The sequence below is a fragment of the Scyliorhinus canicula genome, chromosome 11 (genome assembly GCF_902713615.1).
Source record: "Scyliorhinus canicula chromosome 11, sScyCan1.1, whole genome shotgun sequence".
NCBI lineage: Eukaryota > Metazoa > Chordata > Chondrichthyes > Carcharhiniformes > Scyliorhinidae > Scyliorhinus > Scyliorhinus canicula.
In genome coordinates, this window is record NC_052156.1 from 109,053,884 (window position 1) to 109,286,706 (window position 232,823).

At 46.4% G+C, this 232,823-nt stretch overlaps 2 protein-coding genes and 1 pseudogene across 21 annotated transcripts; 2 read left to right on the forward strand and 1 right to left on the reverse strand.

The window, feature by feature from the left end:
* The first annotated feature begins 14,055 nt into the window (after window positions 1-14,055).
* On the forward strand, window positions 14,056-155,477 carry c2cd5 (C2 calcium dependent domain containing 5). 20 transcript variants are annotated; one of them, XM_038811056.1, is made up of 30 exons: window positions 14,056-14,374; window positions 17,690-17,791; window positions 24,732-24,818; window positions 26,895-27,066; window positions 33,315-33,410; window positions 34,028-34,183; window positions 37,105-37,306; window positions 50,296-50,502; window positions 51,077-51,228; window positions 54,674-54,877; window positions 57,812-57,897; window positions 59,947-60,055; window positions 62,843-62,908; window positions 81,529-81,643; window positions 85,428-85,616; window positions 86,356-86,547; window positions 86,647-86,833; window positions 89,256-89,420; window positions 92,886-93,026; window positions 98,402-98,465; window positions 98,714-98,775; window positions 101,662-101,763; window positions 110,455-110,544; window positions 110,646-110,733; window positions 114,277-114,378; window positions 123,394-123,444; window positions 123,598-123,699; window positions 124,310-124,500; window positions 148,899-149,045; window positions 153,890-155,477. In XM_038811056.1, the coding sequence occupies exons 2-30, from the start codon at window positions 17,702-17,704 to the stop codon at window positions 154,019-154,021; spliced, it is 3,747 nt and encodes a 1,248-aa protein (XP_038666984.1). In that variant the 5' UTR covers window positions 14,056-14,374; window positions 17,690-17,701; the 3' UTR covers window positions 154,022-155,477. The 20 variants fall into 20 exon arrangements, with proteins under 20 accessions (XP_038666984.1, XP_038666972.1, XP_038666964.1 ...); XM_038811036.1 differs by lacking the exon at window positions 50,296-50,502 and having other exon boundaries at window positions 14,057-14,374; XM_038811039.1 differs by lacking the exon at window positions 50,296-50,502 and having other exon boundaries at window positions 14,057-14,374; window positions 85,428-85,556.
* On the forward strand, window positions 145,956-146,159 carry LOC119974049 (annotated as a pseudogene).
* A 62,521-nt stretch (window positions 155,478-217,998) lies between the features above and the next one.
* Window positions 217,999-218,984, reverse strand: LOC119973273 (39S ribosomal protein L17, mitochondrial-like). The gene has a single exon (XM_038811058.1). It carries the CDS (start codon window positions 218,940-218,942, stop codon window positions 218,418-218,420), a length of 525 nt encoding a protein of 174 aa, XP_038666986.1. The 5' UTR covers window positions 218,943-218,984; the 3' UTR covers window positions 217,999-218,417.
* Window positions 218,985-232,823: the final 13,839 nt, after the last annotated feature.

The following is a 232,823-nucleotide window of genomic DNA, read 5'->3' on the forward strand; positions in this document are numbered from 1 at the left end:
TTTGCTGTGACCACCGGCCTTCCGGATCGGTCCCCGAGGGTGTCACAGACCCAAGTGGGGGAGCCCGAACACCGTCAGTCCGTTCCGTCCACATTGGTCTGTCCTGACTGCATCCCTATACTGTGTATTGGCTTTGCGTTGTTCCTGTTCAGAGTGCCTGTCTGCTGGCCTCTCTGAGATTTCTGTGGGCCGTTGCATTCCCTTGCAAAATGCCCTAACTGTCCGCAGTTGTAACATTCCTGCGACTTCTGTGGAGGCTGTTCTTTCCTTCGTTTACCCATGTGGGGTTTTGGTGTGCTCTTACTGTCTGTATATCTGCTGCAGCCTGAGCTTCTTCTGGGGTCTTAACTTTAACCTTGCCTGGGACGGATTGTTCCCAAGCGCAGGATAATCTTTTCAAAACCCATTTTTCATTATGGGCCTCTTCTGAGGGGTCATAACTGCTGTAGACATTCTGTCCTGCATCTGTGGCGTGGGAGATTATGGTGCGGGTCCATTTAACCATATTGTCGCGGGTTAAATGTGCTCGGTCTAAATTGCCAAAAACGGCAGTGAAATGAATCCACAGCCTTCCTGCGAATGCTGTGGGATGCTCTGTCCTCTTCTGCCTACACTTATTTAGGCCTTCGACTGGGTCTCCTCTGTTGTACCCTATCGCGTCTAAAATAGATGTCTGCATCTCTTCGAGGGTGCCTCCTCCAACGTTCTGTGGGTCGGGGAGAGCTGATACAACCGATGAGTCTAAACTCAACACTGTGAGCTTCACTTGCTCTCGCTCATCCAGGCCGTACATGGTAGCCTGTTGCTTCACCTTTGCGAAAAATTGGTGGGGGTCTGCAGTGGGGAGGAATGGGGTGATTTTCTCACACGCGTCCCTTAGTTGTGTTAGGGTTAAGGGGGTGGTGTAGGTGATGTTGGGTGCGCCTTCTGTGGTTGCCTTTCTTTGAGTGGTCACTGGGTTCATAGGTGCGGGTGCTACCTGATCTGTTGAGGGTTGGGGCGCTTTCCTTTTCTGTTGCACCTATGTTCCCTGAACATAGCGCTGCGCGTTTTCGCTTAATTCCTGCCAATCTGGGGCATTTTCCTCATCTAATTGGGTTCCAAATGTCTCTTGGAACCCATTCTGCACAGAAAGCAGAGATTGCAGCTGCGCAATCTGCTTCCTACACTTAGCATGATCCACTGTGCTTTGCCTTTGCTCAGTGGTGGCAGCATGGAGTGCTCTTAAAGCTGCCTTCAGGTCAGAGCATTGCCTTTGCAGTGCCTCTACCTGCTTCTCTGAATTTTCCCTTATCAGAATTGCGCGCTGCACATCCTGATCGGCTTTCTCATACTGGGATTGGGAACTGCTCAGATGGGCTAGACAAGACTGATGTGCCCTCTTGGCATCATCCACCTCTCTATCCTTCTCTGCCAGTCGTTGTCTCAAACTTAGATTCTCCTTTTCGATGTCCCTGACATCCAGTTTGCTCATCCTATTCTTTTCCTCTAATTCTTTGCGGAGCATCCGAACGACCTCCTCTGTGCCTCGCAATTGTGCCAAGCAGGACACAATTGCCATCGGCTTGCGTGCTTTACTTAAATTCTTTTTGTGAATTTGAGATAGGTTCTCCCACCAAGAATGTCCTATACTCCCGGGACCTGTCTCCTCATTCAAACAAAACTAACTCCAAAGGGGCCATCCTTTCCCTTTGAGGTACTTCCTGAGTTCCAGCTCCCATACGGGACACTGGCCTACTCTGCTACTGTTGGTCGCTGCGACCACGAACTGCTCTGGGTTCATGAGGCGTTCCATTGCCTGCATGGCCATTTTCTTCTCTCTATGCTCTCTTTAATTTGGAACGGGATAATAAGGTAATGCTTAAAATACGGGTACGGCTTTCGCTATGTTCCGATTATAAAACTCCCGATAGTTTGTCGCAACAAAATTCTCTCGGTTTAACCTTACAACCCTGTTAGTTACGCATGCAAAAACACACTTCCGAATTATGACTATTGATTTGAACTCCTTGAACACTTGTGGTTTTTTTTTTTTCTTTTCCCAATTGGATTTCTGATTCAAATTTCTGGGTTCTCTCGGTGTGGGGGGGCCACTTCTAATCGAGTCCCATCTGGATGTCGCCACTAAATGTTGCTCGTTCTGGGTGAGCGTGCTTAACACTCAACTTGACTCTGTTTCTTTATTTACCTCTGGAGTCGCCAGGTATCATTAAGATACCGCCACAAGTTTCAAGGTGAAGTTCAAAGCAATAAAACCATACACCAATTAGTAAGTTCAAACAACTGAGTTTATTATAGTACAATTATAATAACTACCCATGCACACCCTAAATAAACTAATACTTATCTCGAAGGAACTGCCGGATCAGGGAACAAGGCCTCTTGCTCTGCTCTGGTCTGCAGACTTCAGGTTGGTATAAGTTAAAAGGGGTCAGGAGTGTCTATCTCTGGTAGCGATCGTTGTGAGACACTTACTTGCTGGCGGCTGCTGTCCCAAACCTCTCTCTCCTTCAAGGTCTTCTTGGCAAAAGCTGGTCGAGGTGCTGGTCCACAGAGGAGAGCTGGTCAAGGAGAGAGGAGGGCTGGACAAGAAGAACGAACCATGTGTGGGACCTGTCTTTTATAGGTCCCAGGGATCCGCGCCCCTTTGGGCAGACTCCCTTACCTGCTCGGAATCGATTGGGTCTCTTCCCAATCGATATGTTTGAATCCCCCCCAATACTGAGGCTGTTCCTTAGCTACTGGGCGGGTTCTCAGGCTCTTTGTTTTTGAACCCCGCTGGTGCCGGGGTGTCTGCTATTCTTTACAATGTTGCAGTTACTTCCCCATTTGTGTCCATTGTCTCTGGAATCGTTCCATTAACATGCTAATTATCCCGGAGATTGCCTCATTAGTATGCGGAATGTTCGTTTCGGTGCTGTCTGCTGTCTTAGCAGACAGAATCCACATTTGCTAGGTGCAGCCTGCTGGTGCTGCAAACATTGTCCATTTTATCCTGTATGCTTTGCGTTCCTCCATTTTGTATTTAGGGAATGGCCAACTTCGGTGGCTACAGACCACAGTGTCGTGATTTATTCACAGATAGAATACACAGATGTAACATAGCGAGATATTGGGCTCGATTTAACTGAAAAAAAGGTGTGTTCTGGGCAGGATTAGCAGGGTCGCTCCCGGCGCTACCCCATTTTGTAATGGCATTTTTTTCGTGCCCTGGAGTGGGAATGCCCCACCGAGGCTGCACTCACCGTTATTTCCTCCACTGAGAAGCTCCACTGAGTGGAGCTCCTCACTGCAGAAAGAGACCGGGACGCTATTTTTAAAGATGCACGGTGTCACCACCAGTGCCAGTGTGCCACCCCGCACAGAGGGCCTTCGATCGCCTGGGAGACTCCCACCCCCCACCCCCAGGTACCATTCCTTCTGGACCCCGTTTGTGTGGATCAGGACTGAACGGCGGCCAACTGGGGTTTCCTCAGCGAGGCCAACAGATGCCGGGTGGCCGTTAGATCCGTCGTGAACATGACTAAGTGGGTTCTTCGACTCGCTTAGCCGTGCAAGACTGGGTCCCGGGTAGGCCCCAGATCGCAACATCTCGCGAGATCTGATTAGATCTCGTGAGGCTTCATAGCTGTTGGGAATCCCTGGGGAAGCCTTTCCCAGGATCTGCTGGCCACTTTGCGTCCCGGTTCCGGCAGGATACAGCCGGTAGATCGCACCCATAGAAATGCAGCGCTGGAGATCGATGCATCCATAGAAATGCAGTGCTGGAGATTGATGCACCCATAGAAATGCAGCGCTGGAGATTGATGCACCCATAGAAATGCAGTGCTGGAGATCGATGCACCCATAGAAATGCAGCGCTGGAGATCGATGCACCCATAGAAATGCAGTGCTAGAGATCGATGCACCCATAGAAATGCGCGCTGAAGATCGATGCACCCATAGAAATGCAGCGCTGGAGATCGATGCACCCATAGAAATGCAGCGCTGGAGATCGATGCACCCATAGAAATGCAGCGCTGGAAATCGATGCACCCATAGAAATGCAGCGCTGGAGATCGATGCACCCATAGAAATGCAGTGCTGGAGATTGATGCACCCATAGAAATGCAGTGCTGGAGATCGATGCACCCATAGAAATGCAGTGCTGGAGATTAGATGTGGGGCTGTTGGGAGACCGAGGGTTCTGTGATAAGATTGAGAAAGTAATCGAGGAATATGTGGGGTTCAATTGTGAGGGGGAAGTTTCGCAGGCGGTGGTTTGGGAAACTCTAATGGTGATGGTGAGGGGGGAGGTGATCTTGTTTAAGGCAGAGGTGGATAAGGGCGAGAGGGTGGAGCCTCAAAAGGTAATAGATGAGATGTTGGAGGTAGACGAGTTATGCAGAAGACGGGAATCTAGCGAAGTTGGAAAAGAGGAAGGAGTTACAGGCAAGTTTTGACCGGCTGTCCACAAGGAAGGTGGTGCGCTGATTGAGGTGGGAGCGGTTTACCAATATGGAGAGAAGGCGGGCCGTATGTTGTGAGGCCAGCTTCGGAGGGAGGCAGGGGCGAGGGAAATTGTTCAGGAGCAGGATAGGGCAGGGAAGTTGGTGGTGGCTCCAGATCAGATTAATGGAGTGTTTGAGGAGTTTTACCAGAGATTGTATATGTGGGAGCCACCTGGGGGGGGGGGGATCGGGAGATGCAGGAATTCCTGGATGGTTTGGAATACCCGAGGTTGGGGAAGGGGGATAGGGACATATTGGATGGGGCAAAGCGGAGCAGGAAATAAAAGATGTGTTTGGGAGAATGCAGTCGGGGAAGGAAGCATGGCCAGATGGGTTTCTGGTGGAGTATTACAAGAAATTTAAATATAAGTTGGCGCCGCTGATGGTGGGGATGTTTGAGGAGGCGACAGGGAAGGGGGTGTTGCCACAGACCTTGGGGCAGGCATCGATCTCCCTGTTGCTCAAGAAGAATAGGAATTCTGGAAGCACGGTGGCACAGTGGTTAGCAAAGATGTTGGCGAAGGTATTGGTTGGTAGGTTGGAGCAGGGCCTCCCGAAGATGAAAGGAGAAGATCAGACGGGGTTTGTGAAGGGGAGGCAACTCTTTCGAACATTGGGAGGGTATTGAATGTGGTTATGGCACTGGCCGAGGGGAGGGAGACAGAGTGGTTGTGGCATTGGATGCCGAGAAGGCGTTTGACCGAGTAGAGTGGGGGTATTTGATGGCAGTTCTGGAGTGGTTGGGAATGGGCCACGATTTGTAGATTGAGTAAAGCTGCTGTATAGGGAGCAGAGGGTGAGTGCCCGCACGAGTAACATGAATTAGGGATATTTTGCTCTGCACCGTGGGACCAGGCAGGGATGTCCTATGTCCCACCCTGTCGTTGGCCATCGCGTTGATTTCGGAGGTGAGGAAAGGGATAGTGTGTGGGGGGGTGGATAGAGCTTAGGGTATCTTTGTATGTGGACGACTTGATGATTGTATGTATCGGAACCGAGTGGGTCGATGGGGGGCATATTGGAGTTGCTTCGAGTACTTGGGTCTTTTTCGGGATATAAACTTAATTTAGAGAAAAGTGAATATTTTGTGGTGTCTCGGTCAGGGGGGTGGGGGACTACCATTCTGTAAGGCTCACTAGGGTGCAGGTGGCATGGGATTGTGGGATCTCTGTAAGTATAACATTACTAGTTTGGTGCGGAGGGTGAAAGCAGATCTGACAAGCTGGAATGGTCTCCCTCTGTTGCTGGCAGGTCGGGTACAGGCAATTAAAATGAACGTGTTGCTGCGATTCTTGCTTATTTTTCAGTGCCTGCCGATCTTCCTGCCAAAGGGATTTTTCAAGGAGGTTGAAAAGATAATTACCTCCTTTATATGGTTTGGGGGAGGGGGGGGGGCGGGAAACGGGGACACGGGGGGAAGGTGGCTAGATTAGGTTGTTGCAGAGAGTACGGCGGGGAGGGGGTTGGATCATCTGAATTTACTATAGTCACAGATATCTGCCGCTTTAAACCCACAGCATTTGACCAGCATCCGTTTCATGAAATAGGTTCAATGCATAGGGGGCTCTTCTCCTGATTTTTTAGCACTGTTATTCGGCAGTGATCCACACCCCTTGGCCTGGTGCTCGAGAAGCTGTTGCAACCAGAACTCAAATGCTGAGTCGTGCAGTATCGTCATGAGGTCCAGTCCAGAGGCTAAAACCAGTCGAAGATCCACGAGGAGCTGGTTTAGCACTGTGGGTTAAATAGCTGGCTTGGAATGCAGAACAATGCAAGCAGCGCAGGTTCAATTCCCATACCGGCGTCCCCGAACAGGCGGCAGAATGTGGCGACTAGGGGCTTTTCACAGTAACTTCATTGAAGCCTACTTGTAACAATAAGCGATTATCATCAATAGCAGCAGAGCTGAAATGTTGTTTCCTTCTGTGTCTTCTAATCTGCTGCCTTTTTCATTCCACCATCCACATCAAAATCCACAACATCACTTGATCTTGGTCAAAAGGCCAGATGTCACCCACCAATCAAAAATCATGGTAGACAACTACAGCAGCAGTTCTGACTGACCGAAATGACCGACAAAGGCCCCACCTGCAATAACCACAGGTTCGCACCAGCACTCACTGACGCCACTTTCGAAAGGTGGAGACAGGACGGGGAGACATTGACAGTGAGGGACCTGTACGTTGATAGGGTCATAACACTGGAAGAACTGACGCAGCGATTCCAACTAGCTAAAGGCAATAAACTCTCATATCTGCAGCTTAAAAACTTCCTACAGGAGGAGACGAGGACATACCCGCGACCACCACGACAGACACTATTAGAAGAGCTACTGGACGCAGACATCCTAGGCAGAGGGAACTGTAGTAACATCTACAAACAACTGCTAGAGAGGGCCAACACTCAACTGGACATGACAAGGAGGAAATGGGAGGAAGACTTGGGGTTCAAAATAGGGTGGGGATTCTGGAGCGAAGCACTGCACAGGGTCTCTACCTCCACATGCGTGAGACTCAACCTAACGCAGCTAAAAGTGGTACACAGAGCCCACTTTACCAGAACCCGAATGAGCAGGTTCTTCCTGGAGGTGGAGGATAGATGTGAACAGTGCCAAGGAGGCCCGGCCAACCATGCCCACATGTTCTGGGCTTGCCCCAGACTTGCTGGGTACTGGACAGGCTTCTTCGAGGCAATGTCCAAAGTGGTGGGGATGAGGGTGGAGCCATGCCCGAAAGTGGAGGTCTTGGGGTATCAGACCAGCCAAATCTCTTCATGGGGAGGAGGGTGGACGCCCTTGCCTTTGTCTCCCTGATTGCCCGCTGTAGAATCCTGCTCGGTTGGCAATCAGCAGCACCAGCTAAACTACAGACTGGTTGTCCGACCTATCGGAAGTTTTCCAAATAGAGAAAATCAAATTCACCATCCGTGGGTCGGAAGAGGTCTTCCACAAAACATGGGAGCCGTTCACCCGACTGTTCCGGGACCTGTTTGTGGCCACACATAAATAAATAAATAGCCAGTAGCCAGGGAGAAATAGCCAGGACAAAACAGAAATAGGGAAGCGAGGGAGACCGGGGGTGGGGGGGCGGGGGGGGGGGGGGGGGGGGGGGGAGCAAGGTGAGGTAGCAAAACCCAGCAAGAATGAAAGAATGGGGGGGCAGCCTTCCTCCAATCCTCTGATGGTGAATTTTATCTGTTCCAACTTGAGGAATTCCGATAAGTCGGACAGCCAGTCTGCAGCCTTGGGTGGCACTGCTGATCTCCAGCCTAGCAGGAGTCTGGCGGGAAATCAAGGAGGCAAAGACTAGGACGTCTGCCATTCTCCCCACAGAGAGCTCTAGTTGTTCCGATACCCTGACGACTGCCACTGGTGGGCATAATAATCTTTTATTCATAATAATTTTTATTATTGTCACAAGTAGGCTCACATTAACACTGCAACAAAGCCACTGTGAAAATCCCCTAGTCGCCACATTTCGACGCCTGTTCGGGCTGGTTTAGCACAGTGGCTAAAGGAGCATGGTTTGATTCCCGTACCAGCCTCCCTGGACAGGCACCGGAATGTGGCGACTAGGGGCTTTTCACAGTAACTTCATTGAAGCCTACTTGTGACAATAAGCGATTATTATTATCTCCTGAGGGAGAATTCAGAATGTGCAATTCACCTAACAGCACGTCTTTTGGGACTCGTGGGAGGAAACCGGAGCACCCGGAGGAAACCCACAGAGACACGGGGAGAACATGCAGACTCTGCACAGACAGTCACCCAAGCGGGAATCGAACCCAGGACCATGGTGCTATGAAGCAATAGTGCTTGCTACTGTGCTGCCCTAATAGACGGCTTGTGGAATGTAAGGGTCCTTCCTGTTTATTTCCTGTTGATTCCCATATTTCACCTTTTGTTTTGCGATTCCATTTTTGGTCCATGGATGATTGATGGACATCTCACTTTAAGGCAAGCAGCCTATATTTTTAATTCAAGCAGGAAGGATCTGGAAGGCTGAGCTGGTTTCAACAGAAGCTGCAGACTGGACCGCATCAGTGACGGAGAGATGGGTTGGTACTTGGTTTGATTGATAGGCTGGTGGCCAATGGATTGGTCCAAAATCTGTATCGTAACAGGTGTTGATTGGATCTGATCCCACTGGAATGCTTTGCAGAGTTGAAAGTTTGAGTTTGGTTTTAGTTATGATTCTGGCAGTACTGTGAAAGAAAGACCCAGCTAACTCGCTCCAGAAAGATCCAGCTCACTCTCTCCAGAAAGATCCAGCTCACTCTCTCCAGAAAGATCCAACTCACTCTCTCCAGAAAGATCCAGCTCACTCTCTCCAGAAAGATCCAGCTCACTCTCTCCAGAAAGATCCAGCTCCCTCTCTCCAGAAAGATCCAGCTCACTCTCTCCAGAAAGATCCAGCCAACTCGCTCCAGAAGGCCACTGCGAGGGCTGACTCTCTCTCCAGAGAAGTCTTTGGGTGCTGGTTTCCTGGAACCACAGAGCCCTGAAGACAAACCACGAACCAAAACTACAGTTTGATGAGAAATAAGGTGCCTCTACAGGGAAAGCTGTGAATAATGCATTTCCAAATTACAGAGAAGATTATTACAGGCTGCAAACCAAAGACTTTATAATCTACAAGCTTTCTGTGAAGAAAGTGTGCTATAGAACCATAATCTGAAATTGAGACTTTCTTCCTTCCACTTATGATTTTTACCCCTTTCCACCCCACCGTGTTTGTCTGCTTTGTGTTTGTGCATATAGAAGGTGGGGGAGGGAGGCAAGTTAAAGTGGGCGTTAGGTATTAGCTTATTGTTAACCAGTTGTAATTACTGCATGTTACACTATAGTTCATGTTGCAAAGAAACAGTAATTGTGTTTACATTTACAAACCCAGTGACTGTGATTATTGGGCAGCCAAGGGCCAAAGACTTTGAGTATTTTTATAAGAATGACTGGTTAATTCACTTGTGTGTGACTCCGGGACACGTGGGGCTGGAATTGACCACGCATTAGCCCAGAGTGTTGTGTCTTAATCTTTCTGGACGATTGGAAATGAAAAGTGTATTTAAAAATCAGATCAATTGCTGCTTGTACAGATACATTCTCTCCGTTCCCCCGTTTGGCAGCCTTTTTGATTCTTTCTCCTTTCTCCCTGCCCAGCAGACTCACCGCCCCCATCATGCCATATTTGCAGGCCTCAGGCCTCAGAAATCTGTTTTCTCCAACAATTGCTGCAGACGAGCTGACTAGTGATATTAGCAACAGCAAAGGTGGGAGAGAAACAGCCTTTGAAAGGAAGAGCAATTCTTTGAAGAATCTTCAAATTCTCTAACCAACAGTAAGTAGTGAATGGGCCTGGTACAAAGGCCTGGCGCGGTGGCCTATGAGCCGTGTTTTGGACAAGCCTGCTCTACCTCACAATCTGGGCAGTACTGTTTCCCCAGTCCCGCATTAACCCTTACAGTCCTGAAAACCCTAATGCGATAACACTTTGGACTGGCAGCTTGCAAGGCTGTTTCATAGGGCAGTGTCAACAAGTTGATGTAGGTCTGGAGTGACAGATAGGCCAGACAGGGCAATGGTGGCAGATTTCTAACCCCAAAGGGCATTTTGCTTTTTACAGTAATCCACTAGTTTCATGCTGACCAGTACTGGTGCGAGCTTATTTTTATAAAACAAATCAAAATTTTATGTCAATAGGAATTGTTAGTCCAAACCGCCAAGTTTATGAGCCCAGTCATATAACGACAATGCTACTCCAATTAAGGGGCAATTTAGCATGTTCAATCCACCTACCTTGCACATCTTTGGGTTGTGGGGGCGAAACCCACGCAAACACAGGGAGAATGTGCAAACTCCACACGGACAGTGACCCAGAGCCGGGATCGAACCTGGGACCTCGGCGCCGTGAGACTGCAGTGCTACCACTGCGCCACCGTGCTGCCCCTAGATAGTCTTTAATAATTGTTACCTGACGACTGGGCTTTTTATTCTCACTGGGGTTTCACTTGTCTCCTCGCACCAAAACAATACAAAACTATGCACCCCCATGAGCCGGTGTTCCATGTTGGGATACCATTGCAAATAACATTAGCATGCTTTGTGATACAGTGGTAAACAAGAGGTGTGAGTGGCCCTGCAAGTCCTTGACCTCGACATTGGACCTAATGAAGTCTCAATGGCATCGGGTGTAACATAGACAAGGAAACCTCATGCTGATGTCAACCTACCACCCTATTTTGAATCATGTTGAGCATCATTTGGACAAAGTGCTGAGCGTAGCAAGGACACAGAATGTACACTGGATGGGAGACTTCAATGCCCATCAAAAATGTGGCTAGTAAGCAGCACTTACGCAGCAATAACTTGCTCACTAACGCTCAATTGGGTTCCACCAGGACCATTCGACTTTGATCTCATTGCAGTCTTAGCCTAAACATGACCGAAGAGCTGATTTCTTTGATGTGGTGAGAATAACTGACCTTTAGATCAAGGCAACAAATAATTGACTGTGTCATCAAAGACCCAAGCAAAATCGAAGTCGATGAGAATCATAAGAAAACTCTCTATTGGTTGGAGTCATGCCAGCACAAAGGAAAGCAGTTGTGGCAATTAGAGATTAATCATCTCAACCCCAAGACTTTGTTGTAGGAATTCCTTAGGGATATGTCTGAAGCCCAACTGTGCTATATCATTGGCTTTCCCTCTTTTATGTTGTTAGATGTGGTGATATTTGCTGCTGTTTGCAATGATCATTTTCATTCTGACTTCCCAGGTAATAAAGCAGTCTGTGCCCGCATGCAGCAAGGTTCGGACAACTTTCAGGCTTGGGCTAATAAGTAACAAGTCACATTAGTGACACACAAGTGCCAGGCAATGGCCATCTCCAACGAGAGACGGTGAAACTATCTCCCCGTGGCAATCAACAAAATTACCACAACTGAATCTCTCACTATCAACATCCTGGATGCTTACCATTGACCAGGAACGTAACTGGGTCAGCCGAATAAATATTGTGGCTGCAAGAGCAGATCAGTGACTGGATATATTCTGTGGCGAGTGACTCACCATCTGACTTACTAACTAAAAACCTGCCCACTATCTACAAAGCACATGTCAGGAGTGTAATGGAATACTTTCCATTTGCCTGGATGATTGCAGCTCAACAAAACTCGAGAAGCTCTGCACCGTCCAAAACACACCACTCGGTTGACACCCCATCCAGCACTATATCACGTTCCTTCATCATTGCTGCATCAGAATGATGGAATTCAGTACCTGACAGAACTGTGGAAGCACCTGCAGCACACAGGTTACAGAAGGTTTACCAGACTAATACCAGGAACGGGCGGGTGTCTTACGAGGAAAGGTTGCAGAGGTTAGGTTTGTATTCACAAGAGTTTAGAAGAGTTACAGGCCACTTGATCGAAACCTTTAAGGTCCTGAGGGGTATTGAGAGGGTGGATGTGGAGAGTATGTTTCTTCTTGTTGGAGAACCTAGAACCAGGGTGACTGTTTCAGAAAAGGGGTCACTCATTTAAGATAAGATGATGAGAATTTATTTCTCTCAGAGCGTTATGAATCTCTGGAACTCTCTTCCTCCAAGTCAGTGGAAACAGAATCTGTGAATATTTTAAAGGCAGAGCTGGATAGATTCTTGATTAACAAGCAGGTGAAAGGTTATCAGGCTTAAGCAGAAATGTGGGGTTGAGGTTACAAATAGATCAGTCATGATCTTATTGGATGGCAGAGCAGGTTCGAGAGGTTGAGTGTCCTCCTCCTGCTCCTAATTTGCATGTTTATATGTTCAAGATGGTGGCCCACTATCACTTTCTGAAGGACATTTAGGGTTGGGCAAAAGATTCAGTTCTTGCCAGTGAAGCCAACATCCCATGACCACATTTTTAGCTATAGTGAAATATGCTGCCTGTGTTGTTACAAACAGCAACAACTATTTTAAAAACTACCTAGGCATAAATCTAAATTCTGGGCTTCTCTTTAAGCAATACTGATCCAGTCTTTTCCAGCTTTACTGACTATATCCGGCTAAATCTTCCCTTCTAAGTCACAACACTGTGTTAGTGTGTTTTCTGCACGCTGAGGTGGTCGATTTTGTCATGATGATGCAGGTTTATTTTTTAAGTCAATGAAAGATACATGTCAGAACCAGCAATGACTCATTTTGTCTGTCCATCATCCTGGCATTTGTGAAAACCCAATACTTAAGAGTTGATTAAATGTCAAGGTCAAAAAGTGAGAAATTTGCATTAGCAGTTTCTCCAAAAGCAGATAGACAGTTACATGAGCAGGGTAGGTATAGAGGGATATGGGCCAAATGCGGGCAAGTGGTACTAGTTTAGTAATCGAAACTGGGCGGCATAGACAAGTTGGCCAAAGGGCCTGTTTCCTTGCTGTATACATCTGTAAGTTCTATAATCTAACACACTAGTTTTTGCAGGCCCAATCAATTCTATTGTTCGCTTGGAGAATGATTTGTAGCCAAATGTTAAGTGTCCCAGCACATGTCAACCAGTCCAGGTGAGGTCACATCAATAACCCCAAGTATCAACATCACGGTTCCACTTGGACCTCCCTGACTCAAATAGGGGACATAACAGAATGTGCCAGCAGTGAGGGTTGACTTACAGGATGACCAAAGGTCCCATATTTTAAGGGATTTTCCTTATTTTATCTGTCCTTTGTCTCTTAAGGGACATCTTTTGTCCCTAGGGTACGTTTACTTAATTCGATCAGGACTACAAGTGAGTTCGTCGGCCGGCAGTCATAGAGTTTTACACCATTAAAAGTGGATATTTGGTCCATCATGTCTGCGTTGGCCATCACGCACCTGTCTATTACAATCCCATTTTCCATCATTTAGGGGACGATTTTGTGTCTGCATTCAACATCAGCGAGAATGGCAATGCGGGCGCAAAATCTCGCGATTTTCTTCCGTCTTCACTACTTTTTTATTTCTATCAGTTCATTTTCATTTCTTTCATTGATCTATTTTCCCCTCACCATCCCCCACCCCACAAATGCCATCTGGTTGTCCTTTGATACACTGCTCACATTTGTTCTGCCATTAACAAATTCCGATCTCATAATCTGCCACTATCAGCACCCTTCTTAGTCCATATCCTCACTATTTACATGCCCCTTGCCTTTCTGTTCTCGTCACCTTTATCAATCTCCACTTATCGTTGACCCTCTATCCAGCCCCACCACTCCATGCCACACTCCCACCCAGTATAAATCTGACTCTATCTCCAGCTCTGACAAAGAGTCATCGTGACTCGAAACGTGAGCTTCCTTCTCTCTCCACAGATGCTGGCAGACCGGTTGAGATTGTGCGGTATTTTCTGATTTTCTTTCAGATTCCAGCATCTGCAGTAATTTGCTTTTATCCAGCCATTGCTTGTTGCCTGTAACTGGACTCCTGGTTGCAGTATAACCATGGAGAATATGTAAACCCACCACTCTCTCACACACACTGTGTATCTAGCCACTAAGAGATGTTCATGACTTTGGTTTGGGGGTGGGTCACTGACTGGGCTGCCCCGGAAGTGAAGGCACAGGTGACGCTGGAAGTAATTCTGTGGGCAGTGGCTGAGGAGTTGCAGTTCCGCGATTTTGTTTTCATTTTTTTTCGGGAGTGGAGAGGGGGAAGAGAACCTTCCTCAAATAACAACAATATCCGAGGGAGAGGAGGGGATTGTGAGGAGCCTGGGTCGGCAGGGAGCCGGTGGTGTGTTTCTTTGGGAGTCCATGAGGCGCGGGGCCTGGCGCCTGTCGATGCCTCGGCCGGGGTTATGGCTGAAGAGGCGGATGGGGGGCCTTTAAGCTGTGCCGGGGGCGGCAGCGGCGGCCCGGATACCGAGGCCTGGTTCGTACTCGTTCTCCTGCTGCTGGGGTTTATGGAGAAGGCGGTTCGCGGTTGACAGGAGTGAGAAAGCACGGTTTGCCCTATTGCACCCCGCCCCCTTCACCATCTACACACACACTCCACACAAAAACAGAAAATGCTGCAACAGCTTCCGGGGGGGTGGCGGGGTCTGGCTGCATCTGTGGACAGAAAAAACAGAATTGCATGTCCCACATGACTCATTCGGAACCGGAGAGAGGCAGAAATGTGATGGGTTTCATGCTGTTGAGAAAGGAGGAGGGCCATTTCACTCACATTGCTGCTGGGCTGTGTTTTGGATGACTAACACTCTTCCCCCGAGTTGCAAAGCACTGACTTTTCCTACGCTGTTCAGATTCCTTTCCCCTTCATCTCTCCTTTTCCACCATTTAAGTTTCAGGTGCACTGATGTTTTGCATTTCTGTGACGCCATTCTACAAGTTCTCACTCAGTGTCCCAAGCCAATACTTACAATAATAATCTTTATTAGCGTCATAGGTAGGCTTACATTAACACTGCAATGAAGTGACTGAAAATCCTCTCATCACCACCGTCGCCTGTTCGAGGGAGAATTCAGAATCTCCAATTCACTTAACAAGCATGACTTTCGGGACTAGTGGGAGCAAACTGGAGCACCCTGAGGAAACCCACGCAGACACAGGTTATGGGATATCAAGCATCATCCATGGTTTAATTGAATGGTGCAGTAGGCTTGAGGACATTTAAATGGCTTCCTCCTGTTCCTCTGTTCTATTAGCGTCCTGTTTGTTTGTCACTCAGCGTTTAGAAATAATGTCCCTCACATGAATGTCTTTCACAACCTCAATTCACCCAATGAAGTACTTTTGAAGCGTGGTCACGATTGCCACATGGGAGGTGCGGCAGCAAATCTGCACGCAGCAAGCTCCCACAAAGCGCAATGTGAGTAAATAATTGGACAACTTCTCTTAATGGTTGGTGCAGCAGCACGATAGCACAGTGGTTAGCCCTGTTGCTTCACAGCGCCAGGGACCCAGGTTTGGTTCCCGGCTTGGGGTACTGTCTTGTGCGGAGTCTGCACGTTCTCCCTGTGTCTGCGTGGGTTTCCTCTGGGCGCTCCAGTTTGGTCCCACGAATCCCGAAAGACGTGCTTGTTAAGTGAATTGGATATTCTGAATTCCCCCTCTGTTTACCCGAACAAGTGCCGGAGTGTGGCAACTAGGGGATATTCACAGTAACTTCATTGCAGTAAGCTTACTTGTGACACTAATAAAGATTCTTATGATGAAGTGTTTTTGCACATCTGCTTTGCAACTTTAATCAAACAAGGTGCTGGAGTGGGAGAAGTTGATTGAAAGCGAGTATAGTGATTTACACTTGTTGCAAGAGCTCCTTTAACCCCAAACTAGAGCTTGTTATTTTCACTGAAAGAATGATGATGAGTCAGAGAATGGTTGAAACTTCAGAATTGATTTGTACTTAGCCATGCAATCACTTCTATTAAAAATCTAGTAGTATTGGACGTCTATTGTCAAATTACAGTTATATAGTGACTTTAATACCTTGACATTTCACAGATGGGTAGCAGTTAAACATTCGATAAGCCAGCAGTGGAAAGGCCACAAATTCAGGGCAGAGGTTATTCAGTACTGTAAATAATTACAGTGTGAACATTGTTGATTTTCGAACAACAATGATCAAGATATTTCACATTTTCATTCGGTATTTTGTAAACAGATAACAATTTGGACAGGTATCGAAAATAAGCCAGCTTTCCAGCTGATGTAACTCTGGTGCACCTGTAACTTGTGTGTCTGATTTGTTTGCTAAACATTTGGTATGCGTATCAGAAATCTAGTCTATTTAGAAATGCCACATTTGATCAACCTTTATCACCATTTACCATTGTAAATTGCTATGTTGACATGCCCCTTCTGATGTTGTTTCTGTGAAGTGAGTTGAATTATCTAATTATGTTGTGTTGCAATTTTTAAAAAACTTAGCAATACAAGAGGCAATTTCTTTCAACGTCTATACATTTTTCTCTCCCAGCATCTTGATTTGCCCATTCCTTACCAACAGTGTTCAAAAGTTGCAAAAATATACAGTAGATATCAAGTATTTCAAAATTATTTTATATATTGCTTGTTGATTTACGTTCAGAGCAGGAAACCAAGTACATGTGCTTCACTCCCAACGTCAAAGCCACAAACTGCACATCACCAATAAGGATGATTGCACGATAACTTGCTTATTAACATTTAGTCTGAGAACAAAAGAGACTTGTCTACTTTGCTCAATAAGAAGCCTCACAACACCAGGTTAAAGTCACCTGATGAAGGAGCTATGCTCCGAAAGCTTGTGATTTCAAATAAACCTGTTGGACTTTAACCTGGTGTTGTGGGACGTATTACTGTGCCCACCCCGGTTCAGCATTGACATCTCCACATCAAAATTGCTCAAAACCAATCTAGGAACTGGGTACTTCTGCACCACCTCTCAGATCCCCCTCTCTATTTTTTTCACCAAGTTCTTATTAATCTCTCTGTCAGTAAATTGAGGATCCTCCCACACTGCCCCTCTTGGCGAGCCATTGGATGCAATCACTTGCTTATTTGTAACTATCTGATTTATTTGAATGAAGTGCTATATTTAATGTCTCACTTAATATCCAAGCTCATTAGGAAGATGGTGTAGAACAGACTTGTTCTCTGTCTATTAATAATCAACTTGTTGGAAGCATGATTTTTTAAATGACAGGTACTATTAAAATTGTTATAAACCCGAACATTGTGCATTATCATATACTTCCATCTTTTCCTTTATGTGCTATCCCTCAGCAACAAGTGCAACTTGGAATCAGCTGCAATATGTTTTAAAGTCATCCAACTAACCCTTTTTATCATCCAAGATCCTAGCCTGTCGCTTCACAGTCTGTTTCAAGCCCTGGATAAATATCGCCTTAGCTTATTGAGAAAACAGAAAACAATTTGTTTGGCTCCCACGTGAAATTTCCACTTTGACCATTAGTTCCACCTCTGTCTTCTTAGCTGCTCACTTAAACTGAATCAGAAAATACTTGATAGCCTCATGCCCCTTCATTATCGAGAGCTACAATAATTGACCTCATTCTGTCAAATTCGTGTGTGTGAGTTGTGTGTTGGTTTAATACTGAGTGGAAGATTGAAGTTTTCTTTCTGAATTTATGCGTTCGTGCTCTGATTGCAGAGCATCTCTTGGAGGTTTTGAAGTTAAAACAAGTACTTGAAGAGAGATTTATTAGATACAGCCAAGTAACCTGCCTTTCTTCTCTTCTAGCAAACATTAACGATGCCGGGGAAGCTGAAAGTCAGGATTGTGGCTGGCCGGCACCTGCCGGTTATGGACAGGGCCAGTGACCTAACCGATGCATTTGTAGAGGTTTGTAAAAATTACATAAACTTTCTTATTTTTTTAATTTAGAGTACCCAGTTCATTTTTTCCAATTAAGGAGCAATTTAGCGTGGCACATCTTTGGGTTGTGGAGGCCAAACCCACGCAAACACGGGGAGAATGTGCAAACTCCACACGGACAGTGACCCAGAGCCGGGATCGAACCTGGGACGTTGGCACTCTGAGGCAGCAATGCTAACCTCTGCGCCACCGTGCTGCCTTTCATGAAATTTCTTATAATGATTAATATTTACCAACACACCAAACAGTACAGAAGTGATCCTCAATGTGATGAGGCTGGTTTAGCTCACTCAGCTAAATCGCTGGCTTTTAAAGCAGACCAGGCAGGCCAGCAGCACGGGTCGATTCCCGTACCAGCCTCCCCGGACAGGCGCCGGAATGTGGCGACTATTGGCTTTTCTCAGTAACTTCATTGAAGCCTACTCGTGACAATAAGCGATTTTCATTTCTTTTCATGAATTTGCTGTCTTCAACTGCAGGAGATGCAAATAGAAGAGCATCAATTGCAAGAAATATAGAGTGCAAAGCTGGCGGGGAAAGAAAGCCAATTAACTGAGAGAGTCCTCAAAAAACAAGAGAAGTGCACAGCCCTCTTGCCAGCTAGGCAAGAAGCCTTACCAGGAAACTGTGCTGTGGGTCCATTAGTCTCATTGTCTTGAGTCAGGCCCCACTCCAGAGACATAACTTAGCCTAATATTCCAGTGCAGTACGGAGGGGAGTGCTCCACTATCAGAGGTACTGTCTTTTGGGTTGAAGTGTTAAACTGAAGTCCAGTCTGCCTCCTCTGGGAAGTGTAAAAAGTCCCTTGGCACTCTAAAAGTGCCGAAGGTCTGGAGTTTATTCCCTGGACGTTGCACTGAAATGTGTTCAACATTATCAATGTCTAGTTAGCCGAAACAGCCTCTCAATTTCTCTGGAATGTTATGTAAAATTAAGTAGTATGTGCAACACGGAAAGAGGTCATTCATCCCATGTAATTTGTGCTGGTATTTATGTTCCACACAAATCTCTTCCATTCGAGCAAACTCATCTCTGTTTTAGTGTATCTTTTTATGAACTTTTCTCTCGAGCTCATCCAGATTTCTTCTGAAAGCATCACAGCTATTTGTCTTTACCATTACCTGTTCTAGTGAGTTACACATTCTAACCACTCAGTAAATAAATTTCTCCTCCTTTCCCACTGGATTTATTAGTAATTTGTCTTGCATTTAAGGCCCCAAAATTTAGATTGTCCCCCAAGTGAAAAAATTCTCTCTGCATCTACCTTTTCCAACCATAGAATCATAGAATTTGCAGTGCAGAAGGAGGCCATTCAGCCCATTCGGCCCTTGGAAAGAGCACCCTACCAATTGATAATTTTAAAGACTTCTATCTTTAAAAATTTTAAGCTTTCTGTTTTCTAAAGAAAAAGAGCCTCAACCTGTTTAATCTTCTCCCACAAGCTGTAATTTTGGGGCCAGAACTCAACTATAAATGTGGCCTGATTGGATATTATACAAGTTTAATATAACTTCACCCCATGAAATAAATCAGTGCTTTGTTCACAGATATAATTGCTTTGCTGATCAATGATGTTGCTTTTAGTGACTAGTTCACCAATATCCTTAGACTCCTTTGCTCCTCTACCCTATGTATTTTATCATTTGCTAAGATGTAAGTGATATTTTGATTTGCTTGAATCTAAAATGGATGTTAATAAGTGTAAAAAAATTCCGGCCCAAAGAAAATATGAATCCGTTCTCAGTGATGATAAATGAAGCAAACAATCAACTTACACTAAAATGCCAAAACAATTACTTTCGTTTCTACCGCATGTCCAAATTGTTCTTATGTTTTGAGACCCTCTGAATAAGTAAATTTGTCAGATACTCACATTTTGAGAGTTTGGCCAGGCCTGTTTTGTGGGAGAATCGTTTGGATGATTTGATGGATGGCAGTTCAAAGATCACAGAGATTTGGGCACATGTAGTTAGTTGCACACACAACTCACTTACATGCAAAATTCCGTTTGGAGCCGAGACAGATGTTATCTGGGTGAAAACCACTTGTGTGCCTTCAACGATCGTGAAATGTTGGATATAAGTGATTTGTACCAAGACTGCCTGCTGCGACTCCTGTCCTGTCTGACTTGCGAACTACAGTCCCAGCTCTATGTACCCTTTCCTCGCCAAAGTCCTTGAATGTACTGTCACCACCCAAATCCATGTCCACCTTTCTCAACTCTGAATTTCCAATCTAGTTTCCACCCTGCTACAGTACTAGAAGAGCCCTTAGCAATGCTATGAAGTAAATCATATGTGACTGTAACCTTGCTAAACTATTGTCCTTGTTCTTCTTGATCTGTTTGCCTCTTTAAACTTGTCATGCAAGGCTCCCTTTAAGAAAAATGTGTTTTATCCAATGGCTACAGTGATGTCACTGTGTGGGTGGAGCTGGGCTGTGATTCTGTCTTGTACTTTTGTTTTGAACTAAAAGCTGCTTTGTGGCTCTGAGTTTTTGGCTTCGTTTTCAGTTGGGAGCTGCAGTCAAACAAAGAAGGTGTATTTTTGGTTTCTCTCTCTGCATGCTAAAGAATGTCTCCAGATCACTTGATAACTTCAAAGTAATACCTGTTTATAAGGAATTCAAACCTACTGTTTTTGTAGAAAAAGGGTGTTTGGCTTATGGATGTTTTTAGGAAAGTTATTAAGGGTTAACTATAGAGTACTGTATCTTTGGGGGGGGTATTTGTGTTGGCAGTTGATAAGATGTTTGCTGTGTAATAAAATACTAACTGGATTCATAGAATAAACCTTGTTTTGTTTAAAAATACTTAAAATCTCTATTGCATAACACCTGTATGAGGGCCCTTGTGCTCCTCATATGCAAAATCTATGAAAAGTTGCAGGTCAGGTGAACTCCATGATATACTTTGGTGTTCTCTAAACCCTGGCCCATAACAACCTCTTCTTGCCGCTCCAGTCAAAACCAGAGATGACTTACACTGTCTTCTCTACCCATTCCCACACCATGAACTATGGACTCTCTCAAGGATCTTTCCCCAGCATCTTCCTCTTTCATCTTTATATTTTGGCATCATTGACTCCCTCTGAAAATGTAGCATCTGTTTCTACACTTGCCCCAATGAAAGCCAGTTTATTTCACCATCACCTGTCTCAATCCCTCTACTGTCTCTAATTGACTGCTTATCTGATATCCAGACTGGATGTGCAGCGATTTCTTCCAACTAAATAGAGGAGAAGCCATTTCTTTTGGAACCCGCAACAAATACTAGCCACTGACACCATCCTTCTCATTGAGGATGAGCAAGACCGTTTGCAATCTTGCTATCATGTTTGACCCCAAGACAAGCTTCTGACCACATATCTGCGCCATCACGAGGGCTACTTATTTTCACCAACATAGAATTGCATGGCTCAGCCCCTGCCTCAGCTCATCAGCTGCTGAAACCCTCATCCAGACTTCTTTTTAAAAAATTTAGAGTACCCAATTAATTTTTTCCAATTAAGGGGCAATTTAACATGGTCAATCCACCTAGCCTGCACGTCTTTGGGTTGTGGGGGCGAAACCCACTCAAACACGGGGAGAATGTGCTAACTCCACACAGATAGTGACCCAGAACCGGGATCGAACCTGGGACCTCGGCGCCGTGAGGCAGCAGTGCTACTCACTGCGCCACTGTGCTTCCCGCTCATCCAGACTTCTGGTAACTCGGGAATTGATGCGCCGGTGGCTGGGGAGGCAGAAATAGTAGCATCGATGGATGCGGAGAAAGCGTTTGACAGAGTGGAGTTACCTGTGGGAAGTGCTCAGGAGGTTTGGGTTTGGTGAGGGATTCATCAGCTGGGTGAGGTTGCTGTACAGCTCACCGGTGGCGAGTGTGGTGACGAACGGGAGGAGGTCGGAGGACTTCCGGCTTTCCCGGGGGACGAGCTCCCCTGCTCCTCGCGTTAGCGATTGAGCCCTTGGCCATGGCGCTGAGGGATTCGAAGAACTGGAGGAGGATTGTGCGGGGGGGGGGGGGGAGCACCAGTTGTCGTTGTACGCAGATGATTTACTGTTGTACGTCGCGGATCCGGCTGGGGGATGCCAGAGGTGTTGAAGATACTAGATACTTGGGGAGTTTGGGGACTATTCGGGCTACAAGCTCAATGTGGGGAAAAGTGAGCTGTTTGTGTTGCACCTGGGGACCAGGAGAGGGAGATAGGGGAGCTCCCGTTGAAGAGGGCGGAGAGGAGCTTTAGATATCTTGGGGTCCAGATAGCTAGGAGCTGTGGAGCCCTGCACAGGCGTAACTTTTCGAGGCTGGTGGAGCAGATGGAGGAAGAGTTCAGGAGGTGGGACGCGCTGCCGCTTTCTTTGGCGGGCAGGGTCCAGTCGGTTAAGATGATGGTGCTCCCGAGGTTTTTGTTTCTTTTCCAGTGCCTCCCCATATTGATTCCGAAGGCTTTTTTCAAAAGGGTGAACAAGAGTATTCTGGAGGTTGTGTGGGCGCGGAAGGCCCTGAGAGTAAGGAGGATATTCCTGGAGGGAAGAAGGGAGGCAGGCGGTTTGGCGTTGCCCAACCTGTGTGGGTATTACTGGGCTGCGAATGTGGCAATGATTCGCAGGTGGGTGATGGAGGGGGAGGGTGCCGCATGGAAGAGGTTGGAGGTGGTGTCCTGTAGATACGAGTTTGGAGGCTTTGGTGACGGCCCCACTTCCACTCCCCCCGGCAATATATTCCACGAGTCCGGTAGTGGTGGCGTCCCTCAAACCTTGGTGGCAGTGGAGGCGGCACAGGGGAGGAAGTGAAGGCCTCAGTGTGGGCCCCGATACGGGGCAATCACCGGTTTGCACCGGGGAGAATGGATGGTGGGTTTGGGAGTTGGCACAGGGCAAGCATCAGACGGATGGGGGACCTTTTCCTCGATGGGAAGTTTGCGACTTTAGAGGAGTTGGAAGGGAAGTGGGATCTCCCCCCTGGGAATGCTTTCAGGTATATGCAGATCAGGGCGTTTGTGGTGCGGCAGGTGGCGGAGTTCCCGCTGCTGCCGCCTAGGGAGGTGCAGGACAGGGTGCTCTCAGGGACGTGGGTCGGTGAGGGGAAGATCTCGGCAATTCATCAGTTGACGCAGGAAGAGGAGGCGGCCTCGGTGGAGGAGCTAAAAGCAAAGTGGGAGGAGGAGGTAGGGGAAGAGATTGAGGATGGGACGTGGGCGGATGCCCTGGAGAGGGTAAACTCGTCCTCTTCTTGTGCACGGCTCAGCTTAATTCAGCTGAAGGTGCTGCATAGGGCGCACATGACAGGGGCCAGGATGAGCTGGTTCTTTGGGGGGGGGAGGACAGGTGCGGGAGGTGCTCGGGAGGCCCGGCGAACCACACCCATATGTTTTGGGCATGTCCGGTGTTGGAGGGGTTTTGGAAGGGGGTGGCGGGGACTCTGTCCAAGGTGGTTGGTTCCTGGGTGGAGCTAGGCAGGGGGCTCGCGATCTTTGGGGTAGCATCGGAGCCGGGAGTGCAGGAGGCGAAAGAGGCTGGCATCCTGGCCTTTGCGTCTCTAGTAGCCCGGCGCAGGATTCTTTTACAGTGGAGGGACGCGAAGCCCCTGAGCTCGAAGGCCTGGATTAACGACATGGCCGGGTTCATCAAGCTGGAAAGGGTCAAGTTTGCTCTGAGGGGGTACAAGGGTTCTTCCGCCGATGGCAACCTTTTCTCGACTTCCTGGCGAAAGATTAGAGGGTGGTCAGTCTCTGCAGCAACCTGGGGGGGGGGGGGGGGGGGGAATGGTACGGGGTGGTGGGTTCGGGGCTTGTTAAGGGGGTTTGTTTTTGCGACGGTGTGCTTATTATGTTTTTCTTCCTTGTATTGTTCGTTATTAATTTATTACTTTGTATCGGGGGGGATTTATTTTTCTGTTTCTGTGTAAATTTACAGCTTGTTTACTTTAACCGTGGGGAGAAAATATGTTGTTGAAAATCTTGAATAAAAATTATTTTAAAAAACACTCTGGAATTGACTATTCCAACACCCACCTTGCCAGTCTTTTATCTTTCACTTTCAATAAACTTGAGCGAATCCAAAACTTTGTTGCCCTTATCCTTAGTCCCATGTATCCATCACCCATATGTGCACTGACCTGCATTGGCTTCTGGTCCAACAGCACCTCAATTTTAAAATTCTCAACCTCATTTTCAAATCCCTCGTTTGCTCCCCCCCCATCTATATCTCTAATCTTCTCCAGCCTTACCTACGAGATCTCTATACGACTCCAATTCTAGTCACGTGCACATTTTGTGTTAATTACTCCACCATTGGTGACTGTCCCTTCAGCTGCCATGTTTATGAACTCTGGAATTCCCTTTCTGAATCTCTCTATCTTTCCTCCTTTTAAGGTGTCCATGAAACCATCATTATTGACTAAGCTTTTAACCATCTGCTTTAATATCTCTATGTGGCTCTGCATCAAATTTTGTTTGATGATGCTTCTGTGATGATGTTTTAGTTTGTTGCTATATGAATGCAAATTGTCATTTTTCGCACCAGACACAAAACATAGAGGAAACGCCAAGACCAAAGTTCTTCCATTGTCCCTCAGCCAGCACAAGGAAAGTCAAATTTTGTGGTCATTTATCTCCTTGCTGTTGGTGGAACCTTGATGTGAGCAGATTGGTGCTGAACTTTCTGCTTCCCAACAGTAACTGCACTTCTAAAATATTCCATTGACTGCAAGACTCTTCAGATCATTTGAGGCCATGTAAAATTATATATAAATGTATGAATGGGTCATTAGTAAGTCATCTCTGCCTGCAGATTGATGCAAAATTAATGTTCCAAATCTTCCTCTGCTTTGATTAAAGGAGGAAATGTATGGTAGTGGGGTTTAAAAAGAAACCTTTGTTTCTTTGTTTCCCTTTGTTTCTTGCAGGTAAAATTTGGTAATACAACATTTAAGACTGATGTGTTCCCTAAGTCTCTCAACCCCCAGTGGAATTCAGAATGGTTTAAATTTGAGGTAAGATTCATAACAGCTTAATCATACCATAAGATGAGACAAGATAATGTGTATTTTGTGTGTCAAATGCCCCATACCCCTAGCTCGCTTGTCTTATCAAAAATCTGTCTAACTCTACTTTGAATGAACTCAATGGCACAGCCTCCACTTTCTGGGAAGAGAGTTCCACAGACTAAGGACCCTCTGAAAGAAAATTATTCTCCTCATCTCTGTCATAAAGTGAGATCTCTTATTTTTAAACAGTGTCCCCTGGTTCTAATCTCCCCGCATCCACCAGGTATCTACCCCATCAAGTCTCCTCATGACCTTGTATGCTTCAATAAGATCACCCCTCATTTTTTTAGACTCCAATGGATATAGGCCCAACCTGTTCAATATTTCCTCATAAGATCAGCTCCTTTCCCAGGAATGAGTTGATTGATCCTTTTCTGAACTGTTTCAATCACAGTTATATTCTTTTTCAAATAAGGAGACCAAAACTGTACACAGTATTCCAGATTTGTCTCGCCAAGGAACTATAGCAAATATTCACAATTTCTATATTCTATTCCCCTTGCAAATCAATGCCAGCATTCCATTTGCCTTCCTAATCACTTGCTTTACCTACATGCTAACCTTTAGTGATTCGCATACCAGGACACTGATTCCTCCGTACCATTGCAAACTCTCCATTTAAAGAGTGCTACATTTCTATTGTTCCTGCCAAAGTAGACAAGTTAACATTTTCCCACATTATACTTCATCTGACATATTCTTTCGCACTCACTTTACCCTATTCTTGAGCTTCAATATAAGAGCTCAATTCTTCCTTTAATCGTGTGATTTGTGAGGTTGCACAGCAGTTAAATTAATTTTGATATCTTAATCAAATGCATACTGTGATGATATGCATAATGTAAGTTTGTACATAATGTTATGCACGACCTCCGATCACTAGGTGGCATTGTAACCTCGTTACCATGTGATCTGAGAGACGGGGGCTGATCGTGCTCGAAGATAGACGTAGTTGCAGTAGTTCCACAAGAATTGTTTAGTGTTCGTTGTTTGTTAGTTTGTTTATCCGAGTTATCTTACAGTTTGTTCTATAATAAATTATTTTAAACAATATGTTCTGTAGTACCTCTTTCCCTTCGGCCAGTCTACAGAACATGACACATACCTTTATTTGCCCACGTTTTGTAGTCTGTCGGCAGAGTGGAGGAAGCTTTACGTTTTCGTAAAGCTGTGCTGTGCAATCTGGCCTGGCAGGTCTTGATGATGAAACTAGATTCCTGATGACAGTATTCACCAGCCAGTTATATGTATTTTTCATGGTGCCATCTGTTAACATTAGACAGGTTATCTAATATTTCCTCTACCAGTGGACGGGTTGCCTTTTCCGCTCATTCCTCCACCATTTGTTCCTCCCCTGCAACCACCATTTTACTCCTGTCCCTGTCGTCTCAGCCGGCCGCTGGCGGAGCCCTGTTTTCAATTCCATTTCACTGCGCTCCAGTTGCTGAATCTATCCTGAAGCCACAAAGCCAGATCATTGCATTTTCTGGGCATGCTTCACTTTTGAAAATAACATTGAATATTCTTTGGATTGTACATATAAAAGTGTCCCAATTGTGCTGTAGGAATCTGATTTGCATACAACAATGAGATGCCATGCTTCTCCAAGACTGTTCAAACTGTACCACCCATCTCTGAATAAATGGAAGCAGATATTTACATGTCGGGTTGAGGAAGATTGCAGTTTTTCAGGGTTTAGCCATCCCTCCCTGCAACTAGCTCACATCTGTTTAATTATCTTGTAGCTTTGAAGGTGCATAACTTCATCATAACAGCAAAATAATACATTGCAGGTTTAATGTTCTTGTCCTTACAAAATCTGGACTCCTGATGAGTAATGCCACAGAAGCACTCTAAAATGTGGTTATAAGAAAAACAATTCATGTAATTATTCTCATAGAAATTTAACTGATAGCTCAATTCTTCATGAATATTATAAAGAGCAGAATTTGCTGCCTGTAAAACCTGAGTTTAATTACAGGAAAGTCCAGTAGATTCTATTAACTGGAAATGTGTTTGCAGGTTGACGATGAAGACTTGCAAGATGAGCCATTGCAGATCACAGTCTTGGATCATGACACTTACAGTGCTAATGATGCTATTGGAAAAGTATACATTGATATTGATCCTTTGTTATCCAATGAAGCTGCAGCCATTCTGTCAGGCTGGTTTCCAATCTATGACACTATTCATGGTGAGTATGCTTTTTGACAAGTGATGATCATTTTTCTATTGGTAGTCTGCTTTTCTGGTGAGGACCACTGACATTATACTTTAACTCTAACATCGCAGGCTAACCTTCCCGTTTTCAGTGAGTGCTGCCATACATATGGTTTATAGTACTTAAGTACACTAGGTTCTGCATATAAATTAAGTTGAAAATCTGCTTTCTGGGCTCCATCAATGCTATTTGTTACCATGTGTGGTCACTTCTGTTTTAGATCATGTTTGCGTGCAAATTTATTCAGTATCGTAGTTCTTTCAAATTTACAACGCAAATAAAAGGGAAAATGAGCCAAGTGTTAATCTTTCCTCTGCAATGTTGAAACAGAACTTAAAGGACTATTCCAGAACAAAGTCCACATATCTTTGTAAAATAATCTAATACATTTTTTTTCTTAATTTAATTTAGGCTTAAACATAAAAGCTCACTGGTGGAGGAATTTCTATGGTGTTTCGAGTGCTGGCTAATAATAACAGCTACCTCAATGCGAGGGAGATGGTCAGAAAATGTAGTTTCAAATCCTAAAAATCAAGGAACGCATCCCCAAGCTGCTTTTTATGGGAATCAGTTTTGAGTCGTGAGAGTCTGCCTTGGAAATGCAGGGCATTATTAACATTCACATCCAGCTTGCAATTGGATCTTGATTTAAAATTTAAGAGCTGCCACCTGAGTTCCCAGGGCTCAAGAGACCCAGCAGTAAATTGAAACAGGAGCTGCCAGCTCCAACAAGTCAATGCCTTTTACAGCGCTCCCTGCAGGAATGATAGCTACCCCCTCTGCTGCTCCACAAGGAAGGCTCCAAACTTCTGCCTAACATTGCCTCGCAAGTGGATGCTGCAGTCGTCAACCCCTCTCCAACCTGCAGTTATTTAACTAAATTTAATATTAATTCTCTTTACTCTGCTTATTTCCGGCAGGCTTTGAGATTGCCAGGATTTGTCCCCAAGAATTCCCCCGGCTGCTGACTTTTTCTTTTCCACCCAGTGCCTGGTGAACCTGTCAATTGACTGGTTACTGACACCAAGCAAAAGAGAAAAATTCAGCAAGACCCTTACACCCCTGGTGTCAATGGGTTTCTCCACGTTCCCCTGCACACTCCCCACCTCCCTGCAAACCCAGAGACCATGATGTTTTAATGTATTGAGATTCTTCCCTCTCACAGTGGTAATTTACATTTATATTGTATCTGTCATAAGAAAAATTTTCAGTGTTCCATAGTTAGTGGAAATGAATGGAAGAGAAAGTGATTAGGAGGAATCACTGAAGCCCTGAATAAAAAGGCACCCATGGTTTTCATTTCACTTTAAACTTTGTCCTTAAGTTTCTATTATAATAATGCACAGCTGGAAATATGTGATGTTAAGTAAATTCATCCATTTGGCATAACATAACTGGTGTTGGAGCAGCTATTATGCTGACCTAATTGTCCTTGGATCGATAAATCAGAACAACATATGGTAGAAGAATTGAAAAATGCGACAATGATTTGTACAAAACTGCTTTGCCACTTACAAGTGCAGCATGAGGGTTTCTGTGCCAATGTAGTTCAGATTTATCTCTGAAATCTTGCACATGAAATACGCAAGACCTAAGAAATGTTTATCTATTTTTCAGTCATTTAAAAAAAAATTTTAGAGTACCCAATTCATTTTCCAATTAAGGGGCAATTTAGCATGGCCAATCCACCTACCCTGCACATCTTTTGGATTGTGGGGGCGAAACCCATGCAAACACGGGGAGAATGTGCAAACTCCACACGGACAGTGACCCAGAGCCGGGATCGAACCTGGGACCTCAGCGCCAAGAGGCCGCAGGGCTAACCCACTGCGCCACCCCTCTATTTTTCAGTCATGTTGGAAAGTCATGGGGATGGCACCTGGCACAGTGGTTAGCACTGCAGCCTACGGCGCTGAGGACCCGGGTTCAAATCCCGGCCCTGGGTCACTGACTGTGTGGAATTTGCACATACTCCACGTGTCTGCATGGGTTTCACCCCCACAACCCAAAGATGTGCAGGTTAGGTGGATTGGCTGCACTAAATTGCCCCTTAATTGTAAAAAAAAATAATTGGGGACTTTAAATTTGTAAAACAAAATGTTGAAAAGTCACCAGAATTTTTAAAAATGCAATTTAATGGTAATTGGATCACAACAATGGTCAGTGGTACCAGTGTTAATAACTTTGGGCTCAGCAAGAATTTCTCAGTGTGATTTGTATCACAGTCTATACCAGTGTTCTTCAAACTTTTTTCCCGGGGCCGCTTTTTTACCAACCGGCCGACCTTCACGACCCACGCCGGCTAACCCTCGCGACCCACCATTTTCTCTTACCGTTAATGCGAGAGGTGAGCCTGCTTGGTCCTCACGATCTCACTCCAATCAGGTTCACAGGAAGAGAGGGATATGCGCATATTGGGTGAAGGATTTAGCCGGTTCCTTTGTGGCGTCTTCATCTTTGTGAGGACGGAAAATCCAACCTTGCACATGTAGGTCGTTGTGAAGGGCAAGAACAACAAAATGCTTGTTTTACTCAACTCCTGATACTCCTCAAGAGATGCAACACTAGAATGCTGACAGCCTCATGACTTGCGCCGTGTTTTTAATATGCTGTCACAGCTGAGACACATAAGCTCAATTTCTTCTTTTGGAGTCAGCTGCAAGTTAAGAACTGATTCTGGGGTCTCACACTCAAAGGGATTTTTCATCCACCTCCTCTCTCTCAGAATCTTAAACTTCTCCTCTGGAAAGTAGCGACCAAAATTGTCGATCAGGGCAGCCAGATGCAACTCAATAAGGCTTGCCAATCCATTTACAGTTTCCTTACTAATGCTGTTTTCTTCAATGTGTCGTAGCAGTGTGGGAAACATGTAGTAATTTTGGCTTTGTACTCTCAATTGCCAAACTTTCAATAACTTTTGGAAAGCTTTGATTTCTTCAGTGTCGAAAGCAATCATCCTTCCCTTGCAATTTGAGGTTCAGTTCATTTAGAATTGAAAAGATGTCTGCAAGGTAAGACATTGCTAGCATCCAAGTTTCATCAGCAAACAAATCAGCCAGAAGGGACAATTTCTCGAGGAGGAAAGCTTGGATTTCGTGCCTCAGTTCGTAGACTCTGAGAAGCACCTGACCCTTTGACAGCCAATGTATTTCTGTGTGGAACAATAAATGTGTGTGCTCAGCCCCCATATCGGAACACTTAGAGTGTCAAAAAGTCTGGTATTGAGTGGGCTGCATTTAATGAAATTCACAACTTTCACTTTTCCTTTCAACACCGCTTCATGATTGGATGGAATTCCTTTCGATGCCAGTGCCGCACGGTGAATAAAATAATGATTCCAAACAATGACCTGACCAGCTGCCTCCTTAATCCTTACTCTAACTCTGCTGTTTTTCCCAGTCATGTTGGCTGCTCCATCACTTGTGATTCCTCTGCAATTACCCCAGTCGAGCCCGCACTTTCCAACCACAAAACTATCCAAAACTTCAAAAATTTCTGCGCCAGTCGTGTGGGTTGCTAAAGTCAGGTAACACAGCAAATCTTCAACAAATTCATTGTGCCAAACATACCTAACGTATACTAGGAAGGTTGCACAATCTGAAATGTCTGTACTTTCATCCAGTTGTATTGAGAATGCCTGCGCTGATTTTAAATGAGAAATAAGCTGGGCTTCTAATTTCTCAGCAATATCAGAAATTCGGCGAGACACTGCTATCAGTAAGTGGGATGCATTTCACTTTGTCAACGAACCTCTCATCTATGACCGTACGAAATATATCTAATGCTGCAGGGAGAATTAATCTCTGCAATAATGTGGGGCATTTTCTCTTTAGCTACACGGTAAACTTATCATGTAAGAGGCTAATCGTACTTTGTCGTTTAATGTAACATTTCTGCTGAGGACTTCAGCTGACGATTTAAGTTCTCGTTGCATCCTTTGAAAAAAATCAAGAGGTTTGTCCTCGAACTCGCCATGCTCAGTCTTCAAATGCTTTTGAAGTTTTGAGGGTTTTAAACTTTCATTTGCCAGCACTTCCCTGCATATAACGCACAAGGGCCTTGCATCCTGATTTGCATTGGCACAATTAATAAATCCATACCTTGAAAAATCGTCTTTGTACTGCTTTGTGCCTGATTTCAGTTTCTTCTTAATGGGCTGTTCACCAGAGGCCCTGGAGCTCACACCAACACTGCTTTGTCCTGCTGTGGATTCTCCTGAGCCACTCTCTTAAGCAGGTTTAGGTGTGAGATCCTGGCTTGTTTGTGTCTCTGGCCCTCTCTTCCTTATAACAAAACGATCCATTTAAAATTTTACTGTCCTGTTGCTTGTTTGCTAACAAAATGGAGGAATCGCAATCGTGCCCAAAGCACATGACATCGACGTTCGGGGGGCGTGACCTCTCTGCCTCCCTTTAGGCAGGAGGTTAAATAGATTAGGTAAAAAAAATCTTCTGTGTCTCTGCAGCAGCCGGCATTTATTAATGGCGGCGGCAAACGGCCTTCAAACTGGCCGCTATAGTTTTGCGCATACGCACCGATGATCGGGCGTGCATGCGCAGTGCGGCTGAACATATTTTTAAAAATCGACCGCATTGCGCGTGTGTGCCCGATCATTGGTGCACATGCACAAAACTATATAGTTTTTTAATATGTTCGTGGCCATTTTGAAGGCCCTGTTGCCTCACAGCTCCAGGGTCCTGGGTTCAATTATGAGGGGCATGGATAGAGTGGATGGGCAGGCACTCTTTCCCAAGATGAAGGGGTCATTCATTAGGGGGCATAAGTTTAAGTTCCCTGGGGCAAAGTCTAGAGGAGATGTGTGAGGCAAGTTTTTTACGCAGAGGGTGGCGAGTGCCTGGAACGCACTGCCAGTGGGGGTTATGGAAGCAGATACATTAACGGCGTTCAAAAGGCGTTTTGACAAATACACGGATAGAATGGATATGGAGGGATACGGCACTCGGAAGTGCTGAGGGTTTTGGCCATGGGTGGTATCATGACCGGTACAGGCTTGGAGGGCCGAAGGGCCTATTCCTGTGCTGTATTGTTCTTTGGGGATAGACTGGGAGGCAAGAGTGCTGGCTGAATGGTTGGGAAGCCTTTCTGCCATCATGGCATTTAGCCAGTTATAGGTAGCACATGACTGCCGAGAGACGAAGTGAGTTACTTAAGTGGCCTCTTCCTGTCTGCACTGGCATTTTCCCTACTCTAGAGCGTCCGTCCGCCACATGGGGAAAGCACTATAAAAACCTTTCGTACTCTTGCCCGACAAAAATCCTACCAATCTCAGTTTTGAAATATTCAATTGATGTCCTCCTGTCTCAACAGCTTCTTAGGGCTGGAGTTCCTGACTCCCACAAGCCTGTGTGTGAAGAAGTGCTTGTTGACATCACCCTTGAACAGCTTCGCTCTAACTTTAAGGTTATGTTCCATTGATCTGGACTGCCCCACCAGAGCAAATAGATTTTTCTATCTATCCCATCAAATTCTTTAATTATCTTATACACCTCAATTATCCCTTAATTGTGTTTCCAAACCTAGTCTATGCAACCTGTCCTATTATTTACCTCTTAGCCCCTGCATTATTGGGAGGAAGATCTGCCTTGTGATGTGCCATATGTGACAGAACAACAGATTTCTGATATCGCAAATATGCAGTTGAGGGACATATTGCAATGATGTATGCTGGTCATCATTTAATCAATGATATGACGCAGTTAATATTTCAGTGTCAGTATTGTCTTGCATCAGCTGCATGCAGTTTAAGCTGGTGGAAAAAAAATGGATTAAAGCTGAATAAAACAAATATAAACTCCGAAGTAGAACAAAGCAAAATAAGACTAACATCGAAACAACAATGAGAATTGAGCTTTGTTTTTGTAGTTCATTTAATTCACTGTACCATCTTCAAAATTCAAGATGTGGAGATGCTGGCGTTGGACTGGGGTGAGCACAGTAAGAAGTCTTACAACACCAGGTTAAAGTCCAACATGTTTGTTTCAAACACATGTTTCTGGAACATACCTCTTCGTTCACCTGAGGAAGGAGCAGTGCTCCAAAAGCTAGTGTTTGAAACAAACATGTTGGACTTTAACCTGCCGTTGTAAGACTTCTTACTGTTCAAAATTCAATGAAGTTGTGTTAACTGGAATGCCATGTCTGATTACATGCTTGGCTCTATAATTTTATTGTCATATTTAAATAGTATATTTTTTAAACAGGTATCAGAGGGGAAATTAATGTTATGGTGAAAGTAGATCTCTTCAATGATTTGAACCGCTTTAGACAATCTTCATGTGGAGTCAAGTTCTTCTGCAGTAAGTTTTGTCCTAAGTCGTGAGTGTTTTTTAAATTCTCAATACATATTATGCAGTTCACAAATTCAGTTTAGTATAACATGCATGGTCTTGCGGTACATTTGTAAAAACCGTTTCTGTGGAGCATTTGATCATGCAAAGGTGATGGATATCTCTGCTGGTGAATAACACATTTTTCTACTCTCTGCACCCGCTTTCAGCATTGTGCGATTTCATATTAGGTAGCAAAGCCACATGGAGGGTGGTCAAGATCCATCTATCTCTCACAACTTTGGAGTTTACTCTGTGTTCCTGGATGTTTTCAGTTTTCACACCAGCACTGTTGCTGAAAGTATTCACTGCCAAGCTGTCAAACCATCAAGCTTTTCTCAATAGACAGGTCGCCACGAAAGTTGAGTTTGAGTTGGACAAAATGTATTTTCTGTGGGACCTCACAAAACCAGCAGAGAAAGGAAACTTTTGTAGAATCACAATAGTTACAATGTCTGGATTCAATTCACAGGCAGCAAAATTAATTTTTCATATTACAATATCACTGCAGTCTGCCTGTTTAAATTGCTTTATAACCATTTTGCTTTTTTGCAGAGTAAGCTTTGAGGTATATTTTTTCTCCACAGCTACTTCCATTCCCAAGTGCTATAAAGCCGTGACAATCCATGGGTTTGTTGAAGAATTGGTCGTAAATGAGGATCCAGAGTACCAGTGGATCGATAGGATACGCACACCAAGGGCTTCAAATGAAGCCAGACAGAGGTTAATATCACTAATGTCAGGTAAAAAAAAAATCTTATATTTTGACAATGTTTGTTAATATAGATGTATTTTAAATAAGGTTCAATCGTACAACCTCGTCGTGCCCGCCTCGGTGATGTGACAAGGCCGGTAAATCTTGGCAGAGGCCTCTCGCGAGATTTTCGACGATCAGGACACCTTGCGAAATCTAATGAGATTTCGCGAGACATCGTGATCTGGATCTCGCCCTCACTGGGCATATCCGAAGGCGCAGGATCGAATGTCCTCTCCTGGGAGACCTCACCATATGCCATTTAGCACTGGTTTCTACAAACGTGGGTCAGTTGTAACGGTACATTGGGAGAGGGGTCTCAGAGGCGAACTGAGGTCTCTGGCTGGTCGGGTTCTGGGCAGAGTGGTACCCTGGCACTCTCAATGCCACATGGGCACTGATCCCCAGTACGCTGACAGTGCCACCTGGCACTGCCATGGTGCCCAGGTGGCATTGCCTCTCTGGCATAGGCCTGGGGTGTCCTGCCCTTGTGAGGCGGGGGCTCAGTGACCCCCTAATCGGTAAATCAGGGAGATGAGGGTGGCAGTCAATGCAGGAAATGAAACTAAGTGTCGCCTTGCAGAGGCATGGAGTCCCTTTTAATAGCAGGGTTGTTTGCGCCAAGGAACACCTTGGCAAAATGCATGCAAAACAAGACTTTGTTTCTTTTTCGCTAAATAGAGCCAATGAAGTGTAATTGCTCAGAAATTAGTTTGTACTGGGCTGCATACATCATATTCAGAGGTTTTAGGATATGGGGGTGTTTTATGTTGGTTATAGAAGCTATGATATATGATTAGTACAGTTAGAGATTGGAGTCACCAGAAGCTTGAAACATCAGAAATCTGAGCTGGTCTGGCAGTATGTTACAATGCAGTAATATATTGAGAGTTTGATAATTCATCAAATTCGGTGGCTGAAACTTGGGGTGTCTATCTACATCAGTAATACAAGTAGTGGAATATCCAATTTGCTAATTTCTCATTGTGAGATGTTCGTAAATTACGATACTGATTTCATAGAATCATAGAATTTACAGTGCAGAAGGAGGCCATTCGGCCCGTCGAGTCTGTACTGGTCCTTGGAAAGAGCACTCCACTTGAAATGAAATGAAAATCGCTTATTGTCACGAGTAGGCTTCAATGAAGTTACTGTGAAAAGCCCCTAGTCGCCACATTCCGGCATCTGTTCGGGGAGGCTGGTACGGGAATTGAACCGTGCTGCTGGCCTGCTTTAAAAGCTAGCGATTTAGCCCAGTGTGCTAAACCAGCCCTGGATATATAGAGAAATACAGCACAGAACAGGCCCTTCGGCCCACGATGTTGCGCCGAACTTTTGTCCTAGGTTAATCATAGAATTTTGGACAATTTTTCATGGCCAATCCACCCAACCTGTTTACTTAACCATTATTGCCCTGTAGCAAAATACCATCTGTTCACTGAGCCTCGAGTATCAGCATTTGTCACAGCTTCACTGCTAAAACTACAATTGTTGCTGTTATGTTGGTCACTGTGCCCTGTCTCTACGGATAAACCAGGCGTGTTTCACATTCCAATGACTGGTATTTCTTGTGGCAAAATATTGATTCACAATATGTATTCATGTTAAAATAAATCTTCAACTTGATTATATCACTGCTTTGCAACTCAGGTTACAGTTTTCCTCAAAACATATCTATTAACCGTGATTTGGCAATGATAAACCAGACGTGTTTCACATTCCAACCAGTACTTAAGCCCACACTTCCAACCTATCCCAGTAACCCCACCTAACCTTTTTGGGTACTAAGGGCAATTTATCATGGCCAATCCACCTAACCTGCACATCTTTGGACTGTGGGAGGAAACCGGTGCATCCGGAGGAGACCCGCGTAGACACGGGGAGAATGTGCAGACTCCACACAGACAGTGACCCAAGCTGAGAATCGAACCTGGGACCCTGGAGCTGTGAAGCAAGTGGGCTAACCACTGTGTTACCGTGCTTGATTTGAATTTTTGGTGCCCTTTAAGAAGCTTTCAAATAATTGTAAATATTGGAATTGTACCCATTGTTTCTCATCACAGTTGCTGTGTAATTCCAGCATTTTGTGTTTTATTTTAATTTGATCTGCCTAGAATTTGAAGTTTATTTTTAATTTGTAAAATTAATTCTTAATTTTTGGCTGACTTATTTAGATATGTTTATTTAACCATTATTGCCCTGTAGCAAAATACCATCTGTTCACTGAGCCTAGAGTATCAGCATTTGTCACAGCTTCACTGCTAAAACTACAATTGTTGCTGTTAGGTTGGTCACTGTGCCCTGTCTCTACGGATAAACCAGGCGTGTTTCACATTCCAATGACTGGTATTTCTTGTGGCAAAATATTGATTCACAATATGTATTCATGTTAAAATAAATCTTCAGCTTGATTATATCACTGCTTTGCAACTCAGGTTACAGTTTTCCTCAAAACATATCTATTAACCGTGATTTGGCAATGATAAATATTGCACCACAATACTATCTGAAACGTGACTAATTCAGGCACTCCCTGTAATGTGCACTATAATTCATCAAACAATCCAAAGTGCTTGAATGAAAAATGTTTTTAACACCATAGGTTTGTATTAAACGTGTGGAACAGAATGACTAATATTGTTGAGAAAGCATACTTGGGTATGGGAAAGTTGGCTCTGCACTTTTGTCAAAATTCCATGTATTTTCTATTGGGGAAATTCAGAACCAAAAATGACTATCTAATTTAGCACATCCCTGCAGCAAATTGAACCTAAATTAAACCTTTGATTTTGGTCATTTTCTCAGAGTTACTGTATTTTGGTCTATATGTTGTGGTGCTTGGCCACAAAGTAAAGTTTGTATATTTGATATAAATCTCGTTAAGTGCCAATAAATATTTGATTTTTACAGGGGAATTGCAGCGAAAAATTGGCCTAAAGGTACTTGAAATGGGAGGCAATGCTGTGGTGGGCTATCTGCAATGTTTTGACTTAGAAGGTGAATCTGGGCTGGTGGTACGTGCTATTGGGACAGCATGTACACTCGATAAATTGAGTAACCCAGCAACATCACTCCTGCCTCCATGTGGTTCCCCATCCAAAGACCTGAAAGAGTAAGTACAAGGCTGCAATTATGTGCAGTCTCTTTCTCTTCATTACTTTCTATTATGTTGCATGCAATTCATATGCCAGTTCTATGTGTGCTTCGAGGATATCTGAACATTGTTGAGTACAAAGGTTTATTGCTAATACAGTAAAGACAGGCTTTCAAATACATGACGTAGAAAACAAATTTCTGCAGGCTAAACACAGGAGGTCCATTGAAGCATAAATTGACAGCACAAAAATATTATTCTTGAAATCATTGTGATAATGCAACCATCTCACTCAGACTTTGAAACTTGTTATGTGCAGTATTTTAAATCTATAATAATAATTATGAAAACTGAGTGCATGTATTTTACTTCGCTGACTTTCCCACGAGTCCCAAATTTTGTAACTAAATAGCTGGATTTGGTACGTATGGCATCTTGGACACAATGCACTATTTTAACTGTGTAACCAGAAATCCAAGAACCTTCATTAAACCTTATATCTACATTTCTAAGCATTTAGTATGTTATTTGAATTAGGGAAGAACACAGCATAGGGTTGTCGTAGCAATCCAACAAGTGTTTCACGCTACTGTTTAGAACTCAAACCTTGATGAAAATTGGACATAATCCTGGAGACAACTGATTAGTGTACGTGACACAGCAAATCGTTGTAGCATAGCCCTAATACTCTGGCATTCGCTGGTTTTAATTTGACCGTGAATTATGTTGAAGTGTGCTGTTGGTCAAAATTTTGAGTAACTAGAATCAGTCTAGTTCTGCAGAATAATCACATCACTGCTGTATGAGTGTGAGGTACCTTTGCTTTTTTTTTATCCTCTTTCAAATTTATTTGGGTTTTTTTCTTCTAGACATTGACCTGCACTAGGGTATGATACCAAGAGCACTGTTTGTTCTTCACTTCTTGCTCATCTGTGAGCAAAGACAGAAATTATTGGCAGCCGATTCATGGTGGAGGCATTGCTGCCCATTTGCCACAGGGTCTTGCCCAATATCAGCATATGCACGCGCTCGCACTTTCTCTGCATGGATCACTTGCCAGTGACCAGGCATGGAGAACATGGCCAATTAGCACCCTCTGCCTTTTTCTAGTCCAGGAAGCTGAAGTGAGTTGTCTGAGCACAACTACACCTCATCCTGCTCTTGACTGGCAGCCATACACTTGGCAGGTAACCATCAAGATTGTCCACACTGACTTTCCCTTCCCTACCCAGGCTCTTGAGGTAAATCACTACAACAGGTGGGGATTTTTCAAGTCAGCACAGACCAAAGGTCGAACTGGGATCTTTCTGGTTTAAATAAAAAAGCTGTAAACAAGTACTGAAGTGCCCCAAAATTCCAAATTCCTGGTCACGATTTTAACCAGTTTTTCTCCTGTAATAAACAGCCACAATCATTGGAATGAATATCAACCCCACTCTTGGAATTGTAGACCAGGTCATGTGTCATTTCATTCTGCACTTTGTATGAGTTTGGTATAGTACAACACTATGGGATACTATCTTTGTTGGTATTTTAACATTCATTAAATGGATTTTTATTTTGTTCCAGTTAGCATCTTTCTCTCCAGTTCCTGCAGTATACACTGTATTCTGTCTTTTTTTAAGCATTTGTAAACTTGTGTACAATTCTTTGAAATTTTACAACTTTATTGGAGCATGGACGTTAAGATTTTCTTGTTCCAAGGTATGATATGTTTTATTTTTAAAAGACGAGTGTCTGGCAGTGCTGAATGGTTTGAAAATTTTAGAAGTAAAACAGGTTTTAAGAGATATTGGATGAAGCTTGGGTGATTTATGGAGGCAGGGGGGGGGGGGGGGGGGGAGAATAATTTTTCAATCGTTCAATATCTATTTTCAAACAGGAATTGCCTTCTCCTCAAGGTTGACACTTTTATACCTTTGAGAAATGACTCCCCTTCGGGTTCTCTGGTTTTGGACACTGCTGTGCAACACCCTGTTGGGGAACAGGCTCTCCTGTTCATTACTCCCTACAATTGTCAACAAAGTTAGTTGTGTTGTCACTGGAGCAAGTTCAAGTGCCATGTTTTTGATTTGTTTGTAAGTCTTTCATTTTCTGGTGATGGGACAGGCAAGTCTTTCTGAATTCCTGATGTCGAATCGCTGATATTTTGCGATGTACTTCACTTTCTCTATCTGATATAACTCAGGCTGTCTCAGTCTTATGCCTGTCACCCAGTGCTGGAATTTGCTTTGGAAATGTGCAAAAAGCATCACAAATACACTCTCTGGTGGCAGACCCACAACCTTTGTTGTTTGACCTTTAGCAAGTGGACATGACCAAATCAGTGTTTGGAAGGTCAACCATTAAAATATCCCATTTACTTTTGTGCTGTCCACAAATCATTCTTTGACAAACATACCAAAGGGAATTGAACTTTTGGAAGTTCAGTGAGCAAAGCTAGCCTTGTGAATAAAAGAGAGGAGAACAAGAAAAATTATGAATGAGAAAGATACACATTAGGTTTGAATAAAGGATTAGAATCATAGAATCCCGACAGTGCAGAAGAAGGCCATTCAGCCCATCGCGTCTGCACCAACCCTCCGACAGAACACCTTGCATAGACCCAATCCCCAGCCCTATCCCTGTAACTCCACCTAATCCTGGAACACGTGGGGGCAATTTAGCAAGTCCAGTCCATCTAACCTGCACATCTTTGGACTGTGGGAGGAAACCGGAGCACCTGGAGGAAACCCATGCAGGCACTCCGGTAATGTATTTCCTCATTATTTCATTTAAAATGTCATCAACCACTTGTAAGGGTTTTTTCAATTGTGGTCAGCTTTGTAAAAATGCCTATGGTCCTAGTGTTGATTCGGGTAGATCTGCAACTCCAGTGACAGGCCTAAGTCACTGCCAGGCACATTGTTCTGACCTGAAATGAAGCCTTTTGGAGTACTTGCCAAGTTGCCCATGGCATGCACTCACAATGCTGAAGTTCAAGATTCTTGATGTTATCTTAATCAGAATTTTTTTCCTGAGCTCAAGACTCTTTTTCAGGAGAAGGAAAGGCAATATTATAACTTCCAAGTATTCCTTTAATTTCTTTTTTTAAAATTTAGAGTACCCAATTCATTTTTTCAAATCAAGGGACAATTTAACATGGCCAATCCACCTACCCTGCACATCTTTGGGTTTGTGGGGGCGAAACCCACACAAACACGGGGAGAATGTGCAAACTTCACACGGACAGTGACCCAGAGCCAGGATCGAACCTGGGACCTTGGCGCCATGAGGCCACTGTGCCACCGTACTGTCCACTGTTTAACTCCTAAATTGCCTACTGCATCTTTGATCCCATTTCTGGACCCATTTTCCTAATACCTCCCTCCAACTTATCATTCTGAAAGGAATCCAGGTTTCCTGCTCTCCAGAACTGTTCTAGTGATGCCAATAGCCTGAATGAAGGAGTTACCTGAACATAGGTTGGCTATGTTTGTATTAATGTGGCATGCAACTTCTGCCCAGCTTGGTAGCTCATTTGAAACTACACAGTGGTGTGATTTCCCATTATCTGGGCAGTTCCACTTTGGTCTCTGCAGAGCACAAAGTTATAATCCCCACACTGATTGAAATTTGCCAGAATGCAGATGGCTTTTCATGCCACTTGTGTAACCACGGTGATTCTGGTGTCGAGGTGTGGTTAAGGCAACCTAGTAGGCAAACAGGTATTTTGAATCCATGTTTTAAAATTAGGAAAGTAGTTGAGGAAGAAAGATATGTTGAACAGATGAGATGAGATGCAGAAGGAGGAGAAGCACAGACATGGAGCAGTAGGCCCGAATGGCATATTTCTGTGATAATTGAATGTAATGTTTTTCCCTTTGAGCTTTACTTCTCTGCGCAAGGGAGATTACCACTGCCTTTGTTAATGTCCTTGCTCCTTGATATGGGGTGATGACTATTCCTATTTCATGTAGCGGTTGAACAGCATTCAAACAGTATGGGAAGTCATATTATCTAGTTTTTGCAAGCATTGTAGACAAATCTCATTCTAAACTCTTATCTTTAAACCTTTGAACATTGGTTAATTTGAGGCAATAATGGACCTGCATTTGAGTAGTGCTGACTATGCATGGGTGCATTAAATTGTATGCACAAATCTCATATACACAAATTGCATTTATGTATAAAGTGTGCATGAGGATATCACTTACACATTAAGTTTTATGATATTCTGCTATTGCCTATTGCTAAATTTAAAAATCGCAAATATGTCAACAACCAAATTACAGGAATCAAATTTTTCATTCATGCGGACTGTTTCATGATTTTGAAGCATTTCCTGGGTTTGAATTTGTGCATAATCGTTCCCTGCATCCAGTTTTTAAAAAAATCATGAGACTTGGTAGGTATAAATAATGTTTTTCTTTGAACTGGAAGAAGCAGCCAACTCGTATTATGCTTATTGCTACAGTGTTCTGCTCTATAATTGTTCTCAAGGGATTAATGCTTGTTGGAGATTTATGCACTGCATTTTCCTTAAGCGGCACTTTAGTTTGGTGTAGAAGAGTCTAAAGGGGACCTGAAAAGCTACTGTCATGAAATTAACTCTATTAGCAGTGGTGCTTGTATCAGGAGACACATAAACTGATCTCTGTGCCAGCATTCAAATCTAATTTCTATCATCTGGTTACATTTGCAACTCTTAAGATGAGGAATAAAACATTTGAAATTAGTTTACAGCTGGTAGAGAACAATGTTTATCTGTGCAGTTTGAATGCAAGCTCCCAGAGATGTCTTGATATACTGTGCACTAGTTGCCCACACCTGAACCTTTTAACAAGATGCATTGTTTATAAATCTTCATGAAATAGAAGTTCCATATGTAGTATCCACTATGCAACTCATTAAAAGGAAAGACAAATGTGCATTTATGCAGCACCTTTTATGATCTTAGAATGGTACGTGACATTAGACTGTCCCAATGTATGATGCTTGGTTGGCAAGTTTAAATAATACCAAACTAAAGCATCCGTTGCTAATTTGGCTTCAGACCTCTAATCTAAATATTGCCTATTATAACATTTCCATACATGACAAGTTAAGTCATTGTTGAACTAATAAGTGGAAAAGACCGTATAAATATTAATTTGGAAACAAACCCAAGGGAAGGAAGTAAAGGGAAAGCTAAAAGAAATAATTAAACCAAGCGAGAGAATTAAGAATATGTGAGTAAAATATTCGAGCAGGACGGGTTAAGTGTGTGGCCCAGATAAGCATTCTTTATATGAATACATAAGAGTATAAAAACAATTGAATTAATTGCAGGTTCCAACTTAAAATTAACGGTTTGACATAGAAGCTAATACTGAGCCACAGCTGCAAAATCATCAGGGTTAAGAATTAAATATACCAGGTTATAATGTCTATGGGAAAGATACTGCACAGAAAATGGTATTAGTGAAGGGAGTAGCCTTATCGATAAGGATGGAATAATTTCAGTGATGAGAGGAAACGATGAAGCAGACATTGGAGACTTTATGGCTAGAATTAAGAAAAATAAAATGATTTAAGAGTTGTGGGAATTGTGTCTCGTCCCTGTGGTAGTAGCTGCTAAGTGGTAGAATGCATGATTGCAGAGATCAGACAACTGTAGAAAAGGCAGTGTTGTTTTATTGGGCAATTTTAACTTTTATCTAAATTGTGATAAGCAGACTAGCACTTTCCAGAAAGGTATTGAATTTATTATGTGTTTGGGATGGGGGGGGGGGTTCCATGTTACATTGAATAATGAACTAGTTTTAATGAACAGCTGAATCAGTGTGTGCTGATTTATCTAACAACTATCATAATATGATTGCATTTAATGTAGTGTTTAAATGGGATAAAGGTGAAACAACTACTAAGATTATAGATTTGGAAGGCTGACTTCAATGTGATCTGACAGATACTGTTCATAGTAAACTGAGTGAGTCTGCAAATGGAAAACTTTGCAGAAAATCAATAAGAGGTGTTTGAAAAATAATTTGTGGTACAGAGTTTATAACCCAACAAGGACAGAGCCCTTCGGATCAAAAATTTAAAAAGCACAGCCATTGGTGACCAAAAACAAGACAACCTAAAACTAAAAGAAAGTACAATCATGTAAATAAAAACAGAGACTCTGGCAAATGGGAGAGATACAAAAAACGGGAGAGATACAAAGATCAGCAAAGAGTAACAAAGAGATACAGCTACACAAGGTAGTGTGAAAGCAATATCAAAGTGAGCACATTTTTTTACAATTTTATTGGAAATGTTAAGAGTACAGCTGATGCTAAACACCAGAACATTCCAAATCCTTGAAGGGAAATTTGAAACACCTCAACTGCATTTCTGCAATTTGGTATAATGTGAGGAAAGATTTGAAAACCAGAGGATGTCCCAGACGCCTTTGTGTTGATTTTAAACAAAAATATTTGTTGAACAATCAAGTACACAACAAACGGCTTAAATAGAAATACACTTAACAAACTCAATGGCTATGCACAGTATCCCGAAATTTACCCAGTAGGGTTTTAAAAACAATAGGCAAAATCAGTAATCGTTACCACACCAGGCACTTAATTTTTTGAGGGTTGCTTGTAACATAGGGCAGAAAAACTGGGTGTTCAAACAGCGTTTTCAACAGGAACAGCTTACTGGGAATTCACACAGTTTTTCCTGTTGCAGGCTGAGTTCTCAAAATAACAAACTTGCAAAGGCTGACTTTGCTACTGAAATGCCGTTTTCCATTTTGATCTTCGCTTATCTGGACTAACCTCCCCAGAAGTCATACTTCATTACCTTCATTTTGTGAGTCCATCTTTGAGAATGTAATTGTGAATTTCGCACCTCATCTCCTTTGAACCCCAGCAAGGACCCTCTCAAGGCAAACTTTATTCGCTCCATGCTCAGGAACCCAGCCATGTCACTAATCCAGGTCTCCACACTCGGGGATTTCGAGTCTCTCCACATTAACAAGATCCGTCTCCGGGCTACCAAGGAGGCAAAGGCCAACACCTCGGTCTCTTTCGCTTCCTGCACTCCCGGATCCTCTAACACCCCAAAGATCGCTATTGTTGGACTCTGCTTCACCCGCGTGTCCAAGATCCTGAACATAGCCCTCGCAAAGCCCTGCCAGAATTCTTTAAGCGCCGTATATGCCCAGAACATATGGACATGGTTCGTCGTACTCCCTGAACACCTCACACACCTGTCCTCCACCCCAAAGAACTTGCTCATTCTCGCCGTCGTCATGTGAGCCCAGTGTACCACCTTAAACTGAATTAAGCTGAGCCTGGCACATGATGAGGAAGAATTCACCCTGCCCAGGGCATCTAGCTCCTCCTCCCACTTGTCCTTCAGTTCCTCCACTGAGGCTTCTTCCGCCTCCTGGAGCTCTTGGTAGATGTCCAACACCTTCCTCTCTCCTACCCAGATGCCAGACACTACCCTGTCCTGTATCCGCGAGGGGGTAGCAACGGAAATGTCCCAACCTGTTTTTTGAGAAAGTCACAGACTTGGAGGTATCTGAAGGCATTTCCCGGGCGTAGGCTGAACTTGTCCTCTAGCACCTTCAAGCTAGGGAAAGTCCCATCTATAAACAGGTCTCTCATCCTTCTAATGCCTTCCCTATGCCAGCCTTGAAACCCCCCCTCTATCCAGCCCGGAGCAAATCTATGGTTGTTCCGTATCGGGGACCAAACTAAGGCCCCCTCCTCCTTCCTGTGCCGGGGAGAACCGTAATCTTCTCAGTCTGCACCCATCCCGCCAGCGAAGGCGGGAGCATGTCCCACCTTTTAAAGTCTCCCTCCATCTGCTCTATAAGCCACGATAGATTGAGCCTGTGTAGGGCATCCCAGTTCCTAGCCACCTGCATACCTAGGTAACGAAAACCTCTCTCCACCATCTTGAGCGGGAGCTCCCCCAGTCTCTCCTCCTGACCCCTAGCGCGGATTACAAATAGCTCACTTTTCCCCACGTTCAACTTGTATCCTGAAAAGCTCCCAAAGTCCCTTAGGATCTGCATGACCTCTTTCATCCGGCTGTGCCTCCGCCTTCCCAGTGGTCAGCAAATCGAACTCCGCCTGCAATTTCCGGCGCTGCTTTAGCAGCCCTTCCTCGGGAGTCTCCGCGTACTTCCTGTCTACCCTAAGCATCTCCCACCAGCCTCTCCCTCTCCGCCCTCTCCCTCTTCTCTCTGTGGGGCATAATAGAAATTAACTCCCCTCTAATAGCCTTCCATAGCCTTCCAGACCGCTGCTGCTGTTACCTCCCCTGTGTCATTCGTTATCACATGGTTCTGGATGCTCCTCCTTATCCGCCCACACACCTCCACATCCATTCTCCAGTGAGGGCGCTGCCCTCGCTCCGGCCCCAGTTGCAAGTCCACCCAGTGCGGGGCATGGTCCGAGACCGCAATGGCCGAATACTCGACCCCCTCCACCTTCGGGATTAACGCCCTGCTCAATACAAAAAAGTCAATCCGCGAGTAGACTTCGTGGACGTGGGAGAAAAAGGAGAACCCCTTTGCCCTTGGCCGCGAGTCTTCATGGGTCCACGCCCTCCATCTGAACTCCCACAGGGCACTGGCCACCGCCGGTCTCTTTCCCGACCTGGACTCAGACAGGTCCAGTGCTGGATCCAGGACAGTGTTAAAATCCCCCCCCATGATCAAGTTACTTGACTCCAAGTCCGGGATTTTACCCCACATGCGCCTCATGAATTCCACGTCACCCCAGTTCGGGGCATAGACGTTCACTAACACCACCCAGGCCCCCTGCAGCTTTCCAATCACCATTATGTACCTACCTCCCTTGTCCACCGCAATACTCACTGCCTCGAATGTCACCCGTTTACTAACCAAAATTGCCACCCCTCTGGTCTTAGTGTCTAACCCCGAATGGAACACCTGGCCCACCCATCGAAACCTCGTTTGGTCAGCGAGTTTTAAGTGCGTCTCCTGAAGCATGGCCACGTCCACCTTTAATCCCTTTAAATGCGAGAACACGCGAGCCCTTTTGACTGGCCCGTTCAGACCCCTCACATTCCACGTGATCAGCCTGGATGGGGGGTTGACCCGCACCCCCCACGTGCCCGCTAGCTCCAGCCCTCCCCCCAACCCAACTCTCCATCCGTCCCCAACAGTTGGCTCCCCGTCTGTCAGCAAAGCAGCGCCCCATCACCCCCCCCCCCCCCCCCCAAACCCTCCAGTCCCAACCCCCCGTGCCAAGCACCCGCTTAGCACTGATTTTCCCCCCATTACGCTTCCGTAAGTCAGCTGACCCCGGCCGTTCCCGCCTCTATCTCCAAGCTTACTGTTGCCTCCTCCTTCGGGCCCTCAACCACCCCCCTCCCCCACAGGGTAAGAGGGCAAGAGCCATCCAGATTCTTCCCGTACAGCGAAAAACGCAACCCGGGCGTTACCCCACGCCCTGAGGGAAACACAGAAAAAAGAGGGGGGAAACCCCAGAAAAAGAAAAGCGAACAACTTAAATTCTACGGCGAATCTTACATCAGGCCAACAATCGGTTACACATCCCTGCCAGAGTGTTCACCCACGTGCAGCTGCCCTTTAGTTCGAGTCCAGCTTTTCGTGTTTAATAAATGTCCACACCTCGTCTGGCGTATCAAAATAATGGTGCCTGTCCTGGTACGTTTCCCAAAGCCTCGCCGGATGCAGGAGCCCGAACTTCACCCCTTTGCTGTGGAGGATCGCCTTAGCCCGGTTGAATCCCGCACGCCTCTTAGCCAGTTCAGCTCCCAAGGTCTGGTATATGCGAATCTCGCTGTTCTCCCACTTACTGCTCCGCTCCTTCCTTGCCCAAAGCAAGACACGCTCCCTGTCCGTGAAGCGATGGAATCTTATCACCATCGTCCTCGGTGGTTCATTCGCCCTAGGCTTCGTCGTGAGGACTCTGTGCGCCCCGTCCAGTTACAAGGGCAGCGGGAAGGCCCCCGCACCCATCAGCGTCCCCAGCATTGTAGTCACAAACGTGCTCGCATCCGCCCCCTCCGGACCTTCAGAGAGGCCCAGAATCCGCAGGTTGTGACTCCTGGACCTATACTCGAGGTCATCCAGTCTCTCCTGCCAACTCTTGTGTAGGGTCTCATGTGCCTCCACTCTGACCGCCAGGCCCAGGATCTCATCCTCATTATCAGATACCTTTCTCTCCACCTCTTTAATCGTCTTCTCCTGGACCTTCTGACTCTCCACCATCTTTTCCATGGAGGCCTTCATAGGTGCCAGCATCTCCGTCTTCAGCTCTACGAAGCAGCTTCTCAAAAACTCTTGCTGCTCTCTCGACCAATGAGCCCACACTGCTTAGTCCACGCCGGCCGCCATTTTGTCCTCCCGGACCTGCTCCGCTCGCTTCCCCACAATCGCTCTTTTAACGGCCCCGCTCCTGGTTCCCTCCATGCAGCAGTAGGGGGAACCTCCCCAGCGTCCTTTGCCACACCGGGAATCACCGCCAAAGTGCCGTTGCCACTCCGTTTAAAGGCCCGAAACACCGATCCCGGCGGGAGCTGCCGTGTGCGCAACCTATTCGGACATGGCCGCTACCAAAAGCCGGATAGAATTTTTCGAAGAGGTGACTGAAATAGTGGACAGTTCATGTCTGCTGACATTTATATGGACTTCCAGGAGGCATTTGATAAATTTCCTCAAAGAGAATTGTTCACTAACGTTGAAGCTCATGGAATTGACCTGGTTAGGAAATGACCTGAGTGTTAGGAGACAGGGTAGGTGTAATAGGCTGGAATTCTATTTGGCACAGTGTGACTAGTCGTGTCTAGGGGCTGGTTTAGCTCACTGGGCTAAATCGCTGGCTTTTAAAGCAGACCAAGCAGGCCAGCAGCACGGTTCGATTCCCGTACCAACCTCCCCGGACAGGCGCCGGAATGTGGCGACTAGGGACTTTTCACAGTAACTTCATTGAAGCCTACTCGTGACAATAAGCGATTTTCATTTCATTTCATTCATTTCATTTCATTTCATGTGAGGATCTGTGTTCGGGCTTCAATTATTTACTATGCTAATGATTTAAATACGGGGACAGAAAACTTCATATCCAAGTTTACCGAAGATGGGGCGGTATTGTAAAGCAGTATAGTTGGAATCATGAAATGATGTTCGATCAATTTTAAATTTTAATTCTGAGATTTATGAAATGTTGTTCTCTAGAACAATCGGATATAGGGCAAATGCGGGTATATGGAGCTGAGGTTCAGAGCGACCCTGATCTCATTCAATGGCTAAACAGGTTCTGTTCAGAGGAGCTTAATGGCTTACTCCTGTTTCCATATTGGTGCACCAATGGCAGGCTGCATTATCTACAAATCATTCATCTCTAGCAATGACTATGTGGTCAGAAGGAGGCATCAATTGAAGGGGCAATATTTACTCAATACTAGATAGAAACATTCTGTACAATAGTCAGCTTTAGCCATTCTTGTGCATCTGTTCTGGAAATGCAGTGGTGCAAAAGATGCTCTTCTCCCTGTCTGCCAGAGAATACTTTGTGGATGTGTTGAAAACGCAGAATTTACCACAATTGGCAGGTTAATTTTTTTTCTGAAAAATTGCTCTTAAGAAAGTTGTAGGAGTGGCGCAGTGGTTAGCACTACTGCCTCACGGCGCTGAGGTTCCAGGTTTGATCCCGGCCCCGGGTCACTGTCCGTGTGGAGTATGCGCATTCTCCCCGTGTTTGCGTGGGTCTCACTCCCACAATCCAAAAAGATGTGCAGGCCAGGTGGATTGACTGCGCTAAATTGCCCCTTAAATGGAAAAATAAAATAATTGGATACTCCACTTATTTTTAAAAAAAATGTTGTTGGTCAAATCATAACTTTAGGGATGCTATCATCTTTCAATTCCATGGCCAGACGATCAGTTTTGTTGGGAGTGTTGTGTTACTTGCCTGCATCCATTAACTCAATTCAGTTGAATAGGGAGGGACTACCTATGTTTTGGATGAGAATGACAGCTAATTTGGTCAACACTTTTCTGAAACATGACAATCACGTTTGGGGTTACTTGCCTGATGCTTTGAGGCTGAGTTAGAGTTTGGACTTTAGTGTCAGTTAAGTAAATTAATGTAATTCAGGAAAATGTGAATTGAAATGCTCGGGTGAAAAAATGTTTTCAAAAAATTAATTGGAAAGATGCAAATATGTTTTAAAATTATGACAGATTAACTTGATATGACTTTCAATTTGAAAATTATTATTTTTTAAGAGAGAAATGGGAGACTTGTTACCATTGTCAAATTTTGCATATTTCCTTCAGATCAATGCATCTTTTTGAGTTTTGTCAACCAAGTGGAGGCATTTTTGTTGATTGATGTGAAGTAATTCGGCGAATGTGTCAACTGCAGTATGCCACAACAGCTAACCTGGCAACATTAGAAGAAAAAGAATAGCAAGTTGCCTGGTCTCATAGTTGGCACATAATGGCACCCAAGGAGAGGTATTAGCAAAATGTAATCAGATACTAAAATAAATATTTTAAATTTCCTCCCACGGAATACAAGTCTGAAGATGCGACTGTTTTAAAACTCTGAAGGCCTTTCGCTCTTAGAATTTTTTTTTTGTATAACACGAATGTTTACATGGCTGATTCTAGGAAGCGGCAACGTTGTATGGAACAAAGCTTTAAAAGATTAACTTAATTGTACGAGATCTACCAGCCTTTGAGCATAAATAATCTGAAAATCAACATCATAATCTTAAAACTCATTTAAATGTGTGTTAACCATGAATTTTGCTGTCAATCTCCCCAGCTTTTCATGTCACCTTTAAACTGCTTTAATGCGTGCATGCTGGTTATATCTGCAGAGATTTCCTGTTGGGTAATACATGGTTTCTGGTAATCCTAATTGTATATTATACCAAAAAGTGACAATACTTACTGAATACCTTGACTCCCTCACATTTGTTTTTTTTAACGTTTACAGTTCTACCGTCTGTATTTTTTTTTCCTGGCTCCTGCTTCTCTCTGTCAGGTCTCCTTTGGTGCATCAGCCAAGCCATGGATGCCGTTCGACTCACAACAGCCCAATTCACACTGCTACAGGCTCGAGACTAACTCAGAACTTCTCTGTATCTGTTCCTACACTCATCTACACTGGTATGAGACTGCACAGGCTGAAGAGCTGGGGAGAGACGGGCTGCAGGCAAAGGGGTTCAGTGAGTAAAGCCAGGCAGGCAGTGTAGGATGGTAGCATAAACTTTCAACAACTTTTTAGCTTAACCAATAGCCCAGTTCCAGAACCAAGACATTTCGATCAAATTTTAGTAGATTTAAACATAAGTTTTGGTTTCTAGTTTACCAATGGCTTGAGTAAAACATGCAGAAGCTTTACTTACCAACTCTTTTTGTTTTCATTTTTAGCTGTGATGCACTATTTTGGTGTTCCGGAATAAGGAAACATGAGTTTCAGTTCCGCATCCTCGAGCTTTCTTTTGGTTACCTAATTAAATTGCGTTGTGTATCTTAAAAGTCATATTTCATGCTGTTTTATTTACACAATCATCACGCTACGGTTTCTAGTACATGGTTTGATTTGTGCTCCAGAATTTTTAACCTGTTTCCTGTGTGTAAATCTGGGCTGCCAAATATCTCCCCAGAATCTTCAGTGTATGGACAGCAGTTCCTTGCCTTTTGGCCTCGTCCCCAGCCTGCACATAGAAGCAACTGCTGTCTCCCCTGTATTTGGATCATTCCGTCATTGCTTAGATCCTTAGCACAGGGTTACTGAATGTGTTTCCCGCTTCTTCTGGCAGGGTTCCCTTCAGTGAAGATCCCAACCCTGTTACTCATTCATCTGGACCCTCCACCCCACTGAAAAATCAAACCTATTCCTTTTCACCTTCCAAGTCCTACAGTCGACAGTCCTCCTCTTCTGACACAGACTTGAGTTTGACACCTAAAACTGGTAAGACACCTCCACCCCGCTTCTTTTTTTTGTTGTAAATTTGTGTTTTTTTGCGCTTGAAGCACCTCATTCTGTTTGTCAAAACCTAATTCCTCTCATTGAACTATGAAGAGCAGAAAACTGAATTGGACTAGAATTTTTTTTAAAGTCTTTAAATCACAATGAATGAATTCAGATGCTGTGGAAATTTATTTCTTTATTATAACTGTGCTCATTTAAAATGCAAAAGCTGAGCTATTGTCTGTCTTCAAGAAAATAAAAATTGAACTGGATACTGTTTGGGTTAAAAAATGTTTTTGCCCCCCTAATGAGTCTACAGTAACCCAGTTTACCAATGTCTGAACACTTGAATGTCGGGTCTGTTACATTGTGTGTCCACCCTGTTCAATCTGGATGTATGTGCTTTTTAAAGTTATGTTGACATGTTCAAGTAGCAGTTTAAAAACTATGCCAAGGGGGATCTGTTTTTATGAAGTACTATTTCAAATCAGTACACTTAGGAAGCCAGTTGGTAGATTTGAGATGGTGCTAAGTAAATGGAGCTAGTAATAGCATGGATTGTAGGACTAAAATGAGATCCATCATGGATACAGGCACAGATATCTTGTTTCTAATGTTCGATGTTCTGAGTCTGACATTTCTGCACTTGAATCATAGAATCCCTACAGTGCAGAAGAAGGCCATTCGGCCCATCAAGCCTGCACCAACTCTTGGAAAGACCACCCTACCTAGGCCCAATTTCCCAACCTATTCGTGCAACCCCACCCTCAGGGACAGTTTAGCATGGCCAATCCACCTAACCTGCACATCTTTGCACTGTGGGAGGAAACCGGAGCACCCAATGAAACCCACGCAGACACGGGGAGAAAGTGCAAACTCCACACAAGTCACCCAAGGTTGGAATCGAACCTTGGTCCCTGACGCTTTGAGGCAACAGTGCTAGCCGCTGTGCTGCCCACTAAAGTGCACCTTTCTGACCATGAGCAGTTTTTATTTACAAACTAAAAATGTTCTTTATACAGCAGATAGCTAATAATGATGCTGTTCTGTTTTGTGGATGCTAATTGTTCTTTATGATTCAACTGGAGAAATTCAGGCAGCAGTTTTATCCCCTTTATTGTATGAAAACTGTATTCTAGATTGTTTCCTTAGTTTCCTGTGGTCAACAGCAGAAACATAGCAAAAGAAACACTGAGAACACACAATGTGAAGAGTGATGACAAGTAAATGTTTTGGTTAGAACGCTGTAGGAACTGAAAATCAAGAAGTAAATGAGCATTTTAATTGACTTGTGGCGGGGAGGGGTGTTGCCTCAGGGGGAAGAGTCGATGGGAAGAAAGGAATTGGGGAGAAACAAGCAGTAAAATATGACAAAAAATTATTCAATCCTTTCACAGTTTTGTGAACTGCAATCTGCTCTGACGAAAAGCAGGAAATTGGTAAATGATAAAATACATTTGAAAAGAAATATGCAAATAGCTAAGACAGTCAGTGTCCTAACCAAGGAAACAGGCTAGAAATTGATGAAACAACACAGAAAGATTCAGATGCAGGCCTTAAGGTGAAAATTGAAGTGCTGGAAACATATGTTTGATATACCAAACTCCCAATTTATTCACTGTTACTGGTTATTATTTGCCCACCTTCCACATTTACTCAATCATTATTATCTTCAACAAGTTTCCCCAATGCCATGTACATTTTAACAATTCTTTGCCTCTTAGCTTGATGCCATTCTGGAGGAACTCCATCAACTCAACTTTCAGCTGTCCTTTTCCCAACACTTTGCTGTGCAGCACTTGCCTGTTTACCACCTCCTGCACCATATCCCCATACATCCTCTCATGTCAGGCAGTGACATTAGTCTAATCATAGTCAAAGAATGCGGGACTTCTCTTCCGGCTCCCATATTGATATCCCTTGTGTCCACCCAGGGATCTATCCTGGGACCCTGTTATTTTCAATATATACTGCCCCATAGCAGTATGCTGATGCCACAAAGCTCAAGCTCACCACTACCTTTCTTGTTCCTGCCATTGAATTCTCAGGCTTGCCCACATTGGGTGAGTAGAAATGTTTTCCAGCTGACTTTTGGGAAGACCAAAATCATTGTTTTTGGTCTCCATGATGATCAAAATCCTGTGATTCCCTTCCTGTCAGATTTGTGAGTGTGACCACGCCACATGGACGGCAGAGGTTCAAGGAGGCGGCTCATCACCACCTTCTCAAGGGCAATTTAGGATGGGCAATAAATGCTGGCTGAGCCACATCCTGTGGCGGAAAAAAAAAGTAAACTTTGCAGACCAGGCAGTGTGTGCACAGGTCATGCCCTGCTTCCATACCAAGCTGAATGGTCTGTCTGGTTTTATTTTTTAAGGATGGTGCAATGTTGGTGTCTACCTTGCCAGTGGAAGTACAATGGGTTGATTTTCTTTCTCCCTCTAATCTAGGATTAGCGCAGAAGATGAAGCATCAAAAGCAAACTTTTAAAAAAATTATTTCAAAAATTATGATTTTTAATTTTAATAGACATTTGACATTCCACAATTATAAAATACATTTTTAGTTCAGCAATAGTAATGAACTTAGTAAATTGTTAACCCAGTTACATCTCATTCAACGGTAATTTTGCGAGGGTTTTTACAGTTAGACAAATGGCATAAAAGTTGAAGTTTCTGTCAATTCAAGTGATATTGTAAAGATTTCCATTTGCGGAAAGTTCACACACTAGAAGAGCAAGAAATTTCTGACAGAAATTCTGGGTTTCACATTGAATTTCATGTGTGGATGCTAAGGTTGCTATAAGTTTTGCAGTTGTAATGAGGACAAACACTTGACAAGTTTCACTGTTATCACAACTACAAAATGTGGGCCTGTGAATTTCTGCTTTAGCAGGAGCCTTTCTGTCCCCCCCCCCCCCCCCCCCCCCCGCCCTTTTGGGAAGTATGTAGAGCAAAGCTGAGGGAAATGTGTTCAAGGAAGATTGTTCATTTTGTACACCCGTTGGGTGGCATATGGATAGGCGCACTGTTCAAGCATCTAATTGACAGGGGGTGGGCAGTTCACTTCAGTTTGCTTAAGATGTTTTTCAATACTGCAAGGAAGCCTTGCTGTTAATGTTTCCTTTGATAGACAGTATGTTGCTCACAAACACCCAAAGGAGTAAGCTTTTTTTTAATAAATAGGAAATGCTCAGTGCCCACTACAAGTGCCTTATTTTAAGTCAATATGCAGAAAGGAGTTTGTTTTTTAATTGATTGCATCAGCCTCTGAAAGTTTTCATTGGTTATTTGTGTATTTTGTGTATATGTGTTCATTTTGCCAAATGTATATCTAATTTGTTTTGCTTTCATATGACTTTCCATACAGTGTTTTCTTCACCTTCTGTACGTGATCTTCTAAATCTCCAACTTCTTTTTCATCTTTTTCTGCTACCTTTCTACAGCAGCACCTTCCCCTGAGGGGCCTAGGATTTTTCTCTTTCCCAGTTCCCCTCCCTTCTCCTCCGGTTCCCCTCATCATAAAAGTACACAACTCCTTCGCTCGGAGGCTCTGCACAGCCTTACCCCTCCTCACTCTGGCTATGCGAGCCCAGTCTGTCTGAGGAAAACTGTGTCTTTCAATGAAGAGTTGCTTCTAACTGCCTCTGGTAGGATTGATTAATGTAAACAAAAATACTACTTTTTAGAAAACCTGTTTGCTCAGTACCTAAAACTTTTGTGCTTACATAACATTAAAACAGTAAGACAACTGTGCCTGAATTAAGGGAAAAAAGCATGCAAAAATGAAAATTGTTCTGACTTCTTTAATTGGCAAATGAGAAGTTATTCAAGAAAAACAAATCAAACTAATGTACATTTCTGTAAATGACAAATTTAAACTTTTTTTTTGCTTTGCACTTAACAGTTGCTAGTGAACCAAAGGTTTAGAACTCACCTATAAATTTGCCCAAGTTAAATGTTTTGTATCAGAGAAATTGCCAAAGGGGATGACATGGGATGGCGGGGGGGAAAGTTATGAGTATAAAGAGTCATGGCTGATAGCTATTGGGAACCGCTTCATTCATGCATCACATTTACATAGTTCATTAAATATTTGTCTTGTGTGTTCTGATTGCTGTGTGCAGTCCAATGCTTACTTTATTCATTTGTGAATTGTTAATTTGGTTATACACTTTGTGTTGATCCAGTTAAGGCTGATGTTTCCTTTCATGATTTTTAAGTAGTATGTTTTAATTCTGTATTGCCCTTTCTTCAGTACAACTTCGCATGAGCTCATTTTTCTCTTGTAAAAAGAATGATAAAATTGTGTGCACTATTGCTTTGTACTGTTTATTCCTTTAAAGAAAATTAGCTTATGTGAATCAAAGGCCTGTACAGAAGTATCGGTAAGTCTGCACTGTTTCCTTATCAAAGGCACAGCTAAAACATTTAATACTCAAGTTTAGATTAGGCTTGTCCTTTAAATTCTGTTTATCCCTACAATTTATAAAATAATTTATTTAAGTGTTTAAGAGAAAGTGGTTATTAAAGAAAATGATTTCAGTAGAAAAAAATTATAGTTGGAAAAATCAACAGCAGACAAGAAACTAGATTTCCCATAAAAGTTTAGAATCAGGACCTAGCCTAATTTCAGGCAAAACAGGGTTGGAAGGACTATTACACACACAACCATAGTTCCCATTTTAAAGTATTGTACTGTCTGTATTTTTGTATTTCCATTTAAATTCCCATGACCCTAGTTATAGAAACTGCGTATATGAACTTGTCACACCATAATTACACCTTCCTGCCAGTGATGCCATAACACTGACATAGGGTGTTGTTGCAGTGTGCCAAGCTTCTATGAATACTTTCCATTATAAAGGTGTGTATAGGAATTCGGGTGCATGTGCATGTTAAAGGTCAATAATCACACAACCAGAATCAGAAGCAGTGTAATTAGTGGGTTGTAGCTGCAAATTTATAATAACATGAGCCATTCAATGTGATTCTGAGTAAGAATTTGTGTGGGCATGGCTCTTAACTCAATTTAAGTATTGAGTATGAATCCAAAAGTAGCAGACAAATGGCTAACATTTTAGATTTAGAGCTCTTTAATGAATGAAATGAAAATGAAAATTGCTTATTGTCACAAGTAGGCTTCAAATGAAGTTACTGTGAAAAGCCCCTAGTCGCCACATTCCGGCGCCTGTTCGGGGCGGCTCTCCTGTGTAGAATGCTTGGGACCAAGGCACTTCTGAATTTCATAATTTTCTGGATTATGGGATAAAGTTAGAATGCCTAATCCGAAGTGTGTGAATCGGATATAAATATGTACCCGAGACATGAAAGATGCCAAAACTACTGTTAAGACACAAAATGTCTCAATTTAATATTATCAGCTGGGCTTGCAATGTGACTCACTTATGCTTGCTAAAAGCTACATGTAACCGGGCATCGTACCTTTTTTGAATGAAGCAAAAGCCTGAGGTCAATTGTCTCCAAGGCGATGCTTCAATCAATCGGACTTAACTTGCTAACCAATCAGTGCACTTTTTTCATGCAGTATATATATCGTTACTCCCTTTGAAATTGGACATTCTTGCATCTGTCCTGATGATTGCCAGATGAAAAGTTAAAACAGCATGTCTGTTTTCAACCATATATGCAAACGCATTCATTTCCAAATCCATGCGTTTGAAAATATAGGCTGATCCACCAAGGCACAGGAGTCCAGAGTAAAGTTGAACATTAACAGTTAAGCAAGGCATTCATTTATAAATGTTTTTTGAAGCTTGTAAATTCCAATGCATTCATTATATGTATTTGAAGACACCTGCAGTTTTCTCAAACTTTTAGTTAATCAGTACCACTATACATTAGTGCTTCCCAAACTGTTTTCCAATGTGACCACATTTTAGCATACGCACAGTAATCAGCCTCTGTTCCCCCACAAGACACACATATACACACGTATGTAGTTCAGTCTCCAGTCTGTGATAAGGAACCTGTGCAATAGGGAGATAGGAGCAGAAATGCAACAAAGTTTGAATTCGCCACTCACCTTCCCAGCTAGGCGACTGTTTTCCCCAGTTTTTGGACCCTTGCTGGCGATTTCTTGCAGGATCATGAGTGGCAAGTCTGAGAGTGCGGGAATGGGTAATAAAATATTGGACAACTGTTGTTTCCGGATTTGGCGTTTCCAGACTGGAGAGGTTACGGTGTAATTGGTATGCAGTTGAAGGTGTACATTAATGTTTCAGATGAAAGAAAACGTAACAATTAAAAAGAGAACAAAGCAGGACACAATGAACAGGTGAAGTTAGTGAATGAAGGAGTAGTAAATGAAGAAAAAACCCTCTCAAATGATTTTTAAAATCAAGAGGTACAAGCAGGTCTGCACACATGAGAAAATATGTATTGACATTTTGTGTGTAAGCCTCCTATTGTTTTATGCAAAATAGGCATCTGGTCAATTTTTTTGATAATCACTTTAACTCTTATTTGGGATTGAAAAATATGTCTCTGTGTTGCTCAATTTTTAAAATTTTATGTTGAGTATTGTGATCCGCTCATAATGCACCTGCCTGATAATCTCTTAGGTATGGGAAGTGGGAGTGGTGGGAAAGATGGAGTTCCGCTGAAAGCACTCTATCGACAGCAAACCCAGTCTGCTTTTGAGCACAGGGTAAGCATTCAGAATGGTTTTTACTTAGGACTCTTTACACTTGGTTACTGTGCAAACTTCATTTTTGAAGAATATGACATTTCTATAGACTGCACTATCAATATTCGGTTTCCTGTATAGTTTATCTGACTTTGGAAAATAGTATGCCATTTCTCTGCATTAAACTTCATCTGCCACTTGTCCACTCACTCCACCAATCTATGTCCTTTTGAAGTCTTACACTATCACGACTCCTGGGGAACTCCACAAATATCTTCAAAAAAACGATCGTTCACCTCTACTATTTACAGTCAATTGGTATCAGAAAGCTTATTTCCTCATCGCATTAGTTAGTTTACAACAGTTACTTCATGTAGCTCAAGTTTCAAATGATTGTGTGAGTGCATAACTGAATATAACCACTTTTTAATCATCATATGCCATGCCAGTCTCATACAAACATGAAGACTAAAAGCTGGGTAGGCCATTAAGCCCTCGGCGTGCTCTGCCATTCAATAAGGTCATGGCTGATTTGCTAGTAACCTCAAACCTGCACTCTGCCTACCCCGATAACCTATCATAGATCATAGAATTTATAGTGCAGAAGGAACCCTTTCTGCTCATCAAGTTTGCACCGCCCCTTGGAAAGAGCACCATACTTAAGCCCACATCTCCACCCTATCCCTGTAACCCAGTAACCCCACCTAACATTTTACGACACTTAAGGGCAGTTTGGCATAGCCTAACCTAGCACATCTTTGGGCTGTGGGAGGAAACCGGGCCACCCGGAGGGAACTCAAGCAGACACGGGGAAAACGTGCAGACTCTGCACAGACAGTGACCCAAACCCAGCTCCCTGTACCAACAATCTATCCACCTCTGCTTTAAAAATATACACCGCCTTTTCAGCAAGAAAGTTCCGAAGACTCACGACCTTCCCAAGTGAAGAAACTTTGTCTCATCTCCGTTTTAAATGGGTGGCCCCTTACTTTTAAAAAATGACCCTAGTTCTAGATTCTCCCACAAAAGGAAACATCCTCCCCACCTCCACCCTGTCAAGACCCCCTCAGGATCTTGTATGTTTCAATCAAGTCGCCGTTTACTCTTCGAACTCTAGTGGATACAAATCAAACCTATCCTACCTTTCCCCAAAAGGCAACCTGCCCATTCCAGATATTATTCTGGTAAACCTTCTCTGAACAGCCTGCAATTCATTTACATTCTTTCTTAAATAAGGTGACCAACATTGCACAATGTATTCCAAATGTGGTCTCACAAGTGCCCTGTACAGATGAAGCATCACCGTCTTACTTTTTAGTCCAGGTCTCTAATTCGATAGCACTGCTAATTTTTGATTTGGAGATGGATATTGAATTACGCAGCATATAAACAGCCATTCTGCCTAACTAGTCCAAGCTGGTAGTTGTTCTACTAAGGAAGGGACCCCACTCTGTTTCATTCGATCTACCTCACCTCAGTCTTTCAGCATTTCTTTCTATTTGTTTTTCTCTCATCCTGCCTATTTTATTTTTAAAAGCATCAAAACTATTTGCCGCAACCACATTATGACCAGTCTCTGAGTAACGGTATTTCTCTATTGAATGTATTAATAACTGTTCTGAATTTATGACCTCAAGTTTTGGATTTTTCCACAAGTGGAAACTTTTTGTTCACATCTACCCTGTCCAACCTATATCCATGTATAATTTTAAAAGCCATTTATTTTCCAGGGGGGGGGGAGAATAAAGCAATCTGTTCAATCTTTCCTGAAAACTCTAATCTTTCACTTTTATTACCATCCTAATAATTTTTTTGCACTTTTCCCAGCATTTCCAAGTCATTTTTGTAGAATAAGAGCCCAAAACTGTGCCTAGTACTTTGAACGGTCCCATGTAAGTTTAACAAAACTTTACTTTTGAATCCTACACCCCGAGAAATAAAATCCCAGTAGTTTGTTCAAATTTTTAATTGCTTTGACTTGGTTATGTGTACCAGATTTTATATGGAACTGTGACGACCTGACTAATTTCATTTTGTAATTCACTATTTCAACTTTTTCTCGCTGCATAGGAATTCCCCTTCTTCACCCTTACAACTTTCCCACCTGGGTTTCTTGTTCATGTTGGTGGTGTGGTCAGTGCGAGATCTGTGAAGTTACTGGACCGAATCCACAACCCTGGTAAGTAGGACCTGTCAGATTGTGCAAGTTTGTTGGGGTAAAGTAAAGGGGTCACAACTTGAAGGTTTATGGAATGAAAGTTCAAAGTATTGGCTTCCTACATAATTTACGTACAGAAAGCAAGAGGACACAAATGAGGACTGCAGACAGACTGTAAGTAATGTGTCAGCAGTTTTATATTGGCAAAATTCTTGCGAAAATATTTAACAAGGTAATTTTATTTTGCCTGCTGGTTTTTCTTTTCAGACGTTTATATTGAAAATACTACTAGTCACTGATACCCAGGACAGCTTTAATGTGACAAAAGCAAAATATTGTAGATGCTGGAAACCTGAAATTAAAAAAAGTAAAATGCTGGAAATATTCAGCTGGTGTGACAGCCTCCTAAGAGGGGAAAAAGCAATTAACTTTCCAGGTCATGAACTTTCATGAAAGTTTTATCAACCTGAAACGTTAATTCTGTTTCTCCCTCCACAGATGTTGCCAGACCTGCTGATTTCACGATGAGATCCTGCTTCAGTTTACTGGGGTTAAGGATCTTTTGTGCAAGAGGATTATAAATACCAATTTGTTGCCCCAGCAACCTAAAAATATAGAATCATATTTTACCTAAGCTTCCCAAATGTTGTCTTTCTCATCAAATACTTAGTTATATTGAAAGTGGCCATCTGTGCATGCATACACTGGCAGGCTCATCATGTGTTTAAGAGGCAGTGTATCACCTCATTGACTTAGTTCTCTGAATTTTCACATTATTTGATAGTTTTTTTTCACATTTGAGTTTCTTTCAAAATTAGGAATTTTGGAACTACTGCATTTGGTCATATATTCTAATGTTCTGTAGTTGGAACCATGACTGTCACCTCACACACAGTCGCTTTCCTCGATAAGGAACAAAAATATGGAACGTGGTTTCTTCCGCTGTTGGGTTGACCATGAAGATTGTTACATTTTAAAGCTATGTATATCAGAACACTGCTATGGTTATTTGATTAAACTTTTGGGACGTGGGTGTGATTGACAAGCCTGCCATGTATTGCCCATTGCTAGTTGTTCATGAGAAGGCGGTGGGGAGACTTTTTCTGAACTGTTGAGAATCCAAGTAGTCAAGAAGCTCCTGCAATGCTAATAATAAGGGATTTCCATTTGTAGCGGTTTGATACAGCTTCAGATGGCAGTTAAGAGTGAACCACATTGGTAGTGACTGGATTCACCTGTAATTCAGACAGGGTACGGACAGCAAGGTTCCTTACCAGAGGACATCAGGCAACCAGGTGGATTTTTGTCACCATCTAGTAGCTTCCTGGTCACTTGTAGCAGCTAGCTTTTTATTTCCAGTTCACTTTTTCAAATGAATTCAAATTCATAAACTGAATTATTTGTTGAAGTCTCCGGATTACTTGTCCATTAACATAACCACTATACTACCATACATAAAATTCAACCAAATTTGTAAGTAATTTCTTATCCATCGAACGTTCGCTTCAATTGCTGCAAAAAGAGCTTGGTGCAAATTTTGTACGAGGATTTGAGTTTGTGAAAAATAAAAAATCATACTGATGTGATGGTACATTTAAATTGGTTAATAAGCACTGGAAATACCAAATGCATAGGATTAACATTTTTATCGATCAGCCTGCATGTTTTTTTCAAATTCTAACCTCATTTAGATCGATGAATCATTCCGCTTATGTATTCAAGGAGAGCACGTTACGTATTTCACTACGAATTGCTATTAGTGCAGTTATTCCCACATTAATGTTTACCTGTGGAATATTAATCTTGTTTTTTTTGGCTTGGGAAGTCTGAAAACATTTTTGAACTCACTGTTCATATCATTAAAGTTAAGAGCGTTTCTAAATTTGGGAAATACTAGCATATATTTACACCCCGCGAACTCAGCTACCTTTGGCTGGTGATACATCTACACTGATGTGTTGCACATGTATTAGGAGGCTATTGCCCCGAATATGTTAAACTTTAGCTTCTCCTTTAATTATGTAAATTGGCAGTTGAAAATTAAGCCTAGCCTTACTTACATTTGCATGCTGAGGTCTACATTTCATAGCATTTTAAATGACTTTAAATGATTTCCACAACTTTTTCTACCAGCATCTTTTTAGTGGAATGGGTTTTTTGAGCAAAGCTTATCTTTTTAGTGCAATAATGCTTTTATTGGGAGCTATTCGACGTTTTTAAACTATTAAACGTTCGATATTTTTCGTTTAAAATATTTTAAAAATGCATTTTGAGAACAAAATTGTCAACAGCCTAATTATGTAGTGATAGTAAAGTTGATGTTTATATATAGACTTAAGTCATTGCCATTTATAAATTTTGTTTATTCAAATCTGTTCTTAATCTCTAAATGATTAAAATCTATGGGATATACCATCCCAGTTTCCCCCTCTTTGATGGAAGTGATTTTACAAAATTTGTGTTTCGCTGACAAATTATTGGGATAACGTCTTTTGGGCAATAAATTTAAATTGGGAATTAATAGAGCTGTGAATTAATGTACACTCCCAATGAACAGCGAATAATATTTGCAACTAGTTTTCAGCCTGTCTTTTTCTATTTTATTAATATATAATGGCTAACGCTGGTATTAGATTACAGTAGCATGGTCCTTACTCTCTGGCCTATCTGGTGAATGAACCTCTATTAACTCTATTGTCTGTGTCTTTCCAGTTCCTGTGGAGTAGTGTTGTCCTTGTTGTGCTCTCTGTATTGCTTACTCCGATCTGCTCCTATTACTGATCTACTAACTTGCTGTTTTGAACTCAGCCTTTGTCGGAATTATGGGTAACACAAGATCATACAAACTGCTAGACTGGAATAGTTTCAATGCAGGTATTTTATAACTTCTTCAACGTTACACATACTGACCGAAATTATGGCAGCTCAGTGAAGTTATCTTCCATGGCTTTATCATCATAACTTTATGATCCGCTAAAGTAAATAATTTGCAGAGCTTGGAAGCACTGAACATTTGTGAAAGTAATGATAACCAAATCAAATGTTCTGTAGTGGATAGATCAGAATCATTCTTGGGGAATAAATCATTTTTGAATATGCAGACTTTATTTAATTACTTTAAACCACAAATGTCCAGCTGCCAGCAACTAAAAAAGTTGTATTTATACTTAACGGGCATTTCTAACCAAAGTTTTAGTTGCTTTATACAGTTTAGAAAGATGCAGTTACACAAGCAAACATTTTAAACTGCTTCACCAAGCATTATGTGACCGAATGTATATATGTTTTTATTAAGGGACAGTTTAGCGTGGCCAATCTACCTGCCCTGCACATCTTTGGGTTGTGGGGTTGATGCACATGCATACTCGGGGAGAATGTGTGAACTCCACATGGACAGTGACCCGAGGTCGGGATCGACCCGGGTCCTCGGTGCCGTGAGGCAGCAGTGCTAACCACTGCTCCACCGTGCCATCTGAAATCTAATATATTTACCCTTCACGGAAATGCCTGACTCTAATGAAAGCAATCTTTAAAATACTGAATTTAAGTGCTATCTCAGTATTAGTTCAGGTACAGTGCTGAATGGCATCAAGTTCACTAGCGGCATAGCCAAGTCCAGTGTTGATGGTTTATAAGCAATTGAACTCTTAGGTGCAATTCTATTACTTAAATTTTGATGCTTATCTTCAGGGAATTCTGTTATTGGATTGCAGTTGCATATTTGGTCCATCCAGCTTTCCTGTCTAAAATAGAGGCATTGCTCTCAGAGTCATTTTGGATAATGAAATTTATTATTAATGAAACAACAATTTGATGTAACAGTTTAAGAACTTAATTTATCTTCCTGCATATTGAAGTAAAAGGACCCATTTATTCCATTTTAAAACTTTGCATTAAACCACTGAGATGGGTCTTTTCTTCATCTTTGTCATTATAAAGGTTTAATATCAAGTATTTCTATCCTGATTACATCAGCTTTTAAACATTAAGACTAAGTGTTTATTCAGATGAAGACTTTAAGTCCTAATTTCGAATCAAGGTCTCTTGGGTTACTTATGATGCAGCTCAATTGAGAGCAAAGCTCTCTGCACTGTGCCCCAACAAGATTTTCCCCAACCTCAGAACCTATCGAACAAGTACGTTAATCCATCCTCCCAAACGAATTGCTTGGAAATTAGGAGCAGTTACGTGCCATTGGCTGAGTGTCAGACCCCTTAGAACCATAGGCAGATTTACATCCCAATAATTTGAGTAGGATTAAATCCAGGTCCCAAAGGTGAAAGACCAATGTCTTAACCCAGTGTAGCAATGTTCTCTTTTCACGTGACATCTTTCTTCAATTTTCCTTCTGACCAAATCAGATTGTTTGAAGTTAGCAACAGCTTGGAATGATCATTTAGTTAGATTTTTTAAAAATGTAATTAGCTATTATTACTGTTATAGCTTTTTTGATTCAGTAATGCAACCAATTTCTGGGGCTAACCATTTGGCATTGGGGTCAGAGTGAGCTGGAAAAAAACGCTGTGCCTTTTGGTTTTGTATTTGAATACTGTCTTTGAGCAGTAGCGCCTGTATGCATCTTTGTTCGGGCAAAGGTGCCTCATGTGGAAATTGGACAAAGGGAGTACCGAGTATGGGCATCGGATGGGAAGGCTGGTGACATGGTGTGAATGTGTTGGAGCAACACAGTAAAGAGCAGGAAGCTCAAAGACAGGTAGGTGGAGTTAAGATGCAGATCAGTCATGACCTAGTTGAATGGCGGAACAGGTTCAAAGGGCTTGAATGACCTAATTCCACAGAACTGGAGTGTGCTACTCAGTCCCTTGAGTTTGTTCAGCCATTTGGTTAGGTCATGGATAATCTGTACCTCAATTCTGTTTACCTGGATTTTCCCCATATCTCTTAGTTTGCAAAAATTTATATTTCTCAGACTTCCATTTTTCGATTGATCTCAGCATATTTTCGAGGGATGAAGTTTCAAGTTCCAGCTGGCCTTTGTTCGAAGAAGTACCTCTTGACGTTGCCTCCTATTTGCTCAATTCTATTTTTAAGTCTAAGCGCCCTGTTTTTACTCTACACCAAACTAAAAGACACATGAATAGAAATGGCAGCAAAGATTAAACGGGAGAAGGAAGAATAGGAAAAATTAGGGAGTAGAATTGAGTTTATTGTAGAAACATTGGAACCTGGGGAGGGGGAAGGAAGTAGAATATGTAAGAAGATTGCAGCGCACACATAGGCCATTCGGCCAACTGATCCCTCTGGTTTTAAGCTCCACTTGAACCTCGTCCGAGCCTTCGTTTAACCATATCAGCATAACTGTGTTTCCTTTCTCCTTGATATTATTATCCAGTTTCCCCTTAAATGCATTTGTGCTATTTTCCTCAAATGTCCCTTGTGGTTGAGAGTTATATAAGCTCACCACTCTCTGCGTAAAGAAGTTTCTTCTGAATTCTGTAATGGGTTTATTAGTGTGTATCTTGTATTTATTCCCCCTAGTTTAGTCTTCCCCACAAATGTAAAAATCTATAAAATTCCATAAAGATTTTATAGGGTAGGAGTAAAGACTTCCATTAATTTATTCCCCCAGCCTTCTCCTTCCGAAAGAAAAGAGCTCCAGCCTGTTCAGTATTTCTGGATAGGTATAATCACTCTGCTCGGGCATCATCCTTGTAAAATTTTTTTGCACCTTCTCCATTGTCTCTATTTCCCATTCATAATATGGAGATCAGAACTGTACACAGTATTTGTAAGTGTGATTTCACCAAGGTTTCTTTACAATTTCAGCATTAATATGTACCGCTAGAAATTAATCCAATGCTTTTTCTGCTTTGTTATGGCCGCCTGTATTGCGACATTTTAGCGATTTGTGTTATCTTTATCCCTAGATCCTTTTGCTCTTCAGCTCCATTTAAGCGATTAATTTTCGAAGGACTATGTAGCCTCCTTATTTTTCTATTAAAATGCACCACTTCACAGTTATCTATATTTAATGTTGAGACTGAGGTAGAACTGGGACATAAACTCACAGAAATTACAACACAAAAGGAGGCCATTCGGCCCACCGAGTCTGCACCGGCCCTTGGAAAGAGCACCTTACTTAAGCCCACTCCTCCACCCTATCCCCATAACCCTGTAACCCCACCTAACCTTTTGGACACTAAGGGGCAATTCAGCATGGTCAATCCACCTAACCTGCACATCTTTGGATTGTGGGAGGAAACCCACGCAGACACAGGGAGAAAGTGCAAACTCCACAGACATATTAAGAAATATTGCAAAAATCCAAAATGTAAGGAAGAGGGTGGGGTAGAGACCCCAAGGTATGGCAGAAGGACAAAATAGCCCAAAGTACATGATTGTGACAGTGCGTGGTGTGCACACCATCACAATGTAGAGAGCAACACCTTCACCAAGACTGAGGCAAATCTTCTGAGCAACTCTCCAATTCCAACCAAGTATTGGATAGGTGATGAGAAGACTAGTAAAAAAATAAAAGACCAAAAAAAAGTAGAATGGAAGAAAACTTTTAAAGTAGAGGAGTAGAAAGGGGCAAATAATCAGCAGGAGTTTTTTTTGGCAGGCCTACTTCGACTGTTTTTGAAATGAAATGAAAATCGCTTATTGTCACGAGTCGGCTTCAATGAAGTTACTGTGAAAAGCCCCTAGTCGCCACATTCCGGCGCCTGTTCGGGGAGGCTGGTACGGGAATTGAACTGTGCTGCTGGCCTGCCTTGGTCTGCCTTAAAAGCCAGCGATTTAGCCCAGTGGGCTAAACCTGCGGTAGCTTCCAATGCCCCTACCATCATTGATCACCTTTATGGTTTTTATTCCTTCATTACTACCTTAGAAATTATATTTTAAAACATAGGAACAAAAGCTGATTTTCTGGTTTGGGTATTTGAAGTAATGTGTTAATACTGTTTATAAAAAATAAATTATTTGATGTTGCGTACATTCGCTATGCTTTTACAAGAATGTCAAGATTATTACTTTAACCATTTCAGTGAGCTGCCATGGTTTTCTGTCTGTTTTGTCCCGTTCAGTGAAGCATGCCGCAACATGCATAGTATTTTTTGACTACAGTTCACCGAGAGAGTTTCTATTGTATTGCCATTTTTTCTTATTTTTACATTTTTGCTTCAGATAGTAATGCCAAGACTTGTGTATTGTCAAACTCTGCTTGGTGCTTAGCATCATGCACTCTTAAGTTATTACCTCTTCGGCTTCAAGCTTAATTTCTGTGGATTTGTAATTGCATGCCCACTTGAAACTTTATGGCTTGAACTGTGAAAAGGCTGCTGTTTCTGAAGATTTATTTTTAAATTTGCACTTTTTCGTGGCAGAGTGCACATTTTGTTTAATTGCATTTCAATATCTTTCTTACAATTGTGTATTTGTTGAAAACTGTAGTTTCTAACCGAGTTCCTAACGCAATTAAGCAACTACGATATTTCTCCTGTTCTCATGCGTTCGTTGCTCTTCAGTATCTCGCAAGTTTGCAAATTGCTATCTAAGAAAATAAATGTGAAGATGCCTTTGAAAGGGTTGCATAATTTAACTTGCATTTTGCGGTTGTAGGAATCTAATAGCTTAGACAGGCTGCACTTTCATGTCGGTCATAAAAGCTGACAGTTGAAATAAATTTGTATAAAACTGATCAGTTGCAGAATATTATTGGATGTTTTTTGTGGAAGGTGTGCTGTCCCAGGCAGATAGGGAAACAACATACACACTGCAGTTGAGAGGTCACAAAGACCAGCATGCAAACAAAAGTAACAAAGCTGTTTGCTTTCTTATTAGAATTAAAAGTTGCACTCAGGTCTCCAATAACAAATATGAATGCATGTTAATATTTCTATAAAGTTAGCATGCATTTTAAAAAACATTTTCATTATAAGCAGAATAATATAAAACAGACGCTTTAAGTTACAATGTAAAAAAAACAGCCATTTATCAAGAACACGCCCAGTCTTAACCCCCCAACAATAAAATAAAACCCCTTAACAATTGACAGTGACTAAATGTTTTAAAAAGGAAATGAATGGCTGCCATGTTTGGTAGAACCTTCTGCCGGCCCCCTAATGGTATACTTGACCATCTCCAAGTGTAGGAACTCAGTGAAGTCACTCAGCCAGGCTGAGGCACTGGGCAGAGTAGGAGACCTCCACCCAAGCAGAACCCGCCTCCGGGCTACTAACGAGGCAAAAGCAAGGACATCTACCGTCACCCGTCTGCAGCAACGGCGAGTCCAATACCCCAAAAATAGCCACCAGCGTACATGGCTCCAGTTCGACACAAGGTATCTCTGACATGGAATTGAAGAAAGAGACAAAGAAGAAGGAATAATACAGCACAGGAACCGCCCCTTCGGCCCTTCCTGCCTACACCGGTCATGATACCACCCGTGGCCAAAACCCTCAGCACTTCTTAGTGCCATATCCCTCTATACCCATATACATGTATTTGTCAAGATGCCTTTTGAACATCGTTAATGTATCTGCTTCCACAACCTCCCCTGGCAGCGCGTTCCAGGCACTCACCATTCTGTGTAAAAAAAACCTGCCTTGCACATCTCCTTTAAACTTTGCCCATGGACCTTATACCTCTGCCCCCAAGTGACTGACCCCTCCACCCTGGGAAAGCGTGCCTACCCATCCACTCCATCCATGCCTCTCGTAATCTTGTAGACCTCTAGCAAGTCGTCCCCCAACCTCCATCGTTCTAATGAACACAGTTCGAGTCTATTCAGCCTCTCCACATAGCTAACACCCTCCAGACCAGGCAACATCCTGGTAAACCTCCTCTGCACCCTCTCCAAAGCCTCCACATCCTTGTGGTAGTGTGGTGACTAGAATTGAGCGCAATATTCCAAGTGTGGCCATACCAAGGTTCTATACAACTGTAGCATGACTTGTCAATTTTTATACTAGATGCCCTGTCCAATGAAGGTGAGCATTCCATATGCTTTCTTGACTACATTGCCCACTTGCATTGCCACTTTCAAAGATCTGTGGACCTGTACGCCCAGATTTCTCTGGCTTTCAATATTCCTAGGTATTTTGCCATTTATTGTATATTCCCCTCTACCTTGGACCTACCAAAAAGCATTACCTCACATTTATCCGGATTAAATTCCAGTTGCCATTTCTCTGCCCAAGTCTCCAACCTATCCATGTCCTGCAGTATCCTCTGACAATCCTCAACACTATCTGCCACTCCACCAACTTTGGTGGCATCCGCAAACTTACTGATCAGACCAGCTACATTTTCCTCCAAATCGTTTATGTAAACTGCAAACAACAGAGGCCCCAGCACTGATCCCTGTGGAACACCACTAGTCACAATCTTCCATTCAGAAAAAAACCCTTCTACCACTACCCTCTGCCTCCTGTAACCGAGCCAGTTCTGTATTCAAAAGCTTACTAACTTTGGACAAGACCAGAACATTGTGTATGGTTAGCCAGCCCCAGAGAACACCGTTCACACCTGTCCATCACCCCAGAGAAAAATACCATGCATGTTTGTTTTGGCTAACTGAGCCCTGTGCACCACCTTGAACTGGATTAAATTAAGCCAAGCACAAGAGGATGTGGAGTTGACCCTGCGAAGGGTAAAGCTAGACCACCTGACTTTCTATCTCTCTGGAGGATCCCTGGGCTCTTGCCCGCCCAAATGAAAAAGAATTCTAATTTGTTCACTCTTAACAAAGAACAATTTGGGGAGAAAAGTGGAGAGACACTGAAAAAGAAATAAAAACTTTGGGAGGACGTTCATTTTAATAGTCTGAAAACCCAGCCCGCCAAGGACAAGGAGAGGTTACCCCGCTCTTGCAAGCCAGATTTGACTCTCTTAACCAGATGAGCATAATTTAATTTATGGAGCGAGGTACAATCGTGAGCCGCCCGGATTCCCAGGTAATGAAAACTTGATCTGGCAAGGTGAAACGGCAACATTCCCAGGTCGGCTCTCCTCATTGTGGGTTTCACTGGAAAGTTTTCCCTGTTGTCCAAATTCAACTTATACCCAGAGAATGAGCCAAAACTCCTAAGTAACTTCATTATCTCATCCATAGTGGATATTTGGTCCATAATATAAAGAAGCAGATCATTGGTGTACCAGGGCATCCTATGCTCCCTCCCTCCTCGATTTATCCGCTTCCATTTACTAGGAGATCTCAATGCTACGGCCAGCAGTTCAATTGATAAAGCAAATGAAAGGACAAACAATGGACATCACTGCCTTTTACCACTATTCAGTGGAAAATAACCTGAGCTCAAGGCATTTGTGCGAACATCACCAGTGGGGGCCCTATACAGTAACTGAATCCAGGATATGAACTTTTGCCCAAATCCAAACCTCCCAAGAATTTCAAAGTGATATTCCCACTTCACCCTATTTAATGCCTTTTTGGCGTCCATGGAAACAATCACCTCTGGTTTGGGCACAGTGGGGGGGGGGGGGGGGGGGGGGGGGGGGTGGAGGTGAGTGCAGTATTTAATAGCCGACCATTGACAAAGCCTGTCTTGTCTTCCGAGATCACCTTCAGGAGGCAGGACTCCAACTCAGTGCCAGCACTTTCACGAGTAATTTACCATCTGCATTCAAAAGTGAAATGGGTCGAAACAACCCACATTCCACAAGGTCCTTTTCCTTCTTCGATATCAAAGAAATAGAGGTCTGCGCAAGTGTGATGGGCAAAGAACCCCGGGACAAGGAGTCATTAAACATATCTAATATTAAAGGGATCAATTGTCCTGCAAGTTTCTTATAAAACTCAAAGGGGAATCTTTACCCATCTGCATTAACCCAATGCATTTCATAATTTCCTCGGGACCCAACAAGGATTCCAACTCTGCATGATTCTCCCTCATCACCAATGGGCAGGATAACCCATCCAAAACCTCCGCCGTGGCCAAACTCTCTCCCAGGACTCCGAACAATAGAGCAATCCCGACAAAATGTTTCAATAGTCCTGCTGACCTTGGGTGGGGCAGAAACCAAACTGCCACCCAAGCCTCTTATCTGCACAACCTCCCGGGAAGCAGCCTGCTGCCTCAGCTGATGAGCTAAAAGGCGACTGTCCTCCCCGTGTTCATAAAATACCCACTCGAAGGTCACAGCTGGCTTATCTGTTGATAGTAAATCAAATTGCATCTGTAGCCTTTTCCTACACGGAAGCGAGCAGGCGAATATTGATGGTCTACCTCAAGGATGGAGTTCACCAGTCCCTGCTGCTTCACCCTCACAGTCCTTTCCATGTGTGTTTTTATCCCCCCCCCCCCCATGACCACCTGAAAGTCTTCCCACAACATAGAAGGTGTGATAGACTCACTTTTATTAAATTTAATATTTCCTCCAAAGAGGAGGACATGTATTCGTAAAATCTTTTGTCCTCCAGCAATGCCATAGCCAGTCCCCATGGCGGACTTTGGGAAGGAACTGACTCTAGTGTCAAAGCCACAAAATGTGGGCCATAGTTTGAAATCAGCGTCACCAAATGCCCCGCCCTCTTCACCCAAGGGAGGAGTTACTTACCCACCAAAAGGTTAATACGTGAGTAAACCTGATGGACGTGGGCGAAAAAAAAATATCTTTATCCCTCAAGTGCAAGGAAACACTACAGATCTGTTCCCCCCCCCCCCCCCCCCACAAAATCTGCTCCATGAAAACCAACAACGCCTTTGCCAACCCCAATGGAGTCAAAGATTTGGATCCAGAACACATTGGAACAGGAGTAGGCCATTCAGCCCCTCAAGCCTGTCCTGCCATTTAATGAGATCATGGCTGATCTGTGGCCTAACTCCATATACCTGCCTTTGGCCCATATCCCTTGATATCTTCGCTGAACAAAAATCTATCTAGTTCGGATTTAAATTTAACAACTGACCTAGCTTCAACTGCTGTTTGTGGGAGCAAGTTCCAAACCTCTACCACCCTTTGCGTGAAGAAGTGGTTCCTAATATCTCTCCTGAACGGTTTAGCCCTAATTCTTAGACTATGTCCCCTACTTTTAGAATCTCCAACCAGTGGAAATAATTTATCTTTATCTACCATGTCTTTCCCTGTTAATACCTTAAATACTGAGATCAGATCACCCTTTAACCTACTAAATCCGAACGAAAACAAGCCTAATTTGTGTAATCTCTCCTCACAACCTAACCCCCGTAGTCCAGGTATCATTTTAGTAAACCTATGTTGCACTCGCTCCAAGGCCAAAATATCCTATGGTGTGGTTCCCAGAACTGCTTAGAATACTCCAAGTGGGGTCTAACCATGGTTTTGTCGAGCTGCAGCATAACCTCTGTGTCTTTATACTACAATCCTCTGAACATGGTTTAAACAAAGTTCAACAAGGTTTGAGCCACCCCTCACTGATGCGAATCCAAATCGGAATGGAGGCTAGCAGCTTGTTAATACAACCCGTATTGGCCCAATTTGGAGCATAAACATTAACCAGGTGCCCACCAAGGACCCACTAACAATCACATGTCTACCATTAGGGTTTCCCAAGTTCCTAGCGACTAAAAATGGAGCCCTGTTATTGATTAAAATAGTTGCACCCCGGATCCTGCCATCAAAGCCTGAATAAAACACTTAGCCCACCTGCCCCTTCTGCAACCTTATCTGGTCCCTGACCCACAAATGAGTCTCATGCAAAAACGCCACATCAGTATTCAAACTTTTATGGTGAATAAATACCCTTGACCTATTGACTGGGCCATTCAACCGCTTTACATTCCAGGTGACCAAGCAAATCATGGCCTCCCAATCCCCCCTCGATCCAGAGTCAGCTATTTCCACCGAGAGTCTGTCCAATAATTACTTGGCGAGTACAGGCACCAGACCCACTCAAAATGGCTGCCAAACCCACGAGCAAGACACAAAAAGGAAAAGTCTGTAGCCATCGTCAGCAAGCTACTCCTGCTCCCCCCCCCCCCCCCCCCCCCCCCCCCCCATCTCAGCACGGTAGCATTGTGGTCAGCACAATCTCTTCACAGCTCCAGGGTCCCAGGTTCGATTCCGGCTTGGGTCACTGTCTGTGCGGAGCCTGCACATCCTCCCCGTGTGTGCGTGGGTTTCCTCAGGGTGCTCCGGTTTCCTCCCACAGTCCAAAGATGTGCAGGTTAGGTGGATTGGCCATGATAAATTGCCCTTAGTGTCCCTTAGTGTTGGGTGGGGTTACTGGGTTATGGGGATAGGGTGGAGGTGTTAACCTTAGGTAAGGTGCTCTTTCCAGGAGCTGGTGCAGACTCGATGGGCCGAATGGCCTCCTTCTGCACTGTAAATTCTATGATCTCCCTGCCTTCAAACAATACCAAACCAATACATTCAAAAAATCAGAACTGTGAATAAAAAAAACCGCCAAAACCTACCTCTGCTAACCATAACCCCAAACAAAACAAAAACCCAAGCTCGTTATCTAAAACAAAAATAATATAATGAGCTGCAATCACCCTCACTGCTCCATTTCCATTCACTAATTCTTTGGCTGGCAGGTCGGCCATTGCCCAGAGTAAAGAAAAATGACACAATGTATTTAAAAAGTCCCTTAAAACATTGTACACCAACAGGGAGCTATATATTTCTCAAAACAGTTATAGCACGTAGAGCAAAACACCCCATAACATTAAATCCTCCCACCCTAATCCAACTTTCAAAACACTCATCCCACACAAGAACAAAGAAATGCAAACATGTGCAAGGAAATTCAACAACTCCCCACATACCCATCCCCATCATCCAAAAACCTCAATCAACTCAGACCCAGCCCATGTTTTTTTACATCCGTCCAAGGCCCATCGAAAAAATAGTCTTTTGCCTCAAAAGTCTATCTGAGCCTCGCCGGGCACACTACCCCAAATCAAACTCTGCTTTTATACGGGGTGGCTTTGATCTTGTTAAATGCCACCCGCTTCTTTGTCAGCTCCGCATCAATGTCTTGATAAAGCCTGATGGCGTAGCCGTCCCATTAATAGTCACAATGTTCTTTAGCCCATCTCAAGACCCGTTCTTTGTCCTGGAAGCCGTGAACCTTCACAGTAACAGCTCGAGGTGGTTTATTGGGGTGGTACTTCTGTCGAAGTGTCCGGTGGGCTCGATCCATCTCGGGGGGATGTTAATCCACCCTCCCCACCAACTTCCCAGACATCCTCAAAGTATTCTTTGGGATGTGGGCCTTCCATTTCCTCTGTCAACCCCCACGACTCTAGTATTTTGCCTCTTGAAACGATTCTCGCAACCATCCAGAGAGCAAGAGAGAGACGCAGAGGCAGCGAGAGACGCAGAGGTCGAGAGAGACGCAGGGGCCGAGAGAGGCGCAGGGGCAGCGAGAGAGGAGAGAGACAGAAGACAGAGAGAGAGGAGAGAGACAGAAGAGAGAGAGAGAGGAGAGAGACAAGAGAGAGAGGGAGAGAGAGACAAGAGAGACAGAAGAGAGAGGAGAGAGACAGACAGGAGAGAGACAGACAGGAGAGAGACAGACAGGAGAGAGACAGACAGGAGAGAGACAGACAGGAGAGAGACCGACAGGAGAGAGACCGACAGGAGAGAGACCGACAGGAGAGAGACCGACAGGAGAGAGACCGACAGGAGAGAGACCGACAGGAGAGAGACCGACAGGAGAGAGACCGACAGGAGCGTGACAGACAGGAGCGTGACAGACAGGAGAGAGACAGAAGAGGGAGAGAGAGGAGAGAGACCTCCATGCCCTTTATTGCTGGGCCATACGCTCTTACTGTCTCACTGGTCTTCTCCAACGCCGACCAAATGGGAGCCAGGCCATTTTCCATCGACTTACGGAGATCCCCCAACACAGGCCCTTGCTTCGTGAATGCCGCCGCAAAGCATCTCGGCCATTACTGAAGTGGCTGCAGCCCCAGAAGCTACCTCTGCCATTTCTCCACGAAGAGCCCTGAGAAGCCTCCGATTCGGTCGACGAACTTCTGCTTTCAAGTTTCTTCGCCCTCGTCCTTCTGGCATGTCCCTTATACATAGAGTCATAGATGCTTACAGCATGGAAACAGGCTGTTAGGCCCAGCTTGTCCGTGCCACCCAGTTTCTATCATGAAGCCAGTCCCAATCGCCCGCATTTGGCCCATATCCCTCTATACCCACCCTGCCCATGTAATTGTCTTATCTGCTTTTTAAAAACCAAAATCGTACCCACCTCTAGCACTGCCTCTGGCAGCCCGTTCCAGATGCTCACCATCTTCTGTGTGAAGAAATTTCACATCTGCTCTTTTTTTGTATCTCTCCCCTCTCACCTTAAACCTATGCCCTCTAGTTCTAGACTCCTCTGCCTTTGGGAAAAGATGTTGACTATCTACCTTATCTATGCTACTCATTATTTTATAGACCTCTGTATGATCACTCCTAAGTCTCCTACGCTCCAGGGAAAGAAGTCCCAGCCTATCCAGTCTCTCCTTATAACTCAGACCATCAAGTCCTGATAGCATCCTCGTCAATCTCTTCTGCACTCTTTCCAGTTTAACAATATCCTTCCTGTAATAGGGTGACCAGAACTGAACAAAGTATTCCATGTGTGATCTTATCAATGTCTTGTACAACTTCAACAAGATGTCCCAACTCTCATATTCAATATTCTGACCAATAAAACTATCAATCCAGTGGGATTTCAAACAAAGATGCCCTCAGAAACTGGGTGAATAGGACTAAAAGTACAGTACCCTAACAGGAGGCACCCCATGTACATCCTCCCTCTACATACCGACACCAGAAACCCTTGCATGTATGTTTGATGCATGTAGGAGTTTTTATTGAGTAAAAAAATTTTAAACATCCAATCTTGATGTTTTCAACATTTCTGAATGTTTGCACAGGAAAAGGCTAAACATGTATTAATATGTCAGTTAAAAACATTGTTTGAGCTGTTGATACAAAGAAGATCATCCCCAATCTTTCATTTCTGTATGTTACTTAGATCATCTTATCCTCAATCATTCTCTTTCCAACAACTTGCATTCATACAATGACTTCAGTGCAATAAATATCCTCGTGTACGTGCAGCAGTAATCACACTGGCCTCCTTATTTCCATTTCGCTGGAATAAACTTCAGTTGTAACATTGCAAAAGATTCCTTGGATTCTACCGGGTGCCATCCTTTATTGATTATCTGCAGTGCCTTCAATTTGAATGTGGGCATAAGGAGGGTCTTTCCCAAGCTGTGCACTAACATGTCATAGTTTTATTGCTTCACATCGCTGTACCTAACTTGGAGAGCAGGAAGGCCAAGGTATTCCTTTTTTTAAGCAATTTGTAAAGCACATCTGGGAGGAATTATAATGTTTTTTAAAAAAATACCCGGTGAAAATTGCTAACTAGATCTTATTTAATGTATAAATTCCTAATCATCAATAAATGGGAGCTAGTTTCTTAAATTTCAAGTTCCAGTTCATTCCAGATGGAAAATTCAAAATGCTACTTGAGAGTTGTCGAGTTAAATCAATGACGATTTTAAAAATAAATCAGGAATTATTTTGATTAAAAACTATGAAAGGACCTTTTGGAAACAAAATTGAAATGACAGGCGGCAAAATGTGTACAAATGTGAGAGTGGAATAAAAATAACGGAACAAAACTCGGTGGATAGTTCATGTTTGTGTACATTTTCAATTTATTTAAGTAAGTATGAGATGTATTTTATCTTATGACAACAGTGAACACTGTTTCCCATCCAAAGTCCCACTGTAGAGATTTGAGCCCATTATCTACGTTAATCCTGCAGTGTTATACTGAGGAGTGTTGTACAGAAGAGGTGTCTCTCGATAAAGCTGCAAATGCCTTTGGAGGCTTTGAGGTTGTGAAGGGTGCTAAATAATGACACGTTTTTTATGACCTAATATTTAATTTCAAAAGTTCTATTACTTAATGTGAAAATTGTGTATGTAACTTCCTTTTAACCTGATGATGGACAAGAAGGTAAAAATATATTTTGGTACAAAAATTAAACACTTTTTGGAAGCTTTAATTGTTGGAAAGCGTAACCTTTTTTCATGCTTCATACTCATGCTGTAACTCAGATAATGATTGTCTCGTCGCAAGTTTCAAAATCAGCTCCATGTAAGATAAAGTACCAAAGCACCTGAGATTTAAGAGAGGATTAATTTTCCGTAATTGGTTTATTTCATGTTCTTCGACTGAAACAACTTTGTAAATGTTAAGATTGTAACCAGAAAAAATAGGAAGGCTGCTATCAGAAGCATGTGTTGCTCAGAATTTCAGGCTGCACAAATATAAAATTTCATGCTGAATTTGGAAGCAATACATTTAAGTGGTGAGTGTGTTTTGTCTAAAAAAAAGATTGTTGGGTCTATTTTGTTCGAGATTTGACAGATATGCTCGAAGTGAAGACAACATGGGACAGAATTGGTCGGAACACTGGTTGAGGGTGTGAAAATAAAGGGATATGGATATAAAATTAAATGGAAGGGATGTAGGACAGAGAGATAGGGTATCTTTTTGAAGAAGGTTGTCAGGCTCCAGTGAGTGATCAAAGCAGGAAGCATGACAATGTTTTAAGAATTGGTTAGATAGGTAATGAAAGGAAAGGATGAATAAGGGAACAGAGCAGGAACAGGGATTAGTATTCGGCGGCTGGCCCTCGATTCAAGGATGACATCTACTTGGGGATAAAAACCCACGCGAACTGTTGGGACGGAATAGTTGGTGTCCATGTTGTCACTTCTATGCATCCTGTGAAGTTTACAAACTCCGCTCTGTTGGGGAAATGTTACATAATTGAAGTGAAACCAACCTGAAATGGAGTAAGTGATATCTCCCAGGGGTTAGTATTGGGCCACTTCTCTCCTGATTAATAGAAATCACCTGAACTTGGATATACAGGACATAATTTCAAAGTTTGCAGATGACTCATTCTGAAATGTAGAAAACCATGAAGAGAGCAGTAACAGACAAGATATCAGAGTCTGGTTAAATGGCAGATGCCGTTTACTACAAAGATGTGAAATGATTATGCATCTTCAAAGGAAGAATAAGGAGAAACAACGTAAATTAAACAGTAAAATTTTTAAAGTAGTTTCAGGAATAGAGACTGTGGATTCAGTGCACAATTCTTTAAATCTGGCAAGTTAAATTGAGAAGCCTTCTACAGAAATGAAATGGAATTATGGGCTTTCTACAGAGAGGGGCCTGGATTTTTCCATTGGAGGCGGGAATCTGGAAGTGGGTTTGATTCTGGATTGTAAAGCTGCCCCTATCCCAAAACAGGAAGCAGCTGTGTTTTGACCGAATATGAGTGTTAATTGTCTAATCTGGCAGGTTAGTTGTCCAATGATCCGGTACGGTCATGGGAATGGAGCCGAGTCAGCAAAAACATGGGCCACATTGTAACTCACTTCAACAGCAATTACTTTGTCTGTTGTTTGCACAATAACATTTCAGGATAAACGCTGGCAAAGTTAAAAATTGCCCACATTTTAAAGGGCTGGGGGAGGATTGAACCCAAGACAGGGTCAGCTTATGGCATGTTCCTTAAAATAAGTAAATTTTTATACAATGGGTTAGGGCCTCTTTGTCCTGTGCAATGCCTGAAGTGCCACCTCCAGCAGCATCTTGCCATATAAATAAAGTTGCCATTATCCCAGACGACCATAACCTCCGAACCAGCTATCCAGCCAACTGAACTGAAATAGCCCCCGAGTTGTTGTGACATAACAGCGGAAATGAAAGTAGCCATAGTCCCAGAGGACCACCGGCTGCTTTCTCCTTTGAAAGAGGGAGCTGACTCATGGTGAGTTAACCTGAGGGTCACCACACCTTAGGCAAGGGGCGAGGCTGAGAAGGCAGGGCCTTCATGGTGATCTCAGTCGGTACGGGAATTGAACCCACGTTGTTGGCATCGCTCTGCATCACAAACCAGCTGTCCAGCCATGTGAGCTAACCAACCTCCCGCGTGCCACATTGGCATAAAATCAACCCTGTCTCTGCTTCCATTGAGCTGGTCTGATTCCTGACCGCTGCTAAAGTCTGGCTGACTTGCTAAAATGCAGAATTTTTACTGGGGACTGGCTTAATGAGCCAACAATGATGTACTTAATTAATAAGCACAGACCTGTTGCCAAGCCCCCTCCCTTCCCAAGTCTCAGGAAAATGGCAATGGAGATGGCTGTTCCAGCCATGCTCCTTGGCAGCCATTTTGTTTCTACTATCATGCCTCCCTTCGAGCTGGTGGAGTGCAAAAGCAAGGAAGTTATGTTGAACTGTTATTGATCACTTGTTAGTCTTCAGCTGAAATTTTGTGTCTAAGTATGGGAACCATTTTTAACAATGATGTCTAAACTTTTGAGAGAGTACTGAAGACGTTTTGCAAAATAAATACCAATTATGTGGAGAGACCAAATAAGTTGGAATTGGATTCTGAAAAGATTAAGAATAGTTTTAATCAAGCACTCCAGTACTGCGAAGGAGTCTGGAACAAAGGATTAGAGTCTCAGGATACTGGGTAGGTGATTGAGGACTGAGATGAAGAGAAGTTTCTTCAGTCAGAGGGTACTGAGCCTCTGGAACCTTCTACTACAGAAGGCAGCGGAGGCTAAATCACTGAATATATTTAAGAACAAAATAGATTTCTAGACTTATTGTGTCAAGGGGAATGAGCGCTGGCGTATGGTATTGAGGTAGATGATCAGCCATGATCATTTTGAATGGCGTAGCAAGCTTGAAGGGTCAAATGGCCTCCTCCTGCTCCGATTTTCTATTTTGCTGTGGTATTGGTAGAGTAGATAGGGACCAATTGCAGGGGTGTTGGTGACAAGAGGGCACATATAATCTAACAAAGAAGCATGGGGAGATTCAGATTATTTTTAAGCAGCAAGTTATGATGATCTGGAATCAACTCTATAAAGGGTGGTGGACGCTATTTTGTTGGGAACTTTCAAAAGGAAATTGGATACATACTTGAAAAGAAGAAAGGTGCGGGACCTGGGGAAGGAGCAGGAGATTGGGAGAGTTTGGGTGCTCCTCAAAATCAAGTGCAATCACAGTAGGCCAAACGGCCTCCGTTGCTTTGATCCTATGCATGTGTTGCAATAGAATCTTGTGTATGGTTGAACACTGGTGGTCTTATATATTTATTGATAAAAAGAGCTGAAAGTGCATTGCTTAAATGTTTCATCGTATTTTGAGTTGCCTAAGTGTATTATAAATCAGCAAGTCACTAATGTAAATGTTGCCAAAGTTCAGTGCTCTTTCACTGACTATAGATAAAGTTGAACCGAATAGTGATACCTGCTTTGTAATGCTCATCTTGCCATTATGATTTTCAATTTCGCACACCATTTACCATGACTCCAAGTAGTCGCATCTTAATTTTGTTTTTATTGGTTTGATGTTGCAGTTTGTACTGTGTTTAGAGTAGTTTGAAACATCAGAGTCTCTTGACATTCTGTGGCTGTAAGAAATGCCCTGTGCTCCTTATCCGAACAAGGAGTATGTCTTGGAACCAGATGTTCTCTATGGTAGCTGAGCATAGCAGCAGGAAACACGGCTGCCAAGTTTACTCTCACCTTGGTACTACCAAAATTCTCTGCTCCATTGTGCCCATGACACAATCTTACATCAGTTAGTATTTTGGTTCCTTAGAAGTTGCCTGATATGCCTTTCTACCATACAATTCTAAATTTGTGCGAGTAATTTTCAGTAGCCTGAATGGCCTTAAATCCAATGATGGTGAGGCATTGAAGTATGCTTTTTATTAATGGTATAATTTTTAAAATAATGCATTTTTATTTATTCATTCATGGGGTGTGGATGTTACCGGAAAAGGCAGCATTTATTGCCTGTCCCTAATTGCCCTTGAGAAAGATGGTGGTGAACCATCTTCTTGAACCATAATGGTCTGTGTTGAAGGTGGTCCTGTAGTGTTATTGGGTAGCACGTTCCAGGATTTTAACTCTGCGACTATGATGTACTGTCTAAATAAAAGCTTCAAGATTTTTTAGAAAATCATTCTTAGGATGTGGGCATCACTGGCATTTATTTACCATCCCTAACTTTCCCTGCAAATGCGATGATCAACCTTCTTGAACTGTAAGCTTATTTGATCCAACTGAATTGGCTTGCTCGGCCAGAGAGCAGTTGAGAGTTAACTATATTGCTGTGGGGTGCAGTCCCATATATACCAGACTGAGTAATTACAGTGGGTTCCCTTCTGCAGTGTGCCAGTTGGAGTTGAACAACAATTCAGTACTTTAATGGCCATTTTTTAGTGGCAGCATCTTTTTTTTCTGTATTCTGTCATCATCATCAAACTATATTTTGTTGGAAAATATCTTGCTCGGTTTGGATTGCCGCCTTTTCAGGTTTAAGGATCTGAAAATCTTGTCAGAAATATTGCAGAGGATGAAGAAATTGATTTCTTAAGAGATTTGTGTGGCTATATCTTGTACCACATTAAAAACTTTGCTACTGTATTGATTTTTTTTTCCCTTCCTTTTTTGCTTCTGCTGCTTAGATGAGCCTGAAACTCGCGATGCTTGGTGGGCAGAAATCCGACAAGAAATCAAGTCTCATGGCAAAGCTCTGGGATGCCATGCAGTGGTTGGATACAGTGAATCAACCAGCATCTGGTATGTGTTTTATTTTTTCTATGAAACCTTTAGTGCATGTCCTTGGAATAGCTTGCAGAAAAATGTTGTGCTTTGCTATGCACACTTTATAAATGCTGTCTCAACAACCAATATTCTTGCAATTTAATGTTTGGCATAAGATGAAACACAGAACGTCTGTGTGTGGATTTTGTATATGTAATTATGTATGTAAAAGATATGCAATTAATGGCAGATTTATAAACGTTATAGTTTTGTGTGTAATATTAGTGGCCCATTGAAAGAGAAGACTGGTTTGGTTTGGGGGGAGGGCAGAATATTATGAATATTCTTTTGTTCAGAATACTCTTTCTCCCTCCAGTAAATGTATTTTTACTAATGTTGCTCTCTCGGAAGTTTTGAGTGTGGCACCCCTTGTTCCATTCATTTGGGGAGGCAGTGATATTGCCATTGGGTTGGTAAGCCAAGAGACTAGGGTAATGCTCTGGGGATCCAGGTTCAGATCCCACCAAGGCAGGTGCTGACATTTGAATTCAGTAAAAATTTGGAATTAAAGGTCTAATGAAACCGTTTTCAATTGTCTTAAAAACCCACCAAGTTCACATGTCTGTTAGGGAAGAGAATCTGCAACCCATAACTGGCTTGGCTTGCAGCCCTCTGAAATGGCCCAGTAAACCACTCAGTTCAAGGACAAGGGTGATTAGGGATGAGCGATGGGCAATAAATGCTGGCCCAGCCAGCGACGTCCACACCCCCTGCACGAATTTTCAAAACGTTTGTGTGGATCAGAAAATTATTCACCACTTGCTGGCCCCCGTGGAAATGGGACCAACTGTTGACCTCCACAAGGCACACAAAGTTAATTTAATGCCAATTTAACATCAATTTACATTTGCATTAGTAAATAGTACACAGGAAAATGACATAGTAAAACATTCCAAGGCAGTGGTGTTGTCAGAAATCTGATACCAAGTCACATGAGATATTTGGACAGCTGGTTAAAATACTGATTGGCTTGGTTTTACGGAGGGTCTTAAATGAGAAGAAAGCTTTGGAGAGGAGGAGAACTTTATAGAGAGAATTCCGGAGCTTAGGCTCTAGGCAACCTGATGGCACAACTGCTTCTGATAAAGCAATTACAATCAGATGCTTGTGGGGTCAGAATTGGAAGACCGCGGAGATTTCAGATGGTTGTAGGACCTGAGGAGGTTACAGGAATAGAGAGGGGAATGGAGAGGTTTGGAAAAAAGTGCACACTTGTAAAATGTGTGGCTAGAAATGTCAATGTAGGTTGAGGGGTGGTGTGGGAACATAAGGTTGATGGATGCAAGTTAACAGCAGAAGTTTGAATATGCTCGAGTTTATGGAAGGTGGAAGATGAGAAATGACCAGGAGAGCATTGGCATAGCCAGGTCTGGAGGTTACAATGCACGGGACAGTGGATTCCACAGCACATGAACACGGGCAGTGATTGAGAGTGGTGATGTTATGGAGTTGGGGGTAGGTGATTTTGGTTTGAAATGGATATGTGCTGTGAAGTTCACCTGGGGGTGAAATAGGAATCCAAGATTCAGCTTCAGACGGTAACCAGAAAAAGGGATGGAGACTAGGCTCAGGAAGGTAGTTGTGACAAGGACCAAAGGCAGGGGCTTTGATCTTCCCAATGCTGTTTTAGACCCAATCATCATCATCACTGCACTGACTTCCCCTATAATGGAAAGTCAGAAGTGGGGATGTTTGCTGATGATTGAAAAGCCATGCAGTTTAATTTTCAACTCGGATGCCCGTATGCAAGAAAACCTGGACAACATTCAGGCCTGGACTAACAATTGGCAAGTAACATTCATGCCAAACAAATCTCAGGTGCTGAGAGAATTAACCTGGTCCCTTGACATTCAATAGCATCACCATCACTGAATACCTCACCACTGTCAACATCCTGGAACTTACCATTGACTAGAAACTTAGCTGGACAAGCTACATGAATACTGTGGCATAAAGAGCAGGTCAAAGATTGGTTGTTTTGCAGTGAGTAGCTCACTTCCTGACTCCCAACTTCTTTCCCATATCTGCAAGGCACAAGCCAGGAGTGTGGAATGCTCTTCATTTTTCTAGATGAGTGTAGCTCCAACAACACTCTTCATAGTGCACAATAGAGCACTATACCGCTGAAGCAATTCATCAATGCTCCTTTAATGACACCGTCAATGAGGGATGGGCAATATGTGTTGGATTTGCCAGGAGTACCCACATCATGAATGATAAAGAAAAATAAGTTCAGGAAAATTTCAGCTAATTCTGTACTGGATGTTGAACAACTGGTCTTATAAAGGAGGAATGGAGGCATAGACTGTTTTCTAAATGAGGAGATGTTTAGGAAATTAGAAGCACAAAGGGAGTCCTTGTTCACGATTCTCTTAAGGTTAACGTGCAGGTTCAGTCAGTAGTTGGGAAGGCAAATGCAATGTTTGCATTCATGTCGAGAGGGCTAGAATACAAGACCAGGGATGCACTTCTGAAGCTATATACGGCTCTGGCCAGACCCCATTTGGAGTATTGTGAGCAGTTTTGGGCCCCGTATCTAAGGAAGGATGTGCTGGCCTTGGAGAGGATCCAGAGGAGGTTCACAAGAATGATCTCTGAATTGAAGAGCTTGTCATATGAGGACTCTGGGTCTGCACCCATTGGAGTTTAGAAGGATGAAGGGAGATCTTATTGAAACTTACAGGATACTGTGAGGCCTGGATAGAGTGGACGTAGAGAGGATATTTCCACTTGTAGGAAAAACTGGAACTAGAGGACACAATCTCAGACTAAAGGGATGATCCTTTAAAACAGAGATGAGGAGGAATTTCTTCAGCCAGAGGGTGATGAATCTGTGGAGCTCTTTGCCGCAGAAGGCTGTGTAAGCCAAATTACTGAGTGCCTTTAAGACAGAGATAGATAGGTTCTTGATTAATAAGGGGATCAGTAGTTATGAGGAGAAGGCAGGAGAATGGGGATGAGAAAAATATCAGCCATGATTAAATTGCAGAGCAAACTCAATGGGCCGAGTGGCCTAATTCTGTTCCTATGTCTTATGTTCTGATAACGCAGAGAACATGGGGAAGTTGAGAGATAGATTAGTGACAGAGAGCTGGATGTCATCCGTGTACATGTGAAACCCGCCTTTGTTTTGAGCTGATATTGTTAAGTGGCAGGACGCCAATGAGAAATAGGAGAGACCCCTCTGAAATAATGGTGCAGGAATGTAAAGAGAAGCCATTGCAAGTCATTCTTTAGCTATGACTGGCTAGATATGAATGGAACCAGTCAAGTGCAGATGATGAAGAGGAGGTGCTGGAGGATGGTGTGGTCAAGTGACTTAAAGGCTGCTGACAAACTGAGGAAAAATTAGAAGAGTTAGTTTACCACTGTCATAGTCACATAGGATGCAATGTGCGGATAAACCAGCTAGCCATGTTTAAGTCTAAGTCCTTTAGACTTGAGGAAGGCAGTGACAGAGGTCATAACAAAGGGGACAACCCTGGCAATGTTAACTGGTGTGTAGAGAGAAGCTCGATACTCGGATTACGTTGCCCATAGGATAGTAGGTGATTGCAGTATCAAGCTTAGGGATGGATAGCTTTTTTTTCCGCGGCCTTCAAAGTTATTTTTGTACACCTTTTTTCACCATAATCCTTTATATGTATCCCGAGAAAAGCATACGTAAGTGTTGCAAGTATTTTAGATCTGAAAATTAGTACTTTTTTCATTTGCTTTGATACAACATCCCAATAATTTTCTGTTAATTTATTTTCCACAGTGAGGAAGTCTGTATCTTGTCTGCTTCAGGCACAGCGGCGGTACTGAATCCAAAGATGCTTCAAGACTGCAGTACGGAAGGCTGCAGTGAACACAGGTTGTCAAGGCAGCCTAGCTTCTTTTCCACAGGGTCAGAGAAGGGAGAGTTTGATTTTTTTCTTCAGTGCCAGGATAGTGCTTCTATATTAGGGTAGGTTAAACTATTACAGTGAAGGGGGCAGGTCCAAACAATTCATTTCGTTCTACTAACAAAGTTTGAAATTTGGCATCGATTTGGCAAGAAATTGAAATGCTGTTGTTGTTACCTAACAGCTTGCATCAAGGTAACTCTAAAATACTAACCATACTTAATATTGCTCACTGATTTTCCACTTTGTAACTGGAGAAAATGTCTTGTGTTTCTTGTGATTTTGATGAAAGACTCAGGAAAGTCAAACTGAAGTGTGATTTCAATAATGCATTAGCAAAGAATCGTGATTTTTTTTATGTCAGCATGTTAAGCCCCTGTCTTTCTGTATGTCCCACAGTAACTAGTATATTCATCTGTTTAGAACACTAATTTATAAAAAGCAAAGTGGGGTTCTAATTTCTTTCAGAATATAATTCTGTCAACACAGTTATGGCAGAATTGTTTTGGATGTATACACGACTGCACAAAAATGTGGTTTATCCTTGTGGATTGTGTAGATGGAAATGCCTCTTGAATGGGTGAATAAGATTAACAGCTGATCTTTTCTTTTGAAATGCAGGAAGTTAGCAACAAAATTAGGGTTTTGTTTTTATTTAAAAGGCGCAGAAGAATAGTTGTATTGCCTAGTTTTCAACTTTTGAAGGGCCTCCTGTGCTGTTTGCAAAATACTTTCAAAAGTTAATTATGTTCATTTATTTTGTGGTTTAAGATTTCATTAGAATGTATCTCCGTTTTCCAGGTTGGATGATGCATCATCCCTGGGCTGCAGTTTCTGTCACATTCCATATGATGAGTTAAATATGCCTTTCCCTGCACACCTCACATATTGTTATGTTTGTCGGAAGCAGAAGGTTCCGGATGTTCTCTTCACCACAATTGAACCTCCCTTGGAAGCGGCAGTAACTGGAAAAGGCTGCTTAATTCAGGCTAGGTAATGCGCTCAGAGTTCAGACCATTTCAACCTGACTACATTTTACCATTGGGTGCTGAGAATAAGATGTACTGACATCTACTTATCTTGGTGATCTAGGCTATGTCGTCAAAAGAAGAAAACTCAGGGTGAGGCCAATGCCACAGCAATAAGCAATCTGTTGCCATTTATGGAGTATGAACTTCACACCCAGCTGATGAACAAGCTTAAACTGAGAGGAATGAATGCACTCTTTGGTCTAAGGATTCAGATTACAGTTGGTGAAAACATGTTGATGGGCCTTGCTGTGAGTAAATATTTCTCTGAATATAGTTGAACATAGTGTTAAACCCCTCGCATAGTCGAACATTCCAATTTTGTATATTCCATTAACATGGATTCATTCCAGGAATGCTCACAACTCATTTATTTACTGTGTTTAAGCCTAAGTTTTGGCTTTCTTGGAGGGAGGCTTTTGTGCACGGTAGCACATTAATTAGCACTGTTGCTTCACAATGCTAGGATCCCAGGTTCGATTCCCGGCGTGGGTCACTGTTTGTGCGGAGTCTGCACATTCTTCCCCTTGTCTGCGTGGGTTTCCTCTGGTTGCTCCGGTTTCCTCCCACATGTCCTGAAAGACGTACTTGTTCGGTGAATTGGATATTCTGAACTTTCCCTCAGTGTATCCAAACAAGTGCCGGAATGTGGCGACATGGGGGTTTTCACAGTAACCTCATTGCATATCAATTAATTTTACAAGCTCAAAGTCCAAAAGCAGCAGCTGCTGAAACAGTATCTTGGCACACATCTCCTCTGACATAATTTTGCGATGTCCTTTGCCTGCACCCTCTTAGAGATGGGTAATTGATTTGCTTCCTCGCCAGTCAGAGATGTAGCCTGTCTGTTAAGATCCCTGCGCCTATGTCGAAGCCTGAAAAGAAGTTCAAGGATTTTAAGAAACCAAGCTATTAGTGTGATCACCCAGTGGATGTGAAGCATAACTACAGATTTTGAATCTGCACTGGATTCTGCAGTACCTGTAAGAGAGAGATAGAGAGTTCACATTAGCTTACAGGAGGCTTGCATATGTCAGCTAAGGCATTAAACTTTATTTAAGCATTAAGCATTTGAAGTGATCACTGAGGCTTGTAAGGATGAACCTTACATCAGGGAAACTCTTAACGGCACAGCTTAAAATGCATTGCAAAATCCAAATGTGCATTAACTCTAAATCGGCTGTGAGAACAGGGATAATAACATTAGTGTCCTTGTTAGGAGTCAGTAGCACCAATATCAAGATCATGGTTGTTCAAAACCAATTCCACTGAAGGCTTACTTCAAAAATAGAACATAGACGTCAATCATGGGAGACCTTTGCTCGGAAGAGACCTACTTGGAGGAACTTCCTGATTGAAGGGACAAAAATCTTTGAGAGCACCTGATGGCAGGAGGAGGCCCAGAAAAGGAGCCTGAGAAAGGAATGCCTGCAACTGAGCATCCAAGAACCAGTGTCGCCTTTTTGAAAGTCCTGCCAAGTGAGTGATTGAAGATGTGACTCGAGGATCAGGCTCATCAACCACGCAAGGACCCACAGAACCCGTGACCAGTAACACAGTATCTTTGATGGACAATCATACTCATTATGAAATGAAAAATGAAAATCGCTTATTGTCACAAGTAGGCTTCAATGAAGTTACTGTGAAAAGCCCCTAGTCGCCACATTCCGGCGCCTGTCCGGGGAGGCTGGTACGGGAATCGAACCGTGCTGTTGGCCTGCTTGGTCTGCTTTAAAAGCCAGCGATTTAGCTCACTGAGCTAAACCAGACCCTGGTTAGCGAGTGATGACCGCATTTTATTCATTATAGTCCCGTTAATGGAATAGCATCGTCATGACATATCAAACTTTACAAAATTTGGAAGATGTATCTTTCTTTCACATCATTTGCATTTTAACATTTTTATCAACGCTAAGCATTAATAATATAAAATATTAACGTACCAAAAAAATGGCTCCCAATATTTCCTGCCTCTACTAGATGATCCGGGCCCAAGAAATAAAAGTGTTAACAAAACGGTTAAAAACTTGCCCAACATTGGGGCAAGTCGACCAAGTTAGTGCTGTTCCTTTAATTTGCATGCAACACTTCACTCAATCTGTCAAAAAAAGTGGGCATGGAGTTTAAACGTCATGAGCTTGCCTGTGCATCCACACTTTAGGGTCGTCGCGCTGTGTATGTGTGGCAGTCCAGTGATTTAAGTCATGCATCTGAACGGAAGATATGGGCCAATGTTCCACATAATGTCTTAAAAAGGCAGGCACAGAGAAGAGCTGTGCGGATTTCCATGTGTGTTTGGGGGGGGGGGGGGGGGGGCACCATTTAAGAATCTGTGAGATGGGCAGAAAAATGAATATGGAAACAGAGCATGCATGTTTATCACTGTTGATATCGAAGATTAGATAAGTTGTCTAAACTGAGCTTCCAGCTTCAATGTTGTAATGCCAAAGTGAAAGCACTCTTAATTTATATTAATATATTAAGTCTAAAATCTGTGCACACTGCTCATCATCTTTATCTGTTATAAACCCCATGTCTGTATTTATAATTGAAACTGCCGTTATATTTCCTGATACTAACTATTTTTTGTGTTCTATTTGCACCTCGCCCCCCCCGCCCCTCCAAACCATAACCACCCCTCCAAACCATAACCACCCACACCCCTTGTTCTAGTCTGCAACTGGCCTGTATCTGACTGCACTGCCCTCTCCAGGTGGTATACAGATAGCAGGGAAGACTCCAAATGACTCTTCTTATGAACAACATATATCAAATATACAGAAAAAAATTAATGATACGATCATAAAGAACAGGGAGATCTATGAAATTAATCCTCCCGTAAGTACGAGCATCTTTGTGTGTGAGTATGTATGAACCAAAGAGAAACACCCATAGACTTTGTGGATGGGGAGGGTGCGGAATGGTATTGGCAGCCTGTTCATTTTCAAGAAGATGGATTCTACTAGATAGAATTGCATAGCCATTTATTAAACAGTAAACTTTGTTGGTGAAATCTTTCATAACTACAATCTTTAACTATATAAAGAAATAATTATAAGAAAGCAGTTAAAATCAAAGGTTTAGGTCTGTACTTTCATACATCATTGTCACTTGATATTGGACGCCATTGGCATCTTCAAAATCAGAAATATGGGGGTAACTGGTTGGTAAGTGACATTAAAGGCTGAGGTTACAAGTGCATACTCTACATTCTTAGATAATCAACAGTGTGACCTCCAGTGAGCCAGAAAATAAAGTGTCTTCATCTCTTGTTAGAGCACTTACAGTTTTCCGGTCCTGGAACAACGTGGGCAGTAGTAATTAATCTACAGAATCCCTACAGTGTAGAAGGAAGCCATTTGGCCATCGAGTCTGCACCAACCTTTTGAAAGAGTACCCCACCTAGGCCCAATCCCCTACCCTATTCCCGTAACCCCACTTAATCTACTTGTTTTTGGGCACGAAGGAGCAATTTAGCATGGCCAATCCATCTATCTGCACATCTTTGGACTGTGGGGGAACCCGGAGCACCTGGAGGAAAGCCATGCAGACATGGGGAGAATATACAAGCCCCTCACAGTTACCCAAGGCCAGAATTGAACTCGGGTCCCTGGCGCTGTGAAGCAGCAGTGCTAACCCCTGTGCCATCCTTGGTGGAAGAATATATGAACCTTAATCAAATATCTCCACACACAAAGCCCCGCATCCGAATACAGGGGTTGAGAATCCTTGCAGAGTGATTGCCATCTGGGAGTTAAGAGGGCAACTGGTGGGGAGAAGTGAAATGACAGAAATTTAAAACTTCACTCAAACTGTTATATTTTAGCTCGGTTTAAACTACAAGCTAATTAAAAAAGTTGGATCAAAAAATAACTTGAAATAGGCAGAAATCGAAGATGACCGCAATATGTACTGTGGAATAGATTGTTGCAGTCTGGTTCGTAGTGACCACATGACTGGATACTATGCAGTTAGCACTGATCCAGTTGCATGTAGAAGGCCACTTCATGCAAGAAGTTGTGGATCCCGCTCAATTTGCAATCCAACCAAAAGTTGGTTGATGCTGGAAGTCAGGTAAAATGTTCTCAAACAAAATGGATAAATATTTGTTGGTTAAGGGTATTATGAGTAATAAGGCAGATGAATGGAGGGGAGGTATAGATCAGCCATGTTGTAATTGAATAGCAAAACAGGTTTTCGTTAGGACCACTGAGCAACAAGCAGGCACTCTGCACTCCCAATAGTAAGGAGAAGTGCTTGCAGGAAAGATAAACAAAAGTACACATTTTGAAGCCTTTTTAAAATGGATAGCCCCTTTTTATGTATGTGTGTGTGTGTATATATTGAAGGTGCAGAAAAAATGTTTTGCATATTATATATTATCCTAGCAAAATAAGTTGAACAGTAAGGGGTGCAATGGAAACCTGACTGACTTGGTTAAAACAAAAACTAATTTTGTGTGTGTTCATGTTCTAAGTTGTGTAGAGCGCTCACAGCCACAGATGTTCCACAAGGAAGTGCAGCTCTGTGATGTGACAAGTTTCTGATCACACTTTACACATCACTTTGTAAAAATAAAAAGATTCACATTATGTACCCTTGGCTGAAATTGATCATCAACCGCCTAATATAATTTGAAGGTTGTAGCGGTGATCTAGAATTAGGGTTTTCCTATAAGAACCTGATGTCAGTTGGAGATCCCTGTCTCATGAACATTGAATACAAGTGGCAGAAGGTTGCTGAATGTGTCTGGAAATAGTTTATCGAGTTAATATAGTTCTGGCTTTTTTTGTGTAAGCTTGTTCTAGGTGGCAATATCTCTCAAAGTTTGGTTGTGTAATTACTAGGCCAGTAATACTATATTTCCTGCCTTTATTCCGTGCAATTTTCCTGTTGCGCTACCACAGCCTGTGGGATGACTACCTTTGTGTCCTATTGATTATTGGAAACAGTGGGAGACAACCTTAAAGTAGCCTTTTTTAAACCACTTTGGTTTTACAGCAGTGACAATGGGATCCACCAGATTTGTGACTGGCCTTGTTCCCTAAATGTTATGCCTATTTATTCCGTCATGCAGGAGTCAGGGGCTCACTCTAGCTGGCAAACTTGCATCATTCTCACTTAGAGCTGCTTCCCTCTATTTAGCTGTAACATTACACATCACCCACAACTAATGTCGGCATTTTCCAATTAAAGTACATAATTGCACCTAGACCAGCAAAGACCCTCGTGGATGTAAGCCCACTGAACCCATCACTCTTGAGTTCAATACCCTAAGAGTCATTACCATCTCAGAAGTTCATGTCTGGTTTAACTAGAGGACAGGGACAGCACGGTAGCATTGTGGATAGCACAATCGCTTCACAGCTCCAGGGTCCCAGGTTCGATTCCGGCTTGGGTCACTGTCTGTGCGGAGTCTGCACATCCTCCCCGTGTGTGCGTGGGTTTCCTCCGGGTGCTCTGGTTTCCTCCCACAGTCCAAAGATGTGCAAATTAGGTGGATTAGACATGATAAATTGCCCTTAGTGTCCAAAATTGCCCTTAGTGTTGGGTGGGGTTACTGGGTTATGGGGATAGGGTGGAGGTGTTAACCTTGGGTAGGGTGCTCTTTCCAGGAGCCGGTGCAGACTCGATGGACCGAATGGCCTCCTTCTGCACTGTAAATTCTTTGATAATCTATGAAACCAGAGGTTGCCAAAACCTCGTGGGGAATGGTTTTCATTGGGAAATGATCAGTCCACAATACTTTACAAGACAAGTTTGAAGACTTCTGTATAAATTTGGAAGTAAGCAAAATGACTGTAATCCTGCAGAATCTGAAGTGGCTAGCCAAGATTCAACAAATTTAAATGTAAATTATAAGAAATATGGCACTAAACCCCATGTGGTTAACAGTGAGCAGAACAGCCATATAAACCAGGAGGGTCGGAAGTTCATGTGAGATCATCTAAGCTCTATAACTGGAGGAGTGCAGTTTGTCTCGGCACCACTGCTGAGGGACGGTGAGGTTCCCATTTCTGATCACTGTGCAGTGATCCTGGTGTAAGTCCATGGTCTTGGGAACCAGTTGAAGACAGGATCAGGTTGGGTGGTGGATGATCCCTCCATTCTTCCAGCGGCAGTTATACCATCCAATGTCTAGTCTCAGATATTTACTTACATGAAGTACTGAAGGGTGACCAGAGCCCTTGGAATTGTACCCCTGCAGTACATCTGTACTTTAATTAAGTAGGAGAGGAAATGCATAGTGAAATCTTTTTATCAGCAATATTTATTTCCTGTCCAATACACCTCTGACAATAGGAGATCCTAGAGGAGCTACTTGGATCCCCAATCCCAGAAACAAGGCAGCGTTCCAGGCTATTTAGGTCCCAATCAGAAAGTTCAGACGATGTTTCAGAACTGGATCTTTCACATGGAAAAAAGGATGCCTTTGTACTAGAGGTAAGGAAATGTTTATTAGTTAACCACCCTGTGGCTCTTGTTCAGAGTATGAAGTCAGACACCTGAAGATTTTTTTAATTGGACTATATTCCACTGAACCAGGTAAACATCTTTAAAAAACTGCATTATATTTCTCCAAGCTCACTTCAATACCTGTGCCCTATATTCCACCAGATCAAGATTTTAATAAGGCAGTTGTATACTCAACCAGGCCCAGACCTTAATACCACTGCATTACATTCCATTGAACATCAGTTCGGAACAGGAGTTAGGCACTTTGAATCTGCTTCACCATTCAATATGGTCATGAATCATATTTCATGTCAGTTCCACTTTCCCGCTTGCTCCCTATATCCCTTTATTCTCTGTGAGACGAAATATGTCTATCTCAGTCGTAACTATTCTCACCAGCAGAGTATGCACAACCCTCTGGGTTCGATGAAAATGAAATGAAAATCGCTTATTGTCACGAGTAGGCTTCAGTGAAGTTACTGTGAAAAGCCCCTAGTCGCCACATTCCGGCGCCTGTTCGGGGAGGCTGGTACGGGAATTGAACCGTGCTGCTGGCCTGCCTTGGTCTGCTTTAAAAGCCAGCGATTTAGCCCAGTGTGCTAAACCAGCCTCTGGTTAATTCCGAAGATTATCATTCCTCTGAATGACATTTCCCTTTATCTATGCCTTGGTGTTAATTTCCAAGGCAAGAGAAACAACTTCTCGGTGTCTATTTTGTCAAGACCATTCAGAATCGTGTATGTTTCAATCACCTCTCATTCCTCTCAAGCCTAGAGAGTTTCGGTCCAAGTTTACTCAGCCTTCCATCATAGGACAACCCCCTCCTCCGAGGAATCAGTACCATTGCTGTTGTGCCTGTGAGGCAAGAATATCATTCCTTAGATATGAAGAAGAGCTCATAAAATTCCAGGTGTGATCTCACCAAAGATTGTAACACAACATTCTTGTTCTTGCACTCCAATGCCCTTGCTTGCTGTAACTGCATGCTATTTAGTCTTTTTGCGATTAAACCAGTGTCTACCTGAACATCAACATTTACAGGTTTCATGCCTTTTAAGAAATATTCAGCTTTTCTATTCTTACAACTAACTTGAATAGTTTCACACTTCCCCATAAAGCGCTATATTCCATTTGCCACCTTATTACCCATTCACTTTTGTGTTCTCCTCACAGCTTATGTTCCTACCTAGCTTTGTATCATCAGCAAACTTTGATACATTACTCTTTGTCTCTTCATCTAAGTCATTGATATAGATTATAAATAGTTGAGGTCCCAGCAGTGATCTTTTAGGCACTGTAGATTGTTAATTTGAAAATGCTTGTTCATCCCTATTCTCTGCTTCCTGTCCATTAACCAATCCTGTGTCCATGTTGCTATATTACCCCAAACTCTATGAACCCATATCTTGCTTATCAACTTTTCGTGTGGCACCATCTCAAATTTGTTGCGAGCCCCATAGAGACCAATAACTTTAAAGAAGATACTTGAATTTCTGGTGAATGTCTGGTAGGATCACATGACCAGATTTCAAGTTTTAAGACTTTTACTGCAACAAGTCATTATGTAAGAATCTGAGAGCGAGCGGCAAACAAATTAACCAATTTATACTTAAGTAGGCAACTTATACTTATACTTAAAAGTGAACTTTAAAAATAGCTGAAAATCAGTTACAATTATCCAATATGCTGTCCCTCAAGTCAACGGACACTTGAATTCTCCCAGAACCCCTCCTAAGTTATTCTCCGCTGCCCATGTCATCCTTCCTATTTACATTCCCAACAGGGTAACTTCTAATCCCAGAAATGACTTTCACTGTGTAGGTTACATTGAAGATTCCTTCCTTTTAACCCAAGCTAAGTCAATCTTCCAGCCTCCTCTAACTTGTCACAAACTTGATTTTTTTCAATCTAAGCCCTATCTCCCACTTGTATTTTACGTGGTAAACCATTTTTCCCCTCTGCTGCTTTCTCTCGCGCTCAGATTCTTACAAAATGATTTGTTTCTGTTAGGTTCAGTGATATCTTAGAAAACCATATAACTCAATACCATAATGGCTTTCTATAGTCCTTTCCCTTCCCTTGCCTTTCCAAAGACCATTTCCATGGCAAAATGAATCATTAGAGCCGTGTATCCAGGTAGAAAGGTAATTAGATATCTTCTAGACGCATCCCCCAAATCATTCCATCTTTGAATTAAATAAATAATTAACCATCTCCCTACAACACTTGAGATTAACTGTTGTTCAGAGGTATTTTTGTCATTGTCCACAATTGTGAACATTTTCCAACTTTCTTTTTATAAATTTAGAGTACGCAATTATTTTTTTCCAATTAAGGGGCAATTTGGCTTGGCCAATCCACCTACCCTGCACATCTTTGGGTTGTGGGGGTGAGACCAATGCAGACACGGAGAGAATGCAAACTCCACACATCCAGTGACTGAGGGCCGGGATCGAACCTGGGTCCTCAGTGCCTTAGGCAGTAATGCTAACCACCGTGCCACCCTCCATTTTTTTACTTTTATGCAGTCTTTTGGCTTGGACCTCTCTGCTTATCTATACCCCATTCATCCCATTTGTTCATGGGATGTGGGCATTGCTGGCATTTGTTGCGGTTATGAAACAACCACATTGATGTGGGTCAGGTGTCATTATGTAGACCAGATATGGTTAGGGCAGCAGATTTCCTTCCCTAAAGGATATTAACGAATCAGATCGGATTTTATAACAACCATGATTACCGTCACAGACTAACTTTCAATTCCAGATTTTATTAATTAAATTTAAATTCCATGAACTGCACAGGGATTTAAATTGTGTTCCCAGAGCATGAGCCTAGACCTCTGGATTAGTAATCCGTGACATTGTCACTAAGCCATCACCTACCCACTCACTACACTGCTCTATTGTCTCACCCTTTCCAGATTTTTAAATCTCCCTTCATCTGATCCCCCACCCCCTCTTAGTTTAAAGCCTGTTCCATATCCCTAGCTTTATGATTCACTAGGGCACAGCCTGTTTAAGTGGAACCGATACCAACAACCACCTCCCTTTTCCCCAACACTGACACTGTGACCCATGAATTGAAACCCCTTCTTCCTACATCTCTCATTCAGCCATGCGTTTAAGTATCTAATCTACTTGACCCTATGCAAATTGGCTGGTGGCTCAGGTAACAATCTGAGGCACTATTACCGTTGAAGACTGCTTTAATTTGGACCCAAGCTCTTTATACTCTCTCATTACAACATGATTCCTGGTTTCTCCATGACCAAAATAATTGGATCCTCCCCCTTCCACTAAGTTTGCTTCCAGTCAGAAGGCAATATCTTTAACCCTGGCAGCGGGTAGGGAACACACCTTCCAGAATTCCCGGTCATGACAGCAGAGAAATAAAGAATCTATCCCCTTGAATGCACTGTCCCCTGTCACTGCCACATTCCTTTAGAGTCCCCTTACTTGAATGGCTTCCTGAACCATGGTGATTTGACCAATTTGCTTATCCACAGTCCTTGCTGTGATCCACAAGTATGGCAAGTGCCCCATAACTCCCTCCTTCCCACATGCTTCACAGTGTCTGCAGCTTATACTCGAGTTCAACACCTGAGGCAAAATTGCTCGAGCTGCAGACATGGTGGTATGGGATTGTTATTCTCTCCACAAGCTGCCAGATGGTGTGCCACCTGTCCTGCCATGTCTGACTAAACGTATTTATTTGATTAGTTAATTGGTTACTAATTTAATAAAGTAATAGCAAGTTGCAGTCCTCTGCTAAAAAGCAAGACCTGTTACTGAAGCTTTTCGTCTTGCGCTCAAAGGAATCAGCAGCATAGCTCTCTTTTCAGAAGGAATCAAGTTCTGTATCACCAAGCAACAGTCTCCTAGTTTGGAGGCCAAAGAAAAACACTCGCTAGCTAATGGAAATGAAACAAAAGAATAAAGATCAGCACAGCCTGCCCCCTCTACACCAAGTTCCCCACTTTGGCAGATTGTTTACAAAGTACTCAGGAGGAGGAAAGAATGGTAGAGGCACCAAGAGGTTTAGGGTGGGTATTCTAAAGCTTAGAACCGTGACTTCTAGACTGGTGCAGGGAAGACGCAGTGGTGAAAATATTAACATCGGGGATGTTCAAGAGGCCAGGATTAAAGTCACATATATATCTCAGCGGGTTGTGGGGTTGGAGGTTTTTTTAAATTCATCTTACAGGCTGTGGTTGTTGTTGGCTAGACCAGCACATATTGCCCATACCTAGTTGTCCTTAAGCTGTCTTGAACCACTGCAGTTCCTGAAGTCTAAGTTGTTAGTGAGGGAATTCCAGGATTTTGACCCAGCAACAATGAAGGAATGGCGATGTATTTCCAAGTCAGGACAGGACAGTGAGTGATTTGGAAGAGAACCTCCAGGTGGTGGTGTTCCCAGGTAGAGGCTGCCCTTGTGATTCTAGATGGTCGTGGTCATGGGTTTGCGTCGCCTCAGGAGCCTTGGTGAGTTCCTGCAGTGCACACTTCTTCCACTGTTCGTCGGTTTGTGGAAGAAGTAGCAGTCAAGAGGACTGATTTGTCCTGGATGGTGTCGAGCTACTTGAGTGTTGTTGGAGCTGCACTCACCAATGAAGTGGAGAGTATTCGATTGCACTCCTGATTTGCACCTTGTTGGTGGCGGACAGTCTTTTGGGAGCTTGGGGTGAGTCACTGTCCATATGATTCCCAGCCTTTGACCCAAAGGATATTGATAAGTGGGGGATTCAGCAATGGTAATGCCATTGACTGTCAAGGATGGTTAAATTCTCTCATGTTAGAAGTAAAGATCAGTGAGCACAGAGTTACAGGTGCAAATTAGTATACAGTAGCAGAGATTCAAAATGATGGAAGATATAATTTGGGGGCTGGCCGAAAGTATGTTGAATAGTTAACTTTAGAGGTAACAAAGGCGGGTTCAACACCAGAAAAGTTGAGGCAGGGATGGAGTTTCACAATGTTATTAAAGTCAAAATGGACATTCTTCGTGACGGTGTGGATATGTGGTTGAAAGCTCACCTTGGTGTGAGAAGCGTCATCGAGATTGTGAATGGTCTGTTTTTGCCTCGGACATTTGTCAGGAAGAGAGTGGGAGTCGAGGCGCAGGAGTGAAGTTTGTAGCAGGTCCACAAACAATGGTTTCAATCTTCCCAATATTTAACTGGTATTTTTTTTAGCCCATCCAGTAACCAGATGTTGGACAAGCAATCTTATAGTTTCGAGGTGGTTGGAGGGGTTGAGAGAAGTGGTGTTGTTGTTCCACTGGCACAGATGAAGTTTTTAATAACATTGTGCAATGTTCCGCTGAACCAGCTCAGGGCCATATAACATTGCTTTGTTTTTCAGATTGATGATGCTGATGCTGTTGAGGATATTCACTCATTGTTGACAGACACGCCCACACCAGCTGGTAAGGCCACAAGAAGATACTAATGTAATGGATTATTTAACATTGTTTTTTAAAAAACAAAAACCTCTCTTTATCATTTTCTGATTTCTGTACCATTTCATAATATTTTTATTTCAACATGGACAGAAATTGAAGGCCAGTTGAATGTCCCAGATGTAGCATGAAAGTTCTCTGTCTCTGCTGAGCTTTCTGTTAATTAGATTTGTACTTGGTGTTCCTGACTCATGTGATTTATTTGATGTTGACAGGCTTTTACAGTTGTAATACAGAGATTATGCCAGGCATCAACAATTGGACCTCTGATTTACAGGTAAGCCTGGGTAGCGTTTGTAAAACAAAGTCGTTGCAAAATTAAATTGTTTGCTGCTCCACTGCTGTGCGCCCGTGATACGGGTGCCAGAGGCTTCTTTCTGGCCATGTTTTTAATGATGTACATGTTTGATGGACTACCAACCACTGTCTTAATGTGACAGCTGATTATCAGCTTCGGACTGGCAATTAACATTTGGCATTGAGAGTTCCCACCCTAGTTTGCTGCACAGTTTCAGCTCAAGTCATTTATATGTAGAAGTTGAATGGTTCAGCAAAATAGCAGGATACGTTATGTTCCACAGAATGGAAGTGAGGCTCAACCTCCACATGTAAACTGCATCTGCATCTTGATTCTTAATTTGGCCAAAGCTGTTTTGCTGTGTGCAGTTTCCTTCTTGTGCCAAACTCTCCATTTAGTTGATTGCATCTTTAGTTGTACATGGAAACTGAGGTTTGTTCAGACTGCAAATTATCTAACATTCGGACACAATATGGCAATTCTGAAGATTTCTATATCTTAGGTTGGTGACATTAAATGATCAATTGTTTTAATGACATTAAATAATCGATTGTTTTAGAACTCCAGTGCAAAATAATAGGTGGGATATCTTGAACATTAAGCTTACAGGTGTACATTATGAATAAGAATCCCAAGAATGAGGCTTTGGGACATGATGGCCTTTTTGTTTTGAAATATTGGTAATTCCGTAATTGCAGATACTATAAAGGGAGTAGTCAAGTATCAATCCTTGAAGGAAAATGCCCATTGCAACTGTCCTTGAATTGGCGGAGCATGTTAGTGAGGTAAATAAAAGCCAACAGAGTGTACCGTACAGCTAAAAAATTAATTTTTGTCAACAATTATGAGTTTTTATGCATTTGAGTGGCAGGTAACCAGCTAAATCCAACTGTGGTCTGCATACACCATACAGTGGATGGATGTTTAAAAAAAGATTTTAATACTGCACTAGAATTTTTTGTTTCAACAATGCATCACTGTCGGTCTGACTGACTGACACTTGTAAGGTTAATCATGGGCTGGCTTTTGCATGCCCTTGTGGGCATGTTTTTGGTAGGGAAGCGCGTAAAATAGGGTGGGTGCAAACCCCACCACCTTTCTGCGCACCCCTTAGGTCACCCTCACAATATGGCATATTTAAATAAATAATTATGGGTCAATTGAGTTTGTTACCGATCTGATTGACCAATAGCCACAAGGGGGTAGGGGGTGCCCAGAGGTCCCACAGCAGGCTATTGCAGCGCGCTGCAGCTGGAAGGTGGGCTGGCTTGGAGGGACTGGGCTCCATGCCAACTATGTTTCCCAGATGATGAACCATCCGTCCACACCTACCATAATATGTTGCCCCGTATCTTTTTTCCCCTTCCTATTGAAGATATTTAACTCCCACCTACTGTTCGGGCTCACTTTAGAACGGTAAAATCATAGAAATCCCATAGTGCAGAAAGAGGCCAGTCAGCCCATCAATTCTACATTGACAATCTGAAAGATCATCCTACCTAGGCTGACTCTCCCGCCTATCCCCGTCATCCCACTTGACCTGCAGGTCTTTGGAAACTTAGGGCAATTTAGAATCACAGAATCCTTACCGTGCAGGAGGCCATTTAGCCCATTGAATCTGTACCGACCCTTCGAAAGACCACCCTCCCCAAGCCCAATCCCCCGCCTTATTGCTGCAACCCCACCCTAAGGGGTGATTTAAAATGACCAATTCACCTAACCTGCACTTGGGGGAGGAAACTACCTGGAGGAAACCCATGTAGACACAGGGAGAATGGGCAAATTCCACACAGACAGTCACCCAAGGCCAGAATTAAAGCCAGGTCCCTGGCGCTGTGAGGCAATCATGCTAACCACTGTGCCACCCATGCTGCCCCGTTTAGTTCCTTAGATCCTGTCTGACTACATTGCTTTTTTTAAAATTTAGAGTATCCAATTCATTTTTTCCAACAAAGGGGCAATTTAGCATGGCCAATCCACCTACCCTGCACATCTTGGGGTTGTGAGGACAAAACCCACGCAAACACGGGGAGAATGTGGAAACTGCACACGCACAGTTATCCAGGGCCGGGATCGAACCTCAGACCATGGCGCCGTGAGGCAGCAGTGCTAACCACTGTGCCACCGTGCTTCCCATCTGACTACATTCCTGAATAAGAAAAAATATATACTTTTTAAAACAATTAATATAAAATTGCTGAACGGTGCATCAAAATATTTTGAAGCTGCAGTAAATTTATGGAAGTACAAAGTAGCATGTGAACAGAAATGTTGTGAACTCAAAAATGGTTCTCTTGTATTATGCCATTTGAAGTCATTTTCTTTTAATAACTAGATTATTGTTTGTTTGAAGTAAACAATGCTGTGCATTTAGACTATGAAAGGACACAAGCAGGCCATTTATCTGCATGCAGTGCTGTTGAAATAAAGCAGAATTTTTATAACCCTCCCCGCTACCTACGCATGCAGTTCTGACATTTTATGTTTTGTAACAGTGTTTTTTTGCTTTTCAGAGTGTGGCAGAAATCAGATCAACTTGTAGTCGCAATGCTTGTTTTGCAATTCCATCAATACTTGCCAAATTCTTGTGTATAAAAATAGCCACTCAGTATTTGTATTTTTCCACAATTATTATTTCAAGTGGTCCTTAGGAATGGGAGTTGTACATTTCAGGAGTGCATTTCAAACAGTGATATTTGAGGGCACAGTATTTATGAACACAACGAGCATAAGAGTGGGTAATTTAGAAAATGACCAGTCACGGCCTGAACAATTATTATTTATAATTTTGTATTCCTAACCCCCAATTAAATGTGCCAGTTATTGTGACTAACTTGTGCTTTCCCCATTCCTTTTCCTTTTCAGATGTTCACTACAGTGAGAGTGTTCCGGTTAAACAATGTCACTGGTCTCACATCACATGGGCTCAATAAAGCTTTTAGTGATCTTTGTGAAAATCTATTGAAGGTAAGAGGCTGAAAATAATGAGGGGAAAACAACATCAGCTATAATTTATACCATGTAGTGACTTTGACATTGAACGCTTTGAGGCATTTTTCACGAGATGTGAGAACAAAACACTTGTGACGATTTGAAGATGTTAGGAAAATTGGATTATAAGTGTAGTGGCAATTTAAGGGTTAAAAGCTTGGGGTTAGTATGTGTTTGTTTAAAAAAGGGTTCTGTTCTGCAGGACCTGGGTGGTTTTAGCAACCAGCAGGTGAAATTGACAGAGGCATTTGTTATTCTGATTGGGCTAATGCATAGTGGTTTGCCTGAGGAAGTCCCTGGGGAGTTAAATGTGCTTTGCTGCCTGCAGCGATAAATTTTTCAGCTTGGGGAGATTAGGTTCATTCTGGGTGGAGCCCAGCAAGTCAGAGAGACAGTTTTCTGAAAGCATTAGAGAGGGAGTTGGTGGAGAAACTTTGGAGAGAGGAGTTGCCTTCTGATCTGCCTGAGGAGTCTACAATTCCCCCATAGTAAGATAGATTGAGATCTGTAAGTTCATTTCCTTGTTTAATGGGAAATTGAGTATTTGTCTTTACAGTGTAAATTGTAAGCTGTTCTTTTTGGGTGTGAAATTAAAATGTTTGCTGTTGTAATTATAATAAAGTTTTATTTTAAAAATAACCAAGCCTTATTTCTTCATGCAATCACGCCTGGAGTGAATAATTCTTTCCGCTCAGTCTTTCAAATAAGCTAAAATATTTGGGTTTTGGACCAGTACCTTCGCCACTGGTGGTGTCTGGCCTGGGATTGTAATACACTGAAAACTATTTTGCTGCTATTTGGATCAGTAGATACCCCTTGCTATCTCTGTAACCATCTTCCGCTCTACAATTTTCTCTGAACTTGCATTCCTTCAATTCTGGCCTCATGTATGTTCCTCCCTCTCTTCTCCCCACTATTGGTAGCTGTGTCTTCAACCCAAGCTCTGAAATGCTCTTCCGAAGTCGCTACACCTCTCTTACTTTATAAGACCCTCCTTACAATCTACCTTTTTGTCCGTGCTTTCAATCACCTCATCTAAAATCCATTCCTTTGGCTTCAGTGTCTCTATTTGCCAGCTTGTGTCCTCAGTGAAGCTCTTTGGCGTATTTATCTCCATTAAAGGTGCTGTATAAATGCAAGCTTTTACATTAACTTGCATATTCAGTGGGGAGAATATAAACATTATTGCAGAATTACTCTTCCAAGTAACACTGGGTCTTTTTTTGTTTTCATTTGGATAAGTAGTATTCAATTCTGATATCTTTAGTAATTAAATTATTAAAATGAGGAAATTCCAAGTGCAGAAAGAAAATATAGTACATGCTATGCATGATCTACTGGATTCCTTATGATTGCTTCAGTAATGTGGGGTTGGATGAAGGAGGTTAATTCTTTCATGGTAAGGCCACATTGGGCGGTATGTTGGTGTACAAGTTGAACAGGGTTGGAACTCGGACAGAACCCTGGGGTGGCCACATTCGCCAGTTCCAAAAAGCACCCTGAGCCATTAGTCTCAGCGCAGTCACAGCGTAGGGGGGAGAGGAGAGAACAGCAGAGATATTTGGGCCATTTTGGGTCTTTGCCAGGTTTTGGGTGACCAATAACTTTACGCACGCCCCAGGATTTTGGCTGCCTTCTCTTCCATATGGCTGTTGTAAAGAATTGGGCCAGCCAGGACCTGGACCGTGGGCCAATGTGCCAAAGGGGAGATGGTCTCATAACCAGCAGTAGTACTTAGTGATAGTTTGTCATACCTTGTCCAACTCCAGGGTGGTAAAGGGTCCCAATCTAGAGTCGTGCTGCCTATGGAAAGATCTCCACACACTCCAGGTTTGTTTCTTCACCCTTTTCTTCCAGCGGTGCTCTTCCCATGTGAACAAAGAACAAACAAATAACAAATAAAATTACAGCACAGGAACAAGCCCTTCGGCCCTCCAAGCATGTGCCAATCATGGTTCCCTAACTTAAAAAATACCTTCTGCCCGTACTCGGTCCATATCCCTCTATTTCCTCCTGATTCATGTACCATCGAGGTGCCTCTTAAATTTGCTTATGAGCCGGCTTCTACCACATCCTCTGCAACGGGTTCCAGGCACCCACCACTCTGGAAGATGGCTGACTACCTAATTGACATTAACAGATGGGCAGCTTGGCATTAATAGTTACTGGGCTGCTCCAAGGTGGGGTAGAAATCTCCAACATTTCTGACTTGAGTGAGTGATGTCCAGGTTCTTTGTTACCTCTTCCCATCTTGCCCAGTGAGTACAATCCATCCAATTGGATGGTTTGCCATAATAAAAGCAAAAAACTGAGAGTGCTGGAAATCTGAAATAAAAACAGAAAATGCTGGGGGGGGGGGAAACTGGAGAGAAAAACAGAATTAACGTCGAGTCTGATATCGCTTCTTCAGATAGTTTGCCATGTCGGATCTCTGGAAAAGTCAGGGAAGCAGACACCTCTTCCAGGCAAGGTATATACACAGGACAATATCCCCTTGGAATGGTTCTGGTGGCTGGTTTATAGATGGATCTGCAGAAGTGACTGTATTCCAGTTCTAGATACAGTAGTCCCCCGTTATACCGCGCTCCGCAATACCGCGGTTCGCGATATACCGCGGGGGGGCTGATGGACCCCAACTGTCAGTTGTGTCAATTTCAGCGGCCGGCTCCGGAGAGGGAAGCTGCTCTCACTGAAATAATCAGCCCGCCGCTGAAATTGACACTGCCCGCTGCTCTCTCCCTCCAATCCAACTTTTAAGTTTTAATGTTTCTGATTGGAGGGAGAGAGCAGCCGGCAGTGTCAATTTCAGCGGCCAGCTGATTGTTTCAGTGGGAGAGCAGTTTCCCTCTCCGGATCAAAGTGAGCCGTCCGCTGAAATTGACACTGCCCGCTGCTCTCTCCCTCCAATCAGAAACATTAAAACTTAAAAGTTGGATTGGAGGGAGAGAGCAGCGGGCAGTGTCAATTTCAGCGGCCGGCTCACTTTGATCCAGAGAGGGAAGCTGCTCTCACTGAAACAATCAGCTGGCCGCTGAAATTGACACTGCCGAGGGGGGGGCGGGTGTTGGGGGGGGGGGGGGGGGGGAAGGGGGGGGGGGGCGGGTGTTGTGGGGGGGAGAAGGGAGGGGGCGGGTGTTGGGGGGGGGGGGAGAAGGGAGGGGGGGGGAGAAGGGAGGGGGGGGAGAAGGAGGGGGGGAGGGGGGGGGGAGAAGGGAGGGGGGGAGAAGGGAGGGGGGGAGAAGGGAGGGGGGGGAGAAGGGGGGGGGGAGAAGGGAGGGGGGGGGGAGAAGGGAGGGGGGAGGAGAAGGGAGGGGGGGAGAGAAGGGAGGGGGGAGAGAAGGGAGGGGGGAGAGAAGGGAGGGGGGGGAGAAGGGGGGGGGGGGAGAAGGGAGGGGGGGGAGAAGGGAGGGGGGGGAGAGGGGAGGGGGGGAGAAGGGGAGGGGGGGAGAAGGGATGGGGGGGGAGAAGGGAGGGGGCGGGGTGTTGGGGGGGGAGAAGGGAGGGGGCGGGTGTTGGGGGGGGAGAAGGAGGGGGGGGGTGTTGGGGGGGGAGGAAGGGAGGGGGGGGGTGTTGGGGGGGGGGGAGGAAGGGAGGGGGAGGGTGTTGGGGGGGAGGAGCAGGGAGGGGGGGAGAAGGGAGGGGGGAGGAAGGGAGGGGGGGAGAGAAGGGAGGGGGGGAGAAGGGAGGGGGGGGAGAAGGGAGGGGGGGAGAAGGGAGGGGGGGAGAAGAAGGGAGGGGCGGGTGTTGGGGGGGAGAAGGGAGGGGGCGGGTGTTGGGGGGGGAGAAGGGAGGGGGGGGTGTTGGGGTGGGGGGGAGAAGGAGGGGGCGGGTGTTGGGGGGGGAGAAGGGAGGGGGAGGGTGTTGGGGGGGGGGGAGAGAAGGAGGGGGGGGTGTGGGGGGAGGAAGGGGGGAGAGGAGGGGGGTGGGGGGGGAGAGGGGGGGGCGGGTGTTGGGGGAGAGTAGGGGGGGGGGGGGGTTGGGGGGGAGGAGGGGGAGGGTGTTGGGGGGGAGAGGAGGGGGGCGGGTTGGGGGGGAGGAGGGGGGGGTGTTGGGGGGGGTGGGTGTTGGGGGGGTGTTGGGGGGGGGGGGGGGCGGGGTTGGGGGGAGGGAGGAGGGGGGGGGGTGTTGGGGGGGGAGAGGAGGGGAGGGGGGGTTGGGGGGGGAGGGAGGCGGGGGGGGGGGAGGGGAGGCGGGGGGGGGGGGGGAGGAGGGGGGGGGTGGGGGGGGGAGGGGGGGGCGGGTGTTGGGGGGGAGAGGAGGGGGGCGGGTGTTGGGGGGGAGAGAGAGGGGGGGGGGTGTTGGGGGGGGGAGAGGAGGGGGGGGGGGGGGGGGGAGAGAGGAGGGGGGCGGGTGTTGGGGGGGAGGAGGCGGGTGTTGGGGGGGGAGAGGGAGGGCGGGCGGGTGGTGGGGGGAGAGGAGGGGGGGCGGGGGTGTTGGGGGGGAGGAGGGGGGGCGGGTGTGTTGGGGGGGGGAGAGGAGGTGGGGAGAGGAGGGGGGGCGGGTGTTGGGGGGGGAGAAGAGGGGGGCGGGTGTTGGGGGGGGAGAGGAGGGGGGGCGGGTGTTGGGGGGAGAGGAGGGGGGGCGGGTGGTGGGGGGAGAGGGGGGGGGGCGGGGGTTGGGGGGGAGAGGAGGGGGGCGGGGGTGGGGGGGGGAGAGGAGGGAGGCGGGTGTTGGGGGGGAGGGGAGGCGGGTGTTGGGGGGAGAGGAGCGGCGGGTGTTGGGGGGAGAGGAGGGGGGGGGTGTTGTGGGGGGGAGAGGAGGGGGGGGGGGGTGGGGTGGGAGAGGAGGGGGGGGGGTGTGGGGGGGAGAGGAGGGGAGGGGGGTGTTGGGGGAGGGGAGGCGGGTGTTGGGGGGGGGAGAGGAGGGCGGCGGGTGTTGGGGGGAGAGGAGGGGGGGGGGTGGGGGGGAGAGGAGGGGGGGGGGGTGTTGGGGGAGAGGAGGGGGGCGGGTGTGGGGGGGGGAGAGGAGGGGGGCGGGTGTGGGGGGGGGAGAGGAGGGGGGGCGGGGTGTGGGGGGGGAGAGTAGGGGGGGGGGTGTGGGGGGACCCTCCCTGAGGGTGTGGGGGGGAACCCCCCCTGCGGTTGTGGGGAGGGAACCCCCCCCTGCGGGGGTGGGGGGGACCCCCCTGCGGGTGGGGGGGGAACCCCCCTGCGGGTGTGGGGGAGACCCCCTGCGGGGGCGAACGGAGGGTGTTGGGGGGGGGTAGAGGGGGCGAGCCGGAGGGTGTGGGGGGAGAGGGGTCTAGTTGGAGGATGTGGGGGGAGAGGGGGCAAGCGGAGGGAAAAAAAAAGAAATTGACACTGCGGCTGCTCTCTCCCTCCAATCAGAAACATTAAAACTTAAAAGTTGGATTGGAGGGAGGAGAGCAGCGGGCAGTGTCAATTTCAGCGGCCGGCTGATTGTTTCAGTGAGAGCAGCTTCCCTCTCCGGATCAAAGTGAGCGGCCGCTGAAATTTTAATTGGATCCACGATGGGGGTTTTAAATTTATTTTAAAATCTATGCTAGCGCTTCCCATTGTGAGTCTACGGGGGTCTGACCTCTCCCCCCGCCCCCCCCCCCCCCCCCCCCCAGACTCACAATGGGAAGCGCTAGCATAGATTTTAAATAAATTTAAAACCCCCATCATGGATATCCGCGGCTCGGTTACAACGCGGGTGGGGGTCTTGGACCCCAACACCCGCGTTATAAAGGGGGACTACTGTATTGTCATTGGAATACTTTGTTCCAATATCTTGCCATATTCCTCCCAGTTATCTTTTCGCAGGTTCCACCGCTGCTTCTTTGAGCTCGTGTTGATGGTTGTTAAGTCTATTGTGGATCAGAGATGTGTTGACTGTGTGGAAAGTTGGGTAGGACTTGACATAACACTGGAAATGAATGACTGTATACTGAGCTGAATCAGGGGAGCAGTAACATTTCCACCCAGCAGAGGCGGAAGTTCCAGGCTGTACCGGGTTTCAGACTTGTTCATAGAGTCATAGAATCTGCAACTTCCTGTGACGGCCATGGTGTGAGTGGTCACACACAGGGCAGCTCCTGCTCAAAGGCATTGGAAAGAGCTCTTTTTTTTAACCCGATATTGGGTGGAGTTTCGATGAGAAGGTATAGTTGAAGGTAGGAGGAGTAGTTTCCCCCAGGAGTGGTATGTCCGCTGGTTATCAAACCTAGCAGAAGATGGTGAGAGACCTGACCAAAGAGTTGGAGGAAACCTGTGGCGCAGCAGCTGATGGAAGAATGGCAGAGGGGGAAGGGCTGGTGCAAGGTGGAAAGCCCCAGATGAAGCAGTGATAGCTTTTATTAAGGAGGAATTCCACCAGCAGAGGAAGGAAATGCAGGAGGATCGCTCAAAGGCCATCGAAGGAGCTGTGGCACCCCTGAAGAGTTTGATGGAACGGGTGGAAAAGTACTTGGAGGTGCAGGGGTCGCAGATTCAAGAGATTGAAGGAGTGATATCGGACCATAGAGATTCCATGAAATAACCTTTGCTTTCTGTGGCTCTTTGTATCCCGTTGCCCTGGGTTTCTGTGGCTATGACTCATCTTTCATTCTCTCTCCACAGTATAAATATTTCCCACTTTCTCTGTCTTTAGCTTTGACAAAGGGTCATCTGGATTCGAAACGTTAGCTCTTTTCTCTCCCTACAGATGCTGCCAGACCAGCTGATATTTTCCAGCATTTTCTTTTTGGATATATACAAGTGGCTAGGGCAGCAGGGAGGTAAATGAGTGGTGAAGATCAAGGAGAAATGGGAAGGGGAGTTAGGAGGGGAGATCGATTGGGGAGTTTGGAGTGAGGCACTGTGTAGTGTTATGTGCCTGGGTTTGGAAAAGTCCAAAGTATATCATGGAGTTCACCTCATCTATAACTGTTGATTTTTGTTACGCTGAGCGCAAGAGCCTGCCTTTCAGGTATTATTCAACAGAGTTCTTGGACACTTTTAATGAAAAAACAAGCTTTATTCTACGTATTTAGTTAACATTTGTGTAAACACACACAGTAAGAATTATTATCAACGACAAACATAAAGAACCTATACAGCTACAGTAATCTATGTATAACCCTAAATAAATTCCCCCTTTAACTGTTCCCAATTCCATCACAAAATCCAAGTAAAACCAGAAACTCCTTTTCAAAGGTGTGGCCCAGCAGACAGCACTCTTACTGTTATTGATACTCTGTTCCCCTTCTCAAACAGCAGGTTTGAATTCCTTCCAGAAAGCAATTAACTCTTTTAAGTTATCAAGTAGTCTGGAAACAGCTTTGAAAATGAAGATAGAGAAACACTTCTGTCAACCTGTGTAGTTTAAAACCAGTCCAAAACTCAAAGCGAAAGTAAAACTACCAGAGCCACAAACCAGCTCCACACTCAAACCGAAAGTAAAAACTCTCAGAGCCGCAGCCCAGCTCCACCCACACAATGACATCACTGAAGCCATGTGATAAGTCAAAAACATTTCTTAAAGGGACACTCCCATGGCAGTCGGGTAAACAGGACCTCACCTTGCGCAAGGCTGAGCCTGATACAGTTTAAGGTGGTGCACAGGGTGCATATGACTTGGACAAGAATGAGTGGGTTCTTTCAGGGGTGGCAGATGAGTGTGAGAGGTGTGGGTGGGGGCCAGCGAATCACTAGCACATGTTCTGGGGCTGTGAAAAATTGGAGAGTTTCTGGGCGGGAGTGTTCGCGGCCCTATCCAGGATAGTGCGGGAGGAGGTGGACCCGGACCCTTTGGTGGCGGTATTGGGGTTTCCGAGAAGCCGGAGCTCATAAAGAGGAGGGAGGCCGATGTCGTGGCCTTCGCCTCTCTGATTGGTGTCGAATTTTACTGGAGTGGCGGTCGACATCACCACCGGGGATAGCGGCTTGCTTGGGTGACCTGTACAACTTCCTGTTCTTGGAGAAGATAAAGTACGGGTTAAGGAGCTCAACAGAGGGGTTTGAGAAAAGGTGGGGGATGTTCGTGACCGGTGTTTGAGGAGCTGTTTGTCGCGGAGGGTGGGTGGTGAAAAAGTTGGACAAACTATAATTGATAGTTGGGAAATATGTTTCCCGCGGTGTTTATTTGCTGTAACCTGTTTTGATACATGTTTGTGATAAAATACATTAAAAAAAACAAAGAATCACAGAATCTCTACAGTGCAGAAGAAATCCAATAGAAATCCATCGAGTCTGCACAGACCCCCTGAAAGAGCACGCAGTCTAGGCGTATTCTCCCACCTGATCTCCGTAACCCCACCTAACCTATACATTCGTGGATACTAAGGGACAATTTTAGCATGGCCAATCCATCTAATTGCACATTTTTGGACTATGGGAGGAAACCAGAGCACCCGGAAGAAACCCACACAGACAGTAGGAGAACATACAAACTCCGCACAGACAGTTACCCAAGGCCGGAATTAAACCCGGGTCCCTGGAGCTGTGAGGCAGCAGTGCTAAGCACTGCCGCCGTGTTGATTTTGATTTACTGGGAGGATCATTGGCTTCCCCAGGGTGGTGCAACAAGAATGCTGATCCATTGCTACCCTGTGACGAGGTGAAGTTATGGCACAATAAACAATACAGTGGTGCTGTACAATTTTAGAAATAGTTTTCATGAAAATGATGTCATGGCTATGTTTTGTCTGACTATCTGATCAATTAAGTGTTTTCCCTAATTTTCTAGACGCTGTATTTTAAATTACGATCCATGGTACCTTGCTGTCTTTGTCATGTGAATTTCAACGTCGCATTACCAGAGGATGAATTAATCCAGGTACTATTGATATTATACGGCCGACATTGACAGTATTGTTTCCTGATCCAGCCTCCATAATTAGGTTGTGGCGATGACTCACATTTGGTTCATTTTTATAGGTTTCAGTTACAGCTGTTGCAATAACGTATGATAAGGACCAAGCCCAATACGTGACTAAGGTTTGCACAGACAAGACCATCCTGAAAGGTGAAGTATTTAATGGTCAAGATATAATATTGGTTACTAAATAAGAGTCAAAAAAAAATTCAGATTCAATGCTAATGATTTCTCAATGTGATCCAGAAACTCTTGAATATTGGTACTCAATGTACCATAAAAGTTGCTTGGATAGCTTATTCGTTAATTTAGTGTCACCACATCATGTAAAATTTGGAAAATAGTCATTTACAATCAAGTGCTGACCTGTGAATCCAAGGTTTAACCCTTGGAGAGATAATGATCTCCTCCTTATAATTGTTTAGTTTATTAATTTTTGATTTTGTGGATAAATCTGGGAGTATACACTTGAATTTTAGCATCGAAAAAACTTTTTAATTTAGCGTACCCAATTAATTTCTTCCAATTATAGGGCAATTTAGTGTGGCCAATCTACCTACCGTGCATACCTTTGGGTTGTGGGGGCGAAACCCACACAAACACGGGGAGAATGTGCATACTCCACACGGACAGTGACCCAGAGCCGGGATCGAACCTGGGACCTCAGCGCCGTGACACAGCAATGCTAACCACTGCGCCACCGTGCTGCCCTCTCCGAAGTACCTCGTTAAAAAAACCTACCCTAACCTTTATACAACTGATAACATCAGTTCCCATTTCCAAGTTCTCTAGATAGTTTTGCAAGTTAAAAATTCTCATAACTTGCTTAGTTTACCCTATATTTACTTCCACTATTATAGCACACTGTAGTTCAGAGACTCAATTTTTCTGCTGTATGTTTGCTGGTGATCATTCATATCGGAAGAAAAAAACTTTGTAGTCTACAGTGTAAAATTTATGTAATGTATTGTTTGAGGTACTGTAATGTTTTCACTTAAATTGTGGCATAGAATGTTTCAGTCATTCGGTATTTGTTTAAATATAAATTTAGAGTACCCAATTCATTTTTTCCAATTAAGGGGCAATTTTAGCGTGTTCAATCCTCCTACCTTGCACATCTTTGGGTTGTGGGGGTGAAACCCTCACAGACACGGGGAGAATGTGCAAACTCCACACAGTGACCCAGAGCCGGGATCGAACCTGGGACCTCGGCACTGTGAGACTGCAGTGCTAGCACAACGCCACCAAGCTGCCCTGTCATTCAGTATTCTGAGCGCAATGTAAAATGTATTGTCTATAGAATGAATTTGTATTTTTTATAATGGAAGGCATTAAGGCAATATCCAAAGCAATCCCAAAGAATCTAGTGGTGCTGTCCAGGGTCCTTGTTAAGCCCACTGCTCTTGTTTTTAAAAAAATAATTTTTATTAAGGTTTTCACAAAATATAAACAAAACAATATTAACAAAACAACCATGGTAAAAACCCAAGAACAACAACCACCCAACTACAAAAGCAACTACTAAAACACACAAAAAAAAGCAAACAACAAAAAGGAAAGAGATAACCCACCACATCCAACAAACCCATGTACACAATTCTCCCTCCCACCGAACCAAACCCCCCCCACCCCCTGGGTTGCTGCTGCTGCCGGCCTATTTCCCTACCGTTCCGCCAGGAAGTCCAGGAAAGGCTGCCACCGCCTAAAAAACCCCTGTACTGATCCCCTCAGGGTAAATTTCACCTTCTCTAATTTGATGAACCCCGCCATATTATTGATCCAGGCCTCCACGCTTGGGGGCCTCGCATCCTTCCATTGAAGCAAGATCCTCCGCCGGGCTACTAGGGACGCAAAGGCCAGAACACCGGCCTCTTTCGCCTCCTGCACTCCCGGCTCCACTGCAACCCCAAAAACTTTGAGTCCTCAGCCTGGCTTGACCCTGGATCCCACCACCCTCGACACCGTCCTTGCTACCCACTTCCAAAACACCCCCAGCGCTGGGCATGCCCAAAACATATGGGCGTGGTTCGCTGGGCTCCCCGAGCACCTAGCACACCTGTCTTCACCCCCGAAAAACCTACTCATCCTCGTCCCAGGCATGTGGGCCCTATGCAGCACCTTGAACTGTATGAGGCTAAGCCTCGTACAGCAAGAGGAGGAATTCACCCTTTCCAGGGCATCCGCCCACGTCCCCTCCTCAATCTCCTCACCCAGCTCTCTTCCCATTTACCCTTCAGCTCCTCCACCAAGGCCTCGTCTACCTCCTGCATTACGCGGTATACGTCCGAAATCCTCCCTCCTCCAACCCACACCCCCGAGAGCACCCTGTCCCGTACCCCACGTAGGGGCAGCAGAGGGAACCCCTCCACCTGCCGCCTGGCAAACGCCCTAACCTGCATGTACCTAAACATGTTCCCAGGGGGGAGCCCAAACTTCCCCTCTAACTCCCCCAGGCTCGCGAACCTCCCATCCACAAACAGGTCCCTCAACCTCCTAATACCTACCCTGTGCCAGCCCAGAAATCCACCATCGATGCTCCCTGGAACAAACCGGTGGTTCCCCCGTATCGGGAACTCCATCGAGCCCGCCACCTCCCCCCTATGCCGTCTCCATTGCCTCCAAATTTTGAGGGTAGCCACCACCACCGGGCTCGTGGTATACCTCGTTGGAGGGAGCGGCAACGGCACCGTTACCAGTGCCTCCAGGCTCCACTGCTCTTGTTGATCTGTATTTGGGTCTACAAGGCGATGTCTGCTGATGACATGAAACTTGAAGATGTGATGAAAAAATGAAGATGATAGTGGTAGATGTCAGGAGGGCATAGATAGACAAATGAAATGCGCAGACATATGACAGATGCAGTATAACACAAAGAATCATGAAATATTGCAGTTTGAAAAGAGATACAATAATAATCATATGGTACAATTGAAATAGGTGTATAAGATCATTGAGACCTGGGGTTGTGTGAACACAAATCTTTGAGCCAACAGGATAAATTGAGAAAGCTGTTGGAGAAGAATACAGGATCCGTGGCTCTATAAATAGATGTGGAAGGTACACAAGCGGCTAGGCCTCAGTTTTAGAGTATTATACCAAAATGGGGCACCACACTTCAGGAAGCTCCTCAAAGCTTGAGTATGTAGAGGAGATTTACAAGAATGCAAAACTTTAATTATCTAGAGAGACTAAAGAAGCAGGGATTTGTTGTTCTTGGAGCAGAGAAGTTAAGGGGAAATTTAATAGAGGTGGTCAAATACTTTGATATTGAGTAAATAAGGAGAAATTGTTTCCAGTGGCAGAAGGGTGTGTAGCCCAGAGGAGATAGATTAAAGCTGTTAGTAATAGAACCAGAAACATGGTGAGAGGAAATATCTTTACACTGAGTTATGATCTGGGACGCAGTGTCTAAAAGGTTGTTGGAGGGAGATTTAGTAAAACTTTCAAAAGGAATTGTATAAAGACTTGAAAGAAAAGAAAATTGCTGGGCTACGTGCAACGGGCATAAAAGTGGGATCAATTGGATAGGTCAAAGTCAGTACAATCACATTGGGTTAAATAGATTCCTTCTGTGCTGCATTATTCTATGATATTTGTTCAACTGGTCATGAAGCAGAATTCCTCAGTTTTGATTTCCTTAAAAATCTTCACTTAATTGAAATTAATTGTTTCTGTTTCATCATTGGTCTAAAGCTTCTGTAGAAAATGAAGACCAACTCCAGTTTACTTTGGAACTCTGCATGGAATCGCAGTCCAGTCAATCTGCTCTGCACTTTTCGCCTTGTAAGACTATGGGTAAGGCAGCGTACAGCACATTTAAAAGCAATTTAAATGGAATATTTTTGTGACCCAAATGCATGTTAAACTATAAACTATACTATAACATCATTATAGTACCACATTTTACTTCAAAATTATGTGAGAAACTGTTCTTCCAAGCGGCCGGTTTCCACAATGGTGAAAACCAGTTAAAAGCATTCATTTCAAGTCCCAGTCTCTAAGTGTTACTTTTGAATCTTGCCCAGCGGATCAATGTGGAAAATGTGGCCAGGTGAACGAAGATGTTAATACAGGTGAATCTGGTGAACGATAATGCTATTGATACTAGGATGCCTGTAGATTGTACCAACCTTGTCTTCGTGAGAAGGGATATGCTTTAGAGCAAAAAAGGAAAACCATGCCTTATTAAAAATGTGTTTAATCTTGCAGACGTAGCGTTATAAGATGCTTTTTTGCTTCCCTTTAATGTGACAGGAGAGCCTGCTTGGTCCTCACGATCTCACTTGCATTGTCATTCAATGTGACATTTCTGCTCAGGATTTGGCCGCCATGTCTAGTCTTCAAATGCCTTTGAAGTTTTGAGGGTTTTAAGCTTTCATTTGCCAGTACTTCTCTGTATATAACACACATGAACTTTGCCTCCTGCTTTGCATTGGCACAATTAACAATCCCAAACCAGGGGCAACACGGTGGCGCAAGTGGTTAGCACGGTTACCTCACAGCGCCGAGGTCCCAGGTTCGATCCCGGCACGGGGTCACTGTCCGTGAGGAGTTTGCGTGTTCTCCCCGTGTGTGCGCATGGGTTTCGCCCCCACATCCCAAAAGATGTGCAGGATAGGTAGTTTGGCCATTAAGGGGTAATTTAGCCCCTTAATTGGAAAAAATGAATTGGATACTCTAAATTTATTTTTTAAAAAGAAAAAAAATCCCAAACTTCAAGAAATCATCTTTATACTGCTTTGTTCCTGATTTCAGCTTCTCCTTTGTGGGTTGTTTACCAGAGGCCCTGGAGCTCACACCAGCATTGCTGGCAGCGACAAAATGGACAAATCTCTTGTGTCCAGAGCACGTGACGTCAGTGTATGGGCTGCATGGCCTAGTCTCTGCCGCCGCTTCTGGAGAGAAGACTCCGGAATCTGCTCTTGGGTCAGCGCACTGACGTCAGGAGGAGGCGGTCTGCCTTGCTCCACTCTGGTCCTGCGCACTGCTGAGGGGGCACACATGAGCAGGACAGCCGGCATTTTTGAAAACCGGTCGCAGCCGGCATTTTTGAAGCCAGCCACAGTAGTTGGATGCTTCTTCCTGCGATCGGGAACGCCACGACCAATGGCCCGCGCCCCTCCTGACACCCACCCATGGCTCACTCGCGGGTCGTGACCCTGAATTTGAAAATGACAGCTTTAAAGGGTGTGCAGCATTTAGTTATACATTTTGATACTAACATGGTCCCAATTTGGAATGTTGACTTCTTTTTGAGCTGGCACATGTGAAGATTTTTCCACAAATCACAATCTTTCAACATTTTTAAATTTTTGCACATCAAATAGTTCTGTATGAGACCTGGAGCGACAACCCAATTTATTTGTTCTGCATGTTCGAAATGGTCGGCTCTGCAACAGTACACCCATTGCAGAAATTACCTAGTCATCCAAAGTGAGTTATGTATTAAAAAAATCCAAATCTGCGTGGCTGGATTTTCTGAGTGCATCATTGCGAAAGCTTCAATCAGTGAAAATATCATGCACCATATCTCTACTTGCTGTACTTGGAACAAATTTGTTCCTATTTTTATTTTTTGTTCATGGGATGTGGGTGCCACTGGCTAGGTCAGCATTTATTTCCCATCCCTAATTGCCCTTGAGCATGCGGTGGTGAGCTGCCTTGAACCATTACAGTCCATGTGTCATAGGCGATCCACGGTGCTATTAAGAAAGGAGTTTCATGATTTTGACCCAGCTTTTAGGAACAGCTAAGAGCTCCAAATCAGGATGGTGAGTGCCAAGGAGCGGAATGTGCAGGTGGTGGTGTTTCTTTGCATCTACTGCCCTTATCCTTCTAGGTGGTAGAGGTCACGTCTCAGAGAAGCCTTGGTGTGTTTCTGCATCCACTGTGTCAGTAGTGGCGGGAGTGAAAATTGAAAATTTGGGCGGGGTGCCAATCAAATAGGCTGCTTTGTCCTGGATGGTGTTGAGCTTCTTGAGTATTGTTGGAGCTGCACTCACCCAGCCAAGTGGAAAATATTCCATCACACTCTTGACTTGTTATTTGTGGATGGTCGACAGGCTTTCTTATCAAGAAGTGTGGTACTCTCTGCAGAATTCACAGCCTTTGAGCTACTCTTGAAGCCACAGTATTTATATTGTTTGTCTGGTTAAGCTTCTGGTTAATGATAAATCCCAAAATGGTGATCGTGGGGATTTAGCAATGACAATGCCATTGAATGTCAAAGGGAGATGGTTAAATTCTGTCTTGTTGGAGAAGGTCATTGTCTGGCACTTGTTTGGCATGAATGTTACTTGCCACTTATCAGCCCAAGCTTGTATATTGTCCAGGTCTTACGGCGTATGGGCAAGACTTTTCACAGTAGCTTCATTGCAGTGTTAATGTAAGTTAACTTGCGACAATAAAGATTATTATTATTATTACTGCTTCAGTACCTGTGGAGTCCCGAGTGGCATTGAACATTGTGCAGTCATCAGTGAACATCCCCACTTCTGACCTAATGATGGAAGGAAGATGGCTGTAGTTGCTGGAGATCAATTATCGGGAGTCCCAGGACATTACTGTAGGAATTACTTGGGGCAGTATCCTACGGCCAACCATCGTTAGCTGTTTCATCAATGACCTTCCTTCCATCATTAGGTCAGAAGTGGGGATGTTCACTGATGACTGCACAATGTTCAATGCCACTCGGGACTCCACAGGTACTGAAGCAGTAATAATAATAATAATCTTTATTGTCGCAAGTTAACTCACAGTTCTAACATTAACAGATTATATGCAGTTTCTTAAATTTAACACACGAGGTCCCATTAAACGACACTTGACATTAAAATACAGCTCTCATTCCACTTACATATCCAGGCAAAGGCAGCACTTTCATTTTGGAAGCAATCTTTCGTCTGTTACGACATCTCTTGCAGAATCCTTTTTTCAAAGCTTTCTGACTCCATGGCAGTTTGCATCATCTGTTTCATGGCTGCTTCCATCTTTTAACAAGCACACTTCATGACCTGACTGGCTGCTCTCCACAGCCTTCTGCTTCCAGGTTTCCTAACCTGCCTCCTTGGCTGCCCATCTGCTTCTGTCTTTGTTCCCAAACGAGTTTAAGTCTGAATGGGAGCATGTAACTCAGCCAGATATGGGTGTATCCCTTTGTGTTCGGGCTAACAGCATTTTCCTTCAATCTGTTTAAACCTTTACATTATCTGCTTCATTTTTGGACCCCATTTCTGAACCAAAATTTCTAATGTTTCCTTATCATGATACCATCATCTCTGGTAGGTCTCTCGTATCGGTAGGACAGACCCAGGGATGATAATGATTGTGTCTGAGACAATGTCTGTAAGGTATGATTTTGTGAATGTGGCTATGTCAGGCTCTTGCTTGACTAGCCTGTGGGACAGTTCTCCCAATTTTGGCACAAATCCCCGGATCTTCATAAGAAGGACTTTGCAGGGTCAACAGGGCTGGGTGTGCCGTTGCCCTTTCTGCTGCCTCGATCAATGCCGGGTGGTCCGTCCGCTTTTGTTTCTTTTTCCCCCAGACTGGTTTGATACAACTGAGTGGCTTGCTAGGCCTTTTTAAGAGGGCATTTAAAAGTCAACCACATGGTGTGTCTGGCATCTCAGCTGAACCAGGTAGGACAGGAGATTTTCTTCCACAAAGAACAATAAATATATATATTTTTTAAAGTTCATTTACGGGATGTGGGCGTTGCTGGTTAGACCAGCATTTATTACCCATCCCTAGATGCCCTTCAGAAGGTGGTGGTGAGTTGTCTTCTTGAACCGCTGCAGTCCTTGAGGTGTAGGCACACCCACTGTGCTGTTAGGGAGGGAGTTCCAGGATGTTGTCCCAGGGAGAATGAAAGAATGGCAATATATTTCCAAGTCAGGGTGGTGAGTGATTTGGAGGGGAACCTCCGGTGGGGTTCCCAAGTGTCTGCTGCTCTTGTCCTTTTACGTGATAGTGGTCGTGGGTTGGAAGGTGTTGTCTAAGGAACCGTGGTGAGTTACTGCAGTGCATCTTGTAGATGGTACACAGGGCTGCCACTCTTTGTCGGTGGTGGAGGGTTTGAATGTTTGAGGAAGGGGGAGCAATTAAGCGGGCTGCTTTGTCCTGGATGGTGTCGAGCTTCTTGAGCGTTGTTGGAGCTGCACTCATCCAGACAAGGGGAGAGTATTCCATCACACTCCTGACAGACATTGGGGGAATCAGGGGGTGAGATACACGTCTTGGGATTCCTAGCCTTTGATCTGCCCTGGTAGCCACAGTATTAAAATGGCTATTCCAGTTGAATTTCTGATCAATGGTAAACCCCAGGATGTTGATAGTGGGGGATTCAGTGATGGTAATGCCTTTGAATGTCAAGGGGCGATGATTAGATTCTCTTTTGTTAGAGATGCTCACTGCCTGGCACTTGTGCAGTGCGAATGTAACTTGCCATTTGTCAACCCAAGCCTGGATATTGTCCAGGACTTGCTGCAATTGGACATGGGCTGCTTCATTATCTGAGGAGTCGCGAATGGTGCAGAACATTGTGCAGTCATCTGCAAACATCAGCACTTCTGACTTTATGATGGAAGGGAGATCATTGGTGAAGCAGCTGAAGATGGTTGGCCCTAGGACATTACCCTGAGGAACCCCTGCAGTGGTGTCCTGGAGTTGAGATGTTTGACCTCCAACCACCACAACCATCTTCCTTTGTGCCAGGCATGACTCTAACCAGTGGAGAGTATTTCCTCTGACTCCCATTGACTCCAGTTAAGCTAGGGTTCCTTGATGCCATACTCAGTCAAATGCTGCCTTGATGTCAAGGGCAGTCACTCTCACCTCACCTCTGGCATTCAGCTGTTCTGTCCATGTTTGAACCAAACATATGATAATCAATGATTTCATGGTCACCACTAGAATAGCTTTTCAATATCAGATTCATTGACTGGATTGGATTGGATTTGTTTATTGTCACGTGTACCGAGGTACAGTGGAAAGTATTTTTCTGCGAGCAGCTCAACAGATCATTCAGTACATGGAAGAAAAGGGAATTAAACAAAATTCGAGAAAATACATGAGAATACATAATAGGGCAACACAAGATATACAATGTAACTTCATAAGCATTGACATCGGTTGAAACAGACAGGGTGTAGTGTTAATTAGGTCAGTCAATAAGAGGGTCATTTAGGAGTCTGGTGACAGTGGGGAAGAAGCTGTTTTTGAGTCTGTTCGTGCGTGTTCTCAGACTTCTGTATCTCCTGCCCGATTGAAGAAGTTGGAAAAGTGAGTAAGCCGGGTGGGAGGGATCCTTGATTATGCTGCCTGCTTTCCCCCGGCAGCAGGAGGTGTAGATGGAGTCCATGGATGGGAGGCAGGTTCGTGTGGTGGACTGGGCGGTATTCACGACTCTCTGAAGTTCCTTGCGGTCCTGGGCCGAACAGTTGCCATACCAGGCTGTGATGCAGCCAGATAGGATGCTTTCTGCAGTGCATCTGTAAAAGTTGGTAAGGGTTAATGTGGACATGCCGAATTTCCTTAGTTTCCTGAGGAAGTATAGACGCTGTTGTGCTTTCTTGGTGATAGCGTCGATGTGAGTGGACCAGGATAGATTTTTGGTGATGTGCACCCCTAGGAATTTGAAACTGCTAACCATCTCCACCTCGGCCCCGTTGATGTTGACAGGGGTGTGTACAGTACTTTGCTTCCTGAAGTCGATGACCAGCTCTTTAGTTTTGTTGGCATTGATGGAGAGATTGTTGTCGTTACACCATGCCACTAGGTTCTCTACCTCCCTCCTGTATTCGGACTCATCGTTATTCGAGATCCGACCCACTATGGTCGTATCGTCAGCAAACTTGTAGATGGAGTTGGAACCAAGTTTTGCCACGCAGTCGTGTGTGTGTACAGGGAGTAGAGTAGGGGGCTAAGTAAGCAGCCTTGCGGGGCACCGGTATTGAGGACTATTGTGGAGGAGGTGTTGGTGTTCATTCTTACTGATTGTGGTCTGTTGGTCAGAAAGTCAAGGATCCAGTTGCAGAGTGGAGAGCCAAGTCCTAGGTTTTGGAGCTTTGATATGAGCTTGGCTGGGATTATGGTGTTGAAGGCGGAGCTGCAGTCAATAAATAGGAGTCTGATGTAGGAGTTCTTGTTTTCGAGATGCTCTAGGGATGAGTGTAGGGCCAGGTAAATGGCGTCTGATGTGGACCGGTTGCGACGGTATGCGAATTGAAGTGGGTCAAGGCGTTCCGGGAGTATGAAGGTGATGCGCTTCATGATCAGCCTCTCAAAGCACTTCATTACAACTGACATCAGGGCCACCGGGCGGTAGTCATTGAGGCATGTTGCCTGGTTCTTCTTTGGTACCGGTATGATGGTGGTCTTCTTGAAGCAGGTGGGGATCTCGGAGTGGAGTAGGGATAGGTTAAAGATGTCTATGAATACCTCTGCCAGATGGTATGTGCACGCTCTAGTGCACGACCAGGGATCCCGTCCGGGCCCGTCGCCTTCCGTGGGTTCATTTTCAGGAAGGCCGATCTGACTTCGGAAACTGTGATGGTGGGTATGGGTGAATTATGGGCTGCTGGGACACTCGACAGCGGATTGTTGGTTACCTGCTCAAACCGAGCATAGAATGCATTAAGTTCATCGGGGAGAAGTGCGCTGCTGCCAGAGATACTGCTCGGCTTCGCTTTGTAGCCCGTTATGTTGTTTAGTCCTTGCCACAACCGCCGAGAGTCTGTGACTAGCTTAGTTTGATATTCTCTCTTGGCATCTCGGATGGCTTTGCGGAGGTCGTACCTGGATTTCTTGTATTGGACAGGGTCGTCTGCCTTGAACGCCTCAGATCTGTCCTTCAGTAGGGAGTCAATCTCGCGGTTGAGCCATGGTTTCCGGTTGGGGAATGTACGTACTGCTTTCTTTGGCACGCAGTCGTGCACACATTTGCTGATGAATTCTGTGACGGTGGTGGCATACTCATTTAAGTTAGTCGCTGAGTTCTTAAATATGGACCAGTCCACTGTCTCTAAGCAGTCACGTAAGAGCTCTTCTGTCTCATCGGACCAGCACTGCACAACCTTCTTAGCTGGATTCTCCCGCTTGAGTTTCTGCTTGTAAGCCGGGAGAAGAAGCACAGTCTTATGGTCTAATTTCCCAAAATGCGGTCGGGGGATGGAACGGTAGGCGCCCTTGATTTTTGAGTAGCAGTGGTCAAGAGTGTTGTCGACCCTGGTGGGACAGGAGATGTGCTGGTGGAATTTTGGCAGTACACTCTTGAGTTTGGCTTTGTTGAAGTCTCCGGCCACAATGAACAAGGCCTCCGGGTGTTCTGTTTCATAGTTGTTTATGACTGTGCACAGTTCATCCAGCGCCTTCCTCACTTCTGCCTGGGGTGGGATGTAGACCGCTGTGATAATGGCTGAAGTGAACTCACGTGGAAGATAGTATGGGCGGCACTTTACGGTCAAGTATTCCAGGTCTGGGGAGCAGTAGGTCACCAGGGTCACCACATCCAAGCAGCAGGAGGAGTTGATGAGGAGGCAAACCCCTCCACCCTTCGCTTTGCCTGATGACGCAGTGCGGTCCACCTGGTGGATTGAGAAGCCTTCAGGTTGTATGGCACAGTCCGGTGAGGCGGGGGTGAGCCACGTCTCTGTGAAACAGAGCACACAGCAGTCTCTTACTTCCCTCTGAGAGGTAAGTCTGGCGTTAAGTTCATCCAGCTTGTTTTCAATCGCTTGGACGTTTGCCAGGAGTATGCTGGGGAGAGGGGTCTTGAAACTGCGTTGCTTCAGTCTAACCTGCAGACCGCTGCGTTTCCCTCGCTTCCTCGGTCGGCGGCTGCTGCTGGATGATCCTGGGATCCGATGGGAGACGTCAGCCCTTGTGGAAGGTAGGTGGTTGCGTCTGGCGGGGTCCAGGGCACTAGCGGTGTCAAGGGCGCTGTTTACGTTTCCGGGGTCACGTCTGGTAGGGTCCCGGGCGCTGGTTGAGGTAGAGGGGTTGCTGTAGGGGCAAGTTTGCGATCCGGATGGGTCCCGGCGTTCTGCGGGCGCGGGAATACCTTGATTGATTTCAAGTTCCTCCAGTTGCCATGGTGGGATTTCAACTCATGATCCCCAAGCATTAACCTGGGCCTCTGGATTACTAGTCCAGTGACATTACCACTACGCCCATCACCTCCATTAATTTAGATTAATGTTCCATGCGAAATACTGTGCTAATGCTTTGCAAAGCCAACAACTGAAATTACCAATAGGTGGCACTCCAGTGATATGTTCTGAAAATACACATAAGAAAGAATGTGTTTTGGAAAAATTGTAGCACTGAACGATAGCACTGGTGCACACTCGTTACATGTGCCATTTATCATTGATCTTTCCAGGCTGCCCCATTTCCTTAGTTACTGAATAAAAGTGATGTGACTTAAGCTGTGTACCTGTAAGTCCTAAAATGACGAATGAAAAGGAATGCTATGCACTCAGTTTCTGCATTTAGGACATAAACAAGGCTGCAGTGTCTTATGCTTGAAATATGCTGTTCAATGTGCATATTAGTTTCAATCACATGATGTACAGTTTTTTTCCTTGACCGCCTGTATCTAATCAATTGGATTACTTCCTTTGAATCTATTTTGAATTCTTTGGTTAAATTATAAACTTCAGAACTGTAGAATTGTATTTTAAGATGGCTTGCCAAGATGGTGATAAAGGTCTTACACTTTGCCATCATCTATATATATGATGACAGAATCCTTTGGTGTGCTGTTGCATAAAGATTATTCAATATTTAACCACTAAATATTTTCCTCAGGGATCACAGAAAGTGGCAACTTGCAGCAAGTCACTCCAGCAGCACAAAGAGGTGAGTAAACCAGGCTGTTAACTCAGCCAAGAAAAGGGTCTTTGTTCTCTTTTTCAGACCCTTAATGCAGTGATGATTGGTTCATCAGAGGAGCATTGCACTGGGCAATAGACGTCATCCATTTTTCTTTTTCTTTTCTGTGTGTGTTTTTAGCCACCTCAGTTGATTACAGTTCCTTTGCAGACAGATGCAGCAGCTGGATAGAGTTCATTAAACAGAAAGCTCAGACCATAAGGCGTGGATCAATTAAAACAAGTAGGCACAAGTTACAGTTTATCATGGTGATAATAATCTGAGACATGCCTATGATCCCCAGTGGTGAAGGATGGACTGTCCTACCCAGTAATGGCATTGCAAATCAATGGCACACGCAATTTGAGTGTGAAAGCTGCACCTTTGTCCAGAGAATGTTTAACAGAAATTAGTAATCTTTCACCTTGAGATGAACTTGTGAAAATAGTGCATTCTGCTAAAGTAACATCTTTCACACTCTTGATCAAAACTTCCCTTCAGCAAATAAATAATTTCCTTGATTTCTTTTGATATTAAGGTACCACCAATGCAGCCATCGCTATTAAAATGCTCCCTTGTGGGTGAAAAAAATTAGCCTGTCAATGGAATGCCACTTCCTTTTTTAAAAAAAACCATTCCAGCTGTTTATGCCTCTTTTTTTGCATGTTCTGCATGATCACCTACTCTTTAATGTAGCTCATGCCTGCTCCATCACTGAGCTTCAGGTGCTGAAAATATCACTTTACAGCTGCTCTGAAAAAGTGTGACAAAATGCACATATACATCTAAACAAGTTGGTCTTTCACTACTAATTGCATTCTCCTTTTTTCTGTCTCTCTTCCACCCATTGTAGTTGCTTCACTTGATAAAGCGAGCCCACTGGCTGAAGCCCATACACACCATCGCTCACCAATATCATGCACAACCTCCACAGTCACTGTTGTGGAAATGACCCCACTCTCCTTCATTCCTGGTGCCAAAATAGCTAAATACCTTGGAATCATCAACATGTTCTTCATTCGGGAAACCACTTCGCTGCGTGAGGTGAGCAGCAAATCTGAGAGCGGGAGCTGTACAGAGAGATGAAATCAAGTCTCTCGTGTTGTGTTGCATAAAATGGAAAAAAATTGCTTTAGGCTGTGTTTTACCTTCATACTGTGAAACCTTCCAGAAAATTACTGGTGACAATTCTGTACCTATCCAGGTGATATTAAGCACAGAATTATTTAATTAATTCGAAAAAGGAATCTTTTGCAATGGCCTCCCATCAATTCTGTTTTCAACTGTTGCAGTAATATCAGAACATTATTTGGAGAAGTAGCTTTTTGTGAAGTGACTGACTTTTTGCAATGTGCACTGCCTACTGCATCAATCCCATTGGACTCCTTTCCCAAGGACTGAACTAGTATGATGTGGAAAAGTAGATTGGGTGTGATGCATGCCAATCGGTTCACCTATCGAGAAAACTGAAAAGACTCTAAAAACTGAAAGCCCAAGCATGGGAATTAAAACCTTCCTAGAAAACACACACTCAGCTCACCTTATTCAATCCCTGCGGTCAAAAAAACAATATTTCCGTACAATTTCCTTGCCTGACAGCAATTTAAGAAAAACAGTTGATTTTAAATTTACGTTGTCCTTTCTAAAGCCACGTCATGTAAAAAGATATAACATAGGAGGATTCCTCTTGGAAGATGACTGAGCTTTGTTTGTGTCATACAGCCCAGAGGCCTTTGGAATCTCCTCTTATCATCTGGTTTGAATTTAAACCCCGGTGGTCGCACCTTCCACACTCGCGAGGGCTGCTTTAATAGTATATGGTGATGTAAGCCACTAAAGATATGCACTTGTGTTTGAAAGGCACATGAGACCATTTTCCTCATCAGTTCAGCTTTCAAATGCAAATATGGTTTTTCTGTCATCATCCATAAAGATGCACAGTAATTTATCAAATACGTGCCCAAGTTATGATATCTTCCCCTGCTCTGTTGTGTTTACCCTTACTGTTGGATCCAATTTTTAGTTCTTTCTCTTTTGTTAGTAGCAGCTATCTCACTCAGAAAGAAGTAGAATTGTCATTCATTCATCTTCTATTCACTTGAAAATATTTTGGGTTCTCTTATTCACTCTAGGCTGAGAGAGGGACAATTCCTTCAAAACGTTATTGAATTTACGCAGATTTATCCTGTAGTTTCAATGTGAAAGATCATTGTACAATTTTTCACAAATTATTTTGCATATCAACCTATTTACTGCTTTGTCTTGGATTTGATGCTCTGTTGCTTGTATTTCACTTCTCACCTCTCGAGCACTCTTCCTTCCCAAATCTCTATCCCAATATTACAGCACTTCTCGACCCCTCTACTCTCAGGCCACCACGCCGGGCTTATCTTCCTCTTAGATAAGCCTATAGCTTCGCAACGTGCCTTAGTAGATGACCTCTGAAGGGTTAATCAAGGCACTAGCCACTGGTTCTTATGAGCAGTTGTCCCATTTTGCCCTGACCTATGCTCCCTCGCTGATCTTTTTGGCCAGTCTGCTGGCTGGGAGTTGTTACTGTGAACTCTACCAGTGCGGACCGACCTTCTCCGCATCCCCTCTAGAATGTCTGTTCCCTTGCGAATAAAGCCTATGCAATCAATTAGCTTATTTTGAATGATTACATTGACATCACAGCCTTGATAAAAACCTTACTGAAGAATGATGACACCTTCCCCCTAATTGAAACCTCGTGGCCCAACTGTCTCTTTCGCCATTTGCCTCGTCTAGTTCTGGGCACCATACTTGAGGAAGGACCTTGAAGGCATTGGCGAAAGTACTGAAGAGATTCACAAGAATGATTCTAAAAATAAGCAATCTCATAATGAGGATTGATTGGAGAGGTTGGGGTTGTTTTGCTTGGAGAAAATAAGACTAAGAGGAGACTTGATGGAGATATTCAAAATCCTCCGGGGTTTGGACAGAGTAAATGGTGAGTGAGAAACTTCCTTCTCAAGACTACGTCAAGAACTAGAGGGAACAGATTCAAATTAGTAGGTTCAAGGGGTAGAAGTGATGTAAGTAAAATATATTTTCAGCCAGAAGGTAATTGGAGCATGGAACAAACCTCCTGAGAGGGCAATGGAGGCAGGTTCAACTGAGTATTGCTATCTCTAAAGAAAGAATATGCAAGGTTACGGGGATAAGGCCAGGGGAAGGTGACCAGGTAGAATGCTCTTTCAGAGAACCGGTACAAACACGATGGGCTCAATGGCCTCATTCCGCACTGTAAAGATTCTATGACCATCACTGTGGCTCTTGTGACCAATTTACACTGTGGTCTGTCTCCTTTCTCCGATGCCACCATATCCCTTTTTGAGTACCTCGCATTGTTTCACCCCTTGCACCTCATTTAAAATCCTCATTCTCTACTACCCACCCAGGTACCAGGCCAATTTTCTTAAGGAGTTAGCTTCGCTGCAATCCTCTATCAGTCTTTGCACCAAGTGCTTTATCATACTCCGTGTGATATGTTCCCTTAATCTTTTCATAGAATTTATAGTGCAGAAGGCTATTCGATCCATCGAATCTGCACCGGCTCTTGGAAAGAGCACCCACTTAAGCCACACCTCCACCCCATCCCAGTAACCCCACCCAATCTACGGGCAATTTAGCATGGCCAATCCACCTAATCTGCACATTTGGATTGTGGGAGGAAACCAGAGCACCTGGAGGAAACCCACGCAGGTACGGGGAGAATGTGCAGATTCCGCACAGACAGTGACCCAAGCGGGAATCGAACCTGGGATCTGGAGCTGTGGAGCGACTGTGCTACCGTGTCGCCCTTCATGTCAATTCTGCAACCCATTATCCATTTTGTTCCATGTCAACTCTGCAGCCCATTATCATGACCATCCACAACCACCTCACTTGACCCCTTTGCATGCATAATATCAATCACAGAAAAGGCTATCTTTGATCACTTTGTTGTATTGCTCTCCACCCAACATCTTGCTTGCTCTTCCAAATCATATGTCCCATTCTATCTATCCTCGGAGAAAAACTCTCTCCAATTCATTTTCAGCTACAATCTCCAGATCCCAATTTTGGCCCTCCTTGTACACCACAACACTGATCTGCTCAACCAAACCCTCACCTCAATCTTTGATGCCCCGGTTCCCAATGAAGCTACTTACTTTCTCTCACTTTGACCGTTGCCCTACATAATTGTAGTGCAACTTAACGTTGTACTCTGATCCCCATGCAATAAAGACCGACATGCCATTTGGCTTCCTAATTGCTTGCTGTACTTGCAGGCTGATTTATTGAGTTCAGAGAACACATCAGCACAGAAACAGGCCCTTCGGCCCTCCATGCCTGTACCGGTCATGAAAATGAAAATCGCTTATTGTCACGAGTAGGCTTCAAATGAAGTTACTGTGAAAAGCCCCTAGTCACCACATTCCGGCGCCTGTTCGGGGAGGCTGGTACCACCCTTGGCCAAAACCCTCCATATCCCTCCATACCCATCCGATCCATGTATTTGTCAAGATGCCTTTTGAATGCCGTTAATTTATCTGCTTCCACAACCTTCTCTGGCAGTGCGTTCCAGGCACTCACCACCCTCTGTGTAAAAACCTGTCTAGCACATCTCCTTTGAAATTTGCCCCACGGACCTTAAACCTATGCCCCCTAGTGACTGACCCCTCCACCCTGGGAAAGAATGCCTGTCCATCCACTCTATCCATGCCTCTCATAATCTTGTAGACCTCTATCAGGTCATCCCTCAACCTCCGTCGTTATAATGAAAATAGTCCAAGTCTATTCAGCCTCTCTATATAGAAAACACCTTCCAGACCAGACAACGTCCTGGTAGGGCAGCACCGTGGCGCAGTAGTAGCACTGCAGTCTCATGGCGCCGAGGTCCCAGGTTCGATCCTGGCTCTGGGTCGCTGTCCGTGTGGAGTTTGCATTCTCCCCGTGTTTGTGTGGGTTTCGCCCCCACAACCCAAAGATGTGCAAGGTAGGTGGATTGAACATGCTAAATTGCCCCTTAATTGGAAAAAATTAATTGAGTACTCTAAATTTATTTTTTAAAAACATCCTGTTAAATCTCCTCTGCACACTCTCCAAAGCCTCCACATCCTTCCAGTAGTGTGGCGACCAGAATTGTGTGCAATATTCCAAGTGCGGCGTTACCAAGGTTTATACAATTGTAGCATGACTTGCCAATTTTTATATACTCTATGCCCTGTCCATTGAAGGCAAGCATTCGATATGCTTTCTTGACTACCTTGTCTACTTCTGTTCCCACTTTCAAAGATCTGTGACCTGTATACCCTGATCTCTCTGACTTTGTATATTCCTAAGAGTTTTGCCATTAACTGTATATTTCCCCTCTGTTAGACCTACCAACATGTATTATCTCACATTTGTCTGGATACAACTCCATTTGCCATTTCGCTGCCCAAGTCTCCAACCTATCTTATGTCCTGCTGTATCCTCTGACAATCCTCAACACTAACTGCTACTCCACCAACCTTGGAATCAACTGCGAACTTACAACGGAGGCCCCAGCACCGATTCCTGTGGAACACCACTAGTCCCAACCTTCCATTCATAAAAACATCCTTCTGCTGCTACCTTCTGCCTTTGTGACCGAAACAGTTCTGTATCCATCTTCCCACCTCACCTCTGATCCCGTGTGACTTCACCTTTTATACCAGTCTGCCATGAGGCACCTTTCAACGGCTTTACTTTTTAAAAAAAATAATTTTTATTAAGATTTTCACAAAATATAAACAACAAAACAATATTAACAAACCAACCATGGTAAAAACCCAAGAACAACAACCACCCAACTACAAAAACAAAAAAAGCAAACAACAAAAAGGAAAGAGATAACACCCGCCACATCCAACAAACCCATGTACACAATTCTCCCTCCCACCGAACCAAACCCCCCCCCCCCCGGGGTTGCTGCTGCTGCCGGCCTATTTCCCTACCGTTCCGCCAGGAAGTCCAGGAAGGGCTGCCACCGCCTAAAGAACCCCTGTACTGATCCCCTCAGCGCAAATTTCACCTTCTCCAATTTGATGAACCCCGCCATATCATTGATCCAGGCCTCCACGCTTGGGGGCCTCGCATCCTTCCATTGAAGCAAGATCCTCCGCCAGGCTACTAGGGACGCAAAGGCCAGAACACCGGCCTCTTTCGCCTCCTGCACTCCCGGCTCCACTGCAACCCCAAAAATTTCGAGTCCCCAGCCTGGCTTGACCCTGGATCCCACCACCCTCGACACCGTCCTTGCTACCCCCTTCCAAAACACCCCCAGCGCTGGGCATGCCCAAAACATATGGGTGTGGTTCGCTGGGCTCCCCGAGCACCTAGCACACCTGTCTTCGCCCCCGAAAAACCTACTCGTCCTAGTCATGTGGGCCCTATTCAGCACCTTGAACTGTATGAGGCTAAGCCTCGCACAGGAAGAGGAGGAATTCACCCTTTCCAGGGCATCCGCCCACGTCCGCTCCTCAATCTCCTCACCCAGCTCTCTTCCCATTTACCCTTCAGCTCCTCCACCGAGGCCTCGTCTACCTCCTGCATTACGCGGTATACGTCCGAAATCCTCCCTCCTCCTACCCACACCGAGAGCACCCTGTCCCGTACCCCACGTAGGGGCAGCAAAGGGAACCCCTCCACCTGCCGCCTGGCAAACGCCCTAACCTGCATGTACCTAAACATGTTCCCCGGGGAACCTCGTTGGAGGGAGCGGCAACGGCGCCGTTACCAGCGCCTCCAGGCTCCACTGCTCTTGTTGACCTGGACTTGGGTAAACAAGGCGATGTCTGCAGATGACATGAAACTTGAAGATGTGATGAAAAAATGAAGATGATAGTGGTAGATGTCAGGAGGGCATAGATAGACAAATGAAATGCGCAGACATATGACAGATGCAGTATAACACAAAGAATCATGAAATATTGCAGTTTGAAAAGAGATACAATAATAATCATATGGTACAATTGAAATAGGTATATAAGATCATTGAGACCTGGGGTTGTGTGAACACAAATCTTTGAGCCAACAGGATAAATTGAGAAAGCTGTTGGAGAAGAATACAGGATCCGTGGCTCTATAAATAGATGTGGAAGGTACAAAAGCGGCTAGGCCTCAGTTTTAGAGTATTATACCAAAATGGGGCACCACACTTCAGGAAGCTCCTCAAAGCTTGAGTATGTAGAGGAGATTTACAAGAATGCAAAACTTTAATTATCTAGAGAGACTAAAGAAGCAGGGATTTGTTCTTCTTGGAGCAGAGAAGTTAAGGGGAAATTTAATAGAGGTGGTCAAATACTTTGATATTGAGTAAATAAGGAGAAATTGTTTCCAGTGGCAGAAGGGTGTGTAGCCCAGAGGAGATAGATTAAAGCTGTTAGTAATAGAACCAGAAACATGGTGAGAGGAAATATCTTTACACTGAGTTATGATCTGGGACGCAGTGTCTAAAAGGTTGTTGGAGGGAGATTTAGTAAAACTTTCAAAAGGAATTGTATAAAGACTTGAAAGAAAAGAAAATTGCTGGGCTACGTGCAACGGGCATAGAAGTGGGATCAATTGGATAGGTCAAAGTCAGTACAATCACATTGGGTTAAATAGATTCCTTCTGTGCTGCATTATTCTATGATATTTGTTCAACTGGTCATGAAGTATACTGGTATACCTCGTTGGAGGGAGCGGCAACGGCGCCGTTACCAGCGCCACCAGGCTTTCAAAGGCTTTACTGAAGTCCATGTAAATAACATCCACTGTCCCCATATCAATGATCTTTGACACGTCCTCAAAACATGCCATCAAGTTAGTGAGTCACGACCTTCCCTTCACAAAACCACGCTGTCTATCGCTAATAAGTCCATTTGTTTCCAAATGGGTATAAATCCTGTCTCTGAGAATTCTCTCCAATAATTTACCTACCAACATGAGGCTTCCTGGATTATCCCTGCTACCATTCTTAAACAGTGGTACCACATTAGCTATTCTCCAGTCCTTTGGGACAAATACATGAATAGGATGGGAATAGAGGGATACGGACCCAGGAAGTGTAGAAGATTTTAGTTGAGTCAGGCAGCATGGTCGGCACGGGCTTGGAGGGCCGAAGGGCCTGTTCCTGTGCTGTACTTTTCTTTGTTCTTTTGTTCTTTGGCTACAGGTGAGGTCAAGAACAATGAGGATATAAGATGTCAATCAAGGCCCCAGCAATTTCCTCCATTGCTTCCCTCAGTATTCTGGGGTAAATCCCATCCGATCCAGGAGACTTATCTACCCTAATGTATTTTTAAAAACCCAATACCTCCTCCTTTGTGATGTCAACATGACCCAGACTGATGACTTCCGGTTGCGGTGATGCGGAGCTAAGCCGCACGTTCGATAGCTCCCGCTTTTTTTGGTCTTTTGGGCTCTTTTAAGGGCCCGTAGTGGTGCTGGTTGGACTTTTCCCCGTGTGGGAACATTCTCTCTAAGATTCTCCACCGGTGGATGGCCTGGACTAGGAGTGGAGCGGTCAAAAAATCGGCTTTGGTGCAGAGGCAGAAGAAGCAAGATGGCGGCGGGCAGGGAAGCAGCAGCAGCGTGGCAGCAGTGGGCGCGAGAGCAGCAGGAGCTGCTTCAGTGCTCCTTTAAGGAGCTGAAGGCAGAGATTCTGGAGCCGTTTAAGGCCTCCCTGGACAAGCTCATGGTGACTCAGACGGCTCAGGGTGCGGAGATCTGAGAGCTTCGGTGATGCAACCATCAATTCACCAGACACGTGCTTTCAGATATGAACAGTGATTTTAATCTACTTACTACAGAGCCAGCCTGTTACCCGTTGATGAACTCTCGATGAACTGCAGGCTGACTCGGGACAAGGGTATTTATGCAGCAGCACGGGGGGAGGAGTCGTGGGCGGAGCCAAGGGTGGAGCCCTGTGCAAACTCCTGAGCATTCCCAGAGCTACTCCCCCTAGTGGTCGGATAACGCTACTGTGCTTACAAAGGTATTGGTAAATACAGTGTGAATTACCAAGTTACATTCACCACATTCGGCAAAAGGCCTCGGAGGGCGAAGACGAACTCCTGGGCCTGGCAGTGAAGGTGGAGTCGCACGAGGCTCTCCATAAGAAGTGGTCAGCGAGGATGGAGGTGATGGAGAACCAGGCCCGTCGGAAGAACCTGCGGATCCTGGGCCTCCTGGAGGGGCTGAAAGGTTCGGATTTGGGGGCCTATGTGGTCATGATGCTGAACATGCTAATGGGTGCGAGGTCGTTCCAGGGGCCTTTGGAGCTGGAGGGTGCCCATTGGGGGCTGATGAGGAAACCCAGACCGAACGAGCCGCCTCGGGCGGTGCTGGTCCGTTTTCACCGCTTTGTCGACCGCGAGTGTGTGCTGCGTTGGGTGAAGAAGGAGAGGAAGGAGAGGAGTAGCAAGTGGGAGAATGCGGAGGTCAGGATATACCAGGACTGGAGTGCGGAGGTGGCGAAGAGAAGGGCTGGCTTTAACCGTGCAAAGGCAGTGCTCCACAAGAAGTGGGTCAAGTTTGGCTTGTTACAGCCGGCACGCCTGTGGGTCACGTATAAAGATCGCCAGCTATATTTTGACTCCCCGGAGGAGGCCTGGGCTTTTGTTGAGGCAGAGAAGCTGGACTTGAACTGAGGGCTGGGGAATGCTGTATACAGCCCGGAGGCTTTGTCCTCCTGGGTATCCTTTCGCTTTATCGGTTCTGGTCGGGGGGGCAGGGCTTGGGATGGAAACGCGGGCTTTTCTCCTGCACTAGAGGAGCGGTGGGCAGGGCCGGCACTGGGGAGGTGGCTGTGTTGCACTGGGGGGGGTCATTGGGGTGGCAGGAGCAGCCGGGGTCAGCAGGAGTCGGCTGACTTACGGAAGTACAATGGAAGGGGTTACGCAGCTAGGGGAGGTCCTAGCCTGGGGGGGGGGGGGGGGGGGGGGGGGGGGGGGGGTACCGGGTTGCTGCTGGAATGGCCAAGGCAGAGCTGGAATATGTAGAGGGGGTCGGGATGGGGGTCTGTCGCTGTGGGGAACAGGCTGAGCGGGGGGTGCGGGCACGTGGCGGATTGCGGAAGGGTGATGGCTAGTCGACTGGGGAGGGGACTGAATGGGCCGGTCAAACGGGCCCGAGTGTTTGCGCGGCTGAAGGCGGATGTGGCCATGCTTCAGGAGACACACCTGAAGGTGGCGGATCAGGTTAGATTGAGGAAGGGATGGGTGAGCCAGTGTTTCATTCGGGGCTGGATGCAAAAAATCGGGGGGGTGGCGATCCTGGTGGGGAAGAGGGTGTTGTTTGAGGCGTCGAATGTGGTGGCGGGAGGTATGTGATGGTGAGTGGCAAGCTGCAAGGGGAGTGGGTGGTGCTGGTTAATGTGTACGCCCCGAATTGGGACGATGCGGGTTTCATGCGGCGTATGTTGGGCCGGATTCCAGATTTGGAGGCGGGGCGATCTGATAATGGGGGGGGGGGGGGGGGGATTTCAACACGGTGCTGGATCCGCCACTGGATCGATCCAGTTCCAGGATGGGTAGGAGGCCTGCGGCGGCTAAGGTGTTGAGGGGGTTTATGGATCAGATGGGAGGGGTGGATCCATGGAGGTTTGCGAGGGCCAGGGAATTTTCTCTCATGTGCATAAGGCCTATTCCCGGATCGACTTCTTCGTTATGAGTAGGGCGCTGATTGCGAGGGTGGGGGATGCTGAGTATTCGGCGATAGCCAGTTCCGACCATGCCCCGCACTGGGTGGACCTCGAGCTGGGGGAGGAGAGAGACCAGCGCCTGCTTTGGCGCTTGGAGGTGGGGCTGCTGGCGGATGAGGAGGTGGGGGGACGGGTTCGAGGATGTGTTGAGAGGTACCTGGAGGCCAATGACAATGGGGAGGTCCGAGTGGGGACGCTGAAGGCGGTAGTTAGGGGAGAGTTGATCTCCATTTGAGCCCACAGTGGGAGAAGGGAGCAGAGAGAGAGGGAGAGATTGGTAGGGGAGATGGTGAGGGTGGACAGGAGATCCACGGAGGCCCCAGAGGAGGGATTGCTGAGGGAGCGGCGCAGCCTCCAGGCAGAGTTTGACTTGTTGACCACCAGAAAGGCGGAAGCTCAGTGGAGGAAGGCACAGGGTGCGGAGTATGAATATGGGGAGAAGGCGAGCAGGATGCTGGCACACCAGCTCCGTAAGCGGGATGTGGCTAGGGAGATTGGTGGAGTTAAGGATCGGGGAGGAAATGTGATGCGAAGGGGGGTAGACATTAATGGGGTCTTCAGGGACTTTTATGAGAAACTGTATTGGTCCGAACCCCCGGCGGAGGAGGGGGGGATGGGCGCTTTTTGGACGGGCTGAGATTCCCGAGGGTGGAGGAGGGACAGGTGGAGGGACTGGGGGCACCGGTTGAGCTGGAGGAGCTGGTCAAAGGGGTAGGGAGCATGCAGTCGGGGAAGGCGCCGGGGCCGGATGGGTTCCCGGCTGAATTTTACAAGAAGTATGCAGACCTGTTGGTTAGGACCTTTAACGAGGCAAGAGAAGGGGGTGCTTTGCCCCCGTCGATGTCTCGGGCGCTGATCTCCCTGATTCTTAAGCGGGACAAGGATCCCCTGCAGTGTGGGTCATACAGGCCGATCTCACTTTTGAATGTGGACGCCAAGCTGTTGGCAAAGATCTTGGCCGTGAGGATAGAGGACTGTGTGCCGCAGGTTATCCACGAGGATCAAACGGGGTTTGTGAAGGGGAGGCAGCTGAACACCAACATAAGGAGGCTCTTGAACGTTTTAATGATGCTGGCGGTAGAAGGGGAGGTGGAGATTGTGGTGGCGCTGGGCGCGGAGAAGGCCTTTGATAGGGTTGAGTCGGGGTACTTGTGGGAGGTGCTGGAAAGGTTTGGGTTTGGGGAGGGGTTTGTTAGTTGGGTGAGGCTGTTGTATGAGGCCCCGATGGCAAGCGTGGTCACGAATAGGAGGAGGTCGGAGTATTTTCGGCTATTCCGAGGGACGAGGCAGGGGTGTTCCTTGTCCCCACTGCTCTTTGCGCTGGCAATTGAACCCCTTGCTATGGCGCTGAGGGAGTCGGGGAGTTGGAGGGGGCTGGTCCAGGGTGTGGAGGAGCACCGAGTGTCGCTCTATGCGGATGACCTATTGTTGTATGTGGCGGACCCGGTGGGGGGAATGCCGCAGGTGATTGGGATTCTCCGGGAATTTGGGGTTTCTCAGGATACAAGCTCAACTTGGGGAAGAACGAGCTGTTTGTGGTACACCCAGGGGATCAGGAGGGGGGATTGGCAGGCTTCCACTGAAAAGGGCGGAGAGGAGCTTCAGGTACTTGGGGGTTCAGGTGGCCAGGGGTTTGGGGGCCTTGCATAAGCTTAACCTCACAAGGTTGGTGGAGCAAATGGAGGAGGAGTTTAAGAGGTGGGACATGCTGTCTGTGGCGGGTAGGGTACAGTCAGTCAAAATGACGGTGCTCCCGAGGTTTCTGTTCCTGTTCCAGTGCCTCCCCATCCTTATCTCGAAGGCCTTTTTCAGGCGGGTTAACAAGAGCATTACGGGGTTTGTGTGGACGCACGGAACCCCGAGGGTGAGAAGGGTGTTTTTGGAGCGGGGCAGGGATAGGGGGGGGCTGGCGCTGCCCAACCTCTGTGGGTACTGCTGGGCTGCCAATGCAGCGATGGTGCGTAAATGGGTGATGGAGGGGGAGGGGGCAGCATGGAAGAGGATAGAGATGGCGTCCTGTGTGGGCACGAGCCTAGAGGCGCTGGTAATGGCGCCGCTGCCGCTCCCTCCAACGAGGTATACCACGAGCCCGGTGGTGGCGGCTACCCTCAAAATTTGGGGGCAATGGAGGCGGCACAGGGGGGAGGTGGGGGCCTCGATGGGGGCCCCGGTACGGGGCAACCACCGGTTTGTCCCGGAGAGAATTGATGGCGGGTTCCTGAGTTGGCACAGGGCAGGTATCAGGAGGCTGAGGGACCTGTTTGTAGACGGGAAGTTTGCGAGCCTGGGTGCGCTGGAGGGGAAATTCGGGCTCCCCCCGTGGAGCGCCTTTAGGTACATGCAGGTAAGGGCGTTTGTCAGGCGGCAGGTGGCGGAGTTTCCTCTGCTGCCGCCGTGTGGGTCCCAGGACAGGGTGTTCTCAGGGGTGTGGGTTGATGAGGGGAGGATCTCGGCAGCGTACCAGGTGATGCAGGAGATGGATGAGGCCTCAGTCGAGGAGCTGAAGGGTAAATGGGAGGAGTAGCTGGGTGAGGAGATAGAGGAGGGGACGTGGGCGGACGCCCTGGGGAGGGTGAACTCCTCCTCTTCTTGTGCGAGGCTTGGCCTCATACAGTTTAAGGTGCTGCATTGGGCTCACATGACTGGGACAAGGATGAGTCGGTTCTTCGGGAGTGAGGACAGGTGTATCAGGTGCTCAGGGAGCCCAGCAAACCATGCCCATATGTTCTGGGCATGCCCAGCGCTGGGCGAGTTTTGGAAGGGCGTAGCAAGGATGGTGTCGAGGGTGGTAGGATCCAGGGTCAAACCGGGCTGGGGGCTCGCAATGTTTGGGGTTGCAGTGGAGCCATGAGTGCAGGAGGCGAAAGAGGCCGGTGTTCTGGCCTTTGCGTCCCTCGTAGCCCGGCGGAGGATTCTTCTTCAGAGGAAGGATGTGAGGCCCCCAAGCGTAGAGGCCTGGGTCAACGATATGGCGGGGTTTCTTAAATTAGAGAAGGTGAAATTTGCCCTAAGGGTATCAGTGCAGGGGTTTTTCAGGAGGTGGCAGCCATTTCTGGATTTCCTGGCAGAACGATAGGAAAAGACCAGCAGCAACCCGGGGGGGGGGGGGGGGGGGGGGGTTTCGTTGTTTTGGACCTAAGGGACGGGCATAGTTGTTCTATGCTAATGGCGGGCGTTGATTTACTTCTTTCTCTATTGTATACACAGGTGGGGGGGGGGGGGGGGGGTTTGTCGAAGGGGCGGGCGCGTGTTTTGTGCGAATGGCGAGTGTTTATTTACCTCTTCCTTTTTGTATGCGGGGGAGGTGGGTACTGTTTTTTTTTCTATTTTCTGTTCTTTGTAAAAATTTATTTTACTTTTTGTTGTTGATATTTTATGAAAATTTTGAATAAAAATTATTTAATACAAAAAAACATGACTCAGACTATCCACGCACCCATTCCAAAAATCATCTTCCACAAAGTCCTTTTCTCTGGTGAACACTGGTGCAAAGTACTCATTTAGTACCTCGCTCATTTCCTCTGCCTCAACACATTGATTCTCCCCACTGTCCTTAATTGGTCCAATCCTTTCCCAGGCCACCCTCTTGCTTTTTACATATGAATAAAAAGCTTTGGGATGCACTTTAATCCTACTTGCCAAGGAATTTTCGTGACCCCTCTGAGCCCTCTTAATTTCCCGCTTATGTACCTTCCTTCTTCCTTTATACTCCTCGAGGTTTTGACTGTCCCCATCCTTCTAGACTGTACAAAAGCCTTCTTTGTTCTTTTTGATGAGATTCACAATATCTTTTGTTATCCAAGGCTCCCTAAATTTCCCATACTTATCCTTCGTTCTCTCAGGAACGTGACTTTCCTGAAACCTAATCAACTGTTGCTTGAAAGACTGCCACATGTCTGATGTTGATTTACCCTCCAACAGCTGCACCCAATCCAAATTCTTCAATTCTTGTCTTAATGCTATCGTAATTTGCCTTTCCCCAGTGTAGCACCTTACCCTCATCCCTTTCCAGAAGTATCCTAATACTCGTGGAATTGTGGTCATTAATCCCAAAATGTTCCCTACTGAAACCCGAACCACCTGTCCAGGCTCATTAAACAATACCAGGTCTAGTACTGCCCCTTCCCTAGCTTGACTATCTACATTTTGCATCATGAAGCCTTCCTGGATACACCTTACAAACTCTGCCCCATCCAAGTCCCTAGCACTAAGTGAGTCCCAGTCAATATAGTAGAAGTTAAAATGCCCTACCACAACAGCCCTGTTACTTTAGCACTTATCGAAAATCTCTCTACCTATCTGCCTCCTCGCGCAGGCAGTTAGGGGGCCTGTGATAAACCCTCAACATTGTGATTACCCCCTTCCTGTTCCTGCGCTCTACCTAAATTGCCTCATTGTATGTGTCCTCCCACAGAACAGCTTTAATATTTTCCTTAACCAGTAATGCTGCTGCCCCACCCCTTTATATCCCCCTCTATATCCTCCAATGTTCAGCTGCCAATGGCTACCACCATGTTTCTGTGGTAGCCACAACATCAGAGTTCCAAGTACTAATCAGCGCTTTTAAGTTCATTTGCCGTACCTGAAATACTTCTGCCGTTGAAACAAATACACTTCAGACCACTGCAGTTGAGCAGACAGGGCAATGTTGTTGTTCTCTATTTCCTCTTCAGTTATTACGCCTTCTAAGCTAACGCTCTGGTTCCCACTCCCCAGCCATACTAACTTAAATCCTCCCGAGTGACTCTAGCAAATCTCCCAGTCAGGATATTGGTGGCCCTTCAGTTTATATGTAACCCGTCCTTCTTGTACAGGTCCCATCTGCTCCTTGTCTGGGTACACCTAAGTCCCTCAACATAGGAACTTCGAGCCTGCTCTACCATTCAATCAGATCACGGCTGCACTCTTCCTGGTCTCAAATCCACCTCCCCACCTGTTGCCCATATCCCTTTTACCCGTTTTTTATCAGAAATATATCTTGCCTCCTTCTTGAAACCATCTAATAACTCAGATTCCACTGCCCTAGATGTGAGTTCCACAAATTCACCACCCTCTGCGCGAAGTAATTCTTCTTCATCTCAGTTCTAAATCTACTGTCTCTCAACCTATATCCATGACCTAGCGTTCTGGATTGCCCCACAAGAGGAAACATTTCATCTACGTTTACTTTATCAATTCTATTTAGTATTTTATACATCTCGATTAGATCCCCTCTCATCCTTATAAACTTCAGCAAGTATAAACCCAAACTATTTAATCTCTCCTCATACGTCAACCCTTTCATCCTCGGAATCAATCTGGTGAACCTCCTTTGTACTGCCTCCAATGCCACCACATCCTTCCTCAAATGAGGAGAACAAAACTGGACATAATAGTCCAGATATGGTCTCACCTGCACCCTATACCATTGGAACATCAATATTTACAAGTTTCACCTTTTTTTTTTTAAATTGCACTTTTCTAATTAACAAACAAGCTCACATTTCACAATTTTATGCTCCATCTGCCACCGTGTTACCCACTCACTTAACCTGTCTGTATCTCTTTGCAGCCTTGTTGTGTCCTCACATCTTACATTCCATTTTGCTGTGTATCATCGGCAAATATCAATAAATTACTCTTGCTCTTATTGTCTAAATCGTTAATATAGCTTATAAGTAGCTGATGCCCATCACTGATCCGTGCAGTGCTCCACTAGTCACATCCTGCCAACTTGAAAATGCCCCATTTATTCCTACTCTAAGCCTCCTGTCCATTAACCAATCCTTTATTTATGCTAATATTACCCTCAAATCCATGAGCCCTTATCTTTTGTATTAACTTTATGTGCGTTTGGAAATGAAGTGTATTATGTCTTGGTTAGCTATCACTTCAGTAGATAGTTCTATCTAACCCAGGCTTGTTCAACATTTTCACTCTGGGAGCCATATTTGTATTTTTTGCTCACTCAATGGCCAGCACTGCTGCATCACAGTTCTGGGTTCGATTCCGACCTCTGGTGGCTGTGTGGAGTTTGCACGTTCTCCCCGTGTCTGCATGGGTTTCCTCTGCGTACTCTGGTTTCTTCACACATCCAAAGCTGAGCAGGTTAAGTGGGTTGACCATGCTAAAATTGTCCCTAATTTTCCAAAGGTTAAGTTGGGTTATGGGGATTGGGCCTAGGTAGGGTACTCCTTCGGAAGGTCAGAGGAATCTTGATGAATGGCCTCCTTCTGCACTGTAGGGATTCTACGGTTCAGTGGGCTGATGAGCAAATTTTGGAACGATAAGGTTTGCTGCAATAAATGTGAGTTTCAAAAAAAATGTTGAGGCATTAAAAAATAAACTATTCCTGAGCAAAAGTAAAACAATGTCATAATAAATTGTTAGGCTTAAAAAAAAGAGAAATTAATAAAAATGACAAGTTGTGAGAGGGTCAGTGTGTGTGATTGTGTCCAGCTCATACTGTCTCATCCATACTCTGAGTAATGTTTGGTGGTGGGAATAAATGAGAAAGCTGAGACTGAGAGTAATGCCTCTCATTCCCATTCTCACTCCAACACACGCTCGCTCACTCACTCTCTCACGCCCATGCACACACACACTCCCACTTGCACTCTCATTCACTTGCTCACTCCCACGTGACTAACTCACACTCACCCCCGCAAACATTCAAACTCACAAACACTCCCACACACTCATTCTGACTCCCACCTGCGCTCGCTTTAACTCCTGTGCTCGCTCTAACTCCTGGGGGTGCTTGCTCTAGCATCCGTACACAGTCTCTCTAGCTCCTGCACCCGCTCACTCGAACACACTCTAGTTCCCGTACACATTCATTCGAACTAACTCACACCCGCACATGTTCACTCACACTCATTCTCTCTCACTCCCGCACGAACACTATCACATACTCTTGCACTCTTACACACTCGAACCCCACCACTCTCGCTCTTGCACTCTTCCTTACCCTTGCACTCTTTCACACACGCACTCTTCCTTACCCTTGCACTCTTTCACACACGCACTCTTCCTTGCACTCTTTCACACGCGCACTCTTTCACACACGCATTCTTTCACACACGCACTCACAATCATACACACATTCGCACTCTCACACATTTGCACTCTCACACGCTCGCACTCTGACACGCACACACTCTCACACGCTCACACTCTGACATGCTCGCACTCTGACACGCTCGCACTCTGACACGCTCGCACTCTGACAGCTCGCACTCTGACAGCTCGCACTCTGACAGCTCGCACTCTGACAGCTCGCACTCTGACAGCTCGCACTCTGACAGCTCGCACTCTGACACGCTCGCACTCTGACACGCTCGCACTCTGACACGCGCGCACTCTGACAGCTCGCACTCTGACAGCTCGCACTCTGACACGCTCGCACTCTGACACGCTCGCACTCTCGCACTCTCACACGCTCGCACTCTCACACGTTCGCACTCCTGACACGCCCGCACTCTGACAGCTCGCACTCTGACAGCTCGCACTCTGACAGCTCGCACTCTGACAGCTCGCACTCTGACAGCTCGCACTCTGACAGCTCGCACTCTGACAGCTCGCACTCTGACAGCTCGCACTCTCACAGCTCGCACTCTGACAGCTCGCACTCTGACAGCTCGCACTCTGACAGCTCGCACTCTGACAGCTCGCACTCTGACAGCTCGCACTCTGACAGCTCGCACTCTGACAGCTCGCACTCTGACAGCTCGCACTCTGACAGCTCGCACTCTGACAGCTCGCACTCTGACAGCTCGCACTCTGACAGCTCGCACTCTGACAGCTCGCACTCTGACAGCTCGCACTCTGACAGCTCGCACTCTGACAGCTCGCACTCTGACAGCTCGCACTCTGACAGCTCGCACTCTGACAGCTCGCACTCTGACAGCTCGCACTCTGACAGCTCGCACTCTGACAGCTCGCACTCTGACAGCTCGCACTCTGACAGCTCGCACTCTGACAGCTCGCACTCTGACAGCTCGCACTCTGACAGCTCGCACTCTGACAGCTCGCACTCTGACAGCTCGCACTCTGGCACGCTCGCACTCTGGCACGCTCGCACTCTGGCACGCTCGCACTCTCGCACGCTCGCACTCTCGCACGCTCGCACGCTCGCACTCTCACACGCTCGCACTCTCACACGCTCGCACTCTCACACGCTCGCACTCACTCTCACACGCTCGCTCTCACGCTTGCACTCGCACTCACACGCTCGCACTCGCTCTCACACGCTCGCACTCGCTCTCACACGCTCGCACTCGCTCTCACACGCTCGCACTCACTCTCACACTCGCTCTCACGCTCTCACTCGCTCTCACACGCTCGCACTCGCTCTCACACGCTCGCACTCACTCTCACACGCTCGCACTCACTCACACGCTCGCACTCACTCTCACACGCTCGCACTCACTCTCACACGCTCGCTCTCACGCTCGCACTCGCTCTCACACGCTCTCACTCGCTCTCGCACTCGCTCTCACACGCTCGCACTCGCTCTCACACGCTCGCACTCGCTCTCACACGCTCGCACTCACTCTCACACGCTCGCACTCACTCTCACGCTCGCACTCACTCTCACACGCTCGCAATTCGCTCTCACACGCTCGCACTCGCTCTCACACGCTCGCACTCGCTCTCACACGCTCGCACTCGCTCTCACACGCTCGCACTCGCTCTCACACGCTCGCACTCACTCTCACACGCTCGCACTCACTCGCACTCACCCTCACACGCTCGCACTCACTCACAAACTCTCACTCACTCTCTCACACTCCTCTCTCTCTCTCTCTCTCTCTCACACACACACTCAGAAACACACAAGCTGACTCAGTCACTCATACATACATTCATTCACAAACACTCGCACTCCCACGCTCACAGAAACTCTCAGTCGGACGCTGTCTCATCCCCACATCATTTGCTCTTCCCTGACTTCAGCTGTTCTTTGGCTCCCGGGGCCCCAGCCTTGCCGCGCCTTGGCTCCCTGGGCCCCAGCCTCACTGCGTCTTGCTCCCTGGGCCTCGGCCTCGCTGCGCCTTGGCTCCCTGGGCCCCAGCCTCGCTGCGCCTTGGCACCCTGGGCCCCACCCTCGCCGCACCTTGAGACCCAGGCTCAGAACTGAGCTTATCAGCAGCAAATGCTGGAAAGGGGCATGATGGTTGGAGGAGCAGCACCTGGCAAGTTCTCCACTGATCGGAGTTACCACCCTGCCTTACAGTTTTTGAGCCGGGGCTCTGTGGGCCACACAGAGCGGCTTCTGTGCTCTGTAATCTGCCCATTGGATAAACTTGATCTAACCTGAAGCTACATCCACAAAAGACTAGTATTAATTTGTAAAACCTGATTCCCCTTTTGTAAATCCCTATGTGTACTTTGTCTCATCATGATTTTCTAAGTGAATCAATAAGGCTATCTTTATAAGATATTGCAGCATTTTCCTGACAGCTGATGTCAGGCTAACTGGCTTGTAGTTCTCTATTTTCTCTCTCCTTTTCTTGAACAGCGGGATTATGTTTTTGCTGACTTTCAATCTGGACAGTTACCGTCCCATCAGTCTACTCTGCCATCAGCAAAGTTTCATTGGAAGGTGTTGTTGAGAGTGTTATGAAGTAGCACTTACTGAGGAAAAGCCTGCTCACCAGCTCAGTTTGGATTCTGCCACAGGCACTTGGCCCCTGACTGCATTACAGCCTCAGTCCTAACCCACGGACAAAGAAACTGAATTCGAGAGGTGACACAAGAGTGGGAAGGCTCAGTGGTTTGCACTGCTGCCTCACAGCTCCAGGGACCCAGGTTCAATTCAATTCCGGCCTCGGGTGACTGTGTGGAGTTTGCATTTTCTCCCCACGTGTATGTGGAGTTTCTCCAGGTGCTCCTATTTACTCTCATGGTCCAAAGATGTGCAGGTTGGGTGCATTGGCCATGCTAAATTACCCCTTAGTGTCCAAAAGATTAGGCCGGGTTACAGGGATCGGGCAACGGTATGGACTAAAGTAGGGTGCTCTTTCCAGGGATCAGTGCAGACCCGATGGGCCGAATGGCCTCCTTCTGCACTGTAAATTCTATGATTCTATGACTGACCTTGATGGCAATGCAGCATTTACCCTTGTCTGACATCAAAGAGCCCTCCAAAACTGGAGTCAATGGGAATCAGGGAAAAACTGTCCTAGTTAGAGTCATACCTGGCGCAAAGAAAGAGGCTTGTGCTTGTTGGAGACTAATTATCTCCGTTCCAAGACAACATTGTAGGAGTTCCTCAGGATAATGTCCTCAGCCCAACCAGTGTCAATGCTTCATCGGTTCTTTTTCCACATCATAAGGTCTGAAGTGGGGATGTTCGCTGTTGATTGCACAATGTTCAGTAGCATTGTACCATTGTACGAAGATAGTTGCTTCAAAAAGATCCTTTTCACCTGAACAGGCAGGCAAAACCTTACTTAAATGTCTCTTTTAATGGATGGGTCTATCTGACAGTGCAGCACTCCTGCAGTACAGAGCTACTCAATGCAGTGGAAAATCAGATCTACTTTTGAATGTCAGCCTAGATTAGGAAAATAAATTATGTGGTGAAAAAGTATTGCCCATCTGGTTTATCTTCTATCATCCACGGAGTCAAATAAAGCAATGATAATAGATCTGGTGATGAACCGTAGCAATCGGTGGCCTACATCATAAGCTATAGGACAGAATTAGGCCATTGGGCCCATCGAGTCTGCTCCGCCATTCTATCATGGCTGATAGGTTCCTCATCTGTTGCCTACAATACTACAGACCAAGAGCTGGGTTGAGAAATTAGCCAGAGCATCTCTTCCCTTGAACACATGACCGAGGAGCAAGAGTAGGCAATTAGCCTCCCGAGCCTAAACACCCTCAATGTGATCACGGATGATCCCATCTTGGCCTCCACTCCACTGTCTTGCCCGTTCTCCATAACCCTTCAACCTATTACCAATTAAAAATCTGTCTCACACCTCCCCAAATTTACTCTCTGTCCCTGGATCCACCGCACTCTAGGGTAGCGAATTCCACAGATTCGCAACCCTATGGGAGAAGTAGTTTCTCCTCAAATCGGTTTTAAATTTGTTTCCTCTTATTCTAAGATTATGACAACTCGTTTAGAATGCCCCACAAGAGGAATCATCTGCTCCATGTCTACTTTATCCATACCTTTTAACATCTTGTATACCTTGATTTGATCTTCCCCTCCATTCTTCTGAACTCAAAAGAGTATAGGCCTAAACTGTTCAATCTCTCCCCCCAACAACCCCCCCCCCCCCCCGGGCTGAATTCTCCGCCGGCGTGATGCTCCATTTTGCCGGCAGCCCGGGAGTTTCCTGACGGCATGGGGCTACCCCACAATGGGAAACTCCATTGACCAGATGGCGTAACGGAGCATCCCGCCAGCGGGGTGAAACAGAAATGTGGTGGGGCGGAGAATCCAGTCCCTCATCTCTGGAATCAATCTAGTGAATCTGCTCTGAACTGCTTCCAGTGCCACTACATTTTTCCTTAAATAATTTCCTCAAATACATCAGACCTAGACAGCCCTGACATGAGGATAGCCTCTGTGGTGAAAAGCTTTGGGAGCCAGGGTCAACGGTCACCCTTTCCCTCCCGAGCATGCTACACTAACCTATGTCATAATCTCAAATATTGTATTCCATAATGCTTCTTGAAAAAAAATTTTTGTATTTGAATGAGTCAATGCTAACTGATTCCAGAAGGCATCCCTTTCGTAATTCGACCACTGAAGCATGATTTCCATCGATTAATTTTGTATTTAATCATCGCTTCTCGGCCTTTTAGGTAAGATCAGGTGTAGTATCTGCTCGGCCTTTTGGCTAAGATCTGGCCTGTCTCTTGTGGGGACCATGAATTGGATTCAATTTGAATTTGAATTGATTTTTGGAGCAGGCAAAGAGCTGGATTAGGGGTTTGTCCCCGTCCACACTCTGAGCTCTGGCTTTGTAACTCAGAAAAAGTAATTTAAAAAGTAGTTTGGATTTAGTCTTCAGGTGCAGGTCATGGCCTCTGGTTCTACGATCCTGCACAAGATTGAATGGCTTATTATTTGCCTATATTAACTAATCCCTAACCTTGGGTTTTGTGAATTCTACTGACTGAGCCAACCTGATCCTCCTTCAAATTCATTCCCATGTGACAGATGACTTTTTGAATAACTTATTCAAGTTGAGAGTAACACTCCTGCTTTTAAGAAGTTTTTCTACCTAGAAACTGTGGTAAGAGTGACTTGGACATGGTAGCTCTCTGAGTGAAAAGGCTGCAGGTTCAAGGCTCATTACGTAATCTGTACTGACACCTCTGCAGTATTGTGGAAGTACTGCACTGTCAGAGGTACCAAGTTTCAGATGAGCCATTGAACTCTCTGTCTGCTCTTTCACATGGATTTGCCAACATTTACCTTTTAACCAGTGATGGTTAAAATAGATTATGTGGTCATTTATGTCGCTGCTGTTGAGGGAGCTTATTATGTGCAAACTGACTCATTTGCAGCATACATTACAGCAGCAACTACACTTCAAAGCAACTTAATTGCAAGTGAAGTACTTTACAGTATCCTGAGGTAATTAACATATATTACACGTTATATAAAATATATCAACAAGTTCTGGAAATTAACAGCAAAATATTGTGAATGCTGGAAATTTAAAATAATAATATGTTGGCTCAACTCAACAAGTCTGGCAGTATCTATTGTAAGACAAACAGAGTTAAAGTTACAGTTTTAAACGACCCTTCTACAGGACTGTAGAAAGGTTAATGGACTCGAAATATTTACTCTGTTCCTCTTTCCACAGCTGCTGCCACATCTGTTTTGAGTCTTTCCAGCCTTTTCTCTTTGTGGTTCAGGATAATTCTTAATTTGCTTCTGCCTCCTTCTCTGCGAGGCATGAATGAGGTTAGGGACCATGGAACACAAGAGCCACAAACCTGTGGCCCACATGAATGTCTGCCCAAAGTCTAGAAGTTTAAAACATCTTCCAATCTCAAGAGCTGCTACGTGTGGGCTATTTATTAATCTTTTTGATTATTTTATGCATTTACAAAAGCAAAAAATAGATTGTAATCATAAATTGTGGACAGTTGCGTTGAATGATGGGTCTGTTTGTATTATGTCATCTCAACGCTTTCTTGCTGGTTAAAGTGGAACGCATGCAAGATTACAATAAAGGGAGCCTTATCTTTTTTTTCAACATCATTTGGAGAGGGCCTGAATGACACTAACCTTTTACTTTGGGATGTGTGTTTAAATCCAGCTCAGACCATGTTGACCAACATGAAATAAGATTGAGAATTAAATCTAGCTCCAAGTAGTGGTGGTCGAAAAAATTCACAAACACATCAAATTTAGCAATATTTGGTCGTGCCACCCACTAGTTATTTTGGGTATTCCATTAAAGTTGGGGTGAGTGCGCATTGTTAAAAAAGCGGGCAGCATTTCACTTTGCATCCATGGGAGGCTTGATGAATGCAGGATGTCCCAGTGTGCTTTAGAACCAATGAAGTGTTTTATTCAAGTGTATTCACATGTTTCAATATAGGAAGCATGACAGCTACCTTATGAACAGTAAGCTCCCACAACCAGCAATGTGCTAACAGCCAGATGATGATCATTTGTAATGTTGGTTGAGGGATAGGTATCAGCCTAAACATACTTTGAATTGTTGTGTGCTCTTTGACCTTCACCACATCCAGATTAAGCGGCATCTTGGTTTTAGAATTCTCATGCTTGCTTTCAAATCCCACCACGGCCTTGCCCTCCTTATTTCTATTATCTTCACCAGCCCACTGCCCACCCAGGATATTTATGCTCCTACAATTTTGGCCTCTTGACCATCCCCAATTTTAATTGCTCCTTTATTGGTCATGCCTTTCTTTAGCTGCCAAAACCTTAAATTCTGGAATTCCTTCCCTAAACCTCTCTAGCTCGCCTCCTCTGTTCCTTTAAGATGGCCTTTAAAACCTACATCTTCTTTAATATGTTTTTTTTTTAATTTCATAATACTCATATGAAGTCCCTTAGGATGTTGTATTATGTTAAAGAAGTTATATAAATACAAATTGTTGTTGGTGCATCCACCCAAAAAGCCAGATGAAGTCTCAGGCTAATATCTCACCCAATAGGATAAACAGCTCTGACAGTGCAGCACTCCTTCAATAATAATGCCGTGTTTGTTAGCCTAGTTCTTTATCTCAGACTGGAACCTGAACCCACACCTCCTGACTCAAAGCTACCACTGAGCTACAGCCATATCTAAGAGCACCCAATTGTGCAATAGGAGTTGGCTGCAACTTTTTCAGTGATGGAGAACAACCAAAAAGTATATAACCAGGGTAACGATGTTTCAATTGGGCATCCAACAAATTTACAGAATGGACAAAAGTAGGACACGCAAATTGAGATAGAATTTGTGCAGCTTCATTATTGTGAATATGGAAGACGTTTTACTCTGGAGAAGCATGAAATGTGTTTTTAAAAGAATGGACATGTTTGAAGAGTGCAGTATTGCACTCCTTTTAAACCCTGGAACCTCACTTAAAATCTCATTCCCATTTTTACAAATACCCATTTGAAAGAAAGAATGAACCGGATAACTTTGGGCAGTGAGTTGTCTTACTGAGTGCGGAACTGTTGCATTACACGTTAAATGAAACTGAGGGTAGAGACAGAAACATTTTAATTTTAAAATTGCTCTATTTTGTGCAGGAGGGAGGAGTTAGCGGATTCCTTCATGCATTCATCGCTGAAGTGTTCGCTATTGTGCGTGCCCATGTCGCTGCCTTGGGAGGGAATGCGGTCGTGTCTTACATAATGAAACAGTGTGTGTTTATGGAAAATGCCAACAAAAATCAGGTCTGTACTTGAGTTTGAAATATTACTGATCCGTTTTATAGGAATATTCAACTTGTTTCCCGAAGAATTATGAAATGCGATAAATTAAATCAAATCATGACAGTATTTGCGTATTCAGGATAAACAAATACTGCTCAGACTCACCCACCCCCCACACCGCCCACCCCAAGAACAGCTATTCATTGTTGTAGAGCAGGGGTGGGCAAACTTTTCCGTGCAAGGGCCACATTCAGAAATTCACAATTCACAAAGGGCCGCATAGTATATTAAGTAAAATAATTACTTCATCCGGTTATGATTCTGGGCGCCTCATATAGAACATAGAACAGTACAGCACAGAACAGGCCCTTCGGCCCTCGACGTTGTGCCGAGCAATGATCACCCTACTCAAGTCAACGTATCCACCCTATACCAGTAAGTAACCCAACAGCCCCCCCCCCCCCCCCCCCCCCATTAACCTTAAAAAAAAAAAAAAAAAAAAAAAATTTTTAAATTTTTTTTTTTTTTTTTTTTTTTTAATGACTTGGTGGGCCGCAGAAATACCTTTGGCGGGCCGTAGTTTGCCCACCCCTGTTGTAGAGGATTTCTGCCAAAGCTCAAAGCTACAGAGAGACTAGGAGAATGCCCTTCAAAAACCTACCCCCAATGTGCTTCATGACCCTTCCGTTCCACCATCCTGGATGCCAATTTATCTTTAAAGGATTTCAACCTAATTCCATTTTTTTATTTCTTCTGAGCAGTTTTGGAGTGGAGAATAGCACTCATCAGTCCATTATCCATTTCTCATGCTTGAATTGTAGTTACGACCAAATCAAGAAAAAAATGGAATTAATGTGACGTTATTTTAATAAATTAGAGTCTTGTACCATAGGCCAATCTAATGGCCTATCTGATATGTAACAACAGCAACAATTTGTTTAGGTAATGACTCGTGACGTAATGAAATGTGTCAAGGCGCTTCACATAAAATAAAGCAGCGTTTTCCAAACTCGGTTCGATGGGAGGCTTCCACAGGAGCAATTGCTCAAAATTTGACAACAGGCTGTCATTCAGCTTCTCCAATCAGAGATGGTTTTCACCCTGCGTTGGCTCCTTATAGGTGCACCAGTAAGCCTATCAGCAGGCAGTGCACTGAGAAGACAGCCTCTAATTGGACGAGCCAGAAAAGTGCTAAAGTGAGCATTAAAAGTCCAAAGCAGGGACGGGTCATAGGCCTAGAGGACGGCGGAACAGGAAACTGATGGTGGAGTGGGTAGATGGCAGAATGGACCATGGTGGGTAGGGTGAGAGAGGGCCTTAGGGATGGCGGGGGGAGGGGGTGGATGAAGAGGGTACTGGAGGGAGGATTTTAAGAGTAGAAGGCCATGGAGAGAGATTGCCGTGGGGGGGGGGGGGGGGGTGTGGAGGAGTGATGAATGGGGTCAGACTTAAGTACTCTTCAATAAAATAATGTTTTAAATGATAATTGCATGCATATAGTTACAAAAGACTTCTGTTTATTTGTTTTCTACATTCTGTTTCACAAAAGATATGTTTGGGGTTCCCTTCAGTGCCCTTGAGAGATCAAAAGGGTTCCATGTCCAGAAAGGTTTGAAAAAGCCTGAAGTATATCTCTGAGCCACATAAGGAGATGTCAGATGACCAAAGGTTTTGTCAAAGAGGTTGGTTTTAAGCAAAGTTTGAAGAGAGGAAACTGAGGTTGAGGCGGGAGAGGTAGGGTGACAATTCCAAAACTTGGGCCTGGGCAGCTGAAGCATGGCAATCAATGGTGGTGCAATTAAAATTGGGTTGCACAAGGGGTCAGAATTAGAAGTGCACAGACAGTTTGCCGGGCTGGAGGAGATTACAGACCTAGGAAGGGTCAAGGCCATAGAGGGATTTGGCAGGACAGCAGGGTGGCGCAAGTGATTACCACAGCAGCCACACGGCACCGAGGTCCCAGGTTCGATCCCGGCTCTGGGTCACTGTCCATGTGGATTTTGCACATTCTCCCCGTGTCTGCGTGGGCTTCGCCCCCACAACTCAAAAATGTGCAGGGTAGGTGGATTGGCCACACTAAATTGCCCCTTAATTGGAAAAAATGAATTGGGTACTCTAATTTTTTTAAAAATAGAGGAATTTGGAAACCAGGATAAGAATTTTAAAATCAACATGTTGTTTATGCCAATGGAGGTCAGTGAGCACACAGGTAAAAGGGGAATAGGATTTTCTGCAAATTAAGACACGGGCAGCAGAGCTTTGGATGACCTCAAATACATGGCAGTAGACAATGGAAGACCAGCCAGGTGTGCATTAGATCGGTCAGGACTCGAGGTAACAAAGGCATGAATGAAGGTTTCAGCTGTAAATGGTGAGGTTTGGTGATGTTACTGAGTGTGGAAATATGCAGTCTTAGTGATGGCATAAATAAGAGGACAGAAGCTAAAGTCAGGATCAGATATGACACCAAGAATTGTGTACATACTATCTCACATAACTGCCAAGGGGAGGGATAGGGACAGTAACTAGGGAACGGAGTTTGGAGCAGGTCGCAAAAACAATGCCTTCAGGTTTGTCAACATTTGATTGGTGGAAATTTCCGTTATCCAGTACTGGAAGTCAGAGAAGCAGTCTGATAGTTTAGCAACTGTGGAGGAGTGGAGAGAGGTGGCGGTGAGGTAGGGCTGGATATTGTATCATGTGACTGTCACTTTAAGAAATGTTTGTCTTAATTGGCTGCAGTGATGTCATTGTGTGGATGCAGCTGAGCTCTGCTCTGCTTTTTACTTTCGCTTTGAGCTGGGAGCTGTTTTGGCTTTGTGTTTAGTTTCGCTTTCAGTTGGAGAACTGCATTCAAACCAAGCAGATGTGTGTATTGATCTCTCTGCAATCTAAAGAAAAACTCCAGATCACTTGATGATTTCAAAGTAATGCCTGTTTCTGTAAGGAATGCAAACCTACTGTCTTTGTTAAAAGGGTTTTTTTGACTTATGGATGTTGTTTGGAAAGTTATTAAGGGTTATCTATAGAGTACTGTATATTTTGGGGAGGTTATCAGGATTGGTAGTTGGCAAATTGTTTACTGTGAGTTTATAAATGTTAACTGGATTCATAGAATAAACATTGTTTTTGTTTAAAAATACGTCTAGATCTCTGTTGCATTACACCTGTAAAGTGGGCCCTTGTGTTCCCCATAACCAAAATCTATTCAAAGTTGTGGGTCAGGTGAATTCCATGATATACTTTGGTGTTCTCTCAACCCTGGCTCATAATAGTTGTCAGTGTACATGTGCATACCAAAGCTCTATCTTTGGATGATGTTGATGGACAGCATATAGGTGTGAAATATTGGCCACCAAGGGGAGATGCATGGAGGACACCAGACATAATGGTGCAGGAGCTGGAGGAGAGAAGCCATTTGCAAGCAATTCTGTGGCTATGGTTACAGAGATAGGAATAGAACCAAGTGGGAGCAGAGGATGGTATGGTCAGCTATTTGTAAGGCTGCTGGGAGGACATCGTGGACAAGAAGAAAAAGTTGGCTTTTGTCATTGTTGCTTTGGATGTCATTTATGACTTTAGTAAACGCTGTTTCAATACTGTGGCAGGGCAGAAGCCTGATCGTAGGGATTTAAACATGGAGTTCTGGAAAAGATAGGAATGGATTTGGGAAGCAACAACACAGTCAGGTACTTAGAGAAAGGGAGGTTGACGGTGGGATGATAGTTTGCATTAGTATCAGATACTATTATGCAGTATTTCACTATAACATCAGTAACAATTTTCATTTATATAGTGCCTTTATTATATCAAAACATCCCCAGGTGCTTCATTGTTGGACAAAAATTGGCACCATGCCACATGAGATGTTCAGACAGGGGACCAAACACTCAGAAATTCATCCCCAATAAATTGAAAGATAGAGAGTATTTTCTGAATGGCCAAAAGCTCAAAACTTTGGAGAAGCAGAGATTTTGGAATCCTAATTATAGAAATCACTGAGTGGAGAGGGACAAAAATAATTTAAAAGGCTAATTAAATATTGGTCTTCATCTCCAAAGGGGTGTCAATTATGTTAACACTGTACAGAGCTCTGGTTAGGGACACTGTTGGAATACTGCATTCAGTCCAGGATACTGCATGTCAGGAAGTATATATTGACCTTGGCAGGAGTCCATTGCAGATACATCTGAATGATATCAGGGCTAAAGGGGTTAAATTATGAAAATAGGTTTGCTAGACCAGGATTGCATTCCCTGGAATATAGAAGATTAAAGGGTGATCTAATTGAAGTGTTAAGATGATTAAAGGATTTGCTGCTTCCTCTCTTATTTACCCTATTTCCTCTGGTGCAAGAGCCCAAAACAAGTAGGCATAACTTTAAAATGAGAACTAGGCCACAAAAGGTAGAGGAAATCTGGAACTCTCTTGCCCAAAAAGCTGTTGAGGTCAATTAAAAGTTTAAGAATCGAGATTGATAGATTTATATTGAGCATGAGTATTGAGGGTTATGGAACCAAGGTAAGTGGATGGGGTTAAGGTGCCACTTAACCATGATCCAATTGAATGGCGGAACATGCCCAAGGTGCTGAATGATCGTCACCTAGTCCTATGGTCAAGCATGTTGATTTTAAGAACATCAAATGAAGAGACAGAACTCTAGGTTTATAGTGGCAATTCCAGAGACAGCAACACAGAGACTGCTGCTTTTGGTGATCTGCGATATTTGTCATTGACTTTTATATAAAGATTTTTAAAAATACAGTTTTGAAGTTCTGTCATTTGGAAGAAGATTGATTATTTGACAATGTTGTATGAACATTCCATATTTTGCTCGTAATGGTTACTTTACTGTCTCTCTTTAGGCACAGTGCCTCATCAATGTAAGTGGCGATGCCGTGAACCTTTTTAGAGATGCTGATGTGGAGTCTGCACCTTCTCAGCCACAGACAAGTGGCTTACAGATAGGAAATGGGAGTGGAGACGTAGTCACATGAAACTGGTACAGATTGATTGCTGCTGTTGGTGCATGTACTTCTCGGAATGATGGAAGACAATCGATTTGTATTTTCATCCTCATTGGCCATAATCCTCTGTATGGATATGTGTACGTAACTGCCGCGCTGCATTACACAGTATGTAAATGGTCTCTGTTGTCCTCGATCTGTAGACTTGTGATAGTCATGGACAAATAGTGGTCACCTTGTCAAAGATTCAGCTACCGAGGAATTTACTTTGCTTGTCCTTTTACGATCTGGAGCATTAGACGAGAGAAGAGCTTTTGCTCGATGTGTAGAAATCATTTAGAAGATATTCCGTAAGAATGGCACAAATAAAAACCATTCAGTTTATTTCTGTTGAAGATGTCTTTTCAAGAAATGTACTGTTTAATACTAAAAGACCAAATAGAAAGAAGGGTATTAAAATTCAAAATGGTACTAAAGTATATTTTAAGCCAATGCTGACCTGTAAAACTGGATGTTCATTTGCAAGTCCTGTTCTTTGTAAATTTAAAAACTAGCCTGAAGTGAAAACTAGAAGTGCCATGATCAAAATGCTATATCAACATGGGAGTGCCAGTCTGCCTGAGTTTTAGCTTTTATCTATATGTACATCCTTTATAGATGTTTTAATGTAATGAGCCACAAGTTTTCTTTTATTCAGGAAATTGTCAGTTTCACGAAGATTGTTAAAATTAGAAAATGTTGGAGGGCTTAGGAATAAAGTACCTAATCACATTTGTAGTTACCACACCCAGTAAATGGTACTGTAAATTCTACAAATCAAAAAAGATGGTATTTTTATAATTCTCACGGTGGAACTGTAAGAAGATGAAAGCATTTAAAATGTTCTTAATCTGCAACTTGTTAAATTGCAGAACCAGAGTGCATATAGGAGGACATTTGATTGTGGTTGTTCAAATTTAGTGCATAATTGAAGACTTGAATGTACAGAGCACTTAATTTGTAAGGGTTTCAACAATTCACTTGCTTTGCACACTTAAGTGCATGACAACAAAATTCACTGTTGCAGTAGTTTGCAGGTTGTAACAAACAAGTAATAGCATGAAAGAAAATTGTTCCCTTAACTCCATTGGGAAATAAATATTTTATGAATATTTATAAATGGTTTCTTTTTTTTAATCAATGGAAGTGGTCCAATTTGTTTATTTAACTCAACCTCAATGGGTACTGTGCTGGTGGATACATTTATCACATTATGAAAGAATGTTAAATGTTCAGAACTTCTGAATTCTATTTGGTCTGCTGCAGTAAGCTGAATCTGAAATTGAGTCTTTCCTGCTTGTATAGTTGTTAAATCAAAGTAATGTACCAAAAACATTTGGCATGTGAATAATACAATGTAAACCAGGAACCCAGATTCAGCTTCTAAATAAATTGCTCCAGCACCACCTTCTGTGATCTTTTGTGAAACAGCTGTGAGTGAAAAATGTTTTTTGATTGTGTCTCATTTTCTCTTTGAGTAGTATTGACCACAGGCCAGAGAATGTTGTAACTCTTGAATGAGAGTGAAAAAAACCTCAAAGTACCTTGCAATAAATTGGCTTGGAACTTTCAAAATTCCTCGAACGATTTTTATTATTAATAATATTACTTGACTTTTACCAATTAACTTCCCTACATTAAGTGACAACAGAAGAACTGAGTAACTGATAAATAGTTTTTAAGTAGTACATTTTACCGACTAATAGAAGATTGGCAGGGCAGTTCCGACCCTCTGGAATACGCACCTTGTTCCGCATGGGAACTCCAGGGCATTTCCTGCGTTCTGGTTAACCATATGTGCAGGAAGTGTTGTCAGCCACAGCAGCTTGAGCTCCAGATTTGGAAGCTCGAACAGCAGATTACATCACTGTGGTGCATGCATGAGGTTGAGGATAACACATTCATAAATGTTGTAACCCTGCAGTTTAAGAATATGCTGGGATTGAGGGAATGGATGACCGCTTAACAGGCAAATATTGTGCAAGGCCCCTGAGCGCATATCACTCTCTAACCAGTATTAAGTTCTGAATATTGATGAAAGTAATCATTCATTTGAGGAGTGTAGCCAGCGCCAGTGTATGGGAGCACAACTGGCTCAGCTGTCCAGGGGGGCAGAGAGAAGACTGCAAGAGGAATATTAATGGGTGATTTGATTGTTAGTAGAACAAACATGTGCTTCTATGGCTGCAGACGTGAATCCTGGATGATATGTCACTTCCCTGGTGCCAGGCTCAAGTATGTCACTGAATTGCTGAAGAGCATCCTGGAGGATGAACAACTAATGATCAAGGTCTAACAACATAGTAGAAAGAGGGATGTGGTCCTGCATTCAAAATCTTGGGTGCTTGGTCGGAAAATCACAAGCAAGACCTATAACCTCTGCATTATTCTCGGTGCCGTGTGCAAGTGAGTATTGTAAAAAGCAGATTAGATGGGTGCGTGACTGGCAAGATGATGCAAGAGGAGGAGGGCTGTAGATGCTTGGGACATTGAAATCAGTTGTGGAGAAGGTGGGACCTGTACAGCTTGATGGGTCGCAACTAAACGAGTAGGGACTTGAGTTATTTGGGGATTGATGTGCTGGTGGAGGGTTTAAACTAACTTTGCAGAGTAGTGAGAACCAGGACGTAATAATAGAGAAGGAGACCAAGGTGCAAAAGAATATTGAGATCGCCAGGTGACACCAGAGTAAAATAAAATAGCAAGTTATTAGGTGAGTTCAGCATAAGAGAGAAAGTAATAAAGTCTAAATTAGAGATACAGTCCATGTATGTTGGTGAATGACCTGCTGGTGGTGATGGTGGTACTTTTGAGGGTCCAGGAACATTTCTAAGTGTTCTCTTGTTTGGGATAGCAATTGCCCAGCATTTTTGTGCTGCAAATTCTAACCTGACCAAACTACCAACAATGCAAAAACACTGGATGCTGAAAACTTTAAACAAGGACTGGAAAAACTGGATAGGTCAGGGAGCACCAGTGCAGAGAGGCAGAGTTAAAGTTTCAACAATCCACATGTTCTGAGGCAGGCATGGATTTCATTTTGTTGTGAATGTTGCTGAGCACTGTGGAGCTGTCAACTAGCAGCCACCGTTCCGGCATCTCGACAGAGTTAAGGTTATTGAGGGAACTGTAAAGATATACGACTGAGTTCAGTGCCCTGACCCAACTCCTGTAGTAATGTGGCCATAAGGACTAGCTTCGACCTTAGTCAACCATGACCATCTCCCTTTGTTTAGGTTAACTCAAGCTACTGGAGGCTTTTCCTCTTGGACCCCAGTTTTGCTCCAGTTCTTTCATACCATACACTGTCGAGTAGTCTGGAGCTGAGGGGTTCTGGCAGAGCTCAAACTGAGCAGATCATAGAATTTACAGTGTAGAAGGAGGCCATTCGGCCCATCGAGTCTGCACCGGCTCTTGGAAAGAGCACCCTACAGTAGCCCACACCTCCACCCTATCACCATAACCCAGTAACACCACCCAACACTAAGAGCAATTTTGGACACTAAAGGCAATTTAGCATGGCCAATCCACCTAACCGGCACATCTTTGGACTGTGGGAGGAAACAGGGAAAGCCGGGAATCGAACCTGGGACCCTGGAGCTGTGAAGCAATTGTGCTAACCGCTATGCTAGGATGTTGCTTAATTACTCAATTTTATTCCATTGGCAAGAGGAGGCCAATATGGCGGTAAGTAACTAATTTAGACTTATTCTATCTTGTGAATATGATATATCTTTGCAATCATATACATCGATGGTTTACTGCAAGTATACCTGTACCGCAAAGCTTTGACAAGGAGTCATCGGACTCGAAACGTTAGCTCATGTCTCTCCCTACAGATGCTGACAGACCTGCTGAGATTTTCCAGCATTTTCTCTTTCGTTTGAGATTCCAGCATCTGCAGTAATTTGCTTTTATTTAAATAGGATCATTCACTTGGCAGTTCTGGTGAAAGGCACTTGCACTCCCATTAGCCTTGTCTACAAAAGCAAGATCCTGTGGATGCTGGAAATCTAAAATCGACTCAGAAAATTGCAGAGAAATAAGCAGCAGACCAGACAGAATCTGAGGAGAAAAACGGAGGGCAAGATTTTCGTATCCCACTTCGGGGACTGAAAATTCCCACCCGATGGCAATGGACCTTTTGCTCGTCCGTTAAATTTTCTGCCCCATCCACGGCTATTCCCCCATGTGGAAGGGGGTGGTGGGACCCGGCCAGCGTTACTGTTTCAGGAAGGATGACTCCCCATCAGAACTGTGTGTATTTGAGACTCGTCAGTTCCACCTACGTTGAACAGCAACAAGAGAGAAAACTGTTCATTCTCCTGTTCACAGTTCCCAATCCGTGTGTGTTCTGTCCCCCAATTCAGCTTTTAGACGTGTGTCTAATTATCAGCGCAATTGCTCACAGCTTGTGACTATCGTCACCTCACATCAGCATTTCCCTGAAAATAAATGCACAACTAATAATACTCTGGGTCAGGTTCTGCTTTCTGTCTGTTGTAAGTATAGTAGGTGTCAAACTTGGATCAGTGGTAGCACTTTGACCCCATGTCAGAAGATTGTGGATTTAAATTGCACTTCAGTGACCTATAAACCCGACTGACACAGCGATTGCAGCAATGTATTTTGTTTGGCTCATTAAATTGAGACCCCGTCTGCTCTCTCGGGTAGTTGTAAAGGAGAATCAGAATTCTCGTATTTTTCCCTCGACCAACATCACTCAAACAAGTGATTTGGTCATTTATTTCATTGCTGTTTTTAGGCTCTTGCTATATATCAAGTTTATTTCTCTAATTTGATTAATAGGATCCAAGCAAATAAAAATGTGGTCGAAGAATACACCTGGCAAGCGAATGATCTCTTACGTGAAATAAGTCTGCACAGCCATTTATTGATAAGTGAACAAGCTACTTGAGTTGAGATGTTGCAGATGCAAATTTACGTGGAGCAGTGTTTTACAGAAAAGGTGCTTGATGTTCTTGTCAACAAGATCCACAAATCAAAGATGTGGGACACAAGACCTTTGTCTTCTCGCCCTTTCGTCTGTCAAGTGCAAAGCAAACCAGGCCTGGATGGGGGGTCAGCACAGAACGCAGAACAGTACAGCACAGAACAGGCCCTTCGGCCCTCGATGTTGTGCCAAGCATTGTCCGAAACCAAGCCGGACATAGGTAGAAGGTTAAAACAAAGATATCTGCCCTTAATGAAAAGCGCAAAAGTAATGAAAAGGCATCCAACTGATATAATTTTGCCATAAAGACTGGAATCAGAATTGCAACATTTGCTTCTGCAGTTTGAATGGAAGAACCTTTAAGGAGTTGATTTGCATTGTTTAACATTTGGTTCTTGTGAAAACATTAATTTCCTTCTCAATTTGTCCCTAGGCCTAAAGAGGTGTAATGCCTCTTACACGGAATGAAGGCATTTTCTTCTTGCATTATTGTAAGCAATTAATAGCATAATGTCACTAGCAAAGTTGCCATAGTCCCAGCTGACCATAGGCTGCCTTCCCCTTTGACAGGAAGAACTGACTGGTGCTGATTTAACCCGAGGATCAGTGTACCTCAGACAAGGGGCAAGGTTGAGCAGGCCTCGCTCTGCATCACGAACCAGCTGTCCGGCCAACTGAGTTAAACTCTTGTAAGTATTCCCGTTTCCCCAAACAACATCGAAATTAAATAATCAGCTAATAGTTGCCACATAATACAGGGATGAAATTCAAATCCAGGAAATGTATTTTCCTGGCCCAGCAAAAAGTGTTGATATGAAGGTTTTCTGCTGCACTGCATTGGCTCAACTTAGAGGCTTCTTTCATGTAAACCTGACCTCTAGGCTGTTAGTAGAAAAACTTTGGCCTTCAAGCTGGGTGCTAAAAACTGGCCTGTCTGCTTTCTGAGACTGGCTTCTGATCGTCGGGTCAATTGTACCTTTGTTTCTCTTTTACTCTGCCTTCTGTGTATCCTGCTGTCTGCCCCTATCAACTCAGTGGCTTTCCCAATTGTCTAAGCTGTTTCTCCTTCTAAATTATTCACACCTGATTGTTATCTAAATGGCCGTCCAATCTCGGGAGAGACAAATATCAATGGGGCCTTTGGAATGCTGATGTCTCAGGGCAGCACAGTAGCACAGTGGTAGCACTGCAGTCTCACGGTGACGCGGTCTCAGATTCAATCCCGGCTCTGGGTCACTGTCCATGTGGAGTTTGCACATTCTCCCCGTGTTTGCGTGGGTTTCGCCCCCACAACTCAAAGATGTGCAAGGTAGGTGGATTGAACACGCTAAATTGCCCCTTAATTGGAAAAAATTAATTGGGGACTCTAAATTTAGAAAAAAAAATGTTTTTTTAATGGAATGCTGATGTCTCCAAGTAGGTTTTTTTAAAGAGTTTTCTTATTTAAATTTTTGGCATTTAAACATTTTACAAAACATAATGATAAAAATGGCACTACATTTTTGCATCTTGTGCCGTTTTGGGGCAGCACAGTAGCACAGTGGTTAGCACAGTTGCTTCACAACTCCAGTGTCCCAGGTTCGATTCCCGGCTTGGGTCACTGTGCGGAATATGCACGTTCCCCCCGTGTGTGCGTGGGTTTCATCCGGGTGCTCCGGTTTCCTCCCACAGTCCAAAGATGTGCAGGTTGGGTGGATTGGCTATGCTAAATTGCCCTTAGTGTCCAAAAAAGGTTAATTGGGGTTACTGGGTTAAGGGAATGGGATGGAGGAGGTGTGTGCTTGAGTGGGTTGCTCCTTCCAAGGGCCAGTGCAGACTCAATGGGCCGAATGGCCTCCTTCTGCACTGTAAATTCAATGATTCTATGAAAAACATTACACCCCAGAATACAATAAACCCTGCACCAACCCCCATCCACTAACAGTTGACGTTAACTAACTCTCTGAAATTCAAAATAAACAAACCCAATCTCTTGTGAAACCCCTCATCTGCCCCCCTTAGGGCACTATTTCACCTTCACAAGATGTCAGAACTCCATTAGATCCCCAGCCACGTGAAGCACAAGGTGGAGAAGCGGACCTCCACCCCAACAGAACCCGCCTGCGAACAATCAACGAAGCAAAGGCAAAGACATCTGCCCCCACTCCTGTCTGCAACTCCAGCAGATCCAATACCTGGAATATGGCCCCCCAGGGGAACCGGCTCCAAATCCACAGGCAGGATCACAGACATGGTTCTGAAAAAAGACCCCAAACTTTCTCCAACTTCAGGCAGGACCAGAACATTGCACATGATTTGCCAGCCCCTTCCCACATCGTTCGCCAGTATCCTCTACCCCTCAAACAACCGGCCCATCCTTGACTTCATCAAATGCACATTTTCAACTGCATTCCCCCAGCCTCGTGCACAAGGTTGAGGCATTCACCCTCCGCAGCACCTTACGCCACAGTCCAGTGCCTTCCCCAACCCCTCCTTCCACATGGCCATAGCCCCCTCCATGGACACCTTATCCTCCACCAAAATCCTCCCACAAATCTCTGAGATGACCCACCCTCCAATCCCATGACCAACAGCATCTCCTCCAACAACGAGGATGCAGGTGAATCTACAGTGCAGGAGACCATTCAGCCCATCAAGTCTGCACCGGCCCCTGGAAAGAGCACCCCACCTAAGCCCACACCTCTACCTTATCCCCGCCTAATTCTTTTGGTCACTAAGGTCCGCAATCGGGGCCCACCGACCCACAGGCAGGCCTGTGCTGTGGGGCCACTCTATTCCTCCGCATCGGCTGGTGTGGCGCTCCCGCACATGCGCCAACTCACGCTGGCCGGCGGAGGCCCCTCGGCGCCGGTTGGCGTGGTGCCAAGCCCCTTCCCCACCGGCCGGCGTGGCGCAAACCACTCCGGCGCCGGCCTAGCCCTCTGCATCTATGGGGCACCCAACGTCTGAGTGGTTCATGCCACTCCTCAGCGCCAGGACCCCCCGCCCCGTCGGGTAGGGGAGAATCCAGCCCAAAGTCTCTTCTGGTGGGAGGTTCCAGGAAGTCCCACGTGGCCTGTATTTTTGCATCTTGTGGTGCCATTTGATCATTTGCCACTATGTGTCCCAGATACAATGTTTTGGACCTTAGCAAATTCGCTTTTCACTCGGTTCACCACGAGACAGGACAGCACGGTAGCACTGTGGGTAGCACTGTGGCTTCACAGCGCCAGGGTCCCAGGTTCAATTCCTGGCTTGGGTCACTGTCTATGCGGAGTCTGCAAGTTCTCCCCGTATTTGTGTGGGTTTCTTCCGGGTGCTCCAGTTTCCTCCCACTAGTCACAAAAGACATGCTGTTAGGTAATTTGAACATTCTGAATTCTCCCTCTGTGTACCTGAACAGGTGCCAGAGTGTGGCATCTAGGGGCTTTTCACAGTAACTTTATTGCAATGTAATCCTACTTTTGATAATAAAGATTATTGTTATAAAGTATAGATTGACTTCTTATAAGCAGTTAAACAGTTCCTTTCTGCGGTGTAGATGTTCTTCCCAATTTCATAGAATTTTTTTTTTCATAGAATTTACAGTGCAGAAGGAGGCCATTCAGCCCATCGAGTCTGCACCGGCTCTTGGAAAGAGCGCCCTACCCAAGCCCATACCTCCACCCTATCCCCATAACCCAGTAACCCCACCTAACACTAAGGGTAATTTGGACCCTAAGGGCAATTTAGCATGGCCAATCCACCTAACCTGCACATCTTTGGACTGTGGGAGGAAACCGGAGCACCCGGAGGAAACCCACGCAGACACGGGGAGAACGTGTAGACTCTGCACGGACAGTGACCCAAGCCGGGAATCGAACCTGGGACCCTGGAGCTGTGAAACATTTGTGCTAACCACTGTGCTACCGTGCTGCCCAATTCTAGCTGAACACCACAATAGGCGGGGGAATGTGGTAGCCCATTATTCCTGTATACGGCACAATGACTCCATACTCAAATCATTTTGCATGTGAGCTTTTGAGTATTCGCGGGAGCGTTCTTCAACCCAAACGCTTTAACTTGGGGCATCTGGGCATCATATAATCGGCGATCTCCTGTGCCCTCCCAGTAAGAGGTACTTGCCCATAGCCCTTTACCAAGGATATGTTGGTGATGAATTGTGACCTTCCAGTGCTTTCAATGTTATTTTCCAAACGTGGAATATGAAACCAGCTCCTCTGGACAACAGCATTCCCCTGCCTATAGTTCAAACACAATGGGCTGGCTTCTCCCAAAATTAGACTGTGTCCTCACGCCAGTGTAAAAACGCTGGTGTTTTACTCTGGAGATTCCTGGAAAAAAGTATAGTGAATTCAATGCCCGTCAGGGGGCTAGCAGGGACCCGGAGTAATTCACGCAGCTTTAGCTGCGGATATGGGCAATGAGCAGTTTTGAGTCCGCTCATGTGCACGACGGCGGCCTCCAGCAGCCTTGCCAAGCTCCATGGCGGACTCGGACCATGGAGGCAGACATAAAAATTAGACCCCCCCCCCCCCCCCCCCCAACACCTCGATCGGCCATGTGCCTGAGCCTCTGACCGCGCAGATCTAACCCTGAGCTGCCTATACGGCCCCGCCCAGTGACCGATCCCCCTGCCCCCCACCAAGGCGGCCGCAGACTGAGTCCACAGCCGCCTCGCCAGCATCCCACCCGGCAACCAGGTTATTTCCACGCCGTCGGGAACTCGGCTGGTCAGGAGCGGAGGATTGCTGGGCTGGCCACTGTCAATGGCCCCTAGCAGCTTGGCGTACTCCGCGATCCTGCCAATTCACGGGTCCTGGAGAATCGCCGGTTCAGCGCCGGGCCTGATTTCGGCGTGAAATTGGGCTGCGGAGAATCGAGCCCAATATCTGGGGTCCAGCGGGTCTACACAATCTCCCCCAACGTGGATCTTCAAGCCGACATTGACGACATCCTTGCTCAGTATCCGGTTGTGTTTGACCGGATGGGTACTCTGCCATATCGGTACAAGATCCCTCTACGGCCTGATGCCACGCCTGTGGGCCACGCACCACGCCGGGTCCCGGCTCCACTGAAGGAGCCCCTGAAGGCGCAGCTAAAGGATCTTCAGGACCAGGGCATCATCTCAAAAGTTACAGAACTGACTGACTGGGTCAGCTCGATGGTATGTGTAAAAAAGCCTTTGGGGGAGCTGCGCATCTGCATTGATCCCAAGGATCTTAACCAGAGTATAATGTGGGAACACTATCCCATCCCGAAGCGTGAGGAACTAACAAGTGAGATGGCACACACCCGGTTTTTCACAAAGTTAGATGCGTCACACGGGTTCTGGCAAATCCAGCTGGATGAGTCCAGCAGAAGGCTCTGCACCTTCAACACACAGTTTGGCAGGTACTGCTATAATCGTATGCTGTGCGCCATTGTCTCGGCCTCGGAGATCTTCCATAGAATCATGGAGCAGATGATGGAAGGCATTGAAGGGATTTGTGTGTATGTGGACAATGTTATCATATGGTCCACAACCCTCGTCTCCAGCAGGTATTCCGCCGTATCCATGCAACAACCTGTCCTTGATTGAGGGTACCCGGCATACCAGAGAACAGGAGAAGATTCAGCAGTGTGATCCTTCACGCTTCGCATTGAGGATCAAGAGGACGGACTGTAGCAATCTGGGATGGCCACTTACAACAAGAAACATGGACGGTCGCAAAGCATAACGGGAAATGTGGACAATGTGAGGTTCAGGCAGGCTCAGAGCCTGAATGAATATTTGTGAGCAAAGAATCCAGACAGCATCAAAACCCCCAACTGATTAGTATTGTGATGGCCCATCTCCGTAAGTCAAAGGCTGACACTTGAGTAACCGATACAATCCCAGACATTTTGACGCCACTCCCTGTACTTAGGAAGCGTCAACAACAGGGTCAATGACCGCTTAGGACACGCCCAGCCATCAAGGCACCCACCCCTTTATTGGCTCAAATCGAATACAGTGATCAAGAATTACCCAATTAATGGGGTCCAAACCGAAAGACTGCCCAATAGAGCGTGAAACTCCCCAAGGATAAATAGAGACCACCATGTGTTCACTCTCTCTTGGACCTGGTGCTCCGGCAACGTCCACCTCCAAGTGCAGCACCACCAGAAGCAAGTTCAAGTTCAACGCCCGCTACCAGACGGATGAGCCCAGCTGAGCAGCAGTTACCTCTACAGACCCGATAGATCCAGATTCGAACAAAGGCCACTGTTCCTCTGACCTAAGCCGGGTGCCTGAAGTTAAGTACAGGTTGTCATAGTTGATAGGTGTAGTTTAACTAGTAGTGTTTATGTTGCATGATAATTGTGTGTTTAAATAAAGTGCCATTGACTTTGAACTAACTAACTGGTATTTGGTTCTTTGATCGATACCCGGTTGAATCTTGTGGTGGTATCATTTGATACCTGCCGACTCTGAGCAATATAATATTGATATCCAAAGAAAGAAGGGCAACCTTATTGATTGCCATATTTATAGCAGGTAAAAAAGTTACAATCCATTACGTATCCTTGTGCAGGGCACAATTTTAAAATATGCAGTGACACAAGACTTGGAAGTCTTGCAAATTGTGAGGTGGAGGGAGATAGACCTCAAGAGGACATCGGCTTTTGGAATTGGCGAACATGACAAATGAAATTTAATGCGGTGAGATGCAAAATGATTCAATTTATAAGGAAGTACGAGGAAAGGTAATATAAAATAAAAGATACAATTCTAAGAGGGTGTAGCCAAACAGAGAGATCTGGGGGTATATACACGCAAATTATTGAAGGTGGTTGCATGTTGAGAAAGTGGTTAAAAAGGCATGGGGAGGGATCATGAATTTTATCGATAGAAGCATGGTGCAGGAAACTACGATAAACCTTTATAAAACATTGGTTCTGGTTGAACTAAAGCATTGTGCTCAATGGAGGTCATAACATGTTCAGAAGGATGTGAAGGTTCTGGGGAGGGTGCAGTAAAGATTTACAAAAATGGTTCCAGGGATAAGGGCCTTGGATGAATAAATAGATTGACAAAGATAGATTGGAGTTCATGTCCTTAGCTAAAAGACGGTTGAGAGGTGAGTTGCTAGACATGTTCAAAATAATGAGGAGATTCCCTGTGCCTGCGTGGGTTGCACCCCCACAACCCAAAAAGATGGGCAGGGTAGGTGGTTTGGCCATGCTAAATTGCCCCTTAACCGGAAAAAAATAATTGGGTACTCTAAATTTATATTTAAAAAAATAATCAGGGGTTTGTTTGGAGTAGATAGGAAGAAACTGTTCCCATCGGCAGAGGGGTGGAGAACCAGAGGACACAGGTTTAAGGTGATTGGCAAAAAAAGCCAAAGGTGACATGGGAACGCAGTGAGTGATTAGGGTCTGGAATGCACGGCCAGTGAAGGAAGTTTCAATGGGGATTTTCAATAGGAAATTGCATAAAGAGGTGAAGATAAAAATCTGTAGTGTTATGGAGAAAGGGCAGCAGAGTGGAACTAGCAGGATTGCTCCCGAAGAGGGCCTCAAAGGGCTGAATGGTCTCTTTCTGTGCTGTAACCATGCTACAGTCCAATGATTGCCCCAGCAATATCTGAGTCTTGAAATTATGTAGAACTAGGACGGCAGGGGCAGGACGATGACGCAGTGGTTAGCACTGCTGCCTCGCGGCACCGAGGACCCGGGTTTGATCTCTGCCTTGGGTCACTGTCTGTGTGGAGTTTGCACATTCACGCCGTGTCTGCGTGGATCTAACTCCCACAACCCAAAGATGTGCAGATTAGGTGAATTGGCTACGCTAAATTGGTAAAAGAAATTGGGCACTTTAATGTTTTTAAAAACAAAATTATGTAGAACTTTGGTTCGATCACGCATGGAGTACTGCACATGGTTGTGGGCTCTGCGCTACATGAAGGATACTGAAGGATTGGAGAAAGTGCAGAAATATTGCTTTAAGGGTGTTAACCAGAATTGAGAAGATGCAACTGTCAGGGGCTGCTTTCTCTGGAAAAAGAAAAGAGTAAAACGAAATCTGATCCATGTCTACAAATTTCTGATAGAATTCAATATGGGTAGATATGGAGAAACTTCTGTCGCTTGTCAATGACACAGATATGGTGAGAGGGAATAAATTTTAACATTCAGCAGATGAAGGAATGTCTGTGGAGAGAGAAAACTGGCTCATGTTTCAAGTCAATGACCTGTATAAATATGAAATAGCGAGTCTGTGTAAAGAATTCAGGAAAAATGTCTTTAAACAGAGTGGTGTGAATATGGAACCTGCTACCACACAGCAAGTGTAAAGTAGATAGCATGAACGGATTGAGGATAGGCTTGTTGCAAAGGTGAGAAAGGAGGGAATAGAGAGATATGGGAGAAGAGTGGAATAAGGTAATTCGAGTAGGAGAATTGTATGGAGTATACACACTGACATAGGCCAATTGGCCCAAATAGCCAGCTTATGTAAATTCTGCTGCAGGATGGCACGCAGACAATAATTGGAGCAGGCTTGGCTCTTTGGATGTCTTGTGATACAATGCCCAGCCTCCCTACCTCTGACACCTGAGCAACTCACCAAGGATTCATCGATAGGACCTTGCAAACTGTGACCTCTATCACTTAGAAGGGCAAAAGCAGCAGGTACATGGAAACACCTCCAAGGGCCACACCATCTTGACTTGGCACTATATTGTCGGTCCTTCACTGTCGCTGGGTCAAAAGGGCAAGAAGATATGACGGCAACTTAAGGACTGGCTTGTGATTCACTGGGAGCACACATCGAGAAATCATGAGATTGTAACATGATATTCTGTCCATTAAAGTGAAAAATTAGAATATTACAGTCTGTGGGCCTGTGACCTCCCAACCTATGCTGCCCACTGGGAGCTGTGCGTTGCATAATCATCCCACATGCTTCAATTTTATTTAATGTCAACTTTCTCCGGGGAGTTTTCTCCCGAAGATGCAGGAGGGGATGCAACTGACTGAAGAATGTGGAACTGTTGTAGTTTGGGTCAGTGCAGAGGACAATGGTGGTGCTGCTACATTCTGCAAGTGGAACAAACTGGCAATTGCGCAGTGCTTTTCATCCCAAAGACAACATAAGTTAACTACATGCGGACTTGGGTCACTTAGAGGCCAAATCTGGTGGGGGAGCGTGGCAGATTTCCTTCCCTGAAGGACATTACTGAACTAGTTTGATGTTTGTGACAATCCGACATCTCCAGTATCATCTAAACTATTACCAGATTTTACTGAGTTAATTTTCACAATTCACCCTGGTAACACTTGACTTTACGATCTGTGAATTTACTAGTCCAATAGCATGCTCACTTAGCTGACATACCCATTATGGAGCATGCTCGTTCCTTCATGACAAACAATATCATCAACCAGAAAGTCAACAGGTATATTTACTTAAGCATCTGAATTTTCGAAGTAGGTGCTGCTAATGCACTGGCAATGTTCTGATGTACACTGCAGGACAATGAGTCTCCTTGGTGCTCGGCATTCTCAGACTTACACATTGATTTAAAAATTATAATTCCTCTTTTCTCTATTACACAAAGGGCTCTGTTGATTCATTTATTTCAATTAGGCTTAACTTACCATGACTTATTGCGGAGTCATGTGAGCGCATGTTCTTTGTGTTTCAAGAATTTTAGCTTCCTTTTGAACAGTATTTGAGTCTGTCGCATTTGATTCAAAAAATGTTGGTAATCATTAGAACTCATGGCCGTAGGAAGGATCCTGAACACAATTTACAATTCCTGCAATACACAAACGGTGATGATGTGCGCAATATTAACATTAACCCTTTCTGTATTATGCTCTGAGGGGGGATCAGTGAGAGTTCACATTACTGTTGTGGAAACTTATATTCGAGCGACTGTGTAACTTCCAGCTCAAAATATGAACGGGCAGAAAAAAAATCATTGAAATGAAATGAAAATCGCTTATTGTCACGAGTAGGCTTCAATGAAGTTACTGTGAAAAGCCCCTAGTCGCCACATTCCGGCGCCTGTCCGGGGAGGCTGGTACGGGAATCAAACCATGCTGCTGGCCTGCTTGGTCTGTTTTAAAAGCCAGCGATTTAGCCGAGTGAGCTAAACCAGCCCCATTGGTTTGTTTTCCTCTTTAAATGCATTTAAAGTTTGTACATGCTTACCAGGGCTATTATCACAGAAAGCACCTTCGACCAAAAAACATTTTATAGCTAGTTCTCAACTCCTGGTCCCAGCTGACCTTGTTCCCAAGACAACCAGCATGTTCATGTAAAATGATAGATTGAAGCTGAGTTTGATCTCAGATGGCCTCAAATCATGACCTCCCTTTACGAGTGCACTTTTACCAAGGTTGAGGAGGGCTCAATATTTTTCTGTATTTAAAAATTTTGGAAATAATGCATATGCTTCGAGGGTATTTTTATACACTTAACGAATAAGCTATTTTTCCAATAAATAGCTTACCACTGCAGCTCATTAAAATACACCATCTGAAATTATGTGAACAGAACAGAATGCAGGATAAATGCCTCGGCTGTGATTTAATAACCCCAATGCCTTTCAGTGGTCTGATTACTAGTCTCTGTCAGATCATTTGATGCAGAGAGGGAAAATTGCCCAAGAAGAAATCCATTCAGTTAATAAGCGTGATTTGGAAAATCCACAAAAGCATTTCCAACATTGATCTCTACTTATTGGAAGAGAGCAAAGCCCACACGGCAAAAATGATCATTGTGCAGTTTTGATTTTAAATTCTTTTTTTTTTAATAAACAATTTTATTGAGGTAGTTTTTGGCTTTATAAACAGTTACAGACATCATCAGAAAGAAAGCAAAAAAGGCAAAAGTGTGCAAACATCCACGTACTTTCAATACTTCCACCGTAACATATTGCACAAGCCCGCTCCCCTCCCACCCGTACTACCCGCCATATTTTCCCTCCTACTCTACTCTAACCCCCCCCCCCCCCCCCCCCCCCCCCCCACACCCCTGCTGACGCTCACTCTCCCGCAAAGAAGTCAATAAATGGTTGCCACCTCCGGGTGAACCCCTGCACAGATCCCCTCAAGGCGAACTTAATTTTTTCCATCCCCAGGAAACTCGACATGTCCGCAAGCCACCACTCAGTCTTCGGGGGCTTTGAGTCCCTCCACGCCAATAATATTCGTCGCCGGGCTATCAGGGAAGCAAAGGCCAACACATCGGCCTCTTTCTCCCCCTGGACGCCCGGGTCTTCCGAAACCCCAAAAATTGCCACCCCTGGACTCATCACCACCCTTGTTTTTAGCACCTGGGACATGACCCCCGCAAATCCCTCCCAATACCCCCTCAGCTTAGGGCATGCCCAAAACATGTGAACATGGTTCGCTGGTCCTCCCGCGCACCTAGCGCATTTGTCCTCTATCCCGAAAAATTTGCTCATCCGAGCCACCGTCATATGGGCCCGGTGAACAACCTTAAATTGGATCAGCCCGAGCCTAGCACATGTCGCGGTCGAATTTACCCTACTCAGGGCCTCTGCCCACAGCCCATCCTCCATTTCCCCGCTTAGCTCCTCCTCCCATTTAAGTTTCAGTTCCTCTGTCTGGGACCCTTCCTCCCTCATGAGCACCTTTTATACCCGAGACTCTGCCCTCCCCTTCTTCCCTCCTAGAGACTATTCTGTCGAGGATCCCCATTGGCGGGAGGCGCGGGAAAGATGGGACCCGTCTACGAACAAAGTCCCGCAACTGTAGGTATCTAAAATCATTTCCCCTTACCAACCCAAATTTCTCCTCCAAGCTCCTCAAACTCGCGAAGCTCCCTTCCAGGAACATATCACCCACCCTTCCCGCCCCTGCTCGCCGCCATACTCGGAACCCCCATCCATACTGCCGGGGGAAAACCGATGGTTGTCGCAGATTGGCGCCCAGACAGACGCCCCCATCTCCCCCACATTCCTCCTCCACTGGCCCCATATCCGCAGGGTCGCCACCACTACCGGGCTGGTGGTGTACTTGGCCGGCGGCAGCGGTAGAGGAGCCGTGACCAGGGCTTCCAAGCTGGAGCCCCTGCACGAAGCCGCCTCCACCCGCTCCCAAATAGACCCCGTACCCACCATCCACTTCCTTATCATAGCGATGTTGGCCGCCCAGTAATAATTGACCAGACTCGGCAAAGCCAGCCCTCTCTCGCTGCGGTTCCTCTCCAACATCGCCTTCTTCACCCGCGGAGACTTTCCCGCCCAGACAAAGCTCATGATCAGCCCGTTAACTCTTTGAAGAAGGACTGTGGGATAAAGATCGGGAGGCACTGAAAAATAAACAAAAATCGAGGGAGGATTGTCATCTTTACAGTCTGCACCCTCCCTGCCAGCGACAGCGGGAGTGCATCCCATCTCCGAAACTCTCCCTTCATTTGCTCCACCACCCTGGCCAAATTTAACTTGTGCAGCCTGCCCCAGTCTCGTGCCACCTGGATTCCCAAATACCGGAAATTTTGCTCAACCAGCCTAAACGGTAGCCCTCTCAATCTGTTCTCCTGGCCCCTTGCCTGGACCACAAACATTTCATTCTTGACCGTATTTAATTTGTATCCTGAGAACTGGCCGAACTTCCTCAGCATTCCCAGTATAGTTCCCATCCCGGCCACTGGGTCCGACACGTACAGGAGCAGGTCGTCTGCATAAAGAGAAACCCTGTGTTCAACCCCGCCCCTCACCATCCCCTTCCAACCCTCTGCGGCTCTCAGCGCAATCGCCAGCGGCTCTATGGCCAGCGCAAACAGCAGCGGGGAGAGCGGGCAGCCCTGTCTGGTCCCTCGGTACAACCTAAAGTACTCCGACACTTCTCTGTTGGTCCTGACGCTGGCCCTCGGGGCCTGATATAATAATTTGATCCAATCCCTCCCTGAACCCAAACCGTCCGAGCACCTCCCATAGATAGTCCCACTCCACCCGGTCAAAGGCCTTCTCGGCGTCCATTGCCACCACTACCTCCACCTCTCTACCCGCCGGGGGCATCATTATCACATTGAGCAATCTCCTCAGATTGGCCGCCAGCTGCCTACCTTTCACGAACCCCGTTTGATCCTCCCCAATCACCTCCGGTACACAGTCCTCCATTCTACCTGCCAGTACCTTTGCCAGGAGCTTGGCGTCTACATTAATCAGAGAGATTGGCCTGTAGGACCCGCACACCTCCGGGTCTTTACCCCGCTTCAATATCAGAGATATGGTAGCTTGTGACATTGTCGGCGGCAGGGTCCCTCTGTCCCTTGCCTCATTGAAAACCCTTGCCAAGACCGGGCCCACCAGCTCAGAGAACTTCATATAAAACTCTACTGGGTATCCATCCGGCACCGGGGACTTCCCCGACTGCATAGCCTTAAGGCCCCCCAATACCTCCTCTACTCTAATCGGGGCCCCCAGCTCTTCCACTCGCCCCCCCACCAACTGTTGGGAATGTTAACCCGTCCAGAAACCTTTTCATCCCCTCCGGTTCTTCCGGCGGCTCCGAAGTATACAGCTTACGATAGAAGTCCCGGAATACCCTATTCAATTCTGCCGGGTCCTCCACTTTGCGCCCCCCCTCGTCCCTCACTCTACCTATTTCCCTGGCCGCCTCCCTCCTCCTGAGTTGCTGCGCTAACAGTCTGCTAGCCTTTTCCCCATACTCGTACACCACTCCCCTCGCCTTCCTAAGCTGTTCCACGGCCCTGCTCGTGGATAGTGCCCCCAGTTCCGCCTGTAGTCTCTGCTTCTCCCTGAGTAAAACCTCCCCCGGGGACTCCGCGTGCTCTTCATCTATCCGACAACCCCCCCCTCCCCTAACCCCATCCCCCGATACCCCCACCCCTGACATCTACTGGCTGTAACTTCCCCCCCCATCTGACTCCCTTGACTAGCCAATCTGCTAGCCCGGTGACTCAACACTCCGGCGCCTTCCTGTCTCATTCCCATTGTTTCCCCGTCCTCCTCCCCACCCACTGGGGCAAGCCGGCTCCAGTGTCTTCCGCGAGCTGCACAAAAAGCACAAACCAGCCCAAACAGGAAAAAAAAAACACAGAGAAAAGAGAAAAAGCATATAAATGTCCATGAACAAAGGAAAGAGTCTCAAATGTTCCACTTGGCCCCTTTGGCCCAGCAAACCGTTGAGCAGCAGTCCAGGCACATTCGGCGTTCCTTCCCACAGAAATCCTCAGGCCCTAACTCGCGTCCTTGGGGCCTCCTTTCGGGACCAGCCCCAGGTCCCTCACAAAATCCATCGCTTCTTCGGGCTCGGAGAAGTAGTGGTGTTGACCCTGGTGCGTGACCCATAGCCGAGCTGGGAACAGCAGACCAAACTTCACGTGCTTCTTGAACAGCACCTCCTTGACATTCTTAAAGGCTGCTCGCCGCCGAGCCACCTCTTGGCTTAGGTCCTGATAAATGCGGAGAACACTGTTGTTCCACGTGCTGCTCCTGGCGCTCTTTGCCCACCGCAGCACCCGCTCCTTGTCCACGAACCTGTGGAACCTGATCACCATTGGGCGGGGGGTCCGCCCGGCCGCCCCTGCCTTGCCTGCACTCTGTGTGCCCCCTCCAGCTCCAGCGGTCGCGGAAAGGCTTCGGCCCCCATCAGCTGCTTCAGCAGGTCTGCTACAAACGCTGCAGCATCAGCTCCCTCAGCCCCCTCCGGGAGGCCGACCATCCTCAGATTGTTCCTGCGGACTCTATTCTCCAGCTCCTCCACTCTGTCCAGCAGTCTTCTCTGCCGTTCTTTCAGGCCGTCAACTTCTAGCGCTGCAACTGTTTGCGCATCCGCCTGCTCCTCCACTGCCTCTCCCAGCTCCTTAACTTTAACATCCTGGGCGTCCAGCCTCTGGTTCAGCTGATCCACCGCTTTCTGGATTGGGTCCAAGCTGTCCCGCTTCAGCGCTTCAAAACTGGACTTCATTACCTGGAGCATGTTATCCAGCGCCTGCTGGATTGCTGAGTCCGGGGTCCGTGTGTCCGCCATCTTAGGTCCCAGGTAATTTTCTTCAGGTCCTTGTCTCTGTCCCTTTTTCTCCTTCTTCTTCTGCCTTCTGGACTCCCGCTGTTCCATGTGCAGCAGCCCGCTCCTCAGCACCTTCGCTGCCGCCTTCCTTCGCCCAGCTCCTTAAATTTTACCTCCTGGGCATCTGAAGTGGGTCCAAGCTGTCCCTCCTCAGCAACTCCAAACTTTTTTCCCTTTGTCCTGGAGGAAGGAAGGTCCGTGGGTCCGCCATCTTACCCTTCAGGTCAGTTTCCTCCTTGCCTCCATCTCTCTCTCTCTCTTTCTTCCTCTCCCTGCTGGCCTCCCACGATTCCATCCGCTGCAGCCCGCTCTCCTCTTCTTTCACGGCAGCCTTTTTGCCGCCCCCGTGGTCCCGCTATCGCGGGGAATCAGCTGCTAAGCCCCGCCGGAGTGAGAGCCCGCCGAATGTGCGGCTCACTCGAACATCGCCGCCACCGGAAGTCCCGACTCCACCACTTTCTAATGGTACAATTTCAATACCATTAGCCATCAAGAATAATGAATGCAAGTATTGGTCAGAAACCCACTCAAAAGTCCAAAAATGAATCAGTACCCAGCTTAATAGCTTGCACCAAATGATGCCACACCAGCAGAATGTGACACCTCAGCAGAAATTCTGCCGAATTGCCTCCGGCACATTGTAAAATCTCTTTCATTAAAGGGGAACCATTTTGGCACGGTCAGTAATATTAAAAAAATTATTTTAAAAACAATTTAGAGTACACAATTCATTTTTTTCAATTAAGGGGCAATTTAGCGTGGCCAATCCACCTAACCTGCCCATCTTTTGGGTTGTGGGGGCGAAACCCATGCAAACACGGGGAGAGTGTGCAAACTCCACACGGACAGTGACCCAGAGCCGTGATAGAACCTGGGACCTTGGCACTGTGAGGCAGCAGTGCTAACCCACTGCGCCACCGTGCTATCCTCGGTCAGAAATTTGACCACTCACCATGCGTCGAGCAAAATGGCACTTAATGGTACCATCAATTCACTAGACACGTGCTTTAAGATATGAACAGTGGTTGCAATCTACTTACAACAGAGCCAGCCTGTTCAGCGTTGAACTCTCGATGAACTGAAAGAGTGGCTCTGAGCATTGGTATTTATACAGCAGTCCAGGGGAGGAGTCATGGGTGGAGCCAAGGGTGGAGCCCTGTACAAACTCCTAAGCAATCCCAGCGCTACTCCCCCTAGTGGTCGGGAAACGCAACTGCGCTTACAAATGCATGGTGTCATGTATATACAATACAGTGTGAATTACGGAGTTACATTCACCACAGCACTTTAAGTGACTAAGGTGCTGTTATACATTCTTAGATGAAGTATAACATAACACACAGCTGTTATTACTTTCTGCGGCTCAATTACAACTGCCAACTCAAGATGGAGGCATTCTTGGTAGCTTTCTCGCATTATTTTCTCACCACATGATGTCTTGCCATTTACATTTGAAAGGTGGGGGGGGGGGGGGGTGCCCTGTCGTTGAGCAGCTTTGCTCATAGTTTCACGCCAACGGCTGTTGTGTGATAGGTCCCAAGAAACAGGGGAGAACCGTGAGCAGGAAAAGAGGGGAAACCAACAGTGGGAGCAAGTTTGATTCCATCACTAGCTGATAGCAACTCACCGGTACCTCTCATTTAAAAAAAAATTAATTTAGAGTACCCAATTAATTCTTTTTCCAATTATGGGGCAATTTAGCGTGGCCAATTCACCTACCCTGCACATCTTTGGGTTGTGGGGGCAAAACCCACGCAAACAAGGGGAGAATGTGCAAACTCCACACGGACAGTAACCCAGAGCCGGGATCGAACCGTGAGGCAGCAATGCTAACCAATGTGCCACCATGCTGCTTGATCGGTACTTCTCATAACCAACAATTCAATAATTCATTGATATGCAACTGGCAATAATTTTTTTTTTAATGCATTTTATTACAAACATGTATCAAAATTTGTTGCCGTGCAATCAGAGAGGCAAAGGCCAAGACATCGACCTTCCTCCTCTCTATGAGCTCCAGCTTCTCTGAAACCCCAAATATTGCCACCAAAGGGTCCGTGTCCACCTCCTCCACTACCCTGGCTAAGACCGCAAACACTCCTGCCCAGAATCTTCCCAATTTTTCTCAACCCCAAAACATGTCCGCATGATTCGCTGGCCCCAGCCCACACCTCTCACACACATCTGCTACCCCCTGAAAGAACCCACTCATTCTAGCCCGAGTCATTGCACGCTGTGCACCACCTTAAACTGTATCAGGTTCATCTTTGCACAACAGGGGGTCCCGTTTACCCTACGCAGCGCCTCACTCCATACTCCCCAATTGATCTCCCCTCTCAACTCCGCTTCCCATTTCTCCTTGATCTTCACCACCCGCTCGCTTCCCTGCTCCCCCAGCCACTTGTATACATTCCCAATTCTTTCCTCCCCTTCCACATTTGGAAGCAGCAGATGCTCCAGCAGGGTGTATCCCAGCAACCTAGGGAACCCCTTCCAGACTCTTCGCGCAAAACATCCCTAACCTGCAGATACCAGAACTCACTACCCCTTGGCAGCTCTACCCTCTCCCTTAGCTCCTCCAGACTGGCGAATCCTTCCTCCAAATACAGATCCCTCACTTTGACCAGCCCCACTTCCCTCCACCTCCTGTATACACTATCCATCCCCTCCTCCGGCTCAAACCCATGATTCCGACATCCCTTCCATCCTAAAATGCCTCCTCAGCTGATTCCATATCTTCACCGTGGACTGCACCACTGGGTTCCCTGAATACCTACTGGGGAACGCGCAACAATATATGCAATGCCTGTTGTGGATGGGGAAATAACACTTTCCCTTTCTTCTCATCCCTTCGTTGTCTTCACCAAGAAATGGATTTTAGAAGTGTTTTAAACTTTTCGAGAGCTGTGACTTTCAGTGATAAACATGAAGCAAGCTTTCAGCTAAGTTGAAATCGGAAGAAAAAAATAAAGGGCGGGATTCTCCGATGGCCGACGCCGAAATCGGGAAATGCAATTGGGCGGCAAGTAGGTTAGAACATAGAACATAGAACATTACAGCACAGAACAGGCCCTTCGGCCCTCGATCACCCTACCCAAACCCACGTATCCACCCTATACCCGTAACCCAACCCAACCCCCCCCCCCAACCTTACTTTTTAGGACACTACGGGCAATTTAGCATGGCCAATCCACCTAACCCGCCCATCTTTGGACTGTGGGAGGAAACCGGAGCACCCGGAGGAAACCCACGCACACACGGGGAGGACGTGCAGACTCAGCACAGACAGTGACCCAGCCGGGAATCGAACCTGGGACCCTGGAGCTGTGAAGCATTTATGCTAACCACCATGCTACCGTGCTGCCCCATTGGTTCCGGCGCCAAAATCACGGCAGGCGCCGATTTTATGCCAAATTGCAATTCTCTGTGACCTCGATAGCAGCATCAATGTATTCTAGAATCCACGTATAGTGAACTCTTGCATAGCATAAATGGGCTTGACCCGTTTCTCCGGGGCCTCTGTGATTCCCTGCCTCCAATGTGCCGAGATCCCGACGGCATGTTTCACTTGTGCTTTCAAAAATCGTGAAACCAGCATCGTGGCTGCTAAGGGAGAGAGAGAGGGTACGGAAAGTGTCGAACATCGCTATAGTTTGCTGACAGTTGTGGCGCTACCCAGAGGGCAGCATGGGGTGGACTGGCATGGAACACTATTGGCGCAGCTGGAGAGGTAGCCATACAACTGTGCACGCCGCTGACAGCACACTGTGAACTTAGGGCCATAGGTCATATAGGTGGCCCCCCCTCAGTCCACCCCCCTTGGTGCCTTCTGGCCCCAGGCGACCCATCAGCTGTATGGGTGGTGCTCCAACACAACCAGCGCCACCTTGTTGGCTGGGATGAGTATGTGTGGGGGGTGAAGTGTGTTTATGTGGCTGCAGCTTGTCAGCCTCCTGAGTGTCAATCACCGACCTGGTGAATTCCGCATCGTTTTTCATTGGAATCGATTGAATTCCACGTGGCGCTGGTGCAAGCCCCTCCATGGTCATTAAATCTTGATGTGGAGATGCCGGCTTTGGACTGGGGTGAGCACAGTAAGAAGTCTTACAACACCAGGTTAAAGTCCAACAGGTTTGTCATGATATGCAAGCATGCAACCAATGAACACTCAGAATAGGACTTAACAAATGGGCAGTCAAGACACTCACAGGTGGCATCACCACAAGGGGGCATGACATAAACACTATAAAAGGGATGAGGCACTCACACCCTGCCTCTTTCCACAGACAGATATCTAGAGAGTTAGACAGGGTTGATCAGCGGCATCACACCCCAGCACGTGGCTTAGAGCAAGCTGGTACAATTAGACTGAGTTACTACAGTTAGATTAGCAGAGAGTCGAACTCATTTGAGAACTGTGTTAATAGTTCAATAAACACGTTGAACTAATTTCAGAGTCTGGAGCATCCTTTAGTTAAGACTGCATCAAGTAGCAGCCTGTGTTATCTGAAGCAGCATAACACAACATGATACCAGGAGTGACTGCTCAATCTATTTAGTTCAACTCAGCAAGATCTGTGACAACCAGCTACTGAATACAGGAACAATGGACAAGATTCAGGCTCCTCATCAGCTCCGGACCACCGGCAATCTTTGTGCCAACTGACGATCATTCAAGCAGAAATTTCAACTATACGTGGAAGCATCCGACCTCAGTGGCGCGACCGATGCTCGGAAGATAGCTCTTCCACTCACCACTGCGGGTGACCATGCGATAGAGATCTTCAACTCCTTTCACTTTTCCGAAGGGCAGGACAAAACAAAGTACCAAACCATCCTGGACAAATTCGACAGCCACTGCGAGGTGGACACCAATGAAATCTTCGAGCGCTACATCTTCAAGCAGAGGATGCAAGGTAAAAACGAATCCTTCAACTCCTATCTAACTAACCTTAGACTGCTAGCGCAATCCTGCAACTTCGGTGATATCACTGACTCCATGATCAGAGACCAAATCGTTTTTGGAGTCAAACTCTGATCCTCTGCGAGAGCAATTGTTGAAAATCAAGGACATGACCCTGCCAGTCGCGATTGAAACGTGTACTGTGCATGAGCTCTCTAAAAATCGCTATTCACAGTACAAAACGACAGAAAGTGAAAAACAAGTCTCCCACAAGGTGGAGAGTGTTCAGGGCCTCTCCCGGATGCAGCGCCTCCACATTGACGAAAGCGGCCATTTTGCGCGCTCCTCCCGGGGCCTGACGCATGCGCAATGCGATCGGGAACACGAAGCAGCCAAAAACCACACTGTGCAGGTGCAGACGTCCGAGAACTGCACCGCGCATACGCAACGAAGGACTGAACGTCATGATGCCGATGTCATGACATGTGCGAACTGTGGCACCGCCCATTTTAAACAATAACTGCCCTGCAAGAGGCAAATGCTGTTTAAACTGTGGAAAACCAAACCACTATGCAGCCCTGTGCAGATCTGCACCACCAGTCAGAAGCCAGCGCTCCCAATTCCGACAGCGGCGCATCAGAAATGTGCAACACCAAATGCATGACTCTGATCCAGGCAGTGCGACGGATCCAGATGATGAATATCTGGACAACACTTACCGAGTGGGCATTATTACGAAGTGCGAATACGCCACACCGGACACATCGCGAGTCCAATCAATCCTGACCGTGGATTCCGAGGACGAATGGTGTAGAAGTGGATTTCATTTGGAACTTCGCTGATAGGGTTAATATAACAGTTCTGAAAAGCTCTGTGAAAGAGATGTCAACAGGTCAAGGGATGAAATAAAGGGAGTGTGTCTGACCGGCATCTGTGAAAGCAAAGATGTCAGAAGGTTATGGGATGGAATATAGGGAGTGTGGCATTGGTACTAATTAATGTTCTGACCGGCATCTGTGAAAGCAAAGATGTCAGAAGGTTATGGGATGGAATATAGGGAGTGTGGCATTGGTACTAATTAATGTTCTGACCGGCATCTGTGAAAGCAAAGATGTCAGAAGGTTATGGGATGGAATATAGGGAGTGTGGCATTGGTACTAATTAATGTTCTGACCCGCATCTGTGAAAGCAGAGAGGTCAAAAAGTCAAAGAATGGAATGAATGGGAACCGTTACTTTATTGCAGAGATAACGTAATTAAGCTCGTTTGACCAGTTGGAACAAATAAACATTGAAATGTAAAAGGAAGGGCCTTGGAATGAGATAAGCCAGATGGCCATGGGATACAAAAACAGTAGTTAAGGTGTTAATGCGAGAAATTGTTCCGCGATTTGGAATTCCAGCCCGGCTGAGCTCTGACAATGGTCCCCACTTCATAGGTCAAATCAATAAGGAATTCTGTGCTCTGCTTGGAATAAAGCAACAGTTTCATTGTGCCTACAGACCACAAGCCGCTGGAGTGGTGGAAAGGGCTAATCAGACTCTAAAGACTAAACTTGCTAAACTACAAGCAGACACTGGGGCCACTTGGCTCAAACTCCTGCCTTTAGCACTCTTCCAGCTACGTGCCACCCCCGCAGGAAAAACTCGCCTAAGCCCAGCGGAAATACTATATGGCAGACCCTTTCGAACGCCTTGGGACAGCAGTGTTCCACGGAATGTTCAATTCCATTACATGACTACCGAGATGGCTAATTATATATTAACACTAACTAGAATTTTGAAAGGATTACACTCCCGAGTTCGTGCCACCCAGGAAGAAGTCCCCTCCATTACTCATGACGTCTCCATCAACCCTGGGGATTATGTCCTAATTCGAAATTGGACACGTAAAGGTTTGGAACCTCGATGGGAGGGTCCCCTACAGGTTCTACTCACTACCCCCACTGCAGTAAAAGTGGAGGGCCGGAACGCATGGGTACATATGCACCATTGTAAGTTAATTAAGTATCCATGATGTTCTAAACTTTTCCTTTAAGTCCTAGGAACACGAGTACCAGGATGAGGCCCCTCTTCGCCGTCACAATACTCGCCACCCTGCTCTCTCTCGCTGCATCCGAAGGAAGGAGATGCCTGTACGGAAGCCGACACCCACCCATGTGCCGGGAAGGGACCCCACGATGTGGAACAACGACAGATCTCCGATGGATCACCACCGCTATCAAAACCTGCCCAACCACCGGTCCTCCCGACGACCAGAAGCGCCGATTCCTGATTACGTACATGGTTCTAATGTACGATCGCCGCACATGCAGGTGGAACCACCGGTGCATTGATAAGGACAGGGTACAAATTTTACCATCAAGGACTACTCACCCCTACTCGCCTTCCAGAAGGAAGCGGGCAACGCACCATGTAACGGCAAATTCTTTTCTGTTTATGTCCTATGTCTATGCTAAGAAAGTGGGTGTCTCCTCTTGCTGGGTATGTACACAGGTCCCGACCCATGCCCGTGGAGGCGTTCCCTTGATATCTGTTCCTTTCTCGATCGAACAGACGGCTGAATGGGTTATATTCCAGAACAGGACAGTAACTAGTCACTCTGCCTTACCAACCAGGGCCTCCAGGTCCTCCTCTGTAAACCACAGGGAAGCAACCCAAGAATGGCTGAGTGCCGGCTACCCTTTGCGGGATTTCTTTGGTTGGCGACAGCCATCTTACTCAGCAGATCGCACACCCCCGTTCTTCAATATCCAGAACCCCCAGACCGGAACGGTCTGCTTACTCCGGGAAGTACGAACTCCTGGAACATATGTGTTAGGAACCAGTTCATGTAAGTACACTTTTGGTCTTACTGACTGGAAAGGCCACGCCATCATCAATAACATTATCAACCACACAGGGGGCCCTGATTGGACCCAAATATGGACCTCCTCGATGGTAACTAGCCTCACCTCCTATAATGGCACCTACTTCATTTGTGGCCATAAGGCTTACCCCTGGCTCCCCACTGACTGGGCAGGGTCGTGCTACTTGGGTTTCGTTGTTCCGGGTACTACACACTATGCCCAGCTCGAACATCATCCCCACTTTCGAGCCCAGAGATCAGTACCACCGTGGGAGGTGGTGACTTCCCTCTTATGGCCCCAAATAGGCGCCATCTGGTCCCTCAAGAAGTACGCGCTCCTCCGTGACCTATTGGAACAGGTTGCAAATGACACCGCGGAGGGATTTAGTGAACTCAGTGCAGAGTTGGTAGCCGTACGAACGGTAGCCCTACAGAATCGCATGGCCCTGGATTATTTACTAGCCAAAGAAGGGGGGACCTGTGCTATCATAGGGACCGAATGTTGCACTTACATTCCAGACAGTTCAGAGAATATCATGCGTCTGGTAACCCATATCAGAGATGGAGTACAGCGCTTGCGACTCGCCGGTCAGGCTGACTGGTGGAGCTGGATGTGGTCCAATTCATGGGCCACTTACCTATTCCATGGGCTCATTATCTTCATTACCATCTGTTTGTTGCTCTGTATCATAGCTACTGGTGTGAAATGCCTATGCAACCGTTTGGGTGCCACTGCATTACCACAGATGCTTCAGAGATCCGCCCTAGACGAAAAAGAAACACTGGTTCCACCTACCCCTGACCTATATGAGGAAGTGGCATCCTGCCGGAGCCTAGTAGAGGAGGAGTACCTCCGCCTCGCTCTCATTTCCATCTAAAGTATCCTGAGTGTTATGTGATCAAGGAATGATCAAAGGGGGAAATGTAGAAGTGGATTTCATTTGGAACTTCGCTGATAGGGTTAATATAACAGTTCTGAAAAGCTCTGTGAAAGAGATGTCAACAGGTCAAGGGATGAAATAAAGGGAGTGTGTCTGACCGGCATCTGTGAAAGCAAAGATGTCAGAAGGTTATGGGATGGAATATAGGGAGTGTGGCATTGGTACTAATTAATGTTCTGACCGGCATCTGTGAAAGCAAAGATGTCAGAAGGTTATGGGATGGAATATAGGGAGTGTGGCATTGGTACTAATTAATGTTCTGACCGGCATCTGTGAAAGCAAAGATGTCAGAAGGTTATGGGATGGAATATAGGGAGTGTGGCATTGGTACTAATTAATGTTCTGACCCGCATCTGTGAAAGCAGAGAGGTCAAAAAGTCAAAGAATGGAATGAATGGGAACCGTTACTTTATTGCAGAGATAACGTAATTAAGCTCGTTTGACCAGTTGGAACAAATAAACATTGAAATGTAAAAGGAAGGGCCTTGGAATGAGATAAGCCAGATGGCCATGGGATACAAAAACCTTTGTATTAATATTGATAGTGACTTGTGCTAATGATTATGTCAAAAATAACCTCCCGACCTCGAAGAATAATTCCATATATGTACATGTTCTGGATCCTTGCCAAATCATAGGTGTATCTAGGAATTTAAGGGGTCCACCCCTAAGCTGTAAGATGTATAAAGATACCGTCCTTATTCTGGGATTTTGGCACTTCTCGAAGGTAGTTACCCGACTGCTTAGAGATTTGTCCCGGCCGTAAATAAACGAATATTCGTTACTGACGTGTTCGAGTGTTTTACTTCTGGACTGACGATCAGATACGTGAAAGCGCAATTCACATTTGGTGGCCCGTACGGGGATCTCCAGAGGGGTCTGCGCAACTAACCGGCGTAATCGACTGAGCTCGTTCAAAGTAGAGGACGAATTTGGCCCCCAACGTGAGTAAAAATTTGTTTTCCACCTTGGTATTCGCCTACTACCAGTTTGATCGTTGTTCAGCCTTGCCGTTGGTTTGTCGAGAAGCCTCTGCGAGATCCAGGTCAGTCCAGCGAACCCGTTTTAAAGAGGGTAAGTGAGTGAACCCTGCGGTTATCGTCTCTAGGGGCAGCCTGGGACTGCCGCCGTGATTCCAGGCAGCGTTCGCTGGAGTTACGGGCGGGGTTGCCAGGACTGCTAGGGGCAGCCTGAGGAGCCGCCGTGATTCCAGGCAGCGTTCGCTGGAGTTACGGGCGGGGTTGCCAGGACTGCTAGGGGCAGCCTGAGGAGCCGCCGTGATTCCAGGCAGCGTTCGCTGGAGTTACGGGCGGGGTTCTCAGGATTGCTAGGGGACGGTTAACGGGCTGTGGGCTCCGGACGGAACTGCCACCGTGATTCCAGGCAGCGTTCTCTGGAAGTTACGGGCGGGGTTCTCGGAGCTTATCCCCCGGTATAACCCATACTTTCACCGAAGAATTTTATCTACTTACCCCTTAATGGCATTTGTGTTCGGGGTCCTGCGTTATTAAGGAAGTGAAGTAAGCTAATAACCACTTAAAATCTGGTCTTCTTGAGTTGTATTAGCTGTTTAAACTCGGCTGCTTTCCTTGTCTTTCTCCAGCAGGCTGCGTCTCTCTCTCTCTCTCTCTCTCTCTCTCTCTCTCTCTCCTGTTGCTGTTGCAGAGTGCTGCTGCTTCTGCTCCCTGGGTTTATATTCTCTTTCGAAGAGTTATTAAGTTTTAACGACTGTATTGTATATGGGCTTGTTTCACTTTGATAGTTTAAAAGTATCTTTGATGTAAACATCTTACTACAACTCGTTATTCATTTCAGGCATATCGTCTCCTCTCAGATTTGATTTAAAAAATTGCTTTTGTTTCAATAGTTAACTTTTATTTCTGTGATTACACATCGTTTAATTTTCCAATTGTCTACCGAATTAGATTTCCACCATGGGTAATACGGTAGACACTTGTAATGACTCGGGCAGTGCGCTCCAAACTCTGTGTGAACAATACCCTGAACATTCTAAGCAACTCCGACAATTGTCGGGGGCCCTCCATAAGAGCCTAGGCGAAGATAAATGGCCTCTGGGGGGACCTAAAGATTTGGGTCCTGTCCTGGAGGCCCAACAAGTAATCTGGAAAACCAATCGCGGTTCCACCGCAAAGAAATTAATTGCCTTGTGGAGGGAATACTGTCAGTCAGTGAAAGATGCCTCTATACTGGCTAGCTGGCAGGCAAATGCCTCAAAATTGGGTATTGGCCTCACCAAAGGGGGAATTGTTAAAACAGTAGAGGTCTTAAAGAGGGAATGTAAAGAATATAAAGAACGTAAGAATGCTATTCCTACCCCGGCGCCGGTCAGCAATGCGAAGCAAGGTTGGGAGGAAGGGGACGATGGGGATGAGGAACATCTGTTCAATTGCGGGGGACGTCAAAAGCCCCCACAGCCTCCACAGCCCCCACAGCCTTCACAGCCTCCACAGCCCCCACAGCCCCCACAGCCTCCACAGCCACCTCCGCCACCGCCCCTGGAATGTGATCAGTATTATGAGTAACTCAGTATGTTCAGAACTACATTGGTCTCAGAATAAACAGATAAAGAATTTCTGCTGGGCAGTTTCGAAACTGCTGCGTTGAAATTGACACTGCATGGCTCCGCAGGGTCCTAGTGCCCGCTGATCACAAACAGTCACTAGCAGAACCGCCTCAAGGAGGCACTCCTCCAGGCCCCTGCCCTTGGTCGACCCTTATATGATCGCCCTTTTCAGCTCTATTGCACAGTCCTTGCCGACTGCGCCACAGCTGTCCTGACCCAACGCCACGGCGACCGCTGTCGCCCGGTTGCATACTACTCCTCTAAACTCGATCCGGTAGCCCTTGGCTATCCTATCTGTACCCAAATTCTTGCAGCTATCTACAACAGCCTGCAATCGGCTGCTAATATTACCCTCCAACAAGATATCACTGTCTATAGTTCCCATTCTGTTACGGCCCTTTTGGGACAGCTACAGACTCAGCATCTCACGATGGCTCGTCAGAATAGATATGAGATTGCTCTCCTTAATAACCCAATGGTCCAGTTTGCCCACTGCACCACTATCAACCCTGCTAACTTTTTGACGCATCCTCCCACAGACATGCTCGACCCAACTCATGACTGTCTGCAACTGTTGCAGGAAGTCTCCTCGGTTCGAGACGACCTCTCCGATATACTCCTCCCAAGTGCAGATTGTTCCTTTTTCACCGATGGAAGTTCTTCCGTCGGCGAAAGGGGGGATAGACAATCTGGCTATGCAATCATCGATCAAGACGGTGACGTAGTAGAAGCAGCAGCATTTGAAGTTCCCTTTTCTGCCCAACAGGCAGAATTGTTTGCGTTAATACGAGCATGCATATTGGCACAGGGGAGGAAGGTTAATATTTATACAGATTCCCGATACGCCTTCGGGGTAGTACATGATTTCGGGCAATTATGGAAAAACAGAGGATTTCTAACCTCCGCTGGTACACCCATCTCACACCAGCAGTTAGTAACCCAGTTATTGCAGGCCCTTATGCTCCCAGACAAGATAGCGGTGATAAAATGCGCAGCGCATACAAAAGGCACAGGACTGGTGGAAACGGGCAACAGGAGAGCGGACGAGAAGGCAAAAGAAATTTCTAAATCTGGCAAACTAATGGTGCCTAGAATGATGAGGCAGACTAAAACATCCTCGGGAAAGTCCCCCTCTGAAAAACCTATGCCAACCATTGCTGACATAATCCAAATGCAGGAGGACGCTCCTGCAACTGCTGTAAATATGTGGAAAAACTTAGGATGTATATATGATATCGAAAATAAGCTGTGGGTCACCCCGGTAGGACAAACATGTATGACCGATGCATTAGCAGCCTGGGTGACCGAATGTGTACACTTTGCAACTCACTGTGGAGCTCGTGCCACAGGGGACATATTGTTAAAAAGCTGGTGGCACCCACGACTGCAAGAAATGGCCCAACAAATTAGCAGTCGGTGCCTAATCTGTCAACAGCACAACCCCGGTAAGGCCGTCCCCTGTGATCCTGGCACAACCCCCTTACCTGAGGGTCCATTTGAGACCCTACAAATGGATTACATTGAGTTGGAAAGATGTCAATGCTATAAATATGTGTTAGTCATTGTGGACACTTTTAGCAAATGGATCGAGGCCTACCCGACTACGGATAACAAGGCCTCGACAGTAGTTAAGGTGTTAATGCGAGAAATTGTTCCGCGATTTGGAATTCCAGCCCGGCTGAGCTCTGACAATGGTCCCCACTTCATAGGTCAAATCAATAAGGAATTCTGTGCTCTGCTTGGAATAAAGCAACAGTTTCATTGTGCCTACAGACCACAAGCCGCTGGAGTGGTGGAAAGGGCTAATCAGACTCTAAAGACTAAACTTGCTAAACTACAAGCAGACACTGGGGCCACTTGGCTCAAACTCCTGCCTTTAGCACTCTTCCAGCTACGTGCCACCCCCGCAGGAAAAACTCGCCTAAGCCCAGCGGAAATACTATATGGCAGACCCTTTCGAACGCCTTGGGACAGCAGTGTTCCACGGAATGTTCAATTCCATTACATGACTACCGAGATGGCTAATTATATATTAACACTAACTAGAATTTTGAAAGGATTACACTCCCGAGTTCGTGCCACCCAGGAAGAAGTCCCCTCCATTACTCATGACGTCTCCATCAACCCTGGGGATTATGTCCTAATTCGAAATTGGACACGTAAAGGTTTGGAACCTCGATGGGAGGGTCCCCTACAGGTTCTACTCACTACCCCCACTGCAGTAAAAGTGGAGGGCCGGAACGCATGGGTACATATGCACCATTGTAAGTTAATTAAGTATCCATGATGTTCTAAACTTTTCCTTTAAGTCCTAGGAACACGAGTACCAGGATGAGGCCCCTCTTCGCCGTCACAATACTCGCCACCCTGCTCTCTCTCGCTGCATCCGAAGGAAGGAGATGCCTGTACGGAAGCCGACACCCACCCATGTGCCGGGAAGGGACCCCACGATGTGGAACAACGACAGATCTCCGATGGATCACCACCGCTATCAAAACCTGCCCAACCACCGGTCCTCCCGACGACCAGAAGCGCCGATTCCTGATTACGTACATGGTTCTAATGTACGATCGCCGCACATGCAGGTGGAACCACCGGTGCATTGATAAGGACAGGGTACAAATTTTACCATCAAGGACTACTCACCCCTACTCGCCTTCCAGAAGGAAGCGGGCAACGCACCATGTAACGGCAAATTCTTTTCTGTTTATGTCCTATGTCTATGCTAAGAAAGTGGGTGTCTCCTCTTGCTGGGTATGTACACAGGTCCCGACCCATGCCCGTGGAGGCGTTCCCTTGATATCTGTTCCTTTCTCGATCGAACAGACGGCTGAATGGGTTATATTCCAGAACAGGACAGTAACTAGTCACTCTGCCTTACCAACCAGGGCCTCCAGGTCCTCCTCTGTAAACCACAGGGAAGCAGCCCAAGAATGGCTGAGTGCCGGCTACCCTTTGCGGGATTTCTTTGGTTGGCGACAGCCATCTTACTCAGCAGATCGCACACCCCCGTTCTTCAATATCCAGAACCCCCAGACCGGAACGGTCTGCTTACTCCGGGAAGTACGAACTCCTGGAACATATGTGTTAGGAACCAGTTCATGTAAGTACACTTTTGGTCTTACTGACTGGAAAGGCCACGCCATCATCAATAACATTATCAACCACACAGGGGGCCCTGATTGGACCCAAATATGGACCTCCTCGATGGTAACTAGCCTCACCTCCTATAATGGCACCTCCTTCATTTGTGGCCATAAGGCTTACCCCTGGCTCCCCACTGACTGGGCAGGGTCGTGCTACTTGGGTTTCGTTGTTCCGGGTACTACACACTATGCTCAGCTCGAACATCATCCCCACTTTCGAGCCCAGAGGTCAGTACCACCGTGGGAGGTGGTGACTTCCCTCTTATGGCCCCAAATAGGCGCCATCTGGTCCCTCAAGAAGTACGCGCTCCTCCGCGACCTATTGGAACAGGTTGCAAATGACACCGCGGAGGGATTTAGTGAACTCATTGCAGAGTTGGTAGCCGTACGAACGGTAGCCCTACAGAATCGCATGGCCCTGGATTATTTACTAGCCAAAGAAGGGGGGACCTGTGCTATCATAGGGACCGAATGTTGCACTTACATTCCAGACAGTTCAGAGAATATCATGCGTCTGGTAACCCATATCAGAGATGGAGTACAGCGCTTGCGACTCGCCGGTCAGGCTGACTGGTGGAGCTGGATGTGGTCCAATTCATGGGCCACTTACCTATTCCATGGGCTCATTATCTTCATTACCATCTGTTTGTTGCTCTGTATCATAGCTACTGGTGTGAAATGCCTATGCAACCGTTTGGGTGCCACTGCATTACCACAGATGCTTCAGAGATCCGCCCTAGATGAAAAAGAAACACTGGTTCCACCTACCCCTGACCTATATGAGGAAGTGGCATCCTGCCGGAGCCTAGTAGAGGAGGAGTACCTCCGCCTCGCTCTCATTTCCATCTAAAGTATCCTGAGTGTTATGTGATCAAGGAATGATCAAAGGGGGAAATGTAGAAGTGGATTTCATTTGGAACTTCGCTGATAGGGTTAATATAACAGTTCTGAAAAGCTCTGTGAAAGAGATGTCAACAGGTCAAGGGATGAAATAAAGGGAGTGTGTCTGACCGGCATCTGTGAAAGCAAAGATGTCAGAAGGTTATGGGATGGAATATAGGGAGTGTGGCATTGGTACTAATTAATGTTCTGACCGGCATCTGTGAAAGCAAAGATGTCAGAAGGTTATGGGATGGAATATAGGGAGTGTGGCATTGGTACTAATTAATGTTCTGACCGGCATCTGTGAAAGCAAAGATGTCAGAAGGTTATGGGATGGAATATAGGGAGTGTGGCATTGGTACTAATTAATGTTCTGACCCGCATCTGTGAAAGCAGAGAGGTCAAAAAGTCAAAGAATGGAATGAATGGGAACCGTTACTTTATTGCAGAGATAACGTAATTAAGCTCGTTTGACCAGTTGGAACAAATAAACATTGAAATGTAAAAGGAAGGGCCTTGGAATGAGATAAGCCAGATGGCCATGGGATACAAAAACCTTTGTATTAATATTGATAGTGACTTGTGCTAATGATTATGTCAAAAATAACCTCCCGACCTCGAAGAATAATTCCATATATGTACATGTTCTGGATCCTTGCCAAATCATAGGTGTATCTAGGAATTTAAGGGGTCCACCCCTAAGCTGTAAGATGTATAAAGATACCGTCCTTATTCTGGGATTTTGGCACTTCTCGAAGGTAGTTACCCGACTGCTTAGAGATTTGTCCCGGCCGTAAATAAACGAATATTCGTTACTGACGTGTTCGAGTGTTTTACTTCTGGACTGACGATCAGATACGTGAAAGCGCAATTCACAATGGCATGCAGTGATGAAGGTCAGCCACTGCCCCATCCAGTTCAAACTGGACACAGGTTCCTCCGCCAACCTGATTTTGCAGGTGGACTTCAGGAGAATCAAGAAGCTCCCCACAATCCTTCCAGCTGCCTGCAAATTCCTGGACTATAATGGAAACGCAATCAAGGCACTGGGAACCTGCCATCTGCAGGTGTCCAGCCGACACACACACACACAAGCTTACACTTCGAGATTGTTAAACCAGATAGGGCGACCCTGCTATGTGCAAATGCCTGCAAGCAACTGAACCTCATTCAAAGGGTCTTCACCATGACTCCGTCCCATTCGGATCTTCAGGCCAGCATCGACAACATCCTCATCCTGTACCCAGATGTATTTAGCGGGATGGGCACGCTGCCGTGGAGTACAAGATTCTACTGCGGCCTGATTCCAAGCCAGTGGTTCACGCACCACAACGTGTCCCTGCTCCACTGAGAGAGCCCCTGAGGGCAGAGTTCACGAGTCTACAACAAAAAGGCATCATCTCCAAGGTCACTGAACCAACCGACTGGGTCAGCTCGATGGTGTGCGTAAAGAAGTCTTTGGGGGACCTACACATCTGCATTGACCCCAAGGATCTAAACAAAAACATTATGTGGGAACATTACCCCTTCCCGAAGAGGGAACAAATTTCTTCACAAAATTGGACGCATCCCAAGGATTTTGGCAAATCCAACTTGAAGAATCCAGCAGAAGGCTCTGCACCTTCAACATGCCTTTTGGCAGATTCTGCTACAACCGAATGCCATTTGGCATCATCTCAGCATCAGAGATTTTCCATCGTATCATGGAACAGATGATGGAGGGAATAGAAGGGGTTCGTGTCTATGTTGACGATATCATAATCTGGTCCACAACCCCAGAGGAACATGTGTCGTGACCAAAGAAAGTATTCCGACGCATACATGAACATGGCCTCATGCTAAACAGGTCCAAGTGCTGTTTTGGGACATCCACGCTGAAGTTTCTGGGCGATCAGATTTCGCAACACAGTGTGCAACCGCACACAAACAAAATTAAAGCCATCGAGGCAATGAAAGTCCCCGAGAACAAGAAGGCAGTATTGCGCTTCCTGGGAATGGTCAATATCCTTGGCAAGTTCATCCCGAATTTGGCCACACACACCACGGCCCTTCGCAACCTGGTGAAAAAAATCAATCGCCTTTGAGTGGAAGGTGGAGCACCGAACAGAGTGGCTGGAGCTGAAAGCCAAGCTCACCACTGCACCCGTCCTTGCATTCTTCAACCCAGACTGAGAGACTAAGATATCCACAGATGCGAGTCAGGATGGCATTGGGGCGGTGTTGTTTCAAAGAGACGACACGTCATCCTGGGTACCAGTAGCATACGCGTCACAGGCAATGAAACCCACTGAGACCAGATATGCGCAGATTAAGAAGGAGTGTTTCGGTCTTCTCACCGGCATACTCAAATTTCATGATTATGTCTATGGCTTGCCAACATTTACTGTTGAGACAGGTCATAGGCCTATGGTCCACATCATCCAAAAGGACCTGAACGACATGATGCCTTGTTTGCAGAGAATTCTGCTCAAACTCCGGAGGTATGATTTCAATTTGGTGTACACACCTGGCAAGGAGCTCATCATCGCCGATGCATTGTCCCGCTCCGTCACCTCGTCCGGTGAACCACTGGAGATCATCCAACACATTGAATTGCAGGTACAACTGTGTGCAAGCACTCTCCCGGCAATAGAGGAGAAGATCGTTCTCATCCGAAAAGAGATGGCCAAAGACCCCCCTGTTGCATCGAGTCATCCACATCCTCACCAATGGCTGGCAGAAAGTGCAATGCCTTCAATTCTACAATGTCAAGGATGACCTGACGCTGATTGATGGCAAGGAATTCCATAGATTCACAACCCTTTGGGTGAAGAAGTTCCTCCTAAACTCAGTCCTAAATCTACTTCCCCTTATTTTGAGGCTATGCCCCCTAGTTCTGCTTTCACCCGCCAGTGGAAACAACCTGCCCGCATCTATCCTATCTATTCCCTTCATAACTTTAAATGTTTCTATAAGATCCCCCCTCATCCTTCTAAATTCCAACGAGTACAGTCCCAGTCTACTCAACCTCTCCTCATAATCCAACCCCTTCAGCTCTGGGATTAACCTAGTGAATCTCCTCTGCACACCCTCCAGTGCCAGTACGTCCTTTCTCAAGTAAGGAGACCAAAACTGAACACAATACTCCAGGTGTGGCCCCACTAACACCTTATACAATTGCAACATAACCTCCCTAGTCTTAAACTCCATCCCTCTAGCAATGAAGGACAAAATTCCATTTGCCTTCTTAATCATCTTTTGCACCTGTAAACCAACCTTCTGTGACTCATGCACTAGCACACCCAAGTCTCTCTGCACAGCGGCATGCTTTAATATTTTATCGTTTAAATAATAATCCTGCTCAAGCTGGTCAGGATTGTCATCCCGCTCAGTCTCCAGAGCTTGGTGCTGCGGCAAATTCATGCGGGACACCTGGGCGTAGAAAAGCGCAGACGCAGTGCCCGGCAAGCTGTCTACTGGCCCGGCATCAACCAGGACATCTCGGACATGGTCCTGAACTGAGAATCCTATCAGAGGTTCCAACCAGCGCAGAGCAAGGAGTTGCTCCAACCACATAACCTAGAGACCTCTCCGTAGTCCAAGGTTGGCATTGACCTATTCCATGCGAATGGTTGCGATTATATCTTAATCATCGATTACGTTTCGAATTATCCTGAGGTGCTGAAGCTGCCGGACCTCACCTCACGGACCGTCATCAAAGCGTGTAAAGAGACATTCTCACGGCATAGCATCCCGAACACCGTCATGAGCGACAATGGCCCGCGCTTCCACAGTCGAGAATGGTCCACGTTTGCCAAGAGCTACAATTTTAGGCATGTCACCTCCAGTCCGCACTATCCGCAGTCCAATGGCAAAGTCGAAAAAGGGGTGCACATCGTTAAGCAGCTCATCCGCAAGGCCTCAGACTCCGCTTCCGACATACACCTTGCACTACCTGCGTACCGGGTGACTCCCTTGTCCACTGGCATGTCGCCAGCTCAGCTGCTGACGAACAGGGACCTGCGGACGACGCTTCCAGCCATACACCTTCCGAACCTTGATCACCTCCCGGTGCTGCAGAAGATGCAGCAGCTTCAAGACAGCCAGAAGCAGGGCTATGACGCACATGCCACTGATCTGGACATGCTATCCCCGGCAGACATGGTCAGGATGAAGATACCGGATGGTGGGTGGTCTGCTCCGGCTGTCCTTGTTCGACAGGCCGCGCCCGGATCCTATGTCATACGTATGGCTGATGGCTCAATTGTTCGAAGGAATCGAAGGATACTGCGAAAAGTTGCTTGCCCACAACCACTTTCCCCTCCATTTCCACATGTTGAATTGCCACCTCCAGACACCTCGGACCACGAGGCCACCAGTCGAGTCTCCCACTCGCCTGTCAAGACACCGTCGTCCCCTCCACCACCTCTACAGCGGTCGACGAGGACCAGATGCAAGCCTCAGAGACTGGACTTATCAGCATTTGTTTTGTTTGTTCTGTTCTGTATTCCTCAGTCAGTCACATTAGACAGATACATTCACACGAACATACATCTAAACAAAACAAAAAAAAGGGGGAGATGTCATGATATGCAAACATGCAACCAATGAACACTCAGAATAGGACACGAACAATGGGCAGTCAGGACACTCAGAGGTGGCATCACCACAAGGGGGCATGACATAAACATCATAAAAGGGATGAGGCACTCACACCCTGCCTCTTTCCACAGACAGACAGCTAGAGAGTTAGACATGGTTGATCAGCAGCATCACACCCTAGCACGTGGCTTAGAGCAAGCTGGTACAGTTCGACTGAGTTACTACAGTTAGATTAGCAGAGAGTCGAACTCATTTGAGAACTGTGTTAATAGTTCAATAAACACGTTGAACTCATTTCAGAGTCTGGAGTATCCTTTAGTTAAGACTGCATCAAGTAGCAGCCTGTGTTATCCGAAGCAGCATAACATAACAAGGTTTGTTTCGAATCACTAGCTTTCGGAGCACTGCTCCTTCCTCAGGTGAATCATTAAATCGGTCCAGGTGCGGCGCCAGTTTTGCTGTCGTGAAAGTCCACGAATCCTGCCCCGGAGAATCCAACCCAAAGATTATTCACACAATGAAACACATTCACCCTCATGCACATAAACGCACATACACAAGTAACAATGCACTCTAGAAAGTGAAGCATGCAGCTAGATGATCGACAGAATAACTAGAAGCAAATTGTGTGGTTAATAGTCCTTTAAACTCCACAAAGCGCAGGCCTGGATGGGATTTCTCTCAAAGTTGTTTGGAGATTAATGGAAGTTGGAAGTCGCTGCCTTTTCAGATGAGGTTATGGCAAATGTCTGTAGAGACAAATCTTTTCAGGTGAGAATGAATGAATCCTCCTCACACTGTTTGGGTTGACCGGTTGTTAGGCAGAATTCATTGCTTCTGGTTGGAATGAATGGCCCCTCTTTTTCATGATGGTCCCCAGATTGACCTGTCCCTGCCTTGCTCTTGGAGTGATAAGATTTGTTTTCTGAACGCAGTTTATATTTTTATTGTCTCCATAAATTATTCTGAGTTAGAAGCCATTGCTAAACAATGGGGGTTAATGGGTTCACACCTGCTTTAGATAAACTGATTTCTCCGCACCTCTCTTGTTAAGGGTTGAGCTCATAGGCACTGCAACTCGTGGGTTTTGATTTTGATTTTTGGTAAATACACAGGAAATGGGGCTGTAAATTCCACAAGTGGTTTCTTTTCCAGCATACATATTTAAGGAAGTGCATCCCACCCTTGGTCATTTACATGTTGAGACTCTTTTTGAAGCATAATTCTTTGTGCAGAAATTACGGGACCCCCAGCCTTTGTCGACCATCTTTAACGTACACTGCCTACTTTTTAAAGTCAATTTCAAAGAGTCCACAACGATTGATATCCATACCTTGAAAGTTATGAACATAATATCCTGACTGGGCATGGCACATTATTCTATCTGTAACTAATAATAATCCTCCGATATTGGCTGGCATGGTGTTAGTGGTTAGTACTGCTGCCTCACGGCGCCAAGGACTTGAGTTTGATTTTGGCTATGGATCACTGTCTGTGTGGAGTTTGCACATTCTCCGTGTAACTGCATGGGTCTCACCCCCAGAACCCACAGATGTGTAGGCTAGGTGAATTGGCCACGCTAAATTGCCCCTTAATTGGAAAAAAGAAAAATGGGTATTCTAAGTTTATATTTAAAAACATCCTCTGATATTTATTCCAAAATTAGCCAAGATCCCAGGAACTGCTCAAGACACTGTCAGGACCCCCAGTTGGTGCCACTTTTTACAGGTCTGATCTCCCTCCCTATCTCCTCGGACTCAAGTTTAGAATCTGGTTGTGTGTGAAGGTGATGTCTTTGAACTGGGAGTCTCAGTCAGAGCTGGTCTATAATTGGTCTTCACACATCACAGTTGGACTGGCACAGATCATCCTGAACCAAACTGAGAGGTCGGCCATAGAGCAGTGAGCTCGGTGTTTAGGGCAGCTTGCAAACGGCACATTATCCTAAACTCAGCTCAGCACCAACATTTCAATATCACTCACTGAAGACGGACTCAACAAAACAGTGGTTCCATAGAAAGATTGAAATGATAGTGCAGAATGAAGCCATTAGGCCATAGGTCATGTACTCTCACCCATTAACCTAAGATACTTATATATTTCTCCTTTTCAATATTTATCCCATTCCCTTTTTTTTATGGAGCATATGTTCTATGCTCTCTCCTCAAAAGCCACTCATGGTGAAGGATTTCATGGTCTAATATCCCCTGGATAAAAAGCCTTTGCCGAGTTTCCCCCAGTGAGATGATCCCAGGTTTTGGTTTCCAGTTTTGGTTTCTGTCGCAGGCCAATGAAAATAATCATTCGCACTTTGGGCACAGTAAGGTCTGCAGGTTTTACTCATCCCTTTTACAGGTTGTCCCACTCAACACCTCGTTGCGACTCCTGGCTCTGCAGAAAATGCTGTCACCCATGTCCATCCCATTCCCAGTCTCCTCTCAGCGTTCTCATAACTCACCCCTATTCGCCAGTCTCCCTCTCTTCTTATTCCCCATTTCCATGTCACGGTTTCCCAATGCCCCCATCTCGTGTCACCAACCCCCATTCTTTATCCAATGCTAACCCATCTCCATTCCCTAGTGTCTCTCTCTCCATCCATCCATCCCCATTCTCTAGTCTCTCTCTCTCCATCCACCCTTCCCTATTCCTCAGCAACAGTCCCTTCCCCCTGATTCCTGACTCCAGGCACACTTACTGCCTGCACACCAGTAGTCCTGACTCTCTGCGATGATGGGTGACACTAGAAATAGCCAAGAATTTTTACATCATCAGCTATAAAATATTTTAATAATTTAATTTCTCGGGACTTCTGATGATGTATGTAATGTAGGGAGATGCACGAGGAGGCTCTCTGCTCAAAAATCGCTTTTAAGACGCAGCGACCTCTCACAAAAATAAAAAATACCTGAGTATTCGACAGACAAACTTTTGGACTCCAAGATACTCCGTGGGAAAGTCAAAAACAAGACAGAGGCGGACCGTAATTACTCCTCCAATTCCGAGGCTTCGCAAGACTCGGCGGGCTGCAAAATGGTGAGGGTGGGTTCTCCTTCTCACCTGCCGACCATGCTGCCGACAGCCGACGACATCAGCCGCATTGTAGCGGCCAAATTGGTGAAACACCATCAAAGTTTGGCAGAGGAGCTGCCAGCAAATGAAGCTCCAGCTCATGTGTCCGTGGAATTGGAATACGTGCAGAATTATAGAAGCGCGTGGGCCACAGTAAAAAATATGGAAGCAGCCCTATCCTACCACAGTGATCAGACCTCTTCATTAGAAACCAGCTATCATTAGTGGAAACTGATAAGAATCCAAGGGGTAAGTTGAGTCACTTAGAAAACTGGTCACGGAGGCAAAATATTCGTAACGTTGGTTTGCCTGAGGGAATGGAGGGCAACACCCCTACGGAATATTTCACCAACATGATATCCAAAATGGCGGGGGAAGAGATGTTCACGTTACCCCCCCCCCCCCCCCCCCCCTCACCGACCCCCCTCCCTGGAGCTAGACCATGCTTATCGTTCATTATGACCGGTTATTGTAATAACCCGTGTACAGTTATTGTAAGGCTCCATCATTTTAGGAGAAAGGAACAGGTTCTTGGGCCAGCGAGCGCTGGGAGGTAAAATAGGAAGGCCACTCTGTTCAGTTGCACCCAGACCTAAGTGCGACCTGGCGAAGAAAAGAGCAGCCTTTAATGGGATGAAATCCGTTTTATACAAAAAAAGGGTCTCTGGTTTAGTTTCAACTACCCAGCCTGCCCCTTGTGCCTGTCAGGGAGAAGGATCATTTTTTTGACTTTCCTGAAGAGGCAAACTCATTTGTTCAGAAACTCAATTTGAACCGTGTTTGATTCTCCTTCTCCTTGGAGTTAATATGGGGCTCGATTCTCCGCACTCACGACGGGTCGGAGAATAGTGGGCGGCGCAAATTTTCATGGCGACGCTGGTCCGACGCCCTCCCGCTATTCTCCGAACCCCGCACAAACTCCAAGTCGCCATTCCCGTCAAACGCCTCGAACGCGCCCCCGACACGACCAGAATCGCTAGTTTTTGGCCCCCCGCTATTCTCCGGCCCGGATGGGCTGAAGTCCCGACGTCATCACGCACTGTTTACACGGCGTCCAACACACCTGCTTTTCAAGTTCATCAACCAGTCGTGCTGGCTGACGAGAGCTTCAAGGAGGTCAGCGCACCGCTCAGCGCACCGCTCAGCGCACTGCTGGAGTCTGGCCACAACGGGGAAGGCATCCCCGAGAACGGGAGGGGGGTCCAGAGCGGGGGGGAGTGGGGGAGACGGAGGGGGGGGAGTGGGGGAGACGGAGAGGGGAGTGGGGGGGGAGTGGGGGAGATGGAGGGGGGAGTGGGGGAGACGGAGGGGGGAGTGGGGGAGACGGAGGGGGGGAGTGGGGGAGACGGAGGGGGGAGATGGAGGGGGGGAGTGGGAGTTGGGGGGTGTGTTAGGGAGAGAGTGAGCGAGTGACCCGTCCAACCCCGTAACAAAATGTCTGCCACCATGCCATGGCGTGCTGGTCACGAGGACACGGCCGCTGGTTGCCCTGTGGCTTACGGCCACAGGCCACTGATGCACCGGTGAGGAGGCCATAGTTAACTGCTCATTGGATGCAGAAAGTGACCAGGGGTTAGGCTGCCCGCGTGTCAGCAGCGCGAACAGGCCACCGGGACACACAGGTATCCCGTGGCAGGCGGCTGCCAAGGTGTAGACTAACCTCCGTCTAACATGTCCCGTTTCTCTGCCCCCCACCACCCTTCTGTAGGTTAGCACAATGTCTGTGAACAGAATGGCTATGTTCTGCGCAGTGGTTGGTGCCGCTGCACTGCATTTGGAGATGCAGCAGCATCCACAGCCACAACTCGCAGTGGATGCAGGGCCAGCTGCAGCAGCAGAGGGAAGGGCCGAGGAGTTGCCAGTCGTCGAGCAGCATGGGGAGGAGGAGGAGGAAGAGGAAGAGGAGAGAGTGAGGGTGCAGCCACGGCGCCAGAGGCGACGACCAAGGCCGAGGGTGTATCGTGTCCGGGTCTCTTACCTAACAATGACGGACATCACCTGCAGGAGACTCCGGCTGAGTAGGCAGACTGTGATAAATATCTGTCACCTCGTGGCGCACCTCGCCCCACGTGGAACGGGGGGAGGACACGCAATCCCGGTTGCCATCAAGGTGACAGTCGCTCTTAACTTCTATGCGACCGGCTCCTTTCAGTCTCCGAGCGGGGACCTCTCCGGGATCTCCCAGTCATCGGTCCACAGGTGCATCCGGGATGTGACCGACGCCCTCTATGCCATCGCGGACCTCCACATTACCTTTCCCGAGGACCGAGCAACTCAAGACTCACAAGCTCGTGGATTTGCCAGAGTGGCCGGGATACCGAGGGTGCAGGGGGCAATCGATTGTGTTCACGTCCCCATGCGCCTGCCTGCAGGGTACAGGGACGTGTTCACAAACAGGAGGGGGACATACTCCATGAATATCCAGGTGGTATGCGACCCCCACATGAAGATCATGAATGTCTGTGCAAGGTTCCCAGGGAGTGTGCATGACTCCTACATACTGGCGCAGTCGTACATCCCTGTGATGTTTGAGGGGCGGCCCCCCCGGCTGAGGGGCTGGTTGCTGGGCGACAGGGGTTATCCGCTGAGGTCTTGGCTGATGACGCCTATACGGAGGCCTCAGACCAATGCGGAAACCCGATACAACGATGCCCATGCAGCAACCAGGGGTGTGGTGGAGCGCTGCCTTGGCCTCCTGAAGATGAGATTCAGGTGCCTGGACCGCTCCGGAGGGGTCCTGCAGTACCAGCCCGACAGGGTCGCTCGCATTGTTGTGGTCTGCTGTGCGCTGCACAACATCGCGATGCAGAGGGGAGATGACCTGCTGCAGGAGGCGGAGGGTGAAGCCAGTGGCAGTGGTGCCAGCACAGAGGAGGAGGAGGAGGAGAGGGAGGAGGAGGAGGAGGAGGAGAGGGAGGAGGAGCAGGAGGAGGAGGAGGAGGAGGCTGGTGGAGTGGTGGGCGCAGCACGCAGACATGACCCAGGTGCTGGTGATGTCCAGGAGGCGGCACGACGGACCCGGCGAGGACGGCGGGCACGTGACGCCTTGGTGGCAGCACGGTTCACGCGTCACATGTGACGTCCCCGCTGAACACCAAACCACCACCTGCATTGCTAGTCGTGCAGAGGGTCAACACACAACTGCCACCACCACAACCGCGCCCCCTCTCAGTGTACACTGCTCCACTTCGACATCACCCTTACCACTGGGTCCAGACGGTATGGCACAACATTGATGGCTGTGTCAGCGGGTGTGATCAGTGCCATGTGGAATGATGACAGCCCGCTCTGCGATGAGCTGTGAGCTCAGAATCGTTAGAGAGAGTCTGACCCATGGCAATAGCTGAACCATCCACCTTGGTGGCCGCTGAGTTCGTCACGGACACTCTATCACGTGCCCGCGTGGGCTAGCTGTGGGAGGGGGCGGGGGAAGGGACTGCACACCTGGCACCAAAGTTTCGCCGCTCGTCAACCCCAGCGACACTCGGTCACCATCACGATTCCTGTGGCTGTGGAACAATCAGACGGTTTTACAAGTAAGGTGGAACAGTGCGTTTAATGTTAACAATAATTTACAGGTGCCCTAGCCCCTACAACTAAACTGTGCCCTTCACCCGTGCCAACTTACTCTGTGTCTCACTTTGTTGCCTTACGGGCCCTACCACTACGTCTACGTGAGTCCCCAGATGATACAGCAGGAGTGGAGGAGGACTGTTGCGAATCGCCCCCTTCGACTCGTTTCTCCTTGGCCAAGCGTTTCCTGGGGCGACCCGGCCTTGATGGGCCAGGCTGCTCTGCGGGCGTCTCGGGTGACGTTGTACCACCCTGCTCTGCCCGCTGCCCACCTGATGCACCAGGGATGGGACGGGGGGAGGCCGAGAATTCCGGGACGTCCCATGATGGACTTAATGGCACGGGCCCCGAAACCTCCTCCTCCCTCGGGGAGCCCGGTGGCCCCCGGGCCTCACTTTGGGACAGAGGTGCGAGCGGGGAGGTGCCCCGTCGCGCCACCGACACCTGGCGCTGCCAGTCCTGGAGGCCTGTGACGGTATCCACCAGGATCCGAACGTTTGCAGACACGGAGTCCAGGGAGTTAGACATTCCCGCCAGGGACTGTGCGACCTCAACCTGTGTGTGCACGACGCCATCCAGCACATGTGTCAGGCGGTTGATGCTCTCAGCGACTGACTGCTGTGACTGTGCCATGACCTGGTGAGACAGGGCCAAGGCCCGCAGGGCGCCGGCAATGTCATTTTGGCTCTGGCACATTGCTGCCTGTGAGAGGGCAACCCTGTCCAGGGCCGAGGATGACGCGTGCACATTAACCCCAACGCCTTGCATAACCTGACCCATTGCCTCCACCGCGGATGCCATCCGTGCGGTGTCGGACTGGGTCGCTGCCATGAGCGGCACCACTCCCTGCTCGTGGACGCGGTTCGACTCCTCTAACAGCGTCTGCGGAGCCAGGAAGACAGCCCTCATCCCGCCATTGTTTCCCTGGGTTTCTTGAGGCATCGGCTGTGCGGGTGGGTTGAGAAATTCCAGGAACTCAGAAAACGTCTGGGAGCCAGCTGGATGCTGGGCCTGGCCTGGCCTTTGCCAGTCCGGGCCCTCGTCTGCTCTGACCTCCACCTGCTGTACCTGCTCAGCTGTGATGTGTGAACCAGGCTGTGACCCAGGAGCCTCATCACTAAATAGGCCAGCCGGGGTGAGTGTCTCTGGGATGGTGGATGGTGTGGGAGATAGCAGTGCCGCAAGCTCGAGGTCGACTTGGGTTGACGCCTCCTCTGTGTCATCGTCCAGGTGAGAGGCCGCAGGGCGTTGGCGGGCCATTTCTGTTTCCTGCTGTGTCGCCGCCCTCTGGGCGTCCTGCTCCACAGATTCTGTTGGGGAGGATGGGACTCCTCGCTGATTGGGCACCGAATGTTGTGCAGCCCTGGGTGAGGTGGGGCCAGATGCCTGTCTCCGCCTGGAGGCAGACGGCCCTGGTCGTTCGGCATCACGTCCTAGGGAAGAGAATGAAACGGCTTATTTAGATTCGCTCGGCCGGGCGCTGGCCGGTCCCAGTGGGCAGGGTGTGAACATAGAACATAGAACATAGAACAGTACAGCACAGAACAGGCCCTTCGGCCCTCGATGTTGTGCCGAGCAATGATCACCCTACTCAAACCCACGTATCCACCCTATACCCGTAACCCAACAACCCCCCCTTAACCTTACTTTTTAGGACACTACGGGCAATTTAGCATGGCCAATCCACCTAACCTGCAAATCTTTGGACTGTGGGAGGAAACCGGAACACCCGGAGGAAACCCACGCACACACGGGGAGGACGTGCAGACTCCGCACAGACAGTGACCCAGCCGGGAACCGAACCTGGGACCCTGGAGCTGTGAAGCATTTATGCTCACCACCATGCTACCGTGCTGCCTTTAGTGAAGGGACAGAGGATGGGGGAGGTGTCCAAGTGGGCAGGGTGTGTGAAGGGACAGAGGATGGGGGAGGTGTCCAAGTGGGCAGGGTGTGTGAAGGGACAGAGGATGGGGGAGGTGTCCAAGTGGGCAGGGTGTGAAGGGACAGAGGATGGGGGAGGTGTCCCAGTGAGCAGGGTGTGTGAAGGGACAGAGGATGGGGAGGTGTCCAAGTGGGCAGGGTGTGTGAAGGGACAGAGGATGGGGGAGGTGTCCCAGTGAGCAGGGTGTGAAGGGACAGAGGATGGGGGAGGTGTCCCAGTGAGCAGGGTGTGAAGGGACAGAGGATGGGGGAGGTGTCCCAGTGGGAAGGGTGTGAAGGGAGAGAGGATGGGGGAGGTGTCCCAGTGGGCAGGGTGGGTGAAGGGACAGAGGATGGGGGTGGTGTCCCAGTGGGCAGGGTGTGTGAAGGGACAGAGGATGTGGGAGGGGGGGGGGTGTTTGTCATGGAGGGTTGTCTCACTTGTTGCAGCTCCGCCAACCTCGCATAGCGCGACCTTCCGGGTGCCAGACCCCCCAACAAGGCCCAGTGCCCTCTGCTCAAACGTGGTGAGAGGGTGCAGGTTGGGCGAACCCCCTCCAGTCTGGTGCCGCTCACGGGTGTTGTGAGCGGTCTTGGCCTGTTGGGGGAGGGGACATAGGTAGATCATTACAATAGGGCAGGTATCAGCAGTCCGTTCAGATACTGGCACAGTTTGGGGGTCAAGTTGTAATAAGACCATTGCATCTCTCCATGGGGGCCAGAGCGCTGGGTCTGTGACAACTTTGTGAACCACCCTCAACTAACTCTGCCCCAATCCCCCTCCACCCCCCGTGCCAGTGGGGGAGGTGGGTGATTAAGTTAAGGGGGAGGGATGGTTGTGACCAGGGGGCACCCTCTTGGCACTTACCCTGGCAGCCCTGGTGAGGTCGTGCATCTTTTTTCTGCACTGCTCTGCTGAGCGAGAGGTCTGCCCCACAGCACTAACGGCAGCAGCCACCTCACGCCAGGCCTGGCGCACAGCGCTGGCAGGTTGGCGATGCCCTCTACCCGGGCAGATGATGCCTCTCCTCTGCTCGACGGCATCGAGCAGCATCTCGACATCGGCCTCAACAAACCGAGGGGCAGCTCGCCTGAGCTCCGACATCATGGCCGACAGATTCTGTGCTCGCCCGCGCCTTTTTACGGCGTCGGGCGGCGTCACGTGGGCGTGGTCGTATCGTCGTCGCGTTCCGTTGTCATCGCGCACGTGATTGACGCGGCCGCATTCCTAGCCCATTTCCCGGACGTGAATACTTCGGGAAATGGACCATTCCCGACCGTCGTAAAACGCGCCCGTTTTAACGGCCAACTTCGCGATTTTTCGCAGGTGCGGAGAATCGCGCCCATGCATTGTGATGTTTGGGAGTTTGCATATTGTTTGTTTGTATAGAATTTGGGATATAAAGTTATTGATGGTTTTTGCATGTAATTTTTGTGCTATCATTGCATAGCAAATTATACAAATGTTGTATATTCTTTAAGTATATGGTTGAATGGATAGCCTCTCAGCTGATGATGAGGCTAGCTGATGGGAGGTACAAGAGAGAGTGTGCTACAGCTCCTCGTCACAAATACTTTGCGAATAGGAGTTTAGAATACAGTTTTGGTAGGATCATGTCATGTAGGGATTTAGAGATAAGAGATTGTTGGGTAACATTTTTAATGGGTATTGTTGGGTTAGGGAGTGCTGAGGGTGGAGTGGGGCAGTAAAGTTAGTTGGTTGACAGTGTTCGCTACGTGTTTGTCTGGCCATTGGACCTGGCTTGGTTGCCATCCTGGATGGATCTCCTCACCTTGGCTTGTCAAGATTCCTTGCCTGATAGTTTTCAGAAGATATGGCTGACCCCAGTGTAGGAATTAATTGGGGATCTCTATTTTGCTTCATAACCTGGAATGCGCAGGGTCTAAATGGTCCAGTGAAGCGGACTAGGGCTTTTGCTCATGTTAGGGGTCTACATTCGGGTGTTGTGTTTCTACAGGAAACCCATCTGTGTGTGAAGGGCCAGATCAGGCTTCGCAAAAATTGGGTGGGACAAGTCTTTCATTCAGGCTTCAATGGTAAGGCTGGAGACACAGCAATACTAATCCATAAAAAAGTACAATTTCCCCCCCCTTGGATTATGGATGGCCCGAATGGTCATTATAATGTTGTCTATGGCTCACTCTGGTTATTTTAATAAACATTTACACTCCCAACTGGGACGACCAGAACTTTGTAATCTCCCTGGTGGACCTCCTTCTTGACTTAGATTTACATCGGATGATTCTAGGAGGTGACCTGAACTGTATCTTGGACCCTAAATTGGACTGTTCCATGCCAAAATCTCTGACCCCATTTGGGATGTCCAGGGCATTGACCTCATTTATGGAATGGATTTGTGGGGTAGATCCATGTTGTTTTCTGCATCCGAATGATAAAGAATTTTCCTTTTTATCACATGTTCACTGTGCTAATTCCCAAATAGATTTTTTTAATAGTTGATAAGTCCCTCCTCCCTTCAGTGATGGCAGTCGAATACTCGGCAATTGCATCTCTGACCATGCCCCTCATTTTGTTGATTTTTGTTTTGATTTTGGTTCTTCCAAACACCCACCTTGGCGACTAGACACGACTCTGATATCTGAATCCACATTTTGTGAGCGTTTGTCTGCTGCCATAGCATACTTTATTAAACTCCATAAATTAGAGTCACTATCTCCTTAGCGTCTGGGAAGCACTAAAGGCATCATGGGGGGGAAATGATCTCATATAAAATTCATGTTATGAAAATGGAGAGAGTGGAGCGACAAACGCTTCCATTTTGGAAGTTGACCGCCAATACTCACTTGCCCCAACGCCAATCTACTAATGTACAGAAAACATTTACAACTACATTTTGAATTGATATCTACAGACAAGGCCGTGCATCAGTTATGACGTTCTAGGGGCAACTTCTATGAACACCGGCAGAAGGCAGATCGCCTTCTTGCACATCAACTCAAGAAGCAGGCGGCCTCCCAAGAAATTCCTTTGGTTTGGAACAAAGAAGGTAATTTGGTTTCAGCTCCTCTCCAGATTAATGAGGTTTACAGCTCATATTACTGTGGGCGATATGAGTCAGAGCCTCCTCCAAACAATTCTGGTGAGAAGAGTTTTCTAGATGGTCTACACATTCAGGTCATAGAAGAAGGCAGGAGATGGGAATTGGACTCCCCTTGTGTCCAGAACAAATACTGAAATGCATCAGGTTGCTACAATCTGGCAAAGCCCCTGGTCCTGATGGCTTTCCAACTGAATTTTATTAATGGTTCTCAGAGCGGCTCACGCCTTTATTCTTGGACATGTTCAATGATTTGCTGTCCAAGGGGTCACTACCTCCGAACCTCACTCAGGCCTCGATTTCATTGCTACTCAAGGGGAACAGAGACCCAGTAGAGTGTGGGCCATACAGGCCCATTTCACTTCTTAACACAGATGTTAAACTACTGGCTAAGGTCCTGGCGTCCCGACTGGAGCCGGTCTCCCAGTTCTAGTATCTGAGGATCAAACAGGCTCTAGGTCGACAGTTGTCGGCCAATATTCGACGCCTCTTAAACATTGCCCTCTCCCCCTCCACTGCTCTGGAACCTGAAGTCATAGTATTTTTGCATTTGACAGGATGCAATGGAACTACCTCTTTGAGATTTTGGGGAGGTTTCTTGTGGCCCGAACACTTGGATTTGCCGGATGTACAATGCCCCTAAGGCCAACATTCGTATGAATACGGTATCTTCAGAATACCTTCCATTAGGCAGGGGCACGAGGCAGGGATGCCCGCTTTCCCCACTGCTCTTTTCATTAGCTATTATGCCCCTCTTGATAGTGTTGAGGTCATCCGATGGGTGGAAGGGTATCTGCTGGGACAGAGTGGAGAACCGGGTGTCACTCAACACAGATGCTCTACTTCTGTATATTACAGACCCGGCCCCCTCAGTAGACAAAATAATGAGGAAACTCACAACATTTGGTACCTTCTCAGGTTACAAATTAAATGTGATTAAAAGTGAGTGTTTTCCGCTGAATCCACTTGCAAGAGAGGCTCAACTTAGTTCATTGCATTTTCGCCTCTCGCCCTCTAATTTCCGATACCTGGGGGTCTGCGTAGCCCATTGCTGGGCATTACTTCACAAACTAAACTACTCAAGCCTTGTCAATAATGTTAAAATTGACTTGCAGAGATGGAGCAATCTTCCTTTATCTCTTGCAGGTAGGATCCAAACTATAAAGATGAATGTGCTTCCAAGATTTCTATTTTAATTTCAATGTATCCCCATTTGTTTTACCCGAATCATTTTTTATTATGGTTAACAATTAATTTTGGGTTTAATCTGGGCAGGCAAGAGCCCCAGCATCTGCTTCAGAGAGACAGGGGATCAGGAAATTTGGCCCTTGCAAATTTTTTGTTTTATTATTGAGCTGCCAACATACAGAAAATCTTGCAATGGCTTAGTGACCCTAGCTAGATTTGGGGCAAAATAGAGGTTTGGTCCTGCCCCACCACCTCCTCTCTTCACACCATAATTAGTGCATTGTTGCCCTTCTCCCCTGCAGGTTTCTCCTTGAGCCCTGTGGTGGTCTCCTCTCTTTGGATTTCGCCTTGACCCCACCTTCTGCTTTTTGGAGGCGGGTCTTGTCTTTGGCACAACGGATCTACTTCAAACTTGCATGGCCTTATTCTTTCTTCGGATTCAGCCCCTTTGGATGTTGTGAAGGAGAAGTGGATAAAGGAGCTAGGCCCTGTACTTACTGGCTTGAAGGGAGGCCCTCCACAGGGTGAACTCTACTTTGTCTTGCACCAGACTGAGTTTTATTCAGTTCAACGTATAACATAGAACACATTGGACTAAGATGAAGATGAGAAGGTTCTTTCATAATGTGGAGAACAAGTGTGATCGCTGTTCACTGACATCACATGCACGTGTTTTGGTCTTGTCCTAAACTTGCTGGATACAGGGTTTCCTTTTTTGATATGATACCTAAGATTCTATGGGTGGCCTTCGAACATTGCCCATTAGTAGCAATATTTGGGGTCTCGGACTCACGGCATGCCATGGGGGTGGGTGCGGATCAGCTTTGCCTCTTTGATAGCTCGGAGGTCAATATTGCTCAATTTTACACCTCCCGCACCATCTAAAGCATCCACCTGAACCACAGAAGGTTGAATGATTTTATGTACTGAAGAAAATCGAATATATCATTAGGGGCTCGGTGGGGAGGTTCTACCAGAGGTGGTGGCCGTTTATCTCATTCGTTAACAAACTGGACATGGTTGACTGTTAAGGGTTTTAGTTGATGATGGGGAAAGTTTGATTGTTATAGTTATAAGGGGAGGCAGTGGCGTAGTGATATTGTCACTGTACTAGTAATCCAGAGACCCAGGTAATGCTCTGGCGACGTGGGTTCAAATCCCGCCAAGGCAGATGGTGGAATTTGAATTCCATAAAAACCTGGAATCAAACATCGAATGACAATCATGAAACTATTGTCGGAAGAAAAAGCATCTGGTTCACCACTAATGGTTCACCATCTGTCATCCTTACCTGGTCTGGCCTACCTGTGACTCCAAAACCACAGCTATGTGGTTGACCCTTAAATGCCCTCAGGGATGGGCAATAAATGCTGGCCCAGCCAGCACTGCCCACAGGTGGCATGGTAGCACAGTGGTTAGCATTTTTGCTTCACAGCACCAGGGTCCCACGTTCGATTCCCGCTTGGGTCACTGTCTGTGCGGGGTCTGCACGTTCTCCCCGTGTCTGCTTGGGTTTCCTTCGGGTGCTCCAGTTTCCACTGTCCCGGAAGTCGTGATTTAGACATTCTGAATTCTCCCTCAGTGTACCCAGACAGGTGCCGGAATGTGGCAACTAGGGGATTTTCACAGCAACTTCATTGCAGTGTTAATGTATGACAATAATAAAGATTATTATTATCCAATGAACAAATAAAAAAATAAAAAATAAATTTAAAAATGTATGTGTATATCACTTTTCTTATTTCTTACCTATATATTCTGATATACTTGTCTGTTGATATTGTAGTTATTATTCGTTTTTCAAATTCAATAAATATATATTTTTTAAAAATTCAATTCTTTTCACTGCACAGAGAAACTTGGCCTGTGTCACATTGAAACTCGTCTGGATACATCTCAATGACAACAAAGCTGTACTCCTGGACATGAGCGGAGCACCTACATTGGCAATTGCTGCACTGTCAGAGATAAGACCATAAGATGTCGGAGCAGAAGTAGGCCATTCAGTCCACCGAGTCTGCTCCGCCACTAAATTTTATCATGACAGATCCTCAACTTCACTTTCCTGCCTTATCCCCATAACGCTTGATTCCCTTACTGATTAAAAATCTGCCTATCTCAGCCTTGAACATACTTAATGACCCAACCTTTACAACTATCCGTGCTCAAGAATTCCACAGATTCACTACCCTCAGAAAAAATAAATTTGTTCACATCATAAGGGCAACTCTTTATTCTGAGATTATGCCCTCTGGTACTGAATTCTCCCACAAGAGGAAACATCCTCTCAGCATCTACACTGTCAAGCCCGCTGGGAATCCCATATGTTTCACTAAGGTCGCCTGTCTTTCTACTAAACTTTAATGAGTATAGGCCCAACCTATTCAACCTATCCTCATAAAAAAAATCCCTCCATACCCGGGATCAACCCAGTTTGGGATATCTCATCTGGCGTGGAGAGGAACTTGGGAGTGGGAGGGTATTATTCCACTTGCCGTAGTTCACGTAGGTACCAATGACATAGGAAGAAAAAGGATAGAGGTTCTGCTTAAGGAATATGAGCAGCTAGGGGCTAAATTAAAAAGCAGAGCCAAAAAGCTAATTATCTCCAGATTATTACCTAAACATGAGCTAATTGGCACAGGGTCAATGAGACTAAGGAGGTAAATGTGTGGCTCAAAGGTTGCTGTGGGAGACATTGGTTTGAATTCATGGGACATTGGCACTAGTACTGGGAAAGGGGGGAGCTGTTCTGATGGGATGGTCTTCACCTGAATCCTTGCTGGGAGCAGAGTCCTGGCGAATTGCATAACTGGGGCTGTAGATAGGGACTTAAACTAAAGAGTTCAGGGGAAGGGTTCAGTTGTATGGAAATTTGAAAATCAAAGTTAAAAGGAGAAGGTAGGAGTGCGGGTTAATGATGAGGTAGGTTGTTACCAGAAAATGAAAGGAAATGGTGGAACATGTGAATGTCATATTGCACCAAGGAATCAGACAAAAGTAGGGAAATTTGATAATAGAACAATCTTAAAGACTTTTTTGGGGGATTCTCCATTGGCGGGATCCTTTGCTTCGTTCACAGCCCACCTATGCCCACAGGTTTCCCAACGGCATGGGAATGCCACAATGGGAACCCATTGGCTGGATGCTGGAACGGAGGATCCTGCTGCCGTCAGGGGTATGCCCCGCCGGAAAACGGGGCTGGTGGGTTGGAGAATCCCACCCTTTAAGTCTGACTGCACAAAGCATTCAGAACAAAACAGCGCAGAGATAAAGGGATACGATTTGGTGGCAATTATTGGGACATGGTTACAAGGAAACCAGATCTGGAAGTTGAATGTCCAAGGGTACTCAGCATTTCTGAAGTATAGACAGAAAGATAAAGGAAGTGGTGTAGATTTGCTGGTAAAGGAAGGGACCAGTGCTGTAGTGAGAAATGATATAAGCACTAGAGATCAAGATGTGGAATCAATCTGGGTAGAAATAAGAAATAGCAAAGGAAAGAAGACCCTGGTGGAAGTAATCTATAGGTACTCAAACAGTTGTTCCGCAGTGGGGCACAATATAAATCAGGAAATAAACGCCATGGGAAGTAGGGACGAGGGGCCCATGGCAAGGAGAAACGTCATGCCGACGGGGGGGTGGGGAGGGGCGAGGCAAAGCCAGCCCCCTCCCCCCTGGCAGGAACACCCAGAACGAAAAACAACCCAATGCCCAAGGGCCCGCTCCAGGTGGGAGGCCAGGCCCCGGCACGAGGGAACGGGAGTACTGGAGAGGGGAGAGGAGAAGCGGGACAGCAACCTCCGAGAGGGGAGCCACCGTGCTAGCAGGAAAGCTAGCGACGGGGGCGCGCAACAGAGCAGGGCCGCAGCGCACCCCCAACAGGGGGGAAGGCGCCAGGCAGGGGAGGGGGGGGATCACCCATCAAAGGTGGGAGAGCAAATGGGGACAGGAATGGGGGAGAGAGGGGCAATGGAGGGGTATACAGGGGAGGGGGGAAAAGGGATAGAGCGGGGGGGGGGGGGGGGCACTCGGGGGGTGAGAGACCAGGGAGGGGAAATGCAGGGACGAAGGGACAAAAGAGGCCAGAAAGGGAATAGGGCCACAAAGTGCCACGGACAAGGGCTCGAAACAGGGAACCGCTGCAAGCACCCACCCAGTACGGTCTGTGGGTGAAGGGGCCCCCCGGAGTGCAGGGGACTACCCGCGTGGCGGACACACAGTGGACGGCCATGGCGGGTGTCCCCGGGACAAGGGGGAACCCCGGAGCGCAGGGACCCGACCGCATGGGGAGAGCAGTGATAGTGGACATCCTGGACGGCCCCCTAACAAAGGGAAACCCCAGAGGGCAGGGGCACGTCCACCGGACAAATATGGTTAACCCCACAGGAGCAAGGGGGCAGAAGCCCCCCACCAGAATAGTCACCTGGAACGTAAGGGGACTTAACGGCCCAGTGAAGAGATCTAGAGTCCTCACCCACCTTAGGAACATGAGGGCCGACATAGTCTTCCTCCAAGAGACGCACCTGAGGGAGCAGGACCAACTGCGGGTAAGAAAGGGCTGGGTGGGACAAACCTATCATTCCTGTTATGGGGCAAGGGCCAGGGGGGTGGCGAACCTGATTGGCAAGAGGACAATGTTTAGGGCGACAAAGACGGTTACGGACCCAGGGGGACGGTATGTCATGGTCAGCGGGGCCCTGGATGGGGCGCCGGTAGTTCTAGTTAACGTGTACGCGCCCAACTGGGACGACCCGAGCTTCATCCAAAAGACCATGGCAGAAATCCCGGACATAGCGACGCACCCACTAATCATTGGGTGGGACTTCAACTGTGTACAGGACCCAAAGACGGACAGATCAAACTCCAGAACGGGGAAAACCTCAAACATGGCAAGGGAACTCAGTCACTATATGGAGCAGATGGGAGCAGTGGACCCCTGGAGATTCGCCCACCCGGGGGAGAAAGAATTCTCTTTCTTCTCCCCAGTACACAATGTGTACACCAGAATTGACTTCTTTGTGGTGGGGAAAACGGTGCTTCCAGGGATAGACAAGGTGGAATATTCCGCAATTGTGATATCAGACCACGCCCCACACTACATGGACGTGCGGCTGGAGACGGGAAGGGCCCAGCGCCCACATGGAGGCTGGACGGTGCCTTACTAGCTGACAAGGCCTTCAGCGAAAGGATAGCGCGGGCCATAGCGGAATACACGGAGAACAACCAAAACGGGGAGGTCTCATCCTCCACGTTCTGGGAAGCGCTTAAGGCCGTACTAAGAGGGGAAATCATTGCCTACAAAGCGCAAAGAGATAGGGAGGAAAGGGTGGCTAGGCAGAAGCTGGTCGACTCCATACTGGAGGTCGACCGTAAATACTCCGAGGCCCCGACCGTAGAGCTCCTGGCGGAGAGAAAAGAATTACAAAGGAACTTTGACCTGCTCTCCACCAGGAAAGCAGTACACCAACTCCGCCAGGCACGCGGGGCCCTGTACGAACACGGAGACAAAGCCAGCCGCCTGTTGGCACACCAGCTGAGAAAGCAGGCAGCCAGCAGGGAAATTGCGCAAATCAGAGGCACGTGGGAAACAGAACCAGAGAGGATTAACGAAACCTTCAAGGCCTTCTACCAAGAGCTATACACCTCGGAGCCCCCAACGGGGAAGGCTGGGATGAACCGGTTTCTTGATGGACTGGACATACCAGTCGTGGGAGAGGGCAGAAAATGGGATCTGGAAGCACCACTAGCACTGGGAGAGATCATGGAGAGCATTAGCTCCATGCAGACGGGGAAGGCGCCGGGACCGGACGGATTCCCGGCGGACTTCTACAAAAAATTCGCGACAGCGCTGGCCCCGCACCTGCGGGAGATGTTCACAGACTCGCTAGCTAGGGGCACACTGCCACCCACGTTAGCACAGGCCTCAATCTCGCTGATACCTAAGAAAGACAAAGACCCAACGGAATGTGGGTCATACAGACCCATATCCCTGCTGAACGCAGACGCCAAAATACTGGCCAAAATCCTAGCCAAAAGGCTAGAAGACTGTGTACCTGAGGTGGTCACAGAGGACCAGACGGGCTTCGTCAAAGGTAGACAGCTTACCGCGAACATCAGGCGCCTGCTGAACGTGATAATGACCCCCTCCGGGGAGAGAACACAAGAGGTGATCGTCTCCCTGGACGCAGAAAAGGCCTTCGACAGAGTCGAATGGAAATACCTCATAGAGGTACTGGAGCGGTTCGGGCTTGGAACAGGGTTCACCGCTTGGGTAAAGCTCCTATACAACGCTCCCATGGCGAGTGTACGGACCAACAATACCAACTCCCAATACTTCCAGCTGCACAGGGGCACCAGACAAGGATGCCCACTGTCCCCGCTGCTGTTCGCACTAGCAATCGAACCGCTAGCAATCGCGCTCAGGGCAGCAAAAAATTGGAGGGGGATCCGAAGGGGAGGTAGAGAGCACAGAGTCTCACTCTATGCGGATGATCTGCTCCTCTATATCTCGGACCCATAAAGCAGCATGGACGGAATCATAGCGCTCCTGAAAGAGTTTGGAGCCTTCTCGGGCTACAAACTCAACATGAGCAAAAGTGAGATCTTCCCAGTACACCCGCAAGGGGGGGGGGGGGGCAGCGCTAAAGGGCCTGCCGTTCAAACAAGCCCGAAATAAATTCCGCTACCTGGGGATCCAAATAGCCCATGACTGGAAAGGGGTCCACAAATGGAACCTCACCAGCCTGATGGAGGAAGTTAAAAAGGACCTGCAAAGATGGAACACACTCCCGCTCTCCCTCGCGGGGAGAGTCCAGACGATCAAAATGAACGTACTGCCCAGGTTCCTTTTCCTGTTTAGATCCATTCCGATCTACATCCCCAAGGCCTTTTTCAAAGCGCTGGACAAACATATCATGGCGTTCGTATGGGGGGGTAAAAATGCTAGGATCCCAAAGAAGGTCATACAAAAAACAAAATCCAGGGGGGGGCTAGCCCTCCCGAATCTACAATTCTACCACTGGGCGGCAACAGCCGAGCGAGTAAGGGGATGGATCCAGGAGCCAGAAGCCGAGTGGGTGCGTGCGGAGGAGGCCTCCTGCATGGGAACCTCCCTCCGGGCCCTCGCCACGGCAGCACTCCCATCCCCACCCAAAAAACACTCCACCAGCCCAGTGGTGACAGCCACCCTCCAATCCTAGAACCAACTGCGGCAGCAATTTGGCCTGTACAAAATGTCGGACAAGGCTCCCATCTGCAACAACCATAGGTTCAAACCAGCACTGACCGACGCCACCTTCAAAAGGTGGAGGCAGGACGGGGGGACACTGACAGTCAGGGACCTATACACGGACGACAGGATCGCAACACTGGACGAACTGACAGAGAAATTTCAGCTAGCTGGGGGGAACGAGCTACGGTACCTGCAGCTCAAAAACTTCCTACGAAAGGAGACAAGGACGTACCCACAACCGCCACGACAGACACTATTGGAAGACCTACTGGACGCAAGTATCCTAGAGAAAGGGAACTGTAGTGACATGTATGACCGACTGGTAGACAGGGACGACACCGTACTGGACGCAACAAGAAGGAAATGGGAGGACGACCTGGGGATGGAGATAGGGTGGGGACTCTGGAGCGAAGCACTGCATAGGGTCAACTCCACCTCCACGTGCGCAAGGCTCAGCCTGACGCAACTAAAAGTGGTACATAGAGCCCACTTAACGAGAAACCGTATGAGTAGGTTCTTCCCGGAGGTGGAGGACAAATGTGAGCGGTGCCAGAGAGGCCCGGCCAACCACGCCCACATGTTCTGGTCTTGCCCCAGACTTGTGGAGTACTGGACAGCCTTCTTCGAGGTTATGTCCAAAGTGGTGGGGGTGAGGGTGGAGCCATGCCCGATAGTGGCGGTCTTCGGGGTTTCAGACCAGCCAGATCTATTCCTGGGGAGGAGGGCGGACGCCCTTGCCTTTGCCTCCCTGATTGCCCGCCGTAGAATCCTGTTTGGCTGGCGGTCAGCAGCACCACCCAGAGCTGCAGACTGGCTGTCCGACCTCTCGGAATCTCTCCAAATGGAGAAAATCAAATTCGCCATCCGAGGGTCGGACGACGGCTTCCACAGAACGTGGGAGCCATTCATGCAATTGTTCCGGGACCTGTTTGTGGCCAACGTACATGAGGAAGAATAGTCGGGTGGCCAAGAACCAGGGGAAAATGGGCGGGAATCGGGGGAAGGTAGCCAGGGGGGGGGGGGGGGGGGGGGGCTACGGGCTCGGTATGGGGGTTTGATGGCAAGCCAAGGCCCAAAACCAAACTATAAATAAATGCCTATAAACATGTGCCTCGGCCATATTGGGGAATGTAAAATATGTATGCTGGCTAAAGGGGGCGGCCACAATTATTGTTATGAAGATGCTTACCTGTAAATATTCATGTAAAAAATTTTTGTGTTTTCCTTTGTTTTTTTTTTCTCTCTCTCTAATAACTTGTAATTTGTCATATATAAAATATGAAAACTCAATAAAAAACATTTATAAAAAAAAAAATATATAAATCAGGAAATATTGGAGGCTTGTAAGAAAGGTATGACAATAATCATGGGTAATTTTGATATGCATATAGATTGGAGTAATCAAATTGGCAAGGGTAGCCTCGAGGGAAGCTTCATTGAATATATTAGAAATTGTTTCTTGGAGCAATATGTTGTGGAACCAACCAGGGAACAGGCTACTCTGGATTTGATATTGTGCAATGAGGAGGGATTAATTAAGACCTCAAAGTTAAGGATTCTCTCAGGATGTGTGATCATTGCATGATGGAATTTCAAATTCAGTTCGAGGGCAAAAAACTGTAATCCCACACGAGTGTTCTGGAGTTAAACAAAGGTAATTAAGTCGGCATGAGGAGAGAATTGGCCCTAGTGGACTGGGCAGGAAGATTAAAAGATTGGGCAGTTGATGGGCAGTGAAAAGTGTTTAAAGAAGTATTCAATTCCTCACAACTAAAGTATATTCCAGAGAGGAAGAAAGATTGTAAGAAGGGGGAAATAAACATCCATGACTAAGCAAGGAAGTTAAAGATAACATAGAGCCAATAACTAAGGTATCATATTGCAAAGGCCAGTGACAGGCTGGAAGATTGGGAAACTTTTAAAGATCAACAAATGGTTACTAAAAAAAATAAAAAGACCAAACGGTAAATTATAAAAGAAAACTAGTGAAAAATGTAAAAAAGGATAGCAAAAGCTTCTTTAAGTATATCAAAGGGAAGAGAGTACCTAATGTGAATGTTGGTTCCTCAGAAGATGAGACCGGAGAGTTAATAGTTGGGAACACAGAAATGGCGTAGACGTGAAATCAATATTTCGCCTCAGTTTTCACGATGGAGGACACCAGTAACATCCCAATAATAACAGGTAATGCCGAGGTAATAGAAAAGGCGGAACTTAGAACAATCATCATGAATAGGGAAAAACAGAGAAACAAACTATTGGGATTGAAGGCATACATGTTCCCAGGGCCTGATGGCCCACATCCTAGGGTGGTAAAGAAAGTGGCAGCGGAGATAGTGGATCTATTTTTCAAAAAACATTTTGAGTACCCAGTTATATTTTTCCAATTAAGGGGCAATTTAGTGTGACTAATCCACCTAACCTGCACATCTTTGGGTTGTGGGGGTGAATCCCACGCAGACACGGAGAGAATGTGCAAACTTCACACAGACAGTGACCCGGAGCCGGGATCGAACCCAGGTCCTCAGTGAGGCCAGCAGTGCTAACCACTGTGCCACCCCTGATCTATTGGTTATAATATTCTAAATTTCCCGGGATGGGGGAAAGTATCCAGTGGGTTGGAAAAATGTGAATATAATGCCCTTATTCAAAAAGGGAGGGAGGCAGAAGGTAGGAAACTATAGACCAGTTAGTTTAATATCTGTCGTTGGGAAATTGTTAGAACCCATTATTAAGGAAGTAATAACAGGACATTTAGAAACTCAAATCGCAATCCATCAGAGTCAGCATGGTTTTATGAAGGGTAAATCGTGTTTCACTAATTTGCTAGAGTTCTTCGAAGATGTAAAAGCCAAGTGGATAATGGGAGTCCTGCAGATCAGTGTTTCTCAAACATTTTTTGCCTTTTTTTACTAACCATTTTTACTAACATTGTTACCTACTGGCTATCCTTAGGGACCCACGCCAGCCGACCTTTGCAACCCATGCCACCCGAATTTCCCAACCCACGCGACCCGAACTTCACAACCCACCTTTAATGTGACAAGTGAGCCTGCTTAATCCTCACAATCTCACTTGCTTTTGTCATTCAATGTTACATTTTTGCTCAGGACTTCAGCAGACGATTTAAGTTCTCACTGCATCCGTTGAAAAAAATCAAGAGCATTGTCCGCAAACTCGCCATGCTTTGTCTTCAAATGCCTTTGACATTTTGAGGGTTTTAACCTTTCTTTTGCCAGTACCTTACCTGCATATAACACACATGAACTTTGGATCCTGATTTGTAGTAGCACAGTTAGTAAACCCACACCTCAAGTAATCACCTTTATGCTGCTTTGTTCCAGTTTTCAGCTTCTTTTTCATGGGTTGTTCACCAGAGGCCCTGAAGCGCTCACCAGCACTGCTGGCAGCTACAAAATGGAGGAACCTTTCTCGCACCCGGAGCACATGATATGAGTGTATGGGGTGTGTGACCTGCTCTCTGTCACCGCTTCTGGCGATATGACTCCACCGATTTTTTAATAGAATCTGTTGCTGGGTTAGCGCGCTGATGTCAGGAGGAGGCGCTTCGGGCCTGCGTACTGCTGAGGGGGCACGCATGCGTGGGACGGCTGGTATTTTTAAAAGCTGTTCACGGCCGTTGGGCACTTCTTCCTGCGATTGGGAATGCCGTGACCGATGGCCCCATGGCCTTCCCGACACCTGCTATGACCACCCGTGGGCAGCGACCCTGAGTTTGAAAATAACTGCTGTTGATGTCATATACCGGACTTCCGGAAGGCGTTTGATAAGGTGTTGCACAAAATATTAATATCGCATGGGATTAGCACAGTGGCACAGTGGGTTAGAATTGTGGCCTCACGCGCCGAGGTCTTAAGTTCGATCCTGGCTTTGCGTCACTGTCCGTGTGGAGTTTGCACATTCTCCCCGTGTTTGCATGGGTTTCGCCTCCACAACCCAAAAATGTGCAGGGCAGGTGGAGTGGCCACACTAAATTGCCCCTTAATTGGAAAAAATGAATTGGGTACTCTAAATTTTTTTTTTTTCAGTTGAAGCAGTTCCACATATCCGGGGAAATTTTAGTGAAAATTTGAGACTAATTATAAAGTGGAAGTTGACTGCGGGTGCCAGAGGGCCTGGCATGAGAGAGTACACAGCAAGTTCAGACCACACAGCGGGTAGAGGATCCCAGGAAATGATAGAGAGAATCAGACATTGTGGGTTTAATATCAGACAGTGCTTTTAAAGCTGAACTAAATCCCCGAGTCACCAGAAGTCACGTATGGCACACATTTTCAGGCCCAAAGCCTTCAGAGAATACCAGCACAACACTGTGATTCGGGAATACAATCCCAGATTTCCATAGACAGCCTGAATGAGCTTGGTAGATTCCCAGGAGGTTGAAGGGTAGGATATTGGGGAGCAGCCACACTTTGTCCTCTGACCCAAGGCAGGTCGATATCCCAGCTAGGCCGCACTCGAAGCCTGGGTCTCGCCAGTGCCCGAAGCTCCCTTGAACGCCACCTCTTCCCTGTAGCCCTTCAGCAGCTGATTGATCAGAGTCTTCTCATTGGCTCCAGGGCGCTTGGCAATGAGGGGTGGCAAAGGATTGCGCCTGAACTCAATGACGGCCATTCTGGCCCTGTCCCTCTCACGGGTCGGAACCTGTAGCATCCGAACATAACTCCCTCGGTCCTCCTGGAATCGTGGAGCCAGTACCTTGAAGAGTTTTGGGACGAGATCTTTCTCCGTCAGCCAGAAGTCGGCTATCTTCATGGCTTTCTTAGACGTGTCACCCCGTTTCGCATAGTCCACAAGCTTCTCAGCATAAGGTTTCATCTCGTCAGCCCGTGCCAGCGTGGTTTCAATCCTCTCATGGCGCACTAACGCAGTCACAAGGTTCCGTAGCATATCGAGGCGGGATTGGGGCCCGAGTCCCATCCGACGGGCAACCTTTCCATGGCTAATCCACAGAGCAGTGGTAAGACGCATCGTTCCAACGGGCTTGGGATTCCGCTGGCCCCCGTGTCCGTCCGCTCCAGGGTATTCTAAATTTTGAAGACTGGCTAATCTACTGATGGCAGAGAATAGGGATAAATGGGTCTTTTTCGAGTTGGCAAGATGTAACTAGTGGGGTGTCACAGTATTCGCTCCTCGGGCCCCAACTATTTACAATCTATATTAATGACTTGGATGTCAGGGTCAAGGGTGTTTTCGCCACATTTGCAGATGACACTAAAATAGGAGAGACAGTAAATTGCAATGAGGAAATCAGAAAATTGCAAATGGATACAGATAGGTTGGGTGAATGGGCCAAAATTTGGCAGATGGAGTTTAACGTGGATAAGGGTGAGGTTATCCATTTTGGTCAAAAAAATGGAATGGCAGCGTTTTATCTAAATGGAGAGGAACTTCAGAGTGTTTTGCTGCAGGGGGACCTGGGTGTCCTCACGCATGAATCTCAGAAAACTAGTCTACAGGTAGAGCACGTGAGAAGGAAGGCAAATGGAAAAATAAGGAAGTTTTGCTGCAGCTGTACAAGGCACTGATGAGACTGCATCTGGAGGACTACTTTGGTCCACTTATTCGAGGAGGAATGTAGTTGCATTGGAGGCAGTTCAGAGGAGGTTCATGAGATTGATTCAAGAGATAAGGGATTTTCTGTAATGAAGAGAAATTGAGCAGTTTAGGCCTATACTCTCTTGGGTTTAGAAGAATGAGATGAGATCTAATTAAAGTAAATAAGATGATAAAATGAATTGACAAAGTGGATGCAGAGAGGATGCTTCATCTTACTTCTCTCAAAGAGTCGTGAATCTGTGGAATTCACTGCCCCATCGTGCAGTGGATGCCGGGACGTTGAGCAAATTTAAGGAGGAGATAGACAAATTTTTAATTAGTGAAGGGTTGAAGGGTTCGGAGAATGGGGAGAATCGTATTGAATGGTGGAGCGGGCTCGAGAAGCTGAAGTGCCTATTCCTGCTCTGAGTTCTTATGTTCTTATGAGCCGTCTCTGGAGAGCCTCCAATGCCAGTATATCTTTCCTTAGATAACGGGACCAAGTAGGCCTTGCATTCTGCAATTCCCTCCCTAATTCCCTCTACTTCCCTCCCTAATCCCCACGTGGCCCCACCCCCTCCCAACAATAAAAACTAAAAGCCCCAGCAGAAAGAAGGGAGCACAATATGGGGCGCCAGGGCAGACGGCAATATTAAGAGGGGAACTAAACCACCAACGAGGGAAGGGGAGGGGCTGGGGGGAGGGAGGGTGGACTTCATATAAAAACTGGTGTAAATAAGACACAGACTTGTTTGTAAATATCAGATACACATGAACTGTTACTCTGTAAAAACTGGAAAACACCAATAAAAATATTTTTAAAAAAAAATAAAAGGGCAGATTATCTGGTTGATATCTCATTGTTGTTTGTTGTCATTTGCTGAGCAAAATATTGTCTGCTGCGTTTCCTACAATGACTATACTCAAAAAGTACCCGATTAGCTGCAATGTCTTTTCAGTTGTTCGGTGTTGTGAAAAGCGTTATATAAATGCATGTCTTCCTTGGTCCAAATATTTGATTCCTCCTTCCAAATATCTCCATCTTTATGGTACAGTGACCATTATTTTGGATTTGTCTCCATGAAGCTCCTAAGGAAGTTACTTTTCTAAGTTAAAGCCAATAAGTGCAATGAAAACACAAAATGCCAGGTCTGGCAGCATCTGTGGAGAGAGAAAGGAAGTTACTGTTTCGGTTCTGTATGATTCATAGAAACCTTACAGCGCAGAAGGATGACATTTGGCCCATGGAGACTGCACTGACCCTCTGAACGAATACTCTACCTAGGCCCAAAGGGCTAAAGTTCAGAGTTAAAAAGAGGGAGCTATGTGATGGTTTTTATACTGTTTAAGAGTGGGTGGAGTGTGCGGAACAAAGTATTAGCAGAACAAGGAACAGCGCTCTGTGAAAGCAAAACTTAAGATGGTCCTGTGGGAGAGGGGTAGGGGGTGCATTGGATCAGAAAATTGAGTTTCAACATTGAGTTCAACAACTTCAGTCTGGGAACTCGCCTCCATCTTTTAAAAAAATATATTTTTGTTGAAATATTTGTAAAATTTTATAACAAAAACGGGAAAAGAACAATAGGCTTTAAACATTAACATAGGACTTCCGGTGGCGGCTATGAGGGAGTAAGTCGCACATTTGGTGGGTCTCGCTCCTGTCAGACTTTAAGAACTTTTCCCCCGACATTTTTGAACTTTTGAGCGCTGGAGTGAAAAGCAATAGCACTCTAGATCTGAATCCATACAGAGTTGTATGGACTTAAGGAGCAGAAGGGAGCGAAAACAGGCGAAGAAGGGGCTGAACAAAGGTGGTGTGGAAGCTCAAGTGGGAGGAAAGATGGCCGATGAACGGACCACGGAACGGACGGTCCAGACAGCATTGGACAACATGCTGAAGATCATGAAAGAGAGCTTCGCAGCACTGAAGCGGGATAATTTGGAACCGCTCCAGAAAGCGGTGGAGCGACTGGATCAGAGGCTGGATGCTCAGGATAAGAAGGTCCAGGCACTGGAGAAGACAGTGGAAGAGCAGGCGGATTTCCAAACGGTAACGGACGTGGAAATTAGCAAGTTGAAGGAGCAGCAAGCAAGGCTGATGGACAAGTTGGAGGACCTGGAAAACAGGTCTCACCGGCAGAATCTGAAAATCATTGGGCTCCTGGAGGGGGCCGAGGGAGTGGATGCCCCGGCATCTATGGCAGACATGCTGCAGAAGCTGGTGGGGGATGATTTCTTCCCGTGTCCGTTGGAGCTGGACAGGGCACACAGAGTGTAGGCGAGGCAGCCGCTAGGCCCCCCCCCCCCCCCCCCCCCCCCCCCCCCCCCCCCCCCCCCCCCCCGGGCGATGGTGGTCAGGTTCCATAGGTTCGTGGACAAGGAGCGGGTTCTACAGTGGGCAAAGAGCACGAAGAGCTGCTCATGGAACAACAGTGTCCTGCACATCTACCAGGATCTGAGCCAGGAAGTGGCCAGAAGGAGGGCAGCCTACAGACAAATTAAAGAGAGCCTGTTTAAAAATAAGGTCAAGTTCGGGCTACTTTTCCCGGTGCGGCTTTGGGTCACATACCGGGAACAGCAACATTATTTTGACGACCTGGAGGAAGCAATGGACTTCGCTAAGGGGCATGGACTGGTGCCGAACTGAGGACCCATGGACTCAAGTTAGAGTGTATTAAGGGATGTTTGCATTTGTTCACAGATTGCCCTTCGTGTTAGCAATGTCGTTCGGCATGCTCTTTTACTTCATATTGGGGGTGTTCTTGTGTTTGTGTTTGCCTGTTTGAAAGTTTTAAAGTTAAAGCCAAAGTTATAGTTAAAGTTTAAGTTATTGGGTGCTGGGGGGCTGTTCGGGTTCTTTTTGCTATTTTTCTGGGAATGTTGGGAGGGGGTTGGGTGATAGCGCCCACCTCATTACACAGTTTGAATTGCACTATTGTGGGGGCGAGCTATGTTCTTTGTTTGTTTTCTCTCTGTTTCGGTCCCAGAGCGATTGCTCGAACAGGGCTGTTCTGGGGAGGTGGTGTTGATGGGCAGGGGGGAGGGGAGTGGGGGGACAATAGGTGGGGGACATGGTGGCGCCGGAGTTGAGAGCCACCAGGCTAGCTGCTTTGAGCTAGTCAACGGGAGCGAGGTTGGGGGTGTGTATACAGCCAGTATATGGCAGGGGTTAGGTTACAGAGGGTTGTTCTGGGGGGGGGGGGGGGGGGGGGGGGGGGGGGGGGGGAGATGATCTGCTGACGAGGGAGGGAACTGAACCAGGTAACAGGGAAGAGGTCAGGGGTGGGAACTGCCAAGAGGCGGACCAGGGGAGACGCGGCACATGGGCAGGGGGTGGGTCCAAGAAGGGGGATGGCTGATTGGCGTGGGGGGGGGGGCAGGGTGCCCTCCAACCAAGCTGATCACCTGGAATAATAGATGATTAAACGGGGCGGTCAAGAGGGCACGTGTGTTCGCGCACTTACGGGCTCTGAAGGCGGATGTAATGTTGCTGCAGGAGACACATTTGAAAGTGGTGGACCAGATTAGATTACGGAGGGGCTGGGTTAGCCAGGTCTTCCATTCGGGGCTTGACGCTAAGACCAGAGGGGTCGCGATCATGATTAACAAACGGGTTAAATTTGAGGCGGACAGCATAGTTGCGGTTGGGGGGGTAGATTTCTCATGGTCCGGGACAAGCTTGAGGGGGTGAGGGTGGTCCTAGTGAGTGTTTACGCTCCAAACTGGGATGATGTAGATTTCATCAAAAGGCTGCTGAGGAAAATCCCCGACTTGGATTCGCACAAGTTGATTATGGGTGGGGACTTTAATACAGTCCTCGATCCCGACCTGGACCGGTCGTGCTCCAGAACGGGCAGGGTCCCGGCAATGAAAAGGGAACTGAGAGGGTTCATCGAACAAATGGGGGGCGGGGGGGTAGACCCCTGGAGAATCAGCCGGCCGACGGGGAAGGAGTTCTCGTTCTATTCACATGTTCACAAGGTTTATTCTCGTATTGACTTCTTTATTATGAGTAGGGACTTTTTGGAGGGGGTGAGGGATACTGAATACTCGGCGATCACTGTTTCGGATCATGCTCCACATTGGGTCGACCTGCAGGTCTGCAAAGAAAGTTACCAGCGCTCACAATGGAGGTTAGAGGTGGGATTGTTGGCAGAAGAGAGGGTGTGTGAGAGAGTGGGGAAATGCATGCAGGACTACCTGCAGGTCAACGAAACAGGGGAAGTCTCAGCAGCGCTGCTCTGGGAGGCGCTGAAGGCGGTGGTGAGAGGGGAACTGATCTCAATCCGAGCCCATAGGGGCAGAACAGACAGGGCGGAGATGGACAGACTGGTGCAGGAGATGATATGGATGGATAGAGAATATGCGGACTCCCCGAGGGCAGAGCTACTTAGGGAACTACGGAGACTGCAGGCGGAGCTGGGGCTGCTATCCACTGGGAAGGCCGTAAAGCAGCTCAGAAAGGTCAGGGGCGCAGTGTATGAGTATGGCGAGAAAGCCAGCAGAATGCCTGAAGGCCATGCAGTTGGGTAAAGCCCCGGGGCCGAACGGGTATCCAGTGGAATTCGACAAAAAGTTCTCGGGGAAAGTGGGGCCGGTGCTGGTTAGGGTGTTTAACGAGGCGAGGGACAATGGGGTGCTATCCCCGACAATGTCGCAAGCCACCATATCGCTGATATTAAAACGGGATAAAGATCCGGAAGCTTGTGGGTCGTCTAGGCCAATCTCCCTGATTAATGTGGACGCTAAACTGCTGGCCAAGATCCTGGCGTCCAGAATCGAAGACTGCGTACCGGACGTGATTGTGGAGGACCAAACGAGGTTTGTTAAGGGCAGGCAGCTAGTAGCCAATCTAAGAAGGCTACTCAATGTGATTATGATGCCCCCGGAGGGAAGAGAGGTGGAGGTAGTGGTGGCAATGGATGCCGAAAAGGCTTTTGACCAGGTGGAGTGGGACTATTTATGGGAGGTGCTGGGACGGTTTGGGTTTGGAGAAGGCTTTGTGGACTGGGTTAAACTGCTATATCAGGCCCCGGAGGCTAGTGTAAGGACGAACAGAACGACATCCGAGTATTTTAGACTACACCGTGGGACGAGCTAGGGATGCCCCCTCTCTCCACTGCTGTTTGCGTTGGCCATAGAACCGTTGGCAATTGCTCTGAGAGCGGTAAGGGGATGGAAGGGAATGGTCAGGGGGGGATAGAACACAAGGTCTCGCTCTACGCGGATGACCTGCTTTGGTACATGTCGGATCCAGCGGAAGAGATGGATGGGATTATGGAAATCTTAGGGGAATTTGCCCGGTTTTCAGGCTACAAGTTGAACATGGCAAAAAGCGAGATGTTTGTGATGCAGGCGAGGGGTCAGGAGAAAGGCTGAGGGAGCTACCGTTTAGGCTGGTTGGGGAAAGTTTTAGGTATTTAGGGATACAAGTGGCGCGCGACTGGGGTAAGATGCATAAGTTGAACTTGTCTAGGCTGGTGGAGCAAATGAGGAGCGAGTTTTGGAGGTGGGATGCGCTCCAGTTGTCACTAGCGGGGAGTGTACAGACGGTGAGGATGATGATCCTCCCGAGATTCCTGTTTATTTTTCAGTCTCTCCCTATTTTCATTCCGCGGTCCTTCTTTAAAAGAATCAATAAAATCATCCTGGGATTTGTTTGGGCGGGGAAGTCCCCGCGGGTAAAGAGGGGGTTGCTGGAACGGAACCGTAGCGAGGGGGGACTGGCGTTGCCGAACCTCAGCAACTACTACTGGGCGGCTAACATAGCCATGATAAGGAAATGGATGGTGGGTACGGGGTCGGTTTGGGAGCAGTTGGAGGCTGCTTCTTACTGGGGCACCAGCTTGGCAGCCCTGGTCACGGCTCCCCTGCCGCTCCCACCGGCCAGGTACTCCACCAGCCCTATAGTGGTGGCGGCTCTGCGGATTTGGGGATAATGGAGGAAGCACGCGGGGGAAGTGGGAGCGTCGGTCTGGTCCCCAATATGTGACAACCACCGATTTGTCCCGGGGAAGATGGATGGCGGGTTTCGAGCATGGCGGAGGGCGGGGGTGGGAAGGATGGGCGACTTGTTCCTGGAAGGGAGCTTCGCGAACATGAGGGCGCTGGAGGAGAAGTTCGGGCTGGTGAGGGGGAATGACTTTCGGTACTTGCAGGTGCGGGATTTCGTACGTAGTCAGGTCCCGTCCTTTCCACACCTTCCACCGAGGGGGATCCAGGACAGGGTAGTTTCCAGGGGTGAGGTAGGAGAGGGGAGAGTCTCGGATATTCATTTATTATTTTTTTAAATAATTTTTATTCAAATTTTTTCAACAACAAATTTTCTCCCAACAATAAAATAAACAAGACATAGAGAAAACAGAAAGAAACCCCCCCCCCCCCAATACAAAGCAATACATTAATAACAAAAAAAGAAAGTAGCAAACATACAGCCGCAGAAACAAATCCTCTTAACAGACCCATAACCCACCCCCCCCCCTTCCCCCCCCTCCCCCCAGTTTGCTGCTGAGATTGACCACCCCCTAACACACCGCCAGGAAATCAAGAAAAGGCTGCCACCGCCAGAAGAACCCTTGTACCGACCCCCTCAGGGCAAACTTGACCCTCTCCAGTTAAATGAACCCGGCCATGTCGTTAATCCAGGCCTCCGAGCTCAGGGGCTTCGCGTCCCTCCACTGTAAAGGAATCCTACGCCGGGCTACTAGAGACGCAAAGGCCAGAATACCGGCCTCTCTCGCCTCCTGCACTCCCAGCTCCGATTCTACCCCAAAAATAGCGAGCACCCAGCCCGGTTCTACCCTGGAACCGACCACCTTGGCAAGGTCTCCGCCACTCCCTTCCAGAACCTTTCCAACGCCGGACACGCCCAGAACATGTGGGTGTGATTCGCTGGGCCTCCCGAACATCTCCCATACCTGTCCTCACCCCCAAAGAACCGGCTCAGCCTGGCCCCAGTCATGTGCGCCCTATGCAGCACCTTCAGCTGAATTAAGCTGAGCTGTGCGCAAGAAAAGGACGAATTCACCCGTAAAATACCTTGCCGGGGAGGAGTGGGAGCGGGGCCGTCACCAGTGCCTCCAGACTCGTGCCCACACAGGACGCCACCTCCAACCTCTTCCATGCGGCACCCTCCCCCTCCATCACCCACCTACGAATCATTGCCACATTCGCAGCCCAGTAGTACCCAAACCACCTGCCTCCCTGCCTCACTCCAGGAATACCCTCCTCACTCTCGGGGTCATGCGCGCCCACACGAACCCTAGAATACTCTTATTAACCCTCCTATAAAAAGCCTTCGGAATCAAGATGGGGAGACACTGAAAGAGAAACAAAAACCTCGGGAGCACAGTCGTCTTAACCGACTGGACCCTGCTCGCCAAGGAGAGTGGCAGCGCATCCCACCTCCTAAACTCCTCCTCCATCTGTTCCACCAGCCTCGAAAAGTTTAGCCTATGTAGGGCCCCCCAGCTCCAAGTTATCTGGACACCAAGATATCTAAAGCTCCTCTCCGCCCTCTTCAACGGGAGCTCCCCTATCTCCCTCTCCTCGTCCCCCAAGTGCAGCACAAACAGCTCACTCTTCCCCACGTTGAGCTGATAGCCCGAAAAGTCCCCAAACTCCCCAAGTATCTCAACACCTCTGGCATCCCCCCCACCGGATCCGCAATGTACAGCAGTAAATCGTCCGCGTACAGCGACAACCGGTGCTCCTCCCCCCCCCCCCCCCCCACGCAGAATCCCCCTCCAGTTCTTCGAATCCCTTAGCGCCATGGCCAGGGGTTCAATCGCTAACGCGAAGAGCAGGGGCGACAAGGGGCACCCCTGCCTCGTCCCCCGGGACAGCCAAAAATCCTCCAACCTCCTCCCATTCGTCACCACGCTCGCTACCAGGGCACTCTACAGCAGCCTCACCCAGCTAATGAATCCCTCACCAAACCCAAATCTCCTCAACACTTCCCACAGGTAGCTCCACTCCACCCTATCGAATGCTTTCTCCGCGTCCATCGATGCTACTATTTCCGCCTCCCCATCCGCCGACGAAATCATCATGACATTAAGAAGCCGCCACACATTAACATTCAGCTGCCTCCCCTTCACAAACCCCGTTTGGTCCTCATGGATAACCATCGGGACCATATCTTCCACCCTCCTGGACAGTATCTTAGCCAACAACTTTGCGTCCACGTTGACGAGCGAGATCGGCCTGTAAGCCTGGAGGGGGTCCTCACTGTTGCTAATTGTGCTTTTACTTAATTGCTGTTTTATAACCTTTGCTCTAGAGTCGCCAGGTATCTTTCTGATACCACCACGAGGTTCAAAGCTAAGTTCTGATTAATAACTCAATACGCCAGTTAGTAAGTTTCAAATCAAACACATTTATTATACACACAGTCAATCACTACTCATGCATGAAACTCTACTTACTAGACTATCACTACAATTATAGACCTGTACTTAGCTTTCAAATGGCCCACCAGGTCAGAGGAACAATGGCCTGGTTCTGAGTCTGCAGGTTTAAAGCTGGTATGGACTAGTAGCTAGGAGTGCCTATCTCGTAGCGTGCGATGACTGGAGACTTACTTGGTTGGTGCAACTGCTAGGCAGGTCTCTCCTTGTTGAGAGTCACGGTCAAGAGTTGTTTCGAGCTGCTGAGAGACCCTGCCAAGAAAGACGAATTGAACTTGGGGACTCTGTTTTATCGCCCCCAGGGGTTTTGCGCCCTTTTGGGCGGACCCCGGACCTGGTCCCAATCAATTGGACCAAGTCCCAATCGTTTGGATCGATTTCTCCAATACTGTTCCCTGATCGCTGGGCGGTTCCTATGTGTCCGTTGGCCTTCCTTTGTCCTGGCTCCTGCTGGCGCCGAGGAGTCTGTCTTGGTCCCGATTGCTTCAATGTATCAAATTTTTTCTGGGGATTGCTCATTAATATGTAGATGGTTGTTGGTTTTGGTTCTGTCTGGGTTTTTGTAAGTCTTAATACACAGGAAACCTTGCACCTGCATTCTTTGCGGGCATCCATTTTGGAATCGTGAAATGACCACCCTAGGTGGCTACATCACTAACAGGCCCAGCAGGTCTGAGAACTTCTTATCAAACTCCATCGGGAACCCGTCAGGTCCCGGTGCTTTCCCTGTCTGCATGCTCCTCAGCGCCTCCATCAGCTCCTCCAGCTCGATTGGGGTCCCCAGACCTTCCACCCCCTCCTCCTCTACTCTTGGGAATTCCAGCCTATCCAGAAAGCGGTCCATCCCACCCACCTCCCTAGGGGACACTGACCAGTACAGCCCCTCGTAAAAGGATCTGAACAGCCCATTAATGCCCCTTGCACTCTGCACCAGGTTCCCCCCCTGCATCTGTGACTCCCCCTATCTCTCTCGCTGCCTCCCGCTTCTGGAGCTGGTGGGCCAGCATCCGACTTGCCTTCTCCCCGTACTCGTATACCGCCCCCTGCGCCCTCCTCTACTGCGCCTCCGCCCTCCGGGTGGTCAGTATATCGAACTTCCTCAAAAGCCCCTCTTCCGGGACCTCCGCGTACCTCCTGTCCACCCTTACCATTTCTTCCACCAACCTCTCCCTCTCAGCCCTCTCCCACCTCTCCTTGTGCGCCCGAATAGATATCAGCTCCCCTCTAACCACCGCCTTCAGCGCTTCCCAGACCACCACAACTTGCACCTCCCCATTGTCATTAGCTTCCAAATACCCCTCTGTACCCCTACGGACCCGGCCACACACTTCCTGCTCTGCCAGAAGCCCCACATCTAACCTCCACAGCGGGCGCTGATCATTCCCCTCCCCCAGCTCCAGGTCCACCGAATGCAGAGCATGGTCAGATATGACTATCGCTGAATACTCCGCCCCCACCACTCTCGGGATTAGCGACCTGCTGAGAACAAAAAAGTAAATCCGGGAATAAGCCTTGTGGACCTGGGAGAAAAAGGAAAACTCCCTACCTCCCGGCCTCAAAAATCTCCAAGGGTCTACCCCTCCCATCTGATCCATGAACCCCCTCAGCACTGAGGCCGCCGCCGGCCTCTTGCCCGTCTTAGGCCTCGAACAATCCAGGGCTGGGTCCAACACAGTATTAAAATCCCCTCCCAAGATCAAGCCCCCAGTCTCCAGGTCCGGAATCCGGCTCAACATTCGCCGCATGAAACCCGCATCGTCCCAGTACACATAGCCAGAACCACCCGCTCCCCTTGAAGCCTACCACTCACCATTACGTATCTATTACAGCTGTCCGCCACCACACTCGACGCCACAAACGACAAGCTCTTGCCAAATAAAATCGCCACCCCTCGATTCTTCGCATCTAGCCCCGAGTGGAACACCTGCCCCACCCAGCCTCTTCTCAGCCTCACCTAATCCGTTACCTTAAGGTGCGTCTCCTGGAGCATGGCCACGTCCGCTCCCAGCCCCTTCAAATGCGCCAAGACCCGGGACCGCTTCACCGGTCCATTCAGCCCCCTCACGTTCCATGTGACCAGCCGAATATGGGTCTTACCCCTCCCTCTGCGCCGGTCAGCCATAACTCTCCCTCGGCTCACCACGTGCCCGCAGAATCCCCCAGGCCCGTTCCCCATGGTGGCAGACCCCCCTCCCAACCCTCCCCCCCCCCCATCTCCAACAGTTCCCCTTCAGCCCCTCCAGCAGCAACCTGGTACCCCCCCCATTTCACCCCCCCCCCGCCATTCCCCCCCCCCCCCCTCCCCACTCCCCCCCCCAAGCTAGGGCCCCCCCTAGCTGCGTAATCCCTTCCATCGTACTTCCTTAAGTCAGCCTACTCCTGCTGACCCCGGCTGCTCCCACCACCCCAACGACACCCCCTGGTGTAACACAACCACCACTCCTCCCACCCAGTGCCGGTCCCGCCCACTGCGCCTCCAACGCGGGAAGAAATCCTGCGCTTCCAACTCAGACCCCGCCCCTCCGACCCAACACACGGGAAAAAGAAGGGTGCGTGACCCAGCGGGCCCGCGAACAGCTCCCCAGCCCTCCACCAGTGAAAAACAAGAAAGCACCAGAATAAATAAATAACAGCCCCAAAAAGCGAAACAGCAAAAAAGCAAAAAGGCATCAACAAACACAACCAGAAAAACGAAAGGATACCCAGGAGGACAAGGCCTCCGGACTATGTACATCAGTCCCCAGCCCCTCAGTCCTCAGTTCGAATTCAACTTCTCTGCCTGGACGAAGGCCCAGGCATCCTCCGGGGAATCGAAGTAAAGCTGGCGATCTTTGTAAGTGACCCAGAGGCGTGCCGGCTGTAACAGGCCAAACTTCACCCCCTTCTTGTGAAGCACTACCTTTGTCCGATTAAAACCAGCCCTTCTCTTCGCCAGCTCCGCGCTCCAATCCTGATAAATCCGGATCTCTGCATTCTCCCACCTGCTGCTCCTCTCCTTCTTCGCCCATCTCAGCACACACTTGCGGTCAACGAAGCGGTGAAAACGGACCAGCACCGCCCTAGGCGGCTCGTTCGACTTGGGCTTCCTCAACAGCACTCGATGGGCACCCTCCAGCTCCAAGGGCCCCTGGAACGACCCCGCGCCCATTAACGTGTTCAGCATCACGGCCACGTAGGCCCCCAAGTCCGAACCTTCCAGCCCCTCTGGAAGGCCCAGGATCCGCAGGTTCTTCCGACAGGAGCGGTTCTCCATCTCCGCCATTCTCGCTAGCCATTTCTTGTGGAGCGCCTCGTGCGACTCCACCTTCTCTGCCAGGCCTAGGGGTTCGTCCTCGCTCTCCGAGGCCTTTTGCCGTAGCTCTCGGATCTCCGCACCCTCTGAGTCTGAGTCGCCGTGAGCTTGTCCAGCGAGGCCGTAAACGGTTCCAGGATCTCAGCCTTCAGCTCTCTGAAGCAGCGCTGAAGCAGCTCCTGCTGCCCCTGCACCCACTGCTGCCACGCTGCCGGTTCCCCGCCCGCCGCCATCTTGTTTCTCTTGCCTCGCACCTTTTTCTGCTCCAAAGCCGATTTTTTAACCGCTCCGCTCCTGGTCCAGTCCATCCACCGGCAGATAAGCGCAGTGGATGTGTTCCCACTCGGGAAAAGTCCAGCCAGCACCACTTCGGGCCCTTAAAAGAGCCAAAAGACCGAAAATAGCGGGAGCTACCGAACGTGCGGCTTAGCTCCGCATCACCGCAACCGGAAGTCCTTTCGTCTCGGATATTTATAAGGAGCTTATGGGAGCGGAGGACACAGAGACCAAGGAACTGAAACTTTTGGTTAATGTATAAGTACTATTAATTCACCAGTATACTGTGTTGCATTATACCATGCTATTAACCCTGTGGGCTCCATCTATGGGCCACTGTGTGGCTTCACCCACAGGGGGAGATGTGGAGAATGTACGTACTCCGCCCGTGGCTCCGCCCCTTATAGGAAGTATAAGAGCAGCTGACCTGTGGGACCGCCTTCAGGAATGTACCGGTCGCAGGCAGGCAAAGTTGTAAGCTGATTAAAACCACTGTTACTTTGACTCGAGTCTCCGATTAAATTGATGGTCGCATCAAAACCCAAGTGGGAGGAGGAACTAGGTGGAGAGTTGGAGGGAGGCGTAAGGGCAGACGCTCTGAGGAGGGTAAATGCAACCGTAACATGTGCCAGGCTCGGCCTGATTCAGTTCAAGGTAGTTCACCGGGCCCACATGACGGTGGCCCGGATGAGCAAATTCTTTGGGTTGGAGGACAAGTGTGCTAGATGTGGGGGAGGACCAGCGAGCCATGTCCACATGTTCTGGTCGTGTCCAAAACTCAGGGGATACTGGCAGGGATTTGCCGACGTCATATCCCGGGTACTGAAAACAAGGGTGGCGATGAGTCCAGGGGTGGCGATTTTTGGGGTGCCGGAGGACCTGGGAGTCCAGGAGGGGATAGAGGCCGACGTTGTGGCCTTTGCTTCACTGATAGCCCATCGACGAATACTGTTGGAGTGGAGGGACTCAAAGCCCCCAAAGAACGAAGTATGGCTGTCGGACATGGCAAGCTTTCTCGGCTTGGAAAAAATCAAGTTCGCCTTACGAGGATCACTATCGGGGTTCGCCCGGAGGTGGCAACCATTCATCAACTTCTTCGCGGGGAACAAATCGTCAGCGGGGGGGCAGGGTGGGTGGCGGGGGGGGGGGGGGGGGGGGGGGGGGGGATAGAATAGTGTAGAGTAGGGGGGAAGAATAGGCGGGTTTATTTGCAAGAGAGGTACTGTTATTTGCACTATATTTTTGTAATTGGTATCTGCACACTAATGTATATTGTTACTGTTTACAATGCCAAAAATACCTCAATAAAATTGTCTGTTAAAAAAAAACATTAACATA

What these genes read in the sequence shown, in the direction of transcription:
- c2cd5 (XM_038811056.1), top strand. Translation starts at nt 17,702, where the DNA reads ATGCCGGGGAAGCTGAAAGTCAGGATTGTGGCTGGCCGGCACCTGCCG. An exon ending in GTTAATATCACTAATGTCAG is followed by an intron (nt 34,184 to 37,104) that starts GTAAAAAAAAAA and finishes TGATTTTTACAG; the next exon opens with GGGAATTGCAGCGAAAAATT. An exon ending in ACATGTTGATGGGCCTTGCT is followed by an intron (nt 86,834 to 89,255) that starts GTGAGTAAATAT and finishes CCCTTGTTCTAG; the next exon opens with TCTGCAACTGGCCTGTATCT.
- LOC119973273 (XM_038811058.1), bottom strand. Translation starts at nt 218,942, where the DNA reads ATGCGTCTTACCACTGCTCTGTGGATTAGCCATGGAAAGGTTGCCCGT.